This window comes from Dendrobates tinctorius, unplaced genomic scaffold (genome assembly GCF_039654945.1).
Source record: "Dendrobates tinctorius isolate UK_male_01 unplaced genomic scaffold, ASM3965494v1 ptg000127l, whole genome shotgun sequence".
Taxonomy (NCBI): Eukaryota; Metazoa; Chordata; class Amphibia; order Anura; family Dendrobatidae; genus Dendrobates; species Dendrobates tinctorius.
In genome coordinates this window covers 10667546-10886766 of record NW_027361795.1, presented here as the reverse complement: position 1 = coordinate 10886766, position 219221 = coordinate 10667546, and the positions used below count along the sequence as shown (strand labels likewise).

At 44.6% G+C, this 219221-nt stretch overlaps 1 protein-coding gene and 1 pseudogene across 3 annotated transcripts; both read right to left on the bottom strand.

Moving 5' to 3' along the window:
* Positions 1-40727: 40727 nt before the first annotated feature.
* LOC141047413 (uncharacterized) lies at positions 40728-43146 on the bottom strand (annotated as a pseudogene).
* Positions 43147-95412: 52266 nt separating this feature from the next.
* PRICKLE4 (prickle planar cell polarity protein 4) lies at positions 95413-213945 on the bottom strand. 3 transcript variants are annotated; one of them, XM_073542491.1, is made up of 7 exons: positions 213811-213945; positions 185101-185219; positions 182801-182899; positions 142751-142888; positions 111729-111935; positions 96458-96644; positions 95413-96118 (listed from the first exon to the last, which is right to left on the bottom strand). In XM_073542491.1, the coding sequence occupies exons 2-7, from the start codon at positions 185203-185205 to the stop codon at positions 95553-95555; spliced, it is 1302 nt and encodes a 433-aa protein (XP_073398592.1). In that variant the 5' UTR covers positions 185206-185219; positions 213811-213945; the 3' UTR covers positions 95413-95552. The 3 variants fall into 3 exon arrangements, with proteins under 3 accessions (XP_073398592.1, XP_073398591.1, XP_073398593.1); XM_073542490.1 differs by having other exon boundaries at positions 185101-185222; positions 213811-213927; XM_073542492.1 differs by having other exon boundaries at positions 95766-96045; positions 185101-185222; positions 213811-213927.
* Positions 213946-219221: the final 5276 nt, after the last annotated feature.

Genomic DNA, 219221 nt, shown 5'->3' with positions numbered 1-219221 from the left:
TTGCTTTGACTAGCCTATCCATTTGGTCTAAGGGAAAGCAGAACCGGCTAGAGTCTTCATCCGAAGAAGACGAAGAGTAGGCCGGGGACACTGAAGAATCATCGCCTTTCCTAGGGGCGACCGAGGACTCCGAGCCTGAAAAACTAGCCTCTCTTCTCCTAGAAGTTTCCCCTTGTGATAGGGCTTTCATCTCTGTCCTGATTATCTCCCTCAGGCTTGTGGTGAAGTCAGGCGTCTTTTCCGCTACCTGTATAAATGGGGGAGAGTGTAAGGCCTGTCAATCCACCCATGGACTATCGTTCCCTTTTAAACCCTACCGTCTGTCGCACGCATGGCTGACACAACATTTTAGGGTGGGCATCTGGCAAGGGGCAACTACAGAGGGCACATTCCCTGTGCTTCTGTTTTCCCGAACTTTTCTTCCCCTGCGAAAAAAAAAACATAAGGGAACACTGCATCATGGTACTTTCACGGAGATCTCTTACCCATGCAGTTGAAGCAGGCACCGGATCACGGAGGGAGGCAGGGGGATCCTTCAGTCTGGAGGAACTTCTGCGGCTCTGTCCGCTCGTTCATCCTTGCTTCGCTTGCTGCCCACTTGTATGAGGCTTCACTGTGGCCTGTTTCTGCGGGCGCTCCTGCACCTCTTCCTCCTGGTCTATGGGGGCTTCCGTTGTATCCATTGATGCAATGGGCCTTCAGAAGCACCCCAGCAGCGTCCCAGCCTGCCTTATAATGCCTCCTGATATCCAGGTCAGCAGGGTTCTGACCGAGGGCACCTCTCACCCGGGACCCTCCCGCGACCTCCCCGCCCCGTGCTCCGGCCTCCCCCCCGGCCGCTGCACGCGACCCAGGATAGCCGCGCTTCTGCGGCGCATACCGGAAAGCAGGTCGGCACCCGACTTCCGGTTTTGGTGTTCCCGGCCCCGCCCCCTCCGCCGCTCACATGAGATCGCGGGAGTGCGCGGAAAGGCGCCGGCACGGTGCCCCCGGCTCGGTAATGCCTCCAGCCCCCCCGTGCGCTGCCCTGCGCCTACCGACTGGGCGCTAACGTCGGACCCGGATGAGGAGAGGATCGGACCCCGGGGGGGACGCACCAGGAGGGGCCGGGGCATACATACCTCTGGTGCTGGCACTCTGGAGACATCTGTCCTCCGGACCCCTTGCTCCACCTGCTCCGCACACTGCCGTGGAGACCTGCCCGGCCCCACCATGGTGCTTCCAGGGACCCCGCACTGACCGAGGTAGGAGAACCCCCGCTACCTGGGTCGGTCAGCCGGTCTGGGAATATCCTCGATGATCCATAACGGACGATCTGTAGGAAGTCCTGCCCTCTAGGAACAGGAAACCAACTGATGCGTGGGAGAGGTGCCGCCCTTTTTGCATCTGTAGGTTTCCTGTTCCTGAAGGGCGGATCCCCTCTCTCAGGTGGTGCTGTCATGGATGACCGAATAAATCTACATTTAAAATGGAGATTGGGCGGTATGAGGCAGGGAGAAGGAGGTCTTTACCTGCCTTTGGTAGTAATGAAAGGCTCGCTTAATTGAAGCGGTCAGGAAGGCAACTTGAATCTATAATATGATTAAAAAGAGATGTAAGGTGGGGTATAAGTAATGGTCGCAATATTTTATAGAATTCGGCTGAGTGACCGTCCGGGCCAGGGGCTTTAAGAAATTTAAGAGACTGAATGACCAATCCAACTTCCCCAGGAGAGAGAGATTTATTTAAAATTTCTCTTTGAGAGATAGAAAGTTTTGGTGGATCAACCTTGTGAAGGAAATTATAGTCTTCTTCCTGAGAATCGTTGGGTGGGCCATAGAGATCTGCATAAAAATCTCTGAAGCCGTGCATATTTGAACTGGGTCACGGATAATGGAACCATTAGGATGTTTGATGTTGGTGATTTTAGTAGCCGTTTTGAAGGGTTTCGTTAGTGATGCCAAAAGGTGCCCAGGTTTATTGCCCCAACGAAAGAAGCGGTTACGTTGGTAGGCAAGTTGGTTATGCGCTTGTTCATGCAGTAAGGTGTCTAGATTATGTTTAGCAGCGAGGTAAGCCTCCTTGGATGAAGAGGTATTGTGTAGCCAGAAATCTCAATAGGTTTGAGTGAGCTGGTCAAGAAGAGGCCGCAAGGAGGACAACATTTTCTTCTTTTTCTGAGACACATATGATATTATCTCTTATGTCCTCTGAGCACTGTTTTAGCAGTAACCCATAATAAACTGATGTCTTCTGTGTTCCAAGCTATCCTCCATGTATATCTCTCACCAGCCAGTCAGATTTTTTAAAATCATCCGACGTATAAAGATATGAGGGGAAAACGCCAACGAAAGGAGAGCGTTTTCCTCGTGGGAAGGTCTGGGGTAAGTAGGACAGGAGAGTGATCTGAAATAACCATTGGAAGAATCTCAACTGATTTTAAAGATGCAAAAAGAAGGGTAGATGTTAGCCAGTAATCAATGCGAGTGTGCACGTCGTGAACCCTAGAGTAAAACATATATTCTTTTTCTGTAGGATGGCAGCATCTCCAGGAATCCAATAAGTCAAACCTATCTAATAAGATGAGAACCATCCAGCCGAGGAGAGGGATGCAGGCGGTGGGGTAGACCTATCTAAAAAGATATCATGAAGAGCATTTAAATCCCCACCTAATAAAATATTACTAGGATGCCAGCTATGGATGACTTCTACAAGCTTAGAAAAAAAGGTAGGGCTAGCCGCATTAGGTGTGTAAAAATTAATAAGGCAGAATTCCCTCTGCTCAGCAAGGATCCTAATCAGCAAATATCGTCCCATCATGTCTCTTACCACAACTTGAATGGAGTATTCAAGGTCTCTATGGAACAGGAAGGCAACCCCACGTTTCTTCCTTGAAAAAGAAGCCTCAATGCGTTTTTTTTAATTCATCCCCCTCCCGGACCCTTATCAAATTATATGCCCCCCGAAGATCCAGTTTGGAGAACCATTTTGCCCCTGAAAGTTGGTTACACAAATCGGGAATCAACGGACGGGGGTACGTATTTCGTACAGTAATCTTGTTGAGCTCACGAAAATCGAGGCAGGGACGTAAACCGCCATCTTTTTTCTTTACAAAAAAACCCCCTGCCACCACAGGTGAGACTGAGGGACGTATGTGTCCTTTGCGAAGACTCTCAGTAATGTAATCTGTCATGGCCAAGCGCTCAGGGCCAGATAAATTAAACAGACGGGCTTTAGGCAATTTAACCCCCGGGACTAACTCGATAGCGCAGTCAAAGGGTCTATGTGGCGGCAACGTCTCGGCCTCGCTTTCAGAGAAGACATCTTCGAATTCTTTCAGGTACTCTGGAATACCTTCCAGCTCAACATATGACACAGATTCAGATTTAACAGGTTCAACCAATAGTGCAGACTTATCACATAACATCGAATCATTAAACCCCCACTGAACAATCTCCCCCGTTTTCCAGTTAATGACTGGGTTATGGCGCTGTAACCAGGGCATGCCCAACACCAATCCTACAGGTAGATGGTCCAGAACCAAACAACTTAAGTTTTCCACATGGGTAGCACCCACTTTGAGCGAAAACAAGTCAGACATAAAGAGAATTCCCTCTTTAGTGAGGGGGGAGGAGTCAATGGCCACCACTTTGATAGGGACAGTTAGACTTAAGGTTCCTATCTTACAGCGTGTGACCAATTGGGAGTCAATAAGATTGATGGATGATCCGCAGTCCATGAAAGCTGTAGAGGGAAAAAAACGACCGTCCACTAACAGTTCCACATGAAGCAACACCTTGAAAAACGAGGAAAAGGATACCTGAGGGTCTGAGTAGTCTCCCCGCTGACTACCCAGACCTAGTCGTTTCCCGTCGACCGGGTTGAGGATGGACAATCAGGACACTCCCTTTTCCAATGTCCCGTTTTACCACAGTAGAAGCATAACTGCTTTTCTCTCCGGCGTTGTCTCTCCTTTTCCTTCAGGGAGAGAGCCCCTACGTCCATGGGGACAGAAACAGTCTCTTTTCCACTAGTGAACAATGGAGTCTCCGCCTGCATCACCCCCTGGCCTGCAGCCTGCGGTCCATCCGGACGGCCTGGGTCATGGCGTCCTCGAGTGAGTTAGGTGGGGGATGTAATGCCATGGCATCCTGTAACCGCTCGGACAAGCCTCTGCGAAAGAGTCTTCGAAGTGCGGCGTCGTCCCAAGAGACCTCTGCGGACCAAGGGGCAGGATTCTGTACAAAACCACTCAGCCGAGTGTTTCCCCTGACAGACACTCATCACCATGTCGTCTGCCAGTCGCATTCGGTCCGGCTCATCATATATGTGCCCGAGGGCCTCAAAAAACGAAATTCACAGGCACTCTCTCAGAGGCAGTGGGAGGAAGGAAGAAAGCCCAAGCTTGTGGGGACCCTCTTAATAAAGACATAATGACCCCAACCTTCTGACTTTCGTCCCCAGAGGAACGTGGCCTCAAACTAAAGAAGAGTTTGCAACCCTCCATGAAGACCCTGAACTCCTTTTTGTTCCCAGAAAAGAAATCAGGTAGTTTAACAGGTGGTTCTGGGGACACCAAAACAACATCACTCGCCCCAGCCCCCAGTGACCCAGCAGCTAAAGCCCCTCGCACTGTCTCAGAAACCTGCTGCTGAGAACGAGCCAGAGCTTGCTGCTCCAGAGATAAACCCTGAAACATCTGACTAAGATTTTTCATTTGTTCAGCCAGAGATTGTATGGGATCCATATTTCTCAGCAGAGAGAAAAAACAAAAACAAAAAAACACCCAAAAACTTAACGGTCAATTATAATGTCACGGTCCTGTTAAGGTCGGCGTGCAGCCACCGCTGAGCAAGGACTCACCCACACTGCAGAGGGGCCCGGGGTCAGACACGGCCGGATAGTTCAAGGGAACAGGACCTGGAAAGTTAAAGTCAGTGAGCAGTGAAGGACCTACGGTCGTGTGACCACAAGGGGGCAGGGCTTAGCGTCCTGCTACCAGAGATAGGCAGAACACTAATACAGGAATTCTCAAAGTCAGACAAACCAGGTCATACACAGAGATAACAGTAAAGTACCAGGGATGAGACAGAACGGAGAGTCGGGGCCAAGCAGAGATCAAAACCAAACAGACATAGAAGGTACCAAGCAGAATCCAACAAGCAGAGAACAGACCAAGTCATACACAGAGTATCAGATAAACAAGAACACAGCACAAACACACTCAGGGGTCACCACACTATGCCAAGGGCAAAAGTATAACTGACGGGGATGGGAGCGTCCTGAGGCTATAAGAAGCTATCCCAGAACCAGGGAGAGGCCACAATCATAAGTCCCAGGTGTGCAGGTAAGACTGCACTGGGATCACAACCTTTAACCCCAGAAATGCCAGTCATCAGCACTGGTTCCAGATATTAACCCCACGTGTGCGAGTCAAACCCGCACTGAGATCATGACAAGTAGTTTAGGTAGGACATCATGGAGAATTGGTCCTGAGGAGATCCAACATGGTTTAAGGGTTACGGACCACTCAGAAGATCATAAAGGTAAACAGGCTGAAAAATATCCCCAGTTGGGCCGGTATCCACAGCAGTTTAGAAGACGAGCCCTTAAGAGAGGCGTCTGTGTACAAAAGAGAGCACGGAGTGCTACTCAGCAGTGGTATCCGGAGAGGTAGTATATTGCAGTCCGTATCAGTGAGCAGTGTCGGACTAGGATGCCAAGGGCCCACCAGTAACATTGACTTTGGGGGCCCACTTTTCACCTGTATAAAAATATTACACGACCCTGGTTAACAAATTTACCTATTTCTCTATATAATAAACTGGGTAGTTTGGTTAATGAATGATGAGATGCTGCTTATTTCTGAAAAGAGTGAATCAAGTGAATTATGAAAAGTACTACCCATACAGTAAGGTTGGGGGCCCTGATTTTCACAGTGGCCCACCGGGGGATTCCCCTGTACCACTATGGGCCAGTCCAAGCCTGTCAGTGCGTTATTTTAGTTATGAGCAGTAGATGGCAGCAGAGCTCCAACTTAACTGATATGTTGGAAGAAATAGTAAATCAGGGATCAGATGGCTTTTGGAGTAGTCTCCTGCTTCATATGTGTTCCCTTAGGGGGAGGGGGGTGTGGGGGGTCAAGAAAGTTCTGTCCCAGTAGCTGCCCCTACCAAAGGTAACCAGTGCCACAGATAATAAGCCAGTGCCTGGATCCTCTCAAAACCCCTCACTCACAGTTATTGGTGTTTCTTAACAAGCTCCTCAGGCCACTGTCGGGGAGAGGCAACAGCACTGCTCAGGCTACAGTAGAGGAAATCTCCTGCAGTGCCCTTCCAAGGTCCTGAACTGCTCAGTGATTCTGCAGCAGATGGGGAATTCTCCTGTAGCATAACTGCACAGGAAGAGAGGAAGCACAGCCCCCGGCAATCACACAGAACCCGATCAGCAACCTTCCCTCTCTCCCTCATCGGGAACAAGCAGCAGCATCAGCAGGTAAGACAGCAGATGGTTAGGGGAAGGTCTGGTACTGGGGGTATCTTACTACCTGCAGGGTCTTCACTACAGATGCAGCGGGGCGTCCCCCCGTGATGGATGATGGTGGCAGACCTCCCTAAATGCTATGCGCTGGAGGCTCCCAGTTCACTCACCTCTCTGCCGGGCCTCCGCTGTGGATCTGTCACAGGTGGATGGAGGGGAAGGCATGCAAGGACCATCCCCAGCCACAAGGGAAACTTTTTCCGGCAGGGGGACCACGATTCAGGCCCTGTAGTAGGCCGCAGATTGAAGAGGCTGTGCAGGCAATCTCTGGCTGGAGAAGTTGGTTTAAAACTGATGCTTTCTGGTCCCCCGGGCACTGGGCACCCACCAGAGCATAACAGGATGGTTAATGAAGCACTATTAAGGGTGGATGGCACGGATTGACTCCTCTGGATGTGGAGCTCCATCATGTGTGTCTGATCCCTGCAGCGGCCATCTTGGAACCTTTTGGGTATTTGCTGTCATACAGGCCCCTCAAAGTCACTTCAAGTGTGAGGTGGTCCCTAAAAAAATGCTTTTGAAAATTTTGTTGTAAAAATGAGAATTCGCTGGTCAACCCTTATAACTTCCCAAGTAAAAAAATTGTTTCCAAAATTGTGCTGATGTAAAGTAGACATGTGGTAAATGTTATTTATCAACTATTTTGTACGATAAAACTCTCTGATTTAAGGCATAAAGATTAAAAGTTTGAAAATTGCGAAATTTACAAAATTTTCGCCAAACTTCCATATTTTTCACAAATAAATGTAACTGATATCACGGAAATTTTACCACTATCATAAAGTACAATATGTCATGAGAAAACAGTCTTAGAATCACCAGGATCCGTTGAAGCGTTACAGATTTATGACCTCATAAAGTGACAGTGGCCAGAATTGTAAAAATTGGCCCGATCATTAAGGTGAAAACAGACTTCGTCTCAAAGGGGTTAAAGAGAATTGGTACAAATGAAAATGCTAAATCGTCCGACAAAAAAAGAAGCCCCAATATGGCTCATTCGGCAAAAGAGTAAAAATGTTACAGCTCTTAGAATATGAAGAAGCAAAAACAAATTAATTTTTGCAAAATATTATTTTTAGTCTGCAACAGTAGCTAAGCACTATAAAAAATATATAAATCTGATGTCCCTGTAATCATACTGACCTGAAAAACAAATTAGTCTTATCATCAATTTTACAGCATGGTGAAACGCGCAGAATAAAAAAGAAACAATAACTGAATTGCTGGTTTTTGTTAATTCTGTGTCTGAAAAATCTAAGTAAGAAAAAAATTATGTACCCCAAAATGGTACCACAAAAATATCCAAGTCATTGGACAAAGAAAATAAGCCCTCAAACAGCAATGTTCTCAAAAAGTAAAAACATTACACCTCTCAGAATATGGCAAAGAAATAAGTATTTTTTCTAAAAAAAAAACATTTTTAAGCCTTCTTCACACGTCCGTTTTTTTGTCTGTATGCGGTCCATTTTTTAAGGGCCGCAAACACAGACACACATACACCCATTCTATTCAATGGTGGTACACACAAGTAAAGTTTCTCACACGGACGGTGTGTTTGCGCAGCATGGACAAAATGTGTGATGCACATGTGCACACTGATGACATCCATGTGACACGTACCAGCACCTGGGAAGAAGTGGTACAGTTTGCACCGTCTCCCATCAGCTGAAGGCAGCTCTCATCATTGTCTCCTGTTCGTGCTGAGATCAATGATGGGAGTTGTATTCAGTAGCAGCTGTGTAACTCCTGTGTAAAATAAAGAATTAAATAAAAAAGTTGTGGGCTCCCATGCAAATTTCATAACCAGCAGAGGGAAAACCCACGGCTGGGGTTTGAGGTTAACAATGAGCAATATCCCATAAGGTTCCCAGGCTCTTAACAACAGTTCACAGCTGTTTGATTATCCTTTCCTGGTGAATTTATGGGGGACCCCAGAAAAAGAAAATGATGTAGGGTCCCCCCTATAAATTCAAGCCAGCAAAGGATAAACAAACAGCTGTGGGTAGATCTTAATAGCCTGGGAAGGGGTCAGAGATATTGCCCCCCAGGCTACCAACATCCATAAAATGCACTAAATCTGGAGCTTAGCTTTGGTCTTCCCCCTTGCCCTGTGGAGGTGGCAAGTAGGGTAATAGAGTTGGGGTTGATGTCACCTTTGTATTGTCCAGTGACATCAAGCCCAGAGGTTCGTAATGGAGTGTCATCTATAAGACGCCCCCATTATTAAACCCATAGTAAGTTTGGAAATAAACACAGTCAGAATAAAGTCCTTTATTTGAAATAAAAAACAACACCCTGTTTTATATATTTATTTAAAAATGAAAAACAAAGTTATACTTACCTTATGCCTATTATATTGAAGCCCTTGTCCCCTGTAAAAGACAGAAAATAATAAACTACAAAAATATTCACCTTATGACTAATCCACCGATGCTCTTGTCCCTTTTAAAAAAACAAAAATAATAAACAACCATATCTCTCTCATCTCTGAAGCGCAGATAAGCCATACTGTCCCATGCCGTAATCCATCTCCGTGCTTTGTGGTTTTCAACAAGAAAGGTGCACAACCAGGCAACAATGATGAGAGCTGTCTTCAGCAGTCGGCTGACACATGGGATCAGCAAGAGCTGTACTGCTTTTCCCAGGCACCATTACATGTCATACGGACACATGGATGTAACGCACAGACACACAGACAGCATACGGATGTCACATACGTACAAATGGACCACAAACCTCGCCAGCACCATTTTTTCCTGTACAGACCTTAGTATGTGATAGCAGCAAAACATAAATTATACTAATCTGGTATCACTGTAATCGCACCGACTCATAGAATACAGTGGCATGCAAAACTTTAGGCACACCTGATCAGAATTACTGTTTTTGTAAATAGTTAAGCAAGTTGAAGTTGAAATGATCTCTAAAAGGGCTAAAGTTAAAGATGACACATTTCCTTTGTATTTTAGGCCAAAAAATATATATATTTTCATCTTTTATATTTTAGAAAATTACAAACAGGAAAATAGGCCGAAGCAATAGTTAGGCTTCAGACCTTAATTAGCCTGTTAGGGTTATGGCTTGTTCACTATCATCTTTAATAAAGGCTAGGTAATGCAAATTTCCCACCTTTATAAAAACCTAGCCTCCTCTAACCTTGTGCCAAAAAAAACAGCCTTGGATTCTGCTAAATAGCTGCCCAGCACTCTGAAAATGAAAATAGTAGAGGACCACAAAGCAGGAGAAGGCTTTAAGAAGTTAGCAAAGCATTTTCAAGTTGCCCTTTCCCCAGTTCAAAATGTAATTAAGAAATGGCAGATAACAGTGGAGGTCAATATAAGGTCTGGAACACCAAGCAAAATTTTAGTGAAAGCTGCTCATAGGATTGCTAGAGAGGCAAATCGGAACCCCCGCTTGACTGCAAAAGACCTTCAGAAAGATTTATCAGACTCTCGAGTTGTAGTACATTGTTCTACTGTTCAGAGATTCCTTCACAAATATGGCCTTCACGGAAGAGTCATCAGAAGAAAATCTCTCTTGCATACTCACCATAAAATTCAGTGTCAGAAGTATGCATTTTGGAAACAAGTCCTGTGGACCAATGAGGTTAAAATACAGCGTGGGCCATTTATATGGATACACCTAAATAAAATGGGAATGGTTGCTGATATCAACTTCCTGTTTGTGGCACATTAGTACATGGGAGGGGGAAAACTTTTCAAGATGGGTGGTGACCATGGTGGCCATTTTGAAGTCAGCCATTTTAGATTCAACTTTATTTTTTCCAGTGGGAAGAGGGTCATGTGACACATCAAACTTATTGAGAATTTCACAAGAAAAACAATGGTGTGCTCTGTTTTAACGTAACTTTATTCTTTCATGAGTTATTTACAAGTTTATGACCACATGTAAAATGTGTTCTGCCGGTGCAGAAGGATGGAGATCAGCGATGTGGACTGGGGATATCCTGGCATGCACCATCGTCAGGCAGTTGTACGGTACCGTACGTCTCCCCAGTGTCGGAGGTGAGAGATCCCACAGTCACATGCTGCTCACAGTCTGGCTGCACGTGTGTCGTCTGTTGGCAAAGCGGCCTGGTCTCCTGGCGTCGTGCTGTGGAGAGCAAGTCAACCTTCTCCTGCTACGCACGGTCTTCCCGCCAAAGAGAGCGTTTTGGCGCGCTCTGTACCTTTTATAACCAACTCGCCTCCTGTAGTCAAGTGCAAAGGTCTGTCCAGGTCAGAAAGTCCTCTCCCCGGCAACAATGGTGACAGCCCCAATAGTTCCAGCCCAGTTATGAGAGAGGTACCACTAGCCTGGTCCCTCTCCCTACACTCCTCCTCTCCTTTTGCTCGCCATTCCACGGGTGAGGGTTCTGGTAAAAAACATGGGTAATCTTTTTCTTTTTGGACAGTCTGCTGCCAAACAAAATGATCCTGATTGTAACGATTGGGGGGTATTCCAGCTGTGGCTCGCTTGGGGTACTGCAAGTCAGAAAGATTAGTTGAATCCCCTAGAGTGGTCAAGTCCAGATGCATAAGAGCGAGTGATGAGGCGTCTGCTCCTACCGGAGCAATTTCTTTGAGGAATTCAGGTGCTTGTTCCTCCTGTAAATTTTCAGGTGGCTGCTCAGAGTCATCTTCCTCTTCATATTCTACTACAACTGTTGGGGATATTTCAGGAGCACCTGGAATCCCTTCTTTTGACAAACAGGGATGAAGCATATTCCAGTGGACCACCCGAGTAGTGAGACCCTCCCCTCCCTCGGGCTCAATTTCATCCACAGGACCTTCAGAAATCGATTCACTTTATCTGATACGGATTTGTCTTCCACCGATTCTCCAGTTTGTCGTGGGGGCGTTTTTCTCGCACTAATACACGGTCACCAACTTTGAGATCTGTCCCTCATAGCGGAGCTTGTTCTGCATGCTCTAACTGTTGAAGTTTGGTCTGCACTAGGCGATGCAAAGTCTGTAAACAATGACGATGTTCTCGGATCCTGGTGGACACCCCCGTCCGTCGGTAGTCCTCCTCTGGGTCCAGCTCCAACTCTGTGATCTCTTTTCCTGCACGACCAAACAACAAAGTATATGGAGTATACCCGGTGGTCCGGTGTACCCGATTGTTGTGCACCCAGACTAATTCGGCTACATACTCAGGCCACCGGGCCTTCCGGTCTTCCTCCAGAGTTCTCAACACTTGAATTAACATGCAGTTGAACCGTTCACAGGCTCCATTACCCTGAGGGTGGTACTGCGTGGCGCAAGACTTCTCAATTTGGTCCATTCGGTGTAGTTCTTCCATCACTTTCCCTAGGAAGCAGGCTCCCTGGTCTGAATGGATATGCTTCGGACATCCGTAGACCTGAATTAAGTTTTTGCAGATGGCATGTGCGGCGGATTCCACAGTTTGATCTCGAGTCGGGGTCACAACGGTGAACTTTGTGAATTTGTCCACCATTACCAGACAATATTCGTACCCCAGATGAGGTGGCCCAATGGCAAAAAGCCATTCTTCATCTGGAGATGTTCCCACTGCCAAAGAATCTGTAGGGTCTCTGGAGAGAGAGCATTTATTTCTTATAGACAGGGAAGTCTTTTTTACGTCACCCACTGTCTCATTAGAGCTAGTTCCCCATTTTCCTGTTGTAACACGACCCACTCATCACATTTTCGACCCAAGATACCTTTCTGAGCACTGAGACCTAGGGCCGCCCCTAACTACTTGATCTTCCACCTCTGTGCTGTTAAACTGCATCCTGCCGACTACGCCAAGTGTAAGGTTCAGCAGGAATGCGGGATGCAGTGATGAGCAGGAGGCAGATCAAGAGTTAACCGGTGTTTAATACAGGGAATACTCCACGCAGGGAGAGAATAGGGGAGGTATGGGGGTTAAGGTTCAGGAAGAGAACAAGTGTTAAAATAGCGGGTAAACTTATCAGTCTGATGTTTGCAGAGCATGGAGGCTTGGAGGTTCCGTGGTGGCATCGTAGGAGTTGCGTGAAGTCTGTCCTGGTCCCGGAGGAATGTGAGGCACTGTCTCCTGACAGCCGGCACGTATCTTGGCTCTCCTAGGTGTAGTCTTGCAGTAGTGGTGCGAAGTGTCCATGGACGAGGCATCTGTGGTGCCGGTGCAGAAGGATGGAGATCAGCAGTCCCTGCATGTTTACCCCAGTCAGGCCTACCTTGCGCACCGTCAGGCAGCGGTATGGTGAAAGACGTCTCCCCAGTGTCGGAGATGAGAGAGCCCACGGTCATGCGCTGCTCACAGTCTGGCTGTGCATGTGTTGTCCGACGGCAAAGTGGCCTGGTCTCCTGGAATTGCGCTGTGGAGACCAGTCAACCTTCTCCTGCTGCACACGCTGTTTTCCCCCCCAAAGAGAGCGTTTTGGCGCGCTCCGTACCTTTTATAACCAACCCGCCCCCTGTAATCAAGTGCAAAGGTCTGTCCAGGTCAGAAAGTCTTCCCTCCGGCAAAAATGGTGACAGCCCCAATATTTCTGGCCCTGATATGAAAGGGGTACCACTAGCCTGGTCCATCTCCCTACATCTCAGACTTGAGAGGGGATATGACTTTTGTGTAACTGCATTACTTCAGCGGTGGTGTCTGCTGGCAATCAGACTCCTCTTTTTTTCCTATTATTAGGCATAATTGTAAGCCAAATGGCTCAAAAATTATCCAAAGTGATCCAGGGAAGTTCTTAAAGGCTTCCAATAAGAAAGGTTGCTTCTAGGTCTTTTTTTCTGCTTTAAATCTTCTTTACAGACACAAGCAGTCAGAGCTTCAAAAGGATGCGACCATCATACTGCTCCTTAGGGCCACGCCCCACCGAAAGTCATTTTTCAACACAATGCCAGGCCACATGTTGTTTGTGCTACTATGAGCAATTTGCACGACCTAAACCTGCTACCATGGCCTACAACATCTCCACATTTATCTCCCAACAAGCAATTCTCATACTTCATAATTCAGCGGTGGATCTTAATGATTTGGTTGCTGGAGAGACTCCAGCGTGGCAGAACATTCCTCAGACAACCATTAACAATAATAGAAAAAGAAAAGAGAAGCCAGCGTTGCCAAGGTCAGAACGCATAACATAAAGTGCATTTGCACATAACATCTAACTGTATTCAAAATGAGATATTTAGCAAAAAAATTGATCAATTCAATTGAGCCACCCCGCCGCGCCAAGGCAATCTCATGTGGGGGGTCCTACTCTACGTTTTTAATAAACACTGTGCCATTACGGCCTCCTAGATACATTAAAAGCAAGACCACTTTAAATGCAATCCGTACCTGAGCATTACTGGATCGCTCCCATGATGCCAGAAAAGGCAAGTGCGGATGAAGGCCAACCAGGTCTGAATACAGACGTGTCAGGTTTTAGCCTCCACACATTGCCTGACCAGCAAGCATAGATGAAGGGCAATGCAGGTTCAGATACAGGTGCACAATTAAATAAAGCTTGGGGCAGGGTGGGACTGCTGTGTATGTGTGCACAGCAGCCTAGATCCATCACAGTGAACACAGAAAAAATGGCGAACACAACCCAGCGCACACGGCAACAGTGGTGGTCAGCCACATACCAATGTACAAAAAAAGAAAAGAGAAGCCAGCGTTGCCAAGGTCAGAACGCATAACATAAAGTGCATTTGCACATAACATCTAACTGTATTCAAAATGAGATATTTAGCAAAAAAATTGATCAATTCAATTGAGCCACCCCGTCGCGCCAAGGCAATCTCATGTGGGGGGTCCTACTCTACGTTTTTAATAAACACTGTGCCATTACGGCCTCCTAGATAAATTAAAAGCAAGACCACTTTAAATGCAATCCGTACCTGAGCATTTCTGGATCGCTCCCATGATGCCAGAAAAGGCAAGTGCGGATGAAGGCCAACCAGGTCTGAATACAGGCGTGTCAGGTTTTAGCCTCCACACATTGCCTGACCAGCAAGCATAGATGAAGGGCAATGCAGGTTCAGATACAGGTGCACAATTAAATAAGCTTTATTTAATTGTGCACCTGTATCTGAACCTGCATTGGCCTTCATCCGCACTTGCCTTTTCTGGCATCATGGGAGCGATCCAGAAATGCTCAGGTACGGATTGCATTTAAAGTGGTCTTGCTTTTAATGTATCTAGGAGGCCGTAATGGCACAGTGTTTATTAAAAACGTAGAGTAGGACCCCCCACATGAGATTGCCTTGGCGCGGCGGGGTGGCTCAATTGAATTGATCAATTTTTTTGCTAAATATCTCATTTTGAATACAGTTAGATGTTATGTGCAAATGCACTTTATGTTATGCGTTCTGACCTTGGCAATGCTGGCTTCTCTTTTCTTTTTTTGTACATTGGTATGTGGCTGACCACCACTGTTGCCGTGCGCGCTGGGTTGTGTTCGCCATTTTTTCTGTGTTCATTGTGATGGATCTAGGCTGCTGTGCACACACACACAGCAGCCCCACCCTGCCCCAAGCTTTATTTAATTGTGCACCTGTATCTGAACCTGCATTGCCCTTCATCTATGCTTGCTGGTCAGGCAATGTGTGGAGGCTAAACCTGACACGTCTGCATTCAGACCTGGTTGGCCTTCATCCGCACTTGCCTTTTCTGGCATCATGGGAGCGATCCAGAAATGCTCAGGTACGGATTGCATTTAAAGTGGTCTTGCTTTTAATGTATCTAGGAGGCCGTAATGGCACAGTGTTTATTAAAAACGTAGAGTAGGACCCCCCACATGAGATTGCCTTGGCGCGGCGGGGTGGCTCAATTGAATTGATCAATTTTTTTGCTAAATATCTCATTTTGAATACAGTTAGATGTTATGTGCAAATGCACTTTATGTTATGCGTTCTGACCTTGGCAACGCTGGCTTCTCTTTTCTTTCTTTCATTAACAATAATAACCTTATTGATAGCATGTCTCTGTGTGTAAGTACATGTATTTCTGTGTGTGGTCCTCATACTTGATACTGAATGAATTGAGAGATCTTGGAAATGTTTCCATTTCATTTTACTTTCTTTGATTTTCATAATTCCAAGCCTTTTCCTTATTGATGTTGCAATTTCAATGTTGAGAAATGTATTATAATCTGTCAGATTTCACAGCTATGTGCTGAAAAATATGACTGAGCTATGACCAGTGCTTGATACATTTTTTCCACACAATTAGTTCTGTATCTAATAACTGATATAAGTGGACTGAAGTGTTATTATGTCAGTAATGTGATAGAAGAATAGTTGAATTTCATAGTGAGTTACATGGACCATCAGTAACAGCTCTGTGACGCTGTGTTTTGTCTACAACATTTACTAAACAAACCAGTTTTATGAAAATATCTGTTCGTTGGAAATGGTTGATTTAGTTAATGTAAATGTCAATAGTAGATAACTCAAGCATGTGAACAAGTGGAATTACGTAGCTAAAAATGTTCTCTTACCTGCCTTAAGAATAACTATTGCAAAATACACCTTTCTACGTGTGACTTAGTGTAAAAAGGTGGATTTTTGCTTAAACAGAGAATGTTGTGGCTACATCTAAAGGTTGAGTGGGGGAAGGCTAACAAAAAATATTTATATATTTTAATGCCAGACTGTAACTGAGACTGCAAGTTATTTAAAGATTTAGTTGTATTCACAATAACACAACACATACAACTCTAAAATTGACATATTCATAGCAATGAGGTAGGGATAACTGGAGGCCACCAACATTCAGAATTTCATATGTTGTATAGTCCATCTTATCTATACCTGCTGCTCTATAATATCCATGCCTAGCTGTTTTCTCTGTAAATGACGTCATGGCCTTGCCTGTTATAGGAGTTTGAGTCCAATTTCTCACTTGGCATTGGGTAGGCCACACTTTAAGTATTTGTCCACTTCAAAGGCTTCTTCTCTGCATTATTAGATCAGACAGTGCAGCTCTTATTTCACCTTTTGTATATAATTGCTATGAAGCATTTGATATTAGAATATATACCTGGGCAATCATGGGTGAATTTACAAGAAGATGCCGCTCAACATTAGAGTGCCTGGGCAGACCTTAGAGCCCGCATAAGAACGATACCAAGCAAGGAAGACATGGAAAATGATGTTTCCAGACTGGAATCCTCTTACAAAGCAAAAGCCGCTTCCATAAGGGGTGAAATGCAACAATTAACGGAGAGGGTGATCTCTATTGAATCACATACCACTTCTATTGCACAATTGAATATACATGAGCAGGTTATTTTCTCTTATTTCAGCTGGAATATTTGTCATATTTAATGATTGACATTGAAAATAGGGGAAGAGCTAACAATATCAGAATTAGGGGGTTCCTCAAAACTGTAGACCAACACGACCTAGATGAGGTACTACGTCACCCGTTTAACACAATTGTGGGTCTACCTCTTGATACGATGTTTGAATTGGATAGCGCTAATAGATCTATGGGTCCCCAGCTTATTGATGCTACAAATATACAAGGTGTATCATGCTCAGTCCACAGATAATGACTTAAAATAGTCAAGTCTAAGACTCCTATTTCTCTTTTTTAATCGTTTCCTTTCCCACAAGTTTCCATCTTTCCTTAAACCCCTTACCCTCCCTTTTTTTCTTCTCGCTTCCCTTCCCTCTTTTTTTTACCGTCTATTGTCACATTATGTCATCAATTAAACTTAGCTCACTTAATGTGAAAAGTTTTAATATACCACAGAAGCGTTCACAAATTCTTTATTCTATGCATAAACAAAGAGTTCAAATTCTAGCATTACAAGAAATACATTTCAAGACAGGATACATACCCATCCTATAAGATAGATATTTTGCTCATTGGTTTAACAACATCAGAAATTAAATTACAGCTTAATGACCAGGCCAATTTTTACAATGCTGACCACTGTCAGTTTAAAAGGTTATAACTCTGGAACGCTTTAACTGATCCTGCTGATTCTGAGACTGTTTTTTTGTGATATATTTTACTTCATGTTAGTGGTAAAATTTCTTCGATATGACTTGCGTTTATTTATGAAAAAAATGGAAATATGGCGAAAATGTTAAAAATTTTGCAAATTTTCACATTTATGCCCTTAAATCAGAGAGAGATGTCACAAAAAATACTTGATAAATAACATTTCCCACATGTCTGCTTTACATCAGCACAATTTTGGAACCAAAATTTCTTTTGTTAGGAAATTATAAGGGTTAAAAGTTGACCAGCGATTTCTCATTTTTACAACAAAATTTACAAAACCATTTTTTTTAGGGACCACCTCAAATTTCAAGTCACCTTGAGGTGTCAATATGACAGAAAATACCCAAAAGTGACACCATTTTGGAAACCAGACCCCTTAAGGAACTTATCTAGATGTGTGGTGAGCACTTTGAACCTCCAAGTGCTTCTCAGAAGTTTATAACGTAGAGCAGTGAAAATAAAAAATCATATTTTTCCCACAAGAATGATCTTTTCGCCCCCAAATTTTTATTTTTACAAGGGTAACAGGAGTAATTAGACCCCCCAAAGATGTTGTGCAATTTGTCCTGAGTACGCCCATACCCCATATGTAGGGGTAAAACACGGTTTGGGTGCACGGCAGAGCTCAGCAGGGAAGGAACGCCGTTTGACTTTTTCAGTGCAGAATTGGCTGAAATTGAGATTGGATGCCATGTCGCATTTGGAGAGCCCCTGATGTGCCTAAACAGTGAAACCCCCCCACAAGTGACACCATTTTGGAAACTAGACCCCTTAAGGAATGTATCTAGATGTGTGGGGAGCACTTTGAACCCCAAGTGCTTCACAGAAGTTTATAACGCAGAGCAGTGAAAACAAAAAAAATCATTTTTTTCCTCAAAAATGATTTTTTAGCCCTCTATTTTAATTTTCACATGGCTAACAGGAGAAATTGGACCACAAAAGTTGTTGTGCAATTTGTCCTGAGTACACTGATACCCCATATGTGGGGGGAACCACTGTTTGGGCGTATGGGAGAGCTCAGAAGGGAAGGAGCACCATTTTGGAATGAAGACTTTGATGTAATGTTCTACGGTTGTCATGTTGCGTTTGCAGAGCCCCTGATGTGCTTAAACAGTGGAAACCCCCCACAAGTGACCCCATTTTGGAAAGTAGACCCCCAAGGAGCTTATCTAGATGTGTGGTGAGCACTTTGAACCCCCAAGAGCTTCACAGAAGTTTATATTGCAGAGCCATGAAAATAAAAAATCATTTTTTCCACAAAAATGATTTTTTAGCCCCCAATTTTTTTATTTTTCCAAGGGTAACAGAGAAATTAGACCCCCAAAGTTGGTGTGCAATTTGTACTAAGTATGCTGATGCCCTATATGTTGGGGTAGATCACTGTTTGGGCACACGCCTGTGCTCGGGAGAAAGGGAGCACCATTTGACTTTTTAAACGCAAAATTGGCAGGAATCAATGGTGGCGCCATTTCGAGTTTGGACACCCCCTGATGTTCCTACATAGTGGAAACTCCTCAATTCTAGCTCCAAACCTTACCCCAACACACCCCTAACCCTATTCACAATCCTAACCCTAACTCTAACCCCTAACCCTAATCCCAACCCTAACCCTAATTCTAACCCTAATGGAAAAATAAAGATAAATATATTTTCTTTATTTCATTATATTTCCCTAACTAAGGGGTTGATAAAGGGGGGGGTTATTTACTATTTTTTTTATTTTCATCACTGTGATAGGATTTATCACAGTGAACAAAATGTACAATGAATGAATGAAATCTGCCGGTCTGGCAGATCTCGGTGGGCGCACTTAGCATGCGCCTGCCATTTTCTAACTGGAAGAAGATGGCGGCGCCCATGGAGGGTCAGCACGCGGGCCGAGGACCACCGGGTAGAGTTGAGCGACTTTGGTCGGATCGGGTTTCATGAAACAAAATTTGTTTCAGATGAAACTGGTCCGACTAGGGCAAAAAAAATTCAGAGTTTCGTCCGAAACCCGACCCCAATGCGTCAATGGGGATTAAAAGTTGGCATTGAGTGGATGAATGTCAAATTTTGTTTCATGAAACCCGATCCAACCAAAGTCGCTCAACTCTACCACCGGGAGCTACCGGTGGGGGGATCGGGGACCCTATTTCTCTCTCCTCTGATGTGCGATCACATCAGAGGAGAGAGAAATTAAATGGCACATCTAACTTTTTTTGCGGTCGCCGTTATATGGTTAATAACGGCGATCGCAAAAGCAGGGTCGGTAAAAACCGACCTGAATCATGTTCTCTGGGGTCTCGGCTAGCCCCGGCAGCTGAGACCCCGGAGAAAATCCGACGCTGGGGGGCGCTATACACATTTTCCACAGCGCCATTAATTACCCTTAACTACCGCCGTTAAAAGGCGTATCGGCGGTCGTTAAGGAGTTAAACTAGGTTCTGTAAATTACAAAACAGCTTTTTATGCGAACTACCTCCTTTTAAATATCTCTCAGCCCTCAAGTTCAAATCTCCCTACCTTCTCTAAAGGGAATCTGTCAGTAGAATCATCCATCCTAAGCTGTCTATACGAGCATGTAGGTCATACAAAGCTGAATAAAATGATACATGGATATCAGCAATTTGATGTTTTATGCCAGAGAAATCCACCATTTTCTTAGACTGTAAATGAGCTGTTCCAAGCTATGCAAAAGAGCTTTACAGGCTATGGGGCGGACACTGACCTGCATGAGAATCTGCATTCAGAAATTATTTTATATGAAGGGGAATTACCAGTGTGAGACATGTAACTAATACAGAACAGTAAAATTGAACCTTGTGTTCTTGCAAACAAATTTTTGCAGCTCTTTGAACTCTGCTGAGTTGTAACAATACTGCAACACTGGTAGCCTGTGGGATGTAAGCTGAAGCTGAGTGGAACCTGCAGATGTATCAAATATAACACTGTGTTAGGCTAGTTTCACACTAGAGTTTTTTGTCGCTGCGTTTCGAGCGCACATGAAACGCATAAAAAAAGCTTACAAACGCTTGTAAACACAGCGTTTTTTGTAACATCATCGTGCGCGGTAAGCCAAAAAAACGCAGCGATTATATGCGTTTGTAAGCGTTTTGCATGCGTTTGCGTGTTTATTGCGCATAATGTCACAATCACAGGATTAAAAATCATTGACCAATTAGTGACTCATACTCCACCAATTGGACAGCAGTGGGCGTGTGTTATTGGAATTCCTTATCTAGACCCAGTTTACAGCTATTCTTCCCAGTTGCTAGCAGTTTTTACTGAAGACATGGATCTGCGCTGGAAGAGCTTTCACTTCAACTTGGATCTGGATATCAGGATGGCGCAGGCTTACGCAGTTGCTTGCCATGAACAAATGGAGAGAGAGAGACAGCGAAGACGGCAGCATCGGCGTTTGTGGATTCATCCTATTGTTGAACTCCGGGAGAGTCGTGGAGCGTACCACACCCTCTACAGCGAGCTACAGGCAAACCCGGAGAAATTTACGGATTACACATGGATGTCACAACAAAGCTTCATGTATTTACTTGGTCGTGTACAAGATGTCATCCGTAGACAGGACACACCGCTCTGGCATGCGATTCCTCCCGAGGAGCGGCTCCTGGTCACATTACGGTACGTAATATAGCAAAACCACTGACTGCATAATAGTATTAGTTCTTTGATGTACTATTCTATTCTGGCAGAATTCTTGATCTGCCACGTACTTAACAAAAGGCTGCTGCATTGTTTTGAGGCCATTTTTTAAAGAAAAGGATGCATATTTATTTATTGGTGTGCCCTTTTTTTTAGTATTTTGATGTGTTTAAAATCACTATACACAAATATTAATTATTGTTGTTTCTTTGTGTCCCAGATTCCTGTCTACTGGAGAGACCCTCTCTTCTCTGCACTTCTGGTTCCATCTTGGAATATCCACCTTGTCTGGAATAGTTGCGCACACCTGCCGGGCTTTGTGGGACGTTCTCTGACCAGAATTTACACCCCTGCCCACCGTGGAAAAGCGGCTTGAAAATGCAGAAAGATTCTGGACAGTCTGCAATTTCCCTAATTGTTTGGGTGCGGTGGATGGGAAACACATCAGGATTATAAAACCGAAGAGAACTGGATCAGAGTACTACAACTATAAAAAGTTCTTCTCTACAGTACTCATGGCCATTTCTGATGCAGACCGTAAGTTTGTTGCAGTGGACATTGGTGCATTTGGCCGTGGGAATGACTCCCAGGCTTTTAAGAACTCTGACATGGGCCGGAGGTTGTATGGCATCCAGTTCAATTTCCCCATGCCACGGCCTCTTCCCAACACCGAAGGTCCACCACAGCCCTTTGTAATGGTTGGTGATGAGGCATTCCAGATTTGCCAACACCTGCTCAAACCAAACTCCAGCCGGGACTTGGACCACACTAAAAGAATTTTTAATTACAGGCTGACCAGGGCCAGAAAAACTGTAGAGTGTGCATTTGGTATACTAGTGTCCAGATGGCGCATTCTCTCCACAGCCATTAATCTTAAACTAGAAACCGTGGATGAGGTGGTGAAGGCCTGTGTTGTTCTACACAATTTTGTGATGGTTAGAGAGCACCCTAATTTTGAACTAGATGATTCCTCTCCTAACCCCTTGCCTAAATTTAATCATCACCCTCTACGGTCATCCGTTGAAGTAGGGCAACTGAAGGACCTATTTGCAGCCTACTTCAACTCTGATGTAGGATGGGTGGCCTGGCAAGAGCAAATGGTGTAACCAAATTTTTATGTGTTGTGTATGTTAATAAAAAGCCTGTGTTTATACCTGTATTGTTTTTTTTTTTTTTACAAATTTCAAAGTATGACACAAGGGCAGGTTCATGAACATATGACGTGTATTTTCCACATCATCTACTCAGTTTCTAAACACACATTAAATAGAGGATGAGGTTATTTATAAGGTCTATCTATAATAACCTTGGATTGTATTCCAAACAGTTAAATGATGTAAAAAAACACCATAGTAGATTAACTGATAAGGATACTAATCAAGGTAACAAGAGATAGGCCTTGCAATCAACAGCATCCTCTATTACGTCTTACCAGAGAAAAGACACTGAGGGCATGTAGAAAATGCACGTCATATAGATTTTTGGTTTTTGCAAATACGTATCTCCAAGATTGACACACGAAACATGTGTCATTTATGGAGCTATGTGTTCACAAAAACGCAAACTGTACGGCGCAGTGTGTGTATCCCGCAGTGTGTGTAGGCAGCGAAATACACATTAACCAAACATTATTTGAACAACAAATATTCAATATTTATTTATTTTCCCTTTGAAGGACGTTTGGGCGAAGTGTTGGATACTTTGGGGGTGTGGGGAGACGAGGAACGTCTGGAAACTGAGGAAGGGGTTCTAGGTGAAGGGGCTACTAAATTACTGGGGGAAGGGTGGTCAGGAATGATAAAGGAGCAAGGTTGTGAAACATTGAAAGGAGAGGGGGGATTGAGTAACAAAGTCTTTTGTTTCTTCTTCTTTGAGGCAGGAGTCACCTGCTTGGACCGACTACCACTGTGTGACCGCCTTACATAGCTTGACCGCCTAGAGCTGGTGGACCGTAGACGAGTGGAAAAAAAGACAGAATGTGGGTCTCCCCTAGGGTGCTCGATGGTGGCGCTGGCAGTGCTCCTTGAAGGTGATATGGTGGTGTCGGTGCTCATGGAAGGTGAATTATGCCCGGTGCTTCTGGTGGGAGAAGTGTGGGCGGTGCTCTGATCAGGTGAAGTGGTGGCGGTGCTCCACTGATGAGGAGTTGTGGCGGTGATCCTCTGCAGAGTAGTGGTGGCGGTGCTCCTATGAGGAGATGTGGTGGTGGTGCTCCTCTGAAGATGGGTGGTGGCGGTGCTCCTTGTATGGTGAGGAGTTGTGGTGGTGCTCTCATACATGGGAGAAGTGGCGGTGCGCCGATCCGGAAATGATGTTCTCTCTGTGCTCCGAACAGGAGAAGAGGGTGCTGTGGCCCAAGAAGATTTTGCGCTTGTGCGCCAAGATGATGTCACCGTGGCAGTACTGGTGCTCCTGACCGGAGCAGCGCTTGACATGGTGGCGGCGGGGGAGGAGTGTCCAGCAGCACTCGACATTGGTGTGGTGTTGTGGTGCCCGGCTTGGCTAGGAATGCTGGTGGCTGTGCAGTGATATGCAGCAGAGGTCGGTTCTGTGGTGAAGCGAGTCAGTGGTGGCACAGGTGGGAATGACAACACTGACTGCTGCATGTACTGATTCTGCTGCATAGCCTGCAAGTAAGCAGTGTTGCAGGCGTGTAACACAGTCAGCTGTTGCTCAGGACTAAGGTGATCCGTCATACCCCGTTCAATTTTGCTAAATAAATGGTGCGCTGGTCTATTGAGGTCGGCCTCCAGCCGGTCAAGGTGCTGGTCGGAAGAGTGGAGAAGGTGTTCCATGTGGTTAAAACTACGTTCCATTAGTGAGAACCCACTTTCCACTCTTTCTGACAGTGTCTTGAGGCTGGCATGAAAGGCCTCGCTCAAGTGCATGAACTCGGGCAAGACAGGCCTGTCCGAGGCCCTCTGCCGCTGGTGGGTAGTGCCCGCATAACCAGTGGCAGAGACCTGGGACAGGGGGACACCTGATTGACCAGCTTCCTGGTCACCAGCTGGCTGTGTTGCTGACCTGCAACTTGCTTCCTGACTGTCGGATGGCTGTGACTGGTCCGAGGTCGATCGATGAAGAACCGCTCCCGGGACAGGTTGCAGAGTGCTGCTCCAGGTGCTGTGGAAAAAAAAAATTAAACATTAGTATCAAGCATTAACAAGACGGATCAGATGTGGAATATAAATGTCACAATTAGGGTCAATCAAAAAAAACAAACAAAAAAAAAAAAAAAAAAAAAAAACTTACGCGCTGGTGGCAAGTACTAGTCGTAAGAATTCCAAGGCGCGATGATAGCGGTACTTGGTTCTTGTCCTTGCGGATGAGCCACTGCGAACCTGTCCCTCAGCACGAACATCAGTGTTGAAACGGTCCTTCATCGAGCGCCAATGTGTGCGGACTTTGTTCACTGTTGAAACAATGGAAAAGAACAAAAATACACTATTGAAGCTGAGGACACGTGTGTTTACTGCAAGGAGATCTCTTGCACTAAACACACATGTAGCATCAGGATCAAGAGTGAAGCCTAAAAAATATACAGCATGTCAAAACAAAATGTATACACTATTGAACCTGAGGACACGTGTGTTTACTGCAAGGAGATCTCTTGCACTAAACACACATGTAGCATCAGGATCAAGAGTGAAGCCTAAAAAATATACAGCATGTCAAAACAAAATGTATACACTATTGAACCTGAGGACACGTGTGTTTACTGCAAGGAGATCTCTTGCACTAAACACACATGTAGCATCAGGATCAAGAGTGAAGCATAAAAAATATGCAGCATGTCAAAACAAAATGTATACACTATTGAAACTGAGGACACCTGTGTGTTTACTGCAAGGAGATCTCTTGCACTAAACACCCATGTAGCATCAGGATCAAGAGTGAAGCCTAAAAAATAGACAGCATGTCAAAACAAAATGTATACACTATTGAACCTGAGGACACGTGTGTTTACTGCAAGGAGGTCTCTTGCACTAAACACACATGTAGCATCAGAATCAAGAGTGAAGCATAAAAAATATGCAGCATGTCAAAACAAAATGTATACACTATTGAACCGGAGGACACATGTGTTTACTGCAAGAAGATCTCTTGCAATAAACACACAGGTATCATCAGGATCAAGAGTCAATGCCGCATCACACAACAGAGAAATACTTACTGAACGCCTTTTTGACAGTTGCAGAGGCGCTGTCCCAGCCCTCCATCAACGCTGCGGCCACTTCATTCCATAGCTGCCGGGTCACCACAATGTCCTCGTACTGCTGGTCATGGCTGTCCCACAACGGCACACGCTCCTGGACAAGGCTGATGAGTTGCTCATTGTCGAGATACACATCCTCATCCCGTTGTGGAACCTAGAAAAGAAATACATTTAGAATCTATGCATTTATGGAGAGTGATATAGATGAAAAAAAAAAGGGGAGAAAAGCAGGCCAGAAAAACAGGAATACAAAACATTACTTTAAAAAAAAAGAAAAGAAAAAAAGATTCCTACCGTGCGTCTCCTTCCCACCGTGCTTTGTGTACGCTGCTCCGGCTGGTCACCCTCACTTGGCTGGTCCGATGCTGAGGTCTGTAAAAGAACAGAAATAATTAAACATTTGGAGAGGCAGGTATACTTCACAAAGGCAGCAAAATACTCACCTCACGCTCTGCGGCTGCCGATTCTTTCGGTGGTTGTGAGTATTCGGATCCAGAAGACATTCTAGCAAAATCAAAAAATAAAACATTAGTACATTATATATTTGAAAGCACAGGCTCACAGAAAGTGATCTTTTAATACTCACATAAAAGCTGCTGTGTTCTCCCAAATATGGATTATCTCTGGCTGGGTGGGTGTCTTTTCTTCGTGCAGTCTGTCTGGAGAGTGATGATGTGGCACTACAAAGCCCTTCTTTTGTCTCCCATCCTCCAAAACAATGTTTCTTGTTGAGGGGCTGGATTTACACAGTGTCTAGACTTTGTTTACTCTGAAATCGCACGCGCTCGCAAAGCGCTGACATGCGCACTAGACAGCGCAAGTCAGCGCACCCATAGACTGTAATACTAGTTTTTGCGCATTGAGTGCGCTGACGCGCGCATGCGCATTTTTAATGACGTTGGGCGGAGCAGAAAATGCAACACGTAGCGTCCGGCGCGTCTGATCGCAGACATGGAAAATGCGCAGCGCACTGAAACGCTGAGGCCTGCATGCAATCGCTAGACACTGCACCCGCCATTTTAAAGACAGGGGACAAATGCGCGTGCGACCGATAGCGCACAATGCGCTGCGCGATTAAACGCAAGTGTGAAACCAACCTTACCAAGGTTTTGTCCTTCGGACAATTTTGAGTGTTCCTGATAGATTTTTTTATGCTGATTTCAGAAATGACTTCAGATTTTTCCTATCACGTAAGGTTTTTGAGAAATGATACAAAACATTATAATATTCTGTTATAATTCTAAAAACTCATATATGAACTTTTTCTGAAACAGTATATTCAGAATTTTCCACTGAAATAACAAATCTCTGATCTACACATATGCAAGCACTTATGCGAATTCCACGCCGGTGCAGTGAATCATTCGGCTGAAAGTGTACAGAGCATACCACATCTCCTGTCCAGGGAAGGAATCAAAAGACAATACTGACATACTTAGAGCATAGCTGAATGGATCACGACCTTCAATGTCGGTCGCTGTCCCAATGATATGGTGAGAGCAGAGAAATCATGTAACATATTGCTACTTCTGCCTTACAAATGTAACAGGATACACAGCAAAGACCAAGAAATCAATAGAATATCCTAATCTTCCTTCAGCCATAAGACCAGTGCCACACGATGAAAGTCTTCATGTTCCAAAGCCACCCAAAGTATGGACAATGGAGGATGACAAAGATGAACTAACAATGTCAGTGGAAAATGAAACTGCTGCAGACCCAGACTTTGAGCCTTCTACATCTAATCCACATCTGTTCAGTCAAGCTGATCTGAGTGACTTGGTCAGAGATATGAAATTGTCAAAGAGGCAGACAGAATTATTGGGATCAAGGCTACAAGAACGTAATCTCTTATTACCAGGAACAAGAGTTTCTGTTTTTCGCAGTCAAGAAGACCTTAATCAGTTTTTCAACCATGTCGACAATTTAATCTTTTAACGACGTCTTGGGGTTGTTTGGTGCTCTTGGATGCGAACATGACCCTAAGGAACGGCGACTGTTCATTGACTCGTCAGTTTTAAGTCTGAAGGCTGTTTTACTACACAACGGAAATATCCATCCTTCTATACTTATTGGACATGCCATACACATGAAAGAAACGTATGAAAATATGGAGTTATTCTTGACCCACATTATAGAAATTATAACTGGAACATATGTGGTGTTGTGAGTTCATTTTCTGGTCCACCAGTTGTGAGTTCTCCTGCCAGGCTCCCTCTGGTGGTAACAGGAGGTAGTGAGGCTGATTTAATCAGTAGAGATCTGCCACCTGATAATGAGGATGACGACTGGACCTCAGGAATCTCAGACTGGATTTAAGACAGCCGACTTCCTATTCTGGTGCTGGTGATTCCTTCTGGCTTGTCAGGTCTTGGTTTTCAGCTCTGTTCCAGTCATCTAAAGCTAAGTTTTTCTGCTAATGTTCACACTTGATTTTGTTGGTCTATTCAGTTTTTTGTGTGGTCAGCCATGTGTGGGGGCTGTCTTTCCTTTGGGGTCTGCTCTGGGGCAGTTAGTTTTCCCCTTTTCTTGCTTCAGGCTTATGTAGTTCTCCGGCTGTGACGAAGCGTCTAGGATCATCGTAGGTACGCTCCACGGCTGCTGCTAGTTGTGTGGTTAGGATCAGGGATCTGCAATCTGCATAGTTACCAACCTCTCTGGTTTTCTGTGACTTAGCTTGTTTTGTTTTTTTCTCCTCGGTGACCCATTCATAACAGAATCACCAGCCATACCGCAGATTCTAGGGTACTCAAAAGCAGGAAAAAGATGTTTAAAAAAAGTGACAGAATTTTTTTTTTTTTTTATAGTTTTTCCTCTTTTTCTCTGGGGCCGTAGGAGGATTTTTTTTTCCTAATGGAGATTAAGCAATTGTCTGATCGTGTGGAGCAACTTGCTGCTGAAGTACAGGGAATTTCCACCTACCTCATTCAGTCACATGCTGCTGAACCTAAGATCCCTACTCCTGATGTGTTTTCTGGGGATCAGTCTAAATTTCTGAATTTTAAGAATAATTGTAAATTATTTCTTGCCTTGAAACCTAACTCATCGGGGAGCTCTGTGCAGCAGGTTAAAATTGTCATCTCCTGGCTGCACGGTGATCCCCAGGATTGGGCTTTTCTCTGACACCTAAAAATCCTATTCTGACTAATGTGGATGCATTTTTTCAAGTCTTGGGGTTGTTGTATGATGAACCTAATGCTGTTGATCAAGCTGAGAGAACTCTGTTGGCATTAAACCGGGGTCAGGATTCTGAGTTATACTGTCAAAAATTCCGAAAGTGGGCGGTCCTTACTACATGGAATGATAGTGCATTGGCAGCTCTCTTTCAGAAGGGTTTATCAGAGACCGTAAAAGATGTTATGTTCCCTCTGTTCCCTCTGGTCTGGATGATTCTATGTCATTAGCCATTCAAGTTGATCGACGCTTACGTGAACGTAAAACTACACGGGAGGCGCTGCCACCTTTTGAACAAACATCTGAACCTTTGCAATGTGATGGGGTTTTATCTAGGGTGCAATGTCAGGAGTTTAGAAGGCGTAATAAGCTGTGTTTTTTCTGTGGAGACGTCTCTCATACTATTTCTGTCTGCCCTAAACGAGAGAAACATTTTACACACACATTTTCTGTGGGCAGTGTACAACCTAAGTTTCTTTTGGCAATTACACTGATCTGCTCCTTATCCACGTTTTCCATGAAGGCTTTTGTGGATTCAGGAGCAGCGTTGAATCTGATGGATTTGGACTTTGCTAATTGTTGTGGTTTTTCCATGACGCCTTTGCGGACGCCTATTCCTTTGAGGGGTATTGATGCTACTCCTTTGGCGGAGAATAAACCTCAGTTTTGGACCCAGGTGACAATGCGAGTTGCCCCAGACCACCAAGAAAATTGTAAATTTTTGGTGCTGCATAATTTGCATGATACTATTGTTCTGGGCTTTCCTTGGATGCAAACTCATAATCCAGTTTTGGATTGGAAATCTGGGTCTGTGGTGAGTTGGGGTTGTCAGTGTGTTCTTAGGGACGCTCCTGTTTTCTCCACCTCTCCTCAGTCTCATGATATTCCTGATTATCTAGCCGATTTTTCTGATGTATTTAGTGGGAGCAAGTCTGCGTCTTTGAATCCTCAAAGGAGTTATGACTGTGCAATTGAGTTGATGCCTGGGTGTAAATTTCCCAAGGTTCGGACTTTCAACTTATCAGTACCCAAACATGATGCTATGCGATCCTATATTAAGGAGTCATTGGAGAAGGGTCATATTAGACCATCCTCGTCACCTTTAGGTGCTGTTTTTTTTTGTGGACAAGAAAGATGGTTCATTAAGACCGTGTATTGATTATCGTTCCCTTAACAAGATGACGGTTAAATATCAGTGCCCGTTACCTCTTATGTCTGATTTATTCTCCAGAGTTAAGAGTGCCTGCTGGCTTACTAAGCTTGACCTCAGGGGGGCGTATAATCTTATTCGCACCAAGCACGGGGATGAATGGAAGACGGTGCTTAATACTCCGGAGGGACATTTTGAGTACCTGGTGATGCCTTTTGGGCTCACTAATGCCCCTTCTGTCTTCCAGTCCTTTATGAATGATATTTTCCGTGACTTTGTGGATACGTTTTTGATCATCTATCTGGATGATATTTTGATCTTTTCTAGTGATTGAGATTCTCATGTGGAACACGTCTGGACTGTGTTCTGGATTTTGAGGGAGAATTCCCTGTTTGTTAAGGGATCGAAATGCCTCTTTGGTGTACAGAGGATTTCATTTTTGGGATTTATCTTGTCTCCATCGACTATTGAAATGGACCCGGCCAAGGTACAGGCCATTTATGATTGGGTTCAGCCTACTTCTTTGAAGGCCCTCCAGAAGTTTTTGGGTTTTGCTAAATTCTATCGTAAATTTATAGGTAATTTTTCTGGTATTGTCAAACCACCGACTGATCTGACCAAGAAGGGCGCTGATGTGCTGAATTGGTCTCCTGAGGCTGTCTCAGCATTTCAGGAGCTTAAGCAGAGATTTACTTCAGCTCCAGTTTTACGGCAACCTGATGTCTCACTTCCATTTCAGGTGGAGGTAGATGCTGCTGAGATTGGTGCAGGAGCTGTTTTGCCCCAAAACGACCCTGTGACTTCTAAGATGAATCCCTGTGCCTTCTTTTCTCGAAAGTTCTCCCCATCTGAACGCAACTATGACGTGGGGAATCGGGAATTGTTGGCCATGAAATGGGCATTTGACGAGTGGAGACATTGGTTGGAGGGAGCTAGACATCAAGTTGTGGTCCTCACCGATCACAAGAATCTGATTTATCTGGAGTCGGCCAAACGCTTGAATCCTAGACAGGCTAGATGGGCCTTGTTTTTCACGCGTTTTAATTTTGTGGTCTCTTTTCTTCCGGGAACTAAGAATGTTAAGGCAGACGCCCTTTCTAGGAGTTTCTTTGCCGATTCCCTTAGTGTGACCGAGCCTACTACCATCCTAGGTGAGGGGGTAGTTCTTTCTGCCATTTCGCCCATTTGAGATGCGCCCTGGAGGAATTTCAGGAGGATAAACCTGAGCGTTGCCCTATGGGAAAATTGTATATTCCTAACCAGTGGAGAAACAGTGATGTCTGAAATTCATTGCTCCGCATTGGCTGGTCATCCAGGTATTTTTGGTACCAGAGATTTGGTAAGTCGGTCTTTTTGGTGGCCTGCCTTATCTCGTGACGTCAGGAATTTTGTACAGTCCTGTGGGACTTGTTCTCGGTCTAAACCCTGTTCTCGTTCTAGTGGGTTGTTGATGCCCCTGCTGGTGCCCAAGAGGCCATGGACCCATATCTCAATGGATTTTATTTCTGATCTTCCTGTCTCTCAGAGGATGACTGTTATCTGGGTGATTTGTGATAGATTTTCGAAGATGGTCCATCTTGTACCACTCCCAAAGTTGCCATCTTCCGCTGAGTTGGTGCCCTTGTTTTTACAACAGATGGTTTGGTTACATGGGATTCCTGAGAACATTGTGTCCGACAGAGGAGTCCAGTTTGTTTCCAGATACTGGAAAGCCTTTTGTTCCAATCTGGGAATTCAGTTATCCTTCTCCTCCGCGTTTCATCCCCAGACCAATGGACAGACTGAGAGAACAAACCAGACCTTGGAGTCTTATTTGAGATGTTTTATATCTGCTGATCAGGATGATTGGGTCTCATTTTTGCCCTTGGCCGAATTCGCACTGAACAATAGAGCTAGTTCGGCCACTTTGATGTTACCCTTTTTCTGTAATTTTGGGTTTCATCCTCGATTCTCTTCAAGGCAAGTGGAATCTTCGTCCTGCCCGGGCGTGGACACTGTGGTTGAGAGAATGCAGCAGATATGGGACCAAGTGGTGGATAAGTTGTCACTCTGTCAGGAAAAGGCCCAGCGATTTTCCAACCGGCATAGGACCATTGGTCCCCGGTTTAAAGTGGGTGATATGGTTTGGTTGTCGTCTAAGAATATTCCTATGAAGGTTGCATCTCCAAAATTAAAGCCAAGATTTATTGGACCTTATAAGATTTTGGAGATTCTTAATCCTGTTTCTTTTCGATTGGCTCTTCCAGTTACGTTCAAGATCCATAACGTATTTCACAAATCTCTGTTGAAGAGGTTTGTTGAGCCAGTGGTGCCTATGGCAGCACCTCCTGACCCTGTGTTGGTTGAAGGCAATGTAGAATATGAGGTAGAGAAAATATTGGATTCTTGTTTGGTTAGATGGAGACTCCAGTATTTGGTCAAATGGAAGGGTTATGGCCAGGAGGATAATTCTTGGGTCTCTGCCTCTGATATTCATGCCAATAGATTGGTTCGTGCTTTTCACCGGGCCCATCCTGATCGGCCTGGATGAGGGTTCGGTAACCCCTCCTCAAGGGGGGGGTACTGTTGTGAGTTCATTTTCTGGTCCACCAGTTGTGAGTTCTCCTGCCAGGCTCCCTCTGGTGGTAACAGGAGGTAGTGAGGCTGATTTAATCAGTAGAGACATGCCACCTGATAATGAGGATGACGATTGGATCTCAGGAATCTCAGACTGGATTTAAGATAGCCGACTCCCTATTCTGGTGCTGGTGATTCCTTCTGGCTTGTCAGGTCTTGATTTTCAGTACTGTTAAAGTCATCTAAAGCTAAGTTTTTCTGCTAATGTTCACACTTGATTTTGTTGGTCTATTCAGTTTTTTGTGTGGTCAGCTAGCCCCGGCTGGGGCTGTGCTGAATTTCCACTCTTATTTACCTGTATTTGCCAATTTGCTTTTTGTCCCTTATTAGATTGGCCTCTTTTTGCTGTGTCTCAGAATATTTCAAAGTGCTGATATAGTGGGAGAAGTCTAGTGACTTCAGGGTTAATTTTGCTATCAAAAGTGTTGGACATTATTTTTGTAGGGTTTTTTTGCAGATTGCAGACAGTGTCTTTCCTTTCCTGTCCTTTCTAGTTAGTTTGGGCCCCATCGTTTGCTGAGCCTATTTTCCTGCCTGTGTTTGTGCTTTCATCTTGTTCACCGTTAATACATGTGTGGGGGCTGTCTTTCCTTTGGGGTCTGCTCTGGGGCAGTTAGTTTTCCCCTTTTCTTGCTTCAGGCTTATGTAGTTCTCCGGCTGTGACGAAGAGTCTAGGATCATCGTAGGTACGCTCCACTGCTGCTGCTAGTTGTGTGGTTAGGATCAGGGATCTGCAATCTGCATAGTTACCAACCTCTCTGGTTTTCTGTGACTTAGCTTGTTTTTTTTTTTCTCCTCGGTGACCCATTCATAACATGTGGTGATCTAAAAGTTGTTGCACTTTTTCTTGGACTGCAGCTTGGATATACCAAGTATTGTTGTTTTGTTTGTGAGTGGGCCAGTCGTGCTCGATAAATGCATTTCAGAAAGGACTGGCCACTCCGCGAAAACCTGGTTGCTAGACAGAAGAATGTTAAACATAATTCTCTTGTTGATTCAGCAAAGATATTTCTCCCTCCTTTGCATATTAAACTTGGGCTTATGAAGAATTTTGTCAAAGCAATGAACAAAGAATCGGAAGTCTTTTCTTACCTGCGACAGAAATTTCCAAGAATAAGTGATGCAAACATTAAAGAAGGTATTTTTATTGGCCCACAGATCAGCAATATAATGAATGACAGAAGCTTTGATGGTCTTTTGCAAAGTGCTGAATAGTGATGAGCGAGTATACTCGTTGCTCGGGTTTTCCTGAGCATGCTGGGGTATCCTCCGAGTATTTTGGCGTGCTCGGAGAGTTAGTTTTCGTCTTCTTATCTGCATGATTTGACACTAGTGCTGAACAAGTGGCATGGAGAGCCTTTAAAGATGTGACCTTCACCTTCTTTGGCAACAGCAAGGCACCGAACTTTGAACAAGTCGTGGACATCATGCTCACAGCATATCATTTGATGAAATGCAATATGTCATAAAAGTGCATTTTCTACATTCTCACTTGGACTTTCTTCCAGGCAATCTTGATGCCGTTAGCGATGAACACAGTGAACTATTTTACCAAGACATTGCGCTGATGGAGAAAAGGTACCAGGGAAAGTGGAGTACGTCAATGCTGGCTGACTGTTGCTGGAATCTTATTCGAGAACCATCTGACACGGATTATAAACGAAAGTCATCTGCAGAACACTTTTGAACGATTGCTTTTGCTACTGACATCGATGCACATGTGTGTAGTGTCTCGGATGTCATAACGTAGACTATAAACTGTTGTTTCTTAACCCCTTACTGACAGCTGATGGAATAGTATGTCAGCTGGCAGTATCCCCTGCTTTGAGGTGGGCTTTGACAGTGAGCCCACCTCAAAGCCGCGACATGTCAGCTGTTTCTAACAGCTGACATGTGCCTGCAATAGGCGCGAACGGAATCGCGATCCTCACACACCTGTTAAGTAGTTAAATGCCGCTGTCAAACTCTGACAGCGGGCATTTAAATGCACTTCAGGATGCCGGTCCGGAAATACGCGCAGCGACGACCCCGTCACGTGTTTCCTCGAGACTTCTATGTTTGTTGATGGCAGATTGCTATGAGCGCCACCCTGTGGTCGGCGCTCATAGCAAGCCTGTAATTCTGCTGCATAGAGGTGATCTGAGCATAACCTCTATGTAGCAGAGTTGATCGCACGATGGCAGCTTCTAGCCTCCTATATAAAAAAAATAAGAAAAACATAAAAGGTTAAATCACCCCCCTTTCACCCCAATCAAAATAAAACAATTAAAATAAATCAAATCTACTCATATCTTTTATCGCCGCGTTCAGAATCGCACGATCTATCAATAAAAAAAAGGATTAACCTGGTCGCTAAACGGGGTAGCAAAATCAAAACACCAGAATAACTTTTTTTGGTTTTGGTTGTCACGACATTGCATTAAAATGCAATAACGGGCAATCAAAAGAACCTATCTGCACAAAAGTGGTATCATTAAAAACATCAGCTCGGCATGCAAAAATAAGCCCGCACCCAACCAGAGATCACGAAAAATGGAGACCCTACGGGTCTCGGAAAATTGCACATTTTTTTTTTCATTTTTAGCAAACTTTGGAATTTTTTTCATCACTTACATAAAAGAGAACCTAGACATGTTTGGTGTCTAAGAATTCATAATGACCTGGAGAATCATAATGGCAGGTCAGTTTTAGCATTTAGTGAACCTAGCAAACAAGCCAAACAAAAAACAAGTGTGGGATTGCACTTTTTTGCAATTTCACTGCACTTGGCATTTTTTTCCCATTTTCGAGTACACAACATGGTAAAACCAATGGTGTCGTTCAAAAGTAAAACTCGTCCTGCAAAAAATAAGCCCTCACATGGATGGAAAAATAAAAAAGTTATGACTCTGGAAACAAGGGGAGCGAAAAACGAAAAATAGAAAAAAGCTCCAGTCATGAAGGGGTTAAAAACCTTACGTGATACAGACTTTTGGAGCACAGTCGTGTTCAGCATATCAAAATCTATAAGATACAATAAAATTTTCTTGGGGGACAAGAACTTCCCTGAAATTTGTTGCGCAGTGTAATCACACACAGCTCTGCAGTGAGATCAGAAGAGGGGCCATTACATATCACACTGGTAACACCCCTTCATGTAAAATAAACCTGGAAGGCAGATTCTCATGCAGATCAGTGTCCGGCCCATAGTCTGGAAAGCTCATTTAGATAGCCTCAAACAGCTCATTTACATAAAAGAAAAACATGTATTTCTCTAGAATAAGACATTGGATCACAGATAGCAAGATAACATTTCATTCAGCTTCCTATGACCTGCATGCTCATATAGACGGCTTAAAAGAGATGATGCTACTGAGAGATTCTGTAACATTATTGTCCGGGGCAATGGGCACCTAACCTGTCGCCCGAGCTACAGCAACCCTAGGATTTCCCTGTCCTACAGATTGCTCTTGATTGTGTAGTCACTGAAGTGTTGTACCATGCTATGCTCCTATAATAACACTTATCTGTTCCCTCCCCCACCCAGAGAGGTATGGGATGAAATGGTATGGGTAAACAGGGCTAAAAGAACACTACAATCATACAAATACACTCACAAAGCAATGAGTGGGAAACAAGGTAGGTGTAGGTGGGAAAAAAAACAAATGGGAATGGATAGGGAGGAAAACGCACAAGTCCATGCAAAAATCTCCTGAAAATCACTCCAAACACCTGCTACTACCAATGAACTTCTCCTTCAAATCCAAACCAGGAAGTGGAAAACTACCACTGGCAGAGAAGGAAGCCAGGAGGTGGGTTCTTAAACCTGCCAAGAGTAACAAACACTGAACAGCTGACACACCAAAAGACAGAGTACTCCAGGAGTCCAATTAAGCAGTATAACCCTTGCAGCAACAGAGCAATGAAAGCCAGCACTACTATGTGCATGTGTCACCAGACGCTGCAATCGTCTGACCCCATTCTCTCACTGTATCCCCATGACAGCACCCCTACCTAAGAGGGGACTTCAGACCCTCAGCACCCGGATTGTCTGTCAGGATGTGAGGTGTGAAAGGCCTGAACCAACCAGGTCGCATGAATATCACACACTGGTACCCAAATTCTTTCTTCTGGACCGTAACCATTCCAATACACTAAATACTCAAGAGACCGGTGAACCAAGCGATAATCAACAATTTTAGCTACCTGGAATTTCATATTTTCATTAATAATGACAGGGGAAGGTGATGATAAGGATGGTTCTGAGGATGCCACATATTTTTGGAGAAGAGAAAGGTGAAATATTTTATAAATCTTAAAAGTAGATGGTAGAGCAAGATGAAAAGCCACTAGATTTATGATGGCAACAATCTTATAGGGCCTAATGAACTTGGGTCCTAGTTTCAAATAAGGAACCTTTAATTTAATATTATTCTAGGACAACCACACCAAATTACCCACACACAGGTCTGAACCCATCATTTCCGATCAGCCATACTCTTGTATCTGGACCCCATCCTCCTTAAGTGATTAAATTAAATTAAGAACACTTCGTAATGCCAATGAAAATCATTCTGCCTCAGAAACTCCAGAAGAAAGATTACTAATGAAAGTGTAAACACAAAACCCACTCCTCCTGATTGTCAGACACAAAGCACCCAAGATATGACTCAAGATTTTGATTTAGTCGCTCAGTTTGCCTATTAGATTGTGGATGAAAGGAGGATGAAAATGAAAGATGAAGCAAGTAAGCTTTAAGCAAGCACAGAATGCTTTCCAAAATTTAGATATAATTGAACCCCTTGTAGGAAACAGTATCAGAGGGAATCCCATGCAATTTCACAAACGTCTTAACAAAAATTTGTGCCAAAGTCTTGGCATTCGGTAATGCAGGTAGAACAATTAAATGAACCATCTTGCTGAATCTATCCACCACCACCAATATTACTATATTACTGTGTTACACAGGTAAATCAGTGATAAGATCTACAGATAAATGAGTTCATCCATGGTCTACCAGGAATCAGTAAAGGTTGAAGAGCCCCAGACAGAAAAGTATGTGGAGTCTTAGAATGCACACAAGTACTGCAGGCAGTTACATAATTATGAACATCCTGGTGCACCCTAGACCACCAAACATGATGAGTAAAAGATCTGTGGTGGCTTTACTACCAGGATGTCCAGCCAGGACCAAATCGTGATATTCCCTCAAAATTGTAAAATGGAGGTTCACAAGGACAAACAGTTTATGACCTATTTCTCCAGATTGGAACATATTCTAGCAATAACTACTCATTTTTGTAATATGGGAACAGGCTCGCTATTTCTACCTCCCCCTGGAAAACAACAAGACAATGCATCCTCCTTAATGTTCTTATACCTAGGCTTATAAGTCACAAAAAAGTTGAATCTGGTAAAAAAAACAAATGATAACTTTGCCTATCTAGGTGTCAGACATTAAGCTGATTCCCAGGTACAACAGATTTTTATGATCGGTGATGACCATGACCAGATGAACTGGACCCTCCAAAAATTGAAAGCATTCTTCAAAGGCCAGTTCTATTGCCAACAGTTCCCGATTACCAATGTCATAATTATTTTCAGCATTTGACAATTTTTTTGAGAAATATGCACACGGAAGCCATTTATTTGGAGAAGGACACTGGAACAATACAGCCACAACTCCTACCTCCGAAGCGTCTACCTCCACAATGAACGGTTGTGTAACCTCAGGCTGTATAAGAATTGAAGCAGAAGAAAAACATTTTCCAAGGTAACAAATGCTTCACAGACCGGTTTAGAAAATTTTGAAAAGTCTGCTCCTTTCCTAGTCCTGGTACTAAACAAAAGTCATTGATAATTGGCATCATTGATAAAAAGTCATTGTGGTAATATTGGCGAAACCCAGAAACCACTGTAAAGCTTTTAAATTTTCAGGACAATCCGAATCCAATACCGCCCAGACTTTTGCAGAACCCATACGAAAGCCAGTGGAAGATAATAGATACCCCAGAAAAGGAATCTCTTGAACAGTAAACATGCATTTTTCGGACTTGACAAAGTGTTACAGCACAACAGAGGGGGGCCAGAAGATTGCAGCGTCTGGTTACACAAACCCCTGCAAGTATTAGATCTCCTTCACCTAGATTGCTCTTGTTAGGTTTGTAGAAAGAAGCTACACAGGATGATGGTAAAAAACGGCTCTATTGAAAATGCAAGTGCTAAGACAAGTTAAAAAAATTTAAAAAACACAGGCACAAAAGCAAAAAAACAACCACAAGGGGTGATATAATAGTACCAGAAGATGTAAATATATGATATGATAAATGCAAATGTTAAAATATACGGAGTGGGCCATTTATATGGATACACCTAAATAAAATGGGAATGGTTGGTGACCCAGATCAGCGAGCTGAATTTGCAAAATGAGCAAAACAAAAATTGGAACAGGACCCTCAGTTTACACAGAACATTATGTTCAGTGATGAGGCAAACTTTTTTGGGTGGGCCATTTATATGGATACACCTAAATAAAATGGGAATGGTGACAGTTTTCTTGCGTAGGGTGTCTAGCATTGAAATCTGCTGCATTGATCCGGGTACTGCATTCACTAGACATCAACACAATTTCTATCCACTCCTCACGTGTTAACCTCTGCGACATGTCAATGGCTGTAAACAAAGAGAAACTTGTAAATAAAGCATGAAAGAATAAAATTATGTTAAAACCAAGCACACCACTGTTTTTCTTGTGAAATTCTCAATAAGTTTGATGTGTCACATGACCCTCTTCCCATTGAAAAAAATAAAGTTGGATCCAAAATGTCCAATTTCAAAAGTTTTCCCCCTCCCATATACTAATGTGCCACAAACAGGAGGTTGATATCACCAACCATTCCCATTTTATTTAAGTGTATCCATATAAATGGCCCACCCTGTGTGTGTATGTGTATACATATATATATATACATATATATATATATACATATATATATATATATATACACACACATACATACACATATACACACACACACATTAGCTGAAGAGCCCGGCATTGCCTGGGCATAGTAACCAACTGTGGTTAGTTATAACAAATTATAATGATTACATTGCACATAAAAACCGTGCATCTAATCCTATCCTGTGTGATACTGACAGCTGAGCCGTGTATCTAATCCTATTCTGTGTGATACTGTCTGCTGAGCCGTGTATCTAATACTATTCTGTGTGATACTGTCTGCTGAACTGTGCATCTAATTCTATCCTGTGTGATACTGACTGCTGAGCTGCGTATCTAATCCTATCCTGTGTGATACTGTATGCTGAGCCGTATATCTAATCCTATCCTGTGTGATACTGACTGCTGAGCTGTGTATCTAATCCTATCCTGTGTGATACTGCTGAGCTGTGTATCTAATCCTATCCTGTGTGATACTGACTGCTGAGCCGTGTATCTAATCCTATTCTGTGTGATACTGTCTGCTGAGCTGTGTATCTAATACTATTCTGTGTGATACTGTGTGCTGAGCTGCGTATCTAATCCTATCCTGTGTGATACTGTCTGCTGAGCTGTGTATCTAATCCTATCCTGTGTGATACTGCCTGCTGAGCCATGTGTCTAATCCTATCCTGTGTGATACTGACTGCTGAGCCGTGTATCTAATCCTATTCTGTGTGATACTGTCTGCTGAGCTGTGTATCTAATACTATTCTGTGTGATACTGACTGCCGAGCTGTGTATCTAAACCTATCCTGTGTGATACTGACTGCTGAGCTATGTATCTAATCCTATCCTGTGTGATACTGACTGCTGAGCCATGTGTCTAGTCCTCTCCTGTGTGATACTGGGCTCCCCCTGCAGTCTGTGTCAGAGGGTGGTCTTTGTTGGCACGGTAATAAATTGTGTTATTTCCAGCTTTACAGAAGGACGATAACACCATAGAAATGATAAGAATAATAGGCCTCAGTTACCACAACTGTCTACAAAGAAAACTGTTGCTGATAGCAACCAATCACAGCTAATTTTTCATCTTTTAAACAGCTCTGGGACAGCGTGGCGAGTTTTGAGTGGCGACTATTGTGTTTTGACTTTTATGTGGCGACGTTGGTGTATGTGTGGTGAAATGTGTGCTGAGGGTGGTATATGTGTTGAAGCACGTGGTAGTGTGTGACGCATTTTGTGAGTGTGTTCATATCCCCGTGTGTGGTGAGTATCCCATGTCAGGGCCCCACCTTAGCAACTGTTCGGTATATACTCTTTGGTGCCATTGCTCTCATTCTTTAAGTCCCCCTTGTTCACATCTGGCAGCTGTCAATTTGCCTCCAACACTTTTCCTTTCACTTTTTCCCCATTATGTAGATAGGGGCAAAATTGTTTGGTGAATTGGAACACGCGGGGTTAAAATTTTGCCTCACAACATAGCCTATGACGCTCTCGGGGTCCAGACGTGTGACTGCAAAATGTTTTTTTTTTTTTTTTTTTTGTGTGTTTTAATTTTTTATTTTAACAAGGACAAATATGAGGAATGACAAGGGGTTGTCATAGTAGCAGTGAACAACCCCTTTAAGAAGATACAATTTTTGTTAGGACATTTCTCACATTCTGAATATGAAAAAGGCTTCTCCGCAATGTGAATTCTCTGATGTTTATTAAGAGTTGGTTTCCATGTTAAACATTTTCCCCATTAAGAACATGAAAAAGGCTTCTCCCCTGTGTGAATTGTTTGGTGACTAAGAAGAGATGATTTTATCACAAAACATTTTCCACATTCTGAACAGGGAAAAGGCTTTTCCCCTGTGTGGGTTCTCTTGTGGCTATCAAGATGCGCTTTCTGGTTAAAACATTTCCCACATTCTGAGCATGAAAAAGGCTTCTCCCCTGTGTGAATCCTCTGGTGCTTAACAAAATCTGATTTATGGGTAAAACATTTCTCACATTCTGAACATGAAAAAGGCTCCTCCCCTGTGTGAGTTCTTTGCTGTATAACAAGAATCCATTTATTCTTAAAATATTTTCCACATTCTGAACAGGGAAAAGGTTTTTCCCCTGTGTGGGTTCTCTGGTGGCTATCAAGATGCTCTTTCCGTTTAAAACATTTCCCACATTCTGAGCATGAAAAAGGCTTCTCCCCTGTGTGAGTTCTCTGGTGACTAAGAAGACATGATTTATTCACAAAATATTTCACACATTCTGAACACGAAAAAGGCTTCTCCCCTGTGTGTGTTATCTGGTGGCTATCAAGATGCTCTTTCCGTTTAAAACATTTTCCACATTCTGAGCATGAAAAAGGCTTCTCCCCTGTGTGAGTTCTCTGGTGTATAACAAGATTCCATTTCTGGCTAAAATATTTCCCACATTCTGAACAAGAAAAAGGCTTATCCCCTGTGTGAGTTTTCTGGTGCTTAACAACATTTGATTTCTTTGCAAAACATTTCCCACATTCTATGCATGAAAAAGGCTTCTCCCCTGTGTGTGTTCTCTGGTGTCTAGCAAGATGTGATTCCCAGTTAAAGAATCTCCCACATTCTAAACAAGAATATTGTTTCTCCCTTGTGTGAGTTTTCTGATGTGCAGTAAGATCTGATTTCTGTATAAAACATTTCTCACATTTTGAACATGAATATAGCCTCTCCCCTGTGTGAGTTCTTATGTGACCAACAAGATCTGATTTTTGATTAAAACATTTCCCACACTTGAAACAAGAAAGTCTCTTCTGTGTTGGGTGAATTTTTTGATGTTTAAGAAAAGACTTTTCAAGGGGAAAACTATTTCCAAATTCCAAACATGAAAATCGCTTATTTGCATTAGGAGCAATTAATTTTTTAATTCTTATTTTTTGGCTTTGATTTTCCTTAGCAGTCGGTAATGAATCAGAAGACAGGACCTGTTTCATAGGATCAGATGACAGATCTTTGCTGTGAAGGGATGATAGTGTATCTGGAGAAATGGCATTCACTTCAATTGTATCTTGAGGGATTTCAAGATCATCTGATTTAAAAATTGAAGATGTCAGCTGTCCTTCTGATCTCCTGGTACAGTCATCTGGGTAGTCATATGCAGGAATCTCCTCTTTACACCACTCATCACCCCTCACATATGTCTCTGTAGTATTAACATGGGTCAGATCTTCACCCTGATCATCCTGAGGAACATTGGGATCTTCATGTTTACAGTCCTGTGGAAGAAGAGGACGGGGACATCTCTCTGGTGTTGTCCTCTTACTGGATAGATCTGGTGATGTGAGGGGCTGGGGAACCTCCATCATGATGTCCTTGTACACATCTTTGTGTCCTTCTAAATACTCCCACTCCTCCATGGAGAAATAGACGGAGACATCCTGACACCTTATAGAAACCTCTCCAGTCAGCAGCTCAATCATCTTGTAGGTGAGTTCTAGGATCTTCTGATCATTGATGTCCGCATGTATCAGGGGGAGAGGTGGAGGTCCCGTGATTGGGCTCAAGGGTCTTCCCCATCCCTGACACAGGGTCCAGACAGCGCTCACTAGAGGTCTTCTTCACTACTGTGTAATCCTTTCCAGTAAGCCGGAAGAGGATCTCTAGGGTGAGGTGTAATATCCTCTCCGCCATCTTGCTTCTGTCCATATCCGTCCTTGATGGGTAATTCAGAAACATGATCTTCACTGAGAGGATCCAATATTGTAGAGACTATTTGTCTGTGTGTTGTATCCGGTCATCTGCTTACAGGGGCATAATGGGAGCATTACACTGTGTGGGGGGCATCATATATATGGCATAAGGAGCATTATGGAGGCATTACACTGTGTGGGGGCCAAGAAAGGGGCCCTGTACTATGAGAACAATCCGTTTCCTCCCTTCCTCACTTCCATAGTTGGGTCGTATGTCTCTCCACCCGCAGAGCCGCACTCCACATATGTGTGACTGCAAAATTTTGTGGCTGTAGCTGCGACGGTGCAGATGCCAATCCCGGACATACATACATACATACACATTGAGCTTTATATATTAGATATATATGTATACATGTGCCTGCAATAGGCGCAGGTGGAATCGCAATCCACCCGCGCCTATTAACTAGTTAAATCCCACTGTCAAATGCTGACAGCAGGATTTAACCAGCCCTTTCCGGCTGCCGGGTCGGAAATACACCATCACCAACCCCGTCACGTGATCGGGGGTCAGCGATGCATTGCCATAACAACCTGAGGTCTCCTGTTGATAAGGCATTGCCATGAGCGCCACCCGGTGGTCGGCGCTCATAGCAATGCTGTAATTCTGCTACATATAGGTGATCTGTTCATTGCCTATATGTAGCAGAGCCGATCAAGTTGTGGCAGCTTCTAGCCTCCCATGGAGACTATTGAAGCATGCCAAAATGAAAAATTTTTTTTTAAAAAAATATGAAAAAAATAAAAGTATAAAAGTTTAAATCACCCCCCTTCGCACCATTCAAAATAAAACAATAAACAAAAATAACACATATTAGGTATCGCCGCGTTCAGAATTGCCCGATCTATCAAAAAAAATGATTAACCCGATCACTAAACGGCGTAGTGGGAAAAAAAAAAATCGAAACGCCGGTATTTATCTATGGAGCATCTTTTTGACCACCATTAACCCTTGTGCAGCACCACCCTCGGCTTACACATGAGTCAATACGTTTTCCCAGTTTTTTTAGGCAAAATTGGGGGGGGGTCGGCTTATATGTGGGTCGGCTTATACACAAGTATATACAGTACATGTTGGCAAGCCACAAAGCTTCTGGGAGAATGTTCTATGGGCAGATGAGACAAAAATGGAACTTTTTGGCAAGGCACATCAACTCTATATTCGCAGATGGAAAAATGAAGCATATCAAGAAATGAACATTGTTCCTGCTGTGAAACATGGAGGAGGCTCTGTTATGTTCTGGGGCTCTTTTGCTGCATCTGGCACATGGTGTCTAGAATCTGTGCACGGTACAATGAAATCTCAAGACTATCAAGGGATTCTATAGAGAAATGTGCTGCCCAGTGTCAGAAAGCTTGGTTTTAGTCGCAGGTCATGGGTCTTACAACAGGATAATGACCCAAAACACACAGCTAAAAACACCCAAGAATGGCTAAGAGGAAACATTGGACTATTCTGAAGTGTCCTTTTGAGCCCTGACCTAAATCCTATTGTGCATCTTTGGAAAGAGCTGAAACATGCCGTCTGGAAAAGGCAGCCTTCAAACACAAGACAACTGGAGCAGTTTGCTATTGAGGAGTGGGCCAAAATACTTGTCAAGAGGTACAGAAGTCTCATTGACAGTTGCAGGAATCGTTTGATTGCAGTGATTGCCTCAAATGGTTATGCAACAAAATATTAAGTTAAGGGTGCCATCATTTCATGAGTTTTATCTTTTAAAAATTCTGTGGCAGCATGGTTGAAAAGCAATGTCTGACTTTCATTTGTTCATTTTCATAGATTTTTCATTAATTGTTACTTTTGCCAGATTCAAGTTATTTCTGTGACCATTGTTTTTTTCTGTCATTAATCGAGGGGTCCCAACAATTTTTACGTGTGTGTATATTATATTATATATACATATACACACACACACATATACACACACAGTATATATTATATATGTACAGTGGGGAAAAAGTATTTAGTCAGCCACCAATTGTGCAAGTTCTCCCACTTAAAAAGATGAGAGATGCCTGTAATTGACATCATAGGTAGACCACAACTATGAGAGTCAACGGGAGAAAACAAATCCTATGATGTCAATTACAGGCCTCTCTCATCTTTTTAAGTCGGAGAACTTGCACAATTGGTGACTGTCTAAATACTTTTCTTCCCCAGCATATCTGCCACTATTTTGTTTTGTTTCCCTGTTTTGCCTAGAGGGCTATATTTTCTTTACTACACCTGGGTTTATGCTACCTACAATAAACCCAAGGAAGTTCTTAAAGCTGCAGTGTACCCGTGTCTACCTCCGTGTGCAGCCGAGTGAGCCGATCTACCACAGGTGGTGTTAGACGTGTGGGCAGCGTTTCCAGTGAACACGTGGGACAGCCACAAGCCAGCGTACGATGTCAGGCAAGATGGAGGACCTGCTGAAACATTTGCTACATTCACAGCAGCAACAGCACCAGCAGCAATTACAGCAGCAACAAATGGCTCAGCAAGAGACAAGTAAGATACTTATGCAGCAGATGCAGCAACAGCAAGAGCAGCACCAGCAGCAGATTGAGTTGCTGGCAAAGGCAGTTCATGGAAGACCGGCAGCTCCTTCCCCAAGTCCAGGTGACGACATGTACGTCCAGAAGGTGGTAAGATGAGCTATGCAAAAAATTACCCCGGGTGATGATGTGGAGGCATTTCTGACAGTATATGAGCGGGTGGCGGAGTGAGAAGCTACCACCAGAGCAGTGGGTGGAGGTGCTAGTCCCCTATTTGACTGGTGAGCCCCAGAAGGCCTATTATGATCTGGTGTGGCGCCCCTGAGGCTCAGTCGCCACAGAGGTACTGCACCTTCTCCTAAGGTGTGGTGTCCCACCATCCAGGTAAGTTGGAGGCTCCTGACCATGCTCTAACACTCGTACCCCACACAATAGAGTAGTTCAGCAAAACCACATTGCGGCTCCTTGCTTAGAGAGAGGCAGAGCACCTTTGGTGGTTCCCTGCTTGGAACACTAGACGTGCTGGGAGGTGGGTGGAGTTCAGAATATAGATATGAGCGGGATGTTTAGGATTACAGGTTAGTCAGTCAGTCAGTGAGCGAGTCAGAGAGGAAGCCACTCGGGAGGCGTTGGGATCCCTGGAAGAAGGGATTGAGGAAGGAGAGGTGCAGCTGCCTCAGTGACCTGAGCCAGCTGGCACGGGAAAGGAAAGAAGGAGAAAGACATTGAACTGAAGCCTGAGCTTCCATAGAAGGGAAAAGACAAGTACGGAACGTAGGAGTAAAAGGGAACACAGAGGACGTGGGTTAGAGGAAGAACCCTGCCTGGATCTTCTAAGCGCAAGGCCGGGACCCGGTCCCCGAGGTTGTATGGACACTAATGGTTCTGCAGCAGACACCGGTGGAGTAGTGGGCTGTAAATGCACTACTCCCATCTAAGACTTGAGGGCACAACAGCAACACGGATAGAGAGCCAGGACTAGGAGTAGAGAGTCCCCGAAGCAGGCTACAGCTGTCTGCCGTGCAAGTAGAGTTCTTGGGAACATCTGTCAGGAGGAACTCCAGTGTAACTCAGTACTAGGCGATCTTCACACTTAAAGGCGCTATAGAGGAGACGTTCAGAAAAGGCACATAAGTTGGCGGAGTGCGGAAGGGAGCATTCCATCTTGCCTGGAGGTTGGCTGAGTCCCTGACCCGGAGGACACGGCACAGAAGCGGGCACTACAGACTGTGAGTAAAGCTTTGGAACTACATGCCCTGGTGTCCTCCATTCCTTCCTGTGTCCGTCCGCCTGGCACTGCTACATCCCTTGCGCCCGACACTACACCAACTAAGTGAAGTGTCACTTCACTTACTCTGCCCTGGGACAACAGCCCTGCCTGTGGAGGGCTATAACATCATTGCTGCACCACACCATCTGTCACAGAGGATCTGTCTGCCGCGTCAGCTTAACACCTCCCATGCCGAACACCACAGGTGGCGTCACAAACTATTCATTTAACTACATTCCACCATTCCAATCTTTCTATTACTTGGGCGCCCAGGGCCACGGTCCGGGTCACCGCTGCTGTGACACATCCCAGTGATACCGGCCCGGTACTGAGTACCCCACAGCCCTGGGAGGGCGACCCACTGGCATTACAGGATGCGCAAACGTATGCAAAGTTAAAAACTGAAATTTTGGCACACACAGGAGTGACTGTCAGTGAGAGCACAAAGGGTTCACCACTGGACATATTGTAGGGATAAACCGTCTCAGTCCCAAATGTTTGACCTATTGCATCTGGTGTAAAAATGGCTGCAGCTCAAATCCTCCACTCCAGCCCAGATGGTTCAGCGGGTTGTCATGGACAAATTCATGCACTCCCTTCCTAGGCCAATGCAGACCTGGATTGTCCAGGGAGATCCCCAAAATGTGGACAAATTGATGGGCCTAGTAGAACAGTTGCAGGTGGCTGAATGGTCCCTAAGGAAACCAGGGAGTGGTGCATCCCCATAATGGGGTATCCAGCAGGAACCTGAGCTCCAAAAGAGGGGTAGTAGAGCCACCACTAGGGGGAGTCCTAGATCCCCAGAGGTCGCTGAGGGGTTGTCAAAGGACACGGGAGAGACTTGCTTTGCTGGAGATGTCGCAGTTCAGGATATATAGCCCCCGAAGAGATGGACTGCAGCCTAGGGAGGCACTGCTCCTACTATGCATATCCCGCCTGTAGTGTGGACTATCAGCCCAGAGAGGGGCCGCGGTCATGTCCTGTGACCATAAACGGAGTGCTGGTGTCAGGACTGTTACTCAGGGAGCTTGGTGACCCCGATACTGGCCACGCTCCCCCATTTGGTCCCAGACAAAAAAGTGGGTGTCCGCTGTATCCACGGGGTCACCAAGGACTATTCAGTTGCCAGAGCGACAACAAAAACTAACTGTGGGGTTGAGTCGCATGAGGTCGGGGTGGTTAAGGACTTGCTACACCCGGTGATAATAGGGTGGGACTTTAGCCTGTACTGGGACTTGTGGGGGTAGTCGGGGAACCAGGGATCCCAGCCAAAAGCTAGCTCAACTCTGAGGAAACCCCATCACAGTTGGAAGTGGATGAGTCCCCTTGTGTGTCCTGGCTGGTGACGAGGATGAGACGGTGACCAGTGAGGCCGAGATTCCTGAACTGGGGGGTTTCTGATGGAAATTTTGGGACTGCACAAATGCGGGATCTCACCCTAAAAGGTGCGTTGGAAAATGTGACCGTGATAAATGGGGTTGCCCAAGACCCGGGGGCTGACTCCAGGTTTCCACATTTTGCATTAAAAGGACAGCTGCTGTATTAGGTCACTAAACTAAGAGAAGTGGTAGAGCAGTTGTTAGTATCGGGTCCCTATAGGCATAGGGTACTAGACCTTGCCCATTCCCATATCTTGGGTAGACAACTAGGAGTTGACAAAACACAGGAGTGGGTCATTAGGAGGTTCTACTGGCCTGGGTGTCACTGGGAGATTGTTAACTATTGATGATACTGCTTACTTGTCAGCTTACAGCCCCCGTGTCCCATTTCCGAAGTACCCTAGTGCCATTGCCCATTATAGAGGTCCCATTTGACAGGATTGCCATGGACCTTGTGGAGCCCATGGTTAAGTCTGCCAGAGGGCATCAAGACATTCTAGTCGTGATGGACTATGAAACACAGTACCCGGAGGTAGTACCTCTTAGAAACTCCTCCGCCAGGAGCATAGCCCAAGAGTTAGTCCATATTTTTTCTTGGACGGGCCTGCCGAAAGAGATCCTGATGGACCAAGGCACATTCTTTACGTCCAAAGTGATGAGGGAGTTGTGTAAGGCCCTTCTGGTTACATAACTCCGCACGTAGGTGTACCATTTGCAGATGGACAGCTTGGTGGAGAGATTCAACAAGACGTTGAAATCGATGCTTATGAAGGTTGTGGAGAGGGATGGCCGAGACTGGGATTGCCTACTGCTGTACCTCTTGTTCTCTATCAGGGAAGTTCCCCAGTCCTCTACGGGATTCTCACAGTTTGAGCTGTTGTATGGATGGCACCCCCATGAACTTCTAGATGTTGCCCCCGGAAGAATAGGCAAAACGCCCGTCGGGGTGAGACGCAGCAGTCCCTGTCAAACCATCCAGGTATAACAAGATATAATATGCACATTTATTAGTGGTCAACCGTTCATGATCAGGTGTTTTAGGGTAACTGATTAATATTGCACCTTGTTTACATGCACTTAGGCACATTTCAGCAATATGGCAGCTCTTCCCTATGGGATTTAAAGGGCAATAGCAATATATATTTTTGTGCAAATGAGTAGTACACTCTGTTATGGGTGACATTTTTTGCCTGTTTTTTTGGTAATAATTGGCTTACCTTTAATGTATGGTAGACTTTTAGTTTGATATTTGCAATGGTGGTAATTTCTTAACCCTTTTGTGATTGAGGATTACGATTAGCCACTTGTCACGATCCATTTTTGGATCTATGTCAGTTTGGGCTGCTCTGATATAAACTTTTTTCCTTTCAGGCCATCGGGGGTTAATATCAGTTTTTGCCCCCCAGTGGCCACTGGTGTTACTACATGTTTAGTTAGTCTGCTGGTGGAGACCACTCCCACCTTCCTATATAAGGTCACCTGGTACACCAGCTGACTGTTGGTAATACAGGTCCTTTGGAAACCAACCGTTGTGAAGACTGGTCCTACCTGGTGCAGAGGTGGTTCAGCTTATCTGGAGCAGTGGTGATGCTGCTGAAGAGAGGAGCTTTCTGGAGCAGTGATGTCTCTGCTGAAAGCTGAGTTCGGGTGCCTTACGCTGCTGTCCTGTGCATGACAGCAGAGAAAGCTAAGTGTTGTTTGTTTTTCCCTGTCTGTTATTTTCCTCGGTGTTGTAATAGTGCAGCAGTGGGACCAGTCTCCGCACTAGCCAATTCCCTAGTGAGGGATAGGTGGAGGGCAAGTGAGGGCTGAGGTATCCTGGTCAGCGACGGTTTGAAAAAACCGTATAGGGACGTCAGGATAGTCCAGGACACAGCCTCAGGAGAGTGCAGTAGGTGTCCCTTTCCTTGTCCCCTATTGCAGGGCCCACGGTTGTAATTGTGTCCCTGGTGTCCCCTTGTTTTGTCTTGTTGTTTGGTGACCGACTGATCGTCGGGTCGCGTCACGCAGGGCCAGTCACATCGTAACACCACTAGCTTATGATTTATGTATGTAACCTATTTTGGTGTGTCAACCTGCTGTTTGTCTGACTAGAGGCATCCATTATGTACCTGAAATAATTTTTTATGTGTATTTAGCAATAATAAACATTTTTCTATTTTTTCTATACATCCCTTGTGCCCTTTTTCTTTTGGGTTTTGATCTAATGTATTCTATATAGGGAGTGACCTATGTTGTTTAGGTAGTTTAAGGACCAATTTTTTATGCACAATATAATTCTAGCCTGAACGTATGGCCTAAAAGGTAGTACCTCAGGCCGTCAATCACCTATTTGATGGCCAAGCACTCTTTCATGCCTCAGTTGTTCTGTGTTGGCTACTCCTCTCAAGTATATTTGCTCACCTCTTGCACTAGTGAATTGCTGGTGATAATTCCAACTTCCTGATTTGGTGGTGAAGGAGAGTTTTGAATTAGTAGCATCAGTTGTTGTAGTATACAGGAGATATCTGATTTGATTTGGCGTTGTGTGTTTATCCTAATCCTGTCCCATTTAGCTTACCCCTGCTCCTGTTTCCTTGATTTCCACTCAGTTGTTTGGTGAGTATATTGGCATGAATAAATAATTCACACAGTAACTGATTATTAGACAAGACGTGATTAATATAACGAACATAATCAGTAGTGCAGTCTTAATAAAAAAATGAGGATAAAAATTATAGAAGAAACTCCTAAAAGATATAAATAAAGATAACTGGAGTCTTGACTTCAAAAATTAAACATGATTTTATTGATACAACAGATGGAGGCCCGATGCTATTGCATTGGGAGGAAGGTAATGTCACTATGGGGGCAGGCTTTGCAGGGTAGAGAATCTCTCCCCACCATGTGCTCACCCACCTATCCACTCTCTCTTTCCCCATGTGCTGACTTCTCCCGTATGTGCTCTCTTCTTTGACCTGTCTACCCCATGTGCTATGCACCTTGTCTGCTGTCTCTCTCCTTCCTGTGCTGTGTTCTCCCATGTGCTGTCCCGTTTGAGCTGTCTCCCCCTGTGCTCTGTCTCTCTCACCCCTGTGTCTGATTGTGTACAGAACATACCACAGCTCCTGGGCAGGGGAGGAAGCAAAAGACAAAACTGACATTACAGCAGGAGATCACAGAGGATACATTTTGTGAGGTAAAATATTGTTTAAAAACAGTCAGGGAAATATTTTACTTCACAAAATGAATCCTCTGTGATCCCCTGCTGTAATGTCAGTATTGTCTTTTGCTTCCTCCCCTGCCCAGTAGATGTGGTGTGCTCCGTACACGGTCAGACACAGCCAATTTTTAAAATGAACTTTCCTTCATGGGAAACCCTTGATAATGTGGAAAGCAGGGGCAAAAGTAAATGTACTGCCAGTACCAAAGTTATAAGGGTTGCATACACTTACTTACCCATGTGCCAGTGCACAGACCACAGAATTCCTAGGGGTCAACCCCAGACGCATGTGCATATTCATTACTTTACTGAGCGGTACCACGTGACTGCTGAACCCAGGAAGAGCTGCGGCGCCAGAGACCAATGGAGATGCAAGAAGTGCAGAGACCGCGCCAGGAGGGGGGAGTATGATCTGACAGCTGCGCTCCCCCTCCCCCACGACCCCCTGGGACAATGACTCGAGTATAAGCCGAGAGGGGCACTTTCAGCCTAAAAAAATGGGCTGAAAATCTCGGCTTATACTCGAGTATATATGGTAATTGCTCCACCTCACTATTTCCTTTGCCTGCCAGTCCACTACAAGATTATGTAATGTCAGTCAAGGTAGGCCAAGAACCACTGGGGAGGGCAAGCTCTCTAGCACATAACATTTGATGGATTCAGTGTACATGGCCCCTACCTAAAGACGTATATCCTGTAAAACCTGAGTGAAATGCCCCTGACTCAGCGGAGCAGAATCTATAGTGATTATTGGAATAGGTCTTGACAACTTAAGAGAAATTAGGCTCTGGGAGTGAACCATATTAAACCCTGCTCTATTGTCCAGAAAATGCAGAAATAGACACCTTTCTTCTTCCAAAAAGGATTTTTGGGAGTAGAAAGAACTGCAACCTACCAATAAAGGAAATGTGTGCACCCAGGTTGCCAACTAAGAAGCCCAGGTTGCGTGGAGGTTATCTGGCGGATGTTCATGTATGGATCGGCAAGTACCAACAAAATGGCTCTTCCCCCACAATAAAAACCACACTCTCCTTTTGTGCCTGAACCACTGGAGGACCAGTGCAACAGGTTCCCCCTCACAACTGTAAGGATTAGTGTTGAGCATTCCGATACCGCAAGTATCGGAATTCCGATACTTAGTTCCGATACTTTTTTCATATCGAATACCGGAATCGGAAGTTCCCATAATGCTAGGAGCCCGCTCAATTTGATTCAGCCAATGGGGATCCTCAGAAGTGTGGGCACATCCTGTTAGGCATGTAGGCATGTTAACTACTGGCATGGCTGTGATTGGCTGCTGAAATGATGTCATGATGCACTATAAAAACCGCAGCAGCCGCCATTTCGGGTTCACTCTGCTGTGAATTCAGTTAGGGACAGGCTGCTGTTGAAGACTGTGAGGGACAGTTAGAAATAGCGATCATCAAACATATCTATTGCTCTACCCAGGCTACATAATCCACCACTGTAACATTTTTTTTAGCCCAGCAGCGCTGTTTTAATAGCTGTCTGCAAGGGCTGAGTGCAGACCCACGCTGTGTAGTGTGTCCTGCAGGCATGTCTGTTTGCAGGCCGCCCAGCGTGTGTCTCTGCCTCATACACATTTTTCTTTTATTGCTGCTTTTTTTTTTCTCCTGTATAGTGTGCTTCCATACATATCCATATACGTTGGTTGCAAACACTAAAGGAGTGGACAGTGGAGCCTTTCAGCAGTCTTTCAGTGCTAGAGCCCATTTATCTGCCCTGTTTTTGGCTGTCTGATAGGTCTCTCTGTGTGTGAGTGCAGCTCACGTTGCAGTGTGTTCTACAGCCACCGCTGATTGTAGTCCGCTCAGCGTGCGTCACTGCCTCATACATAGTCCTTTTTTTGCAGCTAATTTGTCCAGATTTTTGCTCCTATATTAGTGTGCTTCCATCCGCATCCATTGTCATTGGTTGGTTGCAAACACTATATAGGATTAGATAGAGGAGCCTTTTTGCTGGCTTGTGCCCTTCAGGGCCAGCCAGACTAGTATCACCCTATTTTTTGGAGCCTCATCAATTGCATTGTAGGTTAGCTTCCTGCATTGTAATCGCTCCAAAAAGTTTGTGATACTATAGCTTTCAAAATTTGGTCACATCCTTTTATTTCCCCCCACCCAAAAAAAAGGAAATAAAGTTCACCAAACACTCCACTTTAGAGTTGTGTAGGCCACATTAGATCATATTAAAGTGTAGTACACACACTCTTAGCAAAATTAGTGTTTCTTGTACTGGTTAGCAGGTGTTCAGGAATAAGAACACCAAGCCCCCCCCCTTTTACTTTTCTGCCTATCTTTATCAGTCTACCAAGATGAAGAAGGCAGGGAGTAAGGCACGTGGTCATGGCCGTGGAGTTTCAGCAGGGAGAGGACGTGGGGATTCGGTGTCTGCTGCGGCCACCAGTGACCCGGCATCCCCCACTTTTACCAGGCAACAGTCCTTCATGCGCAGCTTTGTAGGACCTCGCCGTACCCCACTGCTGCGTGACGAACAAATTGAAGCCGTTGTCGAATGGATGGCAGCTAACGCATCCACTTCAATGACTTCCGCATCCTCTCAGGGCCAGAGCAATGAAGAGCAACCATCTGTCTCTTCACCACCTGCCAAATTGCCCAGGCAGTCTGAGAGCCCTGGACAGGAGATATCTCAATCTTTACTTCTGTTCTCAGAATCTGTTGGCTTGGAAAGAGGTGGCCAGCCAAGCAGCATTCTAGAGCGTGAAGAAGAGGGAGTATGCAGCGATGCGCAACTGCTTTGTCCCTCTGAATCTGAAGAGGCGGGTGGGCCAGTGCCTATTGTCAGCACACCTCAGTACTCATCTGATGATGATGAGACTCAGTTGCAAATTTCTGGTGCGTACGGTGCTGGCGAGACAACCCAGGACCAGCCGGTGCTTGAAGAGGGGAGTGGAGATGATGAGGTCCTTGACCCATCATGGCGTCAGCCACAGGAAGGTGGTGGGAGCAGCTCTGAGGAAGAGATTCCCCTAACGGTCAAAAGAGGAGGGAGAGGGCGGGGGCAGACTTGGTTGCCTGTAGCCTCCACTTTGGCACCCGTGAGGAGAAATCCTCTTCCAAAACACAAAACGGGCGCTCCCAGGACTTGCAGTGCGTGGTCTTTTTTGACACAGTTGCAGATGACATTTGCTTTGTCAAATGCAAGCTGTGTCATCAGAAAGTTAAATGAGGGAAAAATGTGAGCAACCTCCATACCACAAATATGTGGAAACATGTGCGGACCAAGCACGAGGTGGAGTTACACAGACACACTGAAGATGTAGGCCAACCTTCTGCAGCACCTACCACCTCTTCAGCTCGTGTTGGGGCCTCTTCCTCCAGCTCACACACAGCTGGTTCGGCTTCCTCACTGGAACGCCATGGAAGAACCTCTGCCACTGTTGTCCAGAGACCCAGTGAAATTCCACCCACTGAACCACGTTCTCAGTCATCAGCACACTCCCAGGCCACTCACCAGCAATCGGTAGCACAGGCATGGGAGAAAAAGCGGCCATACTCGGCAAACCATCCCTGAGCACTGGCTCTGAATGCCGGCATTGCCAAACTACTGGCACTTGAGATGCTGTCATTCAGGCTGGTGGAGACTGACACCTTCCGGAACTTGATGTCATTGGCAGTTCCACAATACAATGTGCCCAGCTGCTTTTATTTCAGCAGGCAAGCCGTCCCTGCCTTGCAAAAGCATGTGGAGGGAAAAATTAAAAATGCGCTACTAAACGCCGTCAGTAGCAAGGTCCACCTGACCACCGATGCGTGGACCAGTAGCCATGGACAGGGATGATACCTTTCCCTCACTGCCCATTGGGTCAATGTTGTGGAGCCGGGTACAGATCTGGAGAGTGGCTCTGTACGTATTCTGCCAACTCCAAGGATTGCAGGAATGCAGTCTGTACATATTGAGTTCTCCTCCTACTCTAGTTTCTCGGAATCAGCACTGCATGAGCCTGTTAGGCCAGATATGAGCACAGGTGTGGCCAAACGTCAACAGGCCGTCCTTAAATTAATTTCTTTGGGGAATCGGAGCCACACAGCACAGGAGCTCTGGAATGCCATCAAGCAGGAGAGCGATGTGTGGTTTGTGCCAGCGAATCTCCAGCCAGGTTTGGTAGTGACAATGGCCGAAATCTAGTTGCAGCTCTGGGCCTAGGCAACCTCACTCACATACCATGTCTGGCACACGTGCTCAACTTGGTCGTGCAGAGCTTTCTGAGGGACTATCCGGATCTTGATGCACTGCTGCACAAGGTTCGCCTAGAGTGTGCTCACTTGCGGCATTCCAGCATGGCAAGATCGCGCATTGCATCTCTGCAACGCCGATTCCGCCTGCCAGAACATCGCATCATATGTGACCTTCCAGGTGGAATTCAACGTTACATATGTTGGAGCGGTTGTGTGAGCAGCAGGCAGCAGTAATGGAGTACCAGCTGCATCAGGCGCAAACAAGTCGCACTGTGCGCCGGACAAACTTCACCACCACTGAGTGGGCCACTATGAGGGACATCTGCCAAGTTTTGCGTGCCTTCAATGACTCCACGCGGATGGCCAGTGCAGATGATGCACTAGTCAGCATGACTGTCCCCCTTATCTGTCTGCTTCAAAAAACCTTACAAGCACTAAGTGAGGAGGTTTTTGAAGAGGTCGAGGATGAGGAGTCAGAAATGCCATCTGCTTCTGGCAAGTCTGCGCAACGTGCTTCCACACAAAGGCCCAGGCAGGGGACACTTAGTGAGGAGGATGACGAGGAGTCAATGGAGGAGGAACACATCTCTCCAGAGGAGGGAGGTACACAAGGCTCTAGTAGTCAGTGTGTACAGCGAGAGTGGGGTGATGCTGAGCAGGCTGAGATGCTGCCTCAAGCTGGGGACAGCGTTTCCGGTCCAGTTGGCAGTCTGCAGCACATGGTTGATTTCATGCTGCAGTGCTTGTTAAATGACCGCCGCATCGCCAACATTCTCCACACGGCTGATTATTGGGTGTACACCCTCCTAGATCCTCGCTACCGGGACAACTTACAAAGCCTCATACCACAGTTGAACCGGGAGCGTAAAATGCGGGAGTACCAAGAAACACTTGTGCAGGCCATCATGTTCTCCATTCCCCCTGCAAGTGTTGCTGGTAGTGCTTTTCAAAGCAGCCATGTGGGTAGAGGCAGTGGAGGAAGCTCTGCACAAAGAGGTAGCAGAGGCAGGGCCGCAGGACAAGGCAAGGCCAGTATGGCCCAAATGTGGAAAAGTTTTGTGGGACCGCCACAAATGGCTACACCATCACAGACGGCTCCAGTCAGCAGGAGGCGTTTCCGTCAGATGGTGACAGACTACTTGTTCTTGCCCTGTTAGTGTACTCCCAGACGGCTCTTCCCCGTTCAAGTTTTGGGTCTCTAATAGTGATGTGTCGTTCATGAACGATCCGATTCAAAGAGCTGGCTCCCCGCTGGGAACGAAATGAGCCGGCTCTGCACTGTGAACGAGCCGGTTCTTTTTTTTTTTTTTCTGGCGCCAGGCAGTGGCAGTGATTTATCTGGGAGGAGGCGGAGCTGTCAGGAGACAGAGAGAAATGTGTGCTGTCTGTGCTGGAGTGAGTGGAAATATTTAAAGTGATATACTCCTCCTAGCTTCAGACATGCATGCATGGCATACAGTATATGGCATGTGACTGTAGAGGGGTTAAACTCAAATGACAGCAAATTGGTCTCATGTAGACTCTCACATATACTATAGTATACTATTAGTTAAAATCAGCCTCAGCTCAGCAGCAGTGCAGCACTGAGTGAGTGAAGAGGATATAGGACAGTCACACAGGACAGGAACCCTACAGGGAGAAGCGTCAGTTCTTGCTGAGGGTAGGGTAAAGCTGGAGTCACACATAGCGACTTACCAGCGATACCGACACCGATATCAAGGTATCAGGATCGCTGGTGAGCTGTCACACAGACAGCTTCACCAGCGATCAGCACAGCGATGCCGAGCGCGCGGCATCGCTTGCCGTCCCTGTAAAAAATAGAATTTAAATAAAAAATATAGTTATTCTCACCTTGCGACGTCACGTTCAGCCATCCCGCCTCTCTCCACGCTCCGGTCCCAGTGATCCTTTGCGAGAATTACCGCGATGACGTCACGGTCTCACGGGAGCGCGAAGTCTCGCGGTCATTCTCGCAAAGGATCACTGGGACCGGAGCGTGGAGAGAGGCAGGATGGCTGCGCGGGATGTCGGAAGGTGAGAATAACAATATTTTTTATTTAAATTCTATTTTTTACAGCTGATCGCTGGTCTCGTGCCTGTCACACGCAGCGATGCGTGCTTGGCAGCGGGAGACCAGCGACCAAAGAAGTGTCCAGAGGTTTCTTCCAGCGATCAGCGATACCGGCAGGGGGGCCGCTCGCTGATCGCTGTCACACACAGCGATCTCGCTGGTGAGATCACTGTTACGTCACAAAAGTTGTGACTCAGCAGCGATATCGCTAGCGAGATTGCTGTGTGTGACTCCCGCTTAAGGGTAAGCAATATAATAAAGTGATTTTAGGCAAGACTGTGCAGAGATCTAGGTCCAGCCCCAATCATTAGGCCATGTGCACACATAATTTTTGGTGCTGCGGATTTGGAAAAATCTGCAGGTAAAAAAGATCTGCGGATTAGCCTGCGGTTTAGCCCTGCGGTTTCACACCTCTACAATGGAGGTGTGAAACCGCAGCGGATTCTGCACAAAGAATTGACATGCTGCGGATTTGAACCCGCAGCAAATCCGCAGCATGTGCACAGCGGTTTTCAGTTTACCATTGAAAACAATGGCACTGTACAACGCAGCTAAAGCTGCTGCAGAGCCTGAAAAACGCTGCGGATCCGCAGCAGAATCTGCACCGTGTGCACATGGCCTTATAGGGTTAAGCTGGTTTCACACTTGCATATTTTGGCTGCACACAGATCCGTTTTTGTCTCCATTGACTTTCAGTGGTGACGGATGGGACTGTGCATCCAGTTGTCACCGGTTTCCCACAGATCGCTGTGTCTGCATATTTTATCAGATGCACAAAAACGCAACTTGTTGCAGTTTTGTGTCATCTGAAAAGCACGCAGGCACAGGGAGACGCACGGATCCGCGGCTACACGTCTGGAATTAAAATGGAGCTCTATGGAGCACGGATCCAGGACAACACGGGTCCGTGTGCAGGGATCTGTGTTGCGGCACTGATGCTCGGAAGTGAGGGATGTGCTGTATGGGAAAGTGATGAAACTGTATGGGACCAGTCTGCAGTCATAATCTAGACTATGTCCGCATGCTGCTCTGTCATACAGTGATCTTTCCCGCCTCACTAGAAGGGCTTGTGCCCTGTGCTATAGTGTGGTAATGATAATAAAATGTATTGGGAGCAAGTATATGACATGGGGGCTCCTGGTTAGGGGCTGCACAAGTGGGGCTGCGCTCACACTAGTGTTTTGGTACTGTGCGTTGTGAAGTGTAGCAATCCTGATCCAGATTACATCACTATACTTAACATAGGGACGCACGGACCTGCATTTGCATCAGGATCAGGATGCATCAGGATTTTCCATGTTCTCCCAAAACGCAGCTTGTTGCGAATTTTGGGTGTTAAAAAAAATCTACAGACATCCTGATATGTGTCAGCAAAACCATATGATAGTCAATGTAAATGCACCTGAATCAGGATGTCTGCGTCCAATCTGCATGTGGATTTCATACTGCGCAGGCTCCGAGCCCCATTTTCTTTTTTTCTTTCACCAGTCTCTCTCTCTCCTCTCTCTCTCCCCCTATCCTCTGCCCCAGAAGTCAGAATTTCAGATTTCCAATCAAATCCTCATTAGGGTGCAGTTCCATGCGGTTTCATCCATTTGCAGAAAAAACACGGATGCGAATAAATCGCGTCCAAGAGGGAATGACTACAGCAATGAAGGTGCGGACGACTAGTCTGGGGGAATAGACGTCCCACCGGGCTACTGCTGGTTCATTATCAGATCACCAGGGCCGATATGGAACTATTCTTACTGCACATGACTCTATTACAATGCAGGAATAGGGGAGTCAGGAGGAATGGTGCCACTAGGGGAACATAAAGGATCTTTTCAGTGTAATATGGAAACAAAACTGGCCCTGGTCCAAATCATTTTGCAGGCTTCAAATAAGTACACCTGTGAGGTTGTCCATGACTTTAATGCTGGCTAACCTTAGAATAGGTCAGCAATGTCTGACCAGTGAGGGTGCGACGCCGAGCACCCCGGCCCAGCAGCTGCTCTTAGTGTCTGATTTTACCATTCAGTAGGCGTTGCTTACATATTTTGGAGTGTGTGTTGGCACAGTGCTTCCAACATACCTTTTACGGATTAGGTCGGGGTCACACTAAACGACGCAAAATACGGTCAGTATTTTACATGCGTAATACGGATGAATGGCCCCTAAACAGTGCTCCGTATGTCATCCGTAATCAAGGTGTGGTCACGTATTTTGCGCATGTGAGCATCCGTATGGCGAGATTTTCTCGCAGGCGTGCAAAATGGACATATAATGGAGCTCTATGACAGGGTTTCTAAACAGAAACCAAAGAATAGATATAGACACATAGAATGCATATATATGTATGTATATATATATATATATATATATATATATATATATATATATATATGTGTATATATCGTTTCTTTATTAAACCTGTCAGTGTGAGTTTACTGTATCGTGCACTGAATTGCCGGCTTTGCTAAAAGACACCGGCTGCGTATTTCTCGCAAGTCACACGTGTGGTCCGTGTATAATCCGTATTTTTTGCGCACCCATAGACTTGCATTGGCGTACTACGGTCGTAGTACGCTGACAATCGCAGCATGCTGCGAGTGGCACGGAGGGTAGAATACGGATGAGAAATATACGGCTGGTGCGAGGGACCCCATAGAGAATCATTTGTCCGTGTCTAATGCGTGCTTTTAGCGCCTCTCACTCGGCCATATTCCTCTCTAGTGTGACCCCGGCCTTATACTCTTATACAGCGCCAACACGGATTGCAGCACTTACTAATCCAGACAGGACATGTACAAAAAACGCCACAGATTAGAAAGGAATACATGATAAGACTGTCTGCAACCAAGGAGCCGGAGCCTAATCACAAGAGCTGACAATCTGAGGAGACAGCAATGCTGAATAACAGCTTACACTGCGTCACTAGATCCTTATATAGGTGGAGAATGAGGCCCTCACTGTACAGGCAAAGACCTGGAACGAGGACTGTGGAAAATGGATTAATATTAGAAAAAGAGCCGTTAAAAGAGCCAAAAGAGCCGGCTCTTTATGGTGAGCGGAGCCGAATCGCCAAAAAGAGCCGAACTTCCCATCACTAGTCTCTAAGCTGGATACATGGCCAGAGCTTAGCCAGTATGCATTGGAGGTGCTGGCTTGCCCTGCTGCCAGTGTATTATCGGAACGTGTCTTTAGTGCTGCAGGTGGTGTGGTAACAGACCGTCGCACGCGACTATCCGCCGATAATGTTGACCAGCTTACTTTTGTGAAAATGGACAAGGCCTGGATCTCACCTGAATTTGCCAGTCCTCTTCCAGAATAAATAATTGCCTGGCAACAGGATCCAGGTCTCCTGTTGTGTTCATGTTTCTATGACCTGAACTTTATTTCCTGGGCTACAGCAACGCCCGTTGTTGCTCAGAAGTGTCCACACAGACAAAACACTCGCTCATGCGTAAGTGGGGTTTGGTAACGTCAGCTGATCCCCTGCTGTGTGTATGGCAAAGTGTCCTGCTCCCTCCAAACTCAAAGTACCTCAGATTTACACCTGGCTCCAAGTAGGCCTCGGCCTACTACCTGATTTTCCCTGGGCTCCGACACCGCCAGTTGGTGCTCAGAAGTGCTGTACGCACAGACAAAACACTCGCTCATGTGTAAGTGGGGTTCGGTAACGTCAGCCGATCCCCTGCTGTGTGTACGGCAAACTCTCCTGCTGCCTCCAAATTCAAACAACGTCTTATCTTAAACTGCCTCCAAGTAGGCCTCAGCCTACAAAATGACTATCCCTGGGCTCCAACATCGTCAGTTGTTGCTCGGAAGTGCTGTCCACACAGAAATAAAAACACTCGTTCATGTGAAAGTGGGGGTCAGTAACGTCAGCTGATCCCCTGCTGTGTGGAGGGCAAACTGCTGCTGCCTCCAAATTGTAACTACTTCTGATTTAAACATTCTCTGATTTGGGCTCTGTCTCCACTCTGTCTCTAGTATTTCCCATGACCTCCAACACCGCCAGTTCCTGCTCACAGTTGCCGTCCACGCATTCCACACTTGTTCCTGTGTTCCTGGTGTTCTGTTACGTGAGCTGATCCCCCAATGTGTGTCCGGCGCTGTCTCCTGCGCTGTCCACCTTCCCACTACAAGTGGTGGAAATGTGGACAGAGCAGGAGACATTGCCAGACACACATCAGGGGATCTGCTGACATTACAGAACCCCAGTAACACAGGAACACGTGTGGATTGGGCAGACAGCTACTGTACGCATAAACTGGCAGTGTTGGTGGTCAGGTGAAATCCTGGAAACAGAGTGGAGACAGATGCCTATTTGGAGCACGTTGACAGTCTGTTGTAGTCTACAACCTATATAATACTGCCACCAAGTAGGCCTCGGCCTACACCATGATTGTCCCTGGGCTCCAACATCACCAGTTGCTGCTCAGAAGTTTCGTTGGCACGGGTACTCCCTCCTGCCCAGCCTGGTTCCAGCACGCCAGCTGTTTCCGGGTAGTGTCAAGATCACTTTGCCACCAATCAGTTGTCCTGTCGTCTTGCGGCCGGGTTAACCGACTCTACGGTGCCTGCAGTTTAGGTGACTCCTATGTGGACTGCGGGATCTGGCACTGAAGGCTGGATCCGTAGTGCCAATGGGACATGGACCCCCTGTAGGACTGTGGGTTTCGGTAACTGCGGCCGGCTTGCGGCCTGGCTACTTTGCTTTGGATGGGTACCTTCTGCTACCCATCTGGGTGCCAGCACTGTCAGCTGGTTCTCGCCAGAGCCTTTGGCCTAGGTGCCTCCATCTCGGTATCCGAGGTCCAGCAACGTCAGCAGGTCCTTGGTAGTGCTTTCTAGCACAGGTACCTCCTGCCTAGTAACCGTGGTCCAGCACCGTCAGCTGTTCCTCGGTAGTGCCATTGGCTCTTGTAGCTTTTGCTACCCATCTGGGTTCCAGCACCGTCAGCTGGTTCTCGGCAGTGTCTTTGGCACGGGTACTCCCTGTTGCCCAGCCTGTTTTCAGCACGCCAGCTGTTTCCGGGTAGTATCAAGGTCACTTTGCCACCAATCCGTTGTCCTGTCGTCTTGCGGCCGGGTTAGCCGACTCTACGGTGCCTGCAGTTTAAGTGACTCCTATGTGGACTGCGGGATCTGGCACTGAAGGCTGGATCCGTAGTGCCAATGGGACATGGACCCCCTGTAGGACTGTGGGTTTCGGTAACTGCGGCCGGCTTGCGGCCTGGCTACTTTGCTTTGGATGGGTACCTTCTGCTACCCCTCCGGGTGCCAGCACTGTCAGCTGGTTCTCGCCAGAGCCTTTGGCCTAGGTGCCTCCATCTCGGTATCCGAAGTCCAGCACAGTCAGCTGGTCCTTGGTAGTGCTTTTTAGCACAGGTACCTTCTGCTTAGTAACCGTGGTCCAGCACCGTCAGTTGGTCCTCGGTAGTGCCATTGGCTCTTGTTCCTTCTGCTACCCATCCGGGTGCCAGCACTGTCAGCTGGTTCTCGCCAGAGCCTTTGGCCTAGGTGCCTCCATCTCGGTATACGAGGTCCAGCAGCGTCAGCAGGTCCTTGGTAGTGCTTTCTAGCACAGGTACCTCCTGCCTAGTAACCGTGGTCCAGCACCGTCAGTTGGTCCTCTGTAGTGCCATTGGCTCTTGTTCCTTCTGCTACCCATCCGGGTTCCAGCACTGTCAGCTGGTTCTCGCCAGAGCCTTTGGCCTAGGTGCCTCCATCTCGGTATCCGAGGTCCAGCAACGTCAGCTGGTCCTTGGTAGTGGTTTCTAGCACAGGTACCTCTTGCATAGTAACCGGGGTCCAGCACCGTCAGCTGTTCCTCAGTAGTGCCATTGGCTCTTGTTCCTTCTGCTGCCACTACGGGTTCCAGTACTGTCAGCTGGTTCTCGCCAGTTTCTCAGCCTTCTTGTACCTTCTGCTACATTTCCAAGATCAAGCTTTTTGAAATTGTCTTTGGTAATCCTTATTGATCTCCATGACGACGACCCTGATGACCACACCAAAGAAGACCAAAAATATGACCCTAAATAATATGACCAAGAGAACAAAGAACATGAAGACAACCACCAAGATACAGAACAAAAGACAGAAGAACAAGAAGCAGAAGAAGCAAAAGCAGAAGAACAGAAAGCAGAAGAATATTAAGCATAAGACTAAAAATCAGCATAGAATATATCAAAATTATAAGCAGAAGACTAAGCAGTAAATGGGGGCGAGTCCGTTCCTCCTCGTGGTGCCCCTGGAAAATGCCTGCTGCTGCAGGCCAAACTGAACGCGGACAAATCCTGTTGTAAATCTTTTGTGACAGGCAGAACGTAAGGTGTAATCTTATAACTTTTATAGATAAGTACTACAGGAATGCCTGTCACCATAAGAAAATGAAGAAAAAGAAGAATAGGAAGAAGATGAAGAAATAGCATATGAAAATTAATAATAGCTGAATAAGAAGAATAAGAAGAATATGAAGAATGGAAAAAAAAAATAATGGGAAGAAGGTGAAGAAGAAGAAGATGAATAAGGTGAAGAAAAAGTTGATGAAAAAAATGCTACTGCTACTGCTGCGGATCATGAAGAAGAAAGTGTGGGAGAAGTACAAAAGAAGGTGAAGAGCATGGAAGTTGTGAAACATACATATCTGACAAAATATAAAAAAGTTAACATAGTCAATATCTTTTTAACTCCGAACGTCTTGAAAAAAAAAAATTGGAATTAATGCTATGCCATGTGATATGAATAAACCACTATGCCTTTAATGTCTCCTTCACCTCCCACAATACATTCTACATGATTCTTATTTGTTTTCAATTATGTAGAATTAGCCAACAAGGAAATAAAGGGCTTTTTTTAATTCCGATACCGGAAGTCCCATTGACTTGAATGGGACTTCCGGTATCGGAATCGGCGATACCCGATATTTTTTTCGTATCGGGCGATACCATCTGATACGATATTTTTGGGTATCGAACGGTATCGCTCAACACTAGTAAGGATTCCTCAGTGGATTCAGGCCTAGGTTCATTAGACACGAGACTCCTCAAACATTGAGGTATCTCTTTTTTGCCTCTCTCTGAGATGGCAGTCTACACGGATCGCTAAAGACATGGCAGCTTCCAGAGAAACAGGGGTCTCATTCAGATCAAAGGCATCTTTTGCCTTCTCATCTTTTGCCCCTGTCAAAATTGACTTTGGATCATTCAACCTAGTGTCTGTGGACCATCTATGGAACTCAGAGCAAAACTCCTCCACTGGCCAGTCTCACTGCTGAAGTTGACGCAAATCAGTTTCAGCCAGGGAGACTCGATTGGGATCATCATAAATGAGACTCAGAGCACTAAAAAATTCCTTGACCCTCTGGAGCAACTGGAAACCAGATAGAAAGAAAAATGGCCTGGCTTGGGGGTTCCCCTGGAGGAAGGAGATGACTATCCCCACCCAATGCTAATCAGTGCCCAATGAATCTGGACGTAGTCTAAAGTAGAGTTTACAGGCCTCCCTAAACACTGCAAACTTTTCCCGACCTTTAGAGAACCTATCCGGCAAGGCTAGTCTAGGCTCCAGGTTTATGGTTCATTGCCTAGGAGCAATGAACCATAAACCTGGAGTCAAAGGTGGGTGCTGAAAACCAACTGAATGGTGGTCTGCCGCCTCCAAAATTTTTGTAATTGTTCTGCCAGAGCTACCACAGAATCCATAGTTGATCCAGATAAGGTGCGACCAGTGATAATTTCACGTTATTGCCAGGGACAATGGGCACCTACCTTGTCCCCCAGATTACTCATGATGGTGGAGTCTCCAGGGTCTGTACCTTGCTATGCTTCTATACAAACACTTAACTGTTCCCTCCACCACCCAGGGAGGTATGGGACGGAAGTCTACAGGATAACACGAACCAGACAGATGGGTAAACAGACAGGGATAAAAGAAAAGTAGAATGACACAAAAACACTCACAAAACAACTGCATAGGAAACAGGGGAGGTGTAGGTGGGAAAAACCAAATGGGAGAGAATAGGGAGGAAAACACACTAAGCAGTTTAACCCTTGCAGCAACAGAGCTGAAATCCAGAACTACTAATAGGATGGTAAAGGCTTTCTCACTACCGCAGGTGTATGTGTCACCAGACACTTCGATCGTCAGACCCGATATTGTCATAGTATCCCTGTGACATATTCTCTTTAATGGACGAGTTTGAAAAATTAGTTTTTTAAGCATTTTTAAAGTAAAACTGAGCAAAATCTGAAGCTCTAAATATCTTGCAGTCCCGTAAAGATTAAAAAAAAATTCAAAACTAACATGTTAGTCAAAAGTGGCCAGGAACCAGTTAGAGTAAACATAGTAGTTCCCCCACCGAATAATAAGGACAAACCATCAAACGTGGAGTACTCACAAACATATGTAAATAAAAAAAGGAAAATTGAGTAACCATGAACCACAAAAAGAAAATATGAAAAATAATAAGAACAATCTTTATTTAGTCACATTAAAAGAGAATATCAAACATTCATAATTACATCAGAGGTGATTAAAGAAAAAGACAATCCTGATAACAACGAGGGTAATCATCCCCACCTACGGTCAGAGTGACAATAAGCCCTAAAGACCACATACATAATTAAGGTCATAGCACATATAAGTTGCTAAATGAACGTTTGTTACTGATGTTCTATATATATTATTTTGGGGCCACTTTTCGCCAGTCATTGACTGTTGCGTTCATTTAGCAACTTATATGTGCTATGACCTTAATTATGTATGTGATCTTTAGGGCTTATTGTCACTCTGACCGTAGGTGGGGATGATTACCCTCGTTGTTATCAGGATTGTCTTTTTCTTTAATCACCTCTGATGTAATTATGAATGTTTGATATTCTCTTTTAATGTGACTAAATAAAGATTGTTCTTATTATTTTTCATATTTTCTTTTTGTGGTTCATGGTTACTCAATTTTCCTTTTTTTAGTCCCATAAAGATGTCTGCTATGTGAAGGATATTTTTCCTTTCAGGTGGGAATCAGACACAATCCAATATTTGAGACTGATCAATCCTGATTTTTCTAAACTATCTACTCTTAAATACCAAACTCTCTTAGATTGCACTCTTTAAGACCTCACATTTTATGGCAAATGGAAACTATCTGGGTGCAGAAAGATGAAAGATATCAAAATAGACATTTCACCTCATTTTCTGTATATTTTTCAAAACATCCCCATTTCTACTCACTCATAGCTTTTTCTGTAGACTTCACTCTGCCTTGGTTAGATTTGTGTGGGGTAGATGTAGGCCTACAAGAAACATGCAAACAATGGTTTGTCGCAAAACTGTGTGTGGAGCGGGACACACTAATTTCAAAGTCTACTACCAAGCTTGTACTGTGGTTTGTTTCTTAGATTGTCACTTTCATGCCTCAAAAACAATGGGTGATACTTGAGCAGGAAGGGCTACCTATCCCCTTGAAGCATCCCCCATGGTTTTCCCTTTCTGATGTTTCTACAATGGGACCCCAGATGGACTTAACCAAGGCGGCATTTAAAATACGGCACACAATTCTGAAAAGAAACTGCTTTTTTAGGACTCTTAGTCCTTTCACACCACTTTTCTCTAATCTTTCTTTTTGACCTGGATACTTGCAGGAATTTTTTCTCAGCTGGATGGCAACCTTTTACATCTTGGTTCTCACCAAAATACTTCTGTGACTTTAGTATTCAACATTACATTACTTTTTATCCTCCTAGGGAATCGCTCATTTTAGCTCACACCAACTTCTTCTGAAAATTTGTTTTTGGAGGAGTACCCGCCTGGTCATGCAATCTCTGACGATTTTCTGATTATAGAAGGTAACATGGGCAAGTTGGGATTTCAGTAGGCTTAGGAACGGGGGCATTATGAGGTGCTGGATGGGAGGACATTATGAGGGGCTGGCTGTGTGAACATTATGGGGTCCTGGATGTGGGAACATTATGAGTGGCTGGCTGTCGGGACATTGTGTGTGGCGTTATCAGGAGCTGGCTGTGTGGACATTATGAGAAGCTGGCTGTGTGGACATTGGGGGTCTGGATGTTTGAGAATTGGTGGGCTGGATGTAGTGACATTATGAGGGAATGGCTGTGTGGACATTATGAGAGGCTGACTGCGGGACAATATGAGGGGCAGACTGTCGGGATGTTATGAGGGGCCGGTTGTGGGGACATTATACTGTATATAGAGGGCCATCATGAACATCATACTATATATGAGGGGCTGTGGTGGTGACCATACTATAAAATGAGAGGCTGTGGTGGACATCATACTGCATAGGGGATTGTGATGAACAACATATGCACAGAGTCCACTGCGAAATTTCCAGTTTGTCTGATTTTTCTCTTTATAGGTATATCTTTGAGTAAAATGTAAATTGCTCTTTTATTCTATAAACTACTGACAACATGTCTTCGAATTTCCAAGCACTAAATTTTGTATTTTCAGAAAATGAGAAATGGTCAAAATAACAAAAAAATGCAGTGCTTGCAGACCTAAAATAATGCTAAGAAAACAAGTTCATAATAATTTAGAAACAACAATAGTAATATTTTAACTATGGAAGAGTTCAGAAATCAATATTTTGTGGAATAACCATGATTTTTAATCACAGCTTTCGTGTGTCTTGGCATGCTTTCCACCAGTCTTTCACCATGCGTTTGGGTGACCTTATGCCACTCCTGGTACAAAAATTTAAGTAGTTCTTTGTTTGATGGCTTGTGACTATCTTCCTCTTGATTACATTCTAGAGGTATCCAATGGGGTTCAGGTCTGGAGATTGGGCTGGCCACGACAGGGATTTGATGTGGTGGTCCTTCATCCACACAATGATCGACCTAGCTGTGTGGCATTGCGCATTGTCCTGCTGGATAAAGCAGTCCTCTGAGTTGGGGAACATTGCCTGAGCAGAAGGAATCAACTGTTTTTCCAGGATAACCTTGTATGTGGCTTGATTCATACGTCCTTCAAAAAGATTAACCTGCCCAATTCCAGCCTTGCTGAAGCATACCCAGATCATCACCAATCCTCTACCAAATTTCACAGTGGGTGGAAGACGCTGTGGCTGGTACGCCTCTCCAAGTCTCCGTCTAACCATTAGATGACCAGGTTTTGGGCAAAGCTGAAAATTAGACTAATCAGAGAAGATTATCTTACTCCAGTCCTCTATGGTCCAATTCTTTTGGTCTTTGGCAAACTTCAGCCTGGCTCTCCTTTGCTTCTCATTGATGAAAGGCTTCTTTCTACCTTTCCAGTCCTGCCTCTAGGAGCCTATTCCAAAATGTTCTTGCCATGCACTTCACCCCAACTGCCATTTGCCATTCCTTTTTTCCTTTTGTAGGTCACTTGATGTCATCCTGCGGTTGCTGAGTGACATTCGAATACGATGATGGTCATTCCCAGTAAGTTGAGAGTCGTTTTCGCCCTCAAATGTTAAAATGCTTATTTGTGATTCTGCGTGCGTCCAATCAGTACTGTCGGTCCTGTATAGTCCACAGTTTTATCATGATTGGTAACTACAACATTCTCCTGACTAGTGTTTAGAACATAGTGGAGTTGCAAGTTAATGTGATAAAATTGTACATGGTTCTCATCTGACACTGCAAATTAACACTGTACTGAGCTTGTTGGTGTACATACAGTTGTGGCCAAAAGTATTGACATCCCTGCAATTCTGTCAGATAATACTCAGTGTCTTCCTGAAAATGATTGCAAACACAAATTCTTTGGCATTATTATCTTCATTTAATTTGTCTTAAATGAAAAAAACACGAATTGTCCTAAAGCCAAATTGGATATAATTCCACACCAAACATAAAAAAGAGGGTGGATAAAAGTATTGGCACTGTTAGAAAAATCATGTGATGCTTCTCTAATTTGTGTAATTAACAGCACCTGTAACTTACCTGTGGCACCTAACAGGTGTTGGTAATAACTAAAATCACACTTGCAGCCAGTTGACATGGATTAAAATTGACTCAACCTCTGTTGTGTCCTTGTGTGTACCACATTGAGCATGGAGAAAAGAAAGAAGACCAAAAACTGTCTGAGGACTTGAGAAACCAAATTGTGAGGAAGCATGAGCAATCTCAAGGCTACAAGTCCATCTCCAAAGACCTGAATGTTCCTGTGTCTACCGGGCGCAGTGTCATCAAGAAGTTTAAAGCCCATGACACTGTGGCTAACCTCCCTAGATGTGGACGGAAAAGAAAAATTGACAGGAGATTTCAACGCAAGATTGTGCGGATGTTGGATAAAGAACCTCGACTAACAACCAAACAAGTTCAAGCTGCCCTGCAGTCAGAGGGTGCAACAGTGTCAACCCGTACTATCTGTTGGCGTCTGAATGAAAAGGGACTGTATGGTAGGAGACCCAGGAAGACCCCACTTCTTACCCCGAGACATAAAAAAGCCAGGCTTGAGTTTGCCAAAACTTACCTGAAAAAGCCTAAAATGTTTTGGAAGAATGTTTTCTGGTCAGATGAGACAAAAGTAGAGCTTTTCGGGCAAAGGCATCAACATAGAGTTTACAGGAGAAAAAAAGACATTCAAAGAAAAGAACACGGTCCCTACAGTCAAACATGGCGGAGGTTCACTGATGTTCTGGGGTTGCTTTGCTGCCTCTGGCACTGGACTGCTTCACTGTGTGCATGGCATTATGAAGTCAGAAGACTACCAACAAATTTTGCAGCATAATGTAGGGCCCAGTGTGAGAAAGCTGGGTCTCCCTCAGAGGTCATGGGTCTTCCAGCAGGACAATGACCCAAAACACACTTCAAAAAGCACTAGAAAATGGTTTGAGAGAAAGCACTGGAGACTTCTAAGGTGGCCATCAATGAGTCCAGACCTGAATCCCATAGAACACCTGTGGAGAGATCTAAAAATGGCAGTTTGTTGAAGGCACCCTTCAAATATCAGGGACCTGGAGCAGTTTGCCAAAGAAGAATGGTCTAAAATTCCAGCAGAGCATTGTAAGAAACTCATTGATGGTTATCAGAAGCGGTTGGTTGCAGTTATTTTGGCTAAAGGTTGTGCAACCAAGTATTAGGCTGAGGGTGCCAATACTTTTGTTTGGCCCATTTTTGGAGTTGTGTGTGAAATGATCAATGTTTTGCTTTTTGCTTCATTCTCTTTTGTGTTTTTTGATTTAAGACAAATTAAATGAAGATAATTATACCAAAGAATATGTGTTTGCAATCATTTTCAGGAAGAAACTGAGTATTATCTGACAGAATTGCAGGGGTGTCAATTCTTTTGGCCACAACTGTATGTACTGATGTTATTCTGGTGATGTATTCATGTGCTGATGGTGGTTCTGGTGCTGCATTCCTGTGCTGATGATGGTTGTAGTGCTGCATTACTCATAGGAAATTATATTTTTCTATATACTGCAATACTGTGGTACAGCAGTATACAGTATAAGCAATCAGAATACTGCAGGTTTAAGTTACCTAAGGGGATTAAGTTACCTAAGAGGATTAAATACCTAAGGAGATTAAATACAATAAAAGTAAAACCCAAAAAACAAAGCTGAAATTGTTTGTTCATTGCAGTTTAAATTGCTTTGTGGATAGGGACATCATTTCAATTTTCACTTCAGGCAGCAGAAAATCTGACCCTGCCAAATGGCAATATCAGAGGATAAAGTGTAATTATACAGTTATATGAATTTAGGAACAAGTTTCTCAGCAGAGGGTATCAGGTTTCTGTTCCTTGATCAACCAAAGAAAGATGTATCTATGCCTGCAGTCCCCCTCTCCCTGCAGAGACATCAGCGTACTCACCGCCAAGGATCCCGTCCTGCCCCTTCTGGATCTGCTGCTGCCCAGGGTGCATGCACTCCTAGCTGGTTTCTAAGCACTGTGCTTAGAGCACGCGCACCCTTCCTCTTTCTTAAAGGGGCAGCGCGCTTTTCTATAACGTGTCCCCAGCCAATGGCTGGAGGTCTCTTTCTAAATCACCTCCTCCAACATGGAGATGCCTGTGCAATGTTGTGTTTGTTCCTAACATGCTTGTCAGTTCTCTGGTCCCTGTACTTGTATCCGAGTCTGCTGCACCCGCCAGTGCTCACCTTAATGGCGGCAGAGCCAGCTGCAACACCAGTGCTCACCTCAACAGCAGCAGAGCCACCTGCAACCACCAGTGCTCATCCCAATGGCAGCTGAGCCAGCTACACCCGCCAGTGCTCACCTCAATGGTAGAAGAGCCAGCTGCCCCTAGAGTGCTCACCTCAACTGCAGCATAGCCAGCTGCACCCGCCAGTGCTCATCTTAATGGCAGCAGAGCCAGGTGTACCTGCCAGTGCTCATCTGTCCGTTAAGACTGTCCTGTCTGCACCTGCGGTTCTTGTCATCTTCTCCCCCCTGTCTGCATCTGTAGGACATTTCCCTGGGCCATTCCAGCTATCCGCTCCTAGGGGTCAGCCGCCATCTACCCAAGGTCAGTCCTGGAATAGCACCTGGATCACCTCCCTTGTCTCTTCATGGACTGCGGTGACATTAGCTGCTTCGTGTCCGTGGTTGGATTGGGTGAAGCTCCTAGTCACGCTCCTCCAGGTCTTACTAGGGCTTTGACACAGTGGTTCCACCACCCAGCCGGTTACAAAAGATCTGAATTCTGGATTCCTAGAAAGGCTGAATCAAGAGATAGCAGATAGTTAATCAGATGGATCACAACATTTTATAATGGTATCTTAGGGGCCAGGGAGGTCATAAACAAATACTTTGATGTACAAGCCATGGATGAGAGTTTGAGAGCTGTACAGGCAAAAAACACCACCACAAGTCATCTTTAAAGGGGATGTTTTCTTAAAAATTAATTAGTCGACTTGCGCTGCCACATTACACTCTCCTATCTCCGAAGAGGAAATCACATCCACAATAAGCAATTTAAAAGTTGGGAAGGCTCCGGGGCCTGATGGCTTGATCGCACTATACTATAAAAAATTCTCAAACATCCTGCTTAAACATATTCAAATATATTGCAATAACATGCTAACAGGCCAAACAATGCCGCCGGAATTTTACACAGCACACATCACTGTTATTTCAAAACAAGGAAGAGACCCGTTACTCACAAAAAACTACAGGCCAATATCCCTATTGAACGTGGATCTCAAGATCTTTTCCTCCATAATAGCCAACAGGCTTAATAAATGCTTGCCTAGCCTCATTCATAAAGATCAGGTTGGATTCATCCCATCAAGGCAGGCCCCAGATAATATCCGCAAAAACCTAAACCTTATTCATAACGCCAACAAACGTAAAACCCCCTTAGCTATACTTGCTTTAGATATAGAAAAAGCTTTCGATACCGTTTCATGGTCATATATGTTTAATATAATGCACAAATTTGGGATATCGCAGCAATTAATCAACTCACTCAAGCTCCTCTACAATAACCCGGTAGCATATTTAAAATTACCCTCGACTTCTCCGGAACCAATAGTTATTAATAGGGGAACTAGGCAGGGTTGCCCCTTGTCTCCAGCTCTATTTGCTATGGTAATGGAGCCATTGGCGCAAAAGATTCGCCTACACCCTGATATCACAGGCCAAACGATAGGTAAACAGGAATATAAGGTCAGTCTGTTTGCCGACGACCTTCTTTTGACTCTGACGAACCCTCATGTGTCCCTGCCTAACCTTATAAATACACTTAAACACTTTGAGGAAATTTCTGGTTTGAAGGTCAACGTTGATAAATCAGAAGTAATGTTCCTTAATACCTCTCCTACTGAACAAGCCTCAATATTAGAAAACTTCCATTTCCGCCATGCGAAACACTATATTACCTACCTAGGAATCAACCATACACTATCCAAAACCACGTTATTTAAGCATAAATATGTCCCTCTTCTCAAAAAATTAACGCAATCTTTATCAAAGTGGTCCTCCCCGTCTCTCTCCTTTTTGTCAAGAGTTCATTCAATTAAAATGGTCACCTTGCCTCAATTCTTATATTTGTTTCGATCTCTACCCATTCCAGTGCCTCTGCTGACCTTCAAAGTGATACTCGCACATAACACGTTTTATCTGGAATAAAAAGCCCCGTGTCTCCCAGCAAATTTTGTTCAGACACAAAAGACAGGGAGGAGTCTCTCTGCCAATCTTTTCTCTTTATTACAGGGCGGCCCAGATTGCCCAGCTGGCAGGGGTCAACACAGAAAAACACGCCCCCATCTGGCCACAAATAGAAAACTCACAGATAGTACCTTATTTGTTGGAGAGCCTAATCTGGGCCACAGGACCTTTAGGGTACCGTTACACATAGCGATGCACCAGTGATCCCGACAACGATATGGATAGCTGGTGCATCGCTAAGTGGTCGCTAGTGAGCTGCCACACAGGCAGATCTCACCAGCGACATCGCAGGGGTCGGGGGTCGCTACTTAGCTGTCACACTAGGCGATCCTGACGTCCTCCCGCCCGCGTTCACGCGTCGTCACAGCAGGAAGCGCCGCAGGAAGCTGACGACGAGAAATGATCCAGGACCTTATCGCGTGACCAGCGATAATCAGCGGGGGAGCCGGTCGGAGGTATCACATGTAGCGATATCGCTAGCAATATCGCTGCTACGTTACAAAATCGTTGACTTTACAGCGATATTGCTAGCGATATCGCAGTGTGTAACGGGGGCTTTACCGAAGGATCTGGCTTTACATTCACAGTATACTTTTCACTCCCTGCGTCTCTGGAGGGCAAACAGATTCCAATTCGCACTACAATCTCACCCCTCCCCACTCTTAAATCTGTTTAATAACCCTATGTTTCCGCCAGGAATTACGTCTCGGAATCACATGTGGTGGCAGCAGAATAAATTAACTAGGCTGCAAAATTTATCGACTCACTTTAAACTAATGTCAAAACAAGAGTTTGTTGCAAAATACCAAGTCCCAAGGTCTGAGGCTTTCAGACTGGAACAAATTTTCCACTTTTTGCAAAACCTAACAGTAGGCTCACCAAACATAAAACCTACAACGTACGAGTTAAAATGTTTATATGACCCCCTGGGTAATGGACTTATATCCCAACTACTATTCTATATTTAATCAACCTAGAGACGGCTCTAAACTGAAATCTATGGAGCAATGGGAAGCAGACCTACAAATCTCCATCACACCTCAAAGGTGGTACAGGTGTTACGAGAATATAATGAGGGGTAGCAATCAAGTTTCACTTACTGAAACATCCCTTAAACTGTTCCATAGGATTCACTACGTACCTAGCCTCCTGCACAATATCTACCACTCAGTCCCTGGTAATTGTTTTAGAGGGTGCACGGATAGTGTGGATACCCTCCACATATGGTGGACATGCCCGATAGTGACGTCTCTCTGGAAAGATGTGGTAAAACTAGTTGACAATTTACTGAGTAAGAAATTGCCTCTGTCGCCGTCAGTACTACTGCTGGGAGACAGACCAATCAATGCTAATAATGGGACTTGCCGTCTTATTGACTTTATTGCAATGGCAACGAGAAACCACATAGCTAGCAGATGGAAGACTAGTACGCTATCAATAACGCAGGTGAAGAGAAGGGTTAATTTGATAATGTTATACGAGAAAATAGAAGCCATCAGATCTGATTCTCTCGACATTTTTCGAAATATCTGGGACCCCTGGATTCAGGCCCATGGGGGTGACGACCTCTCCAGGATGATATCCTTATCCACATAGCGTGCTAACATGGTAATTGACTCTTACAGTTATGGTCTCTAAAGCACACTCTCTAGTACCTCACGTCTATTCATCTTTATTATAGACACTCATCATACACTCCCCATTCTGTTAAGACTAGATTAGTCATTTTATATTTGTTTTTCTACAAATATATTAAAAATTAAGATAACGAAGTCAAGGATAACGTATGACATATTGTGTCTTTTCCTACATGTATGTACTTCCCCCTGCGAGGGGATCCTTGTACTCTAATGTGAATGTATTTTATGTTTAATGATGTTTCCTTTCAATAAAACCGTTAAAACTAAAAATTAATTAGTCCACAGACCATAGAAATTTCTTCAAGAGTGGAAACATGGTTCACTGTAAAATTTAGGGCATCCTTTAAGTGAATGACTGTGTGGCATCCCCTTTGCACAGACTGGCAACAAAAAGGGATAAATTACAAAATTACCTGCTAATGCGCAAAACAATACGTGGACATGACTATATGGGACTTTCACCAAAGGGTGGGTGGGGGATCTTCTGCCCTGCCAGATTAGCTTTGTAATCTTTTAGTGTTTTTGTAGTCAGTGACAACAGCAGCCAGGTGTGACCTTTTGTAGCTTGGATAGGAAAGGTTTTGTATAGATCCTCATGTTATTGAGGAGGTATGTAAATTGATTACTTACTAGAAATGGTTTCCTGCCTTTTGCCAAATATGAAGGTCCATATTAAAACTTTGGGATGTGACTTTCTGACCTTCTCATCAATAGCTAGGTGCCATGTCTGACGACTTGTGGAATCCCCTGGTCTTTTGACCAATAGTTAGCTGCCATGAAAAATGTGGCGTGCGTGGCTTCAGAGAGCGTCTCCTATTAAAGGAACTGTACATAGTTATGACTGTTCCCACAATGAGTTTTTTTGTGAGTTTTTCATGTTTTAGATTCTCTTCAGCATTTTGACATGCTAAGTAGATTAGGTTACGTGCATTTAAAATAATTTGAGTACTGAATTACTCTGCACCTAATGAGCACAAAAAAGTTATGCTTAGAACTGCAGTAAACCCCTGACTTTATTGGTTATCAAATAGAAGTTTTTAAGCCATTAACATGGAACTCATCAAATTTTTATAGTATCTAAAAAAGTGTTTTCAAGCTAATCTCTATTAAAAGTTAAGTTTTAATATTTCTCTTGCTGTATCTGTTGTGACAGGGTCACTGGCACTGTATGTGAGGGGAGATACGTGTCAGAGATTGCTTTCCTTCGTGATCTAGAAACTCATACATTTTTTTTACAGCATGCTAAGTGCTGAAGGAGATAAGCAGCCATGTTGTGGGCGGGTTTTTAGGTGAGCAGGTAAGAGATGGGCGGGACGCCTACGCACCATATCGCCGCCTCAAGGGTGTGTGTGTAAATAAATGTCCAGCCATTTTTTTTTTCTGTTGTGTGGAGGCTAGAGTTGAGCGAATATCTTCCGTTCCCCGCTTATTCGGCAAGCTATAGCGCTTGCGAATAAGCTACAGTGGGAACCCGAATTCCTGGATCGCGCCAGCGGAACAGTTGATTGCTGCATGTGTCGCGGCTGTGTCACTGTCACAGCACAGTCTTGGATAGCCTGTGTGTTGGGCTCTCCATGCATGTGCTGTGACAGTGACACAGCCGCAAAACATGCAGCTGTGGTGGCAATCAGTTGTTTAGTAGGCGCGATCCAGGAAGCCGGGTTCCCGCTGTATCTTATTCGGCAAGCGCTATTGCTTGCCGAATAAGTGGGAAATCGAAGATATTCGCTCAACTCTAGTGGAGGCAAGGAAGTCTCCATACTGAAGCTCCTGTGAAAGCTGCCATGTGTTGTCCCAGAGGACCTGGGCAGGACTATGTATGAACTGTTTATTTTCTTTTAAGCCATAAAGGCTGTTTTTATGTTACCATTTTGAGTTTTTGGTTTATGATGCAATAAACCACCCAGAGACTTTACCCCATGTGTACTGTGTCTACATCGAGGAGCAGCTAAGTGGGCCGACCTTCCACAAGTGGCGTTTCGGATGCTGGCAACGTTCCACAAACACGTGTAGCAGCAGTGGACAAATCGTATGTCCTGGGTTAAGGCAGCTACAAAGATGGAACAGCAGTTGGACAAAATGGAGGAGCTACTCAAGCACCTTATCCTGAGCCAGCAGCAACAGCATAAGGTACAGCAGGAGACTAATAAACTCCTAATACAACAGCTGCAACAACAGCAAAGGCATGTGGAACTCCTGGTGGGAGATGTCCGCAGCGGAGAAACCACCCCTCTCTCACGTCAAGGTGATAACTCGTGCATTCAGAAAGCGGTAAGATGAGTCATGCAAGAGATGCACCCCAGAGGATGATATAGAGGCATTTTTGACTTTTTGAATGGTTTGCAGAGCGGGAGAGGCTGCCCCTGGACCAGTGGGCGGAAGTGCTGTTCCCTTATCCCTTATTTGACAGGGAACCCCAGAAAGCCTATTTTGACTTGGCCTTGCAGCATGCCCGGAAATATGCCAAGTTGAGAACGGAGATATTGGCACGCTCAGGGGTCACTATGAAGGTCAGAGCGCAAAGGGTTCATCACTGGGGGTATTACGATGATAAACCTCCCTGCTCACAAATGTTTGATTTGGCCCAGAAGTGGTTGCAACTGGAGTCCTCCACTGCAGCCCAGATGGTCAAGCGGGTCGTCATGGACAGATTTATTCACTCTCTCCCCAAGCAGGTGCAGACCTGGGTTGCCCAAGGAGACCCCCAGAATGCAGATGACCTGGTGAGTCTCGTAGAAAGGAACAAGGTTGTCGAGAGGACCTTGAGGAAGCCAGGGGTGTGGTACATCTCCATACTGGGATACCCAGAGAGAACCCGAATCCCACATAGCGTCCGGTTGTCATATGTCTGCCGAGCAGATGGATTGTAGCCTAGGCAGGTGCTGCTCGTATTATGCCTACCCAGCCTGCAGTGTGGACTGTCAACCTGGAGAGGGGCCACAGTTATGCCCAGTGTCCATAAACGGAGTACTGGTATCAGGACTCTTAGACTCCAGGAGTTTGATGACCCTCATAAGGGCCATGCTTCCCCACCAGTTGATCACAAGGAAACATGTAGGCGTACACTATATCCACGGGGATGCCAAAGACTACCCTATCGCCAGAGTGTTGATTAAAATGAGTCAGCGTACAGAGTTCCATGAGGTTGGAGTAGTTGACTGCTACACCCCGTGATAATAAGGCGGGACTTCAGCCTGTTCCGGGACTTGTGGGGGAAAACAGAGGTGCCCAGTGTCTTAGGCAGGAGCCAGCGCAACCGTGATGAATCCTTGTCGGTCAGAAGTGGAGGAGTTCTCCTTCTGTGTCCTGGCTGGTGATGAGGACGAATCGGTGACCAGGGAGGCAGAGGTTCCTGAGCTGGGGGGTTTCTGGGGAAAATTTGGGAACTGCTCAAATGCAGGATCTTACCCTAAAAGGGGCCTTTGAAAATGTGTCTGTGATTGATGGGGTTGTTCAAGAGCCAGGGGATGACACCAGGTACCCACATTTTGTAGTCAATAGCGAATTGTTGTATCGAGCGATTACACTGAGGGGAGGTGAAATAGTGGAGCAACTGTTGGTTCCAGGGCCAAGCTGGTGGAAGGTTCTAGACATGGACCATTGACATGTTTGTTTGGTTTTTTTTTTTTTGGGGGGGGGGGGGGGGGGAGAGACATCTGGGGGTGGAGCAAACGCAGGAGAGAATATTGCAGAGGTTATATTGGTGGGGATGTTACCGGGAGATCCTGCATTAATGTAGGTCCTGCCCCAAAGTCCAGATAACCGCTCAGTCTTTGTACTTCCAAAGTCCTCTAGTCCCATTACCTGTAAAAGAGATCCTGTTTGAACGAACTGCCATGGACCTAGCAGGTCCTTTAGTTAAGTCTGAATGAAGGCACCAATATATCCTAGTGGTCATGGACTATGCGACCCGGGACCCTGAAGCGGCACCCCTAAGGAACTCTTCGGCTAAGAGTATCGCCCGGAAACTTGTCCAAATTTTGCTAGGATGGGCCTGCTGAAGGAGATTTTGACAGACCAGGGAACCCCCTTCATGAGCAAGGTAATGAAAGAACTCTGTATGGTCCTCCAGATTGCCCAGCTGCAAACCTCAGTGTACCATCCACAGACAGCTAAGTGATCCGATCTTCCACACTGTGATGACTTTTCCCTTATAGAATGTAAAATTAAATATGTCTCAAATAGGTCAAATTTTTATTTTACTACATAGTTAAGTTTCCCATGAGGCACATGAATAAGTATATGAAAAAGAAAAAACAGAGAGAAGTGCCAGGACCAAAGTGCAACACTTATTAATAACAATACTTTATTGAATACATTTTTAAAAAAATCATACAACATAAACTAAGCAGATGCTAAAAATGCAGGTGACAAAACACAATTGGTGGCTGAGTTAGTCAAAAATATCCATGAATATATTATATATGTGTATGCATGTATGTATGTATAAAATATATATTACACACACCCCTCAGTGGGGGCGGTCTTTGTTGTCCTCTCTCATTCTCGGGTCCTCTACCAGAGGCCTAGGAGTTTGAGGGTTCTGTGCAGAATCTTAGTTGTTCTGAGAATTGCGCTTTTCTAGACAGAAAGTGCAGACGTTGCTCCTAGGATCTGTTGTAGCCATTCTTCCGACTTAGGGGTCACTGCTCCAAGTGCTCCTCTATCATGACTGGAATCACTGTTGCCTTCTCCTTCCACATCTTCTCCAGTTCTCTTTTGATGCTCCGGTATTTCTCCAGCTTCTCATATTCCTTCTTTCTGATGTTGCTGTCACTTGGCACTGCCACATCTATTATCATTGCTGTCTTCTGATCCTTGTCTACTATAACAATGTCTGGTTGGTTAGCAAACACCTGCTTAACTGTCTGGATCTTGAAGTCCCACAGAATTTTAGCCCTTTCATTCTCCACCACTTTCTCTGGGGTCTCCCACCTGGACTTAAGCGGACTTCGCCTATATGTTGTACAGATGTTCCTGTATACAATTCCCGCTACTTTGCGGCGTTTGGTTTACGCTGTTCCTGCTTGCATTTTGCATCCTGCCACTATGTGTTGAACTGTTTCTCAGGTTTCTTTGCAAAGCCGCCGATGACTCCCAAGCCCGTTTCAAGAGGTTATCCACCTTTCTGTCCATAGAGTCCTTTAACCTTGACGAGTCTTCAAAGGGGATAGATGTCTTTTTGGCGACTTTAGCCACAGGCACATCGATCTTGGGAATGTCTTCCCAAATCTTAATGTCCTCTGGATCAAATGGTTATCAAGAGGATAGTTTGGAACCTCAAAATCCACTTTATATTCACTTTTCTGGGAAGTCTTGTGGGAGCTCCAGTCTACTGCTTCCTCACATGGCAAGAGCTAGACCACACCCCAAGCCAACAATTGTTTAAATATGGTAGGAAAACATTCTAAACTTCTTTGGTACACAATATAAGAAAAAAACAAACATCTTTGCTGGCAGATTGCCATGAAAATATTCTTAAAGGCTGCACTCCTTGTACTGACTAACTTGTTTCTCGTCAATACACCTGCTCTCAAAAAATTGCCTACTCTCGGGTCTCTCCTGTTAGTAGTTACTCTGGTTGAGAATGACCTCATCACACCTTTTTTTCCCTGCTTTTTATTTCTTTTCCTTCCTTTTATTGTTAGTTGTTGGTTTTGAGCCAGAATTATCGAATTATCCTTGCCATCTGTTCTAGCTTGACCATCCAGGAATTTATAAGCATCAAGATAAAGAACTGCTGTTTTTTTCCATACACAAATGTCTGTTAGGCCGGTGTCACACTAGGGAGGAATACGGACGAATGCTATGCAAAAAACATTGTATAGCACTCGCACCGCTATTAATCTATGGGGCAGCTACCATCACCATTTTTTTTCTCGGCTATATTATAGATGCGAGTGAAATCGCAGCATGCTGCAATTTGCTGCGTATATCGGCCGAAACTCGCCAATGAAAGTCTATGGGTGCGAGAAAAAAAAAATAGCACAACACTCGCACCATTCGAGTGCTGTCCGATTTTTATGCACTGGTGCCCTTTGAAAAGCCGGCAATTCATGTGCGGCTACAGAAAAAAAATACACTGACTGCTTAGAAAACAATAGATATATACACATCAAATACATATATATACAGCTCTGGCAAAAATTAAGAGACCACTGCAAAATTTCCAGTTTGTCTGATTTTTTTTCTTTATAGGTACCATATACAGTCATATGTAAAAGTTTGGGCACCCCTATTAATGTTAACCTTTTTTCTTTATAACAATTTTGGTTTTTGCAACAGCTATTTCAGTTTCATATATCTAATAACTGATGGACTCAGTTATATTTCTGGATTCAAATGGGGTTTATTGTACTAACAGAAAATTTGCAGTCTGCATTTAAACAAAATTTGACCGGTGCAAAAGTATGGGCACCCTTATCATTTTCTTGATTTGAACACTCCTAACTACTTTTTACTGACTTCCTGAAGCACTAAATTGGTTTTGTAACCTCATTGAGCTTTGAACTTCATAGCCAGGTGTATCAAATCATGAGAAAAGGTATTTAAACTGGCCACTTGCAAGTAGTTCTCCTATTTGATTCTCCTATGAAGAGTGGCATCATGGGCTCCTCAAAACAACTCTCAAATGATCTGAAAACAAAGATTATTCAACATAGCTTTTCAGGGGAAGGATACAAAAAGTTGTCTCAGAGATTTAACCAGTCAGTTTCCACTGTGAGGAACATAGTAAGGAAATGGAAGAACACAGGTACAGTTCTTGTTAAGCCCAGAAGTGGCAGGCCAAGAAAAATATCAGAAAGGCAGAGAAGAAGAATGGTGAGAACAGTCAAGGACAATCCACAGACCACCTCCAAAGACCTGCAGCATCATCTTGCTGCAGATGGTGTCACTGTGCATCGGTCAACAATACAGCGCACTTTGCACAAGGAGAAGCTGTATGGGAGAGTGATGCGAAAGAAGCCGTTTCTGCAAGCACGCCACAAACAGAGTGCCTGAGGTATGCAAAAGCACATTTGGACAAGCCAGTTACATTTTGGAAGAAGGTCCTGTGAACTGATGAAACAAAGATTGAGTTGTTTGGTCATACAAAAAGGCGTTATGCATGCGCTGTATTGTTGACCAATGCACAGTGACACCATCTGCAGCATGGTTTAGTACAATAAACCTCATTTGAATCCAGAAATATAACTGAGTCCATCAGTTATTAGATATATGAAACTGAAATACCTGTTGCAAAAACCAAAATTGTTATAAAGAAAAAAGGTTAACATTAATAGGGGTGCCCAAACTTTTACATATGACTGTATACTTGTGTATAAGCCGAGTTTTTCAACCCCTTTTTTGGGCTGAAAAAGACCCTCTCTGCTTATACACGAGTCATACGCCAGAAAGCCAGCGGGGGAGGGGTAGAGGGTGAGCAGGAGACATGATACTCACCCTCCTGGCGTCTGCATATCCGCCTCTGCTACATCTCAGTCCCGGCATCTGCATCTCCCTTCCTGTCTTCTTCCTGTGCTGGTCACATCGTACCGCTCATTAAAGTCATGAATATGGATGTGTCTCCACTCCCATAGGGGTGGAGAGCATACTTATGACTTTAATGAGCGGTACCATGTGACCACACAGGAAGACGACAGGAGGAGAGATGCAGACGGTGGGACTGAGATGTAGCAGACACCAGGAGCGTGAGCCATACCATTTTCACCTGTCCCCGTTCCACCGCTGCGCTCAGTCGCCCGGGGTCCTCTGGCTGTGATATTTAGGTCAGACGGCGCGATGACGTGTTTAGTGCACGCCCTCTGCCTGAACAGTCACTGCAGAGAGCTGGCGATGATGAGGAGCATAGGGCAGCGACGAGAGGTGAGTGTCATTTTTTTAAAAAATTTTTTTAAATCACAGCAGCAGCAATATATGGGGCATATATTAATATGGAGCATGTTATGGGGCCACCATTAACCTTTCTGCAGCATTATATGGTGCGTATATTAATATGGAGCATGTTATGGGGCCACCATTAACATTTCTGCAGGATTATATAGGGCATATATTAATATGGAGCATGTTATGGGGCCACCTTTAACCTTTCTGCAGCATTATATGGGGCATATATTAATATGTAGCATGTTATGGGGCCACCACTAACCTTTCTGCAGCATTACATGGGACATATTAATATGGAGCATCTTATAGGGCCACCGTTTTACTTTTATTAGTATCTGTTTTTATTTTTGAAATTTACCAGTAGCTCCTGCATTTCCCACCCTCAGCTTATACTCGAGTCAATAAGTTTTCCAAGTTTTGTGTGGCAAAATTAGGGACCTCGGCTTATACTCGGGTCGGCATGTACTCAAGTATATAAGGGTATATTTTTGAGTAAAATGTAAATTGCTCTTTTATTCTATTGCAATGTTTTTGAACAAACTGCCTATGAAAACAGTATATTTTTAAAAATAAGAAACTCAAAATGCATGTTCCAAATTATTATGCACAGCAGAGTTTTCAACATTTTTATTTTGAACAAAAAAATGGTCAATTGTGAAATTATAAGCATTATCAGCTTATTACAAAATGAAATCAAACAGTTTTCAAGTCAAAACTTTATTCTAGGTGATGTTACATTTGCACATAGGACCCCTTGTTCGAAAGAAGCTTCTAAACTCTCTCGTCCATTGAATGTCAGTTTTTGGATGGTTTGTGCTTCAATTGTTTTGCATGTGGACAGAATGACCTCCCAGAGCTGTTGCTTAGATGTGAACTGCCTCCCGCCATCATAGACACTCCTTTTGATGATGCTCCAGAGGTTCTCAATGGGGTTGAGGTCAGGGGAAGATGGTGGCCACACCATAATTTTGTCCTCTTTTATTCCCATAGCAGCCAGAGATGCAGATGTGTTATTTGCAGCATGAGAATGATCTTGCTGCGGAAAGCACAGTTCTTCCTCTTGAACCATGGCAGGAAGTGCTGTTTTAGAAACTCCACATAGATTATGGAGTTCATCTTTACCCCTCCAGGGATCCTAAAAGGGCCGACAATCTCTCTCTCCATGATTCCAGCCCAAAACATTACTCCACCTCCTCCTTGTTGGCGCCTTAGCCATGTTTTCATGGGGTGTCCATCAACCAGCCATCCTCCACTCCATCTATCTGGACCATCGAGCGTTGCACGGCACTCATCGGTGAACAAAACAGTTTGGAAGTCAGTCTTCATGTATCATTTGGCCCACTGGAGCCGTTTCTGCTTGTGTGCAGTGGATAGAGATGGCCGACAGGATGGCTTACGCACAGCTGCAAACCTCTGAAGAACCCTGCATTTTGTTGTTCAAGGGACGTTGGAGGCACCAGCAGCTTCAAAAACTTGTCTGCTGCTATGACAAGGCATTTTTGAAGCTGCTCTTTTAAGCTGACGCAATTGCCTGTTGGAAAGAGTCCTCAATTTTTCCTTATCAGCACGCACACGTGTGTGCTGGGAATCAGCTACATACTTCTTGATTGTGCGATGATCACGATGAAGTGTCTTGGCAATGTTGATTGTAGTCATGCCTTGACCTAAATACTCCACAATTTGTTGCTTCTCAGCAGCCGACACATCCTTTTTCTTTCCCATTTTGGCAAAAAATGTAGGCTGCTTAATAATGTGGAACAGCTTTCTTAAGTAGACTTGCCTTTATTTGGACACACCTGCCAAACTAATTTGCACAGGTATCTGCAATTGCTTTCAGTGATATAAAGAGCCCTGACACACATCACCATCAATGAGTTTAAATGACAAAAAAAAAAAATTCTAACCTTATCACTCCTAAACTCTTTTTGCATAATAATTTGGAACACAGTTTAAAGCAAAAAATACGGTAACTGCACTAGAGGATGATGGAGTAACAGAAAGCCTCCTCTCCAAGCTTACCCTAGATGCCAATTATGGCAGAAATTAACAGTCTAAATTTACGGTATCAAATTCATCTCTGAGCCTGGTTGTTGCAGCTGTAAATATATAGCTGACCCTATCTGTGGATGATGTGGTTTCTGCTCCTGAGCTTGTAGAAAACCTTTATGTGCATGACAAATTATTTGGTGGCAGGGTCATATATTATAGATGTCAATGGGTTAAAAAAAAAAAAATCTTCATTTGAATAAAACTGAAAAGCCGAAGGCTTTATTCACACAAGTACTTTTGATCATTATTTGCATGCCAAAACCAGAAGAGTTTACAAAACACATGACCTAGGAATGTTTAACTCAGCCCCCCTTTCAACCTCCATCTTATGTAACCCCTACACCTACAATAAGCACAGACACATTCCGAGCCTTTTGGATAAATAGGCCACAGCAGCCCTGTCTATTAACATTTACATACAAAAATGAACATATCAATATAACATTGACAAATAAGGAATGGGGTCTATGGAAGCAGTGCACCAGCTTTAATGCACCATCAGCTGCACCCTAGGCCCTCAACCTCAACACAGCGGTTCGAGGATCCTAATGAATGGCACCACCAAATTGTCTGAGACCTCAGCCCAGTAGGGACCCCGGGACCCCTTTTATTTAAATTATACTCTCACCACCAACTGAGACAAAAGAGGGAAGGGGTAGGTAACTGATCCACCAAAACAGGCCCCCCCCCCACCCCTGCTACCATTACCTGGCTCTCCACAGTCTCCTCCCCACCACGACAGACATGCATGACACCTTATGCATGAATGTCCCTCCACATCTTTACAGCCTTCTCTAAACACTCTCTCAAGCCCAGTGCCCAGATGTCTATAGCGATAGGTGTTAAATGTACCCCATCCTAACGTAAATGCTCCCTGGATGGCACTTTTAGATCGCGATGCCACACTACCACCGCCCCGTTCCTAGCCAAAAAAAGCGACACCTCCCAATTCACCTTTATCCAGGCCTTATTTATGTATTCCACTCAATGGCCACATTTCCATGCCAAACGAACCACGATATTGAACCGAACAATGACCATCCCCGAGTGTGCAGCCATGAGCCGCAAGCAGTCAAACTTAATGTCCTGAACCAAATCCCTGGAAGTGCAGACCCCCAAATCATTACCCCCGTGTGAATCAAAACATCCAGGGGTCTATCCAAACCCACATGAAAATAAAATTCTGGAACCAACCTGGACCATAGGATTCCACTAATCCCAGTCCACCTGACCGTCACCTCATCCTGTCTTATCCCAAGCTGCCGGCCAGATGGTCTGACGTCAGCCCGTAACGCTCCCCACATCACGTACGAGTGTCCCAACACCCACACCAACAGCGGACCATCTGCAAAAGAAAACCACCAAAATTGTAACTTGCAATCCCACAGGCAAACCTCTTTTCCACTGTTAAATATCCAGCATTCCTGTACTGATATCTGTAATTTGTATGTAATCGCTTCTCATGTACAGCACCATGGAATCAATGGTGCTATATAAATAAATAATACTGACATATGACGCAAAACGTAACGACTCCCATCTCCCAATCTTGTGCACCGCTGCTGCACTATAAGGCCCCACCTTGACGCTTCTGTTGCTGCTCCTATACGAAACGAATGGGACCCAAATTTTGAATTATCCATGCCAATCGAACGTAAGCATCTCCTGAATATGGCTATTAACTGGAATTTAGACAAAGCCGAACCATCCTGATGAATCAACAAAGAATCCCCGTCACCGCCCCTTACCAACAAAAATTGAGACCTTCTATATACCGGGCACTCCATTAATCCTTCCACCACCCACAGTTCCACCATACAACCCTTGTCTATAGATATCTATCTTCGACCTCCGAAGTAAACAAATAACCCCGGGTTCACATACCACATCATGGAATTGCAAACCCCCTTGATGACAACAATTCTTACTCACCAATTTGCTTATTCGAAACGCGCCAAAGAAAGCTAAACTAAAAGCTGTCTGAAGCAACAATTGTCTCAGTTAGACCAACACACATTCTCCTACGCTGCTAATAGTCTACCCAACATATGAAATGAGATCTGATGCCTCCAATCCCGAACTACCCTTCCTTTCCTGTACCCCTTCAATGCAAAAGCCTTGGTAACGTCTTCCACGCCAGACAATTTGAACAAAAATGTCAATCCTGCCATTTGACTATTCAACACAGACACCCCTTCCTCACATGATCTGCCCATCATGTATAACAATAGATCCACTCTCTCTTTATCTGACTGACAACTCCCTGTACTTGACTCCAACCTATACCAATGGTCTCACACCAAGTTATATCGATGCCACGTCCTGGGAGCCACTGATGCCACAATCAACCTTATTGCTGATCCGATACCAGATTCCATAAGCTCGCCGGTCATTGTGTTCCGTGCTGCTCCGACTCCGGCGCCAGCTTCCAAACAGACCCCACTGAAAGCGAGAAATTGTATCAGATGGGAATTTTTGACTCCTGGGCCATGCTTCCCCTCAACCATACATTCAAATGCAAACATCGAAGTACCAAATGACGCATCAAATTCCCCACAGAATGAGCCGACAAGCGATTAAAGCCCCCTTTACATTTAGCGATGCACCAGCGATCCCGACCACGATACAACCCGGTCAGGATCACTGCTGCATCGCTAAATGGTCGCTAGTGAGCTGCCAAACAGGCAGATCTCACAGCGATGCAGCGACGCAGCAGCGGTCGTTACTTGCCTTTCAGATGCGGCGATGATTATGTCCTCCCGCCCACGTCGCTCGTCGGCGCCAACAGGAAGCAGCCGACGAGAAATGGACGTGGACTATCTCGTGCGATCAGCGATAGCCAGCGGGGGGAGTCTGTCAGAGGTAAGTATCACACATAGCTATATCGCTAGAAATATTGCTGCTGCGTCACAAAATCGGTGATGCTTTAGCGATATTGCTAGCGATATCGCTATGTGTAAAACCCCCTTTATACTCTGCACCACGCTCATGTTATCACACATAAACCTCACCTTCTTGTTTCGCAAAGCCTCCCCGCACACTTCCACAGCTACCACAATGGGGAATAGCTCTAAGACCACTAAATTCTTTGTCAGCCCATTCGCTCTCCACTCGTCTGGCCACTTCCCAGCCAACCATTTACCTTGAAAATAGGCAACAAATCACAATGATCCTGCTGCATCCGTAACCAACTCCAAGTCAACATTGTCAACCACCTTGTCCATCCACACTGATCGGCTGTTATAACTGCCCAAAAACTGCTCCCACATGTGTAAATCCGCTTTCTGCCCTGCATTCAACCGAATAAAATGCCGTGGGCCAGTCGCACCTGCTGTTGCTACAGCCAACCTCCTGGTAAATATTCTACCCATGCGTAAAATCCTGCATGCAAAACTCAATTTACCCAGTAAAGATTGCAACTGGCGCAACCGGCTCTCAACACCTCGCCTATGACCATTTTCAAATCCTCCAGCTTCAACTGGCAAACGACATTCCATCAACACCTATCTATCTCAATGCCCAGAAAACACAGCGTGGTGGTTGGACCCACAGTCCTCTTTGCGGCCAAAGGAATCCCAAACCTCTCTGCTACTTGTTCCATCGTTCGCAATAATATTGCGTACACTGGAGACCCAGCTGTTCCAATACACAAAAAAAAAAAAAAAAAATATATGAAGATAGTGAATAGAATCTGCGCCTGCCTCCATGCGAACCACCCATTCCAAAAAGGAACTAAACTTCTCAAAATACGCACATGAGATAATCGAATAGCTGCCTCTATGTCCATCTTGGCCAACAGTGCACCATGACTACACCGCCTTACCCACTCCACCACCTTATCGAACGACACGCAAGACACCGAGAGCAACTCTGGGTCAATGCCATCATTGACCGACTCCCCCTCTGGTTATGATAAATGGTGTATCAACCGATACTTATTTGGTTCCTTCTTTGGGACAAACCCAACGGATTAATCTTTAAACGCGGTAATGGCAATTCCCGAAATGGACTGGCCATCCTGCCCAGTTCCACTACTTTACCCAATTTTTGACCAACTAACTCCAGTTGCTCCATAGCAGACCTCAAATTCCGAAACAAAACCAATACTTCCTAAACAGGAAGGGATCTTGAAACCAAAACAAAAACACTCCTTTAACAAAACATGCTGCCTCTCTATCAGGGTAATTATCTAAATACTGCTCCATCTGCTCTACCCTCACCGGAGTCATCACTCTTACCCCCTGCTTCCCTAGGCTTTCCCTTTCCTCTCTTAAAAACACTTTGTGAAGCTGTGATGTTCCCCACAACCGAAACATTCGTGCTTAAACTTACAGGACGTAAAAGTACATTCCTTTTCATAAAGTGCCAACACAAACCCTTCTTTCCTCCTGACGGTGGTGCCCCTGAACTAGCGGGTGCCACGGCGGCCCCAAGAAAGAAAGACGGCGACGCTCCTCGGTGCCGACATTAAACACATTCACAAACTTATGCCCTTGTTATCAAATCGCAAACTGATGAACCGCCTTCCTTTGCCTAAACTGTTCGTCGTACCGCAACCAACCAGTCCCACCATAAGTGCGACATGACTTCCCGATGCTATCCAGATAGCAAAAAAAAAAAAAAAAAAAAAAAGTGAAGAACACTTTTCCAGGGCCTTTTCCCCCACCACACTAGCCAATATAGAGAACACCTGCAGCCAGTTGGCAAAAGTTTGGGGAATCAACTGATGCCTACGCCTTTCCTCTTCCTCTTTTTTACTCTCCGTCAACTTCACCCTTTCCAAATTAAACTTCTCCAACGGCAAAAGCGGAAAGTGCGCACCCAATGGCCCATCAAAACAAACAAACTTCCCCAAGAGCCTTATCATCCAGTCTCACCGAGTCAATACTCCCCACACTCTTTGATTCAGGGGGGCCCCCTAAAGTGGAGCCCCACTATGAGTATCACTTGCCACCCTTACAGAGGCTGAAACCACCGCATCCATTTGCACCATGTGTGCCCCACCCCCTTGCCACACCGCAGCTGGGGAAGACCTAGTCACGCTCATCAATTCATGCATCATTCCCAACAACTGTGACACCTCGCTACCTGCCGACCCCAGACACAACCTGCCGCACGCCACCCACATCACAACCATTCGCTGCATTACAGTGACCACAATGCTTACCGGGCTGAATTTGAGTCCCCCTTATAACAGCCACCGCGCATCTCCCCCGCTGGTCCTCCTCGAATTGTTCTCCTGTAGACACCCGGCCCTCCTCCTCAGACTCCACCGGCGAAGCCCAAGCAACCAAGGACCCATCGGTCCTTGTTGCGTCAGTGTTGCAAATGTCCATAGTCCCTGCTGTAGTGGAAGGCACTTCAGCTGCACGCCTGCAGCCAGCAATCCTCCGAATGCCATCATCCTCCCCTTCCGATCCGTTGTCCATTTGACCTACAGCTCGTCTGCTTCTTGTTCTTTTGTTGCCCCTGCGTGGTGCAGCAGGCTTCATATCAGTCTTTCCCCCATTCCCAGTTTCAGTCCCCACGCTCCATCCTCCCAAGAAGGCAGAGCACTGGACTGACCACTCAGGTCCTCACTCCCCAGATACTCCAGCCACTTCCCTGTTCCTCATTCCGCCCTTTGACCTAGTCTCTCTGTATGACGCCGGCACCTCCCGGCTCCTACGCATACTCGCAATCGTAGCAGACTTCCGGCACAGATTCAAGGCCTCCTGCATCTCCCGGCTGCTCGCATCCCGACTCGGATGGGCTCCCCGCCTTCCACCATGCCCTAGACGCAGTTCAGGGCTCACTCTCAGGAGGCTGCGACATCCTAGGGCATTTTGGGTGCATTGGTTCCACAGCTAATCAGTCGCTTCTGCCACTCAAAAGCCACAACTGCTCCTACAGGCACGCTGTGCTCTTTGTCACTGCCAGCTTCGTAAAGTCCTAGAATAGAGCCTCCATCACGGTATTGTGTCCCTGACTCAGATGTACTAACAGACTGTCCCTGCCTATTCCAATCCTCCCTTATATACCTAGTCCCCTTAACCAATAAAATGGCCCCATTCACACCCCCTTTTACTAACTTCCACCATAATTTGAACGAAAACCCCTCCTACCTTCCCTTATTACAACATTTTAGATCCCAACTCTCCCCCCCTTCCCCTCCTAAAACTCCATTTTCGTTTACTTCTACTTTACCCCTATTAGGGCCTGGCATACATCCTGCTCATGAGGCCCTCCCCTCTACTGCCTGTGGCTTGCAGTAGGGGCCCCACTGAACAGGTGCTAATCTTTCAATTATAGTTTTCTTCTGAAAGTTTCACTCCTGGTTTTTGCATACAAACACTGATGCAAAATACTGATGTTGGAATGAGGCCTTAGGGTCCTGTTATGCTAAACGACGCACCAGCGATCCCAACAACGATACGACCTGGTCACGATCACTGGTGAGTCGCTACATGATCGCTGGTGAGCTCTCAAACAGGCAGACTCAGCAGCGATCAGGACCAGCAAGGACGCTGGTATCCAGGGTAAATAGCGAGTAACTAAGCGCGCATCGCTTAGTTACCCGCTGTTTACCCTGGATACCAGCGTGCTCACGCTGGGATCTGGTATCCAGGGTAAACAGTGGGTAACAAAAGCATGCGCGGCGCTTAGTTACCCAATTTTTACCTTGGATACCAGCTCCCAGCGAGAGCACGCTGGTATCCAGGGTACACAGCGGGTAACTAAGCGACGCGCGCGCTTAGTTACCGGCTATTTACCCTGGATACCAGCTCTCTGCGTCTGCTTACAGCGCTGGAAGCTCGCTGATCGTTGGTCTCCTGCTGCCACACGCAGCGATGCGTGCTGGCCAGCGGGAGACCAACGATCCAAAAATGGCCCAGGACATTCCTGCACGATCAGCGATAACCGGCGGGGGGGCCGGTCGCTGATGCATGCCACACACAGCGAGATCGCTGGCGAGATCGCTGATGCGTCACTAAATTGTTGACGCATCAGCGATCTCGCTTAGTGTGAAGTACCCCTTAGTCATTGTATAGTAAAAAGTTCTACAACTAAGGGTTCATTCAGACAATGATTTTCCTCAAAAGCAAAAGGCAGTCTCAGTTTCATCATTGTTTTTGATCAACATTTTATCAGAGTTTAGTTAATGGGTCTGTTTTTACCAAAGAGTTTCATAAGTTTTATTCAGATTAAAAAAAAACAAAAAAAAAACACCTTATATTATTGGAATCACTTGAGAAACTTCTATCAGTGTGTGAAAAATGAGAGCACACAGATGGACAGTCCTATGATACCGATTTTTTTCAAGGACCTATTGATTTGCGTGTGCAAGTTTTATCGGAGACTCTGAACATGTTTCTGCCAATTTTGATCACTCAGTCTGCAAGAATACAAGAACATGAGAGCAGCACCATAAAATATATATATTCTATATTATAACGCATAGGTACATGTTAATAAAAACATGGTTAGAACTTGTACGAGAAAACCAGACATCTGAAAGAGCCTATATTCACATACTTTGGTGTTTCGGCTGATCAGCATTTTTAGGATCCCTACTTTCTGGTAAATGGGAGAACTATTGTTCATAACAAATTAGGTAAGAACAGATTTTTTTAATGCAATTTTTACTGTACAAATTTAGATTTTGATGAGAGATGTTCTACTTTGATTTTCGTTGGTAGTCCCTGGACATAAACAAGAATCACTCTACTCAATGTAATAAAATATAGATCTTAAAAATGGTTAACAAATTAAACTGAAAAACATTGGCATGTTGCAGCACTTTTTATTGTATGTCAATAAACTTTATTTCCATCAAACCGGAACATCTTGCAAAGCCGAATTGTAAAGTGTAATGCCATAAAGGGAATATGTCACCAGATTCTTGCTCACCTGAGAGGAACATGATGTAGGCAGAGACCCTGAATTCAAGGAGGTATCACTTAGTTTACTGTGTGCAGCGGTTCTGACACAGGTCGGGGGGACAACTGCCCCCGCCTACACTCTCTGATGATGTCCTGGATCTATGGTGCTGGCAGAAGCTGCAATCACTACAGTCACCTCTCCCACAGCCTCTGTAAAGCCCCCGTTACACACTGCGATATCGCTAGCAATATCGCTGTAAAGTCACCGATTTTGTGACGTTGCAGCGATATCGCTGCATGTGATACTTACCTCCGACCCGCTCCCCCGCTGCTCATCGTTGGTCGCGTGAGAATGTCCTGGACGATTTCTCATCGGCCACTTCCTGCTGGGCTTCCTGCTGTGGAGACGAGCGACGTGTGGAGGCGGGCGGACGCCAGGATCGCCGCGTCTGACAGGTAAGTAGCGACCCCCGACATGTCGCTGGTGAGATCTGCCTGTGTGGCAGCTCACTAGCGACCACATAGCGATGCATCAGCGATCCACATCGTTGTCGGGATCGCTGGTGCATCGCTAAGTGTAACGGTACCCTTATAGTACTGTCACACTTAGCGATGTACCAGCGATCCCGATCAGCGATATGACGGTCAGGATCGCTGGTACATCGCTAAGTGGTCGCTAGTGAGCTGCAACACAGGCAGATCTCACTAGCGACATCGCTGGGGACTGGGGTCGCTACTTACCTGTCACACCAGGCGATCCTGCGTCCTCCCGCCCGGCTCCATGCGTCGCTCGTCGTCACAGCAGGAAGCGCCGCAGGAAGCTGATGACGAGAAACAGTCCAGGACGTTCTCGCGCGATCAGCGAGATAACCAGCGGGGGAGCGGGTTGTAGGTAAGTATCAGACACAGCGATATCGCTATAACGTCACAAGTTATAGCGATATTGCTAGCGATATCGCTTAGTGTGACAGGCCCTTTAGTGTCATAAATCCTGGACATCTTCAGAAGGCAAACTGTAGTAAGTCACTACAGCACCGCCCCTTGATTATATCCTTTTCCAAGAGGTGTGACACATGCTGCAGGCAAGTGACTGCAGCCCATCCTTCTGATAACACTTCTTTTGAGACTACTCAAACTAAAAGTCAAAAGGAAGTGAAATAAACAAAAACATACATGTATTAGCGGAATAGTGACAGTTGTAGGGTATGCTATAATAAGCCAATTACAAGAGTGCTTGGGGTGTAAAAAGACATTTATAAGGCTGTGTGCCCACGTAGCGATTTTTAAGCGTTTTTGCCGCGATTTTCGGCGCGAAAACGTTTAAAAATAGTGTACAGAACGCCCCCCCATGCATTCAGCACATGCTGTGCTAATGCTGCGCTTTTTTCCGCGGCGGAATCGCATCGCGGAAAAAATCGCAGCATGGTCATTCTTTTGTGCGGAATCGCAAAGAATTGCCGCGATTCCGCACCCATAGGAATGCATGAGAATCGCTTACTTCCCGCATGTGGCTATGCCCACCATGCGGGAAGTTAAGCGTCTCATGTGCGGTTGGTACCCACGGTATGGAGCAGAGGAGACTGTCCTCCAGGCCCTGGGTACCATACCCCTGAAAAAAAAAAAAAAAAAAAAAAATAAAAAAAAAAATCGGGGTATATTTACCTTCCGGCGTCCCGCGCTGCATTCCCGGCCTCAGCGTTCCCAGTAATGCCTTGCGGCAAGGTCCTGTGATGACGTGGTCTCGCGAGATCGCTATAGCAACGCGAGACCAACGTTATAACAGGTCTCGCAAGGCATTACTGGGAACACTGAGGCCGGGAATGCAGCGCGTGACGCCGAAAGGTAAATATACCCCGATTTTTTTTTTTTTTTTTTTTTTTAAGTATTTTAACATTCTATCTTTTACTATTGATGCCGCATAGGCAGCCTCAATAGTAAAAAGCTGCTCACACTTGCCAAACACTATGTTTGACGAGTGTGACCAACCTGTCAATCACTTTCCAAGCGATGCTTCAACTCGCTTGGAAAGTGCTTGAATATCGCACGCGAAAATCGCGGCAAAATCGCTGTGAAATCGCGCGGAAAAAAACCGCACGATTTCTGGGAAGGAGTCCGGTTTTGAGTGTCCGGAATAAAACGCTACGTGGGCACATAGCCTAAAGGAAATTTTGGGAATTGGACAACCACATACAGAATGATCTGTTGTGTGGATCAATATAATGGAGTCTAATTGATTGCAATGGGCTACAAAACTATAGTGTCTGTGGGTTTGTGAATGTCATATAATGTTAGTAATGGAAAAATATTAAGAATATCATCTAATGCAACTACACCAATAAATAAATAACACATGACCTTTGCAAACAATTTAATGTGGGCATAATTATGATACATTCTGTAGCTTTTTAAATCATACAAATCAGGCAATTGCTTATAGCTGCAAAATAAATATGGTCTTTAAATACAACATGAGAAATCTAAGAGATGAGCATATTAGGACACCTTGCAGCTCTTTCGACTGTCATTTCTTTTTATGGAAGTGCTCTTTCCACAGGCCTGTGAATTTGTTCCCCCACTGAGTGAGTAATTTGGAATCGGCCTGCCCAGGAAAAATCCTTCTGGCTCAGAGTCTGATGATGAACATGAAGTTTTGTCATCATCTTCAACATCTTGGCTATATTCTTTCAGCCAGGATTTGTGAGTCTCTCTTTCTGTACCTATAAATAGTCTTGGGAGTAGTTCTTGACACCTTGTGGCAGAACATGTTTTGTGGAGGCCGGGTTTTATTTGTTTTTCGTTTGATCCAGTCTTTGTTTTCCAGGTAGTGCAATGTATCTGAGGGCTGAAATCTGCATCTGAAGCTCTTCGCACATTACTATGTTTGGAAGGAAACTGCATTGTAGGACCAGATGACAAACAGTGTAGGGAGCAATAAAGATGGTCATCATGAATCACAGATTCTGACCTGTGGAGAGGTGTCCTGCAACTGGAGCAACAAAAACAAGAGGGTATTGTATGCCAGTACATCCCTTTTAATGTCACAAGTTCTCCATCAGGATCTGGAAAACATAATATTATTGAATACACATGCTATCTTTGCCAGTTTTTCAGGTTTATGTAGTTTAATGATAAGGAAAGCATACATGAAGTAATTGTGAAATCGACACAAGCCTTACTAAAGAGATACGATAAAAATTAATTAATTATAGTGCACTGGTGGACTGACGCCCTCAAAGGGGCTGTGAATTAGGTAAATGAGAAATTAATTATACACCCACACATATACATCCACCTTAAATGGCAATAGGAGTTATTAATATATTACACATAAAAAAATCCAGGCAATAGCATAATTAGTTATATGTAAGGAAAACATGTTTATTGGCAAGACAACTTACCAACAGGCTCACCACAGGCCTTGCAACTTTCAGCATGAATTCGCTGGAAACAGCTACTGCAGAAAGGTCTTCCACATTTCATAATATATCGACTTCCGCCCAACACCATGTCGCATTCCCAGCAACAGAAGTGCTCCACATGCCAGCACAGACCTTCAGCTATAGTATATCTCTCCGACATAATCAGCTAAAACAGAAAAAAAAAAAAACAGCAATTCCAAACATTAATTTTTCAAAAACAATAACACAGCTATTGAAGGAAAGTGTTCAGCACAATAATTCTTACAATACAAAGTCCAGAAGTAGAAGGCGAGCACCATCACAATAGTCCACACATCCGAACCATCATACGTGTATAAAAGAGACGCAGCCGGCAATACAACTGTTTTACCCTTAGGTGCACATTCATGGAAAATAAGCTAATCCACATAGCAAAAAAATAGTAGAAAAGAGCAGCACTCACCGGGTAGTGTAGTCAAGGCTTTATTATAAAAGCATATCAGCGGGAGAACGGGTGCAAAAAGGAGAGCGCAACGACGATCGTTTCGAGCTGCAAAGGCGCTTCCACAGGTAACCTGTGGAAGCACCTTTGCAGCGCAAAACGATCGTCGTTGCGATTCCCTTTTTGCACCCGTTCTCCCGCTGATATGCTTTTATAATAAAGCCTTGACTACACTACCCGGTGAGTGCCGCTCTTTTCTACTATTTTTTTACAATAATTCTTGCAGAGAAGCGAGTTGCAGGCTCTATTTCAGCCAAGGACAACAACTAATTTATATATAAAAAAAAAAACAAAAACACATCAGACTGAGAGTATGAGTAAAGTGAATTTTGTTTTAAAGGGATTACCCCACAAAATAAAGTACATTCTAAATAAACTGGTCTTGAAATAATAATAAGTTCCACAATTAGAGGTGTTAAAAAAGTTCCTATTGGAGGCGTGGTTTGCAGGGGAAGGGAGCAGACATGCTTCTCAGGAGCTCCTGCAACTTCCCCTAAATAAGCAGCTAAAAGCATACTGAAGTGGACTTTTTTTGGAGTAAAAGCTAAAAGAATATGCCTGGAATGGAAAATTAGAAGATTGCTGCGGATTACTCAAGAAAAAAAGCCTTTCATGGAGCAGAGAAAGGGGTCTGCAAAAGTTGCTGACTCATCCACACTGCCTGCAGGAAGGAAGAAGGTGAATACAGCAAGGCCTGGGACAGAGAAGAGGAATGGAGAGACATCAACGAGGAAGTCTGTCACGGCATTCCCGACTTCTAGGAGCATGATACCAGGACCAAGGAGCAGCATGAAGCCACCTCCACTGAATGTTCATGTCAGGAGGAGAAGCAGCAGGGAAGCAGAGCTAGTAGTACAGCGGAGGAGCATGGCGGGGAGGCCTGTTGCAGCTCCCAGAAACAGATGGAGCGAGCGTGGTGAGCAGAAAGAGGAGGCTCCGACCTCCTCACATGCTGACAATGTTGGGGAGAGAAGCCACGGTTTCTCTGTGACAGCCCTGCGGCTGCACACAGAGAAGACTGTGAAGATGGAGCGGGGGAGCAGCGCGGTGGCACCTGCAGAGTCAGACCAAGCCGGGAGGAGAAACCACAGCAATGCAGAGCGGGCAGCACAGCTGAGGAGAGCTGCAGGAAAGGTTCTGCGTTCTGAGGCACCAGAGTTTATACCCAGGTCAGTCTGTAGTGGAGGAGACCGGGTTCAGAAGCGGCAACTGAAGCTTAAAGGGAGCGATGAGCAGGAAGTTATCCCTATATCTGCAGTTTTGCAGGGTCATATCCCTGCACTCACAGATCTACAATCCACTCTTGATGCTGGGGAACATGCTACTGGACTCAGGCTGAATAATGGGGGTAAAGAGTTATATGAACATAATACTCATACAGGGGTTACTAATGGATGCTTGTTTCCCAGTCCCTCCAACTCTTATCCCTAAATGTAAAGGGGAAGTGCACCAGAACAACGTAGAGGGATCACAGATGAAAGGTGCTAAGGATCTGTATAACGATGGTGGTCTGGAGTCTTTTGGGTCATCCTATAATGTTAACAAAGGAGATCGAGTGGGACACTCAGATAAAAATGGCTTATCATACGATTTTGACAGTTTTTGTTCGGAGGGATTTATTGCGGATGGTGATTTATATGATGAACTTGGGAGCGATTGTCTCAGTGATCAGGCATTGGATGAACCTCTATCATCGGGCTCTTCTTCAGAGGGGGGAACTAAATGTGAGATAAATACATTATTACTAGATGCCATACCCGCCTCAGATGACTACGCTACTGAAGGTTTTATGGTCAGTTTGTGCAAAGCTTTTTTGGACTCGTTGAACGCCTCTATGGGGACTCCTACCCTTCAGGGAAATCCGTTTAAGATGCAAAATAAATCTAAAGCATCTGAAGTTTTTGTAAAAGACCTCTTCAAATATACCCTGATGCGTTTAACTGATGACTCCTACCCGACTTCTACGAAGGATTACGGTAACGCCACAAAAGAACAAAAAATACCCGAAACTCTTAGAAATCACAAGATTTTAGACTCAAGTCAGCCGCAGAGCCTTCCTTCATTTTCAGATTCCATGGATAAATTACAAAAAGACATTACTTCTCTCAAAATTAATATGGCCAACTTTGAAGACTTTAGAAGAAAAAATAATGTGAAGATCAGAGGGATTCCTGAGTCAATTCAGGCTCCCCAACTGAAGGGCTACATATTGTCAATGGTCTCTCATTTGTTCCCGGACATCAATGAGAAGTGTCTGATTGAAAGGGTTTTTAGGATTCGCAGGCCATCCACTCTCCCTCATGATTTAGCAAGAGACACTATAGTATCTTTTGACCCCAATTGGCTAAGAAACACGTTGCTGGGTATCTCCAAAGATCCAAGATTCTTGTCTTCCAAATATAGTCATCTGATTTTCCTCAAGGATCTTTCAAAGGACACTTTACAGAAAAGGAAAGCATTTTCCCATACTACTGGTGAACTCCGACGCGCAGAGATTCCTTACACCTGGACTCATTCCTCCACTCTTCAGGTGAAATACGCATCGAGATTGGTTCCTATCTCTACCCCGGATGAGGGGAATGACTTTCTTGAATGCATTGGAATAATGTCCTCCGAGGATTCTCCCGGAACTTCTTCCACTTCGAAATCGGATCTTCGTCTCGGCTGAAGGAGCTATTTAACTGTTGTTTTTAGTTACTCTTTTTTTATATCAAGCGGCTGAAAAGAAATTTTTTCCATCCTTTCAGTTTTTTTTGTTTTTTTTTCGTAAGGAACCGAATTTCAATTCTGATTTATTTGTCGTTGAGTAATCTAGATTATATATAAAACAGTCTGAAGAAATATTTCCACCTTTACAGTTTTTGATTGAACCAATTTTTTTGGCCTTCACTCAGTCTTAGGGACATCACAGTATGTTCCGGACAGGACAGGCATTCATATTTTTTATAACTTACTTGGGTACTTCATTTTTTTTTTTTTTTTTTTTTTTAAGTATTAGCATAATAAGTGCATTGATCTTTTGTTTTGTTTTTTAAGCTATCATAATTGTGCAAATTTTATAGCACAATATGTGTACTGATTTTTCCTACGGCTATTATATAAATATAACGATCTTTGCATTTGTCATTGTCTTTTAACCTTTTTCTTCCTACAGGTTTGTATTTAAGCAACAATTGATTTGTGTATTATTGATATTAAATAATATTTTGCTTTGGAACTACTGCATTGTATGTACAGTTTGTATGTTTGCCTGTCTATTTCCCCACTTTGTGGGGATATCCCTGTCTTTACAGGGATTTGTTCTCCCTACCCTAATCCCCTTGTTTTTGTTCTGTACCCTACTCCCCCTCCCTCATAAAAATGTTAAAATTAATAAAAAATATTGGAAAACAAAAAAGTTCCTATTGCCGCGATAATCTTCTAAACGTGCCCATTATGTACTAACCTAATAGATATGCAGAGCTACTCAACTGCTCAAGTTCATAGACAGTGCATACCACAGCTCCTGGGCCAGGGAAGGAAGCAGAAGAAAGACACAGCAGGGGCTCGCAGCTGCTTATTTCAGAGAGCTAACATTTCCCTATTTGTAAATGATGCAGAAGTTCCAGCGGCCACTGAGTTCATAGGTCACTGTCAAACACTCCGCCCTGTGATAAAACAGCCGGTAAGCCAGTGTTAGTGTGTACATGAGGCATGGATTTCAATGGAATGGGAGTTAGGTGAATAAAACTTTTTGTTACATTTAACTAAAAATGTAAAAGTGTGTTTTATTTTTGCGCTAAGGACACCAGGGACAAAATTGTAGACCTGCATAAGGCAGGGATGGGCTACATGACAATAGGCAAGCAACTTGGTGAGAAGGCAACAACTGTTGGCACAATTAGAAAATGGAATATACAAATTGCCTCTTCAGAAATGAAGAGGACTTGAACTTTATAATGCCACCTGTTGAATGGAGCAATCCTAGAAGTCACTATCGACCTTTTAACAGAGTCTTACAATATGACTTTGTGATGGAAATATATATATGTATTTCATATAGATCTCACTTGCATGCACATTACTATATTCTGATATATACATATTATATAATGACAGCTAACATGATCTCTATAATCAATTGCTCAGAATGACCCAGTGACCTCGTGAGCCATCTAGCTCAAACCAGAGTATCTTGTGATGTGTCTCTAGACATGGAAAACAGGAACTAGCACCAGATGTTCAAACTGATGCCTCCATCTTTGATGAATGGCAGGAAAATGGCTACAGTATATAATGTATTGCTGAATCACCCTTTTGTTAGACACCTCCATATATGTTAATATACTCAAACCAGCCAATAAGATATAAGTTCAGCCTTATGTTAGCTTACTAACCACTCCTTTCTATACGTAATTATAAAACTATGTATGTGCAATAAACCTCCAGTGTTCTGGTGGAATGTTTGCTGCTATTATCAGTGTATAGTGTTTTCATTCCTTTGAGCGATCAAAAAGACTCTGTTTTAATTGGGAGCAGCCGCAGCACACACAGGGATAGATTTATCTATCCAAATTTCCATAACATTTGGCGCCCAAGGTGGGGCAGTGGACGAAATGCACGGGGACCCTGCTGACCGGAGAGACGGAGGTGTCGGCCATGGCCTTGGCTCATGGGGACAGAAACTGCGCAGCTCCATAAGTAAGGTAAGAAAATCTGGTTATCCTACCTGAATGTCCCCTGTGCCCAGTCCGGGTCTATACCTCTTGCCGGTCAGGTGTGGTCACCATCGCATTTCCCAGATAGTGTAAAAGTCCATGCTCTTATCCAAACCCTGGGATATAAGTCAAAGGTGTCTGCTGCGTGGTGTGTGTGTGTGTGTGTGTGTGTGTGTGTGTGTGTTTCATGTCTGTCAAGATCCGGGAGAAAAATTGTTGGAACGGTGACTGGTTTTGCTTGCGGTTGCTGGGAAACAGATAGCAGGAAGTTGAATCTCTCAGATAAGTCCTCACAGATTCACTCGTGAATCGGAGGGACAGGAGAAGCCCATCCAGGTGTGGGTGGTGGTGGCTTAGAGAGATATCACTAGTCAAGTCTCCTGACAAGTTGTCACAGATTCACCTGCGCATCGGAGGGACAGGAGAGGCCTAGCCAGGCACGGGTGGTGGCAGCTTGGTGGAGTTATCACAGATTCATTTATGGGTGGGCTAGGCGGGACGACCGGTACAGAGTGGTAACATTCCTGGGTGCCAGAGTGGAGTATACCCTGTGTGATTGGCAGTTATCGGTTACCCGTGCTGCTTCTACTATGCGTCACAAAACAAAGAGGGCTTCGATTTATCCCGGATGTCTATTCATGTGTGTCTGTCTGTGATTCACTGCTGGGAACTCCCCAACCCCACCTGCCTATCAGAACACTCTGTGTCTTGTGTGGGGATTGATGGTCAAGTCAGACAATCCCAGCTTACAAGCCCCTGAGCGTGTGAACACAGCCAGGACACTCCATCCTGTTCCAGTTTATGGTGGAGACCTGTCCACTCAACCTAATGGGACCAGACCTACTGCAGAAGCTGAAGGTGACCAAAGTGTTCCTGGAAGATGTGACCATGACATTTTCTCCACCCCTGACCCAAGAAGAATCAATCATGCTTGTGGCCCTACAAGAGCCTCAAACAACCGGTGCAAGCCTACCCAAGGAGGTGCTGGACATAGTACCCAAAAGCCTATGGTCCAAGAGAGACTTCAAGTTGCGCCAGTGCGGGTGTCACTCAAGTCTGGAACCCCGTACCCTCATAAGGCCCAGCATCCCCTGTCCATCACCCAGAGTCAAACTGTCTCTGACCAACTGAAGGTCTAAGTGAAACCGCTGTTCAAGAAACGGCCTAAGAACTTTGGCATGGGCCAGGATATTTCAACCCAAAGGGACCTCACCCGCTTTGTGAAATGGCTGCTCTGCTTCCAGCTCCAGAGGATCATCTTGGACAAGATTCTGAAGGTGCTCCCTGAAGTTTACCCAGGCCCTAGACCGGAAGACAACCACTCAACTCTTTAAATTGGTGCACAAATGCTGACCAGAGACCAAGCCGGAAGAAAGGAATGGCTGCTGGCCCATGCTGAGCAAGAAGCTGGTAAAGAAGGCATCCCAGCAAAAAAAACCCCGGTGATCAGAGCAGGTATTAACACAGTGACCGCCTTGGTGGAGAGCAACAAAGCTCAGCTGGACGCCATCTCTGATGAATGGGATCTCAGTAAACGGCTTGTTTTCCTGCCGGCTCTGTGCCAGAAGATGGGAGTCCCTCACGGCATTGTGAAGAGCATGGCCAGACTAGGCCGCCTCATCCATAGGAATCATCGTGCAGTGTACTGTAAAAGGAGAACCAGCCAAGTTCAGAATGGTGCATGACCTGAGGGCTGTGAACGAAACAACCGTGTTTGAAACCCCAATTGTGTGAAATATGCACACTCTGCTGTCAAACGTGCCAGCCACAGCAACAGTGCTCACGGTGATTGATCTGTCCAATGCTTCCTTCAATGTTCCCCCTTCACCTGGACGACCAGTTCCTGTTTACCTTCACGCACCAGGGGGGTGCAGAACACATGGACAGTGATGCCCAAGAGGGCCTAGGACAGCCCTTCACAGCTCACCAATGCATTGTCCTCCATCCTCATCAACTAGATTGCAGAACATGCAGAAGTCATAGTCATCGCTACCTGCACAGCCCTTTCCTTGTCTCTTCTACTCTACCTGGCAGAGCTGCAACACAAGTCCTGGAAAAAGCAAGTTACGTTCCTGAGACACAGTATTGCCCGCCAGACAAAACGCTTGACAGATGACCGGAAGACCACTGAGAAGATGGCTCCCCCAACATCTCCGAAGATGCTGCAGGCCTTCCTTGGTCTAGTTTCGTATTACAGAACTTGGATCCCTGTTGCTCCAGTCTTAACGCAGCCTCTGTACGATTGCATCAATGCAACACCGTTCCTCCTGTCGTATGCAGCCTTCATTTCGTACAGGAAACTGGAAGACTCCATAGTCTCTGAGCCAGCTCTAGGTCTCCCTGACTACGAGAAGCCATTCCATCTTTACCAAATGGAAAAAGAAGGTCATGCTACTGGCGTCCTAAAATAGACCCATGGAGGAAAGACAGAGGCCTCTAGGCTACTTCTCAGCCCACCTGGATCCAGTTGCAAGGGGGGCCCCCTCCTGCATGAAAACAGTTTTTGCAGCGCACGCCCTCCTGGACAAGGCTGCTGACGTCATTCTTGGACAACCGATAGAGATCCTCTCTCCACCGCCCTCCAGTGCTCTCAGCTGTTGCCTGACTCTACTCTCACTCCCAAGGGGGGATGCGGAGACGGAATCTTCAGAACAAAATCTGCAGGATACTGTAGATGGCTCCAGATTTGCTGCTGATGAAGGAAGATTCCACACGGGATGTGCAGTGACCAGCAATCAAGAAATCCTATGGTCCAGAAGTTTGTCGCCTAGCTTGTCAGCCCAAGAAGCGGAACTGATAGCGCTGACGAAGGACAAAACTGCAAATGTCTATACCGATTCCAGGTACTCGCATGGCATAGCACACGACTTTGGACCCATCTGGGCTGCAAGGGACTTCATCACAGCAAGCGGGACGACCATGAAGCATCATGGAGCCATCAGGGACCTGTTGAACGCTCTCCAAATTCCAAATGTGGTGGCAGTGTTAACAGTCAAGGCACAAGGAAAACTGAATACAGTAGAGGCACGGGGCAACAGCATGGCAGACGTGGCAGCCAAAGAAGCAGCCAGAGGAAGACAATATGGAAAAGTGGGAGAGGTCGTAGAGCCGGACGGCTACTACATGACGACTGAAGACAAGAAAACCTGACAAAATGACGTCCTGGGATCTGTTCAAGTTGCAGGACCAGACTCCAGAGGACGAGAAGGAAAGCTGGATGCTGAAGGGACAACATATGAAGGAAGAAAGGCAAAAGCATTGGATTCCAAAACCCTGTCTACCTCAAAGCACTGGACTCCAAAACTCTGTCTACCTCAAAGCAAACCCTGTCTGTGTATCTCAAAGCACTGGACTCCAAAACCTGTCTACCTCAAAGTATGTACCCTATGGTGGTTCAATGGGCACATGGGCCCGCGCACAGACTGAAGACACAGATGAATGATCTGATTGGACTCCCACCTTAACAGCCAAATTTCCCAGCAGCTGTTTGACCTCCGACAAATGCAACACTGGACGAGTGGGAAAAAGTTCCCCCACATCATCTGGCCAGAAGCTTTCGCAGTAAGGAACCAGTCTGCAAAGACTACTGCAAAGAAGCTATTCTAAGAAATAGTGTGCAGATACGGGGTTCAAGAGGTGATGGCGAGTGATCAGGGACCCACATTCACAGCAAACTTGACACGAGAGATCTGGTCAGCAGTAGGGTCAGACTTAGGCCTACACATTTTCCACCATCCCCAAAATAGCGGCAACATAGACTAAGTGGGACACTTAAGAGCAGCATGTTGAAAATTGCCCAAGAGACAAACAAACCATGGCATTAGACACTCCCATAGGCCCAGAAAAAGCTGTCACCAATATGAAATTTTGAGTCTAATCCCAGGTTAGGGGTATTCTTCCCTCAGCAGTTGACTATGCAATATGATACTTTGTCTGCTTGTGTAATTGAACTCAGCAAGAAAATTGCTAATGTCCATTCTCGAGCTTTTTTCTTTATTGCCAGATCCAGAATCGGTACCTGGTATGCATGCCCTGAAGCCAGGAGACTGAGTGTTGGTGAAACAAAGTTTGTAAGGAGAGCACTCGATCCCAGATTTGATGGCCCTTCTCCAAGTGCTGCTGACGACACCAACCTGGAGGGAAGATCCACGCATCGCAATGCAAGTAAGCTCTCATACCAGAAGATATTCCTAAGTTGGAATGATGCTGTGGATGTCCTGTCTGACTGAATAAATTACCTACCTGATTAAAGAATACACACCACTGACTACATAGACTGCTAACTAAGAGACTTTGATTACAATACAATGAACCCCCATTAGGGACAGATCTCCTGACCAACCACCCATTTGCGAAAGTCTGTACGGGGGGGGGGGGGGGGGGGGTGTATGCACTAGGCATGCGTCAGCCCACTGGCAGCATAAAAGTTGCAGCGCTTTGGGACAGGAGCAGGATTAGGGCAAGTGATATCTAAGGGGGGGATTGTGATGGAAATATATATGCATTTCATATAGATCTCACTTGCATGCACATTACTATATACTGAGATATATATATATATATATATATATATATATATAATCATAGCTAACATGAAATCTATAATCAATTGCTCAGAATGGCCCAGCGACCTCGTGAACCATCTAGCTCAAACCAGAGTATCTTGTGATGTGTCCCTAGACATGGAAAACAGGAACTAGCACCAGATGTTCCAACTGATGTCTCCATCTTTGAGAAAGGCAGGAAAATGGCTACAATAAATAATGTATTGCTGAATCATCCTTTTGTTAGACACTTTCATATACTCAAACCAGCCAATAAGATAGAAGTTCAGCCTTATGTTAATTTACCAACCACTCCTTTCTATACGTAATTATAAAACTATGTATGTGCAATAAACGTCCAGCGTTCTGGTGGAATGTTTGCTGCTATTATCAGTGTATAGTGTTTTCATTCCTTTGAGCGCTCAAAAAGACTCTGTTTTAATTGGGAGCAGCCGCAGCACACACAGCTGTAGGTCTATCCATCCAAATTTCCTTAACAACTTAGGATAAATCAGAATCTCAATTTGCAGACATGGTGTTTCGGGCTATTGGCCCTGGTCAGTGCAAAGTATGATCTGGCTAGGTGAGAGGCTCTGGACTGAGGTCTAAGGTGTAACGTTTCTTTTTGTGGAGAGTGATATACTGGCTCTGGCATGCCAAGGTAAGGAGCCTTATTCACCATGCAATGCTCCTCTGAAGAGGCAATTTGCATATTAAAATTCACATAGAGTTAGAGGACTTGAACTCTATAGCACCACCTGTTAGAAGCAGAAAATCCTACAAGTCACAAGAAAATGGAAGAAACCCAAGATGACTGTCAATCTTCCTCTGTCTGGAGCTCCATACAAGATATGGTCCCACAGGGTAAGGATAATTATGAGAAAGGTCAGTAATCAGCCCAGATCTACACGGGGGGACGAGGTCAATGACCTGAAGAGCTCTGGGATCACAGTCTCAAATATAACAGTTAGTAACACACTACGCTGTCATGGGATTAAAATCCTGCAGGACATGCAAGACCCCCCTGCTCACGCCAGCACAAGTCTGGGACCATTTGAAGTTCCCCAATGAACATCTGGATGATCCACAGAAGGCATAGGAGAAGTTCATGTGGTCACATAAGGCCAACACCGAACATTTTGGTACCAACTCCACTCGCAGTGTTTGGATGAAGAAGAATGAGTACAACGCCAAGAACACAGTCCGATCCTTGTAGCATGGTGAAGAAAACATACTTTGAGGGTGCTTTTCTGCAAAGGGGATGGGACAACTGCACTGTATTGAAGCAAGGATGGATGGGATCCATCATGTATTGTGAGATTTTGGCCAACAACCTCCTTCCCTCACTAAGATCATTGAAGATGGGTCGTGGCTGGGTTTTCCAGCACGACAATGACCCGAAACACACAGCCAGGGCAACTTAGTAGCAGCTCCGCAAGAAGCATTTTGATGTCCTGGAGTGGCCTAAATAATCTCTAGACCTGAACCCAATAAAAATCTTTGGAGAGAGCCGAAACTCAATGTTGTCCAGCGACAGCCCCGAAAACAAAGATCTGGAGAAGATCTGTATGGAGGAGTGGGCCAAAATCCCTGCTGCAGTGTGTGCAATTTTGGTCAAGCACTACAGTAACGTCTGACCTCTGTAATTGCAAACAAAGGTTTCTGCACCAAATATTAAGCTCTGATTTTGTATTGTATCAAATACTTAATTAGCATTTTATTGAATGAAATATGTAAAAATCACAATGTGATTTTCTGGAATTTTTTTTTTTTTTTAAGTTTCAGTCTCTCACAGTTGAAGTGTACCTACAATAAAAATTACAGACCTCTCCATTTTTTTATAGGTGGGAAAACTTGAAAAATCATCAGTGTATCAAATACTTATTTTCCCCACAGTATGGTTTCACTGTGTTCGGGAGAAATTGCATGACAAATTATGGGGTCCATTTTCTCCTGTTACCCCTTGAGTAAATTATAAATTTCATGCTAAAACAGTATTTTATTGGACATTTTTTAAGTCAAAGTTTTGCGAATCATCTGTTGGTTAAAAATGCTCAGTACACCCCTAGATGAATTCCTTGAGGGGGTCTAGTTTCCAAAATGGGGTCACTTGTGAAGTGTTTCTGTAGTTCAGGTGCTCTGCAAGTGTGACATGGCATTCACAATCTATACCAACCAAATTTACTCTCCAAAAGTCAAATGGCGCTCATTTCTTTCCTTTGAGCCCTGTTTTTTGACAAACAGCAGTTTTTGACCACATATGGGGTCACAATATCGTTCAGAAGAAATTGCACAATAATTTTTGGGGTCCATTTTCTTTTGTAATTTATAGTGAAAATTACAAATTTGGAGCCAAAACAACATTTTAGAGGAAATTAAAGAGAAAAAAAAAAAATTTGTTTTCACATTCACATTTTGCAAAGTTCTGTGAAGCACCCTTGGGATCAAAATGTTTAACGCCTACATGAATTCCTTGATGGGTCTAGTTTCCGAAATGGGGTAACTTGTAGTGGTTTCTGCTGTTTAGTTACAGTGGGTACGGAAAGTATTCAGACCTTTTCAAAATTTTCACTCTGTTTCATTGCAGCCATTTGGTAAATTCTAAAAAAAAAATTCTCATTAATGTGTCCTCTGCACCCCATTTTGACGGAAAAAACCACAGAAATGTAGAAATTTTTGCAAATTTATTAAAAGAAAAACTGAAGTATCACATGGTCATAAGTATTCAGAACCTTTGCTCAGACACTCATATTTAAGTTACATGCTGTCTATTTCCTTGTGATCCTCCTTGAGATGGTTCTACTCCTTCATTGGAGTCCAGCAGTGTTTAATTAAACTGACAGGACTTGATTTGTAAAGGCACACACCTGTCTATATAAGATCTCACAGTGCATGTCAGACCAAAGGAGAATCATGAGGCCAAAGGAACTGGCAAATGAGCTCAGAGACAGAATTGTGGCAAGGCACAGATCTGGCCAAGGTTAAAAGCGTTTCTGCAGTACTCAAGATACATAAGAGCACATAATCCTTAAATGGAAGAAGTTTGGGACCACCAGAAGTCTTCCTAGACCTGGCCATCCAGCCAAACTGAGCAATTGTGGAAGAAGAGCCTTAGTGGTAAAGAAGAACCCCAAGATCACTGTGGCTGAGCTCCACAGTTGCAGTAGGGAGATGGGAGAAAGTTCCACAAAGTCAACTATCAATGCAGCCCTCCATCAGTCGGGCCTTTATGGCAGAGTGGCCCAACGGATGCCTCTCCTCAGTGGCAGACATATGAAAGCCCACATAAAGTTTGCTAAAAAAACACATGACAGACTCCCCAGACTATGAGAAATAAGATTCTCTAGTCTGATGAGACGAAGATGGAACTTTCTGGTGACAATTCTAAGTGGTATGTGTGGAGAAAACTAGGCACTGTTCATCACCTGCCCAATACAATCTCAACAGTGAAACATAGTGGTGGAAGCATCATGCTATGGGGGTGTTTTTCAGCTGCAGGGACAGGGCGACTGGTTGCAATTGAAGGAAACATGAATGCTGCCAAGTACAGAGATATCCTGGATGAAAACCTCTTGCAGAGTGCTCTGGACCTCAAACTTGGTCTAAGGTTCACCTTCCAACAAGACTATGACCTTAATCACACAGCTAAAATAACAAAGGAGTGGCTTCAGAACTACTCTGTGACCATTCTTGACTGGCCCAGCCAGAGCCACCTAAACCCAATTGAGCATCTCTGGAGAAACCTGAAAATGGCTGTCCACCAACGTTCACCATCCAACCTGACGGAACTGGAGAGGATCTGCAAGGAAGCATGGCAGAGGATCCCCAAATCCAAGTGTGAAAATATTGTTGCATCATTCCCAAGACGACTCATGGCTGTACTAGTTCATTTTTTTCAGTCAACATGGGGTGCAGAATGTACATTAATGAGAAAAAAAAATGAACTTTTTGATTTTACCAATCGGCTGCAATGAAACAGAGTTAAAAAAAATTAAAGGGGTCTGAATACTTTCTGCACCCATTGTACCTCAGGAACTCTGTTAAGAGACATGGAGTCTGCTATTTATTCTAGTCAAGTTTACACTCCAAATACCAAATGTTGCTTCTTCCCTTCAGAGTCCTGCCGTATGTCCAAACAGAACTTTTTAATCACATGTGGGGTATCACCCTGCTCAAAAGAAAATGGTTAACAACTGTGGGGTCCACATTTGAACGTTTTAACCTCTCAAGGTTTCTAAAAAAGGGCAAGCATCTAAAGGGGTTGTCTGGCCTTAGGAGGACTGCAAACTTATGAATCTTCACAGCGCATGCGCATTCCATGCTGTGAGGATTCTCTGATGTCAGAGGCCGGCACGTGACCGCAAATATGTGATTTGCATACATGCAGTCATGTGCAGACTAAAAGTGCGGAGCTTCAATCAATTCAAGTGTATTAACCAATGCCAGACACGTCTAGTCAAAATGTGGCAAGAAGTATGTAAAGCGCATACTTGCAGTCACATGACCGCCTATTTCCAGTGCAAGAAAATGTCCACTAGATTAATATTTCAATGCGCATTCCTTTTTTTTTTTTTTTAAATCATCTATGCAGTGCATAGGATATGAAATGGCAGGCCAAACCCTCCAACCTCTTAAATAACATGATAAAAAGCTGATGCTCATAGCAACCATTCAATTTAAAAAAAACTGCACTCTGATTAGTTATGAGGTACTCTTAGGGCCAGATTCTGCAACAATTTTTGCTAGAATTCTCATGTAAAACTGATAGAAATGTTGGGAAAATGTTATGAATTTTGGCATTTGTAAAAGTTAATCCTGGCCATTTCCACCAACTTTTTAAAAAGCAGGTGGAAAGTGAGCGGGATGAAGCATGACAAGTTCATCATAATTTATGCAACAAGGTGGTGTCAATTATTACATTACTGGCATACATTTCTGGAGGTGGAACAGAACAGTTGAAAGATGTGACAAATTCACTAAAGTAAAGAACCACAGAGCTCCCTTCATTAAGGCTGGAGAACAAAATGCCAATCTTAAAGGAGTTGTTCAGACTAAAACAAGTTTGCAGTAACTATATAATTGCAGACTTGTGAATCCTCACAGCGCACAAGCTGCACGCTGTGAATATTTTCCAGTCTCAATGCCAAGAAAGAAACCACAAGTATGCCATAAGTATACGCCTGGCCTGAATTTGAGTAGACTAATTCTGGCCTCACACAACACATTTTTGCATTGAGCACGCCTGAAACACTCTAGTCAGATTCTGGTCAGAAGTATACTTATGGTCACGTGACCCGCAATACCCGGCGCTGACACTGCAGAATCCTCACAATGACAACAGACTTGTTTTAGACCAGAGAGCCCCTGTAATGACCCTTATAAAAACCTAGTTTTTTCTTCCATCAGTTTTAAAACATTTTCCTCATATTTTTAGGAGTGTCATCTAAAATAATAAATCAATTAAAGAACAAGAAAATCAGAATTAAGGGTTAGCATTCAGTTTACCATTTTGGCAGTTTCTCCATTACCTGGTCACAGGTAGCACAACGTGCTTTAGTAAGTTCTGCATGGTGACGACCACAGTATATTCTGCTGTCCTGCATAAAGTATATGAACTGTGACAAGGGAAGGTGGCATGTCTCACAAACAAAACATTTAAGATGCCATCGAAGATTCTCATCTTGCAACCCTTCTGTGCACACTGCCGTGTCTCCCACCAGAATCTTGTCACCACACTACAGAGAAATCATAAGCAAAAAAAAAGTTAACATTTCAAAGCAAAAATACCAAAAATAAAATGTCTTCATGTATGATTGGTGCCAAAATGTAAAAATGATAACTGTCTAGGCTACAATATTTCTGTAATATGAATGAACATTTTAGACGTCTTAAAACTTTCCTGAAAAAACCTACAATCATACTAAAATATATATTTATTCTCATGCTCATATTGTACTCAAATGTGGAACCCGCTGCCTCATCCTATATAAAAAGCAGCCATTCTGGAAAAACCAATAGCCCTTAATGAAGGAAAGCGCTTCTTTTCAAAACGTGCAAGACATTTTTTCCCTCCATAGTTTTCCAGTTACGTCACCGAGGGAGGCAGTACAAACATTTGATTTTTGAGAGACACCTCTATCACCTCTGGATTCCTTATCTTAATTTCGTCTCGTTTGCGGACTATGAGCAGGTGTACATTGCAAAGCAATATTAACTTGTTCCTATATATGTTTTCTTGTGCTATGAATGGAGTAGTGATAGCATGGTGGATTACCGGATACATTAAGTAGAGCACGGGGCACACAGTCAGAATAAACTTTAGTATTGATTTTACTGTAAGCAAAAACACTCATTTAGCCCGCTGCCACCTGGGAGAGAGTGGATTCCCATCATAAACTAATAGCCAGTATTTTTAACCCCTTCTCGAAATGCGCCGTACTAGTACAGCTCTGCGGGAGAAGCGTTCCCGCAAACAGCAGTACTAGTACGGCACACAAATCGCGTGGCCTCACGCCGAGTACCGCGGTGATCGGGTTTGGGCGTCAGCTGTATGTGACAGGTGACCACGCAGCAACGCCCACGATTGGTGCTAGCACCGATCGCAGGCATTTAACTCCTCCGCCTGTGACTCCCTGCACACTTCCATCAGGACAATGCAACACTGGCATGCCTTCTTCTCTGCCTTTCAGTGTTAGGCGTCGAGTTCCTGCAGCTGCACAGCGGGAATCCAGAGCCTTGCATATTGCGGTCTCCCATTCTTCTCCGACCCCTCAGGAGCCTGCACAGCAATCTCGGTGTCGCAGGCGCTCTGCTCAGACCAGCTCTGTAGGACTGGTTGTTGCTGCCACCTCTGGGTCAGCAATAGCAGCGCAGGCTGCCCTGCAGCAAGCCACTCCAGTGGCTAAGTCCTCTCGTCACGCTACTGGGCATGCTCACGAGACGAATTCCCATTGGAGATCGGGAGTCACGTGCTCAGGTCCTTCTCCTGATCTGATTGGTCCATCCCAGAGATCTGGAAGGTCCCGCACAGCTATAAATGGTCCGCATGGCCATGCGCTAGTATAGTCTCTAATTGCTACTGTGTGAATGATGATGGATGCATGAACCTGCGAATGACTCATTAAAATCCCCTCCCTCTGATATTACGAGTGTGGATAGGGACTTAGCCTTAGAGTCGGCGGCATGCTACAAGCCACAGTGCTCATCTCCACAGAGCTAGCGTCCGACAGTGCACCCCTCCTGGGCATTGTCGTATAGCGGCCGAGTCAGTTGCCGCGCTGCGGTCAGCAGCACTTGTGGGGCGTCCACGGTAGCGACGCCGCATGCACGGTAGGTCTAGACGGACACCGACCCTGTGTCTTGGGCCCGAGTCCTGTGACCATACACCGTGCGTGCACACTGCTGAGACCTGTGAGGTCAACAGGCTCGGCATTTATGTTTATGCCTTAAGGCGCCTCTGTGAATGTAACAGTACGCCCAGTGCACACCGGGTGACGCTCAACCCGTGTGCGATATACCGTCATATTGTGCGTCTGCCATTATATAGCAGCAGTTCAACACCTCTGCACGGTGGACCCCGGGCAGCGAACACACTTTCTATTATTTTATATTTAGTGCGTTCCGCCGTCCCTAACATTATACTAGCGCCAGGGTCTGGCTAGTAATGGCGGACCTGCAGTAGCTACAGTGGTACATTCGGCAGCTGGAGAGCAGGTTGGCGGCTATTGAGAGCTCCACCTCAGCTGCGAATGCTACAGTGGCCGCTGCTCAGGCAGTCGCAGAGGCTGTCTCACGCGTGTCCACACCCACGCCTATGCCGACAATAACCCGCCTCCCGTTGCCCGATAAGTTTTCCGGTGACAGCACCGCCTGCAGGGGTTTCGTGAGCCAGTGCTCTATCCAGCTGGAGTTACTGGCCATGCGATTTCCCACCGAGCGGGCAAAGGTGGGGTTTATTGTTTCTCTCCTATCAGGCAGGGCGTTAGAGTGGGCTACACCATTGTGGGAGCGTGATGACCCCGTGGTTCAGGGCGCTGCTCAGTTCCTCACGGCCCTGAAGCAGGTCTTTTTGGGACCACGGATCACGCACGACACCTCTCTACAATTATTGGCCCTAACACAGGGGTCTCTCTCGGTCAGCCATTATGCCGTCCGATTCCGGGCATTGGCTTCCGAACTGGAGTGGCCTGATAAAGCACTCATTCCTGTATTTTGGAGAGGGTTAGCGGAGCATGTCAAAGATGCTCTAGCAACCAGAGAGGTCCCCAAGTTTGGAGGAGTTGATTGCCATCTCCACCCGCATTGATCTCCGGTTTACAGAGCGTGGGCTGGAACGTGCGCAATCCAGATGAAGGGTTAATTTGGCTCCCACCTTCTCCGAGCCACTAAGATTTCCCGCTCAGGAGCTTACTCCTTCTGAACCTATGGAGGTGCCTCGCGCCGGCTCGAAAGCCACGTCCAGTGCGAAGCGTCGCACGCTATTACCAGTGCCGGCAGTTTGGTCACTCGGCTAGCACGTGTCCTCTGCGGTCTAAAAAACGATCACGTCCAGTGGTCGTAGGTGGTGGTCTAACTAATATGAAAACCTTTTCCCCCAAACCAGTACTCCGAGGGACATTAGATAGCGGTGCTTCCACCTGGGAGGTAGAGGTCACGGTGGTCTCCGGGCAGAAGGAAACTTCATGTCCTCATCCTTTGCCCAAAAGCACGCTATTCCGCTGGTACTACTGCCTCATCCCTTGACCATCCCAAGTTACACACCAGACAGCACCTCTTGGTTTCTCAATCTCACCCTCTCATCATGAGACGTTGTCCCTGTTCATTTTGCCAGATGGCATCGACCAGGTGCTTCTCGGACTTCCGTGGCTCCATTACCCCTCATATAGATTGGTCTTTGGGGATTATACTGGGTTGGAGCAAGGACTGTGAGGGAAGGTGCATGAGGGGCAGTGTTCAAGTAGCATCCACGGAGGTGCCCGCAGATCTTTCCGCGCTCCCTGGACACTACTGGCAATACGCGGACGTCTTCTCCAAAAAAATCAGCGGAGACGCTTCCGCCACACCGTCCTTACGATTGCCCGATAGACCTATTGCCAGGCACGGAGCCTCCTAGAGGCCACGTGTACCCTCTCTCTCTCCCGGAGACAGAGGCCATGTCACAATATATCCGGGAGAACCTGGCAAGAGGATTTATCAGAAAATCGGTGTCGCCAGCTGGTGCAGGGTTCTTCTTCGTGCAGAAGAGTGGGGAGTTGCGCCCCTGCATTGACTACAGAGGTCTCAACGCCATTACTGTAAAAAACAAATACACTCTTCCTTTGATCTCTGAGTTGTTTGACAGGTTGCGAGGGGCCCGGATCTTTACGAAATTAGATCTTAGGGGTGGGGCGTACAACCTGATCCGCATACGCGAAGGAGACGAGTGGAAGACAGCCTTTAATACCAGGGATGGCCACTATGAGTATCTGGTCATGCCCTTTGGCCTCTGTAATGCGCCTGCTGTCTTCCAGGACTTCGTCAATACGAATATGCAAATAAAATCCGTGGAGCCTCATTTAAGAGTCTCAAACACGGGACTAGCCAGATCTTCCTCCAGGGAAGGACCCAGCCAAGGAGTGGCTCCTTTCGGAAACCACCATTACCACCATATTAAGTGGCCCTTTAAGTCAATATCCAGCTCTTTACGAGTTTACAGATATGTCAAGGGAAATACCAAGGCCAGGTATCCATCCACTGACAGCTGTTTCGGGGTGTTGCCCCTCATCAGTGTGGAGTAGGATTCTGGCTAGGTGGGAGCAATGCCTAGTAGACCAACATCTACTTAGTTTCTAAAATGGTTTAACTTGTGGGGGGTTTCCACTGTTCAGGCACTCTTCAAAAACGACATGGCGTCCGCTAATTATTCCAGCAAGTTTTGCATTCCAAAAGTCAAATAACGCTCCTTCCCTTCCAAGCCCTGCCGTGCACCCAAACAGTTGTTTTCCTCCACATATTGGGTATCTGCGCACTTTGGAGAAATTGCACAACAAATTGTATGGAGCAATTTCTCTTATGAAAATGCAAAATTTGGAGCTAATAAAGATTCATCTGGGAAAAATGTGATTTTTTTTTTTTTTCACAGCTTAACGTTATAAACTTCTGTGAAGAACCTCTGGGTTCAAGGTGCTCAATACACATCTAGATAAGTTAACCAAGGAGTCTAGTTTCCAAAATGGTGTCACTTGTGGGGGGTTTCCACTGTTTAGGAACATCAGAGCTCTTCAAACATGACATGGCGTTTGCTAATTATGCCAGTAAATTTTACATTCAAAAAGTGAAATGGTACGCCTTCCTTTTCTAGGCCTGCTGTGTGCCCAAACAGTAAATTTCCCCCAAATATGGTGTATTGGCATGCTCAGGAGAAATTGCACAATAGAATGTATGGTCCATTTTCTCCTGATACCCTTGAGAAAGTTAAAAAAAAAAAAAAAATTACCGTATTTACTCGTGTTTAAGCCGAGATATTCAGCACTTTTTTTTGTGCTGAAAATACCCCCTCGGCTTATACACGAGTCATTGTGCAGAAACTACCGGGGGAGAGGGAGCGGCGGGCAGGAGCCGGTGGCTGGGACGTCATACTCACCCTCTTGTGCAATCGCTGAACGTCCCCTGCATCCTTCGTTGTCCCAGGGCTGGCAGCTTATTCCTGGATTGAGCGGTCACATAGTACCGCTCATTAAGGTCATGAATATGGACGCGACTCCACTCATAGGCGTGGCGTCCATATTCATGACCTTAATGAGAGGTACCACGTGACCGCTCAGCACAGGAGAGCTGCAGGAAGCCAGGACAAGTGAGACGCAGGGACGTGCAGCGACAGAGGTGAGTATGACAGGGAAGCATGGAAGAGCACGGATGAGCACAGAGGAGCACCGCGTCGCACGGAGCAGGATTGGGGGGGGAGAAGCACAAAGCAGGATTGGGGGGGGAGAGAAGCACAAAGCAGGATTGGGGGGGAGAGAAGCACAGAGCAGGATTGGGGGGGAGAGAAGCACAGAGCAGGATTGGGGGGGGGAGAAGCACAGAGCAGGATTGGGGGGGGGAGAAGCACAGAGCAGGATTGGGGGGGGGGGGGAGAAGCACAGAGCAGGATTGGGGGGGGGGGGGAGAAGCACAGAGCAGGATTGGGGGGAGAAGCACAGAGCTGGATTGGGGGAGCACAGAAGAGCACAAGGGGAGCACTGAGGAACATGGAGGAGGATGGGGGAGCATGGGGGGAGGACTGGGAGCCAAGCCATACATAGAAAGGTGGGACGGGGGAGCAGAGCTATGCATACTGGGAGGGGGGAGAGCCACACAGAGCAGGACAGGAATGAGGGGACAATGTATACCCGGCCTAAACTGGAGTCAATCAGCTTACTCAGTTTTCTGTGGCAAAATTAGGGGCCTCGGCTTATACTCGGGTCGGATTATACTCAAGTATATACGGTAGGTCTAAAGGAAAAATTTTGTGAAAGAAAAAGTAAATGTTTTTTTCTTTTCACATTCCAAAAATTCCTGTGAAGCATCTGAATGGTTAATAAAGTTCTTGAACTTCAAATATGAGGTAAACCATAAAAACACGGTTTTGCAAATTTTGTAAAAATGAGAAATCGCTAGTCAATTTTTAACTTCCTAATTTTTTTTCAGGTTTCCAAAATTGTGCTGATGTAAAGCAGACATATGGGAAATGTTATTTATTAACTACTTTGTGTGATATGAATCTCTGATTTAAGGGCATAAAAATTAAAAGTTTGAAAATTGCAAAATTTTGAAAATTTTAGCCAAATTTCCATTTTTTCCACAAATAAATGCAAGTCATATCAAAGAAATTTTACCACCATCATGAAGTACAATATGTCACGAGAAAACAAATCTCAGAATTACTGGGACCCGTTGACGCATTCCAGAGTTATGACCTCATAAAGTGACAGTGGTCAGAATTGTAAAAATTGGCCTGGTCAGGAAGGTGACAACAGGCTTCGGGGTGAAGGGGTTAAAGGAAGTGCTAGTGTTTATTTAATTCTTGATAGCTCTGTCTCTTGAGGAATGGTGGGGAATTGACTAGCTTTGTGCTGAGGAAAAGTGGTACTATGGTAATATGTACTGTCTTACCCTGAATATTACTCATTAGAAAAGGAGTAATCTTATAGTCCAAAACCTATGGTACAACTATTTTTTTTAATTACATGTGCATTTGATGAAAAATTCTGAAAAATTAAATCAGAGCAACATACAATATTTTACAATATCTGACGTCAGAAATGGCTGTTTCACTTCCTACAGAAAAAATGGATCCACAACATCTGTCTTCAAAATATGTGAAAAAACTGTGTACAGTATATATATATATATGTGTGTGTGTGTGTGTGTGTGTGTGTGTGTGTGTGTGTGTGTGTGTGTGTGTATCACCAACCAATCACGAAGCATCTTTTATTTCACAAGAGCTGTTCAAAAGAAGCTGAGCTGTGATTGGTTGCTATGACCAACAGTTTTCCCACTTGACAACACCTCAGCAGACACGGACATGGTGGGAGAAATATAGCATCCCTGGGAACATAAGCTCCCAGCCACTGTCCGAAAGGAGCAGAGAGCACATGACAAATGAATCCCCCCTCCCGTGCCCATATACCCATCACACATCCTCCATCCCGTAGGCACATCTTTCTTCTTAAAGGGATCATTGGTATGGAAGTCAGAGCAAATCCATTCAGCGCTTTGGTTTTGACCCCAGGCCTCACTTAAAGGGATCGCCGGTATGGAAGTTAGGACAGTTGCACTTAGCTCTGTGGTTCTGACCCCAGGGTCTCTTAACCTCTGTCATGTGACGTACTATCCCGTCCATGTGCCCAGGGACATAATTCCCAGGGACAGGATAGTACGTCACAGCGATCAGCGGCGCCCACGTGGTGAGCGCCGCTGATCGCGGCCGGGTGTCAGCTGATTATCACAGCTGACACCCAGCACAATGTGTCACGGGTGGATCAAACATGATCGAGGTGTACCGGGGGTTAAAGGGAAGCATCGGCAGGGAGGGGGATCCCTCCGTGCTTCCCTGAGCCCCCACAGCAGCGCAATGTGCATCGCTGCTGCGGGGGGCTCCATCCCTGCAGGTCCCCGAATCCAAGATGGCGACGGGGACCTTATTGGGCCTGCAGGGAGCAAAGCGCAGGCATGAGGAAGCCAAGTGCACTGCCTGTGACAGATTGCTGATCTGTCACAGTGATCTGTGATGTGACAGATCAGCGATCTGTCACGACAGCTATATCCCCCCTGGGACAATGTAATAAAGTTTAAAAAAAAAAAAATAAAAGTGTAAAAATAATTTTAAAAAAGTCGCTAATTAAAAAAAAAAATATTCCCTAATGAATTCATTTTTTTGGAAAAAAACAACAAAAACAAACAAACAATAAAAGTACACATATTTGGTATCGCCGCGTCCATAACGACCCGCCCTATAAAACTGTCCCATTAGTTAACCCCTTTAGCGAACCCCTTAAAAAATAAAAAACGAAGCAAAAAATGATTTATTATCATACTGCCGAACAAAAAGTGCAATAACGTGCGATCTAAAAGACTCATAAATATCCATGGTACTGCTGAAAACGTCATCTTGTCCCACAAGAAACGAGCCACCATACAGCATCATTAGCAAAAAAATAAAAAAAGTTATAGCTCGCAGAATAAAGCGATGCAAAAATTATTATTTTTTTATATAAAATTGATTTCATTGTATAAAAGCACCAAAACATAAAAAACGACATAAATGAGGTATCGCTGTAACCGTACTGACCCGAAGAATAAAACCGCTTTATCAATTTTATCGCACGTGGAACGGTGTAAACGCACCCCCCCAAAAGAAATTTATGAAACGCTGTTTTTTGTTCATTCTGCGTCCCAAAAATCGGAATAAAAAGCGATCAAAAGATGTCACGTGCCCGAAAATGATACCAATAAAAACGTCAACTCGTCCCGCAAAAAATAAGACCTCGCTTGACTCTGTGGGTCAAAATATGGAAAAATTATAGCTCTCAATATGCGGTGATGCAAAAACTATTTTTACAATAAAAAGCGTCTTTTAGCGTGCGACAGCTGCCAAAAATAAAAACCCGCCATAAATAGTAAATCAAACCCCCCGTTATCACCCCCTTAGTTAGGGAAAAATAAAATTAAAAGAAAATGTATTTATTTCCATTTTACCATTATGGTTAAGGGTGTGTTGGGGTTCGGGTTGGAGTTATAATTAGGGGGTTTCCACTGTTTGGGCACATCACGTGCTCTCCAAATGCTACATGGCGTCTGATCTCAATTCCAGCCAATTCTGCGTTGAAAAAGTCAAATGGTGCTCCTTCCCCTTCCAAGCTCTGCCATGTGCCCAAACAGTGTTTTACCCCACATATAGGGTATCAGCCTATTCAGGACAAATTGCAAAACAACTTTTGGGGTCCAATTTCTCCTGTTACCCTTAGGAAAATAAAAAGTTGGGGGCAAAAATATCATTTTTGTGGAAAAAAATGATTTTTTTATTTTCACGCCCGGGCGTTAAAAACTTCTGTGAAGCACTTGGGGGTTCAAAGTTCTCACCACATATCTAGATAAGTTCCTTGGGGGGGGCGTCTAGTTTCCAAAATGGGGTCACTTGTGGGAGGTTTCCACTGTTTACGTACACCAGGGGCTCTCCAAACGTGACATGGCGTCCGATCTGAATTCCAGCCAATTTTGCATTGAAAAAGTCAGACGGCGCTCCTTCCCTTCGGAGCTCTGCCATGCGCCGAAACAGTGCCCCCCCCCCACATATCAGGTATCACTGTACTCAGGACAAATTGCACAATAACTTTTCCAGTCCAATTTCTCCTTTTACACTTGGTAAAAAAAAATTTTGAGAAAAAAAAATTAAATGTTCATTTTTTTTTTTTTTTTTAAATATTCAAAAAATTCCTGTGAAGCACCTGAAGGGTTAATAAACTTCTTGAATATGGTTTTGAGCACCTTAAGGGGTGCAGTTTTTAGAATGGTGTCACTTTTGGGCATTTTCTATCATATAGACCCCTCAAAGTGGCTTCAAATGTGATGTGGTCCGTAAAAATAAAATGGTGTTGCAAAAATGAGAAATCGCTGGTCAACTTTTACCCCTTATAACTTCCGAACAAAAAAAAAAAATTTTGGTTCCAAAATTGTGCTGATGTAAAGTAAACACGTGGGAAATGTTAGTTATCAAGTTTTTTGTGTGCCGTATCTCTGTGATTTAAGGGCATAAAAATTCAAAGTTGGAAAATTGCGATATTTTCGACAAATTTCCGTTTTTTTCACAAATAAACGCAAGTTATATGAATTAAATTTTACCACTAGCATGAAGTACAATATGTCACGAGAAAACTGTCTGAATCACCTGGATCCATGGAAGAGTTTCAGAGTTATTACCTCATAAAGGTACAGTGGTCAGAATTGTAAAAATTGGCCCGGTCATGAATGTGCAAACCACCCTAGGGGGGTTAAGGGGTTAAATGGATCATTGGTATGGAATTTTGGGCAAATCCACTCTGCGCTTTGGTACTGACCCCAGGCCCTTCTTAAAGAGATCTCCGGTATGGAAGTCAGGGCAAATCCATCCAGCACTTTAATTCTGACCCCAAGCTCTCTTAACCCCTTCACCCCCAAGGGTGGTTTGCACGTTAATGACCACTGTACCTTTATGAGGTCATAACTCTGGAACGCTTCCATGGATCCCGGTGATTCTGACAATGTTTTCTCATGACATATTGTCCTTCATGTTAGTGGTAAAATTTAATTCAATTTTCCAACTTTTAATTTTTATGCCCTTAAATCACAGAGATACGGCACACAAAAAACTTGATATCTAACATTTCCCACATGTTTACTTTACATCAGCACAATTTTGTAACCAAAAATTTTTTTTGTTAGGAAGTTAAGGGTTAAAAGTTGACCAGCGATTTCTCATTTTTACAACACCATTTTATTTTTAGGGACCACATCACATTTGAAGCCACTTTGAGGGGTCTATATGATAGAAAATACCCAATAGTGACACCATTCTAAAAAATGCACCCCTTAAGGTGCTCAAAACCACATTCAAGAAGTTTATTAACCCTTTAGGTGCGTCACAGGAATTTTTTAAATATTTAAAAAAAAAAATGAACATCTAACTTTTTTTCACAAAAAAAAATACTTCAGGTTCAATTTTTTTCATTTTACCAAGGGTAACAGGAGAAATTGGACTGCAAAAGTTATTGTGCAATTTGTCCTGAGTACGCTGATACCTGATATGTGGGGGGGGAACGACTGTTTCGGCGCATGGCAGAGCTCAGAATGGAAGGAGCGCCGTTTGACTTTTTCAATGCAAAATTGTCTGGAATTCAGATCGGACGCCATGTCACGTTTGGAGAGTCCCTGATGTACCCCATTTTGGAAACTAGACCCCCCAAGGAACTTATCTAGATATGTGGTGAGAACTTTGAACCCACAAGGGCTTCACAGAAGTTTATAACGTACAGCGGTACAATTAAAAAATCATATTTTTTCCACAAAAATGATCTTTTCACCCCAATTTTTATTTTCCCAAGGGTAACAGGACCCTAAAAGTTATTGTGCAATTTGTCCTGAGTACGCTGATACCCCACATGTGGGGGTAAACCACTATTTGGGCGCATGGCAGAGCTCGGAAGGGAAGCAGCGCCATTTGACGTTTTTGGCTGGAATTGAGATCGGACACCATGTCGCGATTGAAAAACCCCTGATGTACCTAAACAGTGGAAACCCCCACAAATGACCCCATTTTGGAAATGAGACCCCCTAAGGAACTTATCTAGATGTGTGGTGAGCACTTTGAACCCCCAAGGGCTTCACAGAAGTTTATAATGCCCGGGCATGAAAATAAAAAAATCATATTTTTTCCACAAACATGATCAATTAGTCCCCAATTTTTTTATTTTCCCAAGGGTAACAGGAGAAATTGGACCCCAAAAGTTGTTGTCCAATTTGTCATGAGTACGCTGACACCCCATATGTGGGAGAAAACTACTGTATGGACACACGTCGGGGCGTGGAAGGGAAGCAGTGACGTTTTGGAATGCAGACTTTGATGGAATGGTCTGCGGGTGTCATGTGCGTTTGGAGAGACCCTGATGTACCTAAACTATTGAAACTCCCCACAAGTGACCCCATTTTGGACACTAGACCCCCCACGGAACTTATCTAGATGTGTGGTGAGCACTTTGAACCCCCAAGTGCTTCACAGAAGTTTATAACGCTCGGACGTGAAAATGAAAAAAATCATTTTTTTTCCACAAAAATGATATTTTTGCCCCCAATTTTTTTATTTTCCTAAGGGTAACAGGAGAAATTGGACCCCAAAAATTGTTTTGCAATTTGACCTGAGTAGGCTGATACCCTACATGTGGGGGTAAAACACTGTTTGGGCGCATGGCAGAGCTTGGAAGGGAAGGAGCACCATTTGACTTTTTCAACTCAGAATTGGCTGGAATTGAGATCAGACGCCATGTTGCATTTGGAGAGCCCCTGATATGCCCAAACAGTGGAAACCCCCAATTCTAACTCCAACCCGAACCCCAACACACCCCTAACCCTAATCTCAGCCCTAACCCTAACGCTGCCCTAACCAAAATGGAAATAAATACATTTTTTTAATTTTATTATTTTTCCCTAACTAAGGGGGTGATAACGGGGGGTTTGATTTACTATTTATGGCGGTTTTTATATTTGGCAGCTGTCGCACGCTAAAAGACACTTATTGTAAAAATAGTTTTTGCATCACCACATATTGAGAGCTATAATTTTTCCGTATTTTGACTCACCGAGTCATGTGAGGTTTTTATTTTTGCGGGACGAGTTGACGTTTTTATTGGTACCATTTTCGGGCATGTGACATTTTTTGATCGCTTTTTATTCCGATTTTTGGGACGCAGAATGAACAAGAACCAGCGTTTCATGAATTTCTTCTGGGGGGGTGCGTTTACACCGTTCCGCGTGCGGTAAAATTGATAAAGCGGTTTTATTCTTCGGGTCGGTACGGTTACAGCAATACCTCATTTAGGTCTTTTTTTATGTTTTGTCGGTTTTATGCAATGAAAACTATTTTATATAAAAAATAATTATTTTTGCATCGCTTTATTCTGCGAGCTATAACTTTTTTATTTTTTCGCTGATTATGCTGTGTGGCGGCTCGTTTTTTTGCGGGACAAGATGACGTTTTCAACGGTACCATGGATATTTATATGCATCTTTTTGATCACACGTTATTACACTTTTTGTTTGGCGGTATGATAAATTATTTTTTGCTTTGTTTTTTATTTTTTAAGGGGTTCGCTAAAGGGGTTAACTAATGGGACAGTTTTATAGGGCGGGTCGTTATGGACATGGTGATACCCAATATGTGTACTTTTATTATTTTTTTTTTTATTTCCAAAAAATGGATTTATTTGGGGGAATATTTTTTTTTTTTTTTTCTAATTTGGCGATTTTTTTTTAAATTTATTTTAACACTTTTTTTTACATTTTTTTTTTAACTTTATTAAATAGTCCCAGGTGGGACATCACTGTCCTGTGACAGATCGCTGATCTGTCACATCACAGATCACTGTGACAGATCAGCGATCTGTCACAGGCAGTGCAGAAGGCTTCCTCATGCCTGCGCTTTGCAGGTACTGAGGAAGCCAGCTTCCTGCAGGCCCCCGAAGGCCCCCGTCGCCATCTTGGATTCGGGGGCCTGCAGGAAAGGAGCCCCCCGCAGCAGCGCTGCACATTGCGCTGCCGTGGGGGGTTCAGGGAAGCACGGAGGGAGCTCCCTCCCTGCCGATGCTTCCCTTTAACCCCTGGTACACCGCGATCATGTTTGATCGCGGTGTGCAAGGGGTCAACGTGTCGGGGGCGGTCCGTGACCGCCCCTGACACATTGTGCCGGGTGTCAGCTGTGATAATCAGCTGACACCCGGCCGCGATCAGCGGCGCTCACCACGTGGGCGCCGCTGATCGCATTAGACGTACTATCCCGTCCCTGGGAATTAAGTCCCAGGGCACATGGACGGATAGTACGTCTAATGGCAGAAAGGGGTTAAAGGGATCTCCTGTATGGGAGTTAGGGCAAATCCCTCAGCGCTCTGGTTCTGATCCCAGGCTCTCTTAAAGGGATCCCCAGTATGGAAGTTAGGACTGTTCCACTCAGCGCTCGGGTTCTGACTCCAGGCTGACGGGATGATGTGGGATATTAGTGGTAGTTGTCCCGTGGCTCTGGTTGACGGGATGATGTGGGATATTAGGGGTAGTGGCCCGGTGGCTCTGGCTGATGGGATAATGTGGGATATTAGGGGTAGTAGTCCGGTGGCTCTGACGGGATGATGAGGGATATTATGGGTAGTAGTCTGGTGGCTCTGGCTGACGGGACGATGTGGAATGTTAGTAGTAGTCCGGTGGCTCTGGCTGATGGGACGACGTGGGATATTAGGGGTTGTTGTCCGGTAGCTCTGGCTGACAGGATGATGTGGGATATTACAGTGAATGTGGATATGCGAAGAGGGCGGGGATATGGATATATATATTAATCACTATAATTTGTTATAACTAACCGTAGTTGGTTACTATGCCAGGGCAGCGCCGGGCTCTTCAGCTAAATATATATATATATATATATATATATATATATATATATATATATATATATATATATATATATATACACATATACACACACACACACACATACATATATACACACATACACACAGTATTTAAAATAGGGTATACATGGATACATAGAAGTTTTACATGGGTATACAGGAAAGATGTATATCTTTGTACCGTGTTAGCCAGTAGATAGAAAAATATTCAGAATTGAGAGTCCTCAGTGGTTGATACCTTTTAATGGCTAACTGAAAAGATGGTAACACATTGCAAGCTTTCGACACTACTCAGGTCTCTTCTTCAGGCTAGACTAATACAAAATCTGAAGAGTCACATATTTATGCACAATACAACACAGAAAAAATGCAAAGGATAAGACAAGAGACGTGAAGCAGAACTATCAATATGGGAGAGGGAGAAACATAAATATTGGACCAGTGCATAGATAAGGAGTCCGGATGTTTTATAGTCCTCTGATTGGGGTCTCCTAATGTGTTGTGATGCCCCCACCAGGTTTTGAAAGCAAATTATAAGAGAAAAAAGAATGGATCTACCTGTGGCAAAACATTTTTGTATTATGGACCACAACACCATGGATATGAAATTACTGGTATTGAAAGGTAACTTCACATCTCAGAGAGAGAGACATGTTTGGGAGTATAAATTTATGGCAACCTTTGACACTCTCAGTGCTGGAATGAATGTGTCGCATGGATTTATGTCTTTTTACATCAATTAAGGAATTTGCTTTCAAAACCTGGAGGGGGCATCACAACACATTAGGAGACCCTAATCAGAGGGCTATAAAACATCCGGACTCCTTATCTATGCACTGGTCCAATATTAATGTTTCTCCTTCTCCCATATTGATAGTTCTGCTTCACGTCACTTGTCTTATCCATTGCATTTTTTCTGTGTTGTATTGTGCATAAATATGTGACTCTTCAGATTTTGTATTAGTCTAACCTGAAGAAGAGACCTGAGTAGTCTCGAAAGTTTGCAATGTGTTACCATGTTTTCAGTTAGCCATTAAAAGGTATCAACCACTGAGGACTCTCAATTCTGAATATTTTTCTACATGGGTATAAGAACTAACTATGAAGGACACAGGTAAAGAGAGTCCTAGAGACAAACACTACATTGAAAATTATACAATGGGAGGAATCAAGTTCTTAAAAAGATAGACTATTGTGTATGGTGGTTGTACGCCTTTAAGGGACAAGCAGTAAGGTGGCTAGCTCAAGATTGATCCTCACCATGTTGGTCGCAGTGTGTCAGCAGACTACCAGCCCCTACACACATTGGGTTTCCCACGGCCCCCCGAAGAAGCCTACAAGAAACGTGCATAGGGGCTGGTAGTCTGCTAACAAACACTGCGACCAAAATGGGTGAGGAGCAATCTTGAGCTAGCCACCTTACTGTTTGCCCCTTAAAGGCGTACACACATTACACTCAATGGTCTATCTTTTTAAGAACTTGATTCCTCCAGTCGTATACTTTTCAATGTAGTTGTCTCTAGAACTCTTTACCCATGTCCTTCACAGTTATTATACCTGTGCAAAATTTGTTTTATACCCAATGTATACCCTAATATTTTAAATACTGTTTATACTTTATATATAAACTTTTTTTTCACATATTTTGAAGACATGTTATGGCTCCAATTTTTCAAATTTTTTTATATTTCATGAAATATTGTAGCTTAATTTTTTTCAGAACTTCAAATAATATTTCTCCAGACAGCAAAGGTGTAGAAACAGACAACAGAGCAGAAATCATTCAATAATGTCCTAACAGAGGGACACGCTTGAAGTTCTTGAGAGCCCACTACCTGCAAAGATTACTGTGATCGATGTACAAATCTGTTATCTGTACATTGAGATTCTACAATCTATAATATCTTAATGTTCAGTTATCAGTTAACACAGATCTGTACACTAAAGGGGGTTTTACACTAAGCGATATCGCTAGCAATATCGCTAAAACGTCACTGGTTTTGTGACGTTATAGCGATATTGCTAGCGATATCGCTATGTGTGATACTTACCTCCGACCGGCTCCCCCGTTGTCCATCGCTGATCGCGCGAGAAAGTCCGGCTCCATTTCTCGTCGGGCGCTTCCTGCTGAGACTTCCTGCTGTGACGACGAGCGACGCGTGGAGGCGGGCGGGAGGACGTCTGGATCGCTGTGTGTGAAAGGTGAGTATTGTGCGCTGCGTCGCTGCTGCATCGCTGTGAGATCTTTCTGTATGAAAGCTCACTAGCGATCATTTAGCGATGCACCAGCGATCCTGACCGGGTCGGATCGCTGGTGCATCGCTAAATGTAAAAGGGCCTTTAGTATAGTACATACTGCTCCAGTAGCACAAATTGTCAATTGTACAGAGCTTGTGTGGGCGATATTTAGCATGATTAGTAAAAGATATTTTTCTACGAACAAAGTTAATTTTAAATTTCACCACCTTTAATTTCTAATTTTACCATATAGTGTACTGGAAAATGGGAAAAAAATTCCAAGTGCAGTGAAGTTGCAAAAAAGCTTAATTACACAAGGGTTTCTTAGGTTTTTTTTTTTTTTTTTCTTTACCATGTTCACTAAATGGTAAAACTGACCTGGTAATATGATCTTCCAGGTCATTACGAGTTCACAGATATCAAACATGTATAGGTTCTTTTTTTATTTAAAGTGGAGAAAAAAAAACAAAAACAAAAATTTGTAAAAAGAAAAAGCTCCATTTTCAGAGACCCGTAGTATTTCCATTTTTCACGATGTGGTGCTGGCTGAGGGCTTATATTTTGTGCGATACCATTTTGGGGTAGATATGATGTTTTGGTTGCCTGTTACTGCATTTTATTGCAATGTTGCGGCGACCAAAAAAATCGTAATCCTGGAGGTTTTTTTTCCTCTCATTACATAGTTTACCGATCGGATTAATTGTTTTTATATTTTGATAGATTCGGGTGTTTCTGAATGCAGTGATACCAAATATGTGTTTTTTTATTTTAAATGGGGCAATTAAAAAAATATAAAAAAGTTCTAAACAAGACTTGGAGCTGCGATCTTCTGATAGCTTCTACTATACATAGCAGGGCTCAAGCCCTGCTATCTGTAGCAGAAATGATTACGAACTTTGGGCACAGGACATATTTGAGCACTGGACATTGGATTTTGGTTAGAATTCTTTAAACATTATATATTGGTATATTTTGGAACTATTTGGGCACTGTATATTGGTATTTGGTATCATTTAGGCTCTGTATGTTGGTATTTGGCCACTGCATATTGGTATTATTTGGTTGGCAATATTTGAGCACTGAATAATCATTATTTGGCTACTATATGTTAGCATTAGTTGGCTGGGCATTTTTTGGCACATATTTTGAGCACTACATGTTGCTATTTGTGTTCTGTATTTGATATTCTTATATAGTGCTTTTGTTCTGTCTTTGGGCATGGTTTATTGTTATCTTTGGAGAACTGTATATTGGTATCACTTGGATGGGATTTTTTGGTACATATTTGGGTACTGTTAGTATTTGTTTTGCATTATTTGAGCGCTGTATTTTGGCATTATTTTTCTGGGACTTTTTGGTACATATTAATTGAGCACTATATGTTGGTATTATTTGGGCTCTGTATATTGGTTTTGTTTTAGGCTAGTTTCACACTAGCGTTTCCCTGACCTGCGTCGGTCTGCGCACGGCCGCCGCTAAGCTCTGCACCCGGCCGCGCCTCCTCCCGGCCTCTCCGCCTATGGGTGCATGACGCTGCATGAGACCTGTGTACCCCATCTTTAGCATTGGGTACGCAGGCCGTGCGCAGGTATGCGTTTGCCGGCGCATGCGTCCTTTTGACGGTGCGCCGACCTGTGCCAAATGCACCGCGTTGCATTTTGGTGCGCTCGGTGCACCGTCAAAATGACGCATGCGCCGGCGAACGCATACCTGTGCACCCAATGCTAAAGATGGGGTACGCAGGTCGCATGCAGCGTCATGCGCCCATAGGTGGAACAGCTGGGGGCGGATCTTAGCTGCAGCCGTGCGCAGACCGACGCAGGTCAGTGAAAAGCTAGTGTGAAACTAGCCTTAGAACTGTTTAATGTTTTTTCAATACTGTGTATTTGATGTGTTAATGTGTATTATGTATTGATGCCTATATTCTATCTATTTGTGTATATCTCATGGGTTATTGTGGATTTGATGTCTGTATTTTGTTTTTGTTGTGTGTATTATGAATTTTGGTGCATCAGTAATGTTAAAAGCTATGGCGTCGGCATTGTATTGTGCCATCTGGGCAACCCCAGGCAGACTGGTTTTAACTGAGGTGTTAGCAGTTTGCAGTGACAGACAGGAGTCACTCACAGTAACTGAGCGCACGTCACCCCTGTCTCTGGCAGCTACTGAGCGCACGACACTTCCTTTCACAGTGGTCCCGTTGGAGGCGGCGGGGACCAACCAACGCAGCCCGTCACAGTACTCAGATGATGGAGCACACTGCTCACCCAGCTGCACGCTGCTGCTGGTTCGCACCAAACTGCCTGCGGCTGTGTGCGCTTTTCTTTTTAAGCTGCCCCTCCTACCGGGTCATAAGGTTGGTCCGGCTCCTCATTCTTTCCCCCAGGCAACAAGGGAGGCAGCCTCCATGGTTCCGGACCTGGCTCGGTACAGGTACCTGTGGCCCTGTCTTCCTCCTTACACTCCCCCTTCTCCTTTAGCTTGTCATTCCACGGGCGAGAGTGTGACGAACAGCGCGGCCTGTGCCACCAATACGTCACGATCCCACCACTGACACGGGTTTGTCAGCGGACGGAGGGACGCGACGCACTGCCGACACACGGCTATCACAGGCACAGTGGGGGCTTATCTTAATTATCCCACCACTGGCACCATGTGACCAAAACACAGCAAGCTAATCTTGCTCTAACAATTTACTGCAGGGGGGGTATTTTGGATGCCCCAGCTCTGCTAACAACCTTCCAAGAACTGCGGAGATTTATGCATATCCCACTTTCTCAGTTCCACTTTGGAACTCGCAGCTCTCCGGCGCCCCCCCTTACCCTCAGGTCAGTCAGGGAACTGCACCTAGGATAATTAGTCGGCGGACGGGCTGCTTGTTGTGCACGGGCAATTAGACTACTGCAGTGAGGGAATTAACAATGCTTTGGCCTTCAGCCACTCATTCAGCAATATAAGACCCTTCCGGACTGCCAACCAGCCTAACCAACCCCACACACCACGCTGCCACCAGCCACGCTTTACTTAAAGAGTTAATTAAGAGGGTCCGTGGCAAACCACCAAATTAGTAGCGATTATCTAAAAAAAGGCGCATAGTTCGTTTCTTAGAGCATGGAGACAGAGCTAATAGATTTTATCATTTATTCCCAAAATGTGGGCAGTAATTACATAGATAAAAGTTGCTATAAAGTTGAGGAATTAAGTATGTACAGTACAGTATAAAACAAAAGGATTAAAAACACAGAGATTAACACTTACATTTGCTTAGTGGATATTAGGCATCCCATGTGGCTCGGGGGATGGGCCGCAGCCAAACGTCCCCACTTATCTGGGGTTCTTGTCAGCACGGACTCTGCAGCTCCAACTGACTGGAATTTGGTAGGGAATACCTTATAGCCTAGGGTCTGTGACCTCACGAAATGGGCGGTCTGATGAGGTCCAACCCCCCTACTCTCTAGGTTGAAACTTTATTAAAAACTTATAATAACTATAACTGAACGGGGGAAGCTCTTATAAACTCACAAAGGGTGTCATTGTTTGTGGTTTATCGAACCTAACAAGACAACATCAAATATGCCATAATTAAGGCATTCCATTTGGGAGCAATCCATATCTCAATTTCTGAAGGTCCAAGAACTTCGCAAGAGCCACGATAGGGAAGCCGGGTCCGGCAGATCACAGAAATGTCCGCTTCGTTTTTCTGTCACGGCCAGAGCTTCTCTTAATAATTCTCATAGTTTTTCTCAGCCGCATGGTTGAGAACAATAGGGGGAATCTTCTTCCTGGCTGAGCAGGGAGGGGGAAGGCTTCGAGAGGAAAGGCTTCAAGAGGAAATGCCCGGTATCAGGTTTCAGATGCAGGCAGAGAGCTGTACACACAGCTGCTAAGGGGGGCAAAAGGAGGGGGCTGCAAAAGCTGACAGGCTACTTTCTCATAGAATGGAGGACTGTAGAAGATTACACAAATCATACTTTATAGACATTTTACATTACAGAGTTCTTGCAGCAGGCGTTGACACTTCTCGATCTCTTAAATGATCCATTGCCAAATAAATTGGTCTTGTTCATAACGGTTGGGAGGCATTCCAGCTGTCGTTCGTTCTGTGCAGCATAAGTCAGGCTGGGTAGTCAAGTCAGATTGGGTTAGGTGGAGCAGTCATATCAGGAGTTTCAGGTTCTCGCACTTCCCCTGTGCCAGTGAGTGGCGGACAGTCCAGATCAGAGGGTAAGGCAGGTTCTTTTTCTTCATTACAATTGAAGGCTGTTGGAGTGGACACTTCGGGAACACTTAGCACTCTTCCTTCTCTTTCGGGGGTCTCACGATAGGCAAGGACGTAGCATGCTTCGGTGGACTACTCTGGTAGGGGCCCCTTCTCCCTCAGACTGGACTTCATAGACGGGTCCATCAGTTCCAATTCGGCGTTACCCGGTACGGAGTTTGTTCCCATCGATGCTCTAACTTTCCTCGAGGTCGCTTGTCTCGGACCAATACTCGGTCCCCAGCCTTGAGTGCTGTCCCTTGCAGGGGCGTCTCATGGTGCTCAAGTTTCCGAATCCTGGTCTGTACTAGTCGATGCAGAGTCTGCAAGCAATGTCGATGTTCACGGACCCAGGTGGACACCCCCGTCCGTGGGTAGTCCTCCTCTGGGTCGAACTCCAGCTAGTTAATCTCTCGTCCTTTTCAGCTGAACAGCAGGGTGTATGGCGTGTATCCAGTTGTACTGTGCACTCTGTTGTACACTCAGACCATCTTAGCTTCATACTCAGGCCAATGGACATTTCTGTCTTCCTCCAATGTTCTCAACATCTGAATCAATGTCCGACTGAAACGTTCACAGGCTCCATTCCCCTGCGGATGGTAAGGTGTCGTCCTGGACTTTTCAATCCGATACAGGCGGTGAATCGCCTCCATCACTCGACCCTGCAAGTAGGTGCCTTGATTAGAACGGATCCTTTTCGGGCATCCATACACCCGGATGAAATCTCGACAGATGGCCTGTGCAGCTGACTCAGCCGTCTGATCCAGAGTCATAGTAACCACAGTGAACTTAGTGAAATGATATGTCTTGTGATGACCTATCACCTGTGATGATCAGGACCCACGGTCAAGTAATCGATCATTAGCAGTTCCAAGGGAGCGGATGTCACAATGGTCTGCGTAGGAGCTCTGTTCTGGAGGTTTAGCCAATTCACAGCTTCAACATTGTCGACAGGTCTCTTCCACTGCAGTCTTCAACCGGGGATAATAGACCAGCTTCTGCAACCACAGAAACATCTTCTCCGGACCCAAGTGAGCCCCTCTTACATGAGCTTATGAGCTTCCATGGCCACCTCATTGATCACTTTTTCAGAGAGGCCCACTGCCAGGTGACACCCAATTCCTGTACCAATTGCACCCTCCGATACAGCAAAGTCTTCCAGTTGAAGCCTCTCCCATTGTCGGAGAATCTGCAGCATCCCCAAGGACAGGGCATCTAGCTCACTAGGATTGGGGAGTTGTTTTAAGACCACCCATTGTCTCAAATGAGCGCGTTCCCAGTCTTCCTGCTGAATCTGCACCACCATCTCAAGGTCGTCCCAACAAGCGTTTTCCCGATGCCTCTTCGACCTATTCCCGCGTCGTTGCCAACTTCCTGGCGGGATTCTGGAACCCAGGGATCTCTTCTGCCTCTAACTCTTCATCTTGGTCCTGGCCATGTTGCTCTGGAGTCACTCTGGACAGGGCGTCAGCATGGGTATTCTCAGCTCCTTTTCTGTATGCGATTTTGTATCAATAATTTGCCACCCATCTTTGCTCCAAGGACGCCAGTTTTGCATTTTCTAGGTGGACTAGAGGATTGTTGTCAGTGCGTACCAAGACTTCTTATCCCGACAGGTACTCCGCAAACTTCTCGGTCATCGCCTACACTAACGCCAGTAACTCGAGCTTAAAGGAACTATAGTTGTCTGGGTTTCATTCTGAGTCGGAGAGAGATCGTCTCGAGTAGGAAATCACTCGTTCCTTTCCGTCCTGTAGCTGGGACAATACAGCCCCCCTAATCCCTGGAGACTTCCAGAGAAGTCTGCATAGGCCAGTATGGGTGCTTCAGTCAGGGCCATCTTCAAGGCTCGAAAGGCTTCTTCCTGGCTATTCCTCCACCGGATGATCCGATTCTTCGCACCAGACGGCACTCCTTTCAATAACTCCAGCAGTGGATTGACAATGCGAGTGAAGTCTTTCACAAACAGTCGATAGTATCCCATAAGCCTCAGAAAGGCCTGCACATTCACCATTTTTGGAGTTAGCCAATCCTGTACTGCCGCTATCTTCTCACACGCAGGTCTTACTCCCTCAGCAGATAAAACATGTCTGAGGCATTCAATTTGCTTGCGGAAAAGGTGGCACTTCTGAGGCTTCAGTTTCAGGCCGTGCTTCTGTAGTCGACTCAACACCTACTCCAGCCTCCGGATATGTTCCTCAAAAGTGGTTGCATAGATAATGAGGTCATCCAGATAAATGAGAGTAGTTTCAAAGTTCAGGTCTCCCAAACACCGTTCCATCAGCCGCAGAAAGGTTCCAGGCATGTTAGTAAGACCGAAGGAAGGGCATCCGGTTGAATTCAAACAACCCCATAGGAAGTATGAACGCCGTCTTTGGCCAGTCTTGATCAGCCATGGGCACTTGCCAATAGCCACTGGCCAGATCAAATGACGAGAAGTACTTAACTTTTCCCAGGGCAGACAAAGACTTCTCAATTCTCGGTAGGGGATAAGAGTCCCGAACTGTACAGGCATTTAGTCGCCCCCTTATTGGAAATTAGACCCCCCAAGGAACTTATCTAGATGTGTGGTGAGAACTTTGAACCCCCAAGTGTTTCACTAAAGTTTATAACGCCAGCCGGCCGTGAAAATAAAAAAAATCCTATTTTCTTCCCACAAAAATGATCTTTTAGTCACCAATGGTAACAGGCAAAAATGGACCCCAAAAATTGTTGTCCAATTTGTCCTGAGTACGCAGATACCCCATATGTGGGAAAATACTGTTTGGGCACACATCGGGGCTAGGAAGGGAAGTAGTGACGTTTTGGAATGCAGACTTTGATGGAATGGTCTGTTGGAGTCATATTCCATTTGCAGAGCCCCTGATGTACCTAAACAGTAAAAAAACACACAAGTGACTCCTTTTTGGAAACTAGACCCCAAGGAACTTATCTAGATGTGCCCCCTTTTTGGAACTAATCTGTTTCCTGTAAATTAGTAGTGCATGGAGGTGTGGTACAATTCGAAGCAATCTTTCATACACAGGACAGGTTTTTCGGGGCAGGTGTCGCATTGATAAATGGTGTTCTTACGTATTTCCGTTTTGTAACACACTCGGCACCTTTTTTGCTGCTTACCTTTTCTTTTAGTTGGCGGGACCACCCCCGGGAAATGGTTCCAGAAGTACTTGAGCCCGCTCCTTACTGAGTGCCAAATATCAGGGACTCAACCACTACCTCCTGTAACTGATGGCATGACGTATTGGTGTGGCGTGCACATTGTGACAGCAGGAAAGCATTGAGCACTGTCATCTATACGATGTGCACGGCCAGCTTTTTGTACCACACCCTAGCCTTTCTCAAAGCACTGTACGGTTGGAGGAGTTGATCAGTGAGATCAATGCCCTCAAGCTTTTGTAGTACCCCAGTACACAGTCCGGTTTGCAGAGCTGTGTAGAAGTACCTCGTACAGTGCCAAAGGCGCTGCCATCACCATGTATGGTGGTCAAGAGAAGGACATCCCAGCAGGTGGTCGGTACATTGGGCTCTACTGTCACCCCTTCTGAGCATCTGCCAAAGTAGCATTTTCAGGAGGCTCTGATTTTTGTGGACAGCACCACAGGCTGTGGTACCTCGCGCAGAGAGGGATTTGAAGAGTGGGATGCTGGTATAAAAAGTTATCCGTTAGAGGCGATAACCTTTATCCAGCAGTGGGTGCACCAAATCCCACACAATTTTTTCCCACTCACTCCCAGGACAGGGGGGCATTCAGGGGGTTCAATCCTGGTGTCCCTTCCTTTGTAAACTCTAAACCTGTGGGTGTACCCTAAGGTACTCTCACACAGTTTGTAGAGTTTAATTCCGTACCTGGCCCTCTCGCTGGGCAGGTACTGATGGAATCAGAGTCTTCCCTTAAGATGAATTAAGGACTCGTCCACGCAGATGTCCCTTTGGGGCACGTACACTTCAGCAAACTTTTTGTTGAGGTGTTCAATGACCGGCCGAACTTTGAACAGAAGGTCAATGTTGGGGTCATTTCATGGGGGACACTGCATTATCGGTATAATGCAGGAATTTGTGGATGGCCTCAAAACGTGTCCGGGCCATGACCATTCGGAACTCTGGAGTGTTGTATAAAATATCAACACTCCAATATTGCTGAAGTTCTGACTTATTCATGATCCCCATGTGAAGGACCAGGCCCCAAAACTGCATCATTTCAACTGAGTCTACAGGAGACCAGTTAGAAGATGAACGGGGGTTTTGCGCCAAAAATTGATCAGCATATAAATTAGTTTGGTCCACAATGATTTTTACAAAGTGGATGAAGCGAGATCGGGCAGGGATCAGGGATCAACACTTACGGTTGTAGCCTCTTTTCTCTCTTCAGCAGGGATTGTGGTGTCACAGGCTTCTGTGGCACCATAAGACCCAGCACAGCAGAGGATCTAGTAGAGCGACGGCTCTGCAGGAATCCTCAGCTAGTGTGAGGACCTGCAGAGCAGTCACAGAAAGGTCAGAAACAGGTCAGAGCGGTCATACCGCTGCTGTGACCTGTCATTGGTAGGATCGATGATCAAATTGTTCCCACCAATCAGACCTGGCCCTGGTGACGACGGTGTTGCTAGGCACCGGCTTAGGATCGGAGCTCACAGCTCTGAACCTAGGCAAGTCACCGGTAGGGCACAGCACGGTCACCCCACTGCTGTGCCCTGTGATTGACGCGATCGATGTGATCCTTGATCGTGCCAATCCGAGGGGTTTTCGCCGATCCCTGGCATTGCCAGGCTCTGGCCTATGATCAAGTACATCGGTACTCGATCCTAGGCTAAGACCTCACTATTTCAGCCAATGTGATTGACTGAAACGAGGCTGCGATTGGCTGTTCAGAACTGAACAGCCAATCACAGCAATCATGAGTGCGGGTGGGGACACCCCCCTGGGATGCCAACACCATCTTCCCTGTGGTAAGATGGCGCCGGAATTTTAATGTGATCACCACGACTTCAGTCGCAGCGGTCGCATTAAAGATATGACGTACTATCCAGTCCACGGACAGACAGGCCCAGGTCACATGGACGGGATAGTACGTCGGACGGCAGAAAGGGGCCAAGCAAATGTGAACAGGCGCATTACGCATCATTATTTATATGCAACAGAGTGGAGCAGCACATTGGATATATTTTGGCGCAAACAATGAATATATGAATTGCAAACATCACATATTTAGACTAGGATTATAAATTGGCAAAAACAAGGTGTGAGGAATCTCACAGGGGAAGGGGGGGGGCGTCAATTTCGCTCACCTCGGGGGAGGGAAGAGAAGGACCCGCAGGGATCAGCTCTCTGGCTCCACCAATTGCTCCAGGTCAGTCAGGGAACTGCACCGAGGGCAAATAGTTACCGGAAAGGCTTCCATTACAGGTAAGAGTTAGTGAGGTGCTCCCAGTGAGGGGGGATATATATACCACCAGTCCAGGCTGGAGATATATATTTAAGCCTCCTGGCCGTCACTGCCAGAGTTCCTCATTAAAACAATACGGTATTCTGTCACCAGTTCGTTCGACATAAGCCCCGTCCAACAACAGTCATATCGGGTCAGAAACCAACCCGGGTAGCGTGCAATTGACCAACCGAGCGTGCAGACGTGGGGATTCGTGATTAATTTTATATTTAATCACTAAAAAGGCGCACTAGAAATACAGGTATATATTTGCAAGAACAATATACAGGTATACAGTCACAAGTGTAGTACAAGGATAGGGTATAGATAGGTTGCAATTACCATGTTACGTAGCATGTGACCACACAGAGGCGCTGATGGATCACAGGTACAAATCTTAGTTATGTGGTTCTCTTGGCCACGTGAGCCAACGGGTCCTCTTGCCAGTAGAAAACTAAGTCCAAAATGAGGGTCTGCCTTATATCTCCTGGGCTGTTCCCTCATACACTCTGCTGCCACCCCTGGGCTGGACTGCCTTCCTCCTCCCATGTCTAAGAATAAGATTTTCTGTCCAGAATCGTGGATGGCCCGTAACTTTGTGCCCAAAGCTCTGAATGAGTTGGTTGTGCCGCCACTGGGTTACGCTGGATTTTATCTGCGCATAGAGACCAAATATGCCTACCGTATGTAATTCCTCTTCGCTATGCTTTATAACTCTATAATGCAGGATTCTTGAGGTGGCTAAATATGGGCGCGTGGGGAAAGGATTGCCGATTCCAATTATGTGCTCGGCTAGTCTCAGATATTGCATTCTGTTATTATAGGTCATTTTCCAGATTCAATACCTCAGAGCCTGCTGTGACTTGTTGTGTCGCGCTGTCTCCATGTGCTTCAGTCAGACAAAGGGAGCCAGCTGGTAGCAGAAAAGTTTGCACCCTTGTGTAAAGAGCTTCAAAGAGTTTCTTCCTGGCTCTTTTTAATTAAAAGAAAACAATGTTCCTGTGGAATCCCAAGGGTGGGGGCACATTTCAGGAGGGGAGAGACTTTATGATGCAGTTGAATTTTTTTTTTTTTTTTTTTTTTTTTTTTTTAAACGTAGCCTCCAACCCACCCTCACCATGATGAGCAGCATTTGTATGGAGCACTGACCTAGGAAACTATTCTAAAGCTCATCAAACGTTATTGTGTTCCATTATACAGCATCTCTATAGCACAACAGTGGAAGTTACCTCCACAGCTGCTGCGTTAGTCATGGAACGTCATGAATCACCACAGTCTTTTATGGAATAAAAATAAAGACTGAATTGTCAAGAAAAAAAAGTAACTTCTTCTATACACCGTAAAGGATTCTTTCCATTTTGCTTGTTCATTACATTGTTGCAAGACTATACTTCCAGATATTAAAGGAGCAGTCGGGTGTTTAGTTTTGAGGATGGCGGGATAAAGCAACTGGAACTGGATGCCTTTCTTGTAAAGGAGGCTGCAGATCTCACTGAAGGCCCTGCGCTTTTTAGTGACTTCTGGCGAAAAGTCCTCAGAGATGACAGCTTTGTGGCCCTGGAGCATGAGTGGCTGTCGCCTGGCTCTTAAAAAGGCGCAGAATCTTATCTTTATCCTTAAAGTCTATATATTTCGCAATAGCTTGACGGGGCTTCTGGACACGCTGATCGTCATGTTCTGTTCCGCTCAAACATGGGTCTCTCAGCAAGCTCCCTCCAGGCGGACCCACTCTGTGTGCTCTTTCCACCTTGCACTTGTCCTGTAATCCTAGGGCCTTAGGTAGTTCTTGTTCAAAAATGTCATTAAGCTGCTGATGTGTGACAGATTCAGGCAGCCCTACTATCCGAAGGTTGTTTCTATTTTCTAGGTCCTCAAGTTTGTCCCTCATCCAGGTGCCCTGTTTTTGGGATGCCTCCACCTCCTGCTCAAGTTTAATTGCTCCATCCTACATATCCAACACCCTCTGTTCCAGGTGCTCCAGCCTACTAGCATGTTGAGCTGATATCTCGTGAATCTCCTCTAGGGCATCCCTTACTGCTTCCTTCACTGCAACCTTAATGTCTCCCATGAGAAAGCCGGCTACCTCCCTTGCCAGCTCCCTGCGGTCTCCATGTAGCGCCCCTGTCACAGGACCTCCACTGCCTGCAGAATCCGGTTGGCGGTCCCCTTTGGGGCTTGTGCGGGATCCCCCCACATCTCCCCGTTCTGACCTGGCTGCTTTCTGATGCACCTCCGAGTTCCCCTTGCTTTTTGACTTCCCGCTCTGTGCTGCTGCTGGTGCCGCCGCCATCTTGGGGATCTCCCCGGCTGCCTCGTGCGCTCCCGCGGCCCCGCTCCAGTCGCCCGTGCTCCGAAGCCAGCGGTCCACGGTGTCCCAATGCATGGCGATGTCAGCGGGCACCGCACCGGTATGCTGCGCGTGCTGGCAGTCTGTGTAGGTCGTTCAGTGTCAGGCTGGTGCATGGAGCTCCCTCACCCCGCTGCAGCCATGCTGGCGCTGGAACCGGAAGTGCAAGACTATACTTAAAATTTGTAATACAGAAAAATAGGTTCTTCATAAATTACTGTTTTCAGACCTGTGTCTCAATATATCACTCTACGTTTCATAATCAGGCCAGGGATCTGTCCTGCCATTTTAAAAATCGAGGTTAACTGTTTATGGATGGTAACAGAGGACACATGCAAGCAATTACCTCTGATAGGTCTACCCTATTAACTAAATCATCCAAAAATGGGAACAAAAAAAAAAAAAAAAAAAAAAAACACGACAATACCTAGATTTATTAACAGGTTTAATTCTAATTGGGCTGCGATTAATAACATCTTTAGGAAGCATTGGCCGGTGTTGTTGACGTATCCTCAATTTCGACATCAATTGACACCTTATCCCTCAATTACTTGGCATAAATCAAGTACCTTGGGGTGACATGCTTTGCTTTGAAGCAGCCATTATGTTCCTCTAAAAGTACGCTTTTTTTCGATCAACAGTAAACGCCTCCAATGGGGTTGCTTCCCATGAGGAAACTGCTCAGTATGCCGTTATATATTAAGGATAAAGTAATTTTCTAATTCTTCTAAAGATAAAACTTATAAAAATTGTCCATCACATCACATGCAACACAGAGGTACATGCCAGCTGCCCCTATGGCCGCATATATATCAGCATGACAAGATCACTTAAAACACGTTTACAGGAACATATTAAGGACATTAAAAATGCTGCAAATTGTTTGGAACCACATTTACTTAAAACGATCCCAAACATTTTTTGGAGTTCCACAACTGCAACCCAAAGTGTTTTGCAGTTTGTGGCATTGACCATGTTTATTTGGGCATCCATGGTGGCAACCTCAAACAAAAGTTCCTACAAAAGGAAACTTGTGGATGGTCACGCTAGATACCCTAACACCCAGGGGTCTTAATGAGGCCATCAGTTTCAAGTCTTTAATGGCACTTTTCTGTGTTTTTATTGGGTTTGGGATTTTTGTGTTTTAATTTTTTGATTTTCATTATTTCATTTGCATATTTTTTAGGCATCATTTTCTGTTTCCACATTGGCTATGGCACATTGGATATGACGGTTAAAAAAATTAATGAATCCCAACTTTCCAAATTTAATAGGGACATGAGAGATTTTCAAGTCAAAAAAAATGTATGCCAATGGAGGAAAGTTTCCTCTCAATTTCATGTATACAGCAAACTACCTCAAGCGTCTCTAGCTCCTCTCTCAGTGCACAGTCCGATATTTCTACCTCCTCTATGGTTACACGTTCAGGTGCAAGTGTCAAAAGATCAAGAAACCGTAATTACCATCCATATAGAAGACAAAATAACCGGTCACCTGAGGAACAATTTAGTGAGAATAAGGTAATTAATCTGAGTAATTATGCTCTTTCCAAATCAGATTGTTCACTTGCATTTGTTCGCGCGGTCACTGCTGTTCAAACTTTTTTTTATGATGATAATTTACATAAATTATTTCCTACAGAGGAGGAACAATGGGCGTTAAGGGCTTCCCCTGACTGGTGTCCAGTGGTTGGGACCCGGTCCTTGTCTGCCCTTATTCACACAGACGTCAACTTTGACACATGATAAGGTTATTAATACTGACAATGTAGGACCGCCCCGACCACAGAGTCACCTTGTCGATGGTGGGACGGCTTTTATGCCATGTTTGATCAAATACAGTATTACTAAGAACTCTGTATGATTTAAATGCACTTTTGCTTTTTACTTAATTCGAGCAGGGTTTTTTTCATTTTGTCTTTTGTAGATCTATAAGATAATGTGGATGTGTTTAGACACAGTCAGATCAGTATATTTAGTAATATTATTTGCCATTATGTACTACAATCAACTTCGTTCTGTATATTGTATATGCGATGCATTTGTGCATTGAGCAGTATGGTTATATTTGCACCTCCTTTTTGGGGGTATACTTTATGATGTACATTTATTGCCATGTGGGTGCCTTTTTGGTTGTATGTGAAGAATTGTCACATTATGGCTCTACTTAATCTATTATGGGATTTTCCTGGCCAAACTTATTATGTGGATGAATTTAGAGTGGGCGAAGAGGGTTGCATTGACAATCCAACACAATGGGCAGCACTTTGAACACATTTTATAAGTGGTCATACACATGTAAATAACTCATGAAAGAAAGATACGTTAAAACCAAGCACACCACTGTTTTTCTTGTGAAATTCTCAATAAAGTTTGATGTGTCACATGACCCTCTTCCAACTGAAAAAAATAAAGTTGGATCCAAAATGGCCAACTTCAAAATGGCCGCCATGGTCACCACCCATCTTGAGAAGTTTCCTCCCTCCCATATATTAATGTGCTACAAACAGGAAGTTGATACCACCAACCATTCCCATTTTATTTAGGTGTATCCATATAAATGGCACACCCTGTAGTATTACACAGCAAAGAAATAGAAAACTTGACCTACGCATTTACCTGCATGCAACAAGTGTCTGAAATGTCTGCTGTGATGTGAACGATGGCCCCATGTCTTATAGAATGGGCTCTCCGATGTGCACTAAACTTTCGAAATTCCTTCCTTTCAAACTCTCCCAAAGCCGTAAAGAACCTTTCCTGAAATACACAAGGGTGGGGGAAATGTCATTTTCACAGATTTACTTGTTAATTTACATTCAGACGATACTGTAAGATTAAAAAAAAAAAAAAAAAAAAAAAAACACACAAAAGGAAAAATATAATTTTACTAAATTAAATCACAGATGGTCATCTATAACTAGCTCTGGTGGGGAAATGGCCATTAGTTCCGATGGTAGGATATTCTATTCCACTGTGGTCATGGACTAAAGCAACCTTGAGAAATAGTTGCAGCCTACGGAGTTAGCCCATTTAGCTCTTACAAAAGCTACAATTGACCAAAATAAAAAGTATACATTATTTATGCTATGATAATGCAACAAGGTATCTATAAGATAGTGCATTTGCATTTCACAATTCAATACACGTTGAACTTACATCTGTTAAAATGCAGTAAAATGCATTTGTGAAACTGGAGTACTAATGTACAGTATCTGCACAAAATTTCAAGCTTTTGCATTTAATAATTGTTTTCACTGTAGAAGTGTGCAGTGTACTTCTAATAGTTGTTGGATTCTGCCCTCGGGTCTGGGCAAGGGGACTGGCTGAAACATGCACTAAACTGAGACATATAATACAGAAGTGTGTTTCCACCAATCGTGAAATCTACTGCACATGTACCTCGGCACTAATAAAATTGCACACAGTTCCTAGAAATCTCTCCCAATAACAAAGTAATTAGTGATGAGCGAATGTGCATTTTTGTGTGTGCGGAGTGCTCGAAAAATATGTTTGAGTGCCCACACCTGTATGTCTCGGGGCTGTTCGATAGCCACAACACATGCAGAGATTGCCTAACAAGCGAGACAGGCAGGCGTGGGGACTAATGATGAGCGAGTATACTCGCTACTCGAGATTTCCCGAGCATGCTCGGGTGTTCTCCGACTATTTTGATGTGCTCAGAGATTTTGTTTGCCGCCGTAGCTGCATGATTTACGGCTGCTAGTCAGCCTAATTACATGTGGGGATTGCCTGTTTGTTAAGAAATCCCCATATGTATTGAGCCAGTCTAGCAGCAGCAAATCGTGCAGCTATGGCAACAAACTAAATCTTCAAGAACATCCAAATACTCAGAGATCACCCGAGCATGCTCGCGAAGTTTCGAGTAACGAGTATACTCGCTCATCACTAGTGGGGACTCTAAGATAACACTCTGTTAGCACACAAGCATACTCGGAAAACACCTTATCCGAGCATGTTCGCTCATTACTAAAAGTAAGCTTAAATGTCCCTAGTTCGACCTGAAAAATTTCAAGGCATAATGTTACAAGTGCAAAAATTTTAGACAGGTATGCAAAAAAAATGCTGCAAAGTAAGAATGTTTTCACACATAGAAGTGTTATAATAGTTTATTGTTATCAATTACAAAATGTAAAGTGAATGACAAATAAAATCAAATTAATATTTGGTGTGACAACCCTTTGCTTTCAAAGCAAAAAACAAAGCATCAATTCTTCTAGCTACACTTGAAGGTTTTGAAGGAACTCCGTATGGAGATAATTTCAAATATTTTGGAGAATTTAAAGGGAAGAGAAAGAGAAAAAAGTGATCCAGCTGGAGACGGAGGCGGCTGCAATTTACAAAGCTTTATTGGACAACTTAAAAATATGTTGGTTCTGTAAAAATTTCTTATAGCAAACACCAAGCACACCAGTGAGGAGGATCAACGCATTTCAACTAAAAAATAGTCTTAGTCATGATCTACCTGCTAATACATTGAGAAACTATATATAGAGTGCACATGACATTGATTGGACAGACAATTAAAAATGCAAAAAAGCATATACAAAAAAAATAAATAAATATATATTTCTTGGTCAAGAATCATCATGGATAACAGTGAATTAGGATAAAACATTTCCTTATAAGATACTGCATAAACAGTGTTCAGTATAATTTTATTAAATCTTGTCTGGCATTGAGACCACGGGGAATACGAGTGTCAAGCATAAACATCCAGTATGTTTCACGGTTAAATAATTTCTGTTGTAAATTACCTCCTCTAGGAGGTTCGTAAACCTTTTCGATTCCACAAAATCTAAAACTACTTAAATTGCCTTTGTGCACATTGTAAAAGTGTCTTGACACAGCTGAGGCGGAGAGAGCTTGAGAATTTACAGCGTCTGATAAATGTCTCCTGATCCGCACCTTCAGCGGACAAGTAGTGCAGCCGACATACTGAACTTTGCATGCAGTACATTCTATAAGATACACCACATTCTCAGTGTTGCAATTAATGTAATCATGTATGTCAAATTGCTTTTGATTATATGAGGACAAAAATGTATTTGTTTTATAAACATAATTGCATGTTTTGCAACGGTTAGCTCCACATCTAAAGAATCCTGTGGCGTCCAGCCAAGTAGCTCTATTAGTATCCCGAGGAGAGCTGAGGAATAAACTTGGAGACAGGATCGAACCCAGGGTAGGAGCTCGTTTTGCTACAAACTTGATGTCACTGTGTTAATATTTGTTTCAATCTGTCTTGTTTTAGCATTGGTAAATGTTTTTTAATGATATCTACAATTTGTCCATATTGCAAGCTATAAGGAGTACTGAATACTACATTATTATTAGTATAGTTCTTTTTATTTTCATGTGAATTATTCTGAATAAATCTACCTTTTTTGGTTGTTAATAAATTTTTACGATCTGTCTGTAGAATTCTTTCACGTGCATTATCTAAATTCCATTTAGGAGATCCTCTTTGTGAAAGTCGCTCACAAGTTTTTTCTGTTTCTGCCAAAAATGCATCATTTTCAGAACAATTGCGTCTTATCCTAATAAGCTCATCATATGGAATATTTTTTAAAACATGTTTTGGATGGCAAGAATTGGCCCTAAGAATAGAATTACTTGAAGTTGGCTTTCTATAGGGAGTGATCTCAACGGCATGCTTAGATACATTACCTCTGAGATTCAGATCCAAAAAATTAGTATTTTTTTTCTGAAAAGAATAAGTAAATTTCAGATGATATTCATTGTCATAGATATGATCTACGAATTTTTCAGCCTCCTTTTGTGTGCCTCTCCATATTAAAGATCAGATCGTCTATGTAACGACCGTACCAAACAATATGTTTGCATATATCATTACTATCGTCATAAATATGACTTTCTTCCCATTTGAGCATAACAACGTTGGCTAAGGAAGGCGAAAATTTCGCGACCATACTGACGCCTTTCAGCTGTTTGAAAAATCTATTATCAAAACTAAAATAATTATGGTTTAGCAAAAAATCCACAGCAGATATCAGAAAATTTTTTATGTCATTACTGTAGGTAGAATATGTGTCCAGATAATATGTCAAACTAGATAATGCCACAGAGTGATGGATTGATGGATATAAACTCACTACATCACATGTTAACCATGCATATTCCTCCTTCCAATGGAATTGATCAAAAACTGCAGTTAGGTAATGGTCCACCCAAGATCCCAATCTTTCCCCTATGGAACCAATACCTGCAACTATTGGTCTCATAGGGGGAGGGAATACATTTTTGTGAATTTTAGGAAATGAATGATAGATTGGAGTGACAGGATGATCATTTTTCAAAAATTCGGCCAATCTGTCATCCAAAACATTCATATGAACACCTTCCATCAACAAATTATGAAGCAATGAATTATACTCATCAGTAGGATTAGAACTTAGTTCAAGATAGGTCTCCTTATTTTCCAAATCTAACAAATTCAGTTTTTTGTACAATCCAGCATCTAAAAGCACTATGGTGCCACCTTTGTCTGACTGCCTTACTATGAGATCCTGATTATTATGCAAGTCTTTAAGTGCTTTTTTCTCCCTTTTAGTTAAATTATAATATTTATTTTTAGATTCCATATTAAATTTATTAAGGTCAACTAATTCCTGTTCAATTAAATCCTGAAATTGGTCTAAGACCGCTGGTCTGGATTTTAATGGATAAAAAAGTGGATTGCTGACAGAAAAAGAATCGTTGAGTGAAATGGGACCCACACATGATTCTCTTTCTAATGATTTTAAGCTAAGAAGTGCTTTCTGTTCCTGAAACATACGAATATCATCAGTAATAGGAGAATCAAGATGATCTGTACAGGTAACATGTTTAACAACATCATCTGTGAGAAAATGACATTTCACTGTCAGATTACGTGCAAATTTATTCAGATCAAGTAAAGTCTTAAATAAATCAAAGTCAGTTGTGGGAGAAAAACTTAGACCCTTGCTGAGTACCGCAATCTGTTCTTCTGAGATCACGTAGCTTGACAGATTCCAGACTGGAGCCTCTAATAACGGCGATTCTTGTGCCGAATGGGATATCTTCCTCCCCGTGTGTTTATGGCCCGCACGTTTCCTGCGTTTTTTGAAATCGCTCCACTGGTACTAGGAATGTTGGAAGCCGACCTCTGATCCACAGAATGTATACTGCTCGTTGAACCCATGGAAGAGTCTGAAAGTTCATCAGTAGTAGAAAAAAAAGAAATGTCCGAAGAATAATCTTTATAGCTCACTTTTCCTTTGGCAGAATCCCGTCTCTGTGCTTGTTTTTTTAAAATAGAATGTGGTCTAGTATTCCAATTATAAACTTTATTAGCAATGTAGTCCTCTGTATCTAGTTTAAATTTTGATTTCTTAATGTCCATGATATGATTTTCCAACTTAGTAATATTGGTTTTCAATCTGTCATTGTAAAAGTTAAAATCTTTAGAACTGGTGTGCCCCTACAAAGAGCATTGCAAACTCTTTATATCCTGTTTGACAGAATTCATTTCCATGTCCTCATTTTATTATTAAAGAGATGAGCTTGAGGGAACATTGACTCAAAATGGAGTACCATTCCTTTTCAAAATCCTCATTGAAAATTCTTGTAGGTACTTTTTTTAATCGTAGTCCTCTAGGGATCATACTTTTGGACTCGTATGTTTTCAAAGTAGTCAGATCCCACCAGGTTTTCATCTCTTTGACCATTTGGCAGGCTTGGGGATTGCTTTGCAGACGAATAAGCTGACTACAACTTTTTTTTTCAACTTATTCATTGTGAGCTTTTCAGTCGTGTCAATTTAAAGGGAAGGTGCCGTGTTTTTTCATAATTTAATGTAAAAAAGAAAATAGTATAAAAAAATATTGTCCCCTAAGCTTGACTCAGTGGTGTGTATGTTTTTCTTTTTTTAACTGTATTAATGCAGCCACTGGGGGCTGCCATCTTACCTTTCTGGCTGCTGAACGACACTTTCCATGCTCATTTACAGCAGTCCCTGGGCATAAGAGACAAGAGTCGGCTCCCGACCCCTATCTGTATCATTGCAGCAGCATCAGCTGTGAACTGGGCACGCCCCTGTGGGCAGCTCAATTCACAGCTGTAGGTGTGGCCAGGCGCCATTTTATTAGAGCCCAGTTCTTTCCTTTTACCTCCACTTACACTCTATTACAAGCCATGGATGCTGTACTGTTCCAGCATAACAGGGCTTGGATGTTCACTGTGCACATATCAGCTGCAGGAGAGGATACAGGACGAGCTCCTGGAGACCGAGCTGCACTTTCCAAAACACCCGACCAGCTGCAGCCCCTGCTCTTGCAAAATATAGGAGGAGCTGCTCCTTGCTGTTTCAAAACACTTGGCCATCTGCTGGACATCTAATCCTATCCTGTGTGATACTGACTGCTGAGCTGTGTATCTAATCCTCTCCTGTGTGATACTGACTGCGGAGCCGTGTATCTAATCCTCTCCTGTGTGATACTGACTGCTGAGCTGTGTATCTAATCCTCTCCTGTGTGATACTGTCTGCTGAGCCGTGTATCTAATCCTCTCTTTTGTGATACTGTCTGCTGAGCCGTGTATCTAATCCTCTCGTGTGATACTGTCTGCTGAGCCGTGTATCTAATCCTCTCATGTGTGATACGGACTGCTGAGCCATGTATCTAATCCTATCCCGCGTGATACTGCTCTCCTGAAATACTCTGTGCTGCTGTCACCCTGCTGGTTTTGTGTGATCTACATGGTGGTATTGTGTATGATCTATAAGGCGGCATTATGTGTGAACTATGGCAGTATTATCTGCTAAAAGGGGACCCATTCTAGGGTGGTTCTGGCTGAGCACCTGCACACAGGTCAGGGGTAATAGCTAGGTGCAGTCAGGGGAGGGCTGGTGAGGCAGCTGAAGAGAGGGGTCTCATTTTTATCGTTACTGTATGGCTCCATTTCCCCCCAGCCTGCTTCCCAGCATCACCCCGGACTGCGCCTATCGCCTCGCTTTCACACATCACCAGGACAGGATCTGAGGAGGGGAATGGGGTCTCTGCATGCAAAGTCTGGATCAGAACAGGCCATCAATCAGCAGAAATGTTTCCTGGATTTCTGTGGTGCTGTCACCCTGCTCCTCCCCCATATATCAACGCACTGCTCTCCTGAAATACTCTGTGCTGCTGTCACCCTGCTCCCAGAATCCTTGCTGCCTGCCATCCTCGGTGACCGAAGACCACATTCCTCTCCTCATATCCTGTCCTGGTGATGTGTGAAAGCAAGGCGACAGGGGCCTGATATATGGTGGAAGGAGCAGGGTGACAGCAGCACAGAGTATTTCAGGAGAGCAGTGTGCTGCTCTATGGGGGGCACCCTGTTCGGTGCCAGGGATTCTACATAGAGCACTGTGTTTTATACACATGGATGGACTGTCTTCTTGTCTGCTCCACAGGAATCCAGGAAACATTTCTGCTGATTGATGAACTGTTCTGATCCAGACTTTGCATGCAAAGACAGTCAGTAACTTTGCAGGCCCCATCAAAATGGCTGGTCACTGTGTTCCTAAATGTCATCCTCTTTTTTCCCTTAGCAATCACCCAGAAGGGGAGGAGAGGAGTAACATCACAGCAGATTCAGCATGTCAGCAGATTCCGCCCATAATTACTGCAGGGCAGTAATGTGAGCTAGTTGTACACTAGGTTTTTGTGCCAAATTTCAGTAGCTGCTCCCCCTAGTGTTAACAAGTGGAAATGCCAAACTTTTTAAAATTATTTTTCATATTTTACAAAATTAAAAACAAATTATAATATTTAAAATAGTAATTACACCGCACTATACTGGGAAAGACAAGGGTTAATATTAGACTTCTCACTTGATAATGTATAGAAAAAACAAGATGTCCTGGAGGCTGGTTGTCTGGTCTTGGAAATATGGATAGCTGGCACAAAAAGTGGGATGAATAAATGAATGAATAAATAAATCAAGCCTTTTTTTTTTTTTTTTTTTTTAGAAAATAAGCTACTCACTTGTTAGTGTATAGAAAAAACGCAATGTCCTTAAGGCTGATCGCTTTGTCTTGAAAATGTAAGTAGCTGCCAACAAAGTGAATGAATAAATAAACAAGTAGAGTACGCTTACTTGTAGGATTCTACTTACCGTATTTTTCGCTTTATAAGACGCTCCGGATTATAAGACGCACCCCAAATTTTGAGGAGAAAAATAGGAAAAAAAACTTTATTTTTAATAAAATGGTGGTGCATCTTATAATCCATGCGTCTTATTGCTTTCCAGGGGTGGTGATGGAGGAGGCCGGAGTGGAACATTGCTGCTGGGATGAGGGGGTGTTTTGATGTGCAGCGTGCCGCTGCCGGTGTCTGTTACTGCCGCCGCCCTCGGTCCCCTGATGCTTGCCACCAACTCCACGCTCTTTCCCCCGGTGCCTGCTTGCCACCACCGCCGCACTCTGTCCCCCAGTGCTTGCCACCACCGCCACGCTGTCCCCCGGTGCCTGCTTGCCACCACCGCCGCGCTCTCCCCCGGTTCTTACTGCCACCACCGCGCTCTGTCCCCCGGTTCTTACCGCCACGCTCCTATCCCCCGGTGTTTGCCGCCATCGCCGCGCTCTGTCCCGTTCTGAGGGTACTTGCCGCGGCACTCTGTGCCCTGATGCTGCCGCTGCGCTGTCCGCCACCGCCGCGCTCCTGTCCCCCGGTGGTTTCTTCCGCCCCACCGCCGCGCTCTGTCCCGTTCAGCGTGGGGGGGTCTCTGTCGCTCCATGCCTGCTTTCTTCCTGGAAAATGGCCGCCGCGCATGCGCAGACGGACATCTCGGCACTGAAATCTCATCTCCCGAGATTTCAGTGCCGAGATGTCCGTCTGCGCATGCGCGGCGGCCATTTTCCAGGAAGAAAGCAGGCATGGAGCGACAGAGACCCCCCACGCTGAACGGGACAGAGCGCGGCGGCGGCGGTGGGGCGGAAGAAACCACCGGGGGACAGGAGCGCGGCGGTGGCGGACAGCGCAGCGGCAGCATCAGGGCACAGAGTGCCGCGGCAAGTACCCTCAGTGGCAGCGCAAATGTATATCCTCTTTGTAAGACGCACCCCCTTTTTCCCCTCAATTTTGGGGGAAAAAAAGTGCGTCTTACAAAGCGGAAAATACGGTAATTATATTTAAACCAGGATTAGGGGACATGTGCCAGCCAATATCCCAGTAACAGTTCCAAGGTTAAATGCACTTATGGTCGGATTCATTAATAAGTAAGTCTAGCAGAATCTCTTTTAACCCTTAAGGGGTGCCCCCCCCCCCCCTTTTTGTAAGCTACGCGTACTCTACTTGTTTATTTATTCATTCACTTTATTGGCAGCTACTTACATTTTCAAGACAAAGCGATCAGCCTTAAGGACATTGTGTTTTTTCTATACACTAACAACTGAGTAGCTTATTTTCTAAAACAAAAAAACAAAAAATATAGGTTTTATTTATTCATTCATCCCACTTTTTGTGCCAGCTATCCATATTTCCAAGACCAGGCAACCAGCCTCCAGGAAATCTTGTTTTTTCTATACATCATCAAGTGAGTAGTCTAATATTAACCCTTGTCTTTCCCAGTATAGCGCGGTGTAATTACTATTTTAAGCTTGTCTCTTTTTAGCAGGTATAAGCACAGAACCTGTCAATCACCAGCAGCATCTGGGAACACCCAATTTTTTCTTCTGGGCCAAGTGGACTAGCGCCAGTGTGTTACTATAATATTTAAGAAAATGTAAACATTAATTCTTTACATTTTTTCAATTGCTGAAAAAAATTTTTTTGGATGGCACCTTCCCTTTAACACAGATCTTTTGTGGAGGTAAGCTTACGCAAATCCTTCTGTCTCTTCACAGAAATAACGATAACCCTACAGGGTCCTGATCTCAAACATCACTTCCATGACCCTTTGTTCTTTACGCTGAAGACCGTTCTTAATGGCATTTGCGTGTGCACACGCTGCGGATCCGCAGCAGTTTTGGTCCTGCGGATCCGCAGCAGTTTCTGCTGCGGTGTACAGTACCATTAAAATCAATGAAAACCGCGCGGATTTGCTGCAGTTTCAAAACCGCAGCAGGTCAATTCTTTGTGCGGATTCCGCTGCGGTTTGGCACCTGCTCCATGGCAGGTGTCAAATCGCAGGGGAAAACCGCTGGCTAAACCACAGAAAAACTGCAGATAAACCACAGGTCTTTTGACCTGCGGATTTACCTGCGGTTTTTGACACATTCGCAGCGTATCCACACACCCTTTGAAGAGTCATAGCAAAGACTAGATTAGTCGGAACATACACAAGAAATTAAATTTTGAGAGGTTAAAGGGAACTTGTCACCAGGTGTTCCCCATATTTAGTGGATCCAGCATGTGTACGCCCTTGTATACAGTAGTTTAGAATTCTGTCCATGTCACTAATGTGATGTCCATTAAACAACGAAAAGCTTTTATTATATGCACCTATGGGGCGGTCTGGTTGTTGATCTAGATAAGCTGGAGGAAAAAAAAAAAAAAATAGCGCAATAGGGTCTTATCTGACAAACATTTAAAATTAAGACTTGCGAAAATGGAAGAAAGGAAACCAATTCAATGTATATACATTTTATTGTATAATTATAGATGTTAAATAAATAAAAAGTATTGCTAAAAAAAAAAATAAAAAAAAAAAAAAATGAATACTAATTAACATTATGCTAAGCTAATCCATAGAATGGAGCTTTTTAAAAGTGTTGTTCAGCTGCTGCAGATCCACAGGTCGTCAGACCAATTGCAGTAAAAACCAGGAGAATAATTGTGGCTTTTACAAGTTGCTGATTATAGAAGACACCAGTTTCAAAAAAAGTTAACTAGACATGCGGTTTTATCCAATGTTTTTCAAAACAGAAAATAGGTTTCTTAAGGCCCTGTCTCACATAGCGAGATCACTAATGCGTCACAGATTTTGTGACGCAACAGCGATCTCGCTACATGTGACACGCAGCGGCAACCGGGCCCCCGCTGCGATATCGCTGATCATGCTTGAATGGCCTGGGCCATTTTCTGATCGCTGGTGTCCCGCTGACCAGCGCGCATCGCAGTGTTTGACGCCAACGAGCGATCTCGTTGGCGACACAGAGCACATGGACGCAGGCGGAAGTCGTCTGAATAGCCGCTGTGTGACAAGATACGAACAACAGCCGAGGTCGTTGTATGGATCGCTTCTGCGTCGGTGAGTATATCTGTCTGTTTGACAGCTCACTAGCGACCTTTAGCGACGCACCAACGATCCTTACCAGGTTGTATCGTTGTCGGGATCGCTGGTGCGTCATTTAGTGTAACGGTACCCTTACCCAGGAAAAACCATACATGGTATGATAAGGCCTGAAACCTTGGTCAAAGTTAATTATTGTCATGATCCAGGACGGGGTTTCGCTTTGGCCCATCCTGGTCAGACAGGGGGTTAATTGTTTCTGCCTCTCTCTGGCAGAGGGCAGCTATTTAATGCTCACTGGACCTGGGTCCGGTGATAGTTATACTCCTGCCCTCGGCTGAGTTAAGTGACCTCTTGTATACGTGTGCCTTGTGCCTGATAACTTGTTGCTTGTTTGGTTGTGATCTGGTTCTGTCCCTGTTACGAGTTCTGCCTGTCCCTCTTGTACCGCACCGTCCTCTCGTGTATGACCCTTTGCTTGTGACTCCACTGCTCGTCCCTTTTGTACCACACCGCCCTCTTGTGTATGACCTTTGGCTTCGTCTGACCTCCCATCTGCTTGTCCCTCCTGTACCTCGTTCGCCCGTATTGTGCATGATCTCTGGTTTGCCCGACTGAGTGTTCTTCCATCTTAGCAAGCAGGACGCTAAGCCCCGCCCCTTGTGGTCACATGACCGTAGGTCCCGTGCTTGCTTGCTAATACTTCAGCGTTCAGGTCCTGTGCGTCTGTACTTTCCAGCTGTTACTGTCCCCGGGACCCCTACAGCACTGGTGAGTCCCTGCTCAGTGAGGGATGTACGCCGGCGCTGTCAGGATCATCTTGTCAGGGTTATGGCTTGTTTACGCTCGTTAGAAAAGGCCAGGTGATGCAAATTTCCCAGCTTTTTTTTTATTTTAAACTCTAAGGCTTTGTGCCCACGTTTTTTTTTTTGTTTTTTTTTTTTAAGCGTTTCCGCCACGTTTTTCCGGCAGCAGAAACGCTTAAAATACGCACTCCCATGCAATCCTGTGGATTTTCCCGCTGCGGAATCGCATAGTGGTAAGATCCTCAGCATATCCATTCATTTTGCGGAATTGCGGCGATTCCGCCGCCAGAGAATTGCATTGAAACGCTCACTTTACGCATGTGGCTATGCCTATCATGCATAAAGTGAGCGCTTCATGTGCGGATGGTACCCAGGGTCTGGAGGAGAGGATTCCTGTAAAAAACAGAATTAAAATAAAAAATAGTGATATACTCACCCTCTGATGGCCCACGGAGTCCTCCCACCTCTCAGCCAAGCTGCCAGCATCTTCCATTCTCAGGGATGCATTGCGCGAATCACATGAGATGACGTTGCGGTCTCGCGAGCGTGACGTCGCAAAGGTCCTTTGCGCAAAGCATCCCTGGGAACGGAACATACTGGGAGTGCCACTAAGAACATCGAGGGCCGTCAGAAGGTGAGAATAACCATATTTATTTTTTTATACTTAGTAAGGACCAATAAGAAATACAGCTCTTATCACATGTTCTAACAAAAGGTCCTGTGCGTATTTCTCTACACGCTTGTACTCAGAGCCCAATGAAAATTGAAACCTCTATCACTTGTTCTGACAAAAAGGTCCTGCATACAATTTTTCTACATAGTTGAGGTTTGCGTAATGCTAGCAGATTAAAACAAATTTACAAAAAATATAAACTTTAAAAATATATAAATAACCATTTAGTAATGATACATAATTTTGGTCTTTTTTATTTAAACCGTTCGGATATCTAGACCTCAGACAAAAAAATTCAAAACGCCTCCCTTGTAAGAAGGAGTCTTTCCATCCCCCCTTTCCATCAAAGTACTGGCAGTTATAACATGGATGAATGTGACATGCATCTCTATTCTCTTCATACAGGTAATCAGCTTTTCCAATCTCTGCTCTGAATCCACTCCTGTGTTTCTCCATTCAATGTCAACAAGCAGTTAATCCTGAATGCTATCTATGTGTTTTCAACTATGCCAGCTTATTTCTGGTAATCAGCTTTTCCAATCTCTGCTCTGAATCCACTCCTGTGTTTCTCCATTCAATGTCAGCAAGCAGTTAATCCTGAATGCTATCTATGTGTTTTCAACTATGCCAGCTTATTTCTGGTAATCAGCTTTTCCAATCTCTGCTCTGAATCCACTCCTGTGTTTCTCCATTCAATGTCAGCAAGCAGTTAATCCTGAATGCTATCTATGTGTTTTCAACTATGCAAGCTTATTTCTGCATTCGACACTGTGGATCATCAGCTCCTCCTCACTATGCTCCGCTCCATTGGACTCAAGGACACCGTTCTCTCCTGGTTCTCCTCCTATCTCTCCGACCGCTCCTTTACTGTATCTTTTGCTGGTTCCTCCTCCTCTCATCTTCCCCTTACTGTTGGGGTCCCCCAAGGATCGGTTCTAGGCCCCCTCCTCTTCTCCTTGTACACTGCCCCTATTGGTCAAACAATCAGTAGATTTGGTTTCCAGTACCATCTCTATGCTGATGACACCCAATTATACGCTTCTCCTGACATCACGCCAGCCTTTCTAGAAAACACCGGCGATTGTCTAAACGTTGTGTTTAACATCATGTCCTCACTATATCTGAAACTGAACCTGTCAAAGACTGAACTCCTTGTGTTTCCTCCCGCTACTAATGTACCTATACCCGACAATGCCATTTCTGTGTGTGGTTCCACTATTACTCCCCAGCAACAGGCCCGCTGTCTTGGGGTCATACTTGACTCCGAGCTTTCCTTTGCCCCCCACATTCGATCACTGGCTCGCTCTTATCTGCACCTCAAAAACATTTCTAGAATCCGACCTTTTCTTACTTTTGACTCTGCAAAAACTCTTACTGTTTCTCTTATTCATTCTCGTCTGGACTATTGTAACTCTCTTCTAATCGGTCTCCCTCTTACCAAACTCTCCCCTCTCCAATCTGTCTTGAATGCTGCAGCCAGGATCATATTCCTCACCAATCGTTACACCGATGCCTCTAACCTTGTGCCAGTCATTACACTGGCTACCCATCCACTCCAGTACAAACTTATTGCCCTCACCCACAAAGCTCTTCATGGCTCAGCACCACCCTACATCTCCTCCCTTGTTTTAGTATACCACCCTACTCGCACCCTCCGTTCTGCTGATGACCTGAGGTTAGCATCCTCAATAGTCAGAACCTCCCACTCCCATCTCCAAGACTTTACACATGCTGCGCCAATTCTTTGGAATGCACTTCCCAGGTCAATACGATTAGTCCCCAATCCCCACAATTTTAAGCGTGCCCTGAAAACTCATTTATTCAGACTGGCCTATCGCCTCAACACATTAACCTAATCTATCCCTGTGTGGCACAGCCAAAAGTTTGACCATAACCAGGTTCCCCGCATCATGTTCCCACATGCTTTATGCATCCATTAACCCTCTGTGTCTGTACTGTTACACACTTAACATTATGGCTGATCCAAACAATCAGGGCAACTGTTACCACCCACCTTTCGTGTCTCCCTTTTTCCCCTCATAGACTGTAAGCTTGCGAGCAGGGCCCTCATTCCTCTTGGTATTTTGTTATAATCTACTGTATGTGATTGTTATGCTGTAATGTCTATTGTCTGTACAAGTCCCCTCTGAAATGTAAAGTGCTGCGGAATATGTCGGCGCTATAGAAATAAAAATTATATTATTATTATTATCCCCTCCACATTTGCAATTTTTAACACATTCAATTCCTGCGATTGACATGGCTTCTAAATTGCCATTGTGTTGCGTTAAAAAAATGTTTAGAGACCATGGATATATTGCGTGTATTAATACTATTATTTTCTACGTCTCTAATGTGCTACAAAATGTGAATTTTTAGCTTTCTTGTTGTGCAACCTATATAAATTACATATTTGACAGTGTATTTTGTAAACTACATTTTCCGTATTGCAGTTGATAAACTGCTTTATAATTAATTCCTGAGTATTGCTTGAATCATTAAACTTTTTCGTTTTGTTGTGCATATCTGCACATTTTGCATTTATTGGAACCACATTTAAAAAAACCCGTGGTTTTTAACCAATTTTCAGAGGGCATCACAGACGAAAAAAAACTCGGAGAGACAATGTCTCCAATAGTAGGAGCTAGTCTGGCAATAAAATTAGTGCCTGATTGTAGTATTTTCGCTAGTGTGTCGTCCTCAAAATTGGTAAGCATATGAATAAAAAGGTCTTTTATTTTGTTAAATTGAAGGCTATATTCCAAACTTACAAAATATTTTTTTTATTCATATCCTTTTTCTTCTTGAAAAATAAATCATCAATAAGATTGAGCCCTCCTCAAAGCTGCGACATGTCAGCTGTTCTAAACAGCTGACATGTGCCCGCAATAGGCACAAGCAGAATCACCATCCGCCCACGCCTATTAACTAGTTAAATCCTGCTCTCAAAGACTGACAGCGGGCATTTACCGTATATACTCGAATATAAGCTGAGATTTTCAGCCCATTTTTTTGGGCTGAAAGTCCCCCTCTCGGCTTATATTCGAGTCATATATACCAGGGGGTTGGAGGGGTTTGACAGGTCATACTTACCCGTCCTGGCGCTGTCTCTTCAGCCCCCAGCATCTCCGCGATCTCTTATACGAGTATATACGGTAACTACAGTTTCCGGCCGCCGGGCCGGAGGTGAGCGCATCGCCGACCCTGTCACGTGATCAGGGGGTCAGCGACATGTTGCCTTGACAACCAGAAGTCTCAGAGACCTCAATGGTTGTTGCCGGCACATTGCTATGAGCGCCATCCTGTGGTCGGCGCACATAGCAATGCTGTAAATCTGATACATATGGGCGATCTGAGCATCGCCTATATGTAGCAAAGCCGATCAAGTAATGGATTCTTCTAGCCTCCAATGAAGCATGCCAAAAGTAAAACAAAAAAGTGTTTAAAAATTAAAATAAAAAAACCCCTAAAAGTTCAAATCACCTCCCTTTCGCCCCAATCAAAATAAAACAATTATTTTGAATGGGGCAAAAAGGGGGGTGATTTGAACTTTTTTTATTTTTCTTTACATTTTTTTAAAACATTTTTTTTTTTTTTTTTTTTTTTTTTTTACTTTCTGCATCCTTCAATAGTCTCCATTGGAGACTAGAAGCTGCCATAACCTGATTGGCTCTGCCATATACAGGCGATGATCAGTTTGCCTGTATGTAGCTGAATTACTCACTTGCTATGAGCATCAAGCACTGGGCGGTGATCACAGCAAGCCGGAAGTGACAACTATAGATGTCGCCAGGAGACATCTGGTTGTCATGCCAACCCATCGGTGACCCGTGGTCAGGGGTCACTGCTGGGCAGGTTTCCGGAATAATTACCGAAAGCGCATGTTAATTGCTGCTGTCAGCGTTTCACAGGGGCAATTAACAGGTTAATAGCCGGGGTGGATCGCGGGGTGGATCAATTATGCTTTAGGCTGGTTTCACATTAGTGCTGTTTGCTCAGCGTTTCATCCGCAGCAATCAGCATGCGTCATGTTTCCCGATCTTTAACATGATGTATGCTGGTGCGCGCATTTGCATCAGTTCGCATGCGTCACCATACACATGGCGTTTTTCGGTGTGCGGCATGGTCCGGCGAACGCATCATGTTGGATTTTTGGAAGCGGCAAAAATCCAGCAAATATGCGCAGTCATGCGGATGAGTGCGTCAAACACATTACTGTCTATGGAAATGCATGCGTACGCAAGGACATACGTACGCACATGTGTTCTATACGCATGCGTTTTTTTAATGAGTTGGTCCAGGAAGTGATTCATCTACGTGATAATTGAGAGCTCTATAAAAGGAAGTGTGGACACAGCAGGGCCATAACTCTCTGGACTGTGGACAGTACCAGAACACTGGCTATGTAAGTATAGAACCTTAGAAAATGTCACCCTCCCTCACTGCTGTTTGTACTTTCTATAATTTTTTTTTTCTGTTTAACTTTAGACGTGTCGCTTGTCCAGGTACAATGGTTGGCTCCTGGTGCAGCGGGTTTCTCCAGTTTGTCTCCTGGTGCTGCTTTCTGTTGTGGTGAGGACAACACTGTCTATGTAAAGGCAGTTTCACAAGTCCAGATAATTCCGGTACCGGAAAAACCGGTACCGGAGCTGTCCGTGTGCATACGTATGCCTTCCGTGTGCTATCCGTATGTCAGTGTGTACCATCCGTGTGCTGTCCGTATCCTGTCAGTGTTTTTGAAAAATTATTTTCAATGTTAACCCTTTGACTTTTTAAAACACACACGGACAGCACCCGTGTGCGGTACGTGTTTACACGGACCCATTGACTTGTATGGGTCCGTGTGATCCGTGCTGTTGCACAAAAACAGACATGTCAGCGGGTTTTGCACACGGACAAACGGTCCGTGAAAACACGCCGACATCTGCATAGACACATTCATTCGAATGGGTCTACGTGTGTTAGTGTCTCCGGTACGTGAGAAAACTGTCACTACACGTACCGGAGACACTGGTGTGTGAAACTGCCCTAAGTAGAATACAAATTCTCCAATCAAGCATGCTTGGGAGTAAGTATCAAACAGTGCAATGCTACATGAAAATTTATCATTTATTAAGTATTCAAAAAGCACAAGAGAACAGGGAACAGGTCAGGCAGAGATACAATCACCAAGAGGATAATTAGTAAAAAAGTACCCAGAACAAAGACAACCTGATAAACAACTAACGGGGTCGCTCATGTGTAATGGGTGTGATGATTAAAGTAACCACAACAACAATATATACCTGGCATTTGTCTTATATGTATTGCCAAAAAGGACAAGCAAATAATGCTAGTTATGTCTGAGAGTCACCAAAAAGTGACTGGGTAATGAGTTAAAGGATGTGTGATGGGTATATGGGCACTGGACTATGGGATGGAGGATATCTATGACGGGTATATGGGCATGGGATGGAGGATGTGTGATGGGTATATGGGACATGGGACTATGGGATGGAGGATGTGTGATGGGTATATGGGCACGGGCCTATGGGATCGTGGATATGTATGATGGGTATATGGGCACAGGACTATGGGATGGAGGATATGTATGATGGGTATATGGGCATGGGACTTTGGGATGGAGGATAGGAATGTTGGGTATATGGGCACGGGACTATGGGATGGAGAATAATTATAATTTGTTATAATCTGTTATAACTATCCAGTTAGTTACTATGCCCGGGCAGCGCCGGACTCTTCAGCTAATGTGTATATATACACATATCTCCCATGCTACACACCTACTGGGTGTCTGATGTCAATGAAAAAAGGCTACTGGAAAAAAAATTGGAAATTTCTAATGCATGCACATAAACGCATGCAAAAACGCATACACACGAAAACGCTGCTTTTTTTTACCGTCACACACAAGATGATGCGGATAAAAAACGCTGTGCAAACATGTGTTTGCACACGTTTTTGCATGCGTTTGGGAATGCGGATGATACGCTGCGGACTCAACCGCAAATGTGAACCTAGCCTTAGAGTTATGTTGCAGCCAATGGCATGGGGAACATTTCACGGGTAGAGAAAATAATGAATTCAATTAAATTTCAACAAATTTTTGATGCAAACATAATACCATCTGTAAAAAAGGTGAAGTTGAAAAGAGGATGGCTTTTACAAATGGATAATGATCCTAAAACATGTGTCAAAATCCACAATAGACTACGTCAAAAGACACTAGCTGAAGATTTCACACAGTCCCCTGATCTGACGCATCATTGAAAATTTGTGGCTAGACCTCAAATAGCAGTGTATGCAAGACGAACCAGGAATCTCACCTAACTGGAAGAATTTTCCAAGGAATAGATGAAAATCCCTCAAACAAGAATTTGCGTGAGAAAAAAAAATTGGCTCCATCAAAATGGCACCTGCACAGTAGCATCTATCGGCGATCCGATAGATGCTACTGCGCAGGCGATGCCGGCGCCATCTTGATGGAGCAAAAAGTATTTATGCTTTCTCAAGAAATTTATATGCCTAAACAAAATGAAAATATGGATATTACAGACCATATCATGCTACAGTGCAGGCACGATGAATGCATTTTTTCAAACAATAAAGATACAGTATGTAAAATAGGGGGCAGGTCACTGAGGAATCAGTGACCTGTCATAAGCCATAAGGATGAATATCTAAGAGCAAGGTACCACGGGGGAAAAAAAAAAAAAAAAAAAAAAAAAAGATTTTCATTGTCAAATTTAAATTCAGGAGGTCAAAATCATTAATAATTGGCACACTTGATAACTGAACCTGACAACTTTTGAAAATATTTAGAACTATGCGATTAAAGATTTTACTTCAGTCATTAAAAAAAAGAAACATTGGTCACGACATGGGTGTAGATCAAACAGAACCACCCGATAAACAGTGTTCACATCAAAAAAGTGATAACCAAAAAATAGGGAAGGGGCTAATCTCACCCTGTAAGGCCCTGAGAGAAGCCCTGCCTACCAGTGGAGGTTGGCCCCCCGCTCAACGTCAATAGCCCTGTGAACCCTGGATCACCCTAAAACATACAAAAAAAAAAAAAAATCACCGATTGTAATTAATGAACAACCAAGGAATTTCTAGTTTTGCAACATTACAAGGACCTCTATCAAGAAAGGGCAGGATATACAGTGGGGAAAAAAAGTATTTAGTCAGTCAGCAATAGTGCAAGTTCCACCACTTAAAAAGATGAGAGGCGTCTGTAATTTACATCATAGGTAGACCTCAACTATGGGAGACAAACTGAGAAAAAAAAATCCAGAAAATCACATTGTCTGTTTTTTTTCATTTTATTTGCATATTATGGTGGAAAATAAGTATTTGGTCAGAAACAAAATTTCATCTCAATACTTTGTGATATATCCTTTGTTGGCAATGACAGAGGTCAAACGATTTCTGTAAGTCTTCACAAGGTTGCCACACACTGTTGTTGGTATGTTGGCCCATTCCTCCATGCAGATCTCCTCTAGAGCAGTGATGTTTTTGGCTTTTCGCTTGGCAACACAGACTTTCAACTCCCTCCAAAGGTTTTCTATAGGGTTGAGATCTGGAGACTGGCTAGGCCACTCCAGGACCTTGAAATGCTTCTTACAAAGCCACTCCTTCGTTGCCCTGGCGGTGTGCTTTGGATCATTGTCATGTTGAAAGACCCAGCCACGTTTCATCTTCAATGCCCTTGCTGATGGAAGGAGGTTTGCACTCAAAATCTCACGATACATGGCCCCATTCATTCTTTCATGTACCCGGATCAGTCGTCCTGGCCCCTTTGCAGAGAAACAGCCCCAAAGCATGATGTTTCCACCACCATGCTTTACAGTAGGTATGGTGTTTGATGGATGCAACTCAGTATTCTTTTTCCTCCAAACACGACAAGTTGTGTTTCTACCAAACAGTTCCAGTTTGGTTTCATCAGACCATAGGACATTCTCCCAAAACTCCTCTGGATCATCCAAATGCTCTCTAGCAAACTTCAGACGGGCCCGGACATGTACAGGCTAAAGCAGTGGGACACGTCTGGCACTGCAGGATCTGAGTCCATGGTGGCATAGTGTGTTACTTATGGTAGGCCTTGTTACATTGGTCCCAGCTCTCTGCAGTTCATTCACTAGGTCCCCCCGCGTGGTTCTGGGATTTTGGCTCACCGTTCTTGTGATCATTCTGACCCCACGGGGTGGGATTTTGCGTGGAGCACCAGATGGAGGGAGATTATCAGTGGTCTTGTATGGCTTCCATTTTCTAATTATTGCTCCCACAGTTGATTTCTTCACTCCAAGCTGGTTGGCTATTGCAGATTCAGTCTTCCCAGCCTGGTGCAGGGCTACAATTTTGTTTCTGGTGTCCTTTGACAGCTCTTTGGTCTTCACCATAGTGGAGTTTGGAGTCAGACTGTTTGAGGGTGTGCACAGGTGTCTTTTTATACTGATAACAAGTTTAAACAGGTACCATTACTACAGGTAATGAGTGGAGGAAAGAGGAGACTCTTAAAGAAGAAGTTACAGGTCTGTGAGAGCCAGAAATCTTGATTGCTTGTTTCTGACCAAATACTTATTTTCCACCATAATATGCAAATAAAATGAAAAAAAAACAGACAATGTGATTTTCTGGATTTTTTTTTCTCAGTTTGTCTCCCATAGTTGAGGTCTACCTATGATGTAAATTACAGACGCCTCTAATCTTTTTAAGTGGTGGAACTTGCACTATTGCTGACTGACTAAATACTTTTTTTCCCCACTGTATACTCGCAAGTATACACCCAATCATTTATTAGGCAAAAAAGATCATAAAATCGCTCCTGTTTGTATCTATTTTGTATTCTACTTCATTCAATGCAACGTTTTTTGTTTTTTTTTTTCATTCCTGACACCTTAGCCTAGTGAGCCCGAGCTTCAAAGCTTGGGCATATGGCCCTTTGTGGCCAGGCTGGACAATAGTATAATAGGAAATGAAATGTTTGAAGAAACAAGGTATTTAATATGAAATGTGCTCACCTCTTTATAAGACAATTGTTTAATGAAAAACCTTCCATTTCAATACTACAACATGGGCTGTTGTGAAAACTTGAGTACAGGATTAAACAAAGTAGGGAAAATCATGGAAAGGTGTTTGAATGTGGGGGTCAGCCAGAGCTGGATGTGATCTATAAGGGTATGTGCACATTTTGCGGATTCGTGTGCGGATTTTTCCACACAGAATTCGCAGGTAAAATGCCCTATGTTTTACCTGCAGATTTAGTGCAGATTTCCTGCGGATTTCGCCTGCCTTTTTACACCTGTGGATTCCTATAATGGAAGGTGTAAAAACGCTGCAGTTTCCGCACAAAGAACTGACATGCTTCAGAAAATAAACCATTTTCCGCAGCATGTGCACAGCGGAATTGGTTTTCCATAGGTTTACATGGTACTGTACACTGCATGGAAAACTGCTGCGGATTCGCAGCCAAATCCACAATGTGTACACATATCCTTACAATTCTGACCAGTGTCAATTTATGAGGTTATAGCTCTGGAACGCTTTAACGGATCCCGCTGATTCTGAGAGTTTTTTCATGCCATATTTCACTTCATGTTAGTGGTAAAATTTCTTCGATATGACTTGTGTTTATTTAGGAAAAAAGGGAAATATGGCAAAAATTTTAAAAATGTTGCAATTATCAATCTTTTTGTTTGTATGCCCTTAAATCAGATATGTCACACAAAATATTTAATAAATAACATTTCCCACATGTCTACTTTATATCAGCACAATTTTGGAAACAAATTTTTTTTTTTGTTAAGAAGTTAAGGGTTAAAATGTGACCAGCGATTTCTTCATTTTTACAACAAAATTTACAAAACAATTTTTCTTCTTTTTAGGGACCACATCACATTTGAAGTCACTTTGAAGGGTCTATATGATAGAAAATACCCAAAAGTGACACCATTCTAAAAACTGCACTCCTGAAGGTGCTCAAAACTACATTCAAGAAGTTAATTAACCCTTTACGTGCTTCACAGGAACTGAAGCAATGTGGAAGGAAAAAATGAACATTTTTTTCCCCACGAACATTTTACTTCAGAACCAATTTTTTTTTTTCATTTTCACAAGTGTAAGAAAAAATGAACCACAAAATTTGTTGTGCAATTTCTCCTGAATACGCAGATACCACCATATGTGGAGGTAAACCACTGGGTGTACGGCAGAGATTGTAAGGGAAGGAACGCTGATTGACTTTCAATGCAGTATTGGCTGGAATTGAGATCAGACGCCATGTCGCATTTAGAGAGCCCCTGATGTACCTAATCAGTGGAAACCCCCACAAGTGACCCCATTTTGGAAACAAGACCACCCGAGGAACTTATCTAGATGTGTGGCGAGCACTTTGAACCCCCAAGTATTTCACTAAAGTTTATAATGTACAGCGGTGAAAAAAAAAAAAAAAAAAACATTTTTTTTTACCACAAAAATGATCTTTTAGCCCCCAATTTTTTATTTTCACAAGGTTGACAGGTGAATTTGGACCTCAAAAGTTGTTGTCCAATTTATCCTGAGTACGCCGATACCCCAAATGTGGGAGAAAACTACGGTTTGGGCACATGTCGGGGCTCGGAAGGGACATAGTGTAGTTGTGGAATGCAGACTTTGATGCAATGGTCTGCAGGTGTCATGTTGCGTTTGCAAAGCCACTGATGGGCCTGTGTAGTGACCAGAAAAAGCATTACTAATGCATGTTACATGTCATATGGCAAGTGTGTTCTTTATCCCTTACATGATTGCATTTGTGACACCGGTTTCCTGTCTTGCCTTGGGAGGAGGTAAATTATCTATTATGCTGCCCTCTTCTGCCTTAGTTTGGTATTGCAACTTTTTTTCTGATTTGAAAATAAGTGGCAGTTGGAGGTGGTGAGGGAGACTGAAAAGGTCGTATTACGTGCGGTTTTGGTGGTGAGAGGAGGTAAGAAATTGAGGCTCCTCATCTAGGACAATAGGGTAGTACAAATAGCACCCTTTTTAGGAGTGCCCCGCGTTTACAGCAACAGAGTGCTGAGACAAGCGAAGGAGCTGCACAGATTTTCCCCAGATACTCCGATCCGATTAAGGTTAGCTAATCCTCCCCCTTCACGCAGCAGTTAGTCAAATGAAAAGTTACTGCCATTTTCCCAGGCCGGGACTGAGAAAAGGCTTTGACTGACATAATGTGTAAGGAAAATTGTATCTGCTATCCATGACTGTTATATGGAAAAACAGAATTGTTACAAGTATTCAGTAAAATTCATCTTTCAAGTTTGCACGGGACCCCTGGTGTATGCTTCTTTCGTCCGCGGCCTCATACATTGTGGGCATCAACATAACTCTCAGACTCATATCTGACAACTCCCCCTTTCTTAATTGCCACCTAACCTAGAGATTGTTAGTTAGAGCCAACAGAGTCAGTGACTGAACCAACCTCCGAGGTACTAGGCCCTGCATCCCACAAGGTGGTGCAACACCTGAACAGTAGAAACCCCCCACAAGTGACCCCATTTTGAAAACTAAACCCCCAAAAAGCTTACCTAGATGTGTGATGAGCACTTTGAACCCCCAAGTGCTTCACAGAAGTTTATCACATAGAGACGTGAAAATAAAAAAAAAAAAATAAAATTATATATAAATTTTCCACATAAATTATCTTTTCACCCCCAAAGTTTTCTTTTCCAAAGGGTAACAGGAGAAATTAGACCCCCAAAGTTGTGCAATTGTCCCGAGTACACCAATACCTCATATGTGGGGGTAAACCACTGGGTGTATGGCAGAGCTCATAAGGGAAGCAGCACCGGTTGACTTTTTCAACGCAGAATTGGCTGGAATTATGATCTGATGCCATGTCACGTTTGGGGAGCCCCTGATTTGCCTAAACAGTGGAAACCCCCCTGTGTCTCCCATCCTGCCCCAGGCAGAATGGAAACACATGGTATGTGTGTCTCCATTCTGCCGGTGAAACATATTGCGGCTTGCCGCTTTCAATTGGGGAAAACAAAAAAACAAAAAAAAAAACAAAAACAAAAAACACACCTTTCTCCTTACCTGGCAGCGCTCCTGCGGCGATGATCCCTGCAGAAGTATCAAGCGCGTACTCGCTGGCAAATGTCAATGATGTCATACGCTTGGCGACATACGCGCTGACGTCAGCTGCCAGCCTCAGATTGGCTGGTGGCTTTAACTATTGCCATGTGGGCTCGCACGGCAACAGAGTAAATGAACCTGCGTCTCGGAAACAGATTGAGTTACTGCACTTACAGAACCCTGCTGCTAGGGCCCGATCAGCAGGAGAGACAGGGTCCGATGCAGGCCCCCTCTGCTGATCGGGCCCCATATGACAGTCAGGGCAGTAATGCCCTGATGGAGGCCCTGACTCTAATATGCCCCCTCCATTTCCTTTAACTATGCCATCCTAACCCTGCTTCTACCGTATTTTTCGGACTATAAGACGCACCTCTATTTTCAGAAGGAAAATAGGGAAAAAAATAATAATGTGTCAAATGGGGGGTCCGTCTTACAGTCCGAATTCAGCTTACTTGGGAAGGGATCCGGCACAGGGGTCATTCAGTGGTCCAGGCTCGTGCGGTGGCGGCTCTGTGCTGGGGGGCTGTGGCAGGGGCAGAGGCAGCAGGGGCAGCTGTGGCAGGGGCAGCTGTGGCAGGGGCAGCTGTGGCAGGGGCAGCTGGGCTCTGCGGTGGTGGCAGCGGGCTGTGCTCCGGTGCAGGGGCGGCGGCTCCGCCGGCATTTCTTCGCAGCCCGGAGGCCACCGCACACCCCTTGCTGGGCGCCGCCATGTTGCGGTGGCCTCCGGGAGCATGGACGCCGGCAAGATGGCCGCCGGTCCTGGGACGGCGCATGCGCAGCTTCAGATCTCGTGCCGAGATCTCGGGGGACGAGATCTCGTTGACGAGATTTGAATCTCGCCCCCCGAGATCTCGGCACGAGATCTGAAGCTGCGCATGCGCCGTCCCCCGGACCGGCGGCCATCTTGGCCGGCCGGATCCCTTCCCAAGTAAGCTGAATTCGGACTGTAAGACGGACCCCCCATTTGACACATTATTATTTTTTTCCCTATTTTCCTTCTGAAAATAGAGGTGCGTCTTATAGTCCGAAAAATACGGTAGAAGCAGGGTTAGGATGGCATAGTTAAAGGAAATGGAGGGGGCATATTAGAGTCAGGGCCTCCATCAGGGCATGGCGGCGCCCAGCAAGGGGTGTGCGGTGGCCTCCGGGCTGCAAAGAAACGCCGGCGGAGCCGCCGCCCCTGCATCGGAGCACAGCCCGCTGCCACCACCGCACCGCAGAGCGCCGCCCACTGCCACCAGCTACCGTGCATTGCGACCATAAGATGCACCCCCCCACTTTCCCCAAAAAATTTGGGGGGAAAGTGCGTCTTATGGTCCGAAATTTTTTTTTTTTTTTTTTAGAGAGCATTCAATGGCTTGAAACATTTATCCATTTTGGCAGAACAAGCTGTTTTTTGAATTAATTTGTTCTTCCTGGTTTGCAGCGGTTCATTTGCAGTTTTTCCAATGTTTGGTCTCTCGGGCATGGGTGATATATTACAGCTGCCACCCCTATTCATTGACAAGTCAGTTATCTTAGATCAAAGCATATGTAGTTTTAGCTTTAGTTTCTCTTCACTCAGCCCCAAATCAGTCATATGGTAGCATCTTAGGCTTTAAGACAACACATTAAGCAAACGGTGTACATGTGAATGCCAACATGGTTCAGAAGAAATCTAAACTATAAAAGTACATTTTGACATTCCTGTATTTCTACAAATGTCCATTCCAAGATGGTTACAAGAGAGAACTCTCAGCTGCAAGGTTATGCAGAAGGTCAGGTGTAGCTTTAAAAATTTTCTTCTCTACTTCCAGGCTCCAAATCAGCCTCCTCGCAGGCAAAAGTTCACACTTTCTATTGTTTCAGGCTTCTCGTAGCAGAGATAGCCCTCTGCTTTGACAGGCAATCATAACAGAATTATTATTATAGCACCATTTATTGCATGACGCTTTACATGTGAAAACATAAAAAAAAAAAAAAAAATAAAAAAAAAATAATCTTAAACAAACCAAGTCACTGACTGGTATAGGAGGAGAGGACCCTGCTCACAAGGGCTCACAGTCTACAAGTGATGGTTGAAGATAGAGTAGGTGAGGGTAGAGGTGGTCATGCAGCAGTATTGTGGAACAAAGGTTACTTCAAGTTGTAGGCTTGTCGGAAGAGGTACTGCCTCAGGTTTCTTTTGAAGGTGAATTGCTCTTTTTTGTGCCCTCCAAAATGCCATTAATAAAATTCTCTAACTCATCACAGACACAATTTCTATCCGCTCCTCACGTGTTAACCTCTGCCACATGTCAATGGCTGTAAACAAAGAGAAACTTGTAAATAACTCAAGAATAAAGTTACGTTAAAACCAAGCACACCATTGTTTTTCTTGTAAAATTCTTAATTTTATGTGTCACATGACCCTCTTCCCATTGAAAAAAAAAGATAAAGTTGGATCCAAAATGGCCGACTTCAACATGGCCGCCATGGTCACCACCCATCTTGAAAAGTTTTCCCCCTCCCATATACTTATGGGCCACAAACAGGAAGTTGATATCACCAACCATTCCCATTTTATTTAGGTGTATCCATATAAACGGCCCACCCTGTAGTGTACTGGACTTTGTGCATGGTGCTGGGAAAATCTGCTAGCGTTATTTGTTTTGCCTACATTTTAGTTATTAAGAGACAGAGCGTTTTAAATTAAATTATTTCACTAATATGTGCGTGGGTATTTAGTGCCAATATCTTGTGTATTACCATCATAGAACATGATTAGGGGTCTATAGTATAATGCAGACTAAATAAAACCACCCCCATAAAAAAAAAAAACAAAAAAAAAAAAACAAAAAACAAAACAAAACATACATACATACATACATACATACATACATACATACATACATACATACATACATACATACATACATACATACATACAATACAATACTCACTTCTCCTCGTTCCTTCGCTGCTCCGAGCGCCCGCACATCTCCAGACAGTGGGCTCCGATTAATGAGGTCATCGTGACCCCAGTCAGTGTCTGCGTCAGGAACATCAGACGCCGAGAGAGGAATGATGGGAAAGGGAGCGTCACATTCCCACTCTCAATGTGGTTAACTGTATCGGCATCCAGCCGATGCAGTTAAACGCGTGATGATGGGCGTGGGGCCCACTGCTGGCACCCATAGAGGCCAGATGGCAGCGCAGGGAGACTAACTGTATCGGCGTGTGTGCATGCCAATACAGTTACAGTAGCGTAGCTCCAGGTGGGCCTCCTCAGAGCATGGGGCCCGGGGCATTCGCCCCTCTGCACCCACCAATAGCTACTCTACTGCACATCATCTATATTTTCAAACTTACGAGTTTTAAGACAAATATGAACTACTCTAGTCATATCTTGACAGAAGTAAATCTAATCTGTGTGCCTCTGTCCGATACACCAAGGTTACTTACCGGTAGCCGGTTTTTCCGGAGCCCATGACGGCACACATGAGTGAGGGGATCCGCCGAGTCAGGACAGGAACCCTACTGAGGATAGAAGGGCGGTACCTCTCCCTCGCTTCAGTTGGTTTACAGAGCATGAGAGGCCCCCCGGGTTTGTACACATGGTAAAACTATCACCACATTATATCTAAAAAAAAAAAAACAGACTATAGTGCACACAAAAAGGAGTGAAAAAGGGGGGGGGGGATATACAGGTGCCGTCATGGGCTCCGGAAAAACCGGCTACCGGTAAGCAACCTTGGTGTTTTCCCGTCTCCCATGACGGCACACGAGAGACTTTTGTAGAATAAGACACCTTAGGGAGGGACCACCGCTTGCAGCACCCTTCTACCAAAGGTTAGGTCAGTAGAGGAAGACAGATCAAGTCGGTAGTGCTTAAAAAAGGTGGAAGGTGAGGACAAAGTAGAGGCTTTACAAATTTGTTCAATCGATACCTCAGCCTTCTCTGCCCAGGAGGTAGCCACGGCTCTGGTGGAGTGAGCCTTGATGCCTTCTGGAACTGGAGCGCCACTTACAGGGAAGGTACGTTTTCTCTTTTCCTCCAAACATTACATCCTCTAATGATTTGGAAGCCTTTTCCTCTTTAAGGCCCATTGTAGCCCTAACAGCTTTGACCAGCTTTTCTACGTCCTCCGTTGGGAAACATGGACGGCCGCCGATATCGCTGTCCGAGGAGGATTCCGAGGACTGAGTAGAGGAAGAGGAGGTGGAGGGGGACAAGGATCTATCCCGCCCTTCTGCCTTGGCGAGGCCTCTGAATCGGAGCTCCTTCTACGGTTTCTTTTCGAGGGCTGCTTTAGTCAGCCTTTCACCTCCTGTTATATTAACTCTTTAAGGCTAGTCACCAAATCAGGGGTCTCCTCCTGTATAGTTTTGTTTATACAGTCAGCGTAGAAGTCTTTCTGCCACTGATCTGCCAGCGGGTTTTTACATAGGGCGCATTCTCTATTTTTAGTTTTGCTGCTGGCCTTCCTCGACCCCTAGTCATCAAACAGAGAAAATGGAACCCCGTTACCATAAGGGTGAAATTCATGTAGATCACTCACCACTGCTGACAATCAGGGGTACCGATCTCGGAGGCTTCTCAGATGCACTCGTGACGTTTCTCCTGGACGTCTCAGAGTCATGCCGGTTGCGTTTATGACTGCCGCTCCCACCACTCGAGCGACTGCTCCTCGTATGCTGGCGGCTCGGCCTGGCATCTGGCGAGAGGTCTTGCTGCTGATGTCGCTGCTGCTGTCGCTGCTGCTGACGCTGCTCATCTTGCCCCACCTCCATCCTGAAGCCTTGGGCATGAGTGAGTCTTCTGTGGTCATCCCCCTTATGTAAGGGGGATCCACTGCACTCTCGACCTCCTCCGGTTATCCCCACAGCCCCTCCCCCCACCATGCCGCCGGGATCTCCTTTCGCTGGCCGGCGTTGTTTACTATGGGCGCCGCCATCTTGGATCGCCAGCACCGCCTCCCGACGTCACGCCCCTTTCCTAGCGTGCCCTGCGCGTGACGTCAGGGGGGCATGACCCGGAAGCGGCCGCTCCCTGACGCTCCTGCGCGGCTTCTGGACGCGGCAGAGGGGGAGAGGGCGGCGCGGCAGAGCCCCAGGACCCCAGACGTGCTGCTTCTGCGCCCGCTCGGACGCTAAGCCCCCGCGGACGGCGCTTCCCCCTCCCGACGCACAGCGCTCAGGAAACCAGCCTGATCTTCCACGCCGGCACGGGAGAGGGGCAGGTACGTGTGACCGCTGTCTTCAGCACACGGGTCCCTGTCAGGACAGGAAACCCAACTGAAGCGAGGGAGAGGTACCGCCCTTTTATCTTCAGTAGGGTTCCTGTCCTGACTGGGCGGATCCCCTCTCTCATGTGTGCTGTCATGGGAGACTGGGAAAAAAAAGCAACTATTAGCTGCGGACCACTGAATTCCCCCCCATACACACTTTGTTGTACTATAGGGTGTGGACTCGGCCCCTTTCCTAACTTCTTGTACCGGTTACCCCAGCAATTTCACTCTAGTCGTCCATTAATTTAGCACACTGCGTGTTTTGTGTTTGCATTTTGTAGTTTATTAAATTGCTTTTAGATTCGTTCACCAAGTTACATTTTAAACCTGATTTTTTTCTACACCTTATATTTACCTATTTGGGTCTACATACTATCCTAGCTACTTACAAAATAAAACATTCCCTATAAATATTTAAATGTACAGAATGGATAAGAAAAACCATACAGAATGGAAATTGTACAACTTAACACAATAGTATCCAACTAGATCCTCACTGAATAGTGTTTTCTATGCATTTATTCAAACCCTCATGCATGTTGGTATATCATTGGAATACCCAATATGGCTCCCTATTGAAAATAGCATAGGCAATTGCTACTGGATGTATATTTAACACAGACGAATTAGACTTTTTTTTCTCAATGAATGTCTCAATCCAGACCTTCTTATGGAGGTTCAGGGGGCATATCTGCAGCCCTGGAGGATCATTTTCGCAATTACCAGGGCTATGCCCGATGCTGCGCAACCGATTCAGGTGAGTAGGAGCCAATCACCTTTACTCGCTTTCCATCTGTTTTTTCAAATGTTTTTAAAGGCAGATAGCATGGCTAGAGGATGGATTTTACATACTTGTGTTGTGAGGAAAAAACAAAATACAGCTAAGTCCAGAAAAACCAGAGAGGTTGGCAGCTATCGGATTGCAGACCCCTGAACCTATCCACAACAACTAGCAGTAGCCGTGGGGGGGTTCCTACGGTGCCCTAGACCCCTCGATCACAGCCGGAGAACTATATAGCCTAAAGACAGAAAGGGGAAAAACTAAACTGCCCCAGAGCAGACCCCAAAGCTATAGGCAGCCCCCAACATATAATGACGGTGAAGCAAGATGAAAACACTAACACAGATAGAAAGATAGGTTGAGCAAATGATGGGGCCCAAGCTAAGTACATAGGACAGGATAGGAAAGCTGCTGTCTGCCATCCGCAAAAACCCTATAAAAAAAAAAAAGAGCCAACCGACTGATAGGAAAAACAGGCCCTGAAGTCGCTAGGCTTCAAAAGACTATATCAGCACTCAGGTATATTCTGAAGACAGAGCAAAAGATCAACAGATCAGAGACAAATGGAATTCAGCTCACCCCCGGCCGGAAATGGCAGAACTCCCAAAAAACAAGGCAAGACAAAAACAAAACTGAAGAGTACAAAGCAGAGCAGAAAAACTTAGCTTTGAGATGCAGGAATCAGACTGGTCTCCAAGAATCCAGCAGGAAAATCACCAGCCAGGAAGAAGGGCGTCGGCAGCCTTATATCCAGTCCTCAATTCCAGCCACCCAGTCATCTAGCTGCCCAGGTGTCTGATGATCAGCCTCACTACCTTCCTTCACCAGAGGAGGGAGTTCATCAGACCTCAATAGTGAAGGGAAAGATGAGCTCACAACAGGGAAGGTGCTATCCAAAAAAATTTTTTTCAGCAATTGAAAAAATGTAAAGAGTTAATGTTTACATTTTCTTAAAAAAAAAAAAAAATATCATTTGTTTTTAATTTTGCAAAATATGAAAAATAATTTTAAAAAGCTTCCCATTTCCACTTGTTAACACTAGGGGGAGCAGCTACTGAAATTTGACACAAAAACCAAGTGTACAACTAGCTCACATTACTGCCCTGCAGTAATTATGGGTGGAATCTGCTGACATGGGTGTGGTGTCACTCCTCTCCTCCCCTTCTGGGTGTTTGCTAAGGGAAAAAACAGATTACTTACCGGTAATACTCTTTTGTAGAGTCCACGACAGCACCCACAGAGAGGGGATCCGCCCCCGGAACAGGAAACCTACAGAGAGATAAATGGGGCAGTCCCCCTCGCTCCCTCAGTTTGTGTTACCGAGAACAACGGAGGAACCGCCATACATGTTTTAGTCAATTTGTTTGGGCGATTCATCTATCTTACCCCTACATCGTTTATGTTCGCTAAGCTTAACCACGTATTAAATTCTAATTACAATCTCCGCCACCAAGGAGACCCATGTGAAACAAAAATTTTACGGGAGGGAAGTGAGCGGGTGCTGTCGTGGACTCTACAAAAGAGTATTACCGGTAAGTAATCCGGTTTTTCCTCTTCGCCACGACAGCACCCACTGAGAGATTTCCAGAGATAATCACCTGGGAGGGCACACCGTGTAAAGGACTGATCTACCGAAAGACAAATCCTCGGTAGAGGATAAATCTAGTCTATAGTGACTATAAAAGGTAGATGGAGAAGACCAGGTTGCAGCCTTACATATTTGTTCAATTGGGACGTTTGCCCTCTCGGCCCAGGAGGATGATATGGCTCTGGTAGAGTGCGCCTTAATCCCCAGCGGAGGTTTTTCTCCTTTAGCCAAATATGCCATTGTGATCGCATCTCTAATCCACCTGGATAGTGTGCCTGTTGTAACTCCAGACCCCTTTCTGTTGCCCTGGAAGGAGACAAAAAGAGACCTACTCTGCCTCCATGGACTGGTCCTATCAAGGTAGGCTAGCACAGCTCTTCTCACATCTAAGGTGTGATATTTCATCTCGTCCTGGTTTGATGGGTTTTCGTAGAAGGAAGGTAGGCATATCTCCTGAGACCTATGAAATTTAGTTACCCGTTTGGGAAGGTAGGACGGATCTGTCTTCAAAAGCAGTCTGACTCGTGTTATTGACAAGAACGGAGGGTCTATTGATAGAGCATGAAGATCACCTACTCTTCTAGCTGATACTAAAGCCACTAGTGTAGCAGTTTTCAATGAAAGGCACTTCACTGATGCTGAATCTATGGGTTCAAACGGGGCCTGGGTAAAGGCATCCAAGACCAGAGTAAGGTCCCATGCAGGAAGCCGAGGAATATGCACCGGTTCTGATCGTTGACAGGCTGAAACAAAACGGGTCACCCATCTATTTGCTGCCACGTTATAGTTAAATAGGGCTCCTAAGGCCGATATATGGACTTTAAGAGTATTTACTGAGAGGCCCAATTCTCGGCCTCTTTGAAGAAACACTAAGATGGCCATAATGGGTGGTTCACCGGCTAGCTCTGCTGGGTGAAAGGTCAGGAATTTCCTCCACACCTTAGCGTATATTCTTGTTGTAGATTCTTTTCTACTTTGTAGCAGGGTATTAATCAGGTTTTTCGAAAAGCCTTTCTGCTTTAATAGTTCCCTTTCAAATTCCAGGCCGCTAGGTGTAGGGCTTTGACCTGTGGATGGTAGCAGGGTCCTTGCGAGAGAAGATCCTGGTGCAGCGGCAGGATCCACGGGTCGGTTATTGACATGGCTCTCAGCCATGAAAACCACGGCCTTTTGGGCCAAAACGGGGCTATCAAGATGACCCTCGCCCTCTTGTCTTATTTTCCTGACTACTGTTGGTAGCAGAACCATTGGAGGGAAGGCATAGGCTAGCTGGAATGTCCAGGGTGCTTGGAGGGCATCTAGAATGTCTGGGTTGTCTGACCTGTAGAGCGAAGCAAACCTTCTTATGCGTCTGTTGGCTCTGGTCGCGAACAGGTCTCTCTGGTCTGCCCCATTCTGTCGCTATCGTCTCGAAGACGTGCCTGCTGAGGACCCACTCGCCCTGATATAGGACCTGGCGACTGAGATAGTCTGCTTGAGAGTTGTCCACTCCTCTTATGTGGAGCGCCGACAAGGAGTGAAGATGTACCTCGGCTACTTCTAGGATCTTTTCCGCGATAGACATCAACGGTCCCGATCGCGTACCTCCTTGTCGGTTTATATAGGCCACTGCGGTGGTATTGTCTGTCTGGACCCTCACGTGGGTTCCTCTTAACTGCGGGAGAAATTGAGACATCGCATAGTAAATTGCCTTTAGCTCCTTTACATTAGAGGAGGTTTCTATTTCATGTTTACGCCACCGGCCTTGCATCATGTGCTCCTCCAGATGGGCCCCCCAACCTAAGGGGCTAGCATCCGTGGTGAGCACCTTGGAGGGAGTTACCCACCATTGCACTCCCTTTGACAAATTGGTAGGATTCAACCACCACTTTAGGGAATTAACCACTTCCGGCAATAGGGACATCCTCCCTTCCAACCGTCCCTGCAGTCTGTTTCCTGCAGAATAGCCCACTGTAGCTTTCTGGAGTGGAACTGAGCCAATTGCACCGCTGGGATGCACGATATCAGGGACCCCAGCAAGGACATACCCTGTCTCAATGATATTATGGGTCTTCCTATAGTATTTTGTATCTTATTGATTATGGCCACCGCTTTAGCGTCTGGTAGAAAGCATTTCTGACTTACGGAATCTACTTGCAGGCCTAGGAACCTCTGACAGGTCACTGGTTCTAGCCTGGACTTCTCCCAGTTGATTAGCCAGCCTAGTGTTTGTAAGGATGAGATAATCTTAGCCATTCTTGTTTCGCACTGAGAAACAGAATTCCCTACTACGAGCAGGTCGTCCAAGTTAGGGATCACTAGGGTGTCATTCAGTCTTACATACGACATCACCTCCAGCATCAATTTGGTAAATACCCGAGGAGCCATGGATAGCCCGAATGGCATTGCCGCAAACTGGAAATGCTGAATCCGACCCTTGAACCAGACCGCTACCCGCAGGAACTTCTGGTGCTCTCGGAATATGGGGAGATGGTAATAGGCATCCTTTAGGTCCAAGACTGCCATATAACACCTGGGAAACAAAAGTTTTATTGCAGAATTTATTGACTCCATCTTAAATGGCCTCAGCCTCAAGAAGGTATTAAGCTTCTTTAAATTTATTATAGTCCTGAAAGAGCCATCTGGTTTTGGGATTAAAAATAGAGGAGAATAAAAGCCCATTCCTCTTTCGTCCCTTGGGACCTCCATCAGGACCTGTTTAGTTAGTAGTACTGCAATCTCCATCTCTAGTGCTTCCTGCTGTATCTGGGATTTCATGGAAGTCAATAGGAAGAGGTCCGGTGGATGCCGAACGAATTCTAGTTTTAGGCCCGATGAGACGATATCAATGGCCCATGGGTTGGATGTTACCTTCCCCCATTGGTGGCTGAATTTCAGTAGTCTGCCACCTACCGGTGTACTGGTATTAGCGGAACCTATCTCCTCTGAAGGGACGTTTTCCGAATAGATTGCCCCTTTGTTTGGGGTCCTTGTTTCCCCAGCGATCCTGGGGTTTAAAGTCTTTTTGCCAAACGGCGGTTTTCTGTAGGCCCTCCTATTAAAGGGAATATACGAGTTAGGAAAACCTCTTTCTCTCCCCCGCTTTTGTTAAGATCTCGTCCAGTTCCGTGCCAAATAGGTACTTACCCTGGCAGGGTATAGCACACAGTTTAGTTTTTGTTTGCGTGTCTCCTTTCCACCCCTTCAACCATAAGGCCCGCTGGCCTGCATTGGTTAGTCCTGCTGCTCTAGCGGATAAACGGAGAGAGTCCGCTGAGGAATCGGAGAGGAAGGCAGCTGCTCCTTTAATGAGGGGCATAGAGGACAGGAGTTTATTCCTGGCCACTCCATTTTTTAATATTGTCCTCTAGGTCATTCAGCCACACCAACATTGACCTTGCCGTACACGTGGCTGCTATTGCGGGATTAAAAGCTGCCGTACATGCTTCCCAGGATCGTTTAAGGAGTGTATCGGTCTTACGATCCAATGAGTCAGCCAAAGTTCCTGAATCCTCTACCGGCAGGGAGGATCTACGAGAGGTAGAGGCCACTGCCGCATCCACCTTGGGGGCTCTCGACCAAGCCGTCAATTCCTCGTCGTCAAAAGGGTATTTACGCTTTGACGTTAAGGGGAGGAAGGTTCTCTGCCCCTGTTTCTCCCACTCCCTTTTTACTAGCTCTTTTATAGCTGGGACCACTGGGAATGCTCGGACCTTTCTACGGGAAATGCCTGCAAACATTATGTCTAGCGGAGTCTTGGGGTCCCTACTCTCTGGTAGCCCCATGGTATTCCGGACAGACTTAACCAAGTTACTGACGCTATATGTAGGGAAGCACGTCTGCTCCTCATCCTCTGAGGAAGGGTATTCCTGGGATCTATCAGAGTCTAGATCCCCAGTTTCTGACGGTGAGTTTGACGCCGGCGAAGCTCCCCCTCTCGGTGAACCTATTTCTCTCACGGAGGAGTGACCTCCCAGACTACTGGAGCTACCTAAGGCCCGTAGCTCTTCTCTAATTATCGCTCGGATATCCTCTTTCTTCCGCGAGGATTCGTCCTGTAAGGCCTCCTCAATACACGACTGACATAATTTCTTAGGGTGGCCATCTGGGAGGGGCTGAAAACATAAGGCACACTCTCTATTTTTCGCCTTCTCCGTTCTTTTGGCCTAAAAAAAGGGGGGTGTGGACCAGAAAAAACCAACATCAGTTATTTATTCTGACTAAAAACACTCACCCATGAGTTTCGTCAGTAAACTACCGGCTACGGGGTCCGCGACTCAGGCCTAGGCGAGGGACGGTTTTTTCTCTTTACGTTTTTTCTCTAAGGGCTCGTCTTGTCTGGAAGGTCCGCTAGATTCCTTCCTGGCGCTGCCACTTCTTCTGGTGCTACTACTTCTCCTTGTAGTACCGCTTTGTCTGCTGCCATGTGGGGGATTCCACTGGCTGATTTAACGGGAGCGAAGCTGGGTCATCTATGGATGACATGACTGCGCATTGGCGCTGTGCTCGTGGCTTCTTTTTAGAGGTTTTCTTATTGATGCTCCACCATTTTTTTTTTTTTTCTTTCTGCCCCATCTGCGCATGCGCGGGCGTTTCCCCGCGATCGCCGCCTCCTGTGTTGACCCCGGAAGTTGTCATACCACTTCCGGGTCGCCTCTGCCTGGGAGCGCCGCTGGAAGTCTGATGCAGCGGCCGCCGGACAGTGACACCCACGCACCCGGCCGCACCCCTTGCCGCAGGTATGATCCCCAGTAGCGCTGCCTGGCACAACGCTCAGGCTCTTCTGCTTTCTCCCAGGGGGGGGGGGGGCGCACGGCCACCATCCCGGATATGCCCTCATGGCATCTGTAATGCACTCGCCCCTTCCTGGGGGGGGGGGGGGGGGGGGGCACACGGCCACCATCCCGGATATGCTCTCATGGCCTCTGTAATGCGCTCGCCCCTTCCTGGGGGGGGGGGGGGGGGGTATACGCCCCGTCCCCTCAGTGAGCCTTGGCACCTTTCTTACCTCTGGCCTCACCTGCATTACCAGCTCTGGGGGGGGGGGGGGGGGGGGGGAAAATCGCTTCTCCGCCCGACGCTGCTTCCAGTCCTGGGGCCCCTGCTGCTCATATTATGCACGCAGGCGGCTACCAGACCAGGTATCCTCTTCTGCGGGTTCCTTTCCAGGAACAGGAAACCAAACTGAGGGAGCGAGGGGGACCGCCCCATTTATCTCTCTGTAGGTTTCCTGTTCCGGGGGCGGATCCCCTCTCAGTGGGTGCTGTCGTGGCGAAGAGGAAAAGAGGATAACATCTAGGAACACAGTGAGCTGCCATTTTGATGGGGCCTGCAAAGTTACTGACTTTCTTTGCATGCAAAGTCTGGATCAGAACAGTTCATCAATCAGCAGAAATGTTTCCTGGATTTCTGTGGAGCAGACAAGCAGACGGTCCATTCATGTGTATAAAACACAGCGCTCTATGTACAATCCCTGGCACCGAACAGGGTGCCCCCCATAGACCAGCACACTGCTCTCCTGAAATACTCTGTGCTGCTGTCACCATGCTCCTTCCACCATATTAGGCCCCTGTCACCTCACTTTCACACATCGCCAGGACAGGATCTGAGGAGAGGAATGGGGTCTTCGGTCACCGAGGATGGCAGGCAGCACAGAGTATTTCAGGAGAGCAGTGTGCTGGTTTATGGGGGGCACAGACCACAGAGGGAGATATATGGGGGAAGAGCAGGGCGACAGCACCACAGAAATCCAGGAAACATTTCTTCTGATAGATGGCCTGTTCTGATCCAGACTTGGCATGCAAAGACCCCATTCCCCTCCTCAGATCCTGTCCTGGCGATGAGTGAAAGCGAGGCGACAGGCGCAGTCCGGGGTGACGCTGGGAAGCAGGATGGGGGGGGGGGGAAATGTAGCCATTAAAAATGAGGCCCCTCTGTTCAGCTGCCTCACCAGCCCTCCCCTGACTGCACCTATTACCCCTGACCTGTGTGCAGGTGCTCAGCCAGAACCACCCTAGAATGGGTCCCCTTTTAGCAGATAATACTGCCATAGTCTTCTCACATAATAGCGCCATATACTTCACACATAATGCCGCCATATAGATCATACACAATACCACCATGTAGATCACACAAAACCAGCAGAGTGACAGCAGCAGAGTATTTCAGGAGAGCAGTATCACACAGGATAGGATTAGATACACAGCTCAGCAGACAATATCACACAGGAGAGGATTAGATACACAGATCAGCAGTCACTATCACAGGAGAGGATTAGATGTCCAGCAGATTGCCAAGTGTTTTGAAAGAGCAGGGAGCAGCTCCTCTTCTGTTTTGCAAGTGCAGGGGCTGCAGCTGGTCGGGTGTTTTGGAAAGAGCAGCTTGGTCCCCAGGAGCTCGTCCTGTATTCTCTCCTGCAGGTTGTATGTGCAGCGTGAACATCCAAGCAGTTATGCTGGAACAGTACAGCATCCAGGGCTTACATCAGAGTAACTGGAAAGCACTAGGTTCTAATAAAATGGTGTCTGGCCACTCCTACAGCTGTGAACTGAGCTGCCCACAGAGGCGTGCCCAGTTCACAGCTGATGCTGCTGCAATGATACAGATAGGGGTCGGGAGCCGACTGATATGTCTTATGCCCAGGGACTGCCGTAAATGAGCATGGAAAGTGTCGTTCAGCAGCCAGAAAGGTAAGATGGCAGCCCCCAGTGGCTGCATTAATACAGTAAAAAAAACAAAAAACAAAAAAAAAAAAAAAAACCAAGCCATACTCACCACTGAGTCAAGCTTAGGGGGACAATATCTTTTTATACTATTTTCTTTTTTACATTAAAATTATGAAAAACCATGGCACCTTCCCTTTAAATGGGACAGTTTCCATCCAAAACACAAAGAACTCTATTATCTACAGCCAAGCCATCCGATACAATCGTATATGTTCCAACCCCATGGATAGAGATGAACACCATGGTCGCCTCAAAGAGCTTTTTGAATCAGAGCTACCATCCAAGAACAATTCAAAACCAAATTACAAGAGCCACCAGAATGTCAAGGAATCACCTGCTACATTACAAAGGTAAAGAAGAAAAAACAGGTGCCTCTAGTGGTCACCTACAATCCAAATCTGAAAGTGCTAAGGGGAGCTGCACGGAAATTACAACCTTTACTACAAAAAGATGCCTGATTACAACCCATTTTTCTCCCGACACCCCACTACTGTGTTTTAGGCAGCCCCCAAATCTCAAAAGCATCATTGTCAGAAGCTCGCTGTCCTCTCCAACAGCTGCAGGAACCTTTCCTTGCAAACAGAAAAAAAAATATGTAAACCCTGTCCATTTATAATGACCACGGACAAGCTAAAATCCCCAACTCACATCAGGACTACAAGATCCCAGGTACTTTTAGCTGCATCACATCTAATGTGGTGTACTTAATAATTTGTACTAAATGTCCAACTGGGGGTCTGAATGTGGGGGAGAAAGGGCAAAAGCTTAGAACAAGGATGAATTCTCATCACCACACAATGAGAAAAAAAGAATGGATCTACCTGTGGCAAAACATTTTTGTATGCCTGATCACAGCAGCATGGACATGAAATTACTGGTATTGAAAGGTAACTTCACATCTCAGAGAGACAGATGAGTCTGAGTACAAACTCATGATGACCTTAGACATACTCCATGCAGGAATGAATGTGTTGCATGGATTTAATGTCTTTTTACATCAATTAAGGAATTTGCTCCTAAGACCTTGTGGGGGCATCACAACACAGAACCAGACCCCAATCAGAGGACAATAAAACTTCACTCCTCATGTATGAACTGGTCCAATATTTATGACCATAACTGTCTATCACTCCCCCATAATGATAGTTCTGCTTCACATCACTTGTCTTATCTATTGCATTTTTTTCTGTGCTGTGCATAAATATGTGATTCTTCAGATTTTGTATTAGTCAATGCCTGATGGAGACCTGAGTAGTCTCGAAAGATTTCAATTTGTTACCATCTTTTCAGTTGGCCATTGAAAGGTATCAACCACTGAGGACTCTCAATTCTGAATATTTTACTAATAGATTTGACATTTACTAAGGATACAAATTAAACAATCTTTATACTTTTTCAAAACTAGGAATAAAAGATGGTCAACCGTGCATCTTGGTCCTGGTGATAAAGATTTGTAAAAAAAAAAAAAAAAAAAAAAAAAAAAAAAGCCTTTAGTCAACCTGTGATTGAGCAGTTTTATTCTCATATCTCTTAACTTACATCATAGTCTTGTGGCGGCAGCAAATGAAGCAGAGTCTGGACAAATTTCAGTTCTTCGGCAGCATTGTTTGATTTGTCTTTTAAAGAGCTAGAAAGAGCCTAATGAGACAAGATAGGAAGCTACATTTTAATGTAAATACTTAGGTACTCTTTCCAGAAATATAACTTTTACCCTATTTGAATAGAGATGCTGTTCCTCCTGTGATTATAAGGCTGTGTGCACACGATGCAGATATCCAGCTGATCCGCAGCGGATTTTTCCGCACAGAAACGCTGCATATCTGCAATGTGATGTACAGTAGCATGAAAAAAAAAAAAAAAAAAAAAAAGCTGTGCGCATGCTGCGGATTTCAGCGCGGTTTTCCTGCGGTACAAAATCCGCAGCATGTCACTTCTTTTGTGCGGTTTTCCACCTCCCCTGTCTCCAAATCCGCAGGGGGAAAACCGCACAGAAACCACATTAAAAAAAATGGAAGAAATCCGCATGAATAATGCAGGTTATTTGACCTGCGGATTTCTTCAATTCTGCGCGGAAAAATCCGCAGGGCAAAAAAGTACGTGTGCACTCAGCCTAAAGACACAAGGCCTTTAAAAGGAAGTGTCACAAAATTTTTTTTTCCCCAACATGTGACCTTTTAAACACTAGGAGGAGCAGTTGCAGATATTTGCCATGAAAACCTAGTGTACAACTAACTTGCATTAGCAGTAAAAGTGGGCAGGGTCTGCTCACGTTCGTGACGTCAATCCCCCTTCTGGACGTTTGCAAAAGGAGAAGAGGATTAAGTTTAGAATCACAGCGAGAAGTCATTTTGTTGGGGACTGAAAAGTGATATACTGAGATGTGGACAGTATCAGAGAAAACGGCTGCAACAATGATTGTTACGTTGGTGCTGCTCGCAGTATCACACACTGCGGTTAGGTACGTGAACTACAATACCCACTGGGATTACATATGCAGACTGTCACACGCTGGGGTTAGATACATGGACTGTGTCTACACTGGGATTAGATACAGGACTCAGTGTATTATACCACAAGATGGGATGAAATACAGGACTAAACAGAGTATCCCACAGGATGGAATAAGGCTGGTTTCACATTAGCGCTTTTTAAGCGTACGCACGGCCGGGGGTAGCTCCGCCCCCGAGCCGGCTCTCTGCCCGGCGTGCCCGAGCCTTGCTTGTAGCGGCGCCTGCGATCGGCGCACCCTATCTTTAGCATAGGGTGCGCAGATCGTGCACAGGCCGTGCGCTAGTTGCGCTTTGACGGTGCGCCGTGCGCGCCAAAATCCGAAAAGTTTGATTTTGGCGCGCACGGTCAAAAGTGCACAGCGCAGGTCAAAGCGCAACTAGCGCAGGCCTGCGCACGATCTGCGCACCCTATGCTAAAGATAGGGTGCGCCGATCGCAGGCGCCGCTGTGCGCTAGGAGGCGGCGCTAAAAGCAAGGGGCGGGCACGCCGGGCAGAGAGCTGGCTAGGGGGCGGAGCTACCCTCGGCCGTGCGTGCGCTTAAAAAGCGCTAATGTGAAACCAGCCTCAGATACACTTACTGTACCATATGTTGGAATTAGATACGCATGATGTAACACAGTCTGTGGGCTGGATCACACATAATGAATATTAAATCCACAACTGGGTACATCACACATGATGGGAATTAGCTACATGGCTCTAAGTTGTGTCACACATGATGGGCATTAGATAAACGGCTATATGTTATTGTAAGCCTCCTTCAGAGGCTTGCATTGACATAAATCAGAGATTTCTCAGAGCACAGCAGCGTGATTACACTGCAAGCTGGTATGTTAGTAATCCCAGGCTGTTGACCACCCCTCACTTGCTGCCAATACTCATCACATGCTGGAGCTCCATTCCCTGCATCCCAGCTCCTCCTGTCGCCGCTTGCAAACACCAACAGGGGGAAAGTGTGGCAGCGGGCTTTAAGGAAAGAAAGTTAAAAAAAAAAAAAAAATGCTCATCTCTTCCCACAGCTGTAACCTGGGGGGTTTGCACCAAGGTCACAGCAACCACAATGCAGGAGAAGCTATCAGACACCGGCCACAGTCTATGTCTAGCAAAATGAACATGGCATAAAAAACTTTAAGGCAATGCATTTAATATTGTGTTAAAAATAATTGATTCGATCATAAAAATCACAGCATCTTAACTTATAGTGGAGGTTCTGGAATCCACACCCCCAACAAATGTTGTGGGCCAATAATATCAAACTTCTGGAAGCTCATTCATAGCAAAACTACTACAAAGCCGCAAATTTGCTATTTATACATTATCTGTCTCACCTTAAGCTGAAGATACTCTTCCAAGGCACAGCCTGAATCACTGTCAGAAGAGGAGACCGTAGATGTCAGGGATGTGATAGTCTGGTCTGGAGTTTCTGGGGCCATTACGACACACTCATCTACTGAAAGAAACATCAAAAAACTGTCAAACAAGAATAGATTGCCACTGCAAGACAAAACATTCCGTGGTTTGCCACCTTTTACGTACGATATTTAGAATTTATTAATCGTAATGCCGATCTAGTCGCATTAGTTAATAGAAAATGTATTGAGCTCTTAGTTTTCCCATGTGATCAGCATACTAAATGAATGTGTCAAAGTGGAATTCTTTTCTAATAAAAACATCACGTCATATTTTTAAAATGCGAATTAACACAGGTTATTAGCCATTACTCAAATTAAGCAGTATTATGTGATCTGTATTAATATGCACAATAACTGTTTGCTGAACAGGTTTTGGGTGAAGCAAAATTTGTAATGGATACGTCCCATATATAGGATTTGAAAAGAAAGTGCATTGTAACGAATGGATGCGGAGGCAGAGATGGTGAAGTTCACATTCGTTTTTAATTTTTTTAAGTGGAACCTCAGGACCATGGTCCAGGGGGCTCCGAAGGGGGCGTGACTAGTGAGCCCCGGGTACCCGTAGTAAAGCCCCTCAGACAGGGCCAGAATGGAACACCCGGAGGACACAGGTGCTACCTCTAGTTAGACCCTGAACATGTGGCAGCTGTCCCAGAGGGACCAAAAGGGATAACAAAAGTTACAGCAGAGTCCGTAATGCGCTGGGTCCTGGATCCGGTTAGTTAAGGAGTCGGTTCCAGTGACCTTCACACAGTCCTCAGATACAGATAGCTGTTAGCAGAATGGGATGGCTTAGGCCCAGATGGCTGCAGATATAACCAGGAGGCACAGTATACTGATATGCTGTGGAGACAGAGAGCATTAGACAATGCACAGACTGCAGACACAGCGCAGACAGGTTAGCATGAGAACCGGATGTAGCAATGATAGATATTCGTTGCTCCAGCACTCTCCTTATGGAGGAGAGGCCAGAAATAGCAGCCAGTGCGCTGCCATTGGTTAATTGCACTTTTTGAATAATGCACACCGCCCCTTTAAGAAGGCAAGAGAGCGGGCGGGTGTGCCCTAATAGCCTTAGCTACAGATCTCACAGGACGCCAGGAGGTGGAGGCAGGAGAGAGGCCAGAATGCTGAGCAGCAGCGTGAGATCCAGAGGTGACCGGTTTCTGCCTATGTGAGGCTCGAGGGGAGTGCCCAAAACGGAGAGCAGTGGCAGGACGGGGACCAGGTGTAACAGTGGCAGACCTTGGCTCCGCGACAGGACCCGGACCGGGTGTAACATGTGTATTTATGTACTCATACTTATATATAAATATATATCTGATATTTTTAGGCAGGTGAGGAAAAAAAATACTGCAAAATAAGAATGCTTTAGAAAAAAAAAAAAAAGTGAAAAAGTGTTAATAGTTCATTGTTATCAGTTACTAAAATACAAAGTGAACAAACAAGAAATCTAAATTTAAAATAAACAGTGCATTATCCTTTCAATCCAAGGTTCACATGTTCCGGTCCCCTTGTGGGGACTAATCCCCATATTTTTTTTTTTTTTTTTTTTTTTTTTTTTTTAAGAAAGTCCCAAATCCCAAGGAAGTGTTTTAAATTTCACTCCTTCAAGAAAATACACAAATTTGGTGACACTGTCACAACCTATACATTAAAAATTTTTTTTTTTTTTTTTTATTATTTTTCAAGGTAAACACATCACAAAATTAATTCTAAAACAAGTCTGGTATGGTTTTCTGTTTCATATTATCTCAAAGTAATTAAATGAAGAGCAATCAAAAAGTCGCATTTCATCTCAAAATGTTACTGATAAAACAATGAAAAAAAATAATAACATAGCTCCAAACAAAATTTAATCAAGTTATGGTTCTCAGCATAAGGCAATATACAATGTATTCTTTAAAAACATTTTTTCTTATGCAAAAGTAGATATAAATAAGTTAGATATAAATTGGGCATCAACATAACTGCATACACCCAACACTAAAGTATAACGTTAGGTTCCCACAATAAGTTTTTGTCTCTGCATATGACAGATGCACACCCCCCAAAAAAAAAAAAAACGCATCTACAGTTCCAATAAAATGGATGGGATTTATGAAAATCTCATGCCCACTTTAATGCTGTGTGTTTGAAATATGTAAGATATCAAATTCATGCGGAGTGTTATCAGATTTTCCCCATAGAATTATATTAGATGAGGAAAATTTGTACTAAAAATGCGGCCCATGACAGTCAATGCATTTTTGTCAAGGCCCAATTCCAGGAAGTATCAAAAACAAATCCGCTTTAAAACATGACACACCGAAGAGAAAAACTTCAAGTCAAAAACGCATCTAAAGATATACTCAAAAACAATGAAAAAAATGCAAGTAGCTTAATAAATACTACAACTGCACGTCTCAACAAGTCTTGTGGCCCACTCCTCAAGAGCAAACTGCTCCAGTTGCCTTTTCCAGATGGCATGTTTCAGCTCTTTCTGAAGATGCTCAATAGGATTTTGGTCAGTGTGTGTATATATATATTTAATATATGTATGGAAAAAAGCACAGCAGCACCCTGTGAATGCCAAGACATATGATGTCAATGGAAATAACTTTCAAACGCTCTGTCCCTCAGCAAGATGTACTTACAAAAAAGCGAATGTTCTTAGCGCATTATTTGGCCAATTCATGTGTGCCCGTCAACCGCGGCAAGGTGACACTTCTGTAATATATATACGCGTCACTGACATCTACATATCTATGTATATATATCTATTCTAACCTGTCAGTGTGATTTTACTGTACGCAGCACATGACTTGCCGATTTTTCAAAGGACACAGGTGCGTAAAATTCAGACAGCACTCGCTGTGCAATTTTTTTCTCACACCCATAGGCTTGCATTGGCGAGTCTCAGTGACAATTGCAGCATGATGCGATTTTATATGCAAGCTAAATACGCCCGAGAAAATAAACAATGATGGGAGCTACCCCATAGATTAACACTGGGACGAGTGCTATGCGATGTTTTATCGCATAGCACTCACCCGTATTCTACGGTAGTGTGACCAAGGCCTAAGAGTGTGTGCACACGCTGCGGAATGCTCTGCGGATTTGTCCGCGCATATTGTAAAATCCGCAGGTAAATCTGCAAGTCAAAAGACCTGCGGTTTATCTGCTGATTAGCCTGCGGTTTTGCCCTGCGGTTTATCACCTCTACAATGGAGGACATGGTAATCCGCAGAAAGAATTGACATGTCAATTCCTTCTGCGGATTTGAAACCGCAGCAAATCTACATGGAAAAATCCGCACCATCTGCACTGCGGTTTCCATTTCCCATAGGATATTATGGTACTGTACAATGCAGCGGATCCACAGGACCAAAACTGCTGCAGATCCACAGCGTGTGCACACACCCCCTAAGTGTCTGCCTCCTATAGGCAGACTCACCAAAACGATGTACGTCAGAATGCACATATTCTCTGCCGGCACCATTACAGTCTATGGCCCCCGTAGGCAGGGGTTTGGATATATGCCCCAACAGGACCAGCGACCGTGTCCCTACGCGCAAAGTGAAAGCGCCCTTACACTTTTCCTCTGACTGTGCCCCTCCTGACTTTGGCAAACAAATGCTGAAGTAAAAAACTCAAATACTCAGTGTGTAAATGGCCTTAGGCTTTTTCTTGGCACCCATGTAATATTTTATTTCCTAGGGCACTCTTATGTACTCACTTTTTATTCCTTAAACACTATTACAATATGAGGTTTGTCAAAGGCAATAAAAGGCATAATATATTTAAGTATAAATTATGAATGTCATTAGTTTACTTTGATCTTAAATACCACACCTACTACAGAATTAGATCTATTTAACAGCAAACAATTCTAAACACCACCCCCCAATCACCCACTCTTCCCTGTGGGTGTCCTTTTAAATTCTCTGCTGACAGTGCACACTCCCTTCCTGACTCAGGAAGCAACACAAATCCTGTTTGGCTTATTTCATGGGGGACCCAAACACATATGGGAATCTACACTATAACTTATACACACAAACTATATATAACTAATGTCATTTTTTTTCGCATTACAGGTTGAAGGCACATCTATAGTTAACAGGTGCAAAATATCACAGAGAAAGAGGCAGGTATAAACTAAACTATGTTTGGATCTGAAGCAGTGAAAACACAGTACTCTACACAGATAGTACTACCTGCAAACTTTTATTATGTAGTAATACTGGGTCTGTCGGTTTTGTTTTTTTTGCTGAACTCATTAGTTCGAATACAGGTTACAGGCAGTCAGTAGGCTCTTAAACCGTGAATAACGTTCTTGATGTTCCTCACACTGTCCCCTTCCAGGAGGACGTTGCCATTTATATTCATTTTTTCCTTTATACAAAATGCATAATATACTGACCACTGTGTATGTGGTCATACACTAAAGACCCTTAATATATTATAATCAACCAAACACATTAATATTGGATAGTTTAATCATATAATATCTAATGACTGGTATCATACCAAGTGACCGACAAAAAGGTAATGCGGTACCCAGATCTAAAAAGGGCTCCAGCTCTTTTCTTTGGTAAAATCTAGACTAGTAAACTTAACATCCATTGTGGGAAAAATTTCAGGGGCTTATGATAGCACCATGATTTTGCCAAGGACCGAAGTTAGCAACAAACCAGATCAGTTTATATGAAGACATGAGTAGAAACCTGGACAGAGGTGAGGGGTAGCTAATTAGAAAATACTTAAAGTGGCTTGTGTCAAGGAAATCAGCACATCTTATTCCTGCCCGCCTCTCATTAAGAATCACATTTCATGAATCTGGGCTGTAACTTTTTTTGGACTCTGCAAAAATGTTTGACACTGTAAAATTTACCTAATGGGTAAACAAAGGTCTATAGGCTTAGAAAAGTAATGATTGTGATTGGATTGAAAACTGTCTGAAAGACCACACCCAGAGAGTTGTACTGAATGATGGCTACTCCCAGTGGTTTCTGGTTGCAAGCGTTGTAAGCTATCATACAAAATATTATATATATATATATATTTTTTTTATTTTATTTTTTTTTTTAAACCAGAGGATAAGCAGTAATAGACCTTTAGGGTTTGTTCCCACGGTCACAGTAAACGCTGCGGGTTGGACGCTGCATACATCCGCAGCGTCAATCCCGCAGTGGCCAGATGTTACAGCATAGTGGATGGGATTTCAAGAAATCTCATGCCCATTATGCATGCACGGATGCCTCCAGCTTCCCTGCGGAGACAGACATGCCACATGTCTTTTCAGACCACAGCATGGCAATTTTTTTTTAGGGGAGACACTCAGTCTCCGCTGCGTAAATTACCCATACACTATCAATAGATGTGGTAAATCTAAATTATCTTCTTGGTCACATGCGTGTTAAGTGTGGGAACGCAGCTTACTACACACGTGTACCAATTCAAATAATGCGTACCTTGTTTCATCCGGAACTTCAGTTACACTGCAGTTCTCGCGATCGATCAGCTGATCGTAAGAACTGCAGTGCACGTGACCACCGGGGACATCTCCGGTCACTAGCCAAGTTTTCATGATCAGCTGATCATGAGAACTGCAGCGCACGTGACCACGTTATCTCCTATGGTCATCAGCTTCAAGCTCCGCTGTTTTCTGGATGTCAGGCTGAATGGTGGCATAATGTCACCATTCAGCCAAAGGCATCCAGATGTAGCAGAGCTGGATTCGTCATGGGACAGTATGTATATCTTCTCGACAGACAGGTAAGGATATTGTTGCTTTTTTATTTTATTCTCTTCTAGGAGACTAGGGCATCAGTGGAATAGGCAATGCAGTAAGTATGGTTTAATTAAGATCTATTAAAGGAGTCTGTGATTATTTCAATTAATATACTTTATTCTGGCTGTGTCTATTTACCATACAACTATAGGAGTAGTAATGGATGGGTGTCTTATAGATGCTTCTCCACTACTAAGCCGTGGGTTTAATGTCACCCACCATAAAAAGGTGACATCAACCCCACAAATATTACCTCACTTGTTACCATTACAGGGCAAGTGGGAAGAGCCAGGTAAAGTGCCACAATTGGCACATCTTTGGATTTGCCAATTGTGTGGCGGGTGCGGGCTGCTATTTTAGGCTGGTGAGGGCCAAAATCCATGGGCCTCACCAGCCTGAGAATACCAGGACGCAGCTGTCTGCTTTTTCCTTGGCTAGTTAACAAAAAGAGGGGGACCCCACTAGTACATGCCTGTTAGTGCTTAGGCACATTTTTGCTTTATTCATAAAGTCCCTGATATACCATTTAATGGAACACACCCTGGTTGCATTAAAAGTTAAGTGTTGTACCACAAAAGTCAGTCATGCAGCAGTCCTCTGACTTCGGCCGGGGTCACACTTGTGAGAAACTCATGAGTCTCTCGCCTCAGTATCCGAGTTTCTCGCAAGTGTGACCCCGGCCTTTGAAACAGAGCAGGAATCACCCCTGGAGCAGACCTCTGCAGCAGCCTGTGATGGAAGGAGAGTATGCAACAGGTTATTTTTTTTAATTTTTTTAAGCACATCCACGACTAACAGTCAAAACACAAAAAAAAAAAACAACCATTTTCTATATCGGACAACCACTTTTTACGACCTTGGGCTACAGATATGTCAAAGGTTATCGCTCTGCATTTGATGTGGCCTCCGGTGCTGAGCCTGCATCTTTCCTTGCACATGAAAGCTAATCTGATCAGCTGTCATGTGCCTCTAACAGCTCAGGGAGGATCAGCGATCCACCTACGACTGTTAACATGTTAAATGCAGCTGTCAATCTCTGACAGCAGCATTTAACACGTGCCAGGTAGAAGCTGGTCACAGGTTCCACCCAACAAGCGATCGTGGGCACCAAGGGGTTGTCATGACAGCCAGGGTCTGCAGAAGATCCCTGTGCCTGACACTGTAAATCTCCAAAGAACGCCAGCCCATGACCAGGGTTCATAGGAGATTATGATTTATGCTACATACAGCATGGCTGGAGCCTTGCTATGCGTAGCACAAGAGATCAGACAACAGCAGCTTCAAGTCATCTAAAGGGACTCTTGAAGCCAGTAAAAAACAATGTTAAAAAAAAAAGTTAAGAAAACCTAAAGTTCAAATCACCCTCTTTTGCCACATTCAATTTAAAATATAAAAACACATTTGGTATTAGTGTTCAGAAATGTCCCTTCTATCAAAATATAAAATTAACCCAATTGGTCAACGGCACAAAAAAAAAATAAATGATACAATATTTTGGTTTCCTGTTATTGCATCTAATCCAAAATGTATCAATAAAAACATCAGTTTAGCGCTCAAAAAATAAGCTGTCACCAAGACCACAAAATAAATGGTATTTTTTAAATTACAAAGTTTGGATTTTTTCACCACTTAAATAAATAAAATAAACTATACATGTTTGGTGTCTGCATGCTCGTAATGACATGGAGAATCATATTGGCAGGTCAGTTTTAGCACTGTAAATGGAAAAAAAAATAAATAAAAAAATAAATTGTGGAATTGCACTTTTTTTGCAGTTTCACCGCACTTGGAATTTTTTCCCCATTTCCCAGTACACTACATGGTAAAATCAATGGTGTCATTCAAAAGTACAAAAAAATTTAAAAAAAAAAAAAAGCCCTCATACGACTATTGACAGAAAAAACAAGCAAAAAAAGTTATGGTTCTGGGAAGAAGAGAAAAAAAAAGAAAGCGTAACAAAATGGAAAATTGCAAAGTGGTGAAGGGGTTAAAGGAATTTTGGACTGCAGTACCAAGATAGTTTATGGAACCTCATGTCAGCAATTGTTTTTGTGGTAATAAAGGGCAATTAGAGTCTGGTTTATGGGGTTTTTGCCTTCCAAGTTCCATGGGATCAATATGTTAGCCTGTTTCACACATCAGTTTTTTGCTTCAGTTAAAATCCGCTAAAATGGCAGACAATGGATCCGTTCTTGGACTGATGATAACGTTTGTCACCGGACCGTTATTTTAACGGATCCATCGAAGGAAGAATTTTAAAGGAACCGCTGCCTGGAGAGAGGGGGGGGAGGAGGAGAATTTTTTCGCCGCCAGAACAGAGTTTAGGGTTAAATTTCCGAGCGAGGCAAATCCTCCGGGCATGCGCAATGTCAAATGCGGATCTAGCCGCTGAAAAAACGTTGCATGGCCCGTTCAGGCATGTCGGCGGACGCCAAAATTTTGGCGGATCCGCAAAAAAACGAATCGAACGGATGGCCATCCGTCAAAAGACGCTGGTAATGCAACTCAATGGGAAAAAAAAAAAAAAAAAAACAGATCCGCCAAGCAAAATGGCGGATGTTATTTTTGCACAACGGCGGATTTTGACGGATTTCAAAAAACTGATGTGTGAATGAGGCCTTAGGTTATGGGTTGAACTCTTCTTTCAATCTTAACCCCATCCTCCAAAATTATGTAACTGTACATCAGGATCGCAAGCGAGTCATAACAATATCAAGCCATGAAACTGTCACCATGACAAACAGTGGGCAGCTCAGAATCACAACTCAGGGTTGCTTGCACGGGTCCAATCATTGCTGTCCTTTGCTGGTGATCACTGTGATTGGCCAATTGCAAGCGTTACGCAGAGGTCAGCATCTTCGTCGGCTATAACAAGCTCATTTACGCTACTGAGCTTGTCACAGTCGGTCATAGTGAAGATCTGTGCTGCAGAAGCACAGAAAGTAAAAATAAACTGTCCCCGATCGCCCCCTTTATCATCCTGTATCATAGTGAATGTGACAGCTTTGATCTATGCATCTGCCATAAAGGTTCAAAGTCGTCAGAAGAAGAGACAGATTTTTCCTTATTCCAGACATATTCAAAATCATGCTATGGTTACAAAAACAGTAAACAGCTGTTTTACAGTATAAACAAAAATAAACACTTTTGTAAAAACACTTGCGAGCATCTTCATCATGACTATAGAAAGATAATATTTAATAGTGATTCTTTAGTTCAAGGACATCCTCAGACTGCACTTTACATACATCTGAACCAATACAAACAAGGTATTTATGCATGAAAGGTGCGTTGTCAGGGGGAAGCAAAAGTTCTAAGAGAATCCTTATGTGACACACAATTGAATGATATCATTATATGATATCTCAAAAAAGGGGTGACAGCTTCCCTTTAAAGAATGTATGCCAAGTTTTGTGCTTTTAAAAAAACATTGAACTGAAAATCCCCACAAGAGGTTTTCCTATCACAGATGCATTTTACTTGTATTAGATAGCTGCTGCACTGACTGCTTGCTCCACCATAAAAATTAAAAAGTAAAATATAGATATTGTACAGTAACATCACATGTTAGAAGAGATCATTTCCGTGTAACAAAAAACAAACAAACATAAGGCCATTATGTTGTGTGTATTCCACACCCAACATTCAGCAGAACAAAGGCAGTCCATGTCTGCATTGCTGTCAGGTAAATAAGTCAAAGGGCTCTTTCTTACAAAGGATTGGTGGGGTAACCCCACCTTATATTACATTAAAAAGAGAACCTGTCATCACGATTATGCAGTGTGATTATGAAGTAAATGCATGGCCATAATGGCGCTCTTACGCAGATTCATAGATACCTTTAACCCCTTCATGACCCAGCCTATTTTGACCTTAATGACCTGGCCATTTTGGGCAATTCTGACCAGTGTCCCTTTATGAGGTAATAACTCAGGAACGCTTCAACGGATCCTAGCGATTCTGAGATTGTTTTTTCGTGACATATTGGGCTTCATGTTAGTGGTAAATTTAAGTTGATAATGTTTGCATTTATTTGTGAAAAAAACGGAAATTTGGCGAAATTTTGCAATTTTCACATTTTGAATTTTAATTCCGTTAAACCAGAGAGTTAGGTGACACAAAATAGTTAATAAACATTTCCCACATGTCTACTTTACATCAGCACAATTTTGGAAACAAAATTTTTTTTTTGCTAGGAAGTTATAAGGGTTAAAAGTTGACCAGCGATTTCTCATTTTTACAATAAAATTTACAAAGCCATTTTTTTTTTTTTTTTTTTTTTTTTTTTTTTTAGGGACCACCTCATATTTGAAGTCACTTTGAAGGGTCTATATGGCAGAAAATACCCAAAAGTGACACCATTCTAAAAACTGCACCCCTCAAGCTACTCAAAACTACATGCAAGAAGATTATTAACCCTTCAGGTGCTTCACAGCAACTAAAGCAATGTGGAAGGAAAAAATGGACATTTTAATTTTTCCAACAAAAATTTTCTTTTAGCATCAATTTTTTTCATTTTCACATGGGTAACAGGATACAATAGATACTAAAATTTGTTGGGCAATTTCTCCTGAGTACACCGATACCTCATATGTAGTCATAAACCACTGTTTGGGCGCACGGCAGGGCCCGGAAGGGAAGGAGCACCATTTGACTTTTTGAATAGAAAATTAGCTCCAATCATTAGCGGACACCATGTCGTGTTTGGAGAGCCCCTGTGTACCTAAACATTGGAGCTCCCCCACAAGTGACCCCATTTTGGAAACTAGACCACCCAAGGAACTTATCTAGATGTGTGGTGAGCACTTTGAACCCCCCCAAGTGCTTCACAGAAGTTTATAACCGAACCGTGAAAATAAAAAAATCTTATTTTTACTCAGAAATTTTTTAGCCCGCAATTTATTTTCACAAGGGTAACAAGATAAATTAGACCAGTACGCTGATACCCCATATGTGGGGGTAAACCACCATTTGGGTACACGTCGGGGCTCGGAATGGAGGGAGTGCTGTTTGACATTTTGAACGCAAAATTGGCTGGAATAAATCATGGCGCCATGTCGCGTTCGGAGACCCCGTGATGTGCCTAAACAGTTGAAACCCCTCAATTCCAACTCCAACCCCAATACACCCCTAACTCTAACCCAACCCCAGCCCTAACTGGAAAATATTTTTTTTTAATTTTATTATTTGTGCCTGGCTATGGGAGTGATAAACAGGGGTGTATTTACTTTTTTTTCCATTTTGATCATTATGATAGTGTATCACAGTGATCAAAATGAAAAATGAACGGGCAGCCGGCAAATTCATGGGCGCCACCATCTTGGACAATGGCAGGCGCACTGCACATGCGCCCGCCATTTTGCAAGATGGCGGCGCCCATCATCCGGACGGACACCGGGAGCCACGACGGGACATCGGAGGTACCTGGGGGGGTTGGGAAATCGGAAGGTGGGGGGATAGGAAGGGGAGGGGGGGAGCAGATGATGGCGGCGATCGGTGACGGGGGTCGATCGGCCCCGTCTGTCTGTCTGTGTCAGGTGTCCAGCCATGTCTGATGCTATTGCGGCATCGGCCATGGCTGGATTGCAGTATTTCACCAAATTTCATTGGTGAAATATTACAAATCGCTCTGATTAGCTGTTAAAAGTGAAACAGCCAATCAGAGCGATTGTAGGCACGTGGGGGCTAAGCCACGCCCCCTGGGATTAACCATAGAGTGTCCTCTGTGTGCGGGTCGGGTGACCTTTCAGTGACCCCAGTCACCCGACCCGCAGGAGGGCGATTTATAGTATGACGCCTACGTAGGCGTCATGGGTCGCTTGGGCACGTCTTTTCATGACGCCTACGTAGGAGTCATGGGTCGTGAAGGGGTTAATGAAGAAATCTTCATTCTGGTTGTTGTTTGAACCCTTGCACGACCGGAGGCATTTTCGGCTTTGCGTTTTAGTTTTTTGCTCCCCTTCTTATCACAGCCATAACTTTTTTACTTTTCGGTCAATATGGCCATGTGTGGGCTTGTTTCTTGCGGGACGAGTTGTAATTTTGAACGACACCATTGGATTTACCATGTCTTATACTAGAAAACGTGAAAAAAAATCCAAGTGGGATGAAATTGCAAAAAAAGTGCAATCCCACACTTGTTTTTTGTTTGGCTTTTTTTACTAGGTTCACTAAATGCTAAAACCAATCTGCTATTATGATTCTCCAGGTCATTATGAGTTCATAGACAAACATGTTTAGGTTCTTTTTTATCTAAGTGGTAAAAAAATTTTCCAAACTTTGTTAAAAAAAAAAAAAAAAAATTGCGCCATTTTCTGATACCCGTAGCGTCTTCATTTTTCGTGATCTTGGGTTGGGTGAGGGCTTATTTTTTGCGGGCCAAGCTGATGTTTTTAATGATACCATTTTGGTGCAGATACGATCTTTTGATCGCACATTATTGCAGGTTAATCTTTTTTTAATGATAGATCAGGCGATTCTGAATGCGGCAATACCAAATGTGTGTACTGTATATGTTTGATTTTTTTATGGTTTTATTGTGATGGGGCGAAAGGAGGGAAATTTTTTTTATAGTTTTGTATTTTTTTTAAAAACATTTTTGCTTTTACTTTTGCCATGCTCCAATAGTCTCCATAGGAGCTTAGAAGTTACCATAACCCAATCAGCTGTGCTACATACAGGTGATTATCAGTTCGCCTGTATGTAGCTGAATTACTCACTTGCTATGAGAGCCGACCACTGGGCGGCGCTCACAGCAATATGGCAGTGACAACCATAACGGTCTCCAGGAGGCCTCTGGTTGTCATGCCAACACATCCATCGGTATCACAAGTGGCCAAATTTCCTTCACGATTTGTGGAAGTACATCCGCCAATTCGCTGGCACACGTTTGTCAGTCCGCCTGCGGATCCGTTTTCCGCTATTTTGGCGGATTTGGACTGATAGAAAAAAAAAAAATCATGTGTGAAACAGGCCTTAGCAGAATAATAAATTTGGTCAAAAACTTTGTGATTATTTCATTAAAAGACTTTTTTGTGTGTGTCTTTAACCCTTTACTACTATAGGATTAATAATGGAGGTGGCTTATTGACACCCCTCCATTATTAACCCGGCTTAATGTCACCTTTCAATGGCAAAGTGACATTAACCCATAATTATTAACCCATGAGCCACCGCTAAAGGCAATGGGGCCAGAGAGGCTAGGTACCAGAAAAGGCTCATCTTATAGATGCGCCTTTTCTGGGGTGGCTGAGGGCAATTTTTTTTTTTTTTTTTTTAACGGGGGGGGGGGGGTGTGCAAAAACAATGGTCCCTCTCTAGGCTATTAATATCTGCCCTCACTAACTGGATTTCCCTCTCTGGCGAAGAAATTGCCGCAGAAGCCCATGCAATTTTTTTTCAACGAATTTACCCATTAATTTAACACCTACATGTCCAAAATTTTACACACATACCCTAATCTATTAGTCAAAGACATAAAAAACTAAATGAAATGGTTTACTGTATGTAAACCAAGTGTCATTTCATGTCTGGTATTGTAATAATTTTACAGAAGCTGGCAATTGATTTAGCGGCTATCTAATATATAAAGCTCAAGTGTATGTATGTATGTATGCAATTGGCACAAGCACTGTCGCAGCTACAGCCACAAAATTTGGCACAGTCACACATCTGGACCCCGAGAGCGTCCTAGGCTATGTTGGGAGGCGAAATTTTAACCCCGCGCGTTCCAATTCACCAAACAATTTCACCCCTCTCTACATAATGGGGAAAAAGTGTGTATCAAGCCCCGCCCCTCATTAAGATGTCATAATGGCCATGGCGATGCTGATATCATAGGTTGCAAGCCCAGCCCCTCATTACGATGTCATAATGGTTGTCATGGCGACGCTGTCATAATAGGTTACAATGGCGAAGATGCTCACAATGGTTGTCATGGTGACGATGTCTTAATAGGTTGCAATGGTGACGGTTATGTCATAACGGTTGCCATGATGATGATGATGTCATAATGGGTAAATGGGCATGGGAATATGGGATGGAGGATGTGTGATGGGTATATGGGCACTCGACTATGGGATGGAGGATATGCATGATGGGTATATGGGCACGGGCCTATGGGATGGCGGATATGTATGATGGGTATATGGGCACGGGACTATGGGATGGAGATTCTATGCATCTATATCTATTCTTTCGTTTGTGTTTTAACCTGTCATTGGGATCCATTATATGTAATACGGATGTCATACGGATGCTTACATGCGCAAAAATAGCATCCTAGCCTTGCCAACTAATGACTTACGGATCACTGTTCAGGGAACATTTCTGCGCATTACAACCGTAAAATACGGACCGTATTTTTATACGTTGTATCTGACTCCAGCCTTAAATGGATTACGTCAGAACAGCATGTATATTGTTTACTATTTTTTTCAGGTGATCGAGGGCGTTGGCAATTAGCTGTATATGGTATGTGTACTTTGTGTTTTTGGTTTTTTTTTACTATTCAACACATTAGCAGGATGATGGGGCTACTACTGTCCCATCATTGGCTAATGGTGTCACTGTAGCAGACATAGCCCCGCAGACCCACACAGACACAGATCCGCGCAGACACCCACACGCAGACACGCACATATTCTCCGGACACACTCTTCGCCCACACACTTCCCTCCTCCCGATCTGCAGCATTTCAGATTTTCCGCTGCGGATTCGCTATAAGTCCGCAAGTGTATCACAACAATGTTATTCTATGGGAAAAAAAAAAAAAAAAATTTGCTGTGCACATGCTGCGGAAAAAAAATGTCAGGAATTGCAGCATGTCAATTCTTTGTGCGAATCTGCAGCGTTTCTGCACCCATTGACTTGCATTGAGTGGGGCACTTCCGCAGCAAAACTGCAGGTGTAAAAAAGATCTGCGGTTTTGCTGCGGAAGTGCCCCACTCAATGCAAGTCAATGGGTGCTGAAAAGCTGCAGATTCGCACAAAGAATTGACATGCTGCGGAAAATTAAACGCTGCAATTCCTGACGTTTTTTCCGCAGCATGTGCACAGCAAATTTTTTTTTTTTTCCATAGAATAACATTGTTGTGATACACACTTGCGAATTTATAGCGAATCCGCAGCGGAAAATCTGCTGCGGATCCGCAATAAATCCACAACGTGTGCACACAGCCTTAGGCTATGTGCACACATTGCGGATTTAGATGCGTTTCCGCAGCGTTTTTGGAAGCGCGGAATTTCATCAAATCCACAGAGTAGTGCCCAGTCAATGTTAATCTATGGGAAATGGAGATTTGTTGTGCACATGCTGCAGAAAAACCCGCACAGATTTGCAGCGTTTTCCCCCCCAGCATGTCAATTCTTTTTGCGGATCTGCAGCGTTTCTGCACCCATTGACTTTCACCGAGTCAGGCACATCCACAGCAAAACCGCAGATATAAAAAGATCTGCGGATTTGCTGTGGATGTGGGTACAAGAAACGCTGCAGATCGAGAGGAAGGAAGTGTGTGGGCGGTGACTGTATGCGTGTATAGTGTGTGGGCGGTGACTATGTGCGTGTATGGTCTGTGCGGGGCACTGCGTGTATGTGTCTGTGGGTCTGTGCGTGCCTGTGTGTAGGCATCCATTGTCTGATGGGACTACTGCTCCCATCCGGCAATGAATTCTCACAGTGACAGCATTGCCGCTGATGGGACAGTAGTTCCATCAGATAATGGCTGTGATTAGTGTTTTCACTAATTTTAATTTTACCCATGATGATTTGAAGGACCTAATGTTGAAATATAAAAATCTTGTACATAAAAAAAAAAAAACTTGTGTATGGTGGACCAAAGCCTCTTTGGAAAATTACATCAAACAAAAAATTGTACCTCGTGGTCTAAGAGTACAGTTGTATCCTACGTTTGATCTTATGACGAGATGGGAAGCAGCTTCCTCTATTTGTTCGTTGTCTTTCATGGAAATAATAAATTTAAAAAACATGTCTATGTTAGACGAGATTGACAATGAACTTAATCAGCTACAAAAAGAATTGACTGCTAAAATGAATGGGGAACAACTTGATAAATTCCTCCTGAGTGTGAACCAGGATTTAGAAAAGTGGGAGCAACAAATTAGTACAGCGAAAATAAAGAAGCTGCAGAGAGATTTACAGGATTATGATCAGAAAAAAGTATATCGTTGGCAAACTAGGATTCCGGGTAAAAATAAACGTCCTATATCTCGAAGTCCTTCGGTATCCTCTGCATCTTCTGTTTCCAGCGCAGCTACCCCAGTATATGAGATTGAACGTTTTAATCCCAAATGGATGAAAACTAGGTTTGGGGCAAGAGATAGAAATACTTCTTGGCAGAATTCAAAGAGGAGGAATGATCACCCTAAGGTAATCAATCTATCTTCTCATGTATTATCTTATGAACAGGTTGAATTGTTGGATAAGGGTTTATCCTTTTCTCCTCCACAACCTTTAGATACATTCACGGCCATAAAGGACGTTCATCTCTTTGCAAGAAAATTAATTCTGAAGAGATTTCATGAAAAAAATAATATGGGGTTACCGCTGGAAACAGAGAAGGAGAAGGAGGCTATTGCAATTCTTGAATCTTTGGCTGAGGAAAACCAAGAATCAAAAGCGGTGAGTTCATTCCCCTCTTATCTGTTCAATAAATCCAAAAAATTTCCCAGTATTAACACCTGTCCGTCTGTCGATGTCTTTGTGAAATTGGTCACAAAAGATATTGAAAAAATGAAAATTGATTTTCATCCCAGCCCATATTGTAAAAAAGAAAGAAAAATTATAAAAGAAATGCAGAATTGGGATGATGTGATATTTAAGAGGGCCGATAAAGGGGGCAATTTAGTTATCTGGCCTCGGGATAGGCATGTCCGACAGGCCCATAAGTTGCTTATGGATCCTAATTGCTATCAGAAATTAACGCATATCCCACTTATACAATATCAAAAAGAGCTAGTGGACATTATGATGGGAGCCTGGGAAGAAGGACTAATTCCAAAAAAATTATTGGAAACTATTGAAAATTTGAAACCCAAGTTACCTACATTTTACCTTATCCCCAAGGTTCATAAAAATGTGTTAGATCCTCCGGGTCACCCTATAGTCTCGGGGAACGAGGGTTTGAGTGAATTGGTGTGTCAAATTATTGACCACTATTTAAAACCTATTGTAATCTCACTACCCTCTCATATCCTCGACACTACTGCGGCATTGAGGTTAGATCAATTGAACCTTCGGGATAATATGATCCCCAAGGATCATATTATCTATATGGTAACCAGCTTTTCCAATCTCTGCTCTGAATCCACTCCTGTGTCTCCATTCAATGTCAGCAAGCAGTTAATCCTGAATGCTATCTCTGCGTTTTCAACTCTGCAAGCTTCTATATGGTATATAGTTTTTTTCAACTTACTCTGCTTGTCCCCTTATGTTGTGAGGTCAAGAAACTTTTCAAAGTGCTTTATGATCCATGTAGTGCTGGACATGTGTTTATTTGACCACAACATTTTATTGGGTCCTGGTGTCTCAATTTAGTGTGATTGATTAACGAGAAGAGAGAGAGCCCAAAAAAAAAAAAAAAAAAAAAGTTCTAAGTCTTATCCTCCTATATATTCAGACATAGCTTGGGGATAGCATTTATGCAGGGGGCATTTATGCACACTTTATCCAAGTACAGTTTATCAAAGTACTGGCAGTTATAACATGGAAGTTAGACAGGGCAGGAGACAGGCAAGACATTTATATACATCTACTCCATGTACATTTGGAGTACAACAAATATATACCATATGCATTTGTGTAATTTTAATCCTGGCCGCTGCATTCACACACATCCACCGCCCTGGCATTAACTCTCTACACTCCATCCACATTGGCCCCTCGCTTCTTTCCTCTCCTATGTATAGCACTCATGCTCTTTTCACGTTGTTAAACTGCACAGATCCAGTCAGTCCCACCATTCAACATCAGAGACGCTCTCACAAATCACTTAACCATCTGCTCACTCTTTCTATCCTCCTTCTCCTAGTCGCAGGAGACATTGCTCCCAACCCTGGTCCCCCATGTTATAGAAAGTCAAAACCCCCAACTGCTACACTTAGAAACCCCTCTAATCTTATTAATATTCCCTGCATGCCATCTGTCTCTCTTAATTGTGCACTTTGGAATTCTCGCTCAGTGTGTAACAAACTCTCCTTCATTCATGACTCTTTCCTTTCTAATTCTCTTAACCTCCTGGCTCTTACTGAAACCTGGATCCAGCAGTCAGACACTACCGCTGCTGCTCTTTCATACGGGGGGCTTCACTTCTCTCATACCCCAAGATCAGACAATAGAGCTGGTGGAGGCGTTGGTCTGCTTCTATCACCAAAATGTACCTTTCAGGTTATCCCTCAAGTACCCTCACTTGTCTTCCCTTCTTTTGAGGTCCATGCCGTCAGACTCTACACCCCCTTCTCCATGCGAGTGGCGGTGGTGTATCGTCCTCCCGGCCCCTCCCATCAGTTCCTGGATCATTTTGCCACTTGGCTTCCACATTTTCTCTCCTGTGACATCCCCACCCTCATCATGGGTGATTTCAACATCCCCATTGCTCTTCCCCTCTCACCATCTGCTACTCACCTTTTATCTCTAACCTCCTCATTTGGCCTTTCGCAGCTTACTAATTCTCCAACGCATGAAGACGGAAACTCCCTCAACTTGGTCTTCTCTCGGCTTTGTGCAGTGGATGATTTTGCAAACTCCCCTCTCCCGCTCTCTGACCACAATCTTCTTTCATTCTCTATCAAGAACTGCCAGGCTGCTCAGGTCACCCCCACTGTCCAGACTTATAGAAACATACAGGCCATTAACACCCACAAACTTATGAAGAACTTGCAGTCTTCATTGGCCCCTATCTCCTCCCTCTCATGTCCTGATTCTGCATTGAAGCATTACAATGAAACACTTCAAAGTGCCCTGGATGAATTTGCACCCCCTATAAATAGAACACCACAACGCAGACGGCGACAACCCTGGCACACGGTGCAAACACGTTTCCTGCAGCGGTGCTCCAGGTGCGCCGAACGTCTGTGGAGAAAATCCAATCTACCCGAAGATTTCATCCATTTTAAGTTTATGCTTAGAACATACAACACTGCCCTTCACCTCTCCAAACAAACCTATTTCAACACCCTCATCACCTCATTTCATTCTCTACTCAATCCAAGAGTACAGGCCCCAACCACGGAGCTCCGAGCTGACGATCTGGCCAATTACTTCAAAGAAAAAATTGACCAGATCCGACAGGAAATTATCTCCCAATCACCTCATACCATGCACTGTCCTCCCTCCCCCACTGCATCTAGCTCACTCTCCGATTTTGAACCAGTCACAGAAGAAGTAAGCAGGCTCCTTGCATCTTTTCGCCCAACTACTTGCACCAGTGACCCATTTCCGTCACAGCTCCTCCAGTCCCTTTCCCCTGCTGTCACCCCTCACCTAACTAAAATATTTAACCTCTCTCTCTCTTCTGGTATTTTTCCCTCCTCATTTAAGCATGCCATCATACATCCACTACTTAAACCATCCCTCGACCAAAACTGTGCCGCTAACTATAGACCTGTCTCTAATCTTCCCTTCATCTCTAAACTCCTGGAACGCCTGGTCCACTCCCGTCTTATCCGCTATCTCTCAGAAAACTCTCTTCTCGACCCTCTCCAATCCGGTTTCCGCTCTTTACACTCCACTGAAACTGCCCTCACTAAAGTCTCTAATGATCTGCTAACAGCTAAATCAAATGGTCACTACTCCATGCTAATTCTCTTGGATCTCTCTGCAGCATTCGACACTGTGGATCATCAGCTCCTCCTCACTATGCTCCGTTCCATTGGCCTCAAGGATACCGTTCTCTCCTGGTTCTCCTCCTATCTCTCCGACCGCTCCTTTACTGTATCTTTTGCCAGTTCCTCCTCCTCTCATCTTCCCCTTACTGTTGGGGTCCCCCAAGGATCGGTTCTAGGCCCCCTCCTCTTCTCCTTGTACACTGCCCCTATTGGTCAAACAATCAGTAGATTTGATTTCCAGTACCATCTCTATTCTGATGACACCCAATTATACGCTTCTTCTCCTGACATCACGCCAGTCTTTCTAGAAAACACCGGCGATTGTCTAAACGCTGTGTCTAATATCATGTCCTCACTATATCTGAAACGGAACCTGTCAAAGACTGAACTCCTGGTGTTTCCTCCCTCTACTAATGTACCTATACCCGACATTGCCATTTCTGTGTGTGGTTCCACTATTACTCCCCAGCAACAGGCCCGCTGTCTTGGGGTCATACTTGATTCCGAGCTTTCCTTTGCCCCCCACATTCGATCACTGGCTCGCTCTTGTCATCTGCACCTCAAAAACATTTCTAGAATTCAACCTTTTCTTACCTTTGACTCTGCAAAAACTCTTACTGTTTCTCTTATTCATTCTCGTCTCGACTATTGTAACTCTCTTCTAATCGGTCTCCCTCTTACCAAACTCTCCCCTCTCCAATCTGTCTTGAATGCTGCAGCCAGGATCATATTCCTCACCAATCGTTACACCGATGCCTCTACCTTGTGCCAGTCATTACACTGGCTACCCATCCACTCCAGAATTCAGTATAAACTTATTACCCTCACTCACAAAGCCCTCCATGGCTCAGCACCACCCTACATCTCCTCCCTTGTTTCAGTATACCACCCTACCCGTGCCCTCCGTTCTGCTGATGACCTGAGGTTAGCATCCTCAATAGTCAGAACCTCCCACTCCCGTCTCCAAGACTTTACACGTGCCGCGCCAATTCTTTGGAATGCACTTCCCAGGTCAATACGATTAGTCCCCAATCCCCACAATTTTAAGCGTGTCCTGAAAACGCATTTATTCAGACTGGCCTACCACCCCAACACATTAACCTAATCTATCCCTGTGTGGCAGAGCCAAAAGTTTTACCATAACCAGGTTCCCCGCATCATTCTCCCACATGCTTTATGCATCCATTAGCCCTCTGTGTCCGTACTGTCACACACCTAACATTATGGCTGGTCCATACAATCAGGGCAACTGTTACCATCCACCTTTCGTGTCTACCTCTTTCCTCATAGACTGTAAGCTTGCGAGCAGGGCCCTCTTTCCTCTTGGTATTTGTTATAATCTACTGTATGTGATTATTGTTATGCTGTAATGTCTATTGTCTGTACAAATCCCCTCTGAAATGTAAAGTGCTGCGGAATATGTCGGCGCTATAAAAATAAAATTTATTATTATTATCATCCTAGTCACGGCGGATGTTGAGGCTTTATACACCTCCATCCGCCATGCACAGGGTCTAAAGGCTATTGCATGGTTTCTTAATAATAGCAATTTGGATTTTTCAATGTCAAGATTTATCCTGAATCTTCTAGAATTCATCCTAACACATAATTGCTTTACTTTTGATCATCAGGTGTACCTCCAATTGCAAGGTACGGCAATGGGGGCAGCTTGTGCCCCCTCCTACGCCAATTTGTTTTTGGGTTTCTGGGAGAGGGAAATTTTTCAGAGCTCCCCCATTGCCGGTATAGAAAAAAATCCGTGATTGGATAAGGTACATCGATGATGTAATGTTTGTTTGGGATGGCTCTGTTGACGAACTTCATGAGTTAATGTCGACATTGAATAAAAATGATCTAAATATTCATTTAACTTCTACATTTGGAAGAAAAGTCAATTTTTTGGATATAGACATTACGGTACAGGATGATGGGTCTATCCTTACCGACATCTACCGTAAATCTACAGCGACTAATTCGATCCTCCATGCTGAATCTTCACATTTAAAATCTACTATTCGGTCTATTCCAGTAAGTCAGTACCTTAGGGCAAAGAGAATTTGCTCTACAGAACAAGCCTTTCAAAAACAGGCCAAAGACTTATACTCTAGGTTTCGAGAAAGGTCTTATGGTCATAGGCAAATTAAGGTATGCTTATAAAAGAGCACAAGACACTTCGCGTAATCAGCTTTTGTATAAAAAGAAAGAAGTTCGGGATGTGGACTGTAAAACAGTCAGGTTGATTACACCTTTTAATGAGCAGTGGAAACAACTTTCTAGTGTCATTCATAATCATTGGGGAATTCTATTAACTGATCCAATTTTAAATAAAACATTATCTAGCAAGCCATGCATCACTGCTAAGAGGTCAAGGAATTTATCGGACCTGTTAGTCCATAGTCATTTTTCATCAAAAAAGAACAGAAAGGCTTTTTGGGTGACATGAATGGACTGATTGCTTTATCACTGTTTAGTACGTCTTTTTTCGGTGTAAAATATTAATATAATGTTTGCACACAATTAGTATATCATTGTTTGATACATATTTTATTTATGTGTCTGTATGTTAAAAAATTGTCTTTTGTATGTATATTTCTTAGACATTTATATTATTTCACAGTATTAATTGTCTTGGCTCACATTTGCTTTAGTATTAATATAATGCATCATGCATTGATGGTATATAAAACTCTTATCACTTTAATAAATTCCTGATAGTCAGTTTTATGAACGGGATATAAGTTAGTTTCATGTGGCTTATAGAGCATTAACTCTGTCTATAGCGTTCACTATCACAACATACATTCATTCACACTTAAGCATTCACAGTCCGTTTTTTTGGAGGCTATAAGCACCTAAAATGTTTGTTTTTAAAGCGGTCTAGTGCGCATGCCCAGAACTGGTTCTGTCAGGGGTTCCTCTAAGCGCTCGACGGGAATTGCGGGCGACTTTGGTTGCTAAGCAGCACCTGGTTGCTTGCGTTCCATGAGCGCGGGGAGGAAGTCCCAGATTGATGACAGTCTTGAATCTGAGCATGCGCCGTTATAGGACCTAGCATTGATTGCTTGTTAGCGTTCTTGACATCATTTCCTATAAATACTAACACCGAGGCCGCTATAGGCCACCGCTCCTGAGGAAGAAGCGGTGAAACGTGCGTTGGGGCGGCAGGCGTGGGGAATCCTCTATTACATATTAGATGTAAGTACAGCGTACAGTTTATTTACATGCATCACTATTTGGGCCACAGTTTAAGCACTGGCCGCAGTATATAACTGTCCATTCACAATGGGCTTATCTAAATTGTATTATCCAGTTTGTATAGCTTATTTGCCGGCACTGGAAGATTGTATGATACTTTATTGTCAGTGTAGTGATTAGTTCTATTTGCACAAAGCACTTCTTGCACTTTAAACGTGGCCTGATTATGTAATGAGCCTATTCATAAAGTTGAAAATTTGCATTACATATGTTAATATTGAAATATTTCAGGATGCTTGTATGCTGATAGTATATGGTTTCAGCTATTTTACATTATCTGTACTGTCTATTTTTGGATTAACCCCTTGTTAGCCTGCATAGTGGGAAACTGTTTATTATATATATTTAATATATTTCAATAAAATTGTTTATATTTTTTCCTAAATACTCGTTGTTTTTTCTGCTATAATTAGCTAGAAAGAATTGTGTACTATAGCATTGTATCTGGAGTTAAAGAGGTGATATTGTTATATCCATAATTTTTTGGGAACATTTGTGATAATGGCTGTGACCGGGAGTAAAAAAAATAAAAATACAGAACATACAACAAATAACAGTACATTCTCACCATATACACCTAATTCCCAGACGCCCTCGTCTCCTTTAATAAAAAAAATAACCAACCTATATTTACCTTTCCGCCGTAGTCCAATTATTAACGAGTGTCCCACGACAATCTCCCACGTAGAACACTGACATTGGGTGATGTCAGTGCTCTACACTGCCTCCACGATGAACTGACAACAGGGGGTAATCCCCTGCGATGTATCCCTCCGCCGCTGCAGAAAGAGAGGTCACTTAAGTTCACTCTCTCACCCGGCAACGCTGGGTGAGAAAATTTCCATGCAGTATTGCCGTAAAGTGAGAGAATTAACTCACTTGACCTCTTCAGTGATGCACTGAAGGAGGATAATCTTCTGTCAGTTCATGACTGGGAGGCCCTATAGAGCAGTGACATCATCCGATGTCATTGTTCTATAGGGGAGATCGTCGTGGGACACTCGTTATTAATTGCTTCATACAAAACCGTTTAGCACAGCTCAAAAGTGGTGGTGCAGCAAGTAGGATCCTAGTCCGTGATACTATGACTATAGAGAAACTTGGAACACACTATATACAGTTTCCAATGCAAAAAGTGCTTTAATCTTTACAGTACATACAGTGTAGATGTTTCAGTCACATTGACCTTCATCACAGTACTATTAGTTGTACTGCTGTCAAATTACAAAATGCTCAAAAGTAAGTGAACCACCCCGGGTGCAGGGACATAGGTACAGAATTTTGCAAAGTCGGTCCGGTTTGAATGCAGCAAGACAGGCAATGACACGGCTTCCACCGCGGGTCAGAGGCGCCATATATAGCCACTCGTTATTAATTGGACTGCGTCGCACAGGGAGTATACGGTTGGTTTATTATTTTACATTTTATTACAGGAGAACGAGGGCGTCGCATGGATTAGGCGTGCAATAAAGATATGAAAAACCTTGTCGTATTTTATCTCATAAAAATACTTTATTCTTATTTTTTAACCCTTTCAAACTGTAAGATTAGTAATGGATAGGTGTCTTATTGATGCCTCTTCATTATTAACCAGGCTTAATGTCACCTTACAATAGCAAGGTGACATTAACCCCTTATTACCCCAGTAAGTGGCGGAATTGGTGCATTGATGGTATTTTTAGCCGGGGGGCGCCAATATCCATGGCCCCTTCCCAGGCTATGAATATCGGCCCGCAGTGCTCTGCGTAGCCTTTATGGCTATAAATTATAGGGGGACCCCCCCCCCCCATGTCATTTTTTTTTGGGGGTCCCCCTATTTTAAAAGTCAGTAAAGGCTAGCTGCGGGCTGATAGTCATAGCCTGGGAAGCTCCATGGGCATTAACCCCTTCCCAGGGTAGAAATATTGGCCCCAGCCGTCGGCTTTCCCCCTCTGGCGCAGAAAATTGCACATGAGCCCACTTCATTTTTTTTTCCCCCCTTTTTTTAAATTAAAGATTGCGTGAAGATTGTGTGTGTTTTTAACTATTTATGTACCATTTTATCCATCCATCCCATATCCATCCATTATCATCTGTCTATCTATTTGTGTGTGTAATGGAGTGTGGGTTGGACAAATGTATAAGAGGAGGTTGGACAAGAAATGACATTACAAATCTTTTCTTTTTGTTAAATAGCATATCTTTATTTAGCTTACAAAATCACATACAAATCCGCATGAAAATGTGCATCAAAAACGCACCTGCGTTTTCTGCCAAGAGGTGCGGATTCTGTGAAGAAAATTCCGCAGACTAATCTGCAACGTGTGCACATACCGTAAGAGTTTCTCCGCACAGGATCATTTTTTAAACACATCCAATTTTTAAATGTATTATTCCAAGACCTACTGATTAAAATGTATTTTGTTTACAGGACAACCCCTTTCAGCCTCATTCAGACAACTGTTATTCATGTGGTGTTCTATCCACGGTGGCTCAGTGGATAGCACTGCAGCCCTGGAGTCCTGGGTTCGAAACCCAAGGACATCATTTGCAAGGAGTTTGTATGTTCTCCCTGTGTTTGTGTGGGTTTCCTCTGGGTACTCCGGTTTCCTCCCACATTCCAAAGACTAGATAGGGAATTTAGATTGTGAGCCCCATCGGGGACAGTGATGATAATGTGTGCAAACAAAGCGCTGCGAAATATGTTAGCGCTATACAAAAATAAAGATTATTATCATCCACATTTTTCATGGATAGAACACATCCATTACAGTCTATGATTGTGTTCACTTTTTTTTTAGTGGACTCAGTGTCCTTCATGAAACCCAGGGCTGTGGAGTCGGTAAGCCAAACCTGCGACTCCGACTCCTCAATTTCCCTTACACCGACTCCGACTCCCACACATATTGCTTATATTTAAGTGAAAAATTTATTGTAGTACAATGTGAACCTCAGACATTTAATCATTTCTATGATCCAATAATCAAGATATTTAGATAGAACAGAATATATATTGGTGTACTACCCGGTTTTCATTCTTTTTGGTACAGATACGATATGGATAAATGGATGGATAGAGCAGATTTCTAATCTGCTTTTGCTATTGAAAACATTATCTATGAGCTCAAAAACCTATCAGGTGATGCGGTTTTTTAAAAAGATGATCAGCTTTTGCAGCTGAAAAACGTATCCTCAAAAAAACACAGGAAAAACGCTGTGTGTGAATGTAGCCTTAGATCAGGAATAGAACAGCCATTTATAGGACATTTCATAACTTTCCCAAACTCCTATGAAAAAATATTCAGCACATCCTGCATTGAATTACTGTACCCAATTTATTATATATTTTAGGAGTCGGTCCATTTTATACCGACTCCAACTCCGACTCCACCAAAATGAGCACCGACTCCACGACTCCGACTCCACAGCCCTGATGAAACCACAGATTAAACTTGCAAATGCAAACCCCTGAAAAGCTAAGACAACATATGGATAGCATACCAGGCCTATTACATTTTACTACTTGATTGAAGAAGCTTGAAAAAAAAAAAAAAAAAAAGAATTCAGTTGGTTTTCCATGAGAAAAACTGATGATTAAACACTAATGGAAAAAACAACAACAAAAAAACTGAATGAAGCCAAAGTAAGAAATGCCAAAAAAGGACATTGAGAATTTTTGAATATTTTAATAACATTTGTTTGTACTGCATGACATTAACACTTGAAATACCTCGTACTACAAGGTACGCAACAATTAAAATACATTTAAGAGCCTATCCCATTAAAAACTAGGACAACAATGTTTGATGAGGTAATTCTCATGACAGGCTTTCATTCAGGACAGGGCTACACAGACTATTTTGGCTTATACCGTGTTTCCCCGAAAGTAGGACCCCCCCGAAAGTAAGACAGGGTGGGGGTTACGGGGGGGTCTTTCAATGTAAGGCCTCCCCCGAATGTAAGGCAGGGTTGGGGGCCGCTGTGAAATGTAAGGCCCTTACCTTTGGGCCGCCGCTGTCCCCCATTGGGGCCCCAGGCTCCAGAGGTGTCCTCAGGTGCAGCTGGGCGGGTCCAGCGCTCATGGGGTTAACTCGCCGTGTTAACCCCGCAATCCGCCCAGCTCAACAGCTCATTGGCCGCCCCTGTTCCCCACGTCACCGCCGGCCCCCGGCTCGAGCACTGATTGGTCCAGCAGCTCGGGCTGTAATTGGCCGCCCCAGCCCCACGTCACCGCTGTTTCCCTGCTGATTGGCACAGCGTTCCCTGCAGCACAGGCCTTCCGCACCCACAGCCGCACCGCAGAGGAAAACGTCCAGCATTTAAAAACCAAGTAGGGAAACATGTACTGTATAGGGTATGGGGCTGTGTGCAGTGGGATACGGCACTGTTATGGGGTGTGGGGCTGTGTGCAGTGGGATACGGCACTGTTATGGGGTGTGGGGCTGTGTGCAGTGGGATACGGCACTGTTATGGGGTGTGGGGCTGTGGGCAGTGGGATACGGCACTGTTATGGGGTATAACAGCATGTTAATAAATGTTAATTTATTGGTTAAAAAGAAATTGTCATTTTTTTTCGGCTAATGTAAGACCTCCCCCGAAAGTAAGACAGGGTGGGACTTTTTGGGGTAAAATTAATGTAAGACAGGGTCTTACTTTCGGGGAAACACGGGTAGTAGCACAACTGTTGTCGTCCACAGTAATACGCCACATATGTCACATTCTTATGAGTTCTTGATACAGAACGTTTATTGATAATTAATACAAGCTGATGTGCATTCATTTCTATTGAGAGAATCCAAAAGAGTCTAGCCAGCACCTGATCGCTTACATGTAGTACCAAGACATAGCAGTCACGCCAGAAATCATGACACCCATGATTGAGTGGGCTGTGAGACCAGATATCCTCTATAATATTACACTGGTCACTAGAATACTTAAACAGAACCAGTCACAGACATGGAATTTTAGGTTGTCTTTCATTCAACTTTCTTTTTTCAGGTTTTCAAATATTATCCACAAGCATATTCTTCAACAGTTACACTCCATACAAATACCCTATAAAAGGCCTCGGTAAACCCACGCCGTGGAAAACAGTGATATTGTAATATTACAATTTATCAATGATATAAAAGCTTTTAGTATACAGTTTTAATTGCTATTTGATTCTTCTTGGTGGATATATTTGTTTTATCCCTTCTATGACACAGCTGTGTTTTGATTGCAGGGCATCATAGAAGGGAAAAAAAAAAAAAAAGCAGATGCCCACGCAGAACTTCTGTGGCGGACATCCACTTGGTTGAAGGGAAAATTTGCATACTGGGCTCTTTATTACTAGGGGGGCACAACAACAACACTGTTCCAAAATCAGTGAATCCACAGCACTTGAAGGTGTAAAGAGTCCGCTCATATTTCCTGCAGGTATACTCACAACCATCACTGCTCCTATAATGAGGACATGTGGACTACCTAATATTTCCTAACCACCCATAGCTATGAGCTTACCATAGCCTGCCATGCACCAGCCTCTCAAGAGCAGACTGGTGTACTGATGACAGCAGCAGGTTGGGGACATAATGAATAGTTAAACTACTAGTCCTGGCTTATGTACGAGCAGCTGGAGAAAGTGAGTAAAAACCTGCGCAATGTTATCCGTCTGGTCATAAACATGACAAATGCCAAGACCACACCCGTGACAGCCGGGTCTATCCAGGGCTCAGGGTGACTACTGCCTCTCCTCCCTGGTCCACCATGGAAAATTAGAGTCACTGACTGACCTGTGCCCAAGAGGTTACAGAGACTGGCCGCCGCGATGTCCGCCTGCTGCAGCCGCTGACTGGAAACGAAACAGGATCTGTGACAGACCAGGAACTACATCTACATGCCGGTCCCTCCTCACGGGGACTTCAGCTGATAAGCAGCCAATAGCAGCGGAGGGCGGGAACCTTGCCGAGCGCTCATTGGCTGCGACCTTTGAGCAGCCTTTTTTCCTCACAGTCTTACCTCGACTGTGTGGTCACTGTTGGTGGAGTGCGCTCTCGCATCTCAGTGAGGCTGGGCTGGTGGTTAGATGAAATAGTCATATAGGGCATAAAGAAATTACATTACACATTGCCCTTTGGTATCCCTGGCATTTGCTTTAAGCAGGCATTTACTATAAAGTGGCATTTTTTGCTGCAGGGTACTCTTGAAAGATTCTTTTTTTACAACATTTCATTACAACATTAGCTATCCTATGGCAGAGCAGGGTGACAGCCTAAGTTTGTAGAAAATTTCGTAAAATGTCTTTACAAGCTGGCGTTAGAGATGCTCTTCTTGTATTTGTAAGGTTAACGCGGGATGCAGTGATGAGCAGGAGGCAGACCAAGAGTTAATCGGTGTCAATACAGGGAAAACTCCAGGAAGGGAGAGAATAAGGGCGTGTGCACATGCTGAGGACTCGGCTGTTGATCCGCAGTGGTTTTGGCCCTGCGGGTCCGCAGCAGAAAGGTGTACAGTACCCTTTTAGCCTATGGAAAATGAAATCCGCAGTGCACACTGGAATTTTCCACGCGGATTTGCTGCGGTTTCAAAACCGCTGCATGTCAGTTCTTTGTGCGGATTCTGCAGCAGTTTACCACCTGCTCCATGACAGGTGGCAAACCGCAGGCTAAACCGCAGGTCTTTTGACCTGCAGTTTTTCTCAGATCCGTGCGGAAAATCCTGCAGAGCAATCCGCAGCATGTGCACACACCATAAGGGAGTATGGGGGGGGTACGGACTGGGGCTAAAATTCAGCCCTGTCATTTCAAATCACACAGACCCATGCAGGTTCGGACTGAGGCACCAGGACACCGAGGAATCCTCCAGTGGGCCCCAGCTTCTGCCTCCTTCATTAGTCCTCAGGGCCGCCATCAGGGCATGACAGGCCTTACATGTGTATGGGGCCCGGTGATTAGGGGGGCCCGACCATGCTGGCAGCCCGATCCGCGCTGGGGCCCCCCTACATTTTATACAGGCTTCTGCAGCTTTATTTTAAATTCAGACTCAGCGCCTGCCGGGCCCCCCGGGCCCCTCGGGCAGGCCCCCCCCCCGCACCATGGTCCTGCCAGCGCCGAAATCCCCCCCTGCACAATGGTCCAGCCACAGCTCCGCCCTCACCTGATGTCACACACTGCTCTGCTCCTCCACTTCCTCATTCAGTCAGTGTGCCACGTGGGACTGGGAGAGGGAGGGAGCCTCCCCGCTGGAGCACAGCCAGATAACAAGGTAAGAAGAATTTTTTTTTTTTTTTTTTTTGAGAGCGGCTATCCAGGGGGCCTGGGGCAGAATGCTGGACGCTGGGGGCAGAATGCTGGACGCTGGGGGCAGAATGCTGGGGGCAGAATGCTGGACATGGGGCAGGAATGCTGGGGGAAGAATGGACATGGGGCAGAATGCTGGACGCTGGGGCAGAATGCTGGACGCTGGGGGCAGAATGCTGGATGCTGGGGGCAGAATGCTGGACGCCGGGGGCAGAATGCTGGACGCAGAATGCTGGACGCTGGGGGCAGAATTCTGGAGGCAGAATGCTGGACGCTGGGGGCAGAATGCGGGTGGCAGAATGCTGGACGCTGGGGGCAGAATGCTGGGGGCAGAATGCTGGACATGGGGCAGGAATGCTGGGGGCAGAATGGACATGGGGCAGAATGCTGGACGCTGGGGGCAGAATGCTGGACGCTGGGGGCAGAATGCTGGACGCTGGGGGCAGAATGTTGGACGCTGGGGCAGAATGCTGGGGGCAGAATGTTGGACACTGGGGGCAGAATTCTGGGGGCAGAATGCTGGACGCTGGGGGCAGAATGCTGGACGCTAGGGGCAGAATGCTGGGAGCAGAATGCTGGACGCTGGGGGCAGAATGCTGGACATGGGGCAGAATGCTGGGGGCAGAATGGACATGGGGCAGAATGCTGGACGCTGGGGCAGAATGCTGGACATGGGGCATAATGCTGGACGCTGGGGCAGAATGCTGGACATGGGGCATAATGCTGGACGCTGGGGCAGAATGCTGGACATGGGGCATAATGCTGGACACTGGGGGCAGAATAGACATGGGGCAGAATGCTGGACATGGGGCATAATGCTGGACACTGGGGGCATAATGGACATGGGGCAGAATGCTGGACGCTGGGGACAGAATGCTGGACGCTGGTGGCAGAATGCTGGATATGAGGGCAGAATGCTGGGGGCAGAATGGACATGGGGCAGAATGCTGGACGCTGGGGCAGAATGCTGGACATGGGGCATAATGCTGGACGCTGGGGCAGAATGCTGGACATGGGGCATAATGCTGGACACTGGGGGCAGGATAGACATGGGGCAGAATGCTGGACATGGGGCATAATGCTGGACACTGGGGGCAGAATGGACATGGGGCAGAATGCTGGACGCTGGGGACAGAATGCTGGACGCTGGTGGCAGAATGCTGGATATGAGGGCAGACTGTGAGACGGGGCAGAATGCTGGACATGGGGCAGAAGAATGCTGGACGCTGGGGCAGAATTCTGGACATGGGGCAGAATGCTCGAAGCTGGGGCAGAATGCTGGAGACTGAGGCAGAATGCTGGATGCTGCGGGCAGAATGCTGGACATGGGGGCAGGCTGTGAGCTGGGGCAGAATGTTGGACGCTGCGGGCAGAATGGTGGACGCTGGGGGGTAGAATGCAAGAGACTGGGGCAGAATGCTGGACATGGGGGCAGAATGTGACAGTGAGAGACAGGAGGGGGCAGAATGTGACAGTGAGACACAGGAGGGGGCAGAATGTGACAGTGAGACACAGGAGGGGGCAGAATGTGACAGTGAGACACAGGAGGGGGCAGAATGTGACAGTGAGACACTGGAGGGGGCAGAATGTGACAGTGAGACACAGGAGGGGGCAGAATGTGAGACACCGGGCATGATTGGAGATAGATGGAGCAGGGTCATGGGGCAGGATTGATACGATTTAGACAGATTGGTCAGGAGGGGAGATCATATGGGGCAGAATGGATACTGATGAGGGTGGGATGGGAGAACATATGGCTGAAGCCAAAAATGAGACACACAGGAGTCAGGATGGGTGATATTATTACCATAGGGGCTAATTAAGGGATATTATTACTGCAGTGATGTATTTTATTTTCTTGAGGATACTGTTGTAAATGGGGGGGCGGTCCTGTTACTGTGTAGAGTGATACTATGTCGCCTTTTTTTCTTCATGTGGTGTAATGTAGAAGTTGGGAAAAAATAAGTAATGTGTTCTGCAAGCGGAGCTCTAGATAACTGTGATATTTCCTGCAGAGACAAGTCCTGGCTGGAAGACGTGATGGCGATCTGTGCTGGATGAAAGATGAAAAACAAAGATGAAGGACTTCACCTAGAGACATCACTGGTGAGTTAGTGTGTTACCTGTACACTGACACTATGTACAGAGGTCCTGTGTATAATGTCACCGGTGATCACTGTGTTACCTGTACATTATATACAGAGCTCCTGTGTATAATGTCATTGATCACTATATTACCTGTACACAGACACTGCATACTAAGTACAGATCTTGTGTGTATAATGTCTCTTATGGTCATAGTATTATGTTTTTTTAATTAATGTCAGTATTGTAGTATTCAGTCTCCATGTGGTGGTAATATGTGGTCTGGGCGTGGTGCAGTGGTATTTGTCCCTTGTATATTCTATTATTTGGTCACTTTGTGGTGGTAATTTGCGGTCTGTTCATGGTGCGGTGGTATTTGTTCGTTGTATGTGATATTATTCGGTCACTATGGTAGTAATATGTGGTCTGGTCATGGTATGGCGGTATTTGTTCCTTGTATGTCTTATTATAGGTCACTATGTGGTGGTAATATGTGGTCTGGACATGGTGTAGCGGTATTTGTTCCTTGTATGTGATATTATTGGTCATTTTAAAAAATTGAAAAATAAAAATATACCTAAATTGTATTGCATATTTTAACAAATATTTAATAGGTTACAGTAGAGTAGGGCCTGGCCAAAAGTGTCTACCCTGTTATGGTGGCGACTTAAAACAATCTTTTGGCCAAAGCAAAAGCTGCTGGCTATATGTGTGAACTGGTGGTGGGAACTGTTAATGTGTGATAGGTGAGAAGTGGAGTTTATCCAAGAGAGCGGTGGGACTGTGGACAGCTCGAGTGGTGGAGTCGGGGCTGGATGGAGCCTGGGCGGAGTCTAAAGGGGGCCCCGAAAATTTTGCCAGTATGGGGCCCCGAAATTCCTAGTGGCAGCCCTGTTAGTCCTTGCCCTGCCTTGCATGTCAGTAGTGCCTACAACTGACCAGCCGTGCTGTGTGAAGATGTCAGGCACACCAGCGGCTGGGCACAACGCCTAGACTAGGCGCAAACTCCCCTCATCCAGCTGAGAGCACTTTCTACATCATCCTATAAATCCCAGCAATGATGTCACTGGGCTGCTCTATGCACAGGACCTGTGATGACGTCACAGGAGGGGAGGAGTCACATGAACAGGGGCCACAGTGTATGCAGGACTCTGCTGTGCTGGTTGTCATGGTGCTAGATGAAGGAGAGTTTATGTGTGGGGTCAGGAGAGGTTTACAGGGTGGATGTAGCAGAGCTGTATGTATACGGAGCGGAGCAGAGCCGTGTGTGTACGGGGTATACGGACCGGAGACATAGGTGTACAGAGCGGAGCTGCATGTGTACAAGGTGTACAGAGCGGAGCCGTGAGTGTACTCGGTGTACGGAGCGGAGCCGGGTGTCTACAATGTGTACGGAGCGGAGCCGTGTGTGTTTGAGGTGTATGGAGAGGAGTTGTGTGTGTACGAGGTGTACAGAGTGGAGCCGTGTGTGTACGAGGTGTACGGAGAGGAGCCACATGTGTACGAGGTGTACGGAGCAGAGCTGTGTGTGTACGGGGGTACGGAGCAGAGCCGCGTATATACAAGGTGTACAGAGGGGAGCTACGTGTTTACGAGGTGTATGGAGCGGAGCCACATGTGTACGATGTGTACGGAACGGAGCCGCGTGTGTATGGGGTGTGCCGAGCGGAGCTGTGTGCGTACAAGGTGTACGGAGTGGAGCCCTGTGTGTACTTGGTGTACGGAGCGGAGCCATGTGTGTACTTGGTGTATGGAGCGGAGCCGTGTGTGTACGAGGTGTACGGAGTGGAGCCGTGTGTCTACGAAGTGTATGGAACAGA

Coding starts and splice junctions, on each gene's coding strand:
- PRICKLE4 (XM_073542491.1), bottom strand. CDS start 185,205: ATGGCCCCAGAAACTCCAGACCAGACTATCACATCCCTGACATCTACG. Junction 182,900..185,100: donor AAGAGTATCTTCAGCTTAAG/GTGAGACAGATA, acceptor TTGTCTCATTAG/GCTCTTTCTAGCTCTTTAAA. Junction 96,119..96,457: donor GGCCTGTGGTGAGCCTGTTG/GTAAGTTGTCTT, acceptor TATGTTTTCCAG/ATCCTGATGGAGAACTTGTG.